General features: G+C 53.7%; 3 protein-coding genes and 1 pseudogene across 4 annotated transcripts; 2 read left to right on the top strand and 2 right to left on the bottom strand.

Annotated features, from left to right (window-relative positions):
* Positions 1-3,650: 3,650 nt before the first annotated feature.
* On the top strand, positions 3,651-7,691 carry LOC150010929 (uncharacterized). Its single transcript, XM_090275078.1, has 8 exons — positions 3,651-3,692; positions 4,410-4,453; positions 4,928-5,004; positions 6,236-6,301; positions 6,433-6,561; positions 6,750-6,926; positions 7,168-7,210; positions 7,545-7,691. The coding sequence occupies exons 1-8, from the start codon at positions 3,661-3,663 to the stop codon at positions 7,661-7,663; spliced, it is 687 nt and encodes a 228-aa protein (XP_090131204.1). The 5' UTR covers positions 3,651-3,660; the 3' UTR covers positions 7,664-7,691.
* A 1,316-nt stretch (positions 7,692-9,007) lies between these two features.
* On the bottom strand, positions 9,008-13,247 carry LOC150010928 (cytochrome P450 2D14-like). Its single transcript, XM_090272317.1, has 9 exons — positions 12,949-13,247; positions 12,102-12,273; positions 11,403-11,555; positions 11,149-11,309; positions 10,551-10,727; positions 10,224-10,365; positions 9,837-10,024; positions 9,357-9,498; positions 9,008-9,260 (listed from the first exon to the last, which is right to left on the bottom strand). The coding sequence occupies exons 1-9, from the start codon at positions 13,135-13,137 to the stop codon at positions 9,082-9,084; spliced, it is 1,503 nt and encodes a 500-aa protein (XP_090128443.1). The 5' UTR covers positions 13,138-13,247; the 3' UTR covers positions 9,008-9,081.
* Positions 13,248-19,494: 6,247 nt separating this feature from the next.
* TCF20 (transcription factor 20) lies at positions 19,495-121,883 on the bottom strand. 2 transcript variants are annotated; one of them, XM_090272315.1, is made up of 6 exons: positions 121,832-121,883; positions 67,198-72,903; positions 39,851-39,944; positions 25,732-25,781; positions 24,664-24,787; positions 19,495-19,705 (listed from the first exon to the last, which is right to left on the bottom strand). In XM_090272315.1, exons 2-5 carry the CDS (start codon positions 72,865-72,867, stop codon positions 24,704-24,706), a joined length of 5,898 nt encoding a protein of 1,965 aa, XP_090128441.1. In that variant the 5' UTR covers positions 72,868-72,903; positions 121,832-121,883; the 3' UTR covers positions 19,495-19,705; positions 24,664-24,703. The 2 variants fall into 2 exon arrangements, with proteins under 2 accessions (XP_090128441.1, XP_090128442.1); XM_090272316.1 differs by lacking the exons at positions 24,664-24,787; positions 121,832-121,883.
* On the top strand, positions 73,174-130,126 carry LOC150010926 (glyceraldehyde-3-phosphate dehydrogenase-like; annotated as a pseudogene).
* The last annotated feature ends 80,633 nt before the right edge of the window (positions 130,127-210,759 follow it).

Raw genomic sequence — 210,759 nt, 5'->3', positions numbered from 1 at the left:
CAGGGGCAGATGTTGATTTTGTCTTCTTCTTCTTCTTTTTTTTTTTTTTTTTTTTGCATCTATTGAGATAATCATATGGTTTTGCTTTTTTAATCTGTTAAAATGGTGAATTATATGGATTGGTTTTTGAATAATGAGCCAACCTTGGATTCCTGAGGATAAACTCCTTTGGTAGCGATGTATTATCCTTTTTATATGTTTTTGGTTTCAACTTGATAAGATTTCATTAATAATATTTTCATCTATGTTTATGAAGCATGTTGAGCTGTAGTTTTCTTTTCATCTTTGTCTGGTTTTGCTGCCCCCACAGAATGAGTCTGGAAGGATTCCCTCCTGTTTTTCTGGGAGAGTTTGTGTAGAATTTATATTACTTCTTTCTTAAAAGTTTGGTAGAATTGACTAATGAAGCCAAATGTGCCTGAAGTTTTCTGTATGGGAAAGTTAAATAAATTCGATGTCTTTAATAGATATGGGATTATCTGGGTTATATATTTCTTCTTGTATGCATGAGCTTTAGTACTTTGTGTCTTTTAAAGATTTTGTCCATTTCATCTACATTGTCAAACTTATTGGCATAGTGTTGTTTGAAACACTCCCTCATTATCATTTTAATATCTATAGCATCAGCATCAATACCCCCATCATTCTAGATATTGACCAATTGTGTCTTATTTTTTTTTTCCTGATCATTTCTAACTATAGGATTATAAACTTTGCTAATCTCACAAAACCAGGTTTTTGCTTTTATTGATTTTTTCTTTTTTTCAGATTAAAAACTAGCGTTTAGTATTTATTATTTTACCAATTCCTATCTATTCTAGAACATTTAATTAATTGTTAAATTAAATTTATTGGAGTGACATTGGTTAATTAAGATCATATTTCCAGTCTGATTTGTTTTTCCTTTCTTGTGCTTCTTTAAAAAAAAAGATTTTATTTATTTTTAGAGAGAGAGAAAGGGAGGAAGAAAAAGAGGGAGAGAAATATCAATGTGTGGTTGCCTTTCACATGCTCCCAACCAGGGACCTGGCCCGCAGACCAGGCATGTGCTTGGGAATCGAACTGGTGACCTTTTTGTTTCGCAGGCCGGTGCTCGGCCCACTGAGCCACACCAGCCAGGATGTGTATCCCACAGATTTTGATATGTTTTCATTTTCATTCGGTTCAAAATACTTTTTAGCTTTCCTTTTGACTTTTTATTTTACTCATACATTATTTACAGGTGTGTTCTTTAGTTTCCGAGTATTTGGGAATTTTCCAGGGAACTGTTACTGATTTCTGATTGAATTCCACTGTGGTCAAAGGACATATTTACAATAACTTTAATCTTCTCTTTTTGAAGAGAGAGAGAGAAACACCGAACTGTTGCTCCACCCATCTATGCATTCATTGGTTGATTCCTGCATGTGCCGTGACCTGGGATTGAACCTGCAACTTTGACACATTGGTATGACTCTAACCAACCAAGCTGCCCTGCCAGGCAGCCTTAATCTTTTAAAATGTACTGAGACTTGTTTTATGGTCTTTTGTGGTGATGTTTTATGTGTCTGTGAAACTCAGGCATTCCTTAGCTTTACATCCTTAGTTTTGTGATTGCATTTTGGTTACATTTATAGTAATTTGGGGAGGGTAGAAGTTATTATCTCGAATGGGAAATGTCTGTTTGATGTCTTCAAGCGCTTCAAGGGCAGGCTCTGTGTCCTGTTTACCTTTCTGTCCCCTTGGCATTATTCATGGCCCAAGATGGAAGCTCAGCGGACACTAGTTGTGTGAACGGATGGCACTTAGACATTGTCTGGCTGTGGTCTTGTTTTTGATTCAGAAAATATGCTCATTGTCTTAGGAGGCAAGACCGAGTCTCACACACCTTTGTGTCCTTGTGTCCCTCCAGGACTTTGTACAGAGCTTGGCACTTTGTAGGGGCTCAGGCAGCATTCATGGCATTGAATGGAACCAAAGAGATACCCACAGATGTGCTGCCTCTGACTGGCAGGGGGTTGAAGCCACCCTGAGGCAGTTGGCAAAGCGCATGGGCCAAGGTGTTCCTGTCATAAAGCCCCCTAAGGCATGATGTCACACGCCCAGAGACCACTGTCCTTGTGAAAGGGAGGGGCTGTATTCTGGACTCCCAGACTTGGCTGACCCTGGAGCCTGAGGCAAGGTGAGTAGGCTGCCTGGGTGCTGACCTGGCCAAGGGGTGCTCTGCAGATCGCTAGTGTCATCAAGGGTGGCGTGTTTGTTATGTGGGCTCAAACGGCAGTAAGCCACTAAGCAGGAGAAAACTGTCTTTGACTCCTGGCCTTCCTTTCCGGCTTCCCAGCTTCTGGCCCCACTTGGCCTCTCCCTTCTCCCCTCCTCTCCTCTCCCTCAGTAACTACTTCCTCTGTGTCCCCCCTCCAAACCTCTTCTCAGAGAAATCCCATAACTTCCCTCGCGCTGGCTACAAGGAGTCCCAGAGCGGACTGTGGAACCCATCGCTAGCGGTACGCCCCGGGGGACAGTGGAGGGCGCGGAGGTGCTGTGTCGCCCGCAGAGAAACGAAGTGAGCTCAGGCCTGGAACGGGCCCACTGGGTTTGGTGACTAGGAGCGTATTGGTGACTTTGGTGAGAGTTTTCAGGGACTTACAGGCACAGAAACAGATTGTGGTGGGCTGTGGGGTGTGGGGGCGGCGGAGAGGACTGAAGATACCCACTGTAGACAGCTCTCTCCAGGGGACGGGGTGAAGGGCAGGGGACAGTCAGGATGGTCGCTGAGAAGGGGAATGGGTACAGAGAGAAGGCTTTTTTTTTTTTTTTTTAATGGAAGGGATTAGCGACGTGTTCAAATGCTGACGGGAAGGAGTCATTAGAGAAGGAAAGGCGAATATATGAGAGAGGAGACCCCCCTGGCCCCCCGCAAACGCCCAGGTGGTGAGAAGTCCAGACCAGATGGGATGCGGGAAGGGCAGCCTCCTGGCGTGGGGAGCAGATGGCCTGTGAGAAGCAGAGACTGCGTGGGGGGTGGGGGTTGGGGCAGAAAGTGAAGCGAACCCCGATCTGACGGTGCCTGTTTTCTCCGCTGAAGGCGGGGGAGGCAGGTGGGGCTGGAGGTTTGGAGAGATTCTGCACCTTCCCTGTGGGGGATCGGGGCTCACCTTGGAAGCGGAGGCTCCCTGGGCCACATCGGGGGTCCAGTGCACATCGCAGACCTTGACTTTACAGTGGTGTCGATTTGCAGGGAATTGCGACCCTGAGGGTGGGATTCCTCATGTGGAGGAGGCTACGGAATCTCCCCAGTGCTCCCCACGTCACTCCCAAAATGTTGGTAGTTTTAAATCATGATTATTTCCTGTTATCATTCACTGCCTACACCTGGGGGCAGTTTATACCAAATGTTCGGTAGGGCTATGCCTTTTCCCTTCCTTCTATCTGACCCCCTTTTCCCTGGGACCTGCCTTTCCAGCTCTGAGGGCCGCAGTCATCTTTGGTTGGGGGCTCTGAGGTCTTGGGAGGAATTTCGGAGCCTTTCCAAGCTGCTGGTGCTCGCCCCCTCCATCCTGAGTTTGGCCTCCATCCGTGACCAGTGGAGTTGCCTCCCCCAGCCACCTCTGGCCTGCGTGATTCCTGGCATCCCGGGCCTCATGATATATTGACCGTTGCCCATCTCTTCTTGGACTGAACATGGTGTTTGGTGTAGGCCGCCAGGGAGAGAGGTAAAGTTTAGGCGGGCCCTGCTACCATGTCCCAAGTGACCAGGAAGGGGAACCCAGCTGGGCCCAAGAGGAGGGGAAAACAGGGTTCTCTATAATTTTCCCCCTGACCGGGAGGGTGTCTCTGGGACTCAGGGTTCGGGTGGAGGGCCTGGTCCTAGCTGATGGGATATGGCTGTTGGTGCGTGCGTGCGTGTGTGTGTGTGTGGGGGGGCAGGGAGTCACCATCTTGGCAATGGCAAAATGCTCTGCTTGTCCCAAGGGAGGCGTCACAGAGGAGGAAAATGGGTCATGGCGTAGGGTTTCTAAGCCGGGCTGCGGGACCCCTCAGTCCAGCGCGTAGGGAGCGCTGCGGTCGCAGTGAGCGCCTGCAAGTGCCCAGCCTCGGTCAGGTCCCCGCCTTCTGTCTGGAGCGGTGCGGCGGACCTGCGGACCGGGGTATAAAAGCAGGGGAGGGAAGGGGGAGCAAGGTACTGCGGCCCCTTGGGTGCCCCGGGCTCCGGGTCTGGCGTTCGAGGCAGGCGGAGGCGCGGTGTCCCGCCCGCCAGTCCGCAGCAGCACAGGCTGGGCCCTGTCACAGCTCACGGGTTCCTTCATCCTCAGCGGTGGCCGGGCATGCCATGCCGGGGAGAGCGGGTCCCGGGCTGGGGAGGGATGCCGGTGCCCCGCGGTGAGGGCCTGAGAGACCCCAGCCCGCGCCCGGCGTTGCTCTTCTTCCAGGCTCTCCAAGTTCCTGTCTGTACTGCACACCTTCATCCTCGCAGGTAAGGGCTGGGCGCGGCGCGGCCTCGGGGCGGCCGCAGGGCCCGGGGCACCGGCTCTGCGCTCCGAGCCATCCGCTGTCCGGCTGCCGGCCGTTTCCCAGAGGCGCGTGCCCCAGGGCTGACCACACTGCTCCCGGCCGGGCCGGCCTCCTTTCTGCCTGCGCTCCCTGTGCCCCTCCGCAGCGAGGCGGCCTTGAACGCGGCCCAACCCCAACGCTCGTATGTGCCCCGCCCCCGCCGCCCCCTAACCAACCAGAAACCCGCACAGCCTGGTGCTGTCCTGTAGCAGGGACTTTAAAATCTCTGCTTGCGTACTAAAAACCCATCACACGTCTTAAATTAATACCTAATATCTTTCGAAGTTTAAACAGTTTCAAAGGATATGACTTCTGGCATATTGTAAATACCGACACTTCAAAATAATTATGTCCCTCTTTTCAATAGTTTAACTTGTTTTTGTTCACCTACCTGCAGGAACAGTATGCTACTGTTTCCAGGGGTCTGTGGAGAAGACGGCTCCTGACCATGACATTGCTGGGGAATCATCACAGGTAGGGCCTTAGTCAGGCTCCCTGGGGTCATGCCGCTTGACCTCAGATGGTCAACCATGTGTGTGTGAGAGAGAGGAAGGGAGGGAGGGAGGGAGGAAGGGAGGAGGAGGGTATGTAGAATGTCGGGGTTCTCGAGAAATTTCCTGTTCCTGGCAAAGAGTTAAAACACAGCGCCCCCGTCCCCCACCCCCATCATGGCCTGCCTGTACGGCCACCTCGAGGCTCCGAGGCAAACCCGAAGGAATAGGTGACGAGATGCGTGTGAGAATCCCCGGAATGTGGTTCTGCACTCACATGTGAACAGGATTGGCGGTGAGCAGGACACCTGCCTGGGGTTATGTGCCCTCTGATGCTCCAGGTCCAAGAACCTATGGCAGAAGCTCTTCTCCAGCCCTCGGCCAGGAGAACAGCCACGGAGGCCGGATCCCCTTCTCTCCTCTGTGGGAGTCCCAGGGGAGCACTGCCGCCAGATCCTGAGGGGTGGTCCTTACAATGTCACGTGTCCAAAAAGGTCTTAATTCATCCTCATCTGAGAGTTTGGTTGGGTATAGAATTCTAGGCTAGAAATGATTTTCTCACAGATTTCGAATATTCTCAGTGTCTTCTGGTTTCAAATGTTGATATTTAAGTCTGATGAAATTGAATTCCTAAAACAGATATTTTTCTTTGTATCTCTGGAAGTTTGTAGGTTCTTCTCGTTGTCCTTGGTATTCTGAAATTCACTGATGGCAATCTCGGGGTGCGTTTTCTTCATCCATTGTCATAGGCACTTGGTGATTCCCTCTCTTCTGCAAACTCATGTCCCTCATCTTTGGGAAATTGTCTTGATAAAAAAAAAAAAAAGGAATGTATTTATTTAGAATCTCTCCCTGTCACCCTGTCTGTTGCCTCTGTTCCCACTTGCAGAAAGATCTGTGATTTAGTTCTTGGTCCTCCTGATATCTTCTCTGTTCTTTCCAGGGAATACTTTTTTAAAACTTTGTTCTACACTTTGCTTGGAATTTTCATTCTCATAACGTATCATAGTTTTTGAACACTTCTAAAGCCCTTCCCGTTTCATCTGTGAATGCGACGTTCTATCTTTCTGAAGACATCGATTACCATCTGAGGTTTTTCGGAATTCCTGTAGTCTTTTGGTGTCTGCGTGCCCACACAAATGGTGACCAGTGCGCAGCCGGGCCCTAGGAGTCACCTCAGCTTTCCCCCGCTTCTCTCTCTCCATGTCATGCAGCCCATAGGAGAGACCTTAAGGCCAGTGTGGGGGCCGATGGATAAGTGCTACCCTGTGACCACTCAGGTGGGTAAGGTCTGGGGACTCTTCTTCCCCTGGAGCTGGGTGGCTGTCCTGGGTGCCCTGGACAGACACTGTGAGAGTCCGGGCCGGGCAGGACAGGACCCCCAGCCACTCGAGGCTGTTTCCCTCTGTAGAGACGCAGAGCCAAGAGTGTGATGAAGCGAGCCCCTGAGGTGCGTGAGCCTCCCCTGGAGGGGCCCAGGCTGGGCTACCTCCCATCTGAGCGCCGTGAGACCCAGGGACGCTCCAGCTCACGGCTGGGAGTGAGTCCCACGGGTAGTGGTGGGATTCCTCCAGGAAACTCGCAACCCCAGCCCAGCTTGAGCTGAGAAGGGACGGACTTCCCCAGAAAGACAAAGAACAGTCCACGCCCCACGTGTGGAGAATGGGGAGGGATGAGGCGTTCCAAGGGCCTCTTGGCCCACATATGTCCCCCTGTTCCTCCTGGCAGGCCACGGGCCCTCAGGCAGCGAGAGGACTGAGTGATGCTGCCCCCAGGGAGGAGCCTGACATCCAGTCTCAGGACCAGGAGGAGGCGAGGTCCCCAGCAGAGGAAGCAGCCGGCCCCATTCCTTCTGGGAAGGAAGTGGCTAAGGAGGAGGAGGTGGTAGAGAACCCCGGCTCTGAGGTAAGGAAGCCTGGTGCCTCCGCTGGAACAGCGCAGGGCATTCGGGATGGGGGGACGTGAAACGGAAGGTGGAGGCTGCCCCCCTGCCCCGGTATGAGGGCCAGACTGCCATCCCAGAGGTAGCGTGGAGACTGGGTCTGAGTCCGGCCTCCGCCCACTTCTCGGGCCCTGAGGCTCACTTTCCCCATCACACACTGTGGAGCCTGTCTCATTGTGCCCCGGGCCCCTTGTTCTTCCGCAGGGAAATGAAAAGGCCCTAGAGGAGACTGCTGTGCTTCCTCCTGGTGAGAGCGCAGACCCCGCCCTGTCACAGTCGCCCCGCCTCCCTCCCTCACCTCGGTGACCCTGCGCTGGTCACCCAGGGCAGAGCCCCTCTCAGACCCTCCTGCCTGGGGAGGGGAAAAGCCCAGACAGCCAGAAGCCCCGACTTTTCTGTAGGAGCCTCCTGCCTGCTCCCTGGTGGGCAGGACTCAGGGCCCTCCCCTTGTTTGGGAGGAATAGCTGGTGTCCATGCTAACCTGACTGCTCCCCCCGCCCCCCATCGGCAGGCACCCTAGCCCTGGGGAAAGTTCTTCCCAGCAAGGGACCCACTGCTCTGTCTGCCTGCCTGTTCTGCAGAGGCTTCTGAGGTGGCAAGCGACGAGGACAGGCCTGGGGGTGCTCTGCAGCCCCTGTGGGAGCTCTGGCTCAGCTGGTTCCCAGCGGCTGACAGTCCCAAGACTCAGAACCATGAATGACAAACTACCCAATAAATGCACAAGGTGATGCCTGTGTGGCCCCACTGCCTCCTCCCAGGGCCTCACGTCCTCGCAGACCCAGTGTGGCCCCGTCGGCACTCCCTGGCCCACAGGACAGGCCTGGCATGATTGATAGTGGCTGCTCTGGAGATGCCGAGGGGGCCCTGGCTGGCCTTGGACTCCATGTCAATGGACAGACCGAGTTCCCAGAATGCTGAGGGCTGGGAGCGCCCTGCCTGAGCGCATTTAGAAGACACTGGTGGAGCCTGTCAGAGATGCTGCTGATGCTGTTGGGTGGGGGGTGTCTGGTGTCCCTAAGCTGTTTACTAAATGCATCAAGGGGTCTTCCCAAGACCTGAGTAAGCGGACAGTCATCAGAAACCCTGGGATGCTCCCCGTGTGCTCAGTTGGAACCAGTCAGGTCCAGGGGTGGGCACACGTGGAGGGTGGCAGGTAATAAGGTGACAGCCCTAGGGTCTGAGCAGGGAGACAGGACCCAGGAGCCATCTCATGGAGTCTTCTCATTGGCTGAAGGGGAAACAGAAACCCAGGGTCACACAGTGTCGAGACAGAAGAAGGACTAGAGGCAGGCTGTCCTCCACCAGGGTCCCCATGTGGCCTCCAAGGTTTGAACCCTGTCCTAAGACATGCGTGCAGCCCACAGGGGCTCATTCCCTGCCCCTGGCCAAGTGTGCTAAGAGCTGGCTGACCTGGTCACTCAGAGGGCCATGTCCTGGGTGGAATGTAGACAAGTGTCACCCAGCTCCAACCTGGCCAAGAGGCAGGGGCCGGGACGTGAGCATCCCTGAGGGGCCAGGGAAGGTAGGCAACTCAATGTTGGGGTGACTGAGAGGCTCGGGGAGGTGGCTACTTCCTGGGCTGCCGTTAGGCTCCCCAGGGAGAGCTCTCACACCCGGTGGCTGAGTCCAGGTGTTAACCTTCCTGAGTTCCCCACCTTTGGGTGTCATGGGTGAAGTGGGAGAGCTGACCTGATGGTGTTGGCTGAGCCTCTGGCCTGCGGTGCCGGGCCTGAGATGCAGGCATTAGGCTGCGGGAGGCCCTCCCCACCCCCACAGGCCTGACAGCTCTTAGCAGCTTCACCTAGCCCCTCCCAGCAGGAGCTGGGACCATGCCGGGACATTGTCCCCACCCCTGGTAGCCAGTGTTGGGTCTCCATAGGTGACTGGGGTAAGCTGTCACTTTCTGAGCCTCAGTGTACCCATCTCTCAAATGGGGTCAAATGCTAGTGCAGAATGGATAGGGCAGGGCAGCGCTGGCCCTGGAGAGGCTCTGAGGCTCCATCACCGCCAGGGCTGGTTAAAGGACTGGGTGGGACACCAAGGCTGGAGCCACCATATTGGTTTATTGCACATCAGGGCTTCCAGCTGAGGAGTGGGCTGGGGGCTTGGTACGCCCCTCTAGCGGGGCACAGCACAGAGCTGGTAGGGGGCTGGGGTCACCAGAAAGGAATAGACACCGTGGTCGCTGGGGCGGGGCTGCCCCTCGGGCACGGAGAAGCTGAAGCGCTGCAGGAGGCAGGAGAAGAAGAGGAAGAGCTCCATGCGGGCCAGGGGCTCCCCGAGGCATGAGCGCCGGCCTGTGGGTGGGCATGGGGGCTCAGTGAGCCTGGGGCCTGGGCTCTCCCCCTTCAGGCCCCCTCGGGATGGGGCAGCAAGCTGGGCTGAGAAGGTACCTGCTGAAAAGGGAATGAAAGCCGCCGGCTTGACAAAGCGGCCCTGGGCGTCCAGGAAGTTCTCGGGGTGGAAACGGAAGGGCTTCTTCCAGGCAGTCTCATCCTTCAGCACTGATGACAGGTTGGTGATAAGCGTCGTCCCCTGGCGGGAGAGGCTCGACATGAGTGGAGTCTGGGCTGAGGGATGCTGCGACCCCTGCCACCAAACATGCATGGGTACACACAGGCTGCCTGGAACACACCTGTCCCCATGGGGACAAGCAACATGCCTCCCATGGGCACCCTCGCTGCCACCTGTCCCTGCATGCATGGCCCTTCCACACACTTGAGTTTGTCTTCCCCACCCAACTCATCAAAGAACCTGCCCAGGGCCACAGTCAGTGCCTGTGGGAATGAGTGGGCGGCTTGGGTTCTAGCCAGTGGCCATGTTGGGGCTACCAGAGGGGAGGTGGTGTGAGCTAGGGTGAGGAGGTGGCCTACCTTGGGGATGAGGTAACCCTGCACTTCAGTGTCACGGGACGTCCTGTGGGGCAAGCCCAGTGGGATGATGTCCCCAAAGCGTTGCACCTCGTGGACCACGGCCATGGTGAAGGGCAGTCGGGCCTGGTCCCCCATCTCTGGTGGTCGCGTTTGCCCTATTACCTCATCGATCTCCTGCTGGACACGTCCTGGACAGACAAGGTCCCCACAGTGGTCAGACCCAGGGGCTGGGCTTCAACCTCCTCTGGAGGCTGTGTATGGGGAGGAGGAGGTCACTCTGACTGCAGAGCTGGGACCCAGCCTCTGCTTAGACCTCCTGTAGCTAAACCAAACTCAGGGGTCCCAGGCTGCCCCTTGCCCACCCTCCGACCCCTGGACTGGGCTCACGCTGCACATCCGGATGCAAGATCATGAGCAGGAGGGCCCAGATGAGCGTGGTTGAGGTGGTCAGCATCCCAGCGCTGTACAGGTCAGACACCACCATGCGCAGGTTCTCATCAGTGAAGCTGCTGTTGGGGCTCCCCTTGGCCTGGGCCATGCAGAGAGGGCGGGCTCAGGGGCAGAAGGTGGAAGACCCCAGATGGTCACCCAGAATGCACAGAGCAAGCAGCCTGGGTGCAACCACTGGGCAGACACACAGGCCCTACCTTGCCTGGCTCACCTCATGGTGCAGCCCACAGCCCCCCGGCTCTGTCCCTGGAAGCTGCCCCGCACCTTCTCCACTTCATCCAGAAAGGTGTCAGTCAGGTCTCGGGGTGGCTGGTCTGGGTCCCGGGTCATCCTGTTCTCGTTGATCAGCTCATCCATCATGGCCATGAAGGCCCTCTGCCCCTCGAAGAGCTTGGCAGCCAGCCCGGGGATGTGCAAGAGCACGGGGATTGCGTTCAGCATCTGTGCGGGCCACACGTGGAGCGTGGGTGTTTGTCCCAGTGCTCAGGCGTTCCCCCTGACAAGTCGGGTCCCAGCTGCCTCCGAGGTCTTGCCACCGATGACCTGTTCTTCCCTCCAGGCAGGCCTCCACTCTCCTCCATCCTGACCTCAGCTGCCAGATGGATCAACCTAGAATCTACTTGTTCTTGGCTCTGTGGCTTCTAAGGGAGGAGTCCAGGTTCCTCAGCTCTCGCCTGGGGCGGTCTGACGCTGGCCTGGCTCTCCCACCTCCAGCCTTTCTCCTTGTGGGGCTTCTTCTGGAAAATGCCCTTTCTCTGATGCCCCTCTATGTAAATTCCCATCCCGGGAGGCCCGTCGTGGGGCGGAGGCCCGCCTGCCACTGAGGCCGCCCAGGACCCCTTGTTGCTGCTCCCTGCCCCACCTCGCGCAGCAATCCTGACTCCTCCTTCACTCCTTCCTCCATTAGTTTCAACAGCTTGAGTAAGCGCTGGTCGTCGTACTCGAAGCGGCGTCCAAAGACGAGGGAGGAGATCACGTTGCTCACCGCTTTATTCACGAGGGCGTTGGGGCTAAAGGGGCGTCCTAGGAGCGGGCGGCGCAGATCAGGGGTCGCCTCGGTCTCCTCTTCCCCGGCCCCTCCATCCCTGTGTCCTGTCGCTCAGCCCCAGCACTCACCGTCCTGGTCAGCGAAGGCGGCACATAGGTGGGTGGCCTCCTCGGTCACCCACTGCTCCAGCGACTTCTTGCCCAGGCCGAAGTTGCGCAAGGTGGACAGGGAGAAGCGCCGCTGCTCGCGCCACGCGTGCCCGTAGCGCGCGAGGATCACCCCTGGGGCGGGTGTGGGCGCGGTCGGGTGAGGCCGACTCACCGTGCTCGCCGCCTGTCCCTTTCAGGGGATAGGTTTCCCCTCGTCCCCTACCCACAAGCCCTGACCTTTCGGTGTAGGCTTGCACCGCCCCCTCCTTCAGGCCCCGCCCTCCACCCCACCAAGGCCCGCCCACTGACACCTCCTTCCAACTTGGGAGAGGTTCCACTCTGTCCCCATCATTGATCGCCAGCTCTCCCCTCCTTGTGGCTGGTCTTGTCCGCACTCTGATCGACGCACCCGGACCCACCTCCACCCCAATTCGGAGAAGGCCCTTCCCGGCCCCTGCCTGGCTCCTCCTCGTTCCGCCCACCCAGCCCCTCGTTCCGCCTTGCTGGGGCCCTGGCCCGCCCCCTCTCTGTACGGCCCCTCCACATCCTCTGGAGTCCTCTGCACGGCTCCACCCTCCGCCTGCCGCACGTCCAGGACCCTCCTGCGCCTGGGCCAGTGGGGTCTCGAGTCAGTGACTGCCCTGTCCCCGACGGGCCGCGGTCTGCCCCTCCGCTTGCCTTCAGCGCTCGGCCCGAACCCCAGGTGCTGGTAGATGGGCATCGGTGGGCGGTCGGCGGTGTCCTCGCTGCGGCTCACCAGCGTCTCGTGAACGGCCGCCGGGCCGCTGACCACGACCACGGGCGTCCGGGCCAGCCGCAGGCTGAACACGTCCCCGAAGCGGCGCCGCAGCTGAAGGCGGAGGGTCGAGGATGCTGGTTGAGCTCCCTGCACCCCCGACCATTTTCCCCAACCCGGGTCTCGTGGCCCTAGACTTGGCGGCCACCTGGGCCGTCAGCAGTGAGCAGGAGCAAGGACTTCGGTCTCATCATCCTCTATGTTCAAGATCCTCAGGCTGGATCAGACCACCCAGCTATGACTTTGCAAAGGTCACCAGAATTGTCAGCAGGCCTAGTTAACATCCCCTTTTACTGGAGAAGAAACTGAGGTTCATAGAGGTGAACAGTGAGGCCCAAGGATCCACAGCAGCAAAAGATTTGAACCTATTCTCTCCCTCTTTCAACCTCGATTTCCTGATTTAAATGGGGCTCATGACCAGACTCCTCTTCAAGACCTTTCAAGACTCCCATTTTAAAGACCTTTCTCCCTGATCTAAACAGAAGGGACTCAGTCTCACATCATTTAAACACAGTCCAGCTGGAAACGAAACGCGTTGCCAACTGCCATCCCTCTTCAAGACGTTGCCCTCTCTGGCCTTGGGAAAAGCCGACTGTCCCTCAGGCCCTGGGCGCATGCCTTCCTCAGGAAGCCCTCAGACCTGCCTCCTCTTCTCTGCTCAGCTCTTTGTGGTTCACTCACTGCTCGCTGTCTGTCCTGCTTGCTGCCCATGCCCCCAACCTTCCTCACCTGGTTAACACTGTGAAGCATGTCCTGGAAGTCCACCTGCAGCAGGTTGCCCAGCCCGGGCAGCGGCATGGGGCCAGGCGGGTAGCGCGCAGACCAGCGTACACGCTGAGGCATCAGGTCCACCAGGAGCAGGAAGATGACCACGACCACAGCCAGGGTCCACAGGGCCTCCCCCGTCAGCAGCCCCATGGTTGCTTCGGTGCTCACAGGGCTCCTGGAGCCCCTCACCACCCCAGACAGCCGGGATCAGGCCGGGCTGGACACCTTCACCACACCCTGTGGGCTCCACCAGCTGGGGCTTTCTTTATAAAGGGAGCTGAGACTGACCTTTGCTCTCTGCCCTCACGCAAGCCGGCTGTCGGGTGACTGTGCTGCCAGAGTTCAGGGAGGGGGCAGGGAAGGAAGGTCAGGTGCACAGTGGCCAGAGAAGTCCTTGTCCCTCCTGTCCTGTAAGGTGTTTTCCTAGAGTAGAGGGGCAAAGATGAGAAGTCCACCCTCCATCTGACTCCCCAGTTCTGTACAGGCTCCAAGAAGAACCAGGGGTTTCAGGCTTGATCCTGCACAACAGCTTTACACCTAATGTTTTTACAGACTTGTCCCCAGAACATGTCCCTACCTTCCATACATCACCTCCCTCCTCCTGAGTGGCCTTCACCTCCCAGGTTTGTTACTGACCCTCCCCTGGTGCTATAGGGAGGTCACAGGGACCATGTGTGGGGGGGGGATGGAGTTCTCCACATCCCCTCACTTCAGACTAGTACACTCAGCACACACAGAATGACAGACAAAACACATTCACAGACACCACCCACATGTTTACAGAGTGACATGAAGTCACATGCACATCTCCCAGTTCCCAGTGGGCCTGTGGCGGCCTGTACACAACCCCCACCTGGAGGCCGCTCAGAGTGATGCTGAGGACTCTCACCTGGCTGCCTGCTGGCCCAGCTTCCTAGGGTTCAGCTTGGGTGGCTGTGTTGAGTTTAAACCTGGGGGGGCAGCAGTCTCATTTTAGAGCTCCCTAGTCACCCTGACCCTGAGAAGCCAGTTCGATGGCCCAAGGACCCTTTTCTATGTTTGTTACAAACTGGCCCATGGACCTGCTAGCTCTGGTGGCCACCCAGGTAATGAATCTTCTTCAGTCCTGGGTCCACCTTTCTGACTCGGAGAAACGTGGGGTGGGCACTTTCCCTTGTGGACCGAGCTTGGCATAGGATATGACTGTCCCCAGAGAAGTGGGCCTGCTTCCTCTTTCTCATCATTTGTCTGGGAGACAAGGAGATGGGAATCAAGGGGAGATGTAATTTCTTGATACCCGCACAGGCCGCTGAGGACCCTAAGAATGGATTCTCCTGCCTCCCCTTTGCTGGCCTCCTCCCTCTCCCTGGGCCGCGTCCCCCTTGGGCTCTGTGGTCCCTCAAGGAAAGAGGCAAACCTCAGTACCGCCTCACGCCAGAGCGTGCCACCTCCATGCTGGGGCTGGCTGCCAGGTCCTCCCTCTTGCTCAGGCTCTCCGTGCCTCCAAGCAGAGGGATAACTGCACTATGCCAAGGCGGGGCTGCTCCCTGCTGGCCTCAGCACCCTCCTTCTTCAACAGTAAAAAAGGTAGGAGTTGAGTTTTTAAGTCAGCAAAGCTGGTGGGAACTCCGAGGCCAAATCCACTCAAATTTTAAGACACAAAAGCCCAGAGGTGGGGAAGGGGGATTGACTCCTCCCCTCTCCCCCATCCCAGGGGTGTGGCAAGCCCTCACTCTAGAAGCAGCTGGAGTAGTTCCGGGTCTTGATGGTGCTCCCCACAGCTGGAGCAGGACTGGAGGAAGCCTTCCCCACCCCACGTTCCCTCAGTTCTCTCCCTCACTCCAAACAGCAAGTACACTGGACTCTACCCAGAGTGCCTCCAGACATCCGAGTGCTTGGGGTCTCTTGGTAAAATCATACTTGGCGTGTGAACGCTGCTCCTCACCTTCCCAAGTTCCCACATCCCACTCTCCGGTCGGCCCAGGCCCAGAGGGAGCAGCTTGCTGGGCCCAGTTGGGGCCTCCCTGCATCTTGCTTTGGCCAGGGATTGGGTTCTGTCCCAGCCATGCTGGGCTTCCCAGGGGTTGGGTGCTTGGCTGGGCACTCGAAGACAGTGGGAAGACGAGAGTGGGCACCTGCTCCCATGTGCTCGTATACAGGGGAGGAGGTGGAACTCAGAGCTGTCGTGCCAGGCCAGCCGTGCAGACTGGTTTGAGGGTCATGGGGACATTGCCCCAGGCTGGAGCAGGACTTTCTGGGAAGACTTCATGGGAGGACTTTGGCTGGCTCTAGCACTGCAAGCCAAAGAGACCTGGCAACGGGACCAAAACGTCACTGCCAAGTCCTGTGCAGGGGTAGGTGAGTGGCAGCACGAGGGAGGGAGGGAGGGAGGTGGCTGGAGACTTGGGCTTCGCAAGCCGGGCTGAGGACTGGCCTGTGTGGGACTGGGGCTCCCTGAGCCTCCAGGAGGCAGGGAGACTAGTTTTGAGGCCACGCAACAGACCAGGAGGGAAGGACCCACAGGCACCCCAGGGGCTTCTAGGATCCAGCCCGTGGCTTCTCTTCTGGCCTCAGCTGAGAGTCCCTGATCCAGTGGGCAGAACTTTCTACTCAGGACTGTCAGAATCAGGTGGTGTCGGCGGTGGGGCAGGCAGGACGGTCCGACTGAGTCACACAGTGACCCTCAATGAATTGCCTTTACCTACCCTTGGTTTCAGACGCCATGCCCTCTCCAAGCAGTCGTCCTAGCAGGAATATGAAGGGCAGTGATAGACATGCCTGCAATGAAGGCAGTGCCCTCCCCCTACAAGCGGCCATTGTCTAGGACAGGCAGCGAGGAAACCCTGCAGTCACGAGGCCTGTGGCCTTCTGCCATCATTGCACAATCGCAGTCGCTGTTGATGAGGCGGTGGATGGTGTGTCAGGCACTGCTGTTCACGCAGTGTCCTCCCCACAGCCCTTAAGGCAGGTGGCTTTAAGGCCCCCAAGACACAGAGGAGAGTGAGTCTCAGGAGTGACTCAGGTCAAAGTTACAGAGCAGCATTAGGGCTCATCTCAAACCCTTGCTCTGAGCTCCTGCTCCACGCTGGGAATAAACTTCTGTGAGGGCCAGCACGTAAGCGGCGGACATTTCTTCTCTTGGGAACACAGCCCGCCCGCCCTTAGCTTCTGCTCTGGTGAAGCTGCTGGGGCAAGTGAGTACCCGCCCCCATCCCCGGGACCACGCCTGTCATAGGTGGTCACCGAAACAGGGGTCCTCTGGACACTGCGACCAGAGACTTGAGTCCAGGGTGACGTCAGAAAGATGGCGGACCAGAAAGCGCCTGGCCCGGGGCCCCCCAGGCACGAAGACCCGGCCCTGGGCCCCCAACATGACGCGGAGCAGACCCCTTGGTGAGAGTCCTAGAAAGCAGGGAGGGAGCTGCAGTACCCGGCGGGGCCTCCGGAAAGCTGGTGGCATTTGGCTCGCCTGGCCCCTCCCCCGCGGCATGGCAGCGCCCGCGGCCCACACTACCCAATTCCCGCTCCTCCCTGGGAACATAGAGAAAGGGTAGAGCCCGCGTCCAATTCGTGGGGGCGCCGCGCGCCCGGCCGGCTCACCCACTCACCGCGCGGACCCCGACGCGCCCGGAGGCTCCGGCAGGAAGGCTGCGTCTGCAGCTCCGCAGGCCGCCGCCGGGGGGCGCAGGAACTCGCGGCGCGCGCGCAGCACCGGCCGGCGAGGGAGCCGGGCAGGGCCCCCTTCCAGTTGTTTACCGGCGCAGGGCTTCCGCTTCGCTGGAGAAAAGTCTGGAGACCCGTGGCACGACCATGTGAATGTATTAGCACTACTGAGCCGCACCCTTACTGGTTAAGATGGTAAATTTTATGCTTAGACCACATTTAAAAAAACAATCACCACTGCACGCCTATTAGAACGGGCACCGGCCAGAACCCTGACATCCGCTGCCGCGCAGGACAAGGGGCAACAGCAACGGAATGCACGACGGTGCAGCCACTTTGGAAGGTAGTCTGGTGGTTCCTTAGAAAACATCCTCTTAGCATATACCCGGCCACCACTCCCTGGTATTGACTCAAAGGTGCTGAAAATTGTGTCCAAGCGAAAACAGGGATGTTTATAGCGGCTTTATTCATAATTGTCGAAGCTTGGAAGCAACCGAGGTGTCCTTCACTAATGAATGGATACACTCAGGTACGGATGGACAATGGAGTCTCATTCGGCACAGAAAACAAATGAGCTACCAAGTCAAGAAGACATGGAGCAAACAAATGCACATCACTAGGAGAAAGAAACCAATCTGCAACGGCTCCATGGTGTGTCGTTCCAACCAGCTGGCACTCCGGAAGGGGCAGAACCACTGAGACAGTGAAAAACACCAGCGGTTGCCAGGGCTTAGGGGGAGGTGGGGATGAATAGAAGGAACACAGAGGATTTTTAGAGCCGTGAAACCACTGTCTACTATCATGGCAGACACGTGACATACATGTGTCCAAACTTCCTGAATGTACAACACAGAGTGAACTCTAAGATAAACCATGACAATGATGTGGGCACAGACCACAAGTGCATTGCTGAGCTGCGCGTGTTGGCAGTGAGGACAGCTATGTGTGGTGGGGTCACGGGGTATGTGAGAGCTTCCTGTGCCTTCTGCTCGATGCTGCTAGGGACCTGAAACTGCTCTAAAAAATTCTCTATTAAAAAAGAAGTGCTTGGGACTCAGACGTGGTGGAAGCTGAGATGAACCACCTGAGCAGCCGAAGCTGCCAGCAGAAGGCAGAAAGCTGGGGTCGGGAGGGGAGGGCGGCTCAGAGGCCAGTCTGGGGAATGATCCAGGACAAGCACAATGCCCCGCTCAAGCACCACCAGCAAGTCAGAGGGGACAGGAGAATAAAAGGCAAAATGACGAAGAATCATTAGCTGTCAGGAAAATATTTTCCTCAAGATGCATATTTTTCAAGTTCTGTGGTTTAGCCCTTGACACCTGAAATCTATCAATTTCACTTGAACTGTGTTAATACCAACGCAAGACCAGACAAGAAGCCAAGTAGCTCCAAGAGCCGTCATTGCTATGCAGGTCCTACAGGCCCCAGAACACCCACCCACACCTCCACCCTGGCGCAGCGGAATGAGGAATGGACCACACTGCTTGATGTAGCCATTAAAACGAAATTAATCTGCCATTTCTGCAGCCCCAAATTGATGAGCACACAAGAACTCATTTATAATTGCTTATTTCTACTTCACAACATTCCTTCCAGTATTTCTGTTCTCCAAAAAAGTCCATTAACATTGCATTATTTTTTTATAACCTTTAAAATTAATGTTGATTGGAAATATGTTCTCATATCAACTTAAGTAAATCTGAGCATGCCCACACACTGGCTGAGTCCCACCCTCCCCAGTGAGCAGCAGAGAGGAGCCTCTCGATTTGTTTCTGCAGAGGCAGCGGCCCTGGAGGCTGGGGACAGGCTGCACCTGTGGGGGCTGGAACAGGGAGGAGAAGAGACGCATTTGGTTTAGAGTAACAGAAAAGGAAACAAGGTTAAAATGAAGTTTATTATTTTTTTGATTATTTTTTTAAATAAAACTGTTTGTGAAACAGCTGTTTTACCCCCACGGCAGAGTGACTCCTGAAAGATGCACTAACCCTTCTTAAGGCCTTAACAAGATTTTTTTTTGTATTTTTTTCTTTTTTAAAACTCAGATATTTAAAAAATTATACACTTTACAAAACAAAACGAAACAATACAACATAAAAAATCACGTAGCACGGGGCTGCTCCACAACAGGCCCCCTTTTCCTTTATGAAAATGAAAGCAAAATGAAGACAGGGCCAACTGGGCATCCTGGTCAGCGAGCCCCACAGCTCAGACCCAGCTGTTCCCATGTCCCTCCCTCCCTCCCGAGGCTCGTCCCCTGTCCTTCCACCCAGGAGGCGGGGCACAGAGGCCTGGCAGGGCCCTGCCTGCCCTGCACTCAGCCAGGCACTCGGGGTTCCCATCGGCCACAGTGACCCAGCTGTGACCTCAGGGCATCTGCCAATCTCATCCCCCCCAAAAAAGGATAAAAATTTTAAAAATAATAAATAAATAGTGTTTCTGGAAATGAAAAAATTTATTTTTTGTGTTTAAACATCATTTTCCCACTCTTGAAAACATGGACCACCCCCACTCCCCTCCCCCCAAACCTCCCCACTTTGAGACGAGCGAATGACAGGGTGGAGTCCGTGTGGTTGGTCTGCTTTCAGTCCTGGGTCCCGAGATCTCTGAACTGGTGTGAGACAGGCTGACCATCAAAGCCACACCCTCGTCCTTTATGAGTTTCCGTTCAATTTCACATTTAAATTTACTGTTATTGGAACCAATTTGGAGTTCTTTTAACTAGATAATTTTAAAATAGAATCAAAAGGGACAGCGCACCTTTCATTTAAACAAAGTCTTTCCAGACTAAAAATAGATTTATATATATATATTTTTATCCCTCCCTTTTAATACCCCCCCTTTCCCTTCACCCCACCCCTCCCCCCACCCCCCACGTTGTCACTATGGAGATTGTGTCCATGGAAACAGCCATTCTGTCGTCTTGGGTCTCTTTCCTGTGGTGTCTCGGTTCGAGTGTGATGTGAGGACTTGGGAAGAGGAGCTGTGGGCAGGCACGCGGGGCGGGGTGCGGCTGCACAGTGGGGCCATTTCCATTCCATCGCGCGTGTCCACCACCTTCTCACCTCCACAGTCTCACCTGGAAGACAGAACAGACGCTGGGGGCTGGGCACCTCCACGTGGTGCAGCAGCCACGACCCTGTGAACGAGCTGCTGAGACCTGGCAGACATCCAAGACCAGTGGTAGGGCTGCCATGCGGCTCTGCGCCTGGGGCATGGCTGAGGGCAGCAATGACCTGTGGCTGTGAGGGACTGAGGGACTAAGACTGAGTGCCCCTCACTGAGTGTCTGCCTCCCCGGAGCATGGAAGGAACTGAGACCGGGAGAGAACTCCCCAACCGAACATCCACGCCGGGGCTGTGCTGGAGGAGGGCCGCCTGCGGAGGACCCTTGCTCGGGAGCCACCCACCCCAGGGCCTGTGGTGGATTCAGCGCTTGGCACTGCGCGGTCCTCAGAGAGGTGGCCGAGCGCCTGCCACGCTGCGGAAGAGCAGGCTCGTGGCCACTCCCCGTTGTTCCCGGTGTGTCAGCTCTGTGTGCTCACAGAACCCTGTCCCCCTGGGCCAGCCTCCCCTGCTGCTGGCGTCCCCTCTTCCAACCCAGGCTCCGGTCTCAGGAAGACCCTGACGACCCACATGGGGGAGACGGGCCTGTACCAAGGGCCTCCTTGGAATGCTGCCTGGGCCATTATGTGTGCAAAGGTCTGGGAGAGACGCAGTTTCCGAGAGTGAGTCCAGAGAAACCGGCCCAGAAGCCAGGAGCGGTGCAGCCTCGCCCCCACCTGCCTGGCACAGTGCTGTCGGGCCCGGGCCCCACCTCGCCACCGCCTCCAGCAAGCAAAACCCAGGACAACCCAGGTGTTACTTGCCCCTTCAATTCCATAAAACTTACTCACTTGCATAACTTAAGGCTGGTCTGTGTGCATGAGCTAAGAATGTTATATTTAAAGCACACACACGTGCTGCCCTTGCCAAAGACATTCCTAACTGCTTGGCAGAAAACACAGGCAACTAGGAAGACACCTTACAGAGACAGAGGACAATGTCCCCATGTAAACCCTGGGACTCCAGCCACCAGCCCTGGGGTCACAGGCCAGTGGCTGAGCCATTCGGCTACTATCGTGGTGACACTGTGGCTTCCCCTGCAGCTCATGCCGCACTCCGGCTGCCCTGAGGCTGAGGCTGCCAGCAGAGGAGAGAAGCAGTCTTCTCTGATGGCACCCCAGGGACCAGAGGTCCTTTGTAAATATGATGACAAGGAGAGAACCAACGGGGGACCTTGGACAATGACCAAAGGGGCAAATCTTGGTGGGGATGTGGGACACCGGCGTGAGAAGAACAGAGGTCCAGGTGTCACGCACACACTGTGAGGCCGTGTTTGTGGCGGAAGCACAGGGCAGGGTCTGCCCACCAGCAGCACCTGGCAGTCTGGGCCTTCCACCCCGCCCTGCCCTAACTCACAGTAACAGCCCCCACCCAGCCCCCACCCTCAGAATGAAGCTTGCCTTCTGGGACAGCCTGGTCGGTGGGCTCTCCTTTGGGGCCACAGGGGTGCACCCTGGCCTTCCAGCCTTTCCAGCAGGGACGTTCCCCAGGCTCAGGTATTAAGACTGCCCAAATACACGATACCCCAAGTGGAATGGGACCCTAACTTCTCAGCATTACTTCTAAAAACACCGAGCCTTCGTAGGGAGAATAGGAAGAAAGTTCTTGAAGCACCTACTATGTGCCAGGCACTCTGCCAGGGGCTTGACAGACATCATTTCATGGTGACACTGGGAGGCCTGACTCCCTATCTCAGAGGAGCTGAGGTGACACACATGGCCCAGAGCCACGCAGCTGGTCAGCAGTGGGACTGGGGCTCACTTCTAACACAGCTCTTCTGACTGGGCCCCGGGGACTCTGCCTTTGAACCTCAATGGCTGGACGGTCCTAACTGCATGGGACATGGCAGAGCCCGGGAGCAGACGCTAAGCCTAGGGAGCGCGCAGCCCCAGGGCCAAGGCTTCCCAACACGCCCGCGCCCCGCTCAGCTCCGGCCCTGTGGTCTGCACCTGCCGGGGCAGGGCCGAGACTGTCCTGCGTCCCCACCCGGGCACCAGGCCTCCGTCTCCAGCCTGGCCCACCCGTAGGGGGTGGAGGGGGTTTCACTTTGAACTGTGTGTTAGAGGGCACAGTCAGATGAAGGGACACCTTCGGGGGTGGGGGGGGCATGCACTCCTTTACCCATGACTCCCCTGGTACCACGTGCCTGCTCCTGGCAAACATAGCCCTGGTCCCCATCCTACCGAGCAGCTAGCCTAGTGGAGATGCAGGCGACAATGAACAGATGGCCGGGAGCTGCAATGAGGCCAGGAAGGCTGCGGGCGCGGCTCAGGCAGAGACAGAGGAGGGATGGCCTAGGTGAGGCAGGGACGCTGGGTCGAGCTGGAGCCTGTCACCCATGATGGGAGGTGTAGTGCTGGCCCAGGGAGCTAACTGCCAGCGTAGAGGCCCAGAGGGGGTGGCCAAAGGCCTACAGAGGCGCTGTCAGGATCTGGACTCAACTCTACATATGACGAGAACCTCTGAGGGAGAGAAGGGACAGGACTGGAGGGATGTTCGCTAAAGATCATGCTGCTACTGAGGGGCAGGGGTCTGCACAGGGCAGCAGTGGGGGGCGCAGGCGGCCACAGGAGCCATACTGCCTGTGGGGCAGCTCACACTGGCAGCCACATGGGACTTTCCCACCACACAGGCTGTGCAGGTGGCATCCCCTGGAACCCGGGACAAAGCTGCAGCTGGAGGGAGTTCCTGCTTCCCAACCACCAGATCAGGCGGAGGCGGCCGGGCGGGGCATGGAGCCTCCTTGTTTATTGCCCGACAAGGCAGCAGGCGGCGTGGGGGCTGTGCCATCAGTGCCCCGGATGTCGTCGGCACAAGGGGAGAGTGGCGCCTACAGGCCTGCCACCCCTTCAGGAGTGGGCAGGAGGAGCCCACTGGAAGGCTGCCCGGGCCTTTTTCCTCTGGCACTGCTGGTCTGGCACGGGACGACTGCCAGCTACCTCGCCTGCTGTGGGGGAGGGAGAGGGGGCACCACGGCCTGAGCTTTTGTCAGTCCCGAGGCCTCACTGCACGCCAGGCTGTGCCAGGCATGTCACAGACACTTCTTAACCGAACCTTCAGAAGGTCGGCTGCTGTTAGTTCTCTTTTTGCAGAAGAAGAAACTGAAGCAGAGACAATCAGTGGCCTGACCCTGGCCCACAGCACTGCCCACTCTGTGAGGAAGCGAGGTACCAGGAAGTGGGGCTCACATGTGCACCCACTGTTCCCTCCCTGCCTGGAAGGAAAACCCAGTGACGGTGGCTCTTATCCCCTACCACGGAGCCCAGAGGAATGCTCCTTTGGGTGGGGGTTGTGTCTCTGTCCCTGATTACTCTGAGGGGTGAATTAAAAAAAAAAAGATTCTATTTACTTATTTGTAGAGACGGGAAGGGATGGAGAGAGAGGGTGGCAGTGACCGCTGGCCTCTCACGTGACCCCGACCCGGGACCAAGCCTGAAACCCAGGCGCGTGCCCTGACCGGGCATTGGACGCCCACCCTTCTGGTTTGCAGAATGACACTTAACGAACAGCCACACTGGTCAGGGCCCTCGAGGTACACGTTTTGTCCCTGACAGACCCACAACTGCCCGCAGTGATAGGCTACTTGCCACTGAGTGTCGCGGTTTCTTTTATGTCAACAGGGATGGGAACGCCAGCCCCAGGAGCGAGAGCGGCGTGCGTCCATGCGCAGGGCAGGGCTGGGGGGCAGGCGCAGGGTGGGGGGAGACGGCGACCGAGACTGACCCCCAGGAGGAGGCCCGGGCCCGGCCTCGCTCTCTGCCCCACACAGAAGCCGGAGCCCCACGGCCAAAGCAAACAGCCCCAAACAACAAACCGCTCTGTGCCGAGCCAGGCCTTCCAGGGCGCTCCTGGGAGCGGTCTTCGTGGTCCCTACGGAGGGCAGTGCTGACGGCCTGCGCTGAGCGGAGGCACCAACGGGGACGGTGGCAGAACTGCCCAGGTGCAGCGACACCATCCAGACCAGGGACACGAGAAGGGCCAACGACACCCCCTCGGAGGGCTGGCCAGGCCGCGCGGCAGGGACGCATTGCGCCACTGGCTGCTGCTGACGATGAACGCGGGGTCCGCCTGCTCCTCTGCGCCCTGTGACCCGACCCCTGCCCTGTCCTGCTCCCCCATTCCCGCCTCAGCTCCCTGGAGAGGAGAGAGAAGAGCAGGGCCGCAATGTCCGCGCCTCCCGGACCCGATGTAACCGCTGTGAGCCCCCACAGTGGTCGGCGACCCCTGGGTCAGAAGCCAGCCCCGTTCTGGGGAGGATCCCCTTCGTCCCCGGGTGTGGCTAGGGGGCCCAGAGAAGGGCAGCCCCCGCTGCAGGATGTGGAGGGGACGCTCCAGAGAGCCAACCCCGCGCCGCAGGGCCTCGGACACCTGGAGGCCACCCCAAGCCCGGCCTTGAAGGAGGAGGAGCCCCCCAGGAACGTGTCTGAGCCACCGGGCCCCAATGCGCCCCAATGCCCCCCAACGCCCTCTGGTAGCGTCAAGTGCCCAAGGCATGCCTCTTCACAAGCCACCTCCTTGCGCTCAGGGACGGCGGGCGGGCAGCCAGCGGGGGGCAGGCCCGGCTCCCAGGGGCCCCGGGGGGCTTAGGAGCCCAGTGAGACTGAGCGCTCAGGCTGCTAGCCTCCGAGAGGGTCTGCCTCCCCCTCGTGCCTCTGCAAAAAGAATCTTTCACAGTGCTGGGGGAAAAGATTGCAAGTAACAAAGCTTGGGAAATGCTTTGTTTAAAAAAAATAAAACCCCAAAGCCCACCACCAGCGTCACAGACAACGGGGTCATTAGAAGGGAGAGCCGCCGCCTAAAGCCTTCCTGAGCCGGGCACACGGGCCCCGGCAGCGCGCCCAGGACCCCCCGCCAGGCCTGCCCGCAGGACAGTCACTGGGGCGCTCGGCCGGGGGCAGGGGCCGCCCCACTCCGGCAGCCGCGCCCGACTCACCTGTGCTTGCTGTCCGTCCGTCCCCGCGGCACAGCGCCCCTCAGCCCCGCTCCGACTGCTCTGTGCCGAGGCCGCCGTCCGCCGTCTTGCTCTGCACGGCGGGGAGGGGGCACGGGAGCGGGGGCTGGCGCGGCACAGGCGGGCGGCAGGCAGGGGGGCAGGGGCGCGCGCGGCAGGGCGGGCGCAGGGAGGAGGGGCAGCACATGGAAAGGAGAGAGAAAGCAGAGTCAGTGCCGAGGGACACACAGGAGACGCTCACACAGGGTTTTGAGGCCAAACGGGACCGTCACAAAAGGGAAGTTAAAAAAACGAACACACAGATTAAGTAAAAACAAAGAGAGCACTATAAGATACTAGAATCATCGCTGGAAGTAATTTTTAAAGAAAAGCATAAGCGAGCACGTTTCAGGAGTGTAGGGAGGGCAGGCCCATCGGAATGACTTCTTTCTAGTCCTTTCTGGCCCTGCTCGGAGACTGGAGACTGCGAGCGGCCAGCGACCACCAGGTGTCACTGTGACCTCAGCCAGAGGAGAGGGCAGCTGCTGCGGGGGACTCCAGGCGGTGCGCTTTCCTGGTTCCTTGTCCAGACACACGCACACACGTGTGCACACACACATGTACACCGCACACATGCACATGCACACACACACACACACACAGTATCTCAGAAACAGACCATTGCCCCCTTATCTTCCATCCTTTCCTAGAAGAGGTGACCAAGAGACCACCTCTTGAAGCAAAACCACGGGGAGACAGAGTTTCCCCAAAACCCTGGAGCCAACTCCATTTCCCCTGGTCTGGGAAACCACCTCTCTTACATATCAAAGCCCACAACCAACCTCACCTCACGACAACCTGTGAACTGGGCTTCCGTTAAATTAAAGTGGAAATCAGTAGTTTTATTGAGTTTGATCTGATTTCTCATAACAAACACGATTCTCGCCAACACACTTCTCCCAACGCCCCCCACGCCGCAGTCTCCCCGGGCCAGGAGCAGGGGAGGTGGCCTGGCCCTGCGATGTCACGAGCAGCCCTGCTGGGAGCGGGCTCTGGGGGACCTGGACTCACCTTGTGCTTGGGGCACCTCACCGAGAAGTTCTCCTCGTGTAGCAAACAATCTGCAAGACACAAGCAGACAGTCAACCAGAGCTGGTGAGTGGGGCCAGGGCTGATAGGGTCAGACATGGCGATAAGAGGTCCCTCCACTGTGATTTCTAATAGTAAAAACTTAGAGACACTCCAAGTGAACTGTTAGAAATGTCATTTCAAAATAGTTAACTGTATAGAGGAAACGCTCATGATACAAAATCACTGGAAAGACCAGAATACATAAATGTGTGAGTACAATCCTAATTTTATCAGAATGTTTTATATGCATTAAAAAAGGACAAAGGAAATCTACCAAATTGGAACAGTGATTCTCTTTGGGTAGTAAGATTACAGGTGATTTAATTTTTTCTGTATCCCCATCATGTTATCATATTGCTTTAATAATCAGAAACAACCTCTAGGCCTTGGTCGGATAGATCAGTTGGTTAGAGCGCTGTCCCAATAAGCCAAGGTCGCAGGTTCAATCACCAGTCAGGGTACATACAAGAATCAAACAATGAATGCATAAGTAAGTGGAACAACAAATTGATGTCTCTCTCTCTAAGATTTAAAAAATAAAACAATCTCCAATAAATGTTGCTTTTAAAACCTCCCATTCTAGGCTAAGCCCACCCTAAGGTCCCGGCCAAAGCTTCCCAGTGAAAACACTTTGAATCTGGGGGCACCATTCCCCTCTGTTGACAGCCATGTGTCAGACAGGAAGGAGGCCAGGCCTGAGCCCCGCTGTCCCCTTCGCCCACAGCCCACGGGGACAGGGAGAAGCTCCCCACAGGAGCTACATAATCTGCGCTAAATGCTTCAGAGGAGACATTAATCCTTGGAGGAAAATGATTCATTCCAACTCCTAACACGGGGACAGCAGCCTCGCTGACAGCCTCCAGGTGAGTTGAGCTCCATGGCACAAGGGCAGTGCGCGGCGCTGGCGAGGAAATCTCATTAACGAGTCCACGCTGCACACCACAGCTCCCGGAGACCGACAGCCAGGTCACTGGTGCAAGATGCGGTGGCAGAACGCTAATAAATATTGATCACACATCCTCAGATTGCTCTCAGGCACCGTGGCTGGAGGCAGCCATGGTACTTAGCCTTGTTAAATTTGCAATTTAACTTGGGTTTAAACGGAGGTCCAGATTAGCAGCCTGAGTACCCAGAGATTTCAAGTGAAATGGTAAAAAAAGCAAGGGAACACACAAATGAAAAAATCTGAGGTCCTTCTATCCTGAACAAATCAAAAAGGCCCCTTCTTAATCTGGCTTAGGCCTGTGGCACCCCACCTCCCTCCGGAGTCCTGGAGTGTCTAAGAGGCCCCCAGGGCCCGGGCTCGCAGGGCCTGCTACCCTCCGCGCCCCTCCCCGCAAGCACAGAGCACGGCGGTACATGGACTGTGTTAATCTAAAACCCGCAAGTACATGGCGCGAGCAGGGCCCCCGCTGTGCAATCTGCCAGAGCGAGCCCCCAAGCGGCAAGGGGCAGGCAGCCTGGGGTGCCGCTTGCCAGCAGAGGCCCTAGTCTGGGCCAAAGAGGAATGGCAGAGACCACGTGGGGCGCGGCCACCCTTATGCCACAGCTGTTTTCAGAAAGGAGGGACCATGGTACTTGGCAAAGGTGCACCAGCAGGGTGCAGCCACAAAGAGTTGCGAGGGACCATTCATAGTACAGTATGTCTGAAGTTAGGAAACATGTTCCCTTCAAGGTAAAAAGCAGAAAAGAAATAAAGCAACCCAAGTGCACACTAAAGGCACCTTGGAACCAACGCCAGGCACTTCTGGGAATGGAAGCGTCCTAAACAAACCTCCCAGAGACAGCTTCCACCTCTGGCAAGGCCTCTCCCCCGCAGGAACACTGCAGACAAACGCTCTCACCTCTTCTCCTTACTTCCACAGGCCACCAAGAAGGGCAAGTCCCCTTCCTGGCAGGGCAAAGCCCCGCCGGAGAGCGGGCGCCTGGCAGGGCACGGGAGCTGTACCTGCTGGGGAAGGAGCCAAGAGCGGTAAGAAGGGCAGAAAACCTCTTCCAAGGTCTCTGAATAGGCGCCTGGCCCCACAGTCGGTCAGCCGGCCTCTCCATTTGTTTCCCTGAAGCCGCAGGCGGCGCCCTGCACTGGCTGGACAGAGGGCCTCGCCAGCACCTCTCCAGCGAAGTCCCAGGACGTGGTTTGCTGGGTCATCGCACGAGCTGGAGCGACTCCCGAGGCTGTCTGGTCAACAAGAGGGCTTCTGAAGGGCAAGCTCACTTCTCTCTCTGAGCTTCAACGACAGGACTTGGTGGAGCTCCTCCCAACAAGCGGTGTGACAACCCATGCGTCCTCAGAGCCCAGGTTGGGGACGGCGAGCACGAGGAGGGCAGACTGACACCCCGACCCGCCAGGCCCCAGGCATGGCCTCCAGCTCATTGACAGCCGACCTCAGAGCTGGTCAGTGTTCATCCGGACGGACTCCTGGCTGGAACCGCTGGCCTCGCCCGCCTCGCTGAGGGGAGTAACGGGCCGGGAGCAGGGAAGGCCCCAGAACTGGTTTCTGTGAGGCCGAGTGGCCTCTCCAGGGAAGGGCCAGACACGAGCGGTCCCTGTGCCGCGCCCAGGGCTGACCCGGCCGGCAGCAGGCAGGCAGCGTCTCACGGCTGCGCTCCTTCAGGGGGGTCAGAGCAGAGGCCCCTCCGGGCACGGTGCCTGCCGCACAGCGGGGTTATTAATGAGCCAGCACAGCGCTTTTTCCTTCGGTCTTAATTGTTGTGGCTCATGGCACTGAATACATTACATCTTTCTTTTTTTTTTTAAACCAGAGCTCACTGTCTTATTACTGCATTTCCCGCCTGGAGCCAAATCTGGTGCCTGTGATGTAACAAGCCACACAAAACAGGTAACCATGATGTCACAAACGTGGGGGGAGGGGTGCTGCAGGAGCCACAGAGCCTAATGGAAGAAAGACTGCCCCCATGGAGACGTCCCCAGCAGTCACAGTCTCCCCGGGACATCAACAGCCCTGAGAGGTCTGGGCGGTGGGCAGCAACGCAGAGGTGAGAACGTCTAACTTTTCCTTACTCCACAGAGAGGGATGAGACTCTCAGCTCAGGGCTTACCTGTATTATAATTAGAAAGAAGGTCAAGGGGTGAACGCCTTTCCTGGAGGAATGCGGCCTTCGCACACAGAAGAGGGTTCCCAAAGACCCTGGGGAGGGACAGGCACAAGCACCCGCGCCCCAGGGCCGCGCAGGCCTCTGGGTCATTAGGACTCGGCTCATCAGCAAGACCCTTGTGAAGCTGCTTCTTGGGTGCCGGGCCCCCACTCAGAGGAGAACGTGCGGCAGCAGGGCCGGCAGAGCCAGGGCCCAAGGCCCCGCGGACCCGGGCAGCCTCCCTCTCGCGGGGTGCTCAGCCACCAACTCTGCCAGGTGGGGTTACCTGCTTATCTGGGCAGGCCATGCAAGACAGGTTCAGAGAGAAGGACAAACGCTACCTGCCCACCAGCCTCCCACTGGTAAAGCATCGCCACTGGAGAGGAGAAAAACCCCACACCTTTCCCCAGGAACCCTGCCCTCACCCGAAGCTTGACCAAGGTGGCACCAAGTACATTTAAGTGCAAATAAAAGAGAAAGCCCAGACCCTCGATCCTACCTGCCACATTTCGGTGCCCCATGGTCACCCGTCGCTGTGGTTACTGCACGGGAGAGAGCAGCCTGAGAACACTTCCATCCCCCTGGCAGTTCTGTGGGGCTGCACTGCTTACCCACCCCAACCCTGTGCCTGGGGGAACCGCCAGGTGGCAGGTGGGAGCCCCAGGACGCAGACAGGAGTGCCCTGGGGGCATGAGGCTGCCTGCCGGCTAGGGCAGAGCCTCAGCACAGGCGCCCACTGCTTACCCAGCCACGGAGGGGACAGCTGCATCCCGCAGCATTCCCCACACAGAACTTACAAACAAGCGTCGAAGACAGAGCACCCAAGAACCTTCATTTTAAAACCACAACCTTAAATCAGAAAATAAAACAAAACATTATGTCGGGGCAATATCAGGAAAATGAGAAAAGGCGGCGCTGGCGCTCGGGAGGGAAGGATTTAAGGGCCGCCCTACAGAACAGGCTAGCCCGCGCCGGGTGAGCACAGCTCAGACCTGACAGGGAAACGTTTGGGGGAAGGAATCGCAGGAAACAAGGACATAGTGACTCCCAAACCAGTAGAAAACCATTAGTAACAAAGGGCAAGTGTAATTAGAGGGTCTCTGAGAGGGGAGCTGACAGCATTAGCATATTTACAAATCACAATAGTGGCATTTAGATAATCATGTTAGATTGTAACTCTGGAGCAACCAGTAATGGAGAAACGGGGGAGGAGAGGGGAGGGGGAGCTAATTGCGTTAGGGAGGGGGGCTAATCACATTACTATAAAACCAGGTTCCTTTGTCTACTCAGCGCGCACATGCCCCTGGCTGAGGGCACGCCCGGCTCTGCAGACTCGTGAATAAACGTCTCACTTTGCTGCTCAGGTCCTGTGTCCCCGCCTTTATTGTGAGCGTTTCTCACAATTTGGGGGCTCGTCGGGGATCCCCCGCCTGTGTGCGGGAAGGGGCTCTGAGCCAATGCGGGAAGACGTGTCCTGCCCGCTTTTGGGTGGCCCGCTTGACCCAGGGCCCACCCGCCTCAGTGTCCGGAAATGACCTGAGACTTCTTGTTGGGACAGCAGTGGACCGATGCAGGGGGGCAACGAAAGCAAACACCGCGGCAACCAGGCAACCTGGTGCACGGGCCAAGGTAAGAAGATTGGACTTAAGTACCGCCTTGGTGGTTGGGCATCCTCGGGAAGCTGATTGTGTGTGTGTGGCTGGGACGAGAGTGAAGTGCCCTTCCGCAGGGGTCCGTTCTCCCGTGAGGGAAATGGCCGGAGACGGACGTCGCATCTTGGGCTGTGTGCAAAGTCTGTAAGGGGCTTGAGCACACAGGACTGTATACAAGAAACTTCCAGTAAGTGGGAGTTGAGTATACAGGGCATGAGTAGGGGTGTGAGAAACGCTCACAATAAAAACTGGGACACAGGATGTGAGCAGTAAAGCGAGGCCTTTATTCACGAGTCTGCAGAGCCGGGGGCACCCTCACAGCCAGGAGAATGTGTGTGCCAAGTAGACAAAGGAAACTGGTTTTATAGTCTTAGCTTCCCCACCCTAAAGCTTCCCCGCCCTGAAATTGCCACCCTAAAGTGATTATCTTCTCCACCCTAAAATTGCCACCCTAAAGTGATTATCTTCCTTGCCCGTTTCTCCATTACTGGTTACTCCGGAGCAGAGAAGGAAAACTCTGACTCCAAAAAACCTCCGCTGCCTTGCGGCATACCTCTTCAGGGGAAAGGCTAAGGGAGTAAACCCCGACAGAAAATCCGGAGCCGGAGTCCCTAAGGCGGTTTGAGGTTGTAGTCAACACCGGCAACTCCTGCGGCGCACCTGAAGCCAAGCTGTATTGACTCCGTCTTTCCCTTGGACCCTTCAGCTGCGAAGAGAGGGGGGGTCTGCTGCATGGGCAACAGCAGACCCTCCATATCACCCTGCCCAGGCTCTGTAGCTTCAGCTTCACTGGAGAGGACACTCCAGCGTCATCACAAGATGTCGATTCAACACACGGGAGGAGACAGATACCGTGTCACTCCCGAGTCGGACTGCACAGCCATTCTCGGCGGTGCAGATAGACTCTTAAGAAGCTACACCATCGTCTCTCGAGACGGACGGCGGCTGCCGCCGCCGCCGCCGCCGCCGCCGCCGACGCCGCCGCCGCCGCCGCCGCCGACGACGACGGTTACTCCGGAGTTACAATCTAACACGGTTATCTAAATGCCCCTTCTGTGGTTTGTAGATATGCTAATGCTGTCAACTCCCTTCTCAGAGATCCTCTAATTACATTTGCCCTTAAGACCCTTTAATTACATTTGCCCTTTGTTACTAATGACTTTTTACTGGCTTGGGAGTCACTACTGTCCTTGTTTCTAACAGGGGGATTGAGCTCACGGGGTCTGTGTTCAATAGATCTCTGGTAGAGGAGGTTGAGAACACAACCGGGTTCAGCCACAGGAATCAGCTGAGGATGGGAAATGGACATTCTAGGCCCAGGGAAATTAAAAGGGGTGGGGCCAAGGAAGGCCCCACAGACTTCCACCCAACAGCCCATTAGGGAGAATGTTAGAGCGCTGGGGAGAGGATCCCCGGACCAAAAGTAAGGAAAAACAGACAATGGTAAAATATCGTTGTCTCCTTTGGCCAAAGGAACCCAAAGGTCTTATATGTGAGTGATCAGGCATCGGCTTCTAAGGAAGAGAAGGAATATGCTCTCTGCTGGTTGCAACCTACCAGCAGGTCTACAGGTCTCTTCCCTGTAAACGAAAAAAAAAAGAAAAAAAAAAAAAAAGATAAGGCCTGGGACCCTCTGTCCTGTCTCCCACCACCTCATAGCCCTGGCCAGCAGCGGCCAACTGGGCGGAGGCACCGCGGACGGACAGGACAGACGGAAGAGGCCAGGAACACCTAGCAGATACCCCACCAGTATCTGCCTCATGACACCTACAGAGCCGGTGGGAACTTATTCTAGACTAAGAAAGGAATTAGAACAATGTGAGCAAGACATGAAGAACTTCCCCATTCCCTCAGAGCAGCCAGTGTTTCCCCTCAGGGAGGTCTCCATGGGCCCATGACAAATTGGATATGTCAAATGCTCCTTCAACAAGCACTGAAGTTAGAAACTTCAAGTGTGATATGAAGCGCTTGGCAGAGGACCCCTTTGGATTGGCAGAACAATTAGATCAGTTCCTTGGACCCAGCATATACATGTGGATGGAATTAATGTCTATACTAGACATCTTCAGTGGGGAAGAGAAGGGAGTGCTCAGACGGGCTGCTATGAGGATACGGGAAAGGGAACATCCTCCCGGTCAGGGAACTGTCCCGGCCTAACTAAAGTTTCCCAGTATAGACCCTGAATGGAATAACAGGCCGGAGGCTAGGGCTCAGATGAGAGACCTTAGGAGCCTCATCATCAGGGGAATCAAGAAGTCCGTTCCCCAAGCACAGAATGTCTCCAAGGCATTCGAGATACAGCTCCATCAGCATTCCTACAGAAGCTCAGGGACCAGGTGAGGAAGTATCCTGGTCTAAACCCAGGGAATGCTGCAGGACAGGGACTCTTAAAAGTCACCGTTGTAACAGAAACTGGCCAGATATTTGTAAGAAATTGCAGAAGGTAGATGAATGGGCCAGATAGAGCAACTGAAAAACTCCTCAGGAAAGCTCAGAAAGTGTATGTTAGAAGAGAGGAGAAGCAGGAACTTCAAAAAGCTGCAGGATATGTGCAAATCTAGGAACTTTTAGCCGCCAGATACTGAGTTTGAGTACAGTCCTTCACCGTGTGGAAAAGAACAAGGACTGGAAGCAGGTTACGGTTAAGTCTAAAGAAGTAAAGGGTATTTAGAAAGTTTGTGAATGTTGCAGGAGGTCTGAGGAAGGTTGTAATGATAAAAAGGAAAGTTATGGAAGTTTTAAACCTGGGAAAAGGAAACCTCAGCTGCCTGTGTTCTGATTTTATAAAAGCGTACCTTCGTCTGTTCTACAGTGGAATTCTCTGTATCTGTCCTTGACCAAGGAGACCTAGCAAAGGCTGTCTGTTAACCAGTTGGCAAAAATTCCTTTTGCCACCCAGGACCCAGGAAGGGTCATTCAGGGCTGCTAAGTGCTCCAGCCTGGGCAAGTGAACGTGTCTCTGCCAAGGGCCCGTCTCTCTAGGGGGCCAGGGGACATTCTGGAGAGAGAGGGCCCAGCTATCTGTGTTTTGAATTATTGCTCTGTTTATGTTCTGAAAGGAAAAACTGAGGTTTCCCAGGAAAAGTTAAAACTTCACATGTAGGACAGGGAACAAAAGAAAGTGTAAAGCGTAAAAATGAAGGTTTGTGAAAGATATATAAAAGGTTTGTTAGGAGTTTGTATGGTTTTAACAAAAGAAAGTGTAAGGCATGGAAATGCAATTTTAGTGAATATTAGAAGGACAAGGACTTTCCTTCACATGGTATATTTTTCTACCTATCTGATCCCTCCAGAATTTGGCAATTTGAAGAAGTAATGACATTAGGTTCCTTTGCATAAAACTAATAAGACCAGTTGCTAATGGTGGTTTTGTCAACTGAGGCTTTGACTGGAATGTCATGCCTGAAGGAGGCATGCTTAGGCTCTGGTTGTTACCGGAAAGCCCTGAGGAACTGGACTTGACTTTTGAAGCTAAGGAAAGCCCATGAGGGAAAAGCCTGGCACCTCGGTTGGTTGTGTGGTTCATGGCAATCTTTCCAGGGAAGGAATGAAGGTTGCTTTCCTGAAAGGTGGCTAGAAGGAACCTCAAGGCACAATGGAAAACCCAAAGGACTTGGAAAAAGCAGGTATTTACAGGCAAGGCTGAATGGCAGGTGTGTGGCTCAGCTTCTGTGCCCTCATGGGTAGACTAACAGTCAGCATGAAGGCTCCTTGTGTAATTTCCAGCAAAGCAGACTTAAAAGATCATAGGTGATCAATTGCTGCTCTTGTTGTGTTTATGCAAATGAACAGGCTAAATTAAAACTGGACTTAATGCAGTCCCTTTCATAACAAGGAAGGTAATCTTAAGGAGAAATATCATGATTTGAGAAAAATCACAATGCTCAGTGGTAGACTATAAACTAGTGCAGCTAACTGTGTTACAGAAACAGGGGTATCCAAAAACACACCCCAGAGTTTGCGGCTGGGGGATGGAAAAAAGGAGCAGCTTTTGAGACACCTTTGGATGCCTGGGGCTAGTTGCTAGTGTCTTTGTTATGCAAAATGGCTTTGATACTTCCAAGGCCCAAGAAGATGGGAGGGGTCTTGGACTGTGGGATGGTACGGAAGGAGCCTACACAGCCTGCGTAGGGCTCTGTGAATGGTCAGAACTGGTTACCACACCCACTGCGGCAGAGGACGCAGTCGGGGATAGATAAGCAGCTGCGGGCATTTTGGCTCGGGGGCTCCCTCCAGGTGGCTTGGAGGAGGGGGCTCTCCAGGTTGCTGTTGCTCGCTCTCTCGCGCGTGCTCCCTCCATGCGGCTTGGTGAAGGGGCCTTCTCCATGCGGTTTTGAGAGACTAGGTTCTCCATTCGGATTAAAGAAGCTGACTTCTCCATGCGGTTCTGAGAGGACTCTCCAGGCCGCTTTAAGAGGCTCTCGCCATGCGGTTTTGAAAAGGAGAGGAGGTCCACGCGGTTTGCAGGAAGAAGGCAGTTTACAAGGAGGCTGAGAATCCACGCAGTTCTGCATTAAAAACTAGAGGGCACCACAGCACAGAAAGGACCTCCCCCATCAGAACTGAGTGATTGGCAGCTACTGGTAAAGCTGAACTGTGCCTAGGAAGTAGGGAAACGGTGTTTCTGACTTTTCTAAGGCTGGCCAGGTCTGGGAGGGGGAAGCAGAACTATGTGTTTGTGGGTATTTTAAAGAACATAAGACTCAACAGCAGAAATCCACAAATAATCTAAATCTATTTAACTGTTAAATAAACGGTTCTTTTTCTTTTCACTAAACTCTAGTACTGAGAGTTGTAATTCTGGTGGCAGGCAATCAGGCCCCTAACTAAACAGCCTGTGTGTTCTGTTTCAATCGGAGCTGCCCAGGGGTTCTGTTACATGTCTATAAAGTTTATTTTCATTAAGTTTGTTTTCATTTGAAAGTTAAACCAGGTCTGTGACATTATCAAGGATACTTAGTTTACAGGCAAGAAGAATGCCAAATGCTTTGCAACTGGATGTCTTCCCAATAAGACAGTCTTGCAGATTTAGAGACTGGTTTGTGAATTGTGTTGTGTGAATTAACATGTGTGTCCCTTCTGTTTTCATAGGACATAAGCCTATGATTTCTACCTGAGTGATTGTACATATAGGCCTCACTTAAGAAGCCCATCTGCATTGCCGCCTCCTAAGACTCAACGGTTTGGCTGAACTAAGTGGTTGGGCTGGTGAAGTATGGGGTGGTCTGTGGGCTTCACTTTAAAACTGGTCTCTCTTTTCTATCCTAATGGCTTGGACAGAAAGGACCCAGAGGTCTGGGAGGGAAGAAATCCTAAAATATGCCCCTCGCCCCAAACTAGGTATAGTGGGCAAAAGGGTTTTGGACAGGTGTGACATGCTCTGCACACCTTCCTCCAAAGAAGCCATTTCTTTTTCCTAATGTAGGACATTGAGAAATTAACCCCTGCCTTTTGTCATCTAGTGGTTATAGTTTTAATGATGCCTTTTAACCCTGTTGCCAAATCTGTTACCCCCAGAATGTGACAAGGATGCCAGCTTGTTCAGCAGTGCCAGCTCTTGGAAACTGAGCATGCCGCTGCCCAGGGACAGCCAACTGACCTGGACTCTGCAAAATCCTTCCCCATGAGGGAAGGCCACCCTTCCCTCCACCCCCACTCTTATTAGGGATGTCTAGACCCAAGGGTAGGTAGGCAGGCGTCCTCACAGCTTTAGGCTGCTGTTTTATCCCATGCATCAGAGGTCTGGTTCAGAGACTAATTGAGACTGCACTAACTAAACAAATGCCAGCAACTTTTCATAATCTCCTCCTAGAGGCCAAAGGGAATCCTTACCATGAGGAAGAAAGTCGAGAAATCCTCCTCAGATTTGAAGGGATAAATAGAATGATTTGAGTAGTCAACTTCCCAAGAGAAGACGGGGGGAATCGCAGGAAACAAGGACATAGTGACTCCCAAACTCGTAGAAAGTCATTAATAACGAAGGGCAAATGTAATTAAAGGGTCTTTGAGAGGGGAGTTGACAGCATTAGCATATTTACAAATCACAGAAGGGGCATTTAGATAATTGCGTTACAACTGTAACTCCGGAGTAACCAGTAATGGAGAAATGGGGCAGAAGGAGAGGGGAGGGGGAGCTAATCACGTTAGGGAGGGGAGCTGATCACATTACTATAAAACCAGCTTCCTTTGTCTACTCGGCGTGCACATGCTCCTGGCTGAGGGCGCGCCCGGCTCTGCAGACTCGTGAATAAACGCCCCGCTTTGCTGCTCATGTCCTGTGTCCTGGCTTTAATTGTGAGCATTTCTCACAGAAGGGAACGAGAAGGAGAGACTAAAGCCCACACTCCCTGGATGGCACTTACGGCGTTCTGGCCACTGCTGCCCTTCAGCGCCTGCAAATACACACTATGACGGGACTCTAACTCCAGCCTCAGTATTACCTTTCTGTACCTTTCTTGTTTAGTTTTTTAAGCTGCTTCTCCTTCAGAAACTTGGGAAGAAAAGAAGAAAGAGGAAGGAAAGGAGGAACAGAGGAGGGCGTGAAAGGCAGGGGGCCCGCTGAACGAAACCCCAGACCTGCAACTGCGCTGGAGGGAAGGGTAGGCAGGACGAACTCGGACTCTCTCCGCGCCTGCGAGGTGCACGTGCTCTGTGCCTGGTACCTGCTCCCTCACCCATCAGCCACGCCCTCTCCCCACTCCCGGCCAAATGTACATCCAACCCCACCCCCCAAGACAGCACAACTGCTCCCACGAGCAGTCGCGTCCCTCAGAACCCAGGAGACTTAGAGCAGGCGCGAGGCCACCTGCCTTGTCTCCCTCCTTCCTGACTGCAAACATCCAGCATGGCCAGCTAGCTGGAGGTCTCAGACACGCCGCATGCTCGGCAAGGACCTGCTGGAAACACCCGCCGAAGGGACGAGAGTGTACAGGGAAAGGGTTTTCCCAGGCCGCTGAAGCGCCGAGTCAGAGCGCAAGTCTCCTGCAGCCATCCCTGGACAGCGCTTCATGAACAAAGGGTTTCTCTTCTTCCAACAGTTCCCGCACGGCCCAACAAGGCTCCGGCTGTCTCCCTGGGCGTGGGAAAGTGTCTCATGAGACGCAGCGCCTTTTGTGATACACGCCCCCCACCAGCTAGGGACAGAAGGGGCTTCCTCAGCTGCCCAAGAGCGGCTATGAAACAGCACAGCCACCAGCACAGTTATGCGTCAGCAACAAAACAAGGCATCAGCTCCTGCCACTTCCACCCAACATTATACCGGAAGTTCCAGCCAGGGCAGTTAGGCAAGAAAAAGAAATAGAAGGCAACTGATTGGAAAGAAGTAAAACTATTTGCAGATGACATAACTTGTATATAGAAACCCACTAAGAAAACTAATATAAATAAATCAATGAGTTGAGCAAAGTAAGAGCAATATAACAAAATCAATTGTATTTCTATACACTCACAATGAATATGAAAATTAATTCAAGAAAATTCCATATACAATTGTATCAAAAGTAAAAAAAATACTTAAGAATAAGTTTAATAAAAGAATGAAAAACTTATACTCTGAAAACTACAACACACTGTTAAAAGAACTTAAAAACTGCCCTGGCTGGTGTGGCTCAGGGGCCTGAGCGCTGGCCTGCGAACCAGAAGTTTGCCAGTTCGATTCCCAGTCAGGGCACAGGCCTGGGTTGCGGGTCAGGTCCCCGGTTGGAGGCATGTGAGAGGCAACCAGTTGATATGTTGCTCACATAATCAGTGATTCTCTCTCTTTCTCCCTCCCATCCCTGCTCTCTAAAAATAAATACATAAAATCTAAAAAAAAACAAAGAAATTAAAAGCTGAAGTAAATGGAAAGACACCTCATGATCCTGGGTTAGAAGACAAACTATTGCTAAGAAGGCAACACTCACTAATCGATCTGCGGGTTAATGCAAGCCCAATAAAGTTCCAATGGCTATTTTTTACAGAAATTTATAAGTGGATGCTAAAATTCATATGGAACAACAAAGGATCTAGAATAGTCAAAACGATCTTAAATAAAAGGAACAAAATCGGCAGACTCACATTTCTCAATTTCAAAATGTACGACAAAGCGGCAGTAATCAGGACAGGGCGTATGGGACAAAGTCTAGGTACAAGCACACACATCTGTGGTCATCTGGTTTTTGACAAAGGTGCCAAGATCACTGAGTGAGCAAAGATGGGTCCTTTCTACGAATGGCGCTGGGGCAACTGGACTCCCCGTGCAGAAGAACGACTGGGACTCTTGCGTCACACCACGTATAAAAGTTAGCTCAGGATGGATCGAAGACCCACCTGTGTAAGGACTATAAACTGTAAAACTGGAAGAAAACATAGGCATAACCTTTGTGATTTTGGGTTATGCAATGGTTTCTTAGATATAAGAAAAAGCAGCAAGTAGCAAAAGAAAGAACAGATACATTGGACTTCACCAAAGATACTCAACACCATCAGCCATCAGGGAAATGCAAACCAAAATGACACCAAGATGGCACTTCACACCCACTGCGGGGCGGACGGTGAGGACACGGAGACACAGAGACACGGGAACCCTCACACGCTGCCCGGGGGAACATAAAACGGCGCAGCCACTTTGGAAAATAGTCTGGCAGGTCCTCAAAAGGTTAATGCCCAAGAGAACGAAAAACGTTAAGTCGCACAAAGACATGCATGTGAATGTTCAGAGCTGCATTATCTGTAATAATCAAAAAGTGGAAACAACCTAGATGTGCCTCAAATGATGACTGATAAATAAGAATAAAGGCATATCCTTATAATAAACTATTGATTGGCAATAAAAATGAAGTGCTGAACATGCTATAATGTGGATAAACCTGAAAAACACTGTGCTAAGTAAAAGAGGCCAGACACAAAAACCGCATATTGCCTGATCCCACTTACATGAAAGGTCCAGAGCAGACAAGTCCCCAGAGGCAAGGTAGATCGGAGGCCGCTGAGGGCTGGGGGAGGGGCTGAGGGGTGGGAATCAACAGCTGAAGGACACAGGGCTTCTTTCTGAGATGATAAAATGTCCTGAATTTGACTGAGGTGATGGCCACGTGTCTGTGAATATACTAACCACCACTGACTTGCACTCTTAAATAGGTGAATCATGTGTGAATTATATGAATAAAACTTATTAAAAATAAAATTACCGCACTTCACTCCTTTCTTATTCTCCTCTCTGCATTCCTTTAGAACTGACAAGAGACAAAGGAGCTCTAAGGGGGGGGAGAAAGCAGAGGAAGTGCACTAGCCACCCTTCCGAAGCCCAGACAAGGGCTGGGGGCCCCTCTTACCTGCGTCAATGGCACATGGGTAATGGTAGCGGAAGGAGCAGCCTTTGTTGTAGCAGCCCAAGGTGGCGCCTGCCTCCTGGCAGTGGGAGCATTTCTGAAAGGAAAGGAGAAGTCAGACATGTCAGCACCCGGATCAGCCCTCTCCTCCAGGCTGTCCCCACCGGTCAGACGTCAGCACATGTCGCTGTGCTTACAGGCGTCTGTGGTGGCAGGAGGAGACTCAGAAGTAACAACTCAGGGCAAACAAGCACAGCAGAAGCACGCGGTGCTCGGCTGTCCACCCAGACGCACTCCCGCCTGTCCTCTCCTCGCTATCCTGAGTTGCCTGCGCCTGCAGATCTCGCCTGCTTATTTCTGTTGCGGAAGTCTCGGGTAGAGGAGAGGGTAAGATAGTAGAGTTATATATAAACCTTTCAGAATTAAAAGTGGAATTTGGTTTCCAGTTCTTATATTTGTAAGATTTTATTTTTATTCTCTTATCCCAAATGCCCAATACAAGTATCTTTTCCTTTTCAGAAAATACGGGCTCCTGTGAGCAAATGGTATTTTTATTCACAAACCCTATTTTAAATGCACTAGGAAACCTGCCATGAGTTTCTGGCCAAGTGAGACATTATTTTGTAACTGAGATCTCCTCCTTAAATAGTCAGGTTTTCTTAAAGTGGGGCACTTCTCCATCATCCCTCTGAAGTGGCAGCCGTGAGCGTAAGAAATGCGTCCCATCATCAGTGACCGTGCGTGTAAAAGTCACCCCCACTGGCCCACTGAAGGAGGATGTGGACTCTTCGGTGGCCACGGCACACCCAGGTCAGGCTACCTGGGAGATACAGCACTTGGTCCTGATTCTAGGAGAAGTAAAACCAGAGTGACTCCTAAGCAGTTACACTTGTGGGAAAGGCTCCCCACATGCCCGTACCCTAACCTCCCAAGGCATAGTGACTCGAGCACGGGTCTTCCTTTTCCCACGGGAAGGCAGGCCCCGGAGGGCAGCCTGCAGGGGTGGGCGCAGCTCGCAGGCCCGCAGCAGTCAGCGCCGCCTTGCCTCTGACCCGCGGAGGCGGGAGCAGGGCAGCAGGGCCCGGGCGCGGCTCCGCAATGCTGACCTCGCAGGGAGGGTCCCCCCGACCAGCCCGAGGACTCCCGCGCACCAGGCAGTGCTCTACGCGGCTGAGCCTTGGACCGCTCGTCCAGTCCTCATTTCTGCCCTGAAGCTGCAGGAAGGAAGTAGCCTGCTCCATGTCACAGCCGCTCTGGGCTGACCACCCCGGCCTCCGGAGACCAGTGGGGCAGGAACGGGGCTGTTGCTTCCTCTCAGGAGCAAACATCCTTTGGGGTGCTGTGCCCTCACGCTCTTGCCAAGAAATAAAAGGCTGCCTGGCCCGGAGTAAACCAAGGGCAGCTGGCAGCACTACGGGCAGCCCTGGACTGCGCGTACTCTCGTCAGTGTCACTGGGCAGCTTCAGAACAGACTCACCACCACCCGGGGTGGCGAGTGAGGCTGATCTGCCACCTGCCTACCTGCAGCCAGCCCTGCTGCGCCCCTCTGGCTACAGGAGCCCAAGGCAGCCTGCTATCCGGAGGCCTGGGGCTCCAGGCCCCCCACCCTGGGCAGCGACTGCAATTGCGGGGGCCATGTAGGAGTGGGCGCGTCAAGCGTTCCTGCTAGGACAGTCTGTAGGGAAAGGAGTTTCTGGGAAAGTTTCACCCGCCTTTTAAAAACAAGAGGCAGGAACAGGCCACCTTCTTGCCTGGCTTCTATTGGATTGATCAAAAAGTTCTAATTTTTTTCCATAAGATGGTTCTAGTAGCACTTGCTTGTCTTTAACTTCATTTGAAACAATTTTGTTAAGATTGTATTGTGACAGCTGTCATGTCAGCGAGCGTTAAAAAAGAAGTATCAAAATTGGTGAATTTTTGTACAGTCTTTTTGATATTGAAGACGGAAGATACACAACATCTTCGGCGTATTCTGCTTTGTTATTTCAAGAAAGGTAAAAACGCAACTGAAACACAAAAAAGGATTTGTGCCGTGTACGGGGAAGGTGTGACTGATCAAACATGTCAAAAGTGGTTTGTGGAGTTTCTCCCACTATGAACATTTTGGCCAAGTACTTCTTGGCTGGGGGACTGTCTTATACACTGAAAGATGTTGAGAACCACCCCTGGCCTCTCCCCACTAGAAGCCAATAGCGGGAGACAGCCGACATACTCAAAATATCCAATCAATCAAGTTATTGGTGAAAATGAAAACTGTGTTTTATTTTACAAGTAAAACTGAATAGACTTTTTGGCCAACGCCATTCGATGGGATGGAAGGTAGGTCTCTTGCAACCATTCCGTCACCACGAGAGGACAGCTCCAAACACAAAGCTCGGCCCACTGAGGACAGCAGTGACAGGACAGAGAGAGCCTGGGCCTTCTGTGACGCTGCTGAGCACCAAACTAACCAAGCCCTGGGCCAACCCATCTCCAGGCTTGTTAGGGGAGGACATTAAAAAAAAGAAAAAAAAAAACCTTTTATTTTACTTTTGTAACTTGCAGTCGAAGTACCAACGCAGGACAGGACCTGGGGTTTGAGGCCTGCTCTATCAGGTTAAGTAGCGGGCTCTGGAACCTGAATAACCCCCGGGAAGGGCCCCACTACTTCCTGTCCATGTGTCCTTGGCCAGATTTCTAACCTTTGTTTCCTCAACAGGCAAACATGGACCTAATCACACTGCCTACTTCACAGAGACGCTGGGAGGGTTAAACGTGTTACCCAGGCTGAGGACGGTGGCTGGGTCAGGTGCTCAGGATAGTGACCCACTGTGACCATGTACCAGATGCACGCTAGGCGTTCCCCACAGACCACCTACTGAAAGCAACTGGCGGGGCAGGGTCCCTCATCACCCGAGTTTACAGGCAGGAAAGAGAGGTGATCAAGCTCAGCTGTGAACAGGGTCCGTCCCCTCCTCCCTCAGTCCATGCCCTCTGCTCTCGGCAGGGCTTCCAAAGCTCCCGGCCTGGATCGACCCGCAGACCACGGGTCCCATCTTTTTCATAAGGAAAGCAAACCCACTTACCCCAATCCGACGCTTGCTGCTTATTGCAATTAAAAAGCACAGCCCCTTCACCACACCGCACCCAGAGCAGACAGACCCTGCGTGGTACATTAGGGCCCACAGAGGAGCCCTGGAGTTTGGTTCGGTCGTTCCCAAAGTGCGGCCTTGGACTGGCAGCATCAGCATCACCTGGGAACTCGCTAGAAAGACAATTTTGGGGATTCTGGGAAGACGGCAGAGGTAGCACAAGGACTGTGTCCCACCTGGACAAGAACTCCATGGGCAGAATCTGTTTGATGTAACTATTTGGAAACTCTGGAGTCTGTGGAAGGGCTGCAATTGCAGGGGAAGGCATGGATGGTGAATTGCAGCTGATTCTGGCCAATTCCGCTCCTAACACACAACTCGTGGGAGCCAGGGCGGGCAAAAAGAACCCTGGCCTCCAGGTCCTGGGATCTCTCCTCCGACTGCTGCCGCAGACCACAGAGGTGCAGGCAGAGCGGCAGGCCACCGCTGCGGTCACCCCCCTTGGCTGACGTGCCTTCGGGGAGCTGAAAGAGCAGCACCACTGCCACCCCCCCTCATTTCCGGCCTCTCCACTTCTGTGCCGGACAGTGAAGATGGCAACAGTTAAGACCCACACGTTCAGGGGGAACTAGGCAGGGACCAAATTCCAAGGGAAGAGCTCAGGGAAGACCTGAGAGCCTGTTTATACTTCAGGCTGATTCCAGGCACAGCAGAGGCAACCTGCAGCGGCAGCAGCAACGGCAAGACGCAAACTCTGGGGAAGAGGGACAATCTGGCTCCCAGAGTTATCACGTTACTAGATTCAAGTGTCCAGTATTTAACAAAAACCTCACAGGCATCCAAAGAGGAAAGTATGTCCACTCAAAAGAAAAGAAGTCAATAGAAAACACCCCTAAAAAAAAGACCTAATGGCAGACACACTAGACAAAGACTTTAAAAGAGCTAATGAAAGATATGGAGAATTAAGTAAAAAAAAAAACAACAAAAAAAAAAAAACACATATATACACACAACAGAAAACTGTGAACAAGTGAAAAATCAGTAAAGAGACAGAAAATCTAAAAAGGAACCAAAAGAAATTCTAAAGCTGGAAAGTATGACAACTACAATAAAAATTCACTACAGGAATTCAGAGTGGGATGAGGGCAGCCGGAAGGAGTCTGTGCACACCAAGACAGGAAATTACTCCGTCTCAAGAAAAAAGCCTGGAGGGAAGCAAGTAGAGCCTGTGGGGCCTGCCGGACACCACTGTGCAGACGCACAGGGTTCACGGCCATCCTGTAGAGGAGAGGGAAAGGGACGAGATAACCTCTGATGAAACAACAGCTGAAAACTCCCCAAATTTGGTAAAAGACAGGACTATAAACATCCAAGAATCTCAAAGAACTCTCCAAGTAAGATGGATTCAAAGAGATCCACACCAAGACACACAATCAGACTTGTAAAAGCCATGAGAGAATCTCTCTCTTTTTTATCCTTACCTGAGGACATGCTTATTGATTTTAGAGAGGGGAGAGGAGGGAGAGAAACATCGATTGGTTGCTCCTCACTTGTGCTCCGACGGAGGACCAAACCTGCAACCTGGGCACGTGCCACGGCCAGGAACCAAACCTGCAACCTTTCGGTTTACAGGACAACGCTCCGACCAACTGAGCCACACTGGCCAGGCCGAGAGACTCATAAGAGATTCGTGGTAAGATTTCCTGCAGATCTTTTACCATCACCAAGCCATTACTATATGAAATGTTAAAGGGACTTATTTTTAAAAAAGAGGATCAAAACTATGAACATTAAAATGACAACAAACTCACAACTATCAACAACAGAACCTGAAAAAAAAAAAAAAAGCGCACACACACAACAAAAACAAACCAAGCAAACAACCAGAATAGGAACAGAATCATAGGTATGGGGATCATTAGGAGGGTTTTCAGCTGGGATGGGGAAGGGGGAGAAATGGGGAAAAGGTGCAGGGATTAAGAAGCATAATCGGTTGGTACAAAATAGACAGGGGTAGTTAAGAATAATATAGGAAAGGGTGAAGCCAAAGAACTTATATGCACGACCCATGGACATGAACTAAGGGGGTGGGATTGCTGGAGGGAAGGGGGGTCACTGGGTGGAGGGGAGCAAAGGGAAGAAAACTGGGACAACTGTAACAACATAATCAATAAAATATACTTTTTAAAAAGACATACAGATGGCCTATAAGCACAGGTAAAGGTGCTCAGCATTGCTCATCACGAGGGAAATGCAAATCAGAAGCACGAGATCCCACTTCACACCCGTCCAAGTAGCTACTATCAAAACAAAACGGGAAAACAAGTACTGGCAAGGACAGGCAGAGCTGGAGCCCCTGTGCGCTGCTGCTGTAAATGAGAACCGGTACGCTCGCTATGGAAAACAGTGTGGTGGTTCCTCAGAAAGTTAAAAATAGAACTGCCATATGATCCAGCAATTCCACGTGCCCGGTGCCGAAGACAGAACATAAAGACTTATCTCTGTCGCATCTTCTGCTTCTGTTTTCCCTTTCTATACCCAAAATCAAGACCTAGGCTAATACCATTTCTAGTTAGATTTTTATTCTTTCCTTTCTACCTGAAGAAACTGATTACACTATCATTCTCCCATAATGCAAGTAACACAACAGCCAGGGCAGAGCGGAGTGTCCTTTGCCTCTGACTGCGCTCTCGCTGCAAGTGGAACGATATTCATTCCGGGGACAGGGAAGTCCACACAACACTGCCCTGCACACACCAGGCACACAGCAGGCTCTGATCATGGTTTCTGAATCAAGGTTTGCTTTTCAAACAAGCAAGGGCCCAATCTCAGCAGTGAAATTTTCACTTATTGTCAAATGGAATCAAGGTTATTTTTCAGCAACTCTGACAAGAACTCTGCATTTATTAACACTGTAATCTTGGAAAATAAATTATATGTGCTTAATTTCTGGACATGTCTGAATAACAAAGTAGCCAAACACCCACCCCATCCTTACACAACCCCTTGTTACTGTCCCAGAGGCAGGCCCACTGACAGGAGGCGGTCAACTGCCAGAGTCCAGGCACCTAAGAGCCACACCCACAAAGTGCCTGGGAGAATCGGGCCTCTTCATTTACAGAAAGGCTCTTTCTCGTGAGCTGTAATTGCTGTGTTTAATAAGCATCTTCAGAGCAGCCTCAGAGCACCAAGGTGTTTGGGTCAGAGTATCATTACTGATGCTGGCAAGGGCCGGTTCTGTTTGCCTTCGAGATCACACGAGTGGCCTCCATCCAGCACCGCACGGCCCTGCTCACGCCCAGTGTTTGCGCACGCGGGCTCGCCTCCCTAGGCTGGGAGAGTCACTCGTGCCTCCCCAGGGCCTGGCACACCGTAGGAGCTGTAAGTGCGGGCTAATGGGACGTCTGCGAGGCCTGACAAATTGGAGAGCTTGGAGGAAACTAATGAGGCCGTTCTTCAACAGGAGTTAAAATGCTGACGACGCCGGTAGAGCTTGGAGACTGTGGAACAAGGCCTGTGCTAACCTCCAGCCACCAGCAAGGGCGTGCCTCCCTGTCTGACGCCACGCCTGCTGTATCTGGGACGGGAGCCCCCGGCTGCCAAGCCGCGGGCCCCAGCTCTAAGGCAGTGACAAGGTCTGCACACAAGCAGCTGCCCTCCGAGGCCCTGGAAGCATCTGTCTTTGGTGCGAGTCTGCACCTATCAATTCTCCTTCAAGAGCACCTCAAGGTGTTGGTTAAAGCAATACATACCAAACCTTCTATGCTTGGGTCCTTGCGTACTTAGGGCCAGAGAACCTTACACTCTCTCATGGAAGCTCCTGGGACCAGCTGCGGCACCTGCTGCTGTGTGTCGTTCTTGACTTGAGAGGAGTGCTGAGCGCCGGGCTCCGGAACCTTCGCCGCTGCCCGGTTCTTCCAGGCCCGCTTTCTCACGGCTGAGACGCACAGGGCGCGCCTTTCAGGGCTGCATCTTTGTCCTGCAGCTGTGCCGTTCGAGGCGCCCGTTTTGGAAACCGAGTCCACCCAGCACACACCTTAGTGGGACCCGACACCAGCCCCGCGCCAGGCAGTCACGCCGGCGGCACTCACTGCTGACGGCTAATGCGTGTGCCTTAGGACAAAAGCTCCCGGTTTGACTGGGTTTGTAGGGTGAATGTGGGCGGGGGGGGGTCTAATGTGAACAATGACCACATGGGAAGCAGGGCAAGAGCCAGTGGAAGAAGAACCCAAGACTACTGGCTCTTGTGGGAAAGCCAAAAGCCCCCTGTGAAGCGGGGGGACCGCGTTTTGCTCTGCCGCCCTTATGACGTTGTTGTGTGAAATAACGGTGAAAGCGTTTTACAGTTACACAGTTGTTAGCACTCGTAAAAGCATACAAGACATCATCTGTAACGTATCATATTTTTTGGCAGTTAGTGACATCAAAATTAGACATAAGACATACCAAGTAGTGTCTATTAAATGAAGATAAACTAAGTTAAAAGATTATTTTTTGGAACTGACTTTTTCCCACAGAACACTGCCTGAAGAGGTGGAGCCGGGCAGGCCTGACCACCTGCTGTCCCCGTGGGTCCGCACTGTCACGGAGGAGTGTTTCCACAGCATGTCACCTCTGAGGTGCCTGGCTGCGTGGCCACGTCCCAGATCACTGTATCTCTCAGGCCACGTCCCAGATCACTGTATCTCTCAGCTACTACTCGCTCCTTCACTGCTGTCCCTCCTCATTCAATTCTGAAAAATAAAGCTCAATGGGAATCGTTTTTAATGTCTGGTGAAGCACTTTGCATTGGTGCTAAAGAAACGGGAGTAAAGTGACACACAATCAGGTGCAAATTAAACGCTAGCAGGAGGTCAAAAGCCGAAAAACTCCCCCGAAAGGTATACTGAGCACAGCGGGAGGAGGAAAGTGCCCACAGGCTGGTCTGTTCCCCTGCACTGTGGAGAGAGCAGACGTAGGCTGCCTGCAGCCCTGTCACCTGCCCTGTGCTCCTAGCCAAGGCTGTCCCAGCCGGTCCCCAGCCTTGCAATGCAACCCGTTCACTCTCATGAGAAGCTTTAGAATACTTTCTACCCACTGCCTACCGGGGCCCATCTTCTCTGCCCCCAGGGGCACACAGACTTTCTTCAATCTGATCATCACCTTTCAGATGCAATCATCTGGAATAAAATGACCCATTTAGACCCCTGTTCCCCTCCCTAGAAAATCCCCAATCAAAAAGTGGTTCTGCTGCTGACCCTGAAACGTATCAGTTTCTTTGAGAAAGCTTTTCAAGCTGCATTATAACCCTGTAAGTGTCTTTGTGGCTGAGTGGGGACTGAGGGGTGGCTGGCCCCGAAGTGGAGCAAAATGCGTAACAGCACGACCAAGGTCAAAATCTAAGTGTGGCAGCCAGCACTCCTGGCCTTTCCTGACCCCCGAGGAACGTCGGTTTCCTGAAGCCCCTTCCTATTAGCTCTGTCCTCGCAGGTGGGTTTGCAGTGACGTCAGGATGCTCTCAGTGAGGTTAGGAGGCTCGGGATGAAAGGCCTTTTTCCTCACTACGTCCTTCCTTGTCTTTCTGCACCTCAGCTGTCTGAAAGACGGGCCAGAATTCAGCCATAACTTTGTGCACATGAATAATACATATTCAGAGTAGACATGCTTTTCCACAATGTGTTTTATTTTGCTACCCGCCAAACAAATAATGAGAACTTATCAGGTCTAAGGTGCAGCTGGAGAAGGTGTCTTTCTCTAGGAGATTCTAACACACACATCTCTCCTTTTGCTGTTATACAAATCCAGATTTCACACGCGAGGTGTGTGGGAAGTGAGGCACACCTGCTGGGCCTCCGGCCGCTGCGCAGGCAGCCATGGGCTGACAGAGGTAAAAAGCCAGGACGGTACTGCTTTACAGAATCATGAAATGCAAACTATTCCGCTGAATATGAAGAAAGGATTATGACTTCCTAACAAGCTGTTCCTGGGGCTTATATTAATAGGCCAATTTATTAATATCTTATTAATATGTCAATTCTGAATCTACAACACAGAACTGAAAAGCTCAGAAACGGAAAACATGGCCAGGAGAAGATGAGTAAGAACCTGACCAGCGTGGGCTCTGTCGGCTGGGTTTTCTCTGTTCCTTACTCTCCCACTAATACGCTGCTTTCTCCAGAGGTTGCTCAGTGGTCTTTGCTCTGTATTTGAATTTTCTTAAATGGGTTCAGCTTCAAAAATGTAACAATCTTCCCTTTTTGTTCCTTTCACAAATTTCTCGGGCACGCGGGTACGAGGCAAAGGGGCTGAGCAGAGGGTGGCAGGCCCATGCAGTGTCTGCCCCCAGGGGACTCGCTACAGAATGGCGGGGGTAAGAACCCAAAAGCGGGGTAAACAGCACTTCAGAGCTCCGAGGCCCAGCCAGACCCGGTGCGGGAGGTCCGAGGCGCACTCTTGTCGCCTGAGCACGGAGCAGAGAGACCCAGCAGGAGCGCTCGGGCCGAGGGGAAGGGAAGGCGCCCGGGGCAGACGGACACACTGGATTGAGCACCCGGGGTGTGGAGAGCAGACACCGTGGAGCTTGACTGACAGTGGCCCTGGGTCAGGGGCGTCACAGAAGAGTTCGGGGGCGGGGGGGGTAATGGCACACAAGAGGCTGCACCTACACACACCTGGGAGGGAACCCAACAGGCCTTGGTAATGAGCTGCAGCCACAGGGTCCGTGAGACGCGCTGCGTGGGCCCACATGGGGGGTGCCTCTCTCGGCGGGCAGGAAGGGAGCCTGCGGGCACCCGCGCAGCAGGACTCTGAGGAGGAAAGGGCACTTCAAAAGCGACTTACTTTTAGAAACAATGTTCTGGACTTAGAGCAAAATCTCTACTGGAAATGTTAGGAATAGATTTAATTTCAAATGATATTTTCTGGGTAACTGAAGGTAAAGCTGGAAACTCTTTCTGGAACACATCAGTCCCACTATATTGAATTAAACGGATTGTTCTTTATTGCCTCAGAGTGATGACTGTATTATTAGCAATATTCTTGGAAGATGCTAGGTAGAGACTAAGTTTCATCAAAATGGCCCCAAGATATAACTTAAAACTTGCTTTTAAAAATCTCAAAAATAAATAAATAAATAAATCTCCTCATTCGAATGTGGATGAAATCAATCAATCAAACAATCTTTGTTAGCAAGCTATTTATCTTATCATTTCTTATTTATCCTAGCGTGGCAGGGAGGAAAAAAAAACCCAGTTAAAAATGTGTTCCAGTTCGCTGACATCTCCTGCAACTGCCTCCCTTACACTCAATGGGTTATTTTCCTTGGTCCCTGCCTCACTTACAGTCCAAAAAGAGAAAAACGGAGAGAAAGCTGAGGTGCAGAGGAGGTCGTGGGAGCCCCTCACCTGGGCATGCGCAGGTGTGGGCATGCGCAGGTGTGGGCCTGCAGGACAGGTGGCAGGCGACACTTGGCCTGCCTCCCCCGACTCTGAGCTTGGGTCAGTTAATTCAGTTAAGCCTCGACTTTTGCAACAGTACACTGGGGATAATGCCCAGCTGGGGGGAAAGGAACAGGGTGGAGAATCTTTTAAGAAAATCAATACGGGCAACCCCGAGCCCCGAGCCCTGAATGTGCTTGACAATGAAGAGTGTTTTTAAAACGACATGGAGGGTATCCCTAAGACACCCTGTATAAAACTAGAAGAAAGGAAGGAGTCCCAGCAGCGACCCCACACGCACGAGAACGGAACGACTGCGGCCCTGGGCCCGTGTGCGAAGCCAGGGGCGCTGGTGAGGAGCGGCGCACACTCCCGCAGGGCCGGCTCACAGAACAGCCCCTCCTGGGTGCTCCCCCTAAACCCAGCAACGCTGCGACTTCCGTGCACTCGTTCTGAACACCTACCCTGGTATTAGAGCTTCCTTTACAGGATAGGCTCGGTACTTCACCGCTTTTTATTCCCGCCCCAGCCACCTATTTTAATAGACACTTTTTACTAATGATCCAAGCACTAGTTCAGGGACCAGTAATTACTTCTATCAAGGTGCCCACAAAGCTGGAGCCGTTCAGAATGATCACACATGGGATGAACTCTGACTGTGGATATGATGGGCAGATGCTGGCTACTTGCTGTAGGTTTTAAATGTTCTAGAATTTCCTGTATAACTCTGTTCTCTTGAGTTTACAGTCTTCATGGTCATCAATAGTAAATTTATGGAGACAAATAAAGCAAAATGAAGCAATTTCCCAAATAAAATGACTCCACTTGCCACAATTTAAGTTAAAAACCAGTCTTCACCTCCAGCTTCTAGGATATTAAAGTGTTAGAAAAAAACATTTGGTGTAATCGTTTTTCTCTTAACACAAAATGCGTATTGTTAAATACATATTCTTCATAACTCTGTTTGTCAAAGAGTCAACAGATTTCACTTAAGGGCGCTTCTTTGGGCTAGCCAGACCTGCGTTGTTTTCCTGAAACAGTTCACACTTTATCTTACCCACAGGTACATATACTCAATTAAAATAATTCTAATCAGAGATTTTCTTTTATAGCCCAGAAAGAAAGCTGTAACTTTGTTGAAAACATATACTTTGTCTAGGAGAGTTTTCATGCATTAAGAAGAAAAGGTCGGCCTACGAGCCAAGTGTCGCTGGTTCGATTCCCAGTCAGGGCACATGACTAGGTTGCACGTCAGGTCCCCAGCTGGGGCCGCGAGTGAGAGGCAACCACAGTGATGTTTCTCTCCCTCTCTTTCTCCTTTCCCCTCTCTCTGAAAACAAATAAACAAACAAACAAGCAAACAAATAAATTATTACAAAAAAGGAAGAAGAAAAGGGGCTTGTGCCCTTTAAGAAGCTAAACAGGCAGGCCAGGTCTCTGGCAGTAATTAGCACTTCTGTGGAGACCCAGAGAAAAGGCTGGACCCAGCAGGAGTAGGGGAGCCCCAGTAGCCCTATGAGAAGAGAAGGGCCTTTTCTTTGAGGACGGAGATAAATGCTTACAGAGTTCGAGAAGCTGAGATTTAGGTTGCACAAGACTGTGTCCTAGCTTTTCATTTTACCCTTTGCTCAAACCATGGATGGCTTATACTATGATTACCTTTTGTGCTTTCTAAATCTAAAAAGGTATCTTTTAAAACAAACTACCATATTTTTCGCACTATAAGATGCACCTGACCAAAAGACACACCTAGGCTTAGAGGAAAACAAGAAAAAAATATTCTGAACCAAATGGTGTACTAAAATATTTAATAAAATAATATTTCTACCATGTAAAGTGAACATCCCCTGGCTGGTTTGGCTCAGTGGATTGAGCGTCGGCCTGCGAGCTAGGTGTCGCTGGTTCGATCTTCCAGTCAGGGCACATCAGAGAAGGAAAACTCTGACTCCAAAAAACCTCCGCTGCCTTGCGGCATACCTCTTCAGGGGAAAGGCTAAGGGAGTAAACCCCGACAGAAAATCCGGAGCCGGAGTCCCTAAGGAGGTTTGACGTTGTAGTCAACACCGGCAACTCCTGCGGCGCACCTGAAGCCAAGCTGTATTGACTCCGTCTTTCCCTTGGACCCCTCTGCTGCGAAGAGAGGGGGGGTCTGCTGCATGGGCAATAGCAGACCCTCCATATCACCCTGCCCAGGCTCTGTAGCTTCAGCTTCACTGGAGAGGACACTCCAGCGTCATCGCAAGATGTCGATTCAACACGGGAGGAGACAGATACCGTGTCACTCCCGAGTCGGACTGCACAGCCATTCTCGGCGGTGCAGATAGACTCTTAAGAAGCTACACCATCGTCTTGTTACAGAAACAGGGGAGTCCAAAAATCGCCAGAGTTTGCTGCTGGGGGATGGGGAGAAGTAAGCAGCTTTTCAAATGCTCCCACATGCCTGAGGCTGGTGGCTACTGTCTTTCTTATGCAAATGGATTTAATGCATCCAAAGCCTCAGGCAGATGGGAGGAGTCTTGAACCAGGGGACGGTATGTAAGGTTCTGTGAATGGTCAGAACTGTTTGCAACGCCCACTGTGTCAGATGACGCAGTCGGGGATATATAAGCAGCTGCAGACATTTTAGCTCGGACTCTCTCTCTGGCTCTTGCTGGTGCTCTCTCTCTGAGACACTCTCGCTCTCTGACTCGGGTTCTCACTCGCGCTCTCGCTCTGGCGCTTCGGACGCTCGCTCTCAGACTCTTGCTCTGGCTCTGGCGCTCGGACTCTCTCTGGCTCTCGCTCGTGCTCTCACTCTGAGACTCTCTCTGGCAAGCTCCGGCTCTCACTCGCGCTCTGGCTCTGGCGCTCTGACTCTCTCTCTGGCGCGCTCGCGCGCTCGCTCTCCTCTCTCGTGTGCTCCCTCCACATGGCTTGGTGAAGGGGCCTTCTCCATGTGGCTTGGAGAAGGGGTCTCCAGGCTGCTTTAAGAGGCTCTCGCCATGCAGTTTTGAGAAGGAGAGAAGATCCACGCGGTTTGCAGGAAGAAGGCAGTTTGCAAGGAGGCTGAGAATCCAGGTGGTTCTGCATTGAGAGCTGGAGGGCACCACAGCACAGAAAGGACCTCCCCAATCAGGATTGAATGATTGGCAGCTGCTGGTAAAGACTGTGTTTGGAAAGTAGGGAAACGGTTTCTCTGACTTTCCTAAAACTAGCCTGGTCTGGAAGGTGGGGAGGCAAGGATATGTGTTTGTGGGTATTTTAAAGAGCATAAGACTTAACAACAGAAATCCGCAAATAACTAAATCTGTATAACTGTTAAATAAACAATTCTTTTTCTTTTCACCAAACTCTGGTATTGAGAGTTATAATTTTGGCGGCGGGCAATCAGGCCCCTAACTAAAGAGCCCGTGGGTTTGTTTTCAACTGGAGCAGCCCAGGGGTTCTGTAACAGTCTCTCGAGACAGACGGCTGCCGACGACGAAAGTGAACAGCAGTCAACAGTGGTATTAAGAACCATCATCACTGTCATTAACAAATGAGGAGAGACTTTAAGGTTCAGGGACTCTTCTAGTTTCCTGGGAACCCCAAGAACTCATCATCGCTAGTGTCAGTTTATGAAGCTCGGTTGCTCACAATCACTGATATCACTTTCTTCACTACCTTCATACTGACCAGACACCCTGAGATTCAGCAGTAAAGCGGGACATTTAAGCGTCCCCAGGGGTTTCGTGTGGGCCCACCACTTCCTCTCCTAACAGCTGTCGCCACCACTGACAGGTCAGGTAATACACATCACGATCTGTGAAGCAATATGCGCTCCGTAAGACGCACATTTCCCCCACTTTTGGGGGGGAAAACGTGCGTCTTACGGAGCGAAAAGTATTGTACCTGCCAGGAAGGCGACTTGCAGTATAATCCTGCTCCTCTCCTGGGCTCCTCCCACCCAAGAGTTGGGTCTGTGTTTCCAGAAAGCCAATTATGGGAGCTGCTCATTTGCGAGGCACCCATATTTAGCCGCTCACAATTTCAGTAGCAGAAATGACAAACTTACTGCCACAATAGGCCTCCTTTACCAAAATTTCAAATACTTGCGGCTTATACTAGAACTTAAATCTCTAAAGCAGCTCCAAACTCTTGGCTCTGAAGGGCTTTATCTTTCTTTACTACCTCGCTGCCTACTTCCACCTCGCCAACCCTTTCATCTGCTCATCCTCTCCACTGAACTGAGTATTTACAAGTCAAGGCCTTGTTGGGCAAAGCCACCGTATTCCTGGAAGTTCAAGGTCAGCAACAGCCTGAAAAGGAACAGACAGCAGAGGCACTTTTGTACGGGGGAGTTCCAGCAGAAAGGAACTTAAAAAAACTAGCATGCCTTGGCGGATTTCAGCTCCTGCCTGCCAACACAGCCATCCTTAGGGTCCCCGGTTTGCGCCCCAGAGCCAGCCTGCCAGATCTGCCAGCCCTCTCTACAGGCTGCTTCACTGGGTCACTTAATGAGGTGATGATGTGTGAGATACCTCAGAGGTCATCTCAGGTCGCCCGCTCCCACAGCAGTGCTTTTAACCCCCATGCCTTTTCTTCCCCAAAACTCTGCCCAAACCTAGAATGGAAACTTTGGTACTAAAGTCAGAGGACTAGCTTACAATCTGGCTTTAGCTGGCTAGTTAAACATTGGGTCCTGCAGAGTTTCTGAGTGTGTGTGTTAATGTGGACGGTGGCTCCCCCCAGCCCCCGGCCCACGACCATGCAGCCGCATCCCCAAGAAAGTTTAGGAACTATTGGCTCAATCCAGCTTCACGGCTATGGACACTTTTTTCTTCGTTTCTGTTTTAGAAACTTAATCCCGGAGTAGAAGATACTCAGGAAAGGGCAATCCTCCCTTCAACAGCTAAAGAAAATGGGAACTTGAGGGAACAGGATCAGGATTAGAAGTCTTGACTAAATTCACCACTTAACAGTTTTTGAATGTCCGCCAGCCGTCCTGACAGTCCATTTTAGCCCTTACAACCACCGGACAGGGGAGCCTCCCAGACCCACCCTTGCCCTCGGTCAGGTCGGCGCAGCTTCCCAGCGCTTACAGATCCGCCCTTCCCGGTGCTCACGCCACGCGGTGCTGATCTATGCTTAGAGACGGTCCCCAGAAATCCTTTAATTCTGCCTTGGCTGCTGTGGCTCAGTCAACTGAGTGCTGGTCTGTGAACCAAAGGGTGGCCAGTTCGATTCCCAGTCAGGGCCCAGGCCTGGGCTGCGGGCCAGGTCCCCGGTTGGGGGCGCGTGAGAGGCAAACTATTGATGCATCTCTCGCACATCGATGTTTCTCTCCCTTTCTTCCCCCTCTCTCTAAAAATACATTTTAAAAAACTGTGCTAAAAAAAAAAATTCCTTAATTCCAAGACAGTACACGTCGCCTGGATGTCTCAGGAGCCGCTGAGACTTAACGCGAACACGACACCCCTCCTGACTTCCCCACCTGCGAGCTCTCCTACCTCAAGATACAGCAGCCCACCCACCCAGCCGCCCGCTTCCGCCCCTGCCCAGAGGCCACGGGCATTAGCTCCAGCCGACCTCTCCCTTACCTTCCCCTCTCGCCATGCAGGGTTTGTTTCCGTCCCCCCAACAGCCCCTGTACCCTCTGTATAAAAGGCTCTCTGGTCTCTAAGGCTGGCTCATTAGACCACTCCCACGTGGGACAGACATCCACTGGTTGCCTCCCATCTGCACCCTGACTGGGAATCAAACCCACGACCTACGTATGTGCTATGACAGGGAACTGAACCCACAGCCTTTTGGTATACAGGAGAGCGCTCCAACCGACTGAGCCGCCCAGCCAGGGCTGTTACATGCTTTTAAAACTAAATACTTTCAGTAGCATCCAAAGGCCTACCTCCTACCACCAGATGTCACACTGCTCATCACACCTCTTTCTTAGGAGAGCCTGCTAGTCACAGGCTCACCCACTACTGATCGGCCCTGTGTCAGGCAGCACGGTGGGCTCGGGATGCTGCTGCCCCTGGGGAGCTAATCCAGGGAGGAAGACGGGCACAATACACAGTGCCAAGTGGTGGCACGGGTATAACGGAAGTGTGGGACTCGCTGCCCGGGGAGCCAGGTGACAGGCGAGCTGTTTCTTTAAATCAATGTGCTTTTCATGAACAAGTGTATTAAAATGCCCAGGCCTGCTAGGAAGTGAAAAGTCTTGTGTCAACAAACAAATATATTTTGTTTTTGAGGGCTGCCCTTTCAAAGCGTTAATGTATTTTGATTCCTTCCAGAGGGAAGTGAACAAGTAAAGAGAACCATCTGGCAATTATCTTGCTTCTTATCTTAATGAACTACTATCCCACCAAACCAGCTTTAAGGAGTTTGTGGGGAAAAAACAAAACAAAACAAACAAACAAGAACCAAAATAACGTCCAAGCAAACCAAGGGTCTACACCTCACATCTGTCTGAACCAGGATGAAAATTCACAGACAGTTTTTAACGTCTGGAGCCACCTGAATCCGGACAGAGCTGGTCACAATGAACACGCCAGGGGGCTGCTAAACGGACTTCCATTTTCCTGGACACGCTGCCCCTGGCTGCCTAGCGAACCACGTAAGAAATGAAATGCCTCCACAGTTGCTGTCACTGCAGCTGGGTCCCATTCCCAAGAGAAGGGACCAGCACCACTTCAGACATGGAAAGGTGCTGTTTTGTTGACCTTGGTCTTAGGCATCTGCTTCCGTGGCAGTTCTTCAGCTCTGTCCTCACCCGACACATTACAGGATTCTGCTGTCAACATATTCAAATCGAACGTCAGCTCGGAAGCGCGTGCAGCCCAAACCACTCCACCGTACCCGCCTGTACCTGGCTTACAGGGACAGGGTCACCGGGGGCTGAATTTTCTCTTCAGTTTCACTTCCACACAATAAGCTTAATGACTGGACACATCTCTACTACAGTGACATACGAGGACACCTTCTAGAACTGACCCCAGCCCACAGTACTTAGTTCCTTTAAAATGGCCTCAACTCCAAAGCCTCTCGGGATCACTCAGTACCCACCAGGGAAGCTGCCCGATGCCCCCACGGGGTCAGTGGGACGCCGACAGCCCTGTCACTGCCCTGCTCAGAGGCGAGAAGGCCTCCTCTGGAGCTCTCCTATGCCTCACGTAGGGGCTCTCCCGAAGCAAGGCTGTCTATCCGTCTGAATTTTCCAGATGATTGCAGTTATTTGGATTAGGAAAACTACGCACAGAAAAATGATAACGAATTGAGGAGAAATACTAAAATTCCAAATTAATGATCAATGGACATAAAACAGTAAAACAGGAAACAATACCAATATCACCAATGCAAGAAATAAAACTAAAGAAATAAATACTTCACAAGAACAGCCGATGGCACTGAGGCTGTAGTAGGGCGTGGGCTCCCGTGGCTCTGTGGGGCCCCAGCTCACTACGCCCCCTTCTGGTAAAGCCACAGGTAATGCCTATCACACTTTTTTTACTTGGCAGTTCAACATCTGGAAATTTCCCCCCAAATGAAACTCCATGAATGAAAATGTTCAGTGCTGCATAAAAGATAGTGAATTAACCAGAAACCTCAAAGTCCAACAGTGCAGGAATACTTCGAGACATTTTATTACATCCACATTAGAACAAATCCCACAGATTAATATGAAAATTAAAATGACAAAATTAAGTGAAAAAGCAACACAGCTGGGGACACCTCGGTCTCATCTAGCAGCAGGACAAGGCCCACCGGAGAGGGCGGTTTTGAGGTTTAAATGTGATAATTCATGGACAGTGCTTTGAAATCACTCAGTGCATGTTGGCAGTCGTTATTACACTCTTTCACGTCTAGTAGAATAAGCATACGGACAAAATCTAGAAAAGAGGCAGATTCGTTGGGTTATCAGAATGGTGACCGAATGGCTTACAGTTCTATTCGTTTTACGATATGGATAACACATCATCTGTAATACCTTCATAAAAGGCACTCCACGTTCCAGGGCGCGGGAGCCTCCTCCAGACCCCGGGCCAACCCGCCACGACTGCTCTCCCCGTGCCCTTGCCTGCGTCTCCGGCTGCTCCCGAGCACGCAGCTGACTCGGGCCCTCCGAGTGCCCCTCCGCATGGACAGTCAACCCCAGAGCCCAGCTGACTCCCCGGGGACGTGCACGCACCCTGCCTGGGCGCAGTGCGACACACGCAGGCCTCGAGCGCCGCTCTGGAGCTCTGAGCGGATGGGGTGTTCCTGGGCACAGCAGACGCTTTTTCCAGGCGCGGAAAAGTAACGTTCTCGCTCTCGTTGTGCTTAAATGCAATGGGAAGTTGTCAATAATGCCAGTGCCTTGAAGAAGTTATTAGAAAACCAAAAACTGCAAATTATCTCTTCGTATTTTAGGCAATAATATAATAGCAAGCCTCATTTCTCTGACACCTTTTCAGGGTTCTCTGTGTGGGATTAAAAAACAAAAAATAAAAAACCCCAAACACAAGACAGATCTCCTGATTTCTTTCCCCACTCCCGCCTTTTTAGCAACTTGGATTTAAAAGTTCACCAGTTTTATCTGTTCAAAGAGCTAAATAAAAATCAAGCAGTCCTTATTAAAAAATACTTCACCAGAGACCCGGAGTGCTGACTGATCGGAACCCGTGTGGTAGGCTTGCGTACCTAACATCTGCTTCTGTCGGCCAGGGCCGCACATTAACCATAAAACACAACGTCTTTCTTCCTCAGCTCCCGTCTGCTACGGGTGCCTTACCCCCCCCCCCCACCCTTGACTTGCTTGCTGAGCTATAAGCCTCAGCTTCATTCCTCACTGTCCTGTACCTGCCACACATGGTCAGTTTCTAAATTCTATCAACTTTAAACTCCAAAATGTTTCTAGCAGTGTTAGGGATAAAGAAGCAAGCCAGGGACTCTCAAACCAGTAGGAGATAATTAACAGATGAATCATGGAAAAGGGGCGAGGAAATGACATTCCGCAGCTCCTCACACACATCCCTGGGGTCAAAAGGAGGAAGACTGTCATTACCAAACTCAGAGAAATGTTAGATATAGCTAATCACATTACTATAAAACCAGTTTTCTTCGTCTACTCGGCGCGTACATGCTCCTGGCTGAGGGCGTGCCCGACTCTGCAGACTCGTGAATAAACGCCCCGCTTTGCTGCTCAGGTCCTGTGTCCCCGTCTTTATTGTGAGCATTTCTCACATTTCGCACTGCCTATAAATGAAAGGCTAACTCCTTAGGCTACCACGGCTGGTAGTACAGTCCACAGATACTACAGAGATGAACTATTTGAGCCTTCACTATCAAAAACTTACAACTCACAGGAATATTGAGACTTACTTAATTCGTAAGGCAGATTTTATTTATTCCCTTCTTTTTGCCTCCTCTCCTTTGAAGAATATAATTCCTGAGAGTAATTAATACTGCACCTTAAATACCACACACCCTGCTCCCCCAAAACCTGAGTTCCCCATGTAAGGGACAAAGAAGCCAGTGACTCTCAAACCAGGAAAAGGGGCAAGGAAATGACATTCCGCAGCTCCTCACACACATCTCTGGGGTCAAAAGGAGGAAGACTGTCATCACCAAACACAGAAATAGGAAGAAGTAGCTAGATAACTTTGCAAATAAGTTGGAGATAGACCTCTACCAAGCCTGCGTACTCAGCACTCTCCTCTATGGCAGCGAGACGTGGACCACCTACGCAAGGCACGAAAGGAAACTCAACAGCTTCCACATGAGGTGCCTGCGACGCGTCCTGCATGTCGCCTGGCAGGATAAGGTCCCCAACACCGAGGTGCTGAAGCGAGCCAATATGAGCAGTTTGCATGCAGTTCTTAGCGAGAGACGCCTCAGGTGGCTCGGCCATGTCAAAAGAATGGATGCAGGCCGTATCCCCAAAGACCTCCTCTACGGCGAGCTAGCAGAAGGCCAGAGGATGACAGGGCGCCCAAAACTGCGGTTCAAAGACATCTGCAAAAAGGACATGACACAATGCTCCATCAATCTCAACACATGGGAAGTTCAAGCAGACGACCGCCTAGCCTGGAGGCTCGCGGTCAGGCAAGGTACGTCACGCGCAGAGGCTGCGCGCAACGAGGAGGCGGTCCCGAAAAGATCGAGGCGGAAGCAGCGTCAACAGCAGCAACAACGGCCATCTGCCTTCACCTGTACCAAGTGCGGCAGGGATTGTCACTCCCGAGTCGGACTGCACAGCCATTCTCGGCGGTGCAGATAGACTCTCAGGAAGCTACGCCATCGTCTCTCGAGACGGACGGCTGCCGACGAGACCTCTAACTAGATTACCCTTAGTTAATCACACCCTGAGTTAAGTAGTTAATCATGCTAGACTGGGAACCTGGATTAACCAGTAATGGAGAAACTGGGGAGAAGGAGAGGGGAGGGGGTGCTAATCGCGTTAGTATAAAACCAGTTGACTTTGTCTGCTTGGTGCGCTCTTGCCTGTGGCTGGCTGTGCCCGGCTCTGCAGACCCGTGAAATACACAAGCGCCCTGCTCTGCTGCTGACGTCCCGTGTCCCTGTGTTTTATCGTGAGCGCTTCTCACACCTGTAAGAGCGAAAACGAGGAGGAAACGTTTGTTTCACTGCAGAGCAGCCCTCCTCTCCAAGCAGGGAGCTCTGGACCCTCCTGGGAGAACCACTGCAGTGCAGAGTGCAAGGACACAGTGGCTTCAGGGCAGGAACACAGCCTCACCACAGCCGCCGGCGAGGACAGCGCGCCAGGGCAGACACCACGCCACAGTCCTCGCCGGACGCTTCTCTCCGCACTTCCCAAAGGGGGGCTCACTTAATGCTCACAACAGCCTTCTTTCCAGTCGATGTGTTAGTTTCCATATTTCACAGACAAGGAAGGAGGAGGACAGAGGTGATGCGACTCGAGCAAGTGACCAGCCAGCAAGTCAAAGGAGGCGACGTGGCTCCAGGGCCATCCTGTGGCGCGCAGCTGCCGAGCAGGATGGCAGAGGCAGAAAGCTCAGAATCTCAGAGGGCAACTACTAAGCTGACGAGATTTTCCCTTATCAGACTTTTTCCCAATAAATGGAAAGGTGGGAAGACATTGTTCTGCAGCTGCCAGCCTTCAGGGTCCTGCAAAACTGGCCTTAGCTGGGGCTTGGGAATTGGATAATGGAAGCTGTACCTTCTGGAAAACTCCAGGCCCTGTGCGGGAACTGCGGGGGGCAAGGCCTGCTTTCTGCAGGAAGCCCACAGAGCTTCCTGACAAAGTCCAGGACAGGGCTCCTCCCCGCGGCAGGAGCAAAGGCCCCTCGCAGCACGCTAACTTCAGATTTTTTATTGGTGTTCTAGCAAGGACTCAGATATTTATTGAATTGAAATGAATACACACTTTGACCATGTTGGCTCTTTTAACCTATTAGCAATAACTAGCATACATGACAGGAACGAATTATTTGGCCTAATATACAGTGACCTGTTAATATTCTTGGTCACAGTCCTTCGGCATTTTCAAAGAATAGTCTACCCCTCCTAGGTTCTACTTTAAAATTGGGTGCAGCACTTCCCTCATCTCTCCACCCCTGAATGAAATAAGGAAAACGGACTGTAGGAGAATTAAGTCTTCCAACTTGTCACCATTTATTCTGTAAGATAATATAAACAATAAAATTCAAAACTGCAAATTTCACCTGAGATTCCTCAGAATTTAGAAAAGCCAAATCCTGCAAGAAAACTAACCCTTTCTCTGCAAGTTTAGTCTCAAGGTCACTGCATAGTGATAAAAGGGAAGAGACAGGTAGTAAGATAATTTCACAGCTCTCTGCTCTACCTGAAAGTCACAGGAATAGAGAGGGGAACAGGCTGGGAACCTTGCTGTGCTCTGCAGACAGGCTGTGCGGGAAGTGTGAGCTCCGACAACAAAGACCAAGCCACTGCTGGGGACAGAGGCTGGGGCTGGGAGGGAGGGCGGGTCAGGCAGCAGGAGAGGGGAGCCAAGAGTGTGGGGAGTGAGAGGGAGGGCAAGGGCAGAGGGGGCCCCGGGGGTCATTGTGGGGCATGTGGGGGTGGGGAGGCCCTGGAGTTGAAAACGGGACCTGGGCTGGTAGTAGCCTTGCTAGGCGCTACTAATTTAAGGAGAACGTAGATGGGATTCATGGAGCATCTAGGATAAATCCTTTATTTGACAGCCAGCCAGAGAGAGGAACTGAACTGTTCTTGTCATTTTCACATGCAGTCACGTTTTTATAATGCGATCAATGTATCAATGCCTTACACTTGCTAAAGCATGTTTTTGTCATCGTTTGAAGTAAACCAAGGAGGATGTTAGCCTGGGGGAGATAAACTTTTTCTATTATTTAAATTTGTATTAAATATAAACTTTAAATATAATTTGTAATATATTGATCCCCCCCCCCCCCAAATTAACCTAAAACCAGTTCTTTAACACACACTGTGTGGTAAAGAAAAGATGAAAATTTCTCCCTGGCGGCTGTTAATCTCTTTAGAAGGGGCATGGTCAGCCGGGGGGGGGGGGGGGGGCACATTTCACGGAGGGGACCAGAGCAAGTGCAGGCAGCTCTCCCAAGCACAGCGCAAAGCTGGGCTGTGCTGTCAAGGGACACAGCAGACCCACGGTCACCAGAACCCTGTCTGCTGCCACAGCCTGTAGGAAGGCCTCCGCATTCCTGAATGCATCAAAGGTGATTTTTACGTACCAAGTCACATGTATGCTTATTAAGAAGCAATGAACTGTCACGACATCCGTGCCAGAGGTCGCTGTGGACCCACATACACAATTACCCCACGCTAAGTACGGGGAGGTCAAAGTTAGACAAAACTAAAGAGGACTGCGCAGAAATGAACGGATTAAGTCCCACACCCAGACAAGGAAGGGGTGCAGGCGTCTGTGTAAGGGTGCTCTGGTTTTCAGCTCTCTTCAGAGTAGTGTGATGCTTACGGGGAGAGGAGCAAGTGTCTCCTGAGGACTTTGTATTATTTTATTATAATATCATGCTTGTCAAACACCTGATAGATACATAGGCCAAAATGGATCTCTAATAAAATATATGTGGCCTTATCTCAACATGACAGGATTGAGAGCATATTTATTAAGCAGACCAAAATTGAATGCATCTGCTAAAACCTAAGATAAAAGTACTCAAAGTGACCTTGACAAATTGCAACACCATCAATCAAATTAAATAAAAGAAGGCAAAGTATAACTGTAATTTTAATTTGTTCTTGAGTACATTAACAAAAGAATAAAAGCTAGGCAAAACAGAAAAGGATCTTGTAGTCATAGTGGAACATCAGCTCAAAGAGCCAAGAAGCATAACTTTTGAAATCATTTTTACAGTTGACACATCGCTAGGCCTGTGCGTGTGTCCCTGATGGACTGGGATGCTCTCCCTGCCTCTCTTACTGGGCGGCTTGTGAGAACGAAACAAATGTGCTGGTCCTTTGAAACACTCAACATCCAGGGCTAGCATTCCACTCTACAAGAGGGTGTAAAACAGAATTGAGGAAGGAGAAAGTTAGTATTTTTCTCTTACTTATTATTATTATTTTTAGCGAGACAAGAAGGGAGGAAGACGGAGAGAGACATCCACTGGGTGCCTTCCATACACACACCCTGACCAGGAATCAAGGCCCGAGACCAATTCCGTAACCAAGGCATGTGCCCCAACTGGGAACTGAACCTGCAGCCTCTTGGTTTGTGGGACAGGTGATGCTCAGCTAACTGAGCCACACCAGCCAGGGCTAGAAAGTTAACATTTTTAAAGAGCACTGGCAGAGTAGATGAGTACAATATAAGGAAATAAGCTTAAAGCTGCAGGTATGAGATTTGAGTTTGGTCATAGAAGTAATACAATGTTACATGTGATTACACCAATTAAAAAAAAAAGTCAACTATTTTGTGTTCTGAAACGTATTATTAAAGGAGATGGTGAAATTTACAGCCCTGATGACGTCGTCAGAGAACTCAAAAATCTAGGTTTAGAGACTGTAGTATGTAGAGGTGTAGGAACAAAAACATCTGGGTTTTTACACCTTCTATCTTTAAATGAAATGTTCCAATTTTTTATCCCTTAGAGCACATGATTAATTTGCAGCACTTACGAAACAGTTGAGGCTGCAATGAATATTTTAAAAAACAAAAAATCACTTTCAATGTTCTCTACACAAAATGTTTCATGTTATTTTAACCATTTAGTCAACACACGCTGTGGGGGAACGGGTTAAAGAGAAAGACTGATTTATCATATTCAGTGAAATGTTCCAATTATAACATCCTAGGTTTTATTTTAGGATCAAAGCCAACAAGTAACAGACTAAAACTGTCATTTATGAAGAAGACACGGACGCCTGCCTGGGAGTGTAAAAGTGCAGCCTGGCTGTGCACCGGCCTGCAGGGACGAAGGGAACTATGACTCAGGATGGTCGCATCATCGTCCGGCACCTTCTACTTTCATAACTGGACTTGGGCTGACACAGAGAATCTAGGGCTTTGCTAGGCAGGATTTAGTCTACTGATTACTGGTTACCAATTACTGCTACAGAATATTCAGAAGTTTACAGATAAAAATTACTCAAAGATGTATTAATAATCTGTGTTGAAATAAAGGAAACACTGGTAGATGGACAGGGACACAAACCAAAAAGTAGCAAATGCACAAAACACATCGACCCACCAAATATTTTAACTTTTGAGAAGGAAGCTGGCAAGCAGGCTGTGCACTGGGACGAGATGATAATTAATGGGTTACTGAGTGCTTAGAATGGACTATTTTGAAGAATTTTGTACTTTAGGGTCTTATATGTTCTGTCCCCTTAGGACTTCTGCATTTTGAAATGTTACTGTACCTAAAAAGTAAACCCACTTCAAAGCCGGGGTTTGGGAGTGATGTCGAGGATGGGAACAGGAAAGCAAACAGAAGACAGGCCAGGTCTCAGTCAGAAAGACAACCCCTTGGGTGACAATTAGAATGTTCTCCTTTAAAATACATATACAATGTCACATTAATTACACTTTTGACTATAGTTTGAGTACTTCCTTTCTACCAGACACTGTTATAAATTCTGGGGATAACGCAGTGACAAAATATATTATTTTGTGAGAGCTGTAAGGGGGAGGGAGAGGACAGCAAAAAGGGTCCAAGGGTACTATGATTCTGGCTGAAAATCCTTATTAACTATGAAAACTGTTTGCAAAATTGTCAACTATAAGTTCTAAATATAAACTAACACAAAAAAACTCTCATCTGATTCAATATCGCAGACCAAACACACATTTACACATCTCTTTCCCTCCCACAAAAACAGGATGAACGTGTAAGACAAATTCATGACGACATGAAGAATGGGAGAGGAACAAGTAACGCAAGGCATGTCCAGATTCCGGCAGCTGGAAACAGAACCAAGAGTAAGGGACGGAGCAGACTGGAAGGGTGCAGTGGCGGAGCCGCGAGAAAGCCCCTGTGGCCCAGGGCCTGGGAAGGCACGGTGTCTCAGAAAGGTGGGGGGGGGGGGCAAGGGGGGCTGATACCAGAGGATTAACTCAGTTTGTAAGAAGAGTTAGAGTTAGGTCCCTAACTCCATCCAATTCAAGTAGGTAACTGTCCCCCCTGAGGAATATTCAGAGAAGAAAAGCCCTTGATGAGATCAGAAACAAAGACAAGTAAACACAGAAAAGGTTAGGTGACAAAGTTGAAAGCATGGAGAAGATGGAGAAGTTAGGACAAAAAGGCAGAGGGAGAGAGAAACACAGAACAGGAGGGAAGATAAAGCCAGAGGGCCACCCAGGAGGTACAACACACCAAATGAACAGGAATTCCAGAAAGAGAGAACAGAGAAAAACAGAGGGAAAGAAATTACCCAGGAAGTGCCACATGACAAACTTCCTGACCTGAAAGAGGAGCTGACAGGTGGCAAACTCTGGCAGAGCAGTCAGCACAGGGGAGGGAAAGACCGACCTCAAGGCCTGTCGTTCTGAGATACCAGGCCCTGCGGGAACACGAGAAGACCCTCAAACCTTCCCGGGAAGGTGACAAAACACACCCGTACCGACTGCACGTCAGAGCTCCGGTCCTCTCAACTGCAACCAAGAAGCTACAGCACAGCCAGGAGTCCTGACACCAGGACAGTGAGAGAAAAGGGTTTCCAATCTAGAATGCTATACCCGACCCACCTTCCATTACACGTTACTGGGGTAAAGACACTTTCAGGAGACAAAACCTCAGCATACAGACCCCCACGCACCCTTTCTCAGGAAACTGCTGAAGGATGACACACGCCATTGAGTGAGGGCCCAGCCTCAGAATGGTGAGGCACCAGGGTTGAGGGCAGAGCCTTCACGAAGGGGAAGCAGTGAATGAAGGGGGCCAACACCCCAGCACAACAGTTATGAAACAGATCTGAAGGATAAATATCCCAACTGCAAAGTCTGAATTAGAAAGATGTGCTCCCCCCCAAAAAATAAAAAGCAAATAATAACATGAGTTAATAATTCTAGAGAAATGAGAAGTTTTAGAAGAAAGGAAATACAACCATAGTATACTTCATAAGTATTAGAGTCAGATATTGAAAAATGGGGAGAAAGGGATCAATAAATAACACAAAGCAGCAACAGCTTATTGTTTAGAAACAGGAACCTGGCAAGAGAAATGAGCCAGGAATCTGGCTTGAGGAGAGGTGGAGAACGATGTCTGTCTTAATAAGCTACATCGCCCTAGCACGACTTTGTAACCTACAGACAGATATTTCTGATAAGATTAAACATTAAACAGATTTTCCAAATGGCTAGTTTCTGCCCCCCACGGGGACCTCGGGGCTTTACTCTGGAAGAACTACCTCGTGATGTTAAGAATAAGAATAAAAGAGCAGGCCGGCAGGGACTGCGGGCACTCACCATCTCTCTGGCTATTTCCAGCGCCTCCTGCAGGCCGTAGAGCCTGCCGCAGACCAGGTAGATTCCATTGGCCCAGAGAATACAACCCTCGTGGACCCAAAATTCATTGCTGTCAAGAGGTAGTTCGGGGATTTGTAACTCCAGCTCGGGGCCACCTTCTGAAGTGGTGGGCATGGGGGGCTTCGAGTCCAAAACAGTCTTTTCACTGCCGCCCTCCGTGGTTGCTTTTTTACAGGGGAGCCCCCGGGCCAGGGACCGAGGGCCTCCGCCACAGTCTTCTGAGCGGTGTCGCCGCTTAAACCTGGGGTGGGCGGCCAGGCTCCTCTGCTCCTTCTGCTGCTGCTGCTCCTCCTCCTCCTCCTCAGTGTCCGTCTTGGAGCCGTTGGAAGCGCTTTTGTGCCGTACCTTAACTTTGCTCTGCATTTCTGTGGCCCTCTTAGGAGGCGGGTTCTTCGGGAGAGTGGCTGCATAATCTTGGGGATAAAAGGGTCCAAAGAGGTCACCCATGTTCCGGTAACTGGCCCACTTGCCGCACAGACAGCAAACCAGGTGCCCCATAACAGAAGACTCTGTCACCACAGGTCCCTGCAGCATGAAGGACGAGGCTGGGAGCGCCTTGCTCTCGGTGCTGCTGGGTGGCGGGGTCAGAGACCTCTGTCCCTTCCGACCCCTCACCAATTTGGTCTGTTCTTCTTCTTCAGCGTTGATGATTGTACACACGGCTCCAAGTTCACACTTATTTACTACGTGGATGTAAGGGAAAAAAGACTTGTTCTTGGCATCGCTTTTATCCAACGGCTGGGTGGCGTACTTTAGTTTGATCTCAGGTTCTTGGGGTTCTACGATGGGAACCGCCTGTTTGGTTTTCCGCTTCCTCGGCTGGGCCCCGGGCTTCCTCCTCTCCCTCCTTTGCCTCTGCTTTTTTGGCTTTGGTTCTCCATCTGCAGAACCTTCTGGTATGTGGGGGGGCTGAGGGGGAGGGGGCGGAGGCTGCTGCTGTTTCTTCTGCTTATTCACACTACCAATGGGTCTCCCCTTCTTCTTTCCTGAAGGGAAATATCCCTTTGGGGGGAAACCCTCCTGTTTGGGGGAAATGGTCACTGTATCAGCCTCCTTCTCCTCAGCCTTAGGGTTTGCCTCAGGAGCTGGACCGCCTGCTGCAGGCATGTTCTTTGAGTCAGAAAAGAGTAAAGGTGCAGCCCCACCCAAGGAACCGTCCGGTCTCCCTTGGTTACTCCCAGGCTTCTGTGAGGTTGCTGAGGTCATGGCACCAGGGGGTTCCTTTCCAGCAGTGATCATGTCTGCGTGTGTCTCGATCTTCACTTTGTTGTCCCCACTGCCACGCCACTCCTCTGAAGACCTTGCAAGAGGCTTTTCTACGTTCAGCTCCTGGTTTGCTGGACAGACCAGGTCCGACATCACCTCACCTTTTCTCTTCTCCGACTCAACATCCTGAGCAGCAGCACTGCCACCTTCGGGAGGGCAACTCTTCAAAGACAGTATGTCATCCAGAGTGACCGTGTCTCCCCCAGCCTCTGCACTGTTCGAGGATGCACTCCTCCTAATATTTGGGGACGTGATCTTCTGAACTATAGCTTCCAATTTCAACCCCCGTCCTTTGCGTGGGGGCAGAATTTTGGTCTTAGCAGGACTTGTGAGGGTAACAGCAGGGCAGTTTCTACTGTCTGAACTTGGAAGGTCCTTGGCAGATTCCCTCTTAGGGATGGACTTGAAGTCCTGACTGTGAGAAAGATGGGCATAGGAATTGAACGCTTTATCAGCACTTTCTTTTGATGGGTGCAGAAGGCGTCCTTTATCTTCAGTGTTGCTGTTCTTTGCATCTTGTGACTGTCTCTTACTGGGAATGGGAGAGATAAAAGAACGGACGCGCCTCCTCATGATTAGGGGGTTTTGAGAAGAATGGTCCTCTTGACCAGGAAGCCTCAGCATAACACTGCCAGGTTTGGAGGACTGCGCAGACTCGGCCAGTCCATGTCCGTCGGCCTCATGGGGGGGGCCATACCTTTTTTGATTGGACATTCCCGGAGGGCCGCTGCTTTTGGCTGGTGAAGTCTGCCGAGAAAGATCCCAACAAGACTCTTGTAACTTCTGGGAGCCGTGCTTCAGTTCGATGCCTTTGTTGGACAGACCATCACCAGACATGAGGCAGCGCCCACTTTCCTGACCACTGGGGTCATGGTAAGTCCCCATAGGTGGGCCATACATCATACCATCCTTGTCATTTTTCAGAGGGCTCCGCACTCTGTCCAGGAACTGCTGCTGCCGTGGGCTCTTCCGGGCCCCCTCCTGCCTGTGCTGGGCCGCAGCGATCACTCCCTGAGCAGAGCTGCTGCTCCAGTCTTTATATTCCTCCTGCTGCTGTTGGTACATCTGTCTCTTGTAATGGAGCTGAGAATTCAAACCTGCACTGGGGTCCCCGTAAGCATGAGCCCGAGTATTTGTGTGATATGCGGAGGCCAGGCTTTCCGAGTTGGGAGAAAAGGGAGCATGTAATGAACTCCTGTTGGACCTCTCTGCAAAGGTCATGTGTGGGTTCATGTGATGAGGGTCTCCCCCTGGGCCCCTGCTCCTCCCAGGAGACATCTTCAACTTTTCTGAAAAGTCATGATACTGAGAAGGGGAACGACCCCTCATGCCCTCCCGACCACCCACTCTGCCAGGGACCCGCCGCATCGGCATAGGTCTGCTGTCTTGAGGGCCATAGTCTGAGATGGAGTCGTGGGCAGCGGCTCCAGGGCTGGCATTGCCTCGGTAAGACTCGTGCTTGATGCTGGCAGGGTGGCAGTGGTCTCCAGATTTCTTGTTGCTGAAACTAGCTTGGGATTTAGATTGCTCGAAGTCTTCCTCTTTTATCTGCCCGCTCTGGGACTTCAGTTTTGTTTCCATAGACACCAAGCCACCTGGAAGAATGACCGACTGACTTAAACTTGGATTGAGACGTTCATTCCTCCCAAGTCTGGTGTCAGCACCCATGTGTCCTAGTGAGTGGGCCCCTGGGTCCCTGACAATCTGTCTTAGTGGAGAAATGTCACAGATCACTGATCTTCTTTCAGAAAGGGAACCCCCGGGCTCATGGGCTGATGACTGAGGCTCTATTTCAAACTTTCTGGGAATTGGATAGTCGGCCAAATTGATCTGTTTCATTTCGGATGCCGTGCTGCCAGATTTCCTCTCCCAGGGGCCCCAGTGGGGGTTTTCTAATAGGGACCCAATGCTTTTGTTCAAAAGGCCCCTGCTAGCTAATTCATTGGTTTGACTAATTAAGACATTAGGCCTCGTGGTTCCTTCTAGGCCACCAGCCATGCCCTGATGCTCCTGAGCACTCCTAGAGTATCTCCTGTCCGGGTGGTGGTGGTAACCCTGAAGTACTTCCTGCAGGAGGCTGGGGAACTTCTCATTTCTAGCCTTCCGCTCCCCGTGGCCAGTGAAATCCCCCTTATCTTGTCCTGTAGGGTACTGGGGAAAGCCACCGACACTTCTCGGCACGGCTGACCCGAAGCTGTCCTTGTAGCTGTAGCGCAGGCTTCCAGGAGACTTACTCGGCTCAGTTCTGCCTATGAAGCCGGGGCCCCCCGCAGTGTGCCCGCTCTGGCCGTTGCCCTCCCCGTTGTGGTTGGAGTTATTATCGCCGCTCTTGCTTCCTTTCCCCGCTCCTCCTGGAGGTTCTGGCTGTGCAAGTGATGTGTGACCGCTGTCCTTGGCCCCACCAGTGCTGGGTGGCCTTTGAGTGGCTACAGGATCATCCTCCTGGGAGCCTTTATCTTGTCCACCAGGCTTTTCTGCCCGAGTTGCCATGGCTTCCCGGGAAACAATCACTCCAACGGTCTTCTCATTGACTTTCGGGTTGTCCTCAGATGATGATGGCGTGTCCTTAGCACCTGGCGAGGCCGCCTCCTCTCTGGCTGCAGGACTGGCACTGAGTCTGGGGGCTTCATTCTGAGCGCCCTGTGGTGGGGAGGAGCCGGCTTTCTCTGAGGCCCCACCCTTGTAGGTGGTGTCGGAGCTGGTGCTCTGGCCACTCAGCTGCCTCACTCTCTCGCCTTGATCCTCAGAACTGCTGGAGCAGCCTCCATCCAGCGACTCTGCCAGAGGGGACTTCAGCTGTTCTTCAGGCTGGGAGGAGCCTTCGGAGTTTGTGCAGCTGTCTGCTTTCTTAGAAGAGGAGGAGGGCCTCTTGGAGGTCTTCTTCTGAGGTGTCAGGGCATCAGAAAGCAGCATGTGCTGAACAGTATTAGGAAGGTTGGCCACTTGGGTACTCAGGGCACTCAGACTACTCAGCCCAGGGTCTGTCAGCCGCTTTTCCGGCGCTCCTTCTAGTCCGAACCCTTTGAAGCCTGCGGCGTGGGAGTTAGGGCTGGGCATCATTGACGGGGTTGGGCTAAGCTGAGGCATTAACTGTAAGATTCTGTTTCTGGAACCCATGGGCACACTGCCTTGCCCACACTGGAGGTTCTCCCCGCTCTGCATTAGAGGAGACGGGGTGGAGCTACAGCTTGGAGACTGAACCACAGAGGCAGCTGGGGAAGGGTTAGAAATGGGGCTGAAGTTCTGGTGGAACTGCATGGGAGACCGCACGGGGACCTCGGGCTGGCTGTACTGGCCCGCCGGGCTCTGCAGGGGCAGCTTGGCGGCCGGGTTGGCGTACTGCATCACGTGCTGCGGGGCGTGCGGCTGCTGTTGCTGCTGCTGCGGCTGTGGCTGTGGCTGCGGCTGCCCCTGCTGGGTCCCTTGTGGAACCTTTGCCTGTTCAAAATTTTTCATAGATTGCGGCTGATAGCTGTAATTTGACTGTGTTCCATAAGCCTGCGCGTTAGAGCCCACGTTATGCCCTTCATACTGGGACCCAGCATTCACACTGTAACTGCCATCATAGCTCTGCCCAGACTGGCTGAAACGCTGTGGTGATGGGAAGGAGGAAGAGGAGGAAGAGGCAGCAGAAGACTGGTAGTGCTGGCCAAACTGACCTACTCGTAACTGGTAACCAGCGGCAGAGGATGGCAGAGTTGAGGGCCGCTGCATCGGCTGCAGATGGGATGAACCGGAGGCTGGCTGGCCAGTGGCTTGTGGCAGAGGCTGATGGGACTGGTAAAGCTGTTGTCGCAGCTGCTGGACTTGCTGCTGCTGCTGCTGGCTGGAAGCCTGCTGCTGGTACTGAGCACTCCCCGGGGAGAAAGGCCCCGAGTAGTCCTGCTGATAATGAGATACACCACCAAGGCCAGAGTGTTGTGCTTGAAACTGGCCCACGTGACCCTCACTCCCATACTGATTGCCGAAGCTGCTGCCCTGGGGGGGTCCATAGCTCTGCACAGGCCCGGAAGGCCTTCGCTGAGGAGGCTGCGGGGTGCCTGTCGCCACGGGATCTTTGTTGCCTGCCATGTAGTAGAAGTCTCCAGCCTCCTTCCTGAAACCCTGGTAGCCTTGATGGCCGGAGGCCTCACTAGCCATCGCTGTGGCAGCTGCTGCCGCCCCTCGTCGTCCTCCCCCACTGCTGCCACCACTGCCGCCAGCACTGCCACCTGCACCCCCAAAACTCTGGAACATCTGGGCCTGGCGAGGGCTGAAATCTTCTAGCCGGGATGAGCTGTGTACGTCCTGTGGGTAGCTCTGCTGGTTTCCGTGGTAACTGCTTTGCTCCCGAAAGGACTGCATACTGTTCAGCAGCACAGCAGCGGGCCAACAGCCCTCCTGGAAATGGAAGAAAAGAAAATATAAGACACGCGCCTCCCCGGTGCAAACATAATCAAGTCTAGATGATGGAGGAGATAGGATAATTCAGATGCCCAGATGAAACTGACTAGTGTGAATTTCATCTCCTTTTATTTCTTATTGTATCCATTTCTAGAAACGTGAATACACAGAGGAATGGCCTGAAGAGTGAGGCAGAGCTCTCTGCTCCTCCTGTTTGACAGAGAGCCATGTCTTCTGGAGCAGTGCCAGCTGTAACCCCGAAACACGATGATGAAGGTCAGAGGGAACGGATTTGGCCGTGTTGAGCGCCTGGTCACCAGAGCTGCTTTTAACTCTGGCAAAATGGATACTGTCTTCAGCAATAACCCCTTCATTGACCTCAGCTACATGGTCTACATGTTCCAGTATGATTTTACTCATGGCAAGTTCAAAGGCACTGTCAAGGCTGAGAACAGAAAACTTGCCATCAATGGAAAGTCCACATCCATCTCCCAGGAGTGAGATCAGGCCAGCATCAAACGGGGAGATGCTGGTGCTGAATATGCTGTGGAGCCCACTGGTGTCTGCACTACCTTGGAGAAGCTGGGGCTCATGTGAAGGGTGGAGCCAAGGGGGTCATCATCTCTGCCCCTTCTTTGGATGCCCCCATGTCTGTGATGGGCAGGAACCATGACAAGCATGACAACTCCCTCAAGACTGACATAATGCTTCTGCACCACCAAGCATCTGGCCAAGGTCATCCAGGACTCTGTGGAGGGACTCATGACCACAGTCCATGTCATCACTGCCACCCAGAAGACCGTGGATGCCCCTCTGGGAAGCAGTGGCGTGATGGCTGAGGGGCTGCCCAGACTGAGGGCAAGGCCGTCCCTGAGCTGAATGGGAAGCTCACTGGCACGGCCTTCGGTGTCCCCACCCACAATGTGTTGGTTTTGGACCTGACCTGCTGCCTGGAGAAAGCTGCCAAATATGATGACATCAAGAAGGTAGTGGACACAAACAACGGTGTGGTGATTTTGTGGGAGAGGGGTGGGCGGAGGTGGGAGAGGGTGTAGGGGGATAAACGGTAATGGAAAAAATACAAAAAAAAAGAAGGAAGTGAGGCAGGCATCAGAGGGCACCCACAAGGGCATCCTGGGATATACTGAGGGCCAGGCTGTCTCCCGTGACTTGAACAGTTACCCACTCCTCCACCTTCGATGCTGGGGCAGGCACTGCCCTCAGTGACCACTTTGTCAAGCTCATTTCCTGGTATGACGATGAATTTGGCTACAGCAACAGGGGGGTGGACCTTATGGTCCATATGGCCTCAGGAGTAAGAGCCCCCTGGATCACCAGCCCCAGTGAGAGGAAGAGAGGCCCTCAGCTGCTGGGGAGTCCTTGCCCCAGATTGATCCCCCAACACACTGAGAATCTTCTGATCTCCAGAGTTTCCATCCTAGACCCCCTGAAGAAGGGTAGGGGCTTAGGAAGCCCTATCTTGTCATGTACCATCAATACAGTTCATTGTACCCCTCCGCCCCCCAAAAGAGAGAGGCAGGAGTCTATGGTAGTATGAAAAAAACACTCTGGGTAAAAACATTCAATACAATAAAAACTTCATTATTAGATAAGTGGGCACTACCCTCCAACTCAACTGGGTAAAAATAGAGGACTATGCTGTTACTCTCAATTTAAAAAAAAAAAAACAGCAATTTTAAAATATTTCCCAGGTATGGCGGGGGAGAGATGAGAAAAACACCTTCATCTATTTGCTTTCATGTTATTAGACTGGTCACTGAACCAAGAGTCAAATGATGATGACGCAGCCACTCCAAAGGCTGCCCCCTCCCTGAATTTGAGGAATGGACTGGCCGAGAACAGAATTCAGTCCCTTATATCCAAATGCATGTTCTTGCAGGTTTACCGTAATTACCAGCTACCTGCGCTGACTGCTGACACGGCTCTTATCACCGCGTGGACTCTTACTGCAGACGCCACACACACTGAAGGGTTAACCTTTCCCTGACACATAATTGTGCCCGAGCCCCTCTCACCATCCATCAACGCCCAGGCACAAAGAGCTGGGCAGCATAAGCCAGAGAGCAGCGACTATTCTTGCAGATTCTTTCTGGAGGTTTGCAAGAAGTTCCAGCACCTCGGACCCCACGGAGCTTTTTATTTGGCAATCTAGTACTCAGAGAGTCATCGCTGGTGATTCCTACGAGGGAGGGGATTAGAACCGTCACTTTGGAGGTCAGTCAGCAAGACAGAGGAAGACAAGACTCATCAGGCCTAGGACCAGACTCCTCCTTAAGTCACCTGACTGGGCTGACACTCGCACCACCTTTGCTGATGTAATCAGCACACAATGCAAAGCTCCTTTTCAACAGTTAATCAAGAATGATTCTATTTTGTCTTTTGCCTGGCTGGTCTCCTCTCAGTCAGAGATGAATAAGACAAGGCCAGACTGCTCCAAATGACTTTAATATGGATTATTTTTAAAAGTTATGAAACACTTAAGTTAGGACACAGTTTTCCTACTATGGCTTATGAAGCTAGTTTCTTAGTTTCCTCTTGGGGGAGCTGAAAATGGAGTTATTGGCAGGAAAAGTTAGTAACACTTTTAAAAGGTAAGTTGGATTCTTCCGTCTGAGCCCTGCAGTGGCTCCCACCGCATTCCAAGGGGGGCTGGGCTGGGAGGCTCCTCTCTGACCCCATTACCTGTGACCTCTTCACCTACCCAGCTCTGATCTCTTCTCCTGCTGTCTCCTGGCTCCTCGGATGGGCCACTGCTATTTCTGTCTCGGAACTCTGCTCTTGCCTGCACTGCTCTGCATAGCCACAGTCTGTCTCTCTTCCTTCCTTCCAGTCTCTGGGCAAATGTCACCTGTTCAGTAAGGCCTTCCCTAGCCATTCTATTAAAAACAGCTTCATGGGGGCTCTCCCGAACTCCTCCCCCACCTCACTCCTTCCTCGGGACTTATGCCCAGCAGGCACGAATACGGTACCTGCGCACTGTCTCTCTCTTTTCCACTAGAGTATAAATTTCTTAAAAGGGCAGACTTTGAGCCTTGCTGCAATCCTCCTGCCACTGAAACAGTATGGAGCACATGGTAGGCCTTCTGTGAACCCGTAAATGGTACAAGAACTAGGGCTTGGAGAACTAGGCTAGAACTTAATATAAAAAGAACATCATCAGTCTAAAAGCAGAGCTAAAGATGCTGAAGACCCTGCCTGTCAAATTTCTCCAGGTCCAGTTTCAAGGGGAACGCCCACCCCCGACTTGAATCCAAATAAGAGGCACAAGGAGACTTCAGAAAGTAAACACGGAGCAGGGCTGAAGAGGGTCAGTAGCTCCAAACCCTAGAAGCCTGACATACTTATTCCTGAAATATCTTAGCTCTGAAATAGCGAGACAAGGGGCTACTACTTTGGTATTACGTTTGATATATAATCACGTGACCCAAAGTCACCTTTAAACATTCAAATAACCTCAGACTCTAAAGGAAACTGCTTCTCATCCTCTTCAAAATGCCTCTGCAACACTCTTCTGTGTTTCAACAGACAGGAGTTACCGCAGTGCTTCCTGTAGTGCTGGATTTCACACACTAACCATTCATGCGCTGACACGAATATCCTCACTTCGCAGCTGAGCAGACCCAGGCACAGGGTTCAAAGGCTCTTGAGCAGCAGTCTGCCTCCTCAGAGGCCACGATCCTAACAGGACAGAATCCAGTGGGTCTGACAGTCAGGGACAGCTGGCCCTTGTCCTGTCAGAGGCTGGCCTTGAAAGCGGGTGGCCACCAATAACCTCTCTCCTCCTCCCTCTCACAAGGACCCCCCCCCCCCTTACTTCTGGGACTGTCAGGAACAATTCTGCCCCATCTGCAGCATGTCTCTGCTCTAGCTCTCAGTGCCAGTGACCTTCTCCACATGGGTTGCATCCAACAAAAAGACCAAATCTGGCAGTTTAATGAAAAGCTTCCTAGAGAGAGAATTGCCCCATAAATACACGTTGTTTAATTAATCCTTCTCTAAACAAAATTAGGCTTCTGAAAAATCCAAGTGTATAAACAATGTCACTTGCTCCAAACTTTTCCTTAGCAGGAGCCCTAAGAGCTAAGGGCCACTAACTTTAGCCTCAGCATGTCTCGCGCCAGGCGGTCTCTGGTTCCTGAGAAAACCCAAGCTCCAGAGAGGGAAATATTTGGGTCCAATTCCTTGGAAGGTCTGTTCTCAGCCCTTCTCCCTCTGTTGTCAGAGTTCTGGTTTATGGACTAGATAAGCGATTCTCAACCTTTTTCATCTCATAGCACACAAAAACTAATTACTGAAATTCTGCAGCACACCAAAAAAATATATTTTTTGCTGATCTAACAAAAAAATAGGTATAATTTTGATTCATCCACACCAAACAACTATTGCTCTGTTGGCTACTGTCATTATTTATTTACTTATTTGTTCAGTGGGAAGATTTTATTTATTTATTTTTAGAGAGAGGGGAAAGGGAGAAAGAGGGAGAGAAACACTGATGTGTGAGAGAAATATTGATCAGCTGGCTGCCTCTCGCATGCCCCCAACCAGGGACCTGGCCCCCAACCCAGGCATGTGCCCTGACTAGGAAATGAACTGGAGACCTTTTAGTTTGTGGGACAATGCCCAACCCACTGGGCTACAATGGCGCCTTTTTTTTTTTTTAAGGTTTTAAAGGTTTGTTTGTTTTTTTTTTTTTAACGTTTTAGAAGGACTGGGAGTGAGGGAGAAACAGAGGGAGAGAAACATGTGTGAGAGAAACATCCATACGTTGCCTCTTGCACGCCCCCAACTGGGGACCTGGCCTGCAACCCAGGCCTGGGCCCTGACCGGGAATTGAACCAGCGTAACCTTTGGTTTGCAGGCCGGTGCTCAATCCACTGAGCCGCACCAGCCAGGGCAGGGCTCACTTTTTAATTTGACAATCTAAGGGAAAAGAGGTCAATGCCCCTGACTGAATAGGTATGGCATGTTTTAAAAATTCTTGCCCATCACCTAATACAGGAGACTAATGAGCAACACAAACAAATGAACAAAACTGAACAAGGAACAGGGTAACTTATTGGGGGGAAGGGGGAGGGGGAGGGAGGGTAAGGGGTAAGTAGGGGAAGGGTTTAGCAAAGGAACTAATATAAATAACCCATGAACATGGACAACAGGGTCGGGATGGACCGTGGGAGAAGCGCTGGGCTAGGTGGGGGGTTAGCAATGAGGGGAAAAGTGGGACAATTGTAATAGAAAAACAATAAAAAAAAAACAATAAAAAATAAATTTAGAAAATTCTGGCCCTAGCCAGGTGGTAGCTCCCAGTTGTTGGAGTGCCATCCTGACATGCCAAGTTGTGGGTCTGATAGTCAGGATACTTACAAGGACCAACCACTGAACGGTGCATCAGTAAGAATAACAACAAATCTATGTTTCTCTCTCTCACCCTCTTCCCCTCTCTCTGAAATCAATAAATTTAAAAAAAATTAAAAATTCTTGTGGCACACTGGTTGGAAATCGCTGTACTAGATGGAAAAAAATTCATGGCCAAACACCTCCTGCAGAGTACCAGTCAAGCTAAATATTCTTAGTGTACACGGAGTATCTACACCAGAAAGTGGATGTAAGTCCCTTTTTTAGGAGTCTCAAGTAAAGCAATTAGAAAACCAAGGATACCAGCAATTGAAAAAGCAAGCCCAGAATCACTGTCACTTTAATATTAGCATATAAAGTAAGCTCACAAAGATCATTCCAATACTATCCCATCATTTAAAAAGCAAAGCATCACCGTACAGTATTCCCTCACTTACCGCGGTATTACGTTCTAGAGCCCCCCGCGGTAGGTGAGAGTCCACAAAGTAGGAGCCTTACATGTATTTTAGTATTTATATATATTTTAAGGCTTTAGAAACCCTTCCCACACACTTATAAACCGTTCCCAGTCCCTTATTAACCTTTCCCACTCCCTTATTAACCTTTTCCACACTTACATAAACACTACTTATGTTCTTAAACATATTCTACACCCTTAAACCTACGTCACTTTAACATACGTATACAGTACCGCAAAATCCCGCGACATAGCAAAAATCCGCGATCATTAATTAAATATAATATTTTACAAAACCCCGCGGACAGTGAGGCCGCAGTAAGGGAGCCGCGACGCAGCGAGGGACGGCTGTAGCCCGCTGAAAGCGCCCGAATGAACACAGGCACATGTAAGAAAGCGTGACGCTCCAAGGGGAGGAGGGCGCCCACAAGGAGCCTGCACACACACTCTGCAGAAGAGGTTCCCAGCGCGCCTCCCTCCCAGCTCTTCCTCGCCCTGACCTTCCCGTTCTGAGCTTCTCCCGTCGTCCTAAATTCTGAATGGTTTCAGGGAGGTCTGGAGGTGCGCTAGTGAGTGAGGTCCAGAACTCAGTGCCTGAACGTTCAGTGGCCCCGAGGCCACACGCTGGCCTCACGGCAGCCATGGCTTCCCACCTGCAGCGCGCTCGTCGTCCTAAGGGCCTCGTCATCTACAGGAAACCAACGTCAGCTTCCTTGTCCTTGTTCCTTCACAGGTCTGACATCATCCCACTCACCAATCCATCTTTTCTCCGCAAAGTTCTCCAAACTGTCCTCGAGACGGTTTCCTCGAGAGGGCTTTTCAAGGACCTGCTTCCTCATGCATTTCAGGTTTAACCCATCATTTTCTGCTCACTCTCCTTTGCCATCCTATTCTGTGCCCTGGGAGAGGGCACCCACAGAGACTGTCAAGAGGCTTGAGGAGAGGGAGAAGGAGGACTCTCCTCTCACAGCTCCTACCCCGCAGCCACTGAGGCTGCCGATGCCTACGCTCCGGCGAGGCAGCCTGAACAGCCACCTTCTTCTCCAGGCTCCAGGAGCTGCGTCCTCTGCTTGCTTGCCTCTCAGGCCTCTGGGTAGCAACAACTCCTGCAAGTGCTAGCCCAGGAGACGCCCCTTTCTCCATCAGTGTCCCCGCACCCTGCCCACCCTTCAGAAACAGTCCCAGCGCTGCACTGGCCAACTCTGCAGCATTGCGATGGCCCTCTTTCTAAGCCCTCCTCTGCAGACCAGAAGCTGGGAGCTGCCTTTCCAGAACTGCTCTCCAGCATGCTTTTGGGTTAGCACTGGCAAAGAGAAGATGGGTAAGCCCTTAATTCCTCTATCTAAACTCTTCCTAAGCGGGACGGAAAGCTTCCCTTTTCGTGAATGAACCCGGAGTGATACAATTAAACGCTCCTCCAATTACCCAGTGTGAGTGTGCCATCTGTTTCCTACGGGGACCCTGACTAATATAGTTCCTCTCTCGTTCCTGGTATTTCAAAGTAGAATATTATCACTCAGGGGGTGAGAGACTTCTATTCCTTGCAATATGGCATACCAGAGGGGCGGGAAATCTTCCCTCAATAAACACCTAGAAATGTCAGACCAAATGTACAGCCAAACTGCAAGAAAGTAAGAGCTGTCCAGGGTTCCAAACTGGAAGGGACGACAACAACAGAGCAGCAGGCAGGAGCGGGGCTCTGCCGGCCGGGGCCGGGCTGGGCTGGGGTCTGCAGGACTTACTGGCCATCTGGCACTGTTTTATCGGCCACACGGAGACAGAAGACAAGGCCGACAGCCCTCTTTAGGTGGTAACAGGGAGACAGAAGAGCTACTTCTCCACGTAAAGACTTTGGACAGTGTTGATTGTGGCTGGAATAATTTCTATAAAGATGACAAAAATGCATTTGTTCTTGGGCAGTCACCAGCTCAATTTCAATGACAAAAATGTGGTTTTTTTCCTTGACTGACTCAACTTATCATCCTCGAGAAAAACCCCAATGCTCTCAGTTACCTTAAGTAACAAGCTTTAGAGTAACCCCAAACTCTTTTAACTCTCTGCATTTAAAATACTGTCTAACCCTGCTACTTCTCCGTCTTCCGTGCTTTGCCCTTGACCTCTCCAGCCCTGTTCTGGGAGTAGAACAGCATCTCCCAACACCAGTCCCCTGGAGCAGCCTTTCCTCCCCTGCCGTCCTGACAGCACTGCCCTCCTCACCGGCTTGGAAGCCCTCTGGCCCCTCTGCAACCCAGTTCCTGCTCCTCTCCACAAACCCGCTCAGCGCCCCTCTCACCTTGAGGGCCTCACCGAAGCACCTCAGGTCGCACGGCCCAGCTCGGCTCTTGGAATCTTAAGAGCTCCTGAGATGTGATCTCTACGAAGCCTTCCTTAAGGCAGAGACTTCACTGGCTTTCCCACGCTTAGTAAAAGCAAACGTGGTGAAGTTGCCTTTAATCAGTTTCTAAGGACTGTGCCACTGACGTAATAATAACCACCATTTATCCTACGTGTCAGGCACTGTGTGGTTTTACATCTATTTCAGCTCACGGATGAGAAAGAAACCAAATTGTACAATTTGCCAAAAGTCACTCTTCTAGGACAAACTGGAGCTGATATTCTATAACTCAAATTCTTTTGGCTCCAAAGCCTGTTCTTTTCTTTCACTGCACCACAAATTGAGCAAGAAGCACCCAAACCCATGTTTTAAAAAATCCCGGTGAACACTCGTGTCGGCCCTACAGTAACCGCAGCCATCACCTGTGTGCGGCGTGTCTAACGCAAGCCACGCACTGCACCAGCGCTTCACATAAATAAAGGCACTTAATCTTCACCACACTCTATGAAGCTCTAGTGCTTCTTTTTGTAAACTGAGCTTCAGAGACGTGAACGAGCAAAGCATCCGTGGGAAACAGCAAACGGGATATGCAACGCCCGCCCCAGGTCTCTACTTCTGGCAGACGCCTTCCTTGAACTAGCAGCAAGATGCTCATGAACCAGGAAGCATTTTAGACAGCGTCTTGGTATTTGCTACAAGGGAGCTGACTGCCTGTACCCGGATGTATCTGTGTTCTTTTCTTCAGGTGTGTGAAAACATGGGATCTTCCGAAGAAGATCAGGCACAAAGATTTGCCCAGTGATTTGACTTCATAATTAAAATTCTATGCCCTGTTTACACCGGGCAGAGCCTAGACTTTTCTCAGTGACTGGAAGGCGTCTCAGTATAATTTGGTTGATGGTGCTGATTTGCGCCCTGGCTTGGGAGCCAAGAAAGCAGCTTAAGGAACCAACTCAGTCAGAACTGGCAAGTCAAGAAAGAAAGCAAGGAAAGAAACCTGCTCTGACTGGTGTGGCTCAGTGGGTTGGGTGTCTCCCACTGAATGAAGGGTGACCGGTTCTGTTCCCAGTCAGGGCACAAGCCTGGTTCGCACGTTCGGTCCGCAGTTGGGGCCCGTGCAGGAGGCAGTCGATCGATGTTTCTGTCTAACACTGATGCTTCTCTCTCTTTTTCCATTCCTTAACCTCTTTCTAAACATAAATAAAATCTTTAAAAAAAGAAAAGAAACCCATGAAAATGCTACAGATGTAAAAAGTTTGGTTTCTGAAGGTCAAAACTTGAATTATATTAGTCATGCAAGCTATAAAAAACATCCACCTTCAGCCTTGATCATATACATCCTAGCAAAAAAACACGGGGGTGAAAACTTACAGCCATTAAAATTTCCCCCAAAATTAGGAGATAATATCCCACCTAGCAAGGTTAGGATGGAGATGGTACAAACAGTAACAAAAGCAGCATAAATTATAACTCTCCAAAAAAGCAATTTGATAATACAGTCACGCATCACTCAATGATGGAGCTCTGGTACGAAAAACGCACCCTTAGGCGATCTCACTGCAGCGCACACATCACAGAGCCCACTGCACACGTGGGCTATACGGGACAGCCTACTGCTCCTGGGCTGCACACCTGTGCAGCATGTGACTATGCAGAACACGGTAGGCAACTGTAACGTAGTGATACATATGTTTATGTCTAAACACATGTAAACGTAGGAGGAGTACTGTGAAAATACACTGTAAAAGATAAAACATGGTATACAGGTACTGGGCACTTGCGGTGAAGAACGGAGCCTGCAGGACCGGAAGCTGCTCTGGGTGAGGCAGGCAGTGGGGTGTGGGGGTGTGGGGGGGTTGAAGGTCCAGGGCGTCGCTGTCCGCTACTGCGGACCTGATGACACTGTCCCACAAGCCCCCTGCCTGCTTCCTTCCAGCACGGTCAGAAACAGAACACTGAACTGTCAATGCTGCTCCACAAACAGAGACGTGGGCTGGAGCGACTGGGAACACCTGAGAGAAACTGGCTGGGTTAGAAGGGAGTGGAAGTGGCCTGAGGATCAGTAGGAATCGGAACCCAAGATGGAGAGAGGAAACAACTCAGGGGGTTGTCATGCCCACGTGGTTCTGGCCACTGCATGTTGGAGCAGTGTTGGATTAAGGAACTTTGTGGTATTCATCTTAAAAAAGAAAGAGGGTGTTTAACATGGAGAGGGAGTAGAACTGAGGACTCAATAGTCCGACTTTGAAAACCTGCTTTTAGTTCACTGACCCTGTCTGGCACAAAGGGATCTCTCTGGCATTGAAATGGAAGAAATGAAACTTATCTATGGTTTACATCGGTACAACCTGAAAATATGTCCAAAGTCCAGGGACAGGCTCCACACTGTCACAGGAAGCTTGCACTGAAGTGGCATTTGTGAAGGTAGCTCCTGTGGACCTGTGCAGAGGACCTTGGGTCCTCAACAAGGACTGCAACAGCGATGTGCTATGAAGACCACCGGGCCAGGTCTGGGAGGGCTGTGACGCCCTCTGAATTTGAGGCGCTGGGAGGATAGGCTCCTCTGTGCCGAATCAGGTCAGTGGCTGATGGACTGGGGTGTCATCAGTACACACAAAATCGAGCTGCTGTGAGAGACTCTCTATCACCAAGCCCCACAGCCACTGCTCCCGTCAGAGAAAGGAAAAATTCCTCCCAAAGCACAGAAATTCAGCTCCATTATATCTTATGGGGCCACTGTCATACATGAGGTCCTTTGCTGACTGAAACTTCATTATGAGGCATGTAACTGTAAAAATATTAGTATCATTTGACCCAGTAATTCTAGTTACTAGATTTTTATCCTAAGCAAATCTCCAATAACTATACAGAAATCAAAGTACCAACATATTCACTCCAGTGATATCTATAAGGCTGGAATCTAATTCTTTTTTATTTATTTATGTTTTTAGTTTCTTATGCAATACATACATACCCATTCTCAAAAAGCTGAAAGATACAAAAAAATTACCACAGAAAACCAATGTCAAGGTTCTGGATTATTTTCTTCCGATTTTTCCGAGGCTAACATCTTTACTATAGCTGGAAATGAATACAGTTGTTACCAGGGCAAGAGGGCCACGGGGACCCGAACACATACAGTATCACAAGAAGGCCCAGGTTCCCACCTCCCCCTGCCCCCACCTCCACCAGAGGGAATCAGTGCAGTATTTTCCTGCATGTCCAGCCAGAGAGCCCCTGAGACCACGTGGAGAACCTGCCAGTGAAAGACTATTTTTTGGTCAAAATATTTTCTTGAACTCACCTGTGCAAGAAAATTGTACTTCCCATTGACAGAAGGTTTGGCCATGTGATTTGCTTTGGCCAAAGAAACGTAAGTGGAATTGGTATGCACCAACTCGATTGCATGTTTTAGAACCCTATTCTTTATCATTTGAAAATGATTAAGTAAATTATGATGTGTCTGCTTAACAAAATAGTACATACTCATTAAAAGTAATTATAAGGAGTCTAGCACCAGGGAAATGCTTACTATGTACAGTCAGATAAATAAAAGTAGCACATACACTCATACCTGTGCTACAGTTACAACGACCTAGAAAGCAGACATCTGTTTTGACTATTCAGGGTGGCAGGACAGTGAAGGCATTTTCTTCCTTTTCATTTCTACTTACATTAATGCCTGTGTAGAAAATAACCACTTAAAATTTTTATTAACCTCTTTAAAAAATATACCCTTCACTCTATCTCAAAAGTATCTTTGCTCTATCTGCTCCTACTGACGAAAGAGAACTCCCCTGCCCAAGGGGAAGAAGGGAAGCGCAGCAGACACACCGTCCAGAGGCGGGGGAGGGGGAGAGGCACCGCCAGAACACACTCTGCTCCTGGAAATCTAGCACCGACACCACATGGCACTGTGGCGCCCAATCGAGTGCGCACACCGAAATCACCTCCTATGAGCTGTTTTTCAGAATCAGGCCTAAAAACAGCTGAAATCCACCCTGCAGCGAGCAGGCCTATTTTTAGGCATAACCTCAAACAGCCAGGAGGGTGTAGTACCCTATCAACAGCATGCTTCTGTAACTGTAGCAAAATGTCACAAAACGCTCCCGGCTGGGCCAGAGGGGCTGGGGCCCCTCCCCATTCAAAGGCTACTTGTCAGATAGTCATAGGAGCACCCCAAGATCAATTTAGATGACCGATGTGCAACAAGACGGCCACCAGTCCTTGGGAAAGGGGCAGGAGAAGGGAGAGGACCGTGGGGCTATCTCTGGGGCCAGCGAGGGCTCCCTGTACGTTTTCCCGAACTGTTGAGCCTGGGCTTCTAAGATGCTACTAGATTTTTTCCCTCACTTAAAGGTTGTATGAGTATATATTTCTAAACCTTCCCAGACAAAATCACAGAAAGCAATTAGTGTTGCCACTTACAGGCAGAAAGTGTTTCATTTTATAATAGCAACAAAATTAACAAGATACCAGAGGAGTAATCCAAAGCAGTATTGGACAAAAGCTCTATGATGAGAAATATAAACTTAAAGGGCCCAAAAGAAAAAGCTCAAAACAAAAATAAATAAGCCAAAAGAATGTACAACATATCTATACAAAAAGAGGTCAAGTTTCCACAGATCAGTTTATAAAACTAAGGGTTCCAGTCAAAATTTCAATAGGATATTAAAAAATAATTTTAAAATAATGTCACACGCGCAGAGGAGTCCCACAGCACAGGGCGTGCAGACCCTTTAACAAGACCCCCCAGCAGATGTCTGTCCTGTTATTCATTTGCACTCCTGACCTGTATGCGCACCTATTGGCTTTTCCCTGACGTCTCGAGAGCAGGCTGAAGACCTGAAGCTTCATCACCCCTGAAGACTCCGGTGTGTATGTCCAAAAATAAGGACATTCCTCTATAGTCAGCATACAACTCTCTATGTAGCAGGAAATCTACATTCACACGACACCACCAATCCAACCCCCAGAGCCGTTCAATCCTGATACACTGTCCTAACCCCGTTTCCTTTCCCTTTCCAGTCCAGAGCCCAACCCAGGAACACAAACTGCCATGTCTCACTGGTGTCCTGTCAGCCCGGCAGTCCTCAGTGTCCTGACCTCCTTGATCCTGAAAGCACAGCCCTGCGGTTCTGTAGATGGCCCTCCACCTGCATGTGCAGACTCAGCGGCCGCCTCCCTGGCAGCGGTGCCAGAGACGTGGGGCTGGGCCCCTTCTGGTGCGTGGCGCCCGCAGGGAGTGAGGAGAGCCATCCCTCCACTGGAGATGTCAACCACGTCCACTGGGCAAGCCCGTCTCTGCCAGGCTTCTCTGCTGTCACGTGACCACCTTACTGTGTAACGGGTAAGTGTAAGTACCCTGCGGGAGAAACCCTGAGATTATACCAGTATCTCTTCTTTGCCAAACATACACCAGCTGACGACTCCTAAATCAACCCCCTCCACCATGGCTGCCTAATGGTGAGTGTCCAGCCATCAGCAGCAGGCAGAGCTTCCCTTCCTCGTTCATTCCTTCCTTCCTGCATTCACTGCTCAAACCGGCCCAGAACTGGCCTGGGGAGACCTCTTGAAACTGGCTCTTGTGTCCGTTTACACGTCCCGTTCACTGCGCATTCCCTTACTTCCTGGCACAAGGCGTTCCAGGTCCATCCTGTACACTTTCCTGCCTCAACCCCCGGAACAGCCAGCCACTTCTCCAAAGACACCTGACTCCCTTAACGGGGAGGCTAATGTCTGGGAACAGAGTGGGACGTCACTGCTCCTAGCTCGAGCATCATGTACGGATGGGAAAAGCCACTCCTATAACCACTTCTGTGCCTACCGTACACACTCGTGCATGTGAAGGGACCATGAGTTCATCCTGGCACCTCCAGTTCCAGCCCAACCCCTCATGGTTCCTTCTAATTCTCTCTCTTCCCATGTTTGCAATTCCCTCCTTACAGAGTTAGAAATGGGGTTCGCATGATCAATGCACACTTACATATTCGTTTAATGAATTTACCTGGCTTGCTCACCGTAACAATCTCCCAAGTCTGCAGCGTCATCCTTCACATCCGCAGCCCCTTGCCCCCTTGGCCATGGCACCCACCACTGCCTCTGTGGAGCACCCTCCCGTTATGTCTTGATAAATGAATTCTAATGGCTATCTAAAGAAAGTGTACAAAACTAATCAAGAAAATGTAGAAAACTATTAAAAATGAGAAGATTTTTGCTCTACTGTGTATCATAACTTTCTCTAAATTATAATTAAAATAAAGGGCGTTGGGATAACATGCTACCTTTCTGGGAGAAAAATGATTGTTTAAGACCCCATCTTAGGATATCCATAAAGAGAAATTCCAGGTTATTAAAAAAGCTATATACTATAGACGCACAAAAGGCAGGCGTGGTAGTTTTAGAAAACGCTAATAATCCTAGGGACCCGAGCTGACACTCAGTTTTGAGTTTCCGAATCCTATTCCTCAGTGAGCAGAGCCTGGGCTTCTGAGGAGAGTGATGGTTTTCCCACGGGGCAGGCATGAGGTACAAGGTGCGAGCCTGTAATACCTCACCGTGCCAGGAAGCCAGGATACACTGCCAGCCAAATGGGGACACATCACACCAGCCTGAAGGGTACTTGTGATTGTTTTTAGGACCACACTTTTTCTTCTTTTACTATATTAGATAAATTAACAATGGAAGTTTTCTAAATTAGTTCTCACTCTGTGTGTTGAAATACAGATAAATTTCAGTAACAATATACAGTTGTCCCCATTCATCCACAGGGGATGCTCAAGCCCAGTGGATGCCTGAACCCACAGATCGTACCAAACCCTGTATATACTATGCTTTTTTTCTAACTTAACTTATAAATTAGGCGTAGTAAGAGATTAACAACAACTAATAATAAAATAGAATTATAATATACTGTAATAAAATTTATGTCAATGTGGATTCTCCCTCTCTCTCAAAATTTCTGGTACTGCACTCACATTTTCACTAAAACAAAACGAAACAAAACAAAAGGAAAAAAGCACTTGAGGGCTTCTCTCTGGCGCATCCAAGGTGCCAGCATTACTACTTCGGCGCTTTGGGCCATTACTAAGCAAACACAGCATGGTGGTGCTGAGAGTTGGTCTGATAACTGAGACGCTAAGTGATTAACAGGTGGGCGGGGTACCCAGTGTGGCTGCGGCTGGACAAAGGGGTGACTCACATCCCAGCTGGGAGCAGAGGCGGCACTTACGAAGCGTGCATTTCTGAAGCTCCGCGCTGAGCGTTTCTGCACTGTGGTTGACCACGGGGGACTGAAACTGAAAGCAGCCACACCTCAGCGGGGGCACTACCCTGCAGGACTGGCATGGTGTCTGGGAGCGCCGGTCTGCGTGGAGGGCGGGGGAGAGGCACTAGGGAGGCTCTCACTGTGACATCGGTTAAATCTGGGTGACGCATACACAGGGGCCGTTAGTATCTGTGCTCTTCTGTATGTCTGACATATGTGTAAATAAACAAAATTCTGGTTCCCCGTTTATCCAGTTTGAGAAAACAACAGTTCCTAACATGGCATTCAAGATCCTTCAGCTTCTGACACCAACAGAATTTCCAGCTTTGCCTCTCAGGACGTCACCTCACTCTTCCTACTCCAGTGACAATGAACTTCTCTCTGTTGCCCAAGTGTGCTTCAGACCTCCAGGTCTCTGCCCAAGCTGTCACCCATGTCTGGATGCCAGTACCCTGCCCACCAGCACCCTGGTTAACCCAGACTCCTCTGTAAAGACCTGCCTGAATGTCCCTTCTTTGGGAGCCTTCCTCCAGTGCGTGCACCGCTCCCGTCTTTGTCCCCACGGCTCCTGGCAGCATGAAGCAGTGGAAAGGGCCAGCAGGGACCCTGAACCCAGACAGTCAGGTTCTGGACTGGGTTTTGCAGTTTATTGCTGGTGAGAGCCTGAGCCACTTCTCGAAGCCTCAGTTTTCTCAGCCGTAGGACAGGAACGCCCCTGGAGTTTGCCCTCGATAGGGCCAGTGATACACTGCACTGCTCTGCCAAGGCTCCTGACACCGGAAGCAAGCTCATTCTTTTCTCTTGTTGCTGATAAATTACAAAATGATGAGTAAGTCCAGAAAATGGCTGGTAAGGATACATACCAAACATTACTTAGGGGAGGGACAATTTTTTACTTGTTTGATTTTTAAAGATTAGAATCATGTGTTACTTATGTAAAAAAATTTTTTTTAGCCCCGAATGGTATGGTTTAGTGGGCTGGGAGTCACCCCACAAACTGCTGCCAGTTCAATTCCTGGTCAGGCACAGGCCTGGGTTATGGGCCAGGTCCTGGCAGGGGCTGTGTAGGAGGCAACCGATCGATGTTTCGCACACTGATGTGTCTTTCTCTCAGTCTCCCTCTCTTACCCTTTCTCTAAAAATAAATAAAAATAAAATCTTTAAAAAAAATGTTAAAGAAAAGTTAAGGAAAGCCCCTAGCAGAACAGCGTGGCACAAAACAGCTAGCTGCCAACCACTGAGGGCTGAAGTGCCGAGGGTGAGAGGTGGGAGAGAACCAGAGTGAGGAATCAGGCTAAACACCCGGAGGGCAAAACGAAGGGATAAGGACGGGCCCTGCCCTCAAGGCACCCACGCCTAACAGGGAAGCATTTACACACACGTGAGCGAGTCCTATATCCCAGGCCCCGACTCTAGGTTCTGGTGATACAACGATCAACAAGGCTCACGAAGTTCCGACACTCCATGAACACAGTACTCAAACAGACGAAACAACTAACAACTAAATACCTACGGAGAGAAACAAGGAAGCTAAGGGGGCAGAGAGAAGAGTGCAGATTTAAACAGGATGGTCGAGGCCAGCCTCCTGGAGAGGGCGACGTGAGCAGACTGGAACGAGAGGAGGGCACAGACCAGGCAAAGGCCTGCGTGAAGGCCAGGCAGGAGCAAGCCTGGGGAGAAGGACAAAGTGGCTGGCACGGTAGACACCGGGCGCAGAGGAAGACGCAGCCAGAGAAAAGGGCCCTGAGCACACAGGGCTCACGACCGTGGGCCCACAGACCGGTAGCGCGGCGTGTGCGTGCTGGCTGGAGATGCGGGGGCTGCCTTGTTGACAAGCTTGCCAGTGAGGCGCATGCGCAACACAATCTGAGCACCGATGAAGGGCCTGGCAAACCACGTAAGACTTTTGGATTTTATTAGAAGGCTTTGGAAGGTTTTGAGCTAGAGAGTGACGTACTCTGATTTCAGTTCTCAAACAGCCACTCTGGCTGTTTGGTAGAAAACAGACTTTGGGAGGGGCAAGGGCAGGAGCAAGTTAGTTAAGAAGCTATTTTGGTCATCTGGGTAAGGGATGCTGGCTGCACAGATGAATGGGGTGTTGACGAGGGTGGTGATATGCGGTCCAAATAAAGGACATATTTTTCAGTTAGGGCCAGCGGAAACTGCTAATGGATCAGAAGCAGATATGACGGACGAAATAGCCATGACCGACAGCAGCCGCCAACACTACTCAAGCACCAGCCGCGTGCCAACTGCTGTTCTGTTTCCTTTGCAGGTAAACACCCACCCAATCTTCACAACGGTCCCAGAAGGCAGGCACAGCGGACAACCCCACTTCATTAAAATGAAGACAGTGAGGCAGGGAGAGGGTTAGCAACTGCCCGAGGCCTCCAAGCTCGTCAGATGGTAGTCCTCAGGTCTGAGCCCCAGCGGCGGGCCTGGGAGCTTGTGCTCCAGCACTGTCCCTTACTGGGCGCCTGCAGACACGGCACCATTTATGGAGAGGGATGAGCTGGGGAGCGGGACAGGCTGGAGAGACCCACAGTGCTTTGCTGGACATGTTAACGTCAAGATTCCTAGCGGACATCCAAGTGGAGATGTCAGGGAGACGGTGGGCATGTCTGCACCTCAGGGGAAAGGTGGGGATGGATATGTAAATGGGAAGGTCATCAGCACAGAAATAGTATTTAAAGCCAAAGGAGTGGATGAGATCACCCAGAGCAGTTTTTCAAACTGAAGGTTGTGAAATCAATTTAGTGGGTCATGAAGAGCACTTCAAAAAAAAAGGGAAAAAGAAAAAAAGGAATAGAACAGAATGGAAAATAACAGCCCATGGCTCAGAGTAAGATGAAGTATAAGAACCTTTTTTCAGTTCTGAGTGTCTGTGCATAAGTGAGTATAGTGTATGTTTGGTAATAAATAAATAAATAAGATTAAAAATATGCTTAAAGCCACTAGCCTAAAGATAACGTGCAGGACCGATGCTGAAGTCACTCCAGCACTTAGAGGCTGGGCAGAGGACAAGCCAGAAAAGGAGCACGGAGGGAAGAAAGAGCTGGTGAGGAAGGATGGAAGGCAGTGCAGGGTCCCCAAGGCCGAGTGGGACATGCTGGCCATCAGACTTGCTGGTGGGGATCAGGCAGTACAACTGCCAACGGTGCACAGAATAGTTATGGGATGGAGAGGCAATCACACAGTGCTGTGTAGGAGCACAGGGGAGCGTGACCTGTTTGAGGTCTGGGGGCCGAGAGCAGAACGAAAGGGGAGGGGAGAGAGATGAAATGGGAATTTGACTTTAGATCCCCAGTTTGAGGGGCCCAGGCCTGGGAACGCGGGGATGAGGGCGGCACCACCCAACTCTGCCCGGAGGTCCCTCCCCAGCAGCAGACAGACAACGGCACCACGCCACGGTCATGGCTGAGGAGGGCGTAGGGCAGCTTTGGCAGGGGGACGACAGGCAGTTTCCTTCCCAACCACACTGTGCGCTCCTGACAACGCAAGGCCACCACTGTGACCAGGCCGTGCCCTCAACACATGTCCTCCCACCTCTTGACTTGGGCCTCGTCCGCCCAAAAACATTCCCCAGATCTCCCTCACTCTTCAAGGCCTGGCTCACAGCCACCCTCACGTCAGGAAATTCAGGCAACAGTCAGCTCCGTGACCCTGCTCTGCCTGCACAGCCGCAGCATTTCTTGTCCACATGCCGCTACCTGGTGCCAGGACCCTGCCTTGTCCTTACGTCCCTGCTCCCCACCGAGGCCATACATTGTGGACGACATGTGACAGAGGTGTCTGACATTTGTGTGATGCTCCAGCAGCCAAGCAAATCCTCACTTCCATAATCCATCCTACGCTTCAGCATGGCTACTGAAACACATCGGTCAACCCACCCCTGACCTCTAAAACCTTCCCTGGCTCCTAATTCAGCTCAGCCTCGTCGTCATCTGGGTGTCACAGCTGTCCTTTCCCTGCCTCCCAAACGCCCTAAAGCTGGAGCAGTGATAATCAAAACAAATACAGAAAACACAGATGTACAAGAGTGAAATTAAAAGGAAAAAACTCATCAAACTGTGGACAATAGCTGTCTTTGGAGTGGTGCTACAGGGGCCTCTTTAGGAACTGGTTTAAAGAACATGTTAACTTTAAAACAAAAAATAAAATTGAATAATGGCAACTATTTTTACTGAGTGCTTACCCTGTGCCAGGCAACAGAGTCTCATTTAATCTTAACAAGTCCACGATGGAGTTACTGGCCATTCTGCAGATGGGGCAGGTGAGGCTTGGGAGCTGAACGTTCTCAAGGTGATGCACAGCTGGTCGGCAAAGAGGGAGCGCTGGGCTTCAAACCCAGGCCCAGTAATGGATGTGCCCATGACCGCCCCCGTCTTAGTCCTGCTCTGTGTATCCCCAGGGCCTCTGGCGTGGACCTTCTGCAGCCTGTCCTCTGTCCTAGCTGGTCCTTCTGCCGGAGCGGGAATATTAGCTTTGCTGACATACCAGTCACCTCTTGAGTCCAGTGCAAATCCTGCTTTCCCCTGACTCTCTCCAGAGCACACCATGGTCAGCGTCACCAAAGGGGTACTTACTCCTCTATTTCCCCCACAGCGTGGGACCTGATCTCCTACCACCATGCACACAGCAAGCATTCAAATGCTGGGAGAGTTGAATTGACAATATAAATTCTCTCTCTAAAAAAACAAAGATTACAGATGGAGACTCAAGTCTTCACCCGGGAGGGAAGCTAATCCCAAGAACAGGTCTCTGACCCCTCCCAGCCTCCCCGCTTTGAGACTGAAGCCTACGGAGAGGCCCGCGGGTCTGTGCCTCTGCCAGAGATCACTATTTCTGAAGAATAAGATTACTTAACTACTTAAAATGTAAATAATGTGAACCCGAAACGTTTTTTATAAAGATTTTAGAGTTCTGAAGATCAGTGACCATTTCCAAATGCTCTGACCTTTGGAAGAAAAGCACTTTTTAAGTTTAGTATAAAGAAACGTAAAAATATTAAAAGCTACCTTACATGTCATAACCATGGAAGACACACGAGTCAGTGAATCAGACATGTTTAAAATGCAAAAAGCTCCTTTAACACCCAATGACCACATCTGAGCTCATGAAGAAAAGCTGACTCCAAACAGCAGCACACTGTAAACAAAAGCATGGCCTCAAAAGTCCAAGAAAGGAGACACAGGATGGGACACACGACTTTAGCATGTCCTCAGCCTTCCTGGGTAAACCAATAAGAAGCACAGCCAACCAGAGCATGAACACTGGATTTTCTTAGCGGTACCAACACCAAAGGCCAAGCTGTCAAATGAAGCCAGAGGCAGAACTGAGTTGCCTGGGGGACCTTTTCACAGTGTAAGGGGTCCCCTCCGTGTGGCTGGGGACGCAGGCACGGGAGGAACCGTGTCTGCATGACAGACCCCGTGAAGGAGCACAGGAGTTAGGAGCAGCAGAGGTGAGCTGACACCCTAGACTTGGACTGTCGCCTCGAGCGCCTCGCGACTCCACAACACGGAGAAACACTGTTAGTTCTTGCTAAATGCATCTATGTGTCAGGCATCCTTCTGAAGATTACTGACCTCCCCACTTGAAAACAAACAGAAAAACAAAACACTCTACAGATATCCCACACCTATAAACAGTTCAAAGGATTGTTTCCAACATATTACAAACTTAAAAACTCCAACCCAGAACTAAAGAGAAACTCACTTCTAAGTCTCCAAGATGAGACCCAAGAATCGGTCTGTTCACCAATAAACTAATATGAACAACTATCATTAAACCTATTTATAAAAGTTGGGGTTAGAAGATTTTAAGAAATAAAAAGGCAGATCATTTCAGTAGCGTAAGATAGTTGTGAACAGATTGACTCTAGACCGTATTTTAGGGTCTCATTTTCATTTCAAAACAGAAAAGGAAAAGGGCAAGCCATGGCAAGACACGGAGAGACAAGAGAAACTACTCCTAACGACTGCCTGCTATCTGTCCAAAAGGCCTGAGAAGCAGTACTCATGAAGCCCCCCTCGGCGTGGGGCAGGGGAGAGCGGCCACCGGCCCGCATGCAGCCATCTCTCCCTGCGGGGTAGCAGGGCCACTGGGCATTGCTTTCTTACCTAGAGTTGAACTAAATGTCTCGAAGAAAAAGACCAAGAACAACATGTTAAAAAAAAAAAAAAACTACCTGGAGACAGAATTTTATTTTAGCAAGCAAAATGAGCAAAAATACAACTTTCTTTTAGCAAGGTACAATTGCTCCCCCCAGTAAACTTGCTTTCAGTTGATTCTCCCGGGTGGTACCCTGAAAGACACACTGGGGGTGGGGGGGGCCGAAGTGGGTTTACAGTTGTAAAACACATACAATAATTAATAAACAATAATACAATCAACTGTTTCACATACTCACAACTGTACCCCTACTTCCGCCCACCCCTGAATATTTAGAATCAGGAAACCTACATTTAAATACTTACCAGTTTTGCCACTTGTTCTGTGACGTGGGCAAATTACTTAACCCACAAGTCCCACTCTCCTCCTCTGCAAAATGGAGTGACTCTACCTCGCTGCCTCACGGGAACGTCCCACAGTAAATCTGTGAGCTGCTAAGTACCATATAAATTAAAATAATCATTACTATTATTACCTTCCTCTCTTACTTTCCCAGGGAAAAGAACCAATGACAAAACAGGCAAAGAAAAGCAACAAAGAAAAAAACTGGAGGAGGCGTTAGCCATCAGTTAACCAACCACTCTCTCACTCAAGCAAACACACACAAACACCAAACCCTAAAACACAAAATCACCCCTATGACTAACAGAAAGCCATTCAGTGACAGTTCCTTTCTGTGTGATTCTCTAATTAAGAAAGGTGCCCACACCCTGGAATCCACAGCCCATTCATTAAAATCACAGCAGGGTTACATGCTCATCAGTCCTCCCTAGTCCACAACCAGAACGCCAACGGAGCACACCTTTGCTCTTCAGGCAAAAGCCACAGGCCACAAGACCTGTCCCCCCTGAGGGACAGCGGCCTGTCAGAGACCCACCTGGAGGCAGCCGGTCTCAGGAGTGCAGGAGTGTCTCTTACTCCCCTGACCACTGGCATGAGATAAGCAACGTCAGTCATTCAGAAATACTTAAGCCCACTGAGAACAGGTGGCTGATGAGACTACATCGTCCATTACACACCCAAATTTTAAAAATAAAAGCCAAATGGACATAAACATTTTCTGAAAACCAGCTATTTCTAAATGTTCTGGGTGGTTATAATAGTAGCTAAAATTTATCTTGGGGTAACTATGAGTCAGGCAACATTCTAAAACTTTAGTTATTAATTAATTCAATCGGCAAACTCACAGGTAAGTACAATTAAGATTCCCAACTTTTTAGACAAAGAGTCACAGAACTACCGATAAATGGCAGAGCTGGGATTCAAAACTCAGGCGTTAGGTTTGGAGACTACGATCTAGACACTGATTCTGGGAGAACCCTCCCGCGCTTGGTTTCCTCGACCAGTTCTACCAGCGTACGCTCAGCTCATTGTCACAGTGAGACGTAAACAAGACTATCGTGTACAGTCTCTACCTTATGGTCACTTGTCTCTAGGTGAACGTTAGAATACCACAAGCCCGTAAAACTAAAATCTCATTTTCTGCATCTAATAATGATGGACTAAATAATTTGCCCCCCTCCAAATGGATGAAACAGATATACATCTTATTAAAAGTAACAAAAAGCTAACAGGATAGTGAGGAATTATCAAATAAATATCCTGGAAAGAAGGGAAATCCAAAGAGGTGAGACCTGGGGGCAACTGCTGATCTGCCGGAGGTAGCTGAGCGGCCCCACGTGTGCCTGGCCCGTCCAGGTCATGCATAGGAGACACCTGGTAACCCACCCCCACCAAAGCAGTGGACTGAAGTCTCAAAAGGACGCACCCCAGGAGTAAGGCTGAACTAGAAGTAATCAGCCTTCCCGTGGACTTGGCTTCAAATCACCAGAAACTCTCAAACTCTCATCTTGGAGTAAAGTGAATCCTGGTTTGCTAGTGTTCTCAGGCACCCGGAAAACGCAAATGAAAATCCTCCTTGGAAAAAGACATCTATGGCCTCTAATTATTTCTGTAAATAATGGTTCAAATACCATGTCCAGTACACAAACATGTGACCAGACAGAACACCATGAGTAAGAATCATCACAGTCACAGACCCAAAAGGGGCTCAATAATAGAACTGAGGGAAGACGGTAAAACAATTCTGTTTACTCTGTTTTAAGAAATGAAAGCCAAGATTGAAAAAATTCATCAGGGAACCTGAATCCATAAAAAGCAACACAGCAAATTGAAAAGACCCCAAACTGAAAAATACAATATACTCATCAATTGAGTTCTTAATTTCAATTAAATGTAGATTAGTCACAGAGAGAACTGGTCAACTATAATATAGAAAGAATAAGTGACAAAAGGATATAGTAAGAAGGTGTAACACATCTGTGTAACTGGCCTCTCAAAATGAGGGAAGGACAGGGTGAAGCAACATGTGAAGAGACTTGCTGGGAATTCTCCAGGACAGCTCAGACGTATCAAGCCACAGGCTCAAAAAGCCTGGGGAACACAAAATCGGTGACCCTATAAAGTCTTCTAAAGATGACGTGGCCTGTTCTGTACGTATAGTGCCACAGCTGACTACAGAAATAGCCACTGTGGCCCTGCTATGGCCCAGATAAGGAGAATATAAAGACATGAAGCCCCTAAGCATGTGAGCAGCCCAAAGTCATAATAATCTAATACACCCTCTACCTCTGCGCTACCACAAAGGGGGAAAAAGGCACAAAGAAAATGATAGAGAGAAGTATTTAAAAGAAGAGTGAGTTAAATGTAAAAGCAGTAACGCTAAAAGGCACGTGCAGGAGTAACAATAAGGACGCTCCAATGTTGTCCAGCGGCCTCGGTCTGGACGTTTTCGCCTATTTCCATTCCTCTCACTGTGCTAATTAAGGGCCCCTCACAATCTAAACTGAAAAGTCCTTGGCATGAGAAACTCAAAGAAGAATCTTTTCTTCCTATTCTCCCTCAAGCCTCCCTCGTGAAGGATTTTTAGATGATAAACCTAAACAGACAATTCTTTCTGGGCTATCATAGTGACCTAAGTAAGCCTAACAAGCCCCTTTTTTCCTCTAACACTTGAGCCAACATGGAGAAGCCGGCTCTCAGAAGAGCAGGCAAAAGAAGAAGAGTCCCAGCAGGAGCCAGCTGAGCCAAGAGCAGTCCCCGCGGAAGCAAAGTACACCAGAGTAGGTATCAGGAAGTGAGTGTCTATAACACGTGAAATCCTCAGGTTCTCTGAGACGCAATCTGGTCAAAAGCCCAAGGATCTCTGCCTTCTATTAAGCTCAAACTGCTAAAGGAACCCTCTTGCCCACGGAGTAACACACAGGGAAAGAGCTTCTGCAGGTGCCCTTCCCGCAAGCGCTGTAACGGTGCACCCCCACAGAGGGGCTGCCGCAGAGCTGGCTGGGGGGTAGGTGTTAACGTGTATAAACCGCTGCACACATCAGTGTGCTGATGAAAGAAATAACATGAACCCTTTTGGAAACGCAGTTCTACTGAGGCTTCAGGATAAGCAGGTCATGACTGGGGGACTGCTTCTGTGATTCTGTGTTTAGCCTGAGTTCAGACTAAAACAAGAAACATGATTCAACACCTAACTCTGAATGTCTGCCTTAGAAGTAAAGCGGCTGACAATAGCTTATGTGTGCTGGGATCGACTCTCAAAGCGTCGTCTCTTCAGGTCTCATGGGCATTGTGAGCTGTATGGGCTTCAAACAAATTTCAAAATCAGTCAAAATTTCTTCTATTTCTAGGACTCAGTTACTATTCAAATCTGCATACAGGTTTATTCATATCTAAACCAATGTGGCTAGGACTTCCAGTCAAGATGGCGGCGTACGCAGACATGGCTCGCCTTTTCGCACAATCACATCAAAATTACAACTAAAATATAGAACCACCACCAACCACTAAGAACTGTGAGAAATTGAGTTGAATGGAAGTCTGACAACCATGGAATTTAAAAGAAACCACATCCATCCAGACCGGTAGGAGGGGCGCAGACACAGAACAGGCTGGTCCCTCACCTGTGTGTGGTGGATAAAAATTCAGGAGGAATATCCTGGGAGCAAGGGATCCCAGACCCAGGCCCCCAGCCCAGGGTTCCAGTGCCAGGAAGATAAGTCCCCACAACTTCTGGCTGCAAAAACCAGCGGGGGTTGAGTCAGTGGAAGAAACTTCTGGAGCCCCCAGCAGTTCCCCTTAAAGAACCCATACACGGACTCACCTATCACTCACTCCCTCTGAGCTCCAGCACTGGGGCAGCAGCTTGAAAGGCACCAGTGGCATACAGGGAGAATCTAAAGTATCTGGCATCAAGGCGAGCAGAGGCCATTGTCCCTTTGTTAAACCCTCCCCGCACAGAGCCAGTAAGCTGGTGCCATATCTGAGACTCCATCAACCTGGCTAACGCTGTTTGGCCTGCCCTGCAGATCCCCAGACACTCCACTCCACCCCACCCAACTTAAGGGCCCACCCAAGGTGCTTTTCCATATGAATGGCTGGTCTTGGCTCATGTTTCACAACTTCCTAAATCCTCTCAACTGGCCTCAGTGAGCCCCAGGCCCAGCACTAGCAGCAGCCAGCTAAGATTCACAGTCCGGCTTCCCCTGGGAATCTCCAAGCCCAGCACAAGCAGCAGCCATCTCAGATTGCTTTACAGCTCAGGTGGGGTACCCAGGGCAAAACACAGGTGGGGGCTGACCTTGGCCTGCACCACCCAGGAAACCCCAGGGCCTGTGCACCCAGTGGACAGCTACAGACCACGTAGGAGCACCACCACCCTGACCCTGCACAGCTGATCCTCCATGGAGGGCGGAGGTTGGTGGTCAGTGGTCACAGCCAGTCCTTGCAGCTGACTGGCCTGGGTAAATCCCTCCCATTGACCTGCCAACAGCAACCCAGGCTCAACTACAAGAGGAGGGTGTACTCAGCCCACATGAAGGGCGCACCTCAAGTACCCAGCTTGGGTGATAGGGCAGGCTGTGCCACTGGACTCTACAGGACACCTACTACCTTATGCCACATGACCAAAACACAGCGTCAAAGCAGCTCTACCTCCTACACAGAAACAAACACAGGGAGGCTGCAAAAACAAGGAGACAAAGAAACACAGCCCAAATGAAAGAACAGAACAAAACTCCAGAAAAATAACTATTAGATGTAGAATTCAAAACACTGGTTATAAGGATGCTCAGTGAACTTAGTGAGGACCTCAACAGCATAAAATAGACCCGTCACAAATGAAGGATACATTAACTGAAATAAAGAACAATTGACAGGGAAGTGACAGTAGAGTGAAGCCGAGAATCAAATCTATGATTTGGAATGTAAGGAACCAAAAAACAACTAATCAGAACAACAAGAAAAAGAAGATCAAAACTATGACTATAAAATCGCAACAAACAAACAAACAAAAACAGCATATCTATCAACAATTGAATCTATAAATCAAACTAAGCAAACAAGAACAGAGTCAGAATCATGGATATGGTGAATGTTTTGATGGTTGCCAGATGGGAGGGGAATGGGGGGGATGGGGAGGAATGGGGGGGGAGGGGATGGGATTAAGAGATACAAACAGGCAGTTACAGAATAGCCATGGGGATGTAAAGTACAGCACAGGAAATGAAGTAGCCAAAGGATTTATATGCATGACCCACAGACATGAACAACGGTGGCGGGACTGCCTGAAGGAGTGGGGAGTGCTGGGTGAAGGGGTCAAAGGGGGGAAAATCAGGACAACTGTAATAGCATAATCAATAAAATATAATAAAAATAAATAAACCAATGTGGCTAAACTAACTTATTCAAATGATACCAGCAGAAAAGAACTCCAGATAGCCAGACAATAAAATCACATATCTGATATCTGATAAGGGTCTATTATCTAAAATATAAAAAGAGCTCTTACAACTCAACAATAAAAAGACAACAACCCAATTAAAAAATAAGCAAAGGACTTAAATAGCCATTTTTCCATAGAAGATACACAAATGGTTGTCAGGCGCATGAAAAGATGCTCAATATGATTAGGTAAGTTCAAATAAAAACCACAATGAGATACGACCTCACGGCTACTTGGACGGCTATAATCAGAAAGAAGAAAATTACAAGTGTTTGCCAGGATGTGAAATTGGAACTCACATACAATGCTAATGGGAATGTAAAATAGTGCAGCCACTTTGGAAGCCAGCTTAGCAGTTCCTTGAAAGATTATATATAGAATTACTATATAACCCAGTAATTCTACTCTAGGGATATTCCCAAAATAATTGAAAACAGAGATGCAAACAGATTAACTGTATGCCCATGTTCATCGCAGCACTATTCACAATGCCCAAAAGGCAGAGACAACCTCCATATCCATAACCAGATGAATGGACAAATAAAGTACAAGTATGGTCTATGCATACGATGGAACATTATTCAGCCATAAAAAGAGGTGAAGTTCTGGTATGTGCTACAACATGGGTGAACCCTGAAAACAGTAAGCTAAGTGAATTATGCCGGAAACAAGAGAATGCTGCATGATCCCACGTATATGGAAGGCCTTGACTAGGCAAGTTCAGAGACAGAAAGCAGGTTAAAGGTACTGGGGCCTGCGGGGCAGAAGGGGATGGGTAGCTGGTACTTAAAAAGGGTACATAGTTTCTGTTCAGGGTAAAAAGTTTTGGAAATAAATAGTGGTCATGGTTTCATAACACTGCAAATAATGGCTGCCAGTGAAATGCATACTTACACAAAAACTTGCACATTAACGTTTACAGTAGTTTTGTTTATAATTGCCAAAAACTGTAAGCAACAAAATGCTTTTCAACAGGTAAATGGATAAACAAACTGTGGTATTTCCAAAGAGTGAAATATTATTCAATGATTTATAAAAAGGAGCTATCAAGCCACAAAAAGACACGGAGGAAATGTAAATGTTGCTGAGTAGAAGAAGCTAGCCTAAAGAGGCTACACAACTGCATGATTCCAACTAGACAGCATTCTGGAAAAGGCAAAACTAGAGAGACAGTAAAAAGATCAGTGGCTGCCAGGGGTCCCCAGGGACAAGTAGGTGGAACAAGGACCCCTCTAGGATGCTGAAATTGTTCTGTGTGATACTACAATGGTGGATACACGACATGATAAATTTCTCAAACTTCACAGAATGTACATCAAAAAGTGAACCCAAATATGAACTATGAAATTTAGTTAATAATGTACATCAATTGTAGCAAATATACCACATTAATGTGAGACATTAATAACATGAAAACACCTCTCAGTGATACATGTGTTATAACTGAACCAAAGTTGATACTTTAACTTATTAAGAATTAAAAATAGGTAAACAAATACATGTACATACATGTTCATAGCAGCGCTATTCAAATAACCAAAAGGTGGAAACAACCCAAATGTCCATCAACAGATGAAGAGTAAACAAACTGTCACATATATATATATATATAAATATATATATAATGAAATATTATTCAGCCATAGAAAAGAACGAAATACTGATAAATGCCACAAGGACTAACATCAAAGTGTAGATAAACCTCAAAAACATGCTAAGTGAAAGAAGCCAGGCACAAAAGGTCAGATGTATGATTCCATTTATATGAAATAACCAAAACAAATGAATCCACAGACAGAAAGCAGACTGGTAGTGTTCAGGGGCTGGGAGGAGGGAAAAAGAGGAACTCCCTGCTTAAGGGGTACAAGGTTTCTTTTGGGGATGATGAAATGTTTTGGAAATAAACAGAGGTGGTGTTTGCACAAAACTGAATGTACTTAAGTGCCACTGAACTATTCACTTAAAAATGGCAATTTTGGTCAAAGGGTACAAACTTTCAGTTGTAAGATAAGTTATGGATTTTTAATGTACAGCATGGTTATTATAGTTGATAATATATTAAAAATGGTTAATTTTATTTTGTGTGAATTCCACACCATTTCAAACATTCTAAGAGAACCCAGGACACTCGAGAACGAGTCATTCCATCGCTTGGTCTTCCCATCTCACCCGTCTCCCCGACCCTGGCCCACCCCCATGACTCAGGCTCCAGCTCGCAAACACGCGCAGCACTGAACAAGCTGCTATACGGGTCCCAACGCTAAATTCACTACTGTTTCTTTTCACACTGCTCCTTGAAGAGCTGAGCTCAAACCCCAAAAGCTAACCTTTTACCGGCATCGTCCTCAAATGTCTTTGTGATGCCTTCTGCCACGGTAGCCTAAGGGAGACAGGACAACGGACGTCTGACCCTAAGACAGCCTCCTGCTGCATGGCACCGACCCTTCTGCCCAGCTGCTCAGGATCACACTCTTGTTAAGATCTCTTACTGGCTCTTACTGCTCCTGCTCTTCTAGAATCAACCAATGTTTTCTAGCACCTTCCCTTCTCATGGCCAGATTCTAATGTATTAGCACTGACACACTTGTATTTCCCTCACACTACACTGCCAAGTGCCCCGAGGACAGGTATGGGGACTCATGTCAGAACCCTGAAAACTGCTGCTCCTCACCTAGTCCTTAACCCGGCCTCTTGTCTTCTGTTCCAACGTACCAGAGCCCCCCTAATTCACTCTACTAATTCCCACCCCCAACCCCCTGGCTTCTCCTCAAAAAGGTTCCTGACCACCAAACAATCCCTGGCTAGGGACAAGTCTTCCCGGTGCCAAAACTAAATACCATTAATTCTGTCTTTGTCTACCTTTGTTCTCTACTCCAAAAAATATTCAGTCTGCTCGCCCACTCAAGGCCCTGCCAAGAACCTAAGGCACGCTGACCCGCAATCCTCCCCTTGAAGAGGACTGGGGAAGGAGGGCAAGGGCATGCTCGGAAGGGTTTAATAAAGTGAAGATTAAGTGCACACAGGAAAACTGTATCTGTCGTGAGAAAAACAGCCAGTTAAGGGAACGCTGGGCTTCAGGGGAAAGGAGCATTTGAGCAAGGCCGTGAAAGATGGAGCCTGCAACAGACGGAGACTGGGAGAACCGGGCACGGACACCTGCCTGGAGACAGGGACACAGAGCTGCGACAGAGGACGTGCGGAGGGAAACTGGGAGGTGGTACTAGAAAGGCAGGGCAGGGTCCTATCGCCTGAACGCCAGGGCAAGGAGTCCATGTGTCACTCAACACACAGCAGAGGGCTGTGACGTGCCGGAGAAGACCCCTGGGCAGGAGCTAGCAGGAGACGGCCCGGGGCGGGGCCCTGGCAGCAGCTCAGGCAGGCCTCCCAACGCTTGCCCACCACTTCCAGTGTCTACACCCACGAGGGCCTGTCTTCAGCGGCTCCTCAGCACCTTTTCAAGGCAACTCTCCTTCAAGTACCTCCCTTCAATCACTAACTAAAGAGGAAAATAACTTAACAGTTTGTCCTACAAAAGTGATGAAGCAAATCTTCCCGGGCCAATGTGGCTCAGCTGGAGCACCCCCCTGTAACCAAAGGGTTGTGGGTTCAGTGCAATCCCCAGTTGGTGCACATATGGGCGGAAGTCAATTGATGTTTCTCTCTCTAAAAAGCATTAAAAAGTGTCTTTGGCTGAGGATTATTAAAAAAAAAAAAAAGTGCAAATGTTATGACCTGATATAAGCGAAGGTGCACAGTCTTCACAACAAACAGGGCGCTCCTACTGTGTGCCACGCACCGCTCCAGCAACAGAGACACACAGGCAAACGGGGCGGGGTTTCTATCCGCGGAGCTTACGTTTTCATTACGAAAAAATGTCAGGTAGAAGCTGTGCAGAGAAATTGTGGGGGGGAGAGCGCGCGCGCGGGGGAGAGGGAGCTGCCCGAGCTCGGGCGCGGGGCTCCGCGGTGCGCGTTTTCACCAGGGACGCCTTTCACACTCAGAGGGGAAGCGGGCTTTTGGAGCCGCACAGAGCCGGGTTTCCAGCCCCGGTTCTATCACTTGGTGGCTAAGTGATAAGATTTTTTTTAAAACTCCTCTTGCAAATTACTTAATCTCTTTTCAATGTTTCTTTACCCCAAATACACAGGTAAAGTACTGACCTTATATATAGCTATTTGGGGGAATTAAATAAAATAATGTATATAAATACTGCGCATGGAGCCTGGCACTTGGTAAAGGGTCTACAGATGCTGGCCAGTAGATCAGTGGTTTAATATACCCAAATTATTTTGGTCTTATGTCTAAAAACTAGATAATTTAGCATAAGCTGTCTGAAAAAAAAACACTTAGTCTTTGGGAGATGGACCACCTGCAGAGAGAAACCTGGGAATAGTTTGTCAAACAGTATTAAGAACCACCTTCCTTGGCCATAAAAAAGAATAAAGTCTTAGCATTTGCGACAGCATGGATGGACCTAGAGGGTATCATGCTAAGTGAACTCAGAGAAAACCAAATACCACATGATTTCAGTTACATGTGGAATCTAAAGAGCAACGTACATGAATAAACAAAAGAGAAGCAAACTCACAGATACAGAGAAGGAACAGACTGTTGCCAGAGGGGAGGAGGGCCGGGGGCTGGGTGAAAAAAGGTGAAGGGATTGAGAACGACAAACTGGTGGTCACAAAATAGTCCTGGGGATGTAAACTACAGCATAGGGAATACAGTCAGTATTATTTTCAATAACTGTGTACAGTGTCAGGTAGATACAGAAAATACTGTGGGCCTACTTTGTAAAATGTATGATTGCCTAACCACTACGCTATACACCTGAAACAAATACAAAATAATATGGAATGTAAAATGTAACTTAAAAATAAAATTTTAAAAGTAGGAAAGAACCACCTTCACCTACACATAAAAAGACAGTTCTATTATTCAGCACTAAAAAGAAATGAGCTATCAGGCCATGAAAAGACATGAAAAAAACTTCATGCGTATCACTAAGCGAAAGAAGCCAGCCTGAAAAGGCTACACACTGTACGATCCCAACTATCTGACCTTCTAAAAAAGGCAAAAACTATGGAGAAAGTAAAAAAGACCAGTGGTTGCCAAGGGTGGGGTGCGGGGAGGGATAAACAGGTGGAGCACAGAGAATTTTTAGGGCACTTCAACTACTCTGGCCCTGGCCCGTGTGGCTCAGTGGATTGAGCACCAGCCTGTGAACCGAAGGGCTGTCAGTTTGATTCCCAGTCAGGGCACATGCCTGGGTTGTGGGCCCGGTCCTGGACTGGGGGTGTGTGAGAGGCAACCAATCTCTCACTCAATGATGTTTCTCTCCATCTCTGTCTCTCTCCCTTCCCCTCTCTCTAAAAATAAATAAAATCTTAAAAAAAAAACCCACTACTCTGTATGATACTATAATGGTGAATACATGTCATTATAAATTTCTCTAAACCACAGAATGTACATCACTAAGAGTAAACTGTAATGTAAACTATGTATGGACTCTAGGTGATAATGATATGTCAATGCAGGTTCATCAGTTGTAACAAAGGTACCACTTTGGCGGGAGATGTTGATAATGGGGGAGACTGTGGGGGAGCCAGGGCATAGGGGGAAATCTCTGTATCTTCCTCTCAATGTTGCTGTGACCCTAAAACCGCTCTAAAAACAAATCCTATTTTTTTAAAAAAGTGCATTATGATATGCACAAAAATGTAAACAGTAGTTATATCTGGAGAGTGTGATATACACCTGGGTATTGTTTGAATTTTATATCATAAGCACAATTAATTTTATATTAAAAGGATATATTTCAATAAAAAAAGAACAGTTCTAAAAGTTGGTTAAACTAAAACACTATGCTAACATTCTTGAAATTTTTTCTGTAACATACATAATTATTTCCATGTATAACTATTTCATCAAAAGTTAATTGTTTTCATATGAAAATTTTAACTCTAGCACGGAGATACAGTTAGTGGGATTTTTTTTTCAAGTTTTTAATTTAGTATAGTCAAATCATATAAGAAAATAAAATACAATGAGGTATATATTTTAATAAAATGTTAACAAGCTGAATCAGGTCAAGAAGAAAAACAATATACTGTTCTATAAGTCTTATATTCATTTATAGATCGAAAGAGACAAAATTTCCCATTTTATTATTACCAAATGAGTTTTACACATACGAGGTCTATCTGGAAAAAGTCCAGCCGTTGTTAATATAATGAGAATAGTTTGTGCGACATCAATGTGACCTGGCAGCCAAGGAGAGTGGCCAGGAATGCACATGCATGGATGACGACAACTTCACTGTAATAGCCGGTGGGGGCGGTAGACACTGTTGAGTGAGCACATGTACTGTGTGGCCGTCACATTCAAAACGATTGAGCAAGTAGAGTAACAAATCTGCATCAAATTTTGCATTGTTTGAACATTCCTCTGTGGGAACTGTTCGGGTGACTCGGAAGTCTCTTGGGGACAATGCAATGAGTGCAGCACAAATACAAGTGTGGCACAGATGCTTCAAAGATGGTCGAGAACATGTTGAAAGCGATCCACGTTCTGGAAGGCCTGCAACAATCAGAACCCCTGAGGATGCTAATCATGCATGGGCTGCAATCAACAAAGATCAGCGACTGACAGCGCAAGAACCAGAAGCTGATCTGGGGATTCCAGACACCACTGTGCCCGAGATTTTGAGGGAAGATCTTGGCATGAAACGCATTGTGGCGAAATTCATCCTGTGGCTTCTATTACTACTAGCGCAGAAGGACCATCGTGCTGCAGTTGCTAATGACTTGATTCAGACTGCTACCAGTGAACCAGATTTCTTCAAGGTCATGACCGGAAATGAACTGTGGGTCTACAGCTATGAGGCCTAAATGAAGGCCCAGCAGTCCCAATGGAAGTTGCCTGGTTCTCCACACCTGAAGAAGGCACGGCAAAGTCACAGTGAGATCAAGACCATGTTAACTGTGTTTTTTGATTGGGAAGGTATTGTCCATCACGAGGATGCCCCTCCACACCGAACAATTAATAAGGCGCATGACCTCACTGCTCTTCATCAGTTGAGAGATGCAATATGAAAAAAATGGCTGCAACCACTGGCAACAGGTGACCAGCAGCTTCCTCATGACAAGGTGCCCACTCACACATCACATCGCGTGCAGAGCTTTTTGGCAAAACATCAAATCACCCAGGCGACTCAGCCCCCTACTGCCCAGATTTGGTGCCCTGTGACTTCTGGCTTTTCCCAGAGCTAAAGTCACCTTTGAAAGGGAAGAGATTTCAGACCATTGATGAGATTCAGGAAAATACGATGCGGCAGCTGATGGCAATTCCAACAAAGGATTTTGCAGCGTTCTGTACAGTGGAAGAGATGATGGGAGAACTGTGTGAGGTCCCAAGGTGCCTATTTTGAAAGGTACTGAGGCGTCATTGTCTTATGTACAACGTTTCTTGTATCTTCTTCAATAAATGTGTGTCTTCAATTTTTACATGGCTGGATACTTTCTGGACAGACCTCGGTAGTTTCTGATTCGAGAGACATGTTGATGTGAGAAATATCAACTGGTTGCCTCCCATGTGTGCCCCAAATGGGGACCGAACCCGCAACCTTCTGGTGTACAACCAGCTGAGCCACCTGGCCAGGGCCCTATTCCCAAATGATTTAATGCAGAATTAGCCAAAGCAGAGAGAAAACACTAGCCTGCTCTTCCTCAGGTTCAAATGAAATCAGATATGAGTGTACGTGGTCAGGGGTGTGACTTTACATTCGCAGAGACACCTCTTGAGTTGTATTCCAAATCACTGGGTTCCTGGACAAGATTTCTCAATGAATCACTCACTGAAGAAGCTTCTTCAGCAGATACAGATGGACCAGTATCAAGTATTAAAGAATACTGGCAAGAAAAAAAGGAAGTAGAGATAATGCTTGGCCTGTTGAGAAAGGATTCCATAAATATATTAATACCACCTACTATAATTAGAAGTCAATTCCAATTCTCTTTAGTAACATTTTCAGGGATCACATCTTAAATATAGGCATATGAAAAACCAAAAGTGCCAACAAGAGAAATCTCATTTATATAAAAAAATTTCTGCTGAAGTCCTAAAACCTAGTATTTTGATTAAAAAAATAAACTGCTGATTATTTAAATCAAGAAAGCGGTACACTGAGCGAGCACCCTTTGAAAGCTGAGCAAGGTAAGTTCAATAAAAACCAGCAAGCAATAAACTCATACAACTCATTAATTCAGAAAGGGACCAGGAACCAACAGGGAGAAGCAGCTGAAGCCCCTGTGGCATATTCCTTGAAGAGCTGGCAGCAGAAGTCGACTTCATTTATTGATTCACACAAAAACTATTTGCTGAGCACAAACTACACACCAAGCACTCCTGTAGGTGGTGCCTGAGACTATGACGGGGAACAGGCAGTCCCTGTGCTCACACGTCCAAACCTGAACTCTTCCGCTTTGAAGGGTCACACACATACTTATTCTGCAAGATTCATCTTCCAGTTCATGCAAATTAAACACAGAATCACACTGTGTACAGGTGAAGGGCACAGAATCTGGAGTCAGGATGCCCGATTTCAAACTCTGGCTCTGCTCCCTTTTAGATGAGAGACCTCGGGCAAGTCACTACCTTCTGTTACCCAGTTTCCTCATCTGAAAATGGAGATCATAGTACCTACCTCAAGAGGATTATGATAAGCAAGTGGATTAATATTTTTTAAGTGTTTACAACAATACCTGGAACTTAGAATTTATTTATATAAAATAATTATTTATATTGTCATTTAGTATTACTTAAGTTTTTGATAAATAAAATATCCTTGCCTATCTGTTTTGGAATCAAAGTGGACTGATGCCAAAATTTCCTGTGTATCCAAACCAGCCACTACATTTTATAGATCCTTCTCATGCAGGTGGGGCATTAGGGCTTCCGCCAGGGGAAAACCAGAACAGGAAGAGGCAGGGGTCGTTTCACCTCCACCCCTCCTCACAATCCCAACAAACAAGGCCCATCACCAAGCTGTTCCCACCTCCCTCCAGGCCACCGTCCCTCCAGGCCAGCCCTTCCCTGCGGCCTCCAGGCCCTCTAAGAACCTGTGCTTGGCAGTGTCATGGGCCACATTCTGAGCCTTGGTTCTCAAAGGCCCTTCCTCCTTGTCCGCTTGGCTCTCTCTCCACCCTTCCAGGCCCTGCTCTCAAGTCCCCTCCTCCACAGCCTGCTCCGATCCTCTCCCCACCCTTAATCTGGAGGGAAGCCTCTTCCCCAGCTCTCTCTTGGAACTCTGGCTATACCCCTGTTACAGCCTTAAGAGATCCTATGTAGCTTTTTATAAATATTAACTGCCCATGTCTGACTCTCCCAGAGACACTGAACTCCGGGGAAAGGGAAGATTCTTTATTTATTTTTGCACTTCTTATGCCTAGAATGGTATATACTTAGCAATCTTGGCTGAACTAAAATAGGTATTTTCTTTTTCTTATATTTTCTCTGAGGTCTCACTCCCATGAGCTCCATTTGGCCTGTGTACTCTATATTTAGAGTAGCCAACTTTCAGCAGTTTGCTGGCCGTGCAGCAAAACTTTAAAGTTTTTTTAAAAAAGACATTTAATAAATGACACAGGCTGCATCATTATTAAAGTCCTTCACTCCAACTGAAATTTCTCCTATTCAGTACATTAGAAATCTCCTTTACAAAGACTTTTTCAACTAAAAGAAATGAAGATTCTACTGCTGGTCATGTTTAAATTCATGCATCCATTAGGAAAAGAAACAAAAGCAAACGAAAGAAACAGCAGCACTAAATTCAGTGCCACATGTATGTTTTTGTTATGTCTGGTCACTAATGTGCCGGCACCTGTGAGTCTGTTCGGGGTCGTTTGCGCTGACCGTGCACACGTTGAGCTTACAGGAGCCGTGTGGCTGGAATCCCGAAGGCATGTTCTCCATACCTCTGCCTTCAGGCAGGGATCACTGAACGCAGACGAGTCCACTCCATTGTTCCCAACCCTCCAGGAGGAATTCCCAGCCTTCCTGACCGCCGGGGTTCCCCAGATTGCGTGCCTGCACCACGTACCCCCCAGCCCAACCTCATCTCCTGCCTTCCCCCTCAGAGCGGACGCCGAGCCGCCACTCTAAGACCCTTGTTCACTCACCGCTCGGAACCCTTCAACCAGGCTAAATGAACGCAGTTCTGCAGCCAGCAGTTTTCTGAAATTCTCCCCATCCTTCAACCATTTTACTCACTCCTAGGCATGCTTTTCAAGTTTCCTACAAACCCACATTGAACACTACTTAATTCCTACCATGGGAAGGAAAAGGGACATGAAGATGAAGAAGGCATGGCAGCCACCTGAGAACAGACCGTCTCGGGGAGAAACAGATACAGTCTACGGTGACAGAAGGATGAGGACAGAGGGGGAAGGTGGGGTGCCCCAGGAGAGGGTCAGAGGCAACGGTGCGGGCATTTACTCTCAACGCACTCACCGGCCGTGGGGGCTGTGAAATATAGCAGAGCACAGCCTTGACTCCAAGGGCCTTAGAGCCTAGCGCAGTGGTGTTGGGGCCCTTTCGCAGGCTCCCTAGCACACGTCCTACGCAGGTACCCAAAAGATGAGAGCGCGGTGACAAAGGCGGCTCTGGCTGGGCTTGGGAAGACGGTGGGTGACTCCCACCTCCTGCGCCCCAGATGCCTCTGCAGACCCGGGGGGCAGCCCAGCTCCCAGGGCATAAGAGCGACTCCCACCTCTCTGTGCTGTTTTGGTACAACACTCAGAACACGGCCACCCACCTAACACAGTAAGTGCTAAGTAAGAACGGGGTAAATAAGACATGAGAACAATGCAGTAACATACAAGTCGCGGGTCTAACGCCCGGGGATGGCAGGGGCATACGGGGAAGGGGTGGGCCTGCCAGACACGAGGTAGGAAAAGCAGGGTCCCAGTCACTGGAATCCAGAGCTAGACAAAGAACTGTAAAGTTCTGACCAGTTTCTCAAAAACCCTAGGAGGAAGAAAGCTCATCCTAACTACGCTTTACTTTTCCCCTGCAATTCTTGTTTCCTTAGCTGGCTCTCTCTGCTCGCCGCAGCGGTCTCCCCAAACCTCCCCTACATCCTTCCAGTTTCCAGCTCCTCACTGGGCTCCTGTCCCTGAGCAGAGCCCCTCACAGAATATACAGAAAAGCTCTCCTTGCCTTCCCAACCCCCAAGTTCCTCTGCTCCCACCCACACATCTGCTGTTATCTGGGAGGGGGAGTCTCACTACCCAGAGCCAGTCCCGTGGATGGCCTTGGGACCCCCAGTTCTCCGGGAAGGTCCTCAACCCAGCACCTCAGTCCCACCTCAATTTACACAGGCTCAAGGTTCTCCTATATATAAAAAAAATTCTTCTCTGGACTCCAGATTCTCCCTGCAGCTCCTTTTCACGTTAGGAGCCAAACTGCAGGAAGGCTGGCTCCAGACTCACCGTTCCCACCTCTCCAGCTCACTTTCCCAGCAGACGCAGCCCCGGGCCGCAGCCCCTCCCTCCCAACAGCCCCTCTCGGCGCTCCAGGCACCTCGGGCTCCTCCTCCGGCATCGGGCTTTCCCCCAACCTGTCCGGCCGCATCTTCTTGCTCTTTACACACCGCCCTGCTCCCTTAAGTGCTCACATTCCTCCGAGTTCCGTCCTGACCCTCCGGGCACTTGTCGTTATGGGCAACAATGACTTCACTGAGGGGTGGGCAGAACGGACTCTAAAACTGCAGGCCTGGGGCTGAGCTCCGGCAGGTCCCTGCTACTGGGGGGAGACACCCGGCCCTCCAACAGGAAAAAAGGACCCCTTCTCTCACTCACACTCTCTGTTTGCCCCCCACTCTGAGGCGGACACACATGTGCTACCCTGCACAACTTAGCCCGCAGTCTGGCTCCTCCTCCTCAAGGTCAGATCTGCACCTCAAACCCCTGAGGCCTTCCTTACAAGCGCCTCCAACTGAAGTCTACAGTGAGGTTCATCACTGCGCCCACCCCAATCCTCTCTTCCTCCACTGTCTTCTACTTCAATGAATAGGCACCACCATCACCTTGTTTTCGAGCCGGAGTCCTGACCGTCTGACCCCCTCCCCGACTAGCACATCCCCTCCAGCATTCTCACCCCGGCACCTCCGTGCTCAGTGCCCTCTGTCAGTACTCAGAACCCACTCCGTGCCAAACACTGCCAGACACTGAGTACACAGCAGTGAACAAGAAGCCCAGCTTGATCCTAGAGGGAGGAGACAGGCAGCAAATAAATAAAAGACGAGACAATTTTAGATGGTGATCAAAGTTATGAATAAAATAAAGCAGGATGAGGTGATGGGGCACTCCTCTAGACAGGAGGATCAGGAGAACCGCTCAGAGGAGGAGACGTTTAAACTACACCTGAATGCCAAAGAGAAACAGGTCTCACGGGGATTTGGGAGGCAGAGAGCTCCAGGCAGAGCGAGGAGTCAAGGATAAAGGTCCTCAGGTAGAAATGACCTTGGGCTGTTGAGAAACAGTGGGAAGTCAAGGAGGCCTGAACTTAGGGAGCAAGGAGGAGCCAGGTCAAAGGGGCTCAGAGGGAGGCCGGGGTCAGATGGGCCCTTGTGGGCTGGTGGAAGCGGGGAACAGCTACCAGAGCGTTGTAAGAAGATGAGTGAGATCATCCAACCTGAATGTTAAAGGTCGTTTTAGCTGGTAAGTAGACAATGGTTTGGGAGGAGGGCAAAACCAGGGGCTTGGAAAACCAGTCAGGAGGCTAATGATACAGTCCAGATACAGGGATAGTGCCTGAGATGGGAGAGTACACATTCGGGATATATTTTGGGTATAAAATGAACAGAACTTGCAGGGAGATTAAACATGGGGGAAAGGGGAATCTAGGACAATCCCTAGGTTCTTTTTAGGCATAATTTACATATAGTAAAATTACATAAATATAAGACTCCATCAGATCGATGAATGCCTATGAAGACTCAGAACATTTCCATCGCTCTAGGAAGTTCCCTTCTGTCCCCTCCCACCCAAGAAGCAACTACCGATCTGATTTCTAGTTTCATAGATTAGTTTTGCTTAGTCTAGAATACCTGATAAATGGATCGTCCGTCATGTACTTGTTTCTGGCTTCTCACTCAGCATAATATGTGAGCGTCATCCTCATTTCCTGTATCAGCAGTCTGTTCCTTTTTATTGCTGAGTGGTCTTCCACTGTCTATTCTCCCACTGGGGGCATCTGAGCTGTTTCAAGTTTGAGGCTATCACAAAGAGCGCTGTATGAACGTTCTTGCACAAGGCCTATCTGTGGGCATGCATTTTCATCTCTCTTGCATCAATACCTAGAAATGAAACTTCTCAGTCACAGGGTAGACATCATTCAACTTTTTGAGAAACCCCCAGCTTCCTGAAGTGGCGGCACCCTTTTACGCTCTCCTGGGCATGTAGCTGAGTGCTGGCTGTTCTGCTTGAACACACTCCACCTGTGCTCCAACCAGACTCGCTCTCCCAGCTCTCCCAAGGACACTTCCCCTCCTCGGGCGTCCCCTCTGCCGCTGTCTCATGTTGTTTATGCATTCCACAAATATCCTGAAGGATGAGAAGAGGCCGGGGACAGCCAGTGCTCCGGGCAGAGGAGCTAGCAAAGCTCCCCAGGCGAAAAAGGGCCTGGTGCCTCTGGGAGCCTGAGAGAAAGTGAGTGTGACTGGAGGAGGGCAAGCCAAGGCAGCAGGAGAGCCAGGGTATCAGGTCTACTGGGAAAGGGCAGGGGGTTTGGGTTTTCTTCTAAGTACTATAAAAACCTGTTAAAAGGTTTTAAGCAGAACAGAGACAGGCGACTCTTGGCTACTCTGGGCAAAGCGGAATAGAGAGAGACAGGAGGAGCCATGGTCAGGCAATCACAGCCCCAGGTAGGACAGGAGGCGGCCCCGAGGGTAGTGGCGGCAGGGCAGCCAGTCAGTCAAATTACGGACAGAGCGCCGGCAGTAACGCGGTAATGGATAAGATGCAGAAGGCGCTGGGAGAAAAGGAGAAATCGGACGTGAGGAACCGGATGGATGATAAGCCTCTTAGGGAGAAGGGAAGAGTAGAGGAGAAAGTTTCTGAGGAATATGCGTTCAGCTTTGGACTGTGAAGTTCAAGTTACTGGTGAGATATCCGAGCAGCAGAGTCAAGCAGGAGTCGGAGGAGCCAGGAGAGAGGTCTGGCTGAAGGTACCAGGGCGGGGTGGTCAGCCTATGGACAATCGTGAGCGCCTGCAGATATCTGAGAAGCCCAGGCGGAGTCCAGAGAATGCCAACGGTCAAGAACAAGGGAAGCAATGCGCCCAGAGGTGGGACGAGGCAAGTGAGAGACAAGTGGGTGATGAGAGAGTGAACAGGCCTCCTTTGAGAAGCCGCCTGTGGCCTTTCGCGGCAAGGTCCCACGTCTTGGTACGGCACCGCACCCTGCCCCGTCATGGCACTTCTGATATCCGTTTAACTGCCTTTCTCTGCGGGGCAGCCGCTTAAGGACGTAAAGCGCTTGGTTCGGCGTCCTGGTGCGCAGCACAATGCGGAATGTCTAAGGACCACCGCCGCTGGGGGGGTGTCCCTGTGGGTGGGGCGCCATGCTGCATGCTCTTCCTCTGAGTTCCTTCCCCAGCGGGCCTGAGGAGGGGACCCCGCCACTTCACCTATGGGGAAACTGGCTCAGGCAAAACGTCCAAGGTCACTGCCACTAAGTGATGGCGCCGGACTGCGGCCACACATCCCCCTTCAATTGCTCCGCTGCCTCCGTAAAGGACCCGTCACGGGGACTTCCACAGCAGAGCGCCCGCTCACATTCCTGCCAAAGGCCTCGGAAACCTGCCCACAGGTAACCGGCCCACCAGAGCGCTCAGTCAGGGAAGTGTGCAGGGAGGCGGCCCTGCTCCCCAAGAATCCCCACTGTGGTCAGGCACAGTGAACAATCTCCAGGCTCCCAAGGTAATGCTTCATATTTACAGAGTTCCTAAATGCAGAAGTGAAACCCTCCCTGACCTGGGGTCTGGAGATGAAGATTTAGGACTGCCAGGGCCCCAACTCGAATCCTAGAACTCAATTTTAAGCCACGTATCAGAAATTTCCCCCCACACCTAAAGGGCTTCGTTCTAGCTTCACGACGACTGCTGAACGTGGCCTGGAGCTGCTCCGTGCCGTCCATTCTGGACCAAGACACAATCAGGATGAGCTTATGCCTCAACGGGGCCTAAGAGCCCAACACTGCGTGTCTCTGGGGAAACTCTGCCCCGCCTCTGCTTTCACAATTGACGGGCCGTCTTTCTCCTGACTTAAGACTGGCACGACACAGCCTTTTCCCTAAGTGGGTACATTGGCACCCACAAGCTTCCTTTCTTTATTGACTCAAGAGCAACTGCTCATTACCAATCCTCTGGGGAGAGCATGGGTGCTGGTGGGAAAGAACAGGGTGCAGACCTTGTCTGTCAGAGTAAACCCACTTGGCCTGGGACAAGTCACCACCTTCTCAGCACCTTCCCTGAGAGGTAAGGTGAAAGGGCTAAAGTAGACAAGTCCTTAGGTTTATCCGCACTCCCCATATAACCCTATAATCAGGCCGCTCAGAAAGGGCAGGCGCAGGTATGCATGCAGGACCCCGGCCGGCTGCTGGGAAAAGGCTGGGAGGACGAACCCTCTGGGCGCCAGGTAACGAAGCCTGTCTGACCGGAGCCGTCTGCTCCCGCCAAGGCCCCTGCTTCCCTCCGCAGCCCGGGCCCTCCCAACCCAAGTTCCACTCAGTCACTTTGGACCCTTTATTTGAAGCAATACCCAGCACAGTACTATGCATGAGGATGTCACTAAGAGTTGCTGGCTTCATCTGAAGCTTTAACAAAGTTCCATGACTACAACACCCCAATCCAACTCCCCAACAAAGAAACATGCACTCAAGTAATGGATGTTTCTAATAATGCCTAGCACCCACCAATATTTAAACATATTTCTACATTTTTTTGGTACTGGAATGATTAAAGCAGACAACATCCCTCTTTCTTACCCTTTACAAGGTACCGCTAATAATCTCTCTCAAGCTCTTTTGAGCTAGGTCTCCATGCACAAAGCATAAGGATATAAACAAAGGAAAGATTTCAGTCAATCCACCTCTATCCTTTGGATTAACTCCTCAAGATGCTCAGGACTAAAGCAAATTATTTACTTTGTTTAATGCCATTTCCACCTATCCCACAGATCAAGTTTGACTGCCCAGCTGGCAGAAAAGGCTTCAGAAGAGGGAACATCTTCATGACTACTCTAAGTTGCATGCCCTGAGTCACTATCATATTGTCTCTTTATTCTCTTAATAGCCATTATCATCACCACCTGACATTCACGTTGACAGTCTGTTTACAGTCTGTCTCCAGAACAGGCTCCTTCCCTATCTTGCTCACCACGGCATCTCCCATGCTTAGAACAGGGCCCACCAATACTTGTTACTAAAACTTAGAACACAACACACAGAGAACCTCAGTCTACCTCCAAGGACGCGATGTTCAAACATGGAACCATCTCCCCATCAGGCCCACAGTCAAGTGTTCCAATGGACGTCCACCCCTGCCGACAGAACCGCTTACATGTACATACTACAACATGGATGTTTTCCACTGTAGTTGATGTTTCCTTTCTAAACTTCCCCACAACGAAGCATCAGGGACACCAATAGGTCATCTTCCTGCTGGGCTGCGCGCATTACTTACAGAGCAAACACAGCTCCCGACTGCATGCGTTGCCATGAGAACCTTTCACCCACACTGCACATACCACAGGTGCTGGCATTAAAGGGACTTCAACAGCCTAACTGAGAGTAAGAAACTCCCCAGGCTAAGTGCAGTGGGCCCAAACCATGCACTAGAAAAGCCTTGATTTCATTATAGAGTTGAACAATCTAGGTTTGAACTGTGCTGACCCACTTTTCCAATAAATACTGCAAGTGTACTTTCCTTATGAATTTCTTTTCTCTAGGTTACTTTATTGTAAGAATATAGTACCTAATACCTATAATACACAAAGTATGTGTTAGCCCTGGCTGGTTTAGCTCAGTGGATTGAGCGTCGGCCTGCGAGCTAAGTGTCGCTGGTTCGATCTTCCAGTCAGGGCACATCAGAGAAGGAAAACTCTGACTCCAAAAAACCTCCGCTGCCTTGCGGCATACCTCTTCAGGGGAAAGGCTAAGGGAGTAAACCCCGACAGAAAATCCGGAGCCGGAGTCCCTAAGGCGGTTTGACGTTGTAGTCAACACTGGCAACTCCTGCGGCGCACCTGAAGCCAAGCTGTATTGACTCCGTCTTTCCCTTGGACCCTTCAGCTGCGAAGAGAGGGGGGGTCTGCTGCATGGGCAACAGCAGACCCTCCATATCACCCTGCCCAGGCTCTGTAGCTTCAGCTTCACTGGAGAGGACACTCCAGCGTCATCGCAAGATGTCGATTCAACACGGGAGGAGACAGATACCGTGTCACTCCCGAGTCGGACTGCACAACCATTCTCGGCGGTGCAGATAGACTCTTAAGAAGCTACACCATCGTCTCTCGAGACGGACGGCTGCCGACGACGACGACGATGTGTTAATCAACTGTGTATGTTCCTGATAAAGCTTCTCGTCAACAGTAGGCTACTGGTCAAGTCTTGGGGGAGTCAAAGTTATATGCCGGGGGGTGGCGGGGATCAGCATCCCAACCCTTGTGTTATTCAGCCGTCAACTGCATTATATTTTAAATATATAACGTTGATGTGTAGTTTTGCTCCAATATAAATAGGTCTCACTGTTTTTGCTTTGTTACTTTTACCTTCACAAAGAGAAAATGAAGGCAGCAGTCAGGTGCCTCCGACAGATCCAATGAGCACTAAGGTGCCTTGATACAAGTCCCTGAGAGGAAGAGTACCTGAGGCATGCTGGGAAAAGAACTGTTTTTTTGTCAATGTGCCTTTTGAGTCCCTTCTGGTCAAACCAAGAGCAGTCACCAGATAACATGATTCCTCTGCATTGTAAACCAGTAATAGAAAAGAGACAGCCCTTATATATTACCGTATATCACTCTTTAAGACAATAAAGATTTCAGCTCAGGGACAGAAATGCAGAAGTGGGTATGAAAGAGAAACAGTTTAGATGTAATCTCAGGTGCACTGGTAAAACTGGCCAGGTGTGGGGAAAACGAAAGCTTAGAAAACTCCCAGAGGTCAAGCTTCTCATTATTTTGCCCAAGTCCAGATTCGAAGTTCATTATAACTTTAAAAAGAAGAAAATATGGATTTCAAGACCAATCTACCACCACCAGATTTTGCCTTGAGCAGGCACTGAGCTATACTGGATCTAGTAAGGGCTTTGGGAGGACAGGGGGGTGGGCAGAGAGCAGGGGGGCAGTCACCTGCCTGACCCCTCACTAGCTCTATGACCTCTCAGGAAAAGGAAAGGACTGACCGACCTCTCAGGTCTGCTGGGGGAATTTTTTTTAGCCCTCACCTTACGGATTTTAGAGAGAGGGGAAGGGCGGGGGAGAGAAAGAGAAAAAACACTGATGTGAGAAACACCAGCTGATTTCCTCCCATATGTGCCCCGACCACGGATCGAACCTGCAACCTACTGGTCTACAGGACGACGCTCCAACCAACTGAGACACTGGGCCAGGGCTGGGTGGAGGTGGATTTTTAAAGGCAACTTAAAATACCTTGAACAGAACCTAGCACACTGAAGCCTTTTAAAACAACCAAATGTTAGTGTCCTTTCCTATCTATAAGAAGAGAAGGTTGAACTCGCCAGAAGTGGTCCCACTCTAACTTGCAGGTCTAAATAGATGTGATTTCAACTACATTCCAGTCCATACCACTAAAAAGTTATAAAACCTAAAAGATGTCTCCTGACATCTTACTACCTTGGCAACCCTCTCTCACATATATAAACATACACAAACTACCTTTGTAGAATACGAGTTTTCTCACTTTTCCTTGTAACATAAACATAATATACATGTGATTACTTATAATTTAAGGAACTAGGGTTTTTAAAATTCCACACCAAACAAAGTCACAATTTAAATATCAATGTAAAATAAATTGCTTATTTTGGGGAAACGCCAAGTAACTGATAGCTGTATAGATGGATAAAAGTGCCTCAAGTGACAGGCCTGATGTCAACATACAAGAAAAATTCTACCCATCTGCCTCCAAGGTCAATAGTATGAGCACACTTACCAGTGTTCATTCCCTTTTAAAAAGCGTCTGTGTCTGTACAGACTGAATGAAAAGTGATCTGAGGAAGACCATCACACCACACGAGGCACATGCCCCTCAAGCATCACAGTATTAGAAATTTACAATAAGGCCAACTTCTGAGGTTGGTCTGAAGAGGCCAACCAGGCAGGAGCGTGGCCTAAGGCCCTCACACCCCATAAAAATCAGTGAAACTAATTGGGGTTCTTCAGCATCAGAGAGGAAGCCCCCGGCTACCATTAAGGAATAAATTGGGGATGCAAACAATTAGTGCACCCTGAGGTGACAGTTAACTCCACTAGCGTGCCATCTCACAGGACATGTATAATGGAATTCCACGTCATCTCTGCTCCGAGAATGCTGGAACTGGACATTTCAGGTGACCCAGATGCCAAACATCCCTTGGAAGAACTTTAAATCCCTCCCCATCTCCCGCATGGAAAGCTCTTGGGATGCCCTGGAGCCAACCACACACAGACCCAAATGCACGTGCATTATCCGCAGCTCCAAGGAGCCGAATGTTCCCTGGATTGTTTTTCCTGGTGACTTCTTGCACAAAGACCAAAAACAGAAGACACGTTCAGCATAAGCTAGGGTATAATACACTTTCTGAAAAAGCACAGAACATCTAGGATTTGAGGAAAAACCATTGTGACCCAGTTTTATGCTCCGCTGGAGAAGGAAGAGGCTGGAGGCTAAAAGGCTGGACAGGCTCTTAGAAGTCAGGTTAAGGTACAGCTTGCGTCTCTCAGGCAGGAGGTTTCTGGCTAAGACAAAAGCACGAAGTAGGAGCACAAAAACCAAACAGAACTACCCAAAAGTCCCCTGTAAGGTTTGCTCTGGAAGAGAGTTCTCATCTGAGAGAGGAGGAAATCGGAGCCGTGAGAGGTAGGTAAGGGGCCAGGGTTATGGTTCATCGGTGGCAAAGCGGGCAGTGAGACGCCTGGTCTCTGCGCGCCGGACTTCAGTGCGGTCTCCCACTCCACCGAGCTGCCACCCCACGTCAGATGTTTCACGGAACTCCTCACTGAGGCTGTTAACATAAGGGTCCAATTATCATCCAAAGATCTGCCTGTTAGATAATCGCCTGGAAATTCCATCCATTTTACAGCAGTTACCAGTCATCTAATCTTTGGGAGACGGAGGGCAGAGGGAAGGGGGAAATCTTAATTCTGATCTGTCCCCAAAGGCAAACTAAAGGGCTTCACACGGGCACAGCGCACTAGTGTCCACAACCACAAAAAGACAATAATCCCCACCCACAGTCCCAGGAAGGCGGGGGCTCCTCGGCACCCCCCCCCAAACTCTCTCAATTTCACTCCCATCCTGGCGCCCCGGAGATCGCCCACCTCCCGCCGTGACCGCGGCGGGTAGGGCCGGATCAGCCACCTTCCTCAACACCACTTTCCTCCCCAAAAGGGAAGGGAAGCTGAAAGCCAAAGGCCCCCACGCGAGCGCGCGCCCGCTCGCTCCCGGGGACCACCGCCTCAAACACCCCGCCCTGCTCACCGCGGCGGGGCAGAGGGAGAAAACCCCACGCAGGAAGTGTGTCCTGCGCGCCGCTCCCCGCCCCTCGCCGCGCCGGGACCTTGCGCCCTGCCGGCCGGTACCTGCCCTCCGCCCCCACCAGGCGCGAAGCAGCTGCGTCCACATGGCTTCAGGTGCTCGCAAGGCAATGAACGGGACCCTGTCCCTCCCGCGGCCGGGGCGCGCTCCGACTCCCGGGCGCCCCCGCGCCACCCCAGTCCGCCAGGCCAGCCCCTCCCCGCCCCAAGCCCGGCCCTCCGCCCACCGGCCTCGCCCCTGACCCGCAGCGGAGAAGCGAGCGCAGCCCGGTCCCCGAAGCGGCCAGGGGCCCCTGGGCGGGCGCCGCGGACCCCGGCGACCCTCGGGCACCGCCTGCTTGCACCCGCCTCCTCGGCACCCGAGGCCGCGACGAGGAGGTACCTACCTCGGGCTAGGACCGGTGCCCCAGCCCTGCGGGACTCCCAGGCCGGACCGAGCCCCCGCACGCCAATGCCAGGCCGGGCCACTTCCCCTCGGCAACCCTTGACCAGGCCAGGCCGCTCCTCTCTGCACTCCGGGTCGCGCCGGCGGGGCCCCTGCCCCCAGCACCCCGAGCCTCGGCCCCGGAACCTCAGCACTCCCAGGTCGGGCCAGGCAAGAACCTCTGCCCCAAGCCCCCGAGGCCGGACATCCCGGCCGGGCCCCAGCCGTGGCCCCAGCCCCTCAGCCCTGACCCCTGCTCCTGTCCCCCTCGCCTCCCCGCCCGGGCGGCGGTTACCTGCGGGAGCCCCCCCGCCCGGTCCCTCGGCCGCGGCCGGGGGCGGGAGGGGAGGGAGCGGCAGCGGGCGGTGCTGCGCGGGGTGGGGGTGGGGGAGCCTCCGCCGCCTCCAGCTCAGGAGCCCGGGACGGCGGCGGGGCGGGCCGGGGCCGCGGCCCCTCGAGGCTCGCTCCGGCCCGCGCACTCGCTGCCCGGTCGGGCGCGCCTCAGGGCGGGCTCCCCCGACGGAGGCCGCGGCCGCCTCGCAGGGGCCGAAAGCCGCTCGATTCGGGATTTTTTCTCTCCATTCTCCCAACACACAGGAAATAACAGAGCGTCAGGTGACGGCGCGCGGCCAATGGGGAGGCTCAGGGCCGCAGCGCGCGGGCGGGCGGGAGGGCGCGCGGCGGGGGCGGGGCCGCAGGGGGCGGGGCCGGCGCGCGCGCGTGCCCACCCGCGTGCGGCGGCGCCTAGGCCTGCGCGCGCCCGGCCGACCCCAACCCGGCTCCCGGGGTCGCGCCGGGTTCCTCTCGGCGGCTGCGGGGCGCAGCGCGGCCGTCTTACCGCTCGTCCAGTGCCATCTTGCCCCGCAGCTCCCGGCCGGCCGTCCTGGGAATGGCCACAAGCCAACTTTCTGGGGAGTTAGCGGCCAGGAATCTCTTTGGGATTCCTGGAGTTCCCTGCGGTCTCCAAAGCCTCCGGCAGCGGAGGGAGTCGGCGGGCCAGGCCCGACCTCCGCCCGGGTAACCTGCTCAGTGGGGCCGGGGACGAGGACGCCTCCTGCCAGCCTGACGCCCTCAGGGCCCCGCAGACCTGGTTCCTTGGCTGCCCCCACCCCTGGGCCCCGCGTGTCCTTGAATGACTCGGGCCCTCAGTTTCCTCCGCTTTCATTAACCCAGGAGCGGGGCGGCCCACCAACCTCGCAGGTAAAACACACGCTCACCAAATGCCAGCTGCGTTCGCCTGCGGCGGCATTAAAACCTGCAAGGCCTGATTGGCTGGACCCAGAGCCCAAAATTAATCTGGAGATAAGGTGGGGGATTTGTGGTGCTAAGGCCTCAGGCTGTTCCCAGACTCCCTTTGCAAACCTTGTATGTTTTATGGAGCAAAGGACTAGCTTGACTTTTCTTTTTTAATCTCAGTTATAGAACCACCGCTGAAATGTTCGGGCTGTGTGACCCACTGCTATCAAGAGCGAGGCCAGTGATGCGGTGTTGGGAGAGTGCGATCCTGCCTGGGACTCACCCGGACACTGGGCCCGGTTCTCTCCCCACGCTGGGCCTCAGGTGTCCCGCGGGCGCAGCGGAAACGGGGAGATAGCCCTAATGTTGCCTACAATTACTAATTCTAAAGTAGGCCCCCAACCGCCCTAGATGTCGGAGTAGAGCCTTTTCTGAAGCAAGCAAACTGGAAAGTAAACAGGAGTTAGGAAGAGTGCTTTGCCCGGCAGGTAGAGGCTGAGAGGAACCAGGTGCGTCCCGGGGCCCAGATGTAGGTGTATTTGAGGTCACAGTTCCCCAGGACCTAGCTCTGCCCTTTCACCTCTCACCCCACCTCGCCAGACACAGTAATGCTTTGCCGTGCCTTAGGCCACCCAAGGAGGGTCCTGGCTGTGGCCACACCTGTCCCCGGCACAGGGATCCCTGGACGGACCCAAGGTGGTTCTGCCAGTTCAGGAGGCTGAGAGTGGGGAAGGCAGTGATTTATCCTGGCTTCTGTCCAGTCTCACAAAGTGGGGGCCAGGTCTGATGTGGGTCAAGGCCATTCTTGAACAACTGCTTCCCAACATCTACATACCAGGTGGGGTGCGGGCTCTTCCGGGACAGAGCTGAACAGGCTGCCAGGCCCTGCCCTTTGGCTGTTCCCATTGTTCTGTGAGTTTCATTTTCAAATTCTTTGGCACCAGTACTTTTCAAAGACCAGTGCTGGCTTCTGCTTAGATCAGGGCTGCAGAGGGAAAGGTTGGGGACTCTAAGCACAGATCCATGCATTTTGGACAAACACGGAAGGATGCAGGGAAGCTTCTAGAACCCTGGGTGTTGGGGGCACCCTCAATTTCTTGAGAGAAGTCAGGAAGCAAAGGGAAGCCCTTTTCCTCATAGTCTCCTGCCCCATCTTTCCCCCCTTCCCTTCCCCTCTTCCTCAGCTCACTCGGGTTTCAGACTGAGGGGCTGGAACACGAAATGAACAATGCGAAGGGGAAAAAATGCAGACTGATAACTAGAGTCCAGGCTCTTGTTTGCTCCCACCTTCTGTCCTGGGACTGGCCTGAGAGCCCCTTCCATCCCTTTGGGCCCTGCTGGAACACTGCCCAACCACTCTTCACCTGGAAACCTCCCAGTCCTAGGGCCAGGCCAGCCTCAGCATCTTCTCCCTTGTCAGTCTGTCACTGTCCCTTTTGGTACCATTTGGAAAAAGAATGTGTGGGTGTTATGGCCAACAGACAGACTGGGTGCTCTTGGGCTGTGTGGCTTTGGACAATTCATGTCACCTCTCTGAACGCTGAGTTTCCTCAGCTGTTTTTAAATGGGGATAATATGACCTCACTCATAACATAGGTGTCATGAGAACACAGAGATCTGCATAAAAAACTCAGTACTGTGCACTGCCAGGCACATATTAACAGTAGCTACGGTTCCGTGATGTGGACACAATATGACACATGAGCAGACACAGGCTCAGACAGGTAAGTCACGGCCCGAAGTCCCACCGTGGCCGCAGCTCAGGCGTGTACTAGGAGCCCCCGCCTCTGGGATCAGGTCAGCAGCTCCTCCTATTGTTCTCCCATCGTCTCATCTGCGAGGATCCTTCCACACTTTGAGAAAAAGACAGCAGATTCCTTGTTTTTTCTCTCTCCTAACCCAGTCCACTCGAAAAATACTTACTGAACTGAATCAGTGGTTTCAATTCCAGAAGCGAAATGAATCCTTCCCCTCCTCCTCTGGCTCAGAGAGAGCTTTTGGAAACCTCGTGTCACTCCCTTTATTACAAACTCCTCTGCCCTCCTCCAGGCGCCTGGGCCACTCCGGGATTACAAATGCAGCCTTCTGCCTCTAGGTCACTGATTCCGCTACCATGTGTCAGCATGGATTGATTGAGGGGCCTGGCCCTGCCCGGCAGAGCAGTGACTTGTGCGGAGCAGCCGCCGTGTCGTGCCTTCAGCGGCAGGCGGATGTCCTTCCTCTCACTAACTGGCTCCTGAGCACACGTGCAGCCCTCCCGCACCTCTTCTGCAGGCCCCAGCTTTCCTTCCTCTTGGGAGGGGCCTCCTGCTAACGCGGCACATCAAGAGGTTGGCCTGGAATGCTGGCTCTTGCTCTCCAGGGACGACTGGCAGGAGCCTTGGGCTATCCGAGTGGGCACCCCCAACAGCTCCCTGCAGAGCCTGTCCCGGGCCAGGCACTTTCCCCACACAAAGCAGATGGAAGCAGAGAGCACAGGCAGCAGAGTGACCTGACCAGATCCTGTGTGGCAGCCTCCACGCCACACGGAGCACCTGCTGTATGCTAGGCTGTCAGCACTGACGGGGAGGGCACAGGGGCAAGGTCAGGGCCAGCTCCAAGGCTAAAGGGGTCAGGGAGGCTGCAGAGGGCCAGGGAACACCAAGACTTAGTGTGGAGACAGAGACAGCCACCCGCTCTTCCCAGGAGGGCTGTGCCCAGTGTAGTGCTAGGGGAATGAGAGATGAGACTTCAGGGGGGGACAGGGGGGGATCCTGCAGGGCTGGGTATCTGTGACGTGCCTGTTGTGATTTTTTATCATGGGGTCTCCCAGTGACCTCTGCTCAGGAGGTGTGCCTCTCTCCCTCCAGAATGGACATTGTGGCTCCCTCCTTAGCTCCCACTGGTCACACTGGACTGTGTACATGAATGTGTCCATCTCTCCTGGGAGTGGGAGCATTTTCAAGGCAGACACCTCTGCTTCCCTAGGCTCTCCAGTGTCCTATGCAAGGTAGGGGACCACATCCATAGAAATGTCACTACAGCCCTGAGAAATGCAGGATTTCTGTGAACAGGCACTGTTGCAACAACCTGAAGAGGTTGGTACTGTTACCGCCTACACTTTATAGATGGGGCCATTGAAGAAGCACAGAGAGTTTAAGTAACTTGTTCTAAGTCACACAGCTTGGAAGAGGCCGAGCTGGGATTTGATCCTAGGTCTTTAGAGGCTGCACTCTTAATCACTATGCTTCCCAGCACCTGGTTAATACTGGAAAGATGGATGGACACAGACAGTTGGTGGATCCCAAAGTCTGCAGGTGGTCAGGGAAAGAGATGGAAGAGGACATCAGGGTCAGCACCAGCTCCTCCCCACAAGTAACGTGCTAAAAGCCCAGAGACTGGGCAGTTAGCCTGCCCAGCAAGCGGCACTGCTGTGCGTCAGTGCACTCATTTGCCCCTAGGTGAGTTGACAGAGAACACCAGGGGAGACTGAGCTGAGCATCTGGGGGCCCTCACAGCCTGGCCCCACAGGAGAGCACCCCTCAGTCCACTCGGCACTTGTGCCCCTGGTAGCCCAACTCTCCCTGCAGCCCCTGGCGTGGTGGCCCAACACAGGTCACACCACCATGTATCATCCAACAGCTCTGAGTCGGAATTTCTTCATCCGGAAACTGTAGTGGGTGGGACGGGAGGCGGAGTGATCTTTGTGCCTCCGGGGAGTCAGGTCTCTTACCTGGCTGACCCCGTTCACTCCTGCCAACAACCCTATGAGTCAGGGATTGTCATCTTCATGATACAGGCAAGGAAAGGGGCAGAGAGGTTAGAGACAAGCCCCGAGTCCCACAGCCGAGAAGCAGCAGAGCTGGGCTCTGAACTCAGCCTTTTGGCTCCAGAGCCCCCGCTGAGCCACTAACAGCACTGCAGAGAGTTCGAGTGAAAACGAAGTGACACAGCCATCCTAGGGACAAAGGCATGATCTAAGCACTTCACCTGCATTAACTTGCTTAATCCTTACAACAGCCCTGTGAGGTGGCCTCTCCTTACTGCCTCTTGCAGATGAGGAAACTGAGGCCCCTGAGGCACTAGGAAGGGGCAGAGTTGGAAGCTGAAGCCGGGTGGGCTGGGCTACAGGCTCCCGCAACGCTTTATCACGCGTTAACAATAGGGAGGGTCCTTTCCATTGGGATTATTTCTGCTTGAAAGCTCAAGACTTTTAGCCCCATCTCTGTGGGCCTCCACGGGAAGGCAGTGCTACATGCTGAGGCATGCTGGGAAAAGACTTTGTTCTATCCAGTTTTGTTGACATGCTCTTCATTTTAAGCCTGAAACCCGAGCTTCCTACGAAGAATTCAAACCGGGGAGAAAAGTGTAGCCATAATACAGTCACCACTTCTGAGGCTCCAGCGGTCCCCATGCTTGGGGCTCCGTGTCTGTCCTCACGCCTGACTTGCACAGCATCCAAGCAGCTACCACTTCACAGCTGAAGAAACTGAAGCCCAGAGTTGCTAACAAGATGCCCAAAGGCACACAGCTGCTAAGGAGGAGATCTGGGACTTGTCCCCAGGTCCTTCTTGAGAATCTTGGCTCTTCTGACCACATCAGCTGTGCCCCCATCTGGGGGCATGGAGGCGGGTCTTAGTTGTTAGGCCTTGACGAAAATGCTTCTGCTCGTCTGCCACAGGCTGGTCCCTCCGTGTCACGATTCCTGGACCACTGGGAAGGCACCAGGATACAGATACAGAAATGCGAAGCTGGATGCTGCCTTCTCGATCCGGGAAGCTGAAAAATGTGGACATCAATGCTCCCTCCGCTCCGTCTCTCCCTCCAGTGACTCAGGAATGGCTACCCCGCCACTAAGGTGATTGTCTTCTGGAAGCAGCCATGCCACCTGAGGTTGCTTGTCACTGCCCTGCATCTCCCTGGTGAGGATGCCCGCCAAGGCGCTGTGGTTCCAGGGAAAGGGAAAACAGCAGCAGCGGTGATGGATCCTCCACCGCCCAACCGGTCCTCTTTGAGTGCAGCCTCTCTCCCGGGCCCACCCATCCCTGCAGCAGGCTCATCACAGTTACCCAGAGCCAGCTCTGACCCTGCTCGCTCTGGCTCAAAGGTTTTCAATGAGCCCCAAGTGACTTCAGAGTTCAAGTCGATTCTCATCCACCTGAAACACAAAGCCCTCATCTGCCCCCAGCTCAGCGCCCCAACCTCTCTCCCATTTTGCCTCTTTGCCAAAACCAATGAGCTGTATTCCTGCCATGTGACCATCTGTGCCCTGAAGCAGGAAGCCTTCCTCTTCACTGCAGATTGAAATTCTCCCTCTTTCAAATTTTACTCAAATGCCACCACTTCCATGAAGCCTTACCTTAATACCATAAATTCATTCAACAAACATTAACTGAGCCCTTATCACATGCCAGGCATTATGCCCAAGGGTCCCTGCTGTCACAGAGCCTGCAGTCCCATGGGACCATTAGTGAGAATGACTCGTCACATAAATAATCATTTGGTAACAGTCGCAACATACATTAGTAAGAAAGCATGGCAGGTGCGCAGGAGGTATATATAATGGGACCCTGGGTATTGGGGACCCAGGACGTCTGAGATGAGAACTGAAGGACAGGTAGGAAGTAGCTATATGATGAGGCTGGAAGAGAGCTCCAGGTGGCAGGCACGGCATGAGCAAAGGCCCTGAGGCAGGAGGGAGCAAGCTTCCAGGAAGGGAACAGAGGCCAGTGCAACATAAGCGAAATAAAAAGCTGGAGATGCAGCTGGAGCAACACAGTGCAGGCCACAGGCTTGGGGACTTTATCCCAAGGAGAAAGGGGGGACCTACTGAAGGGTCCCAAGCAGAGGAAACAGTCAATATTCATTTATAACAATCCTGCCAGCTTCCCTGTGGCTGAGCATCTTCTGGGAAGTCCAGGCTTTGTGTCTAGCCACTCCTGAAACCTCAGACATCTGGTCATATGGGTGTGGAATTTTCAAATCCTTCCCCCTGGACTGAGCTCTTGAGGTCAAGGCTGACCTCCAGCTCTCCGACATCACCCCCAGCACATGAAACTGCTACAAAAACATCGTGAAACAAACTGACAGATAGGACAAGACACTTACCAGCATTTCCCCTGGAAGGGGCCAGGCTGCCTGAGGGGCCTTCCATGTTCTCTGGAAATCACAAAAGTCAAGGATTTTAGTAAGGCCACTGCTCAGGGAACCCCTGAGTGCAGAGCTGGCATCCCACCGATGTCCACACCCAGGGTCAGCATCCAGCATGACACTGTGCAGGCATCTCATGAATGATAAGAAATAGGACCGAAAGCCCTCAACAGCGGTAACATGCTTTTGAGTTTAAAAAGCACATTTCACATGAGCAGTCTCACCTAGGGTCAACCCTCTAGGGTGGGTACGGCTACTGCTCCCTTTTACAGATGAGGAAACTGAGTCCCAGGAAAGGGAGGTGCCCCAGCAAGTCATGGCAAAACCACGACAAGAACCTGACAATAGCTCAGGCTATTATGGCCCCCATGGGGTTAAGAAAACTTTCTGGAAATTTCTTTTTAAAATGTTTTAAAGTGACATATTTCATCAGGATGTCTGTCACGCCAGCAGTGGGAGCCAACACACCAATTCTCGCAGGCTGCTCCCCTCCAATCAGACCCATACGCTCGCTCGACTGGAGGCTGGCGACTTAGCCCGGGGCCCAGGAGGGCTGCTGAGGCACGCAGCAGGTGCTCAGTGAACGCCAAGTGTGCGAGGGGACTCCGAGCCGATTTGAGGGCCTGTAGTGGAGAGCACTCCTGTGTTAACTCAAGTCACCCTCACAGCGGGCCTCTGAGGTGAGTTTACAGTCATCCCCACTTATGGGGGGTGGACCCTGAGACTCAGAGCAATGACTATTCACCTGCAATCACACAGCCAGTGAGCGGCAGGGCTGGGACCCGAACCCTTGCACATCCCTTCGGCAGACCCCCCGCCCCGGCTAAGTGAAGGTGGGCAGAAGCCTCCCAGGCGAAGGGAACAGCACCTGCGCATCCTGGAAGGCCCCTCCCCCTGCACCAATGACCACTATTCCCAGGCCCCAGGGACCCCATGAGGGCAGTGACAAGCTGGTGTGGCAACCACCTCATCAGAGGCCTCGAGTCTCCCCAGCCTCCCTCCTGCAGTGGTCTCTGAACCCCCTGTACCTGCCCTGCCTCTTCTAGGCGCCCGGCATTATAACCCTCCTGGGCTCCGCTCTGGTGGCAGTGGGGGTGATGCGACCTTACTGAGCTCCCTGAGCCCCTGGCGCCTCAGCCCCTCATCAGCAGAATGGGGTATTAACACCTCCGCCACTCCGCCCTCAGCGGCGCCATACACTGGCACCACTCACTCATCCCCATGACCGCCCAGCACCATCACGGTGACACAAGGGGTGAGCAGTCTGTCCAACGCCAAAGCTCGTGCTCAGGAGAGGAGGGGCGGGCACGTGAACGGCCCAGGCCAGTGTGGGCTGGATGTAGCTCCCCAGCCCTGGGCACTCCCCAAATGCGGCGCACACTGCACGGTGTAGGGACAGCCCCATGCCCTCCGGGGGCCTCCTGGGAGCTGCTGCCCTGCTGGAGCCTCTGGGCTCCCAGCTGCAGCCCAGGTGAGGTGTGCCGGTGGGAGGAGGCGGGAGGAGCAGTGGGAAGGCCGGGACCAAGGCTGTTCATCTGCAGGCTGATTGCAGAACAGAAGGCAAGAAAGCATCCTTTCTGTAAAAATCAATGGGCAGATGATACCGCCCAAATCACAACCTACATGGAAGCCATCCAAGAAAATCAGAGACAAGAGAATCACAGCCCCTTACAGCAGCTGCAGACCTCAGAAGTGAGCGAGTCCAGTCCAAGCCCCCGTCCTACCAAGAGGAAAACCGAGGCCCGTGGTGGGGCCATGACTGGCTCGGGCCCCGAGGTGTTTTGGTGGCTGTCACATGTGAGGGGTGTCCAGCCCCAGTGGCTCACGTACAGTGGTAGGTGGGCCCTCGCCAGCCCCCAGCCATCTGATTCCCCCTGGTCTTGTCCACACCACCAAGGTGCCAGTTTAGCCTCACCTAGAAAATACGAAATACGAAATCTCTTCCCTGCACGCTTTTGGCCCCTGGGATGTCCTGTCCCTTCACCCCCACCCTAACACGGCAGGCAGGGTTGGGGGAGACTGCCTAATTCATAGCAGGTACTCACAAGTGTTAGTTATTACCAACCACGGTTATCATCCCCACTTCACAGCTAGGAGGCTGAGGCTCAGAGACTGAGTGACTGGCCCACAGACACTAGGTGCCAGCTCCTTCACTTCCCTAGGCTGCCTTTTCTTTAAGCTAACAGTTACCGAGTGCCCTCGCGAGTCCGGCTCTGGGCTCACTGCTTTGTGAAAATTACCTCGGGAATCTTCACCGCAGCCCTGTGACCGAGGTGCTATTACTACCCCAGGAGACCTGGCCTTCCCACCTGCTCGAAGCCACACAGCTGGTAAGTGGCAGAGCCAGGGTTGAACCCTGGCAACCTGACCCCTGCTAGTCTGCCCTCGCAGCTGGGGATGGGTGGAGGGGAGCAGCCATCCTGGCCTCTTAGGAACTTCCTGCCACTTCAGGGTTCCTGGCTGGAGAAGCTGCTCCGGAACCCTCCCTCATGTAGAACGAGGCATCCACCCTGCTTCCCTGGCAGTGTCGGCCCTGCTGAGAGGGGGGCCTGGGCTGGTCCTGCACCGCAGGAGTCCTGAGGCACCAAATTAAAAAACCCAGGCTGGCCGTTAAATTCTAATAGGGAGCCTTCTGGGAATCCCAACACATGGTCATCCTGAGAGGCCTGACTTGGGAGGAGCTAGAACAAGCCAGCTTGGCATGGTCCTAGAGAACCGTCTGAAGTTCTAAGACAAGAAACACTTCCAGAAGGCGTGTTTGCAATGACCATGGGATGCCAATGACTCTGTCATTGACTCAGGTTCTCCCTTCCTCCAGGTTTCGCTCCCACTGTGGAGAGAAACAGGCCCCCTCTCCTTCCCCTCACTGGGCTTTGGCCATAGGAGGTGACTGGCCTCTTACAAACTCTGCTCTTGCACTTATTTCTGGCGGTACAGCCTCCCCTGCCTTAGCCTGCCTAACGCATACACATTCTTCAAGGCCTTCAAATGCCACCTCTTCTCTGAAGCCCCTCTTGATTGCCCTGTCAGAATTCACAGGGGTACCAGCGGGAAAAAATATTTTTTGTCGTGCTCCTAGGTTGCTGGCATAGCCTGCTCCCTTGTAACCACAGCTGCCATTAACTGAGCACCTGCTGTGTGCAGGTGCTGCACCTGCCATCTCTCTAATCCCCATTAGCCTGCAGGTGGAGGTTACTACTCCCAGGTCACTGCCTTTTGAAACTGCAGCTCTGAGAGACTGAGTCACTTGCCCAAGGTCACACAGCTAGAACGTGCCCAGGGAAGACTGTCACTCAGGACCCTCTGACTCCAAAGCTCCTGGGGTTCATCAGACTGGGGTGTCTAGAGGGAGGGGGCCTGCTGTGCTTCTCCCACCTCTGTATGCATGGAGGGTGGCAACTCCAGTGGGCAGGCTCTCTGAGCCTGGGCTGGCTGATGAGAGCTGCCCGGCCAGCTGGCCCTCGCTGTGGCCACCCGCCTGGTGCTCCCAGCATCTTGGCCTTAGGCAGAGCCTGTCCACCCTTCCTTTTCCATCTGGCACAGAAAGCCCCGCGAGGTGCCAGAGCCCCCGCAGACCAGGCGAAGGCCAGGCAGGCACCTGCTCTTCATGTAGCCCCTGCAGTGCTATCTGGCCCCCTACACAGGCCCAGGACCTGCAGGAAATGCCAGGGCAGATACACAAGGCTACCGGTGCTTTGCGAGGGGATGTTATTTAACTACGTGAGGCTCTCCAGCACAGGACAGGTACCCCCTCACAGACACAGCTGCAGTTTGCCCCCACATGTTGGATAGGCTCCATGGGAAAAATCCCCTTTGGGTGGGTTTGCCCTAAGGAAGTGAGCCTATCACCCCTTATAAGAAGTGAGGCCAGGTGACTGGTCCATCCTGGTGGCCCACCTTCCAGGGAGGTCTGTGAGTCTGGACCTGATCCCCTGGTTTCCAGGCACAAACCTCCTCATTGCTCAGCTCTGGGCAGGTGCCCGGAACGCTGAGAGGATGCCTTAGAAGTCCCTGTACTAGCCCGTCCAGGTGGAGGGCAGGGGAGGCTTCCCGGAGGAGGTGAACTGAGTCCAGAAGGACTTGACCTGGCCAAAAGAAAAAAGAGGTGAAGGGGAGAAACCAGCTCCCAGGAAGGGACAATGGGGGGCCACAGCCTGAGGCCCAGTGTGTCATGGGCCGGGCCCAGCTGGCCACGGCCTTCCCCTGACCACCCATGTGAGGAGGGCCCCTGCCTTGGCTTCTCAGCTCAGTGGTCCCCATCCGTGCCAGGGCCTGAGCTGTGGCCTGGCCCTGGTAAAGCCCCACCCTGTGCCTTCTCTGGAGACCTGCTCCAAAGACGGACCACTTGTGTGCTGACCCTGCACCTGCCTGAGCCTCCCGCAGCCCAGAGCTCTGGGCTATGGTTCCTTCCCAACCCAGACGAGGCTCAAGCTCCTGCCCTCAGGGGCCCGTTGGAGGAGTCAAGGTCTTGGAACACTTTGCCAACACCGACCTGGCAGCAGAACCCTCTGCAGGGCTCCTAGGCAGGCCAGGCCAACTCCGCAGCTGGGACATGCCCAGCCCTGGCCTGTGTCTCTAACGCCCCATTTCATCCTCAGGCCTGGGCTCTTGGTCTCTGCTCATCCTTGGGAAGCAGCTGTGGGCAGAAGTAGCCTTCTGAGACCTCAGGCCATCCAGGCTAAGGGAATGACAGGAACCGTGACCCTGTCTGGCGACAGAGACCTAGCAGGGAGGTAGCCAAGACAAGGCAATGCCTGGGGGTCAGGAGAACAGCCTGGGCCTCCCGCAGGGTGAGGAGGGGGCAGGACGGGCAGAGAGGAGGGAGACCAGCTCCTCCCCGCCATGCTGGCCTGTCTGTCTTCAGCACTTCACTGTAAAAATAAATGGAAGAGGCACACGCCAGACAGAAAAAAAGGGAGGAAAAAAAACCCAAACCGCCCCACACGGGCTCCCTCGGCGGGTTTGGGCCAAGGCCTTGGCCTGGGTTACTTGCTGCTGCTGTTCCCGGGCAGCTGCTGGTGCCAAATCTGCATTCACCACAAACAGACAACACAATGTCATAATCCTTCTCCTGTCACTCTCCCCTCTTCCTCCTCCCACCTCAGACACACACACGCTAACACAAAATGACGGCTCCCTCGACAGCCTGAATGAGCAAAGCCCTGGATCTGCCTCTTAATTGTTGGCGTTTCTCTCTGGCCACACGCTCTGTGCCCACTGCCCAACTTGCAGCAGACCACCCACTGCCCCCTCCTTTGTCCCAAATCGCGCTGACAAATGGCCTGCTGGAGGTGAAGAATATGCCTGGAAATAACGTGGGGGGGAGGGGGGTGGGGAGAGGAAGAAGCCAGCTCCCCCTACCCCCCGCCGCTGCCTCTGCACCCTCACTGCTGGCATCCTGGCCACTGACGCCGGCTGGACCCGCGGGGACAAGGGGCAGTGATGGTGCTCTGGCCCCCGGGACTCTGACCTGGGGCCTTGCCCTTCACGCCCCTGCTGCTGCCCAGCCGCAGGGCTCCCAGAGCAGCCCCTGTCGCCCCTCCTCTTCGGGCCGTACCCCTGGGCACTGCTCTGAGCATCCCCCGCGCCACCCCTCCCTCCATCGCTCTTTATGGCAGTTTCAAAGCTGCAGCCGCCACTTGAGCAGCTGCAGCCTTTGATGGGGACAAGGCAGCAAAGGCCGCCCGGGTGGCCCCTGCCCGCCCTGCCCTGGCCCTGCTGCCCCTGCCCGCACCCCCCTCCAGCAGCCTGGGCCGGGCAGCGTGGCTCGGCGGGGCGCCCAGCGGGCGCGCCTCACACACCAGAGCAAACTTTCACGACCGGAGGGAGAGGCGCGGTGCACGCCAGGTTACCTTTGCGGCAGCATCCTTCCTGCACTTGCCCCAGACCCCTCGACAGACCACGGCCGATGCACCCGGACCCCGGGGGAGGAGAACAACTCCAGAACGAGGACAGGGAGGAGGAAAAGGGAAAAAGGAGAAGGAAAAGGAAAGGGGGGGGGTAGTTTCTCGGTCTCAGCTTCCTCGTGGCTCCTCCTGCCCAAGCCAGCAAGTGAAGTCACGGCCAGGGTGGTGACATCAGCTGAGCCTCTGACATCACGGCCCCTGCCGGCTCTCACCTCTGCAGGGTAGAGATGGAGGAGCAGCAGGGAGGAGGGGAGGGATGGAGGAGGGAGGGGAGCACCAATCCCTCCGAGAGTGCGCGAGCCAGCGTGGGGGGGAGGGGCAGGCAACTCATCTCGGAAAAATGTTTAATCTCCATAGATAGGGACGATTATGTGTCTATTTATAATTGGCCCTAGAGTGAATGGCTTAAGAAGGGTGACCGCCCACCACAGTAAAGAGTCACAGTCACTGCTGTTCCTGGAGCCCATGGGGTAAAGGCCAGGGACGGTCATGGAGCACTGACTGTGTGCCTGGGACTCCTACCCAGGACTCGGGGGTAGCCTGCAGGAAGACCCGGTGGGGCTCAGAGAGGCGGGGCTCCTCTGAGCCCGCTCAGCAGGGAAGTGAGCCAGCATTTGAGGCAGGTGCGCCAGAGGGTGGGAAAGCGCTGGTCAGGGACAGCAAAGGGGCTCAGAGCCTTGAGGCCTTGGGTCTGAGAACTCGGTTCAGGCCACCCTCTGCAAAGGTGGGCTTCAGTGGGGGCAGGCAGCGGGGAGCAGTCCCAATCACCTCAAGTCCCATTTCAGTGCAGGGGTGGGGGTGGGGGGGCGGTGGCGTTTACAGCAGCAGGAGGCCTGCCCCTCAGTGTGTGGCCAGCTGTGCTGGTTCTGGTGGGTGAGCACTCAGCCCTCGGACTCCTCTTACTCCACGGCAAAGCCTAAGAGGTAGGTCCCAACGCCCCAGTGAAGACAGGGAAACCAGCCCTGGCCAGGTAGCTCAACTGACTGGAGCATCGTCCCAATGTGCCAAGGTTGTGGGTTCAATCCCCAGTCAGGGCACATACAGGAGTCAACCAATGAGTGGATGAATGGGTGGATCAACAAATCAATCCCTCTCTTGCTCGCTCGCTCTCTAAAAATCAATAAACAAAAGAAAAAAAGACAGGGAAACCGAGGCCTAAGACAAAACAGGGACTCAGCTCCTTGGCCCTGCAATGGCCCTAGCCTGAGTCGCTGTAGCTGTTTCAGTCCATCCCCAGCCCAGCAGGGTCTCCCCTTGTCCAATGCCCACCTCCTCTGAGAAGACCACCGGCGCTCCAGGCTCTGTCCCCAGATGAGAGGCTGCATGGCCTACTCTGCTGTGCTCCCTTCAGCCTGAGACCCCAGCCCAACCCAGGGCTCCTCTAGGCCTGTGTGGCAACCCTCGGCATCACCCTCTTCCTTGGCACCACGGGGCATCTGGGCTGCTGACCAGTGGCTGCCCCAAACTCAGCACACCCTTCATTTGAGCTTCGGGGCCTGACATTTGGTGAGGACCTACTATGTGCCAGGCTTCAGTTCTCCCATTTCATCTTCCTATGTCCAGGATGTCAAGGTTACAGACCAGGGCACAGACTGTTCCCACTGTCTGTAAAGTACTTCCGTTACTCCCAGGCTTTCCCTGAAGCCCAGAGCTAACATCCCCATGCACCTCTGTTCTCAGGACTCCCACCAGGCTTTGCTCCAGTCCTCCCTCCCCACCCGAGACTCAGCTTCATGCAGAATCCACACCAGGCACTAAACCCTTGTACTGAGGGTAGTAAAGTGACTCCACTTACAAAATGTGTGTGTACAACTGCAAACACCAGCCAGGAAGCCCAGAACAAACACCTTCATTCGGTTCCCTAAACCAACAATGCTCTCTCTTGCCTCTGGGCCTTTGCACATGCTGTTCCCTTTGCCTGGAACACCACTATCCCGCCCCTTCCCTGGTTACATGAGGGTCTCAACTGAGACATCACTTCCTCCCAGAAGCATTTCCTGAGCCTCAAGTTCAAGTTAGATGCCACTTTCCATGTTTTTCCCCCATCATAGCTCCTATCCACTGTGTCCTTGGAGACAGCAGGAACCAGTAAAAAGGGGTAGGGGCTCTGAGGCAGACGGCCAGATTCAAATCCCAGCTCCCCAACTTGTCCACTATGTGACCTTGGACAAGCCACTTGACCCCTCTAAATCTGTTTCCTCCTCTGTGAAAGGGGGCCAATAACAGCTGTGTTGTTAGGAGGGTCTCAGCACAGTACAGACCCCACTGCACCTGCCCTTTCATCTGCCTTCTTCCCTAGCAGGGCAGAAGGATATGGGTCTGTCTTATCTTCTGACCCCTGGCATAGTGCCTGCACACCGCGGGCACTCAAGAAATATGCACTGAGGAAACTAGGCAAGGTTGGCTGAAACAGTGGATTGGAGAATTTCAATTCACTTCAGCAGGCACCTGCATCAGGCTGTCTGGTTTTCAATCTTGGCTCTACCACTTCCTTCCTGTGTGATCTTGGGCAAGTTACTTCTCTGAACCTCATATGCTCCACCTATAAAATGGGGATAAGCACAGAGCCTACCTTATAAGGTTATTGTAAGATTACATGACGGAAGGGATGCGGAATGATTAGAGCAGCGCAGACTCTTAGCAGGAGCCAGATCTGCTAGCGGCTGTCATCACTACTTGATCTGATCAGGGCCTGCACGGCGCCCCAGGGGGAAGGCCGAGAGGTGAGGCAGGGCAGTGGGAAGGAAGCTGCCTTAGGAGGAACTGGCTGGGCTCCAACAGAGCCTCACTGAGCTCAGCTCCCCACTCTTGAAGCAAGATATGTCCTGAGTTCTCTGAGAGTGGGAGGGGTTAACTGCAAACAGGGCCAGGCCCAGTCAGTCCGTGTGGGTTCCCATCAGTCTCCCTGAGCTGTGGACACACATGCACAGTTGTTCAATAACTCTTCACAAACATCCTGGCATGGGTGAAGGGGGATCACAAGCCAGGAGCAACAGATGCAGAAAAGAGGCCTAGGAAAGGCAGTCGTGGGGGAAGCACTACAAAAGGCTCCCTGGAGGAGGTGTGTGGCTGGGTCAGAAAGGCTGGGGAAAGGGAGGAGGACTCAAATGCATAGGCAGAAGAGTTGGAGCACCCAACCCCCCAAAGGCAAAGACATTTCCGAGGCAGCAACTCAGGCCCACTGGGGTGGAGGCGAGCATGGGTTCTGGGCAGCCTGCTGGCTGACCTGGAGAGCTCCATGAGCACTGGGCCTCCGTGTTAGGCATGGTACTGTCAGGAGCGAAGACCGAGAACACAGAGACCAGAGCAACCAATCTGGGAGGGATGCTGGGATCATCGGGCCCAACCATTCTACAGATGTGGAAATGGAGGCCCAGGGAGAGAAAGGGACTTGTCCAAGGTCACATGGTAAGTCAGAGGCAGAACGAAGGCCTACACTTAGTCTTGTAACCTTGCAGTCGGAATTCTTTTAATGATAAAAGCAATAACAACAGTTAATGATTCTTGGGTCATGCTTACTACACGTCCCCTGTCTTAGCTTCTTAGGAGAGGGGGAGGCATTACTATTACCCCCACTTCACAGATGCGCAAACCAAGGCCCAGAGAACTGAATCGAATTGCCCCCAGTCACACTGCTAATAAAAAGCAGAGCCAGGATTCCACCCCGGGCTGTCTAGCCCCAGAGTCTGGGCTTTCCACCGGCACACTCTGCTGCGGCCCTGTCACAGGAGGCACCCATCCCATCACGCACACGCGCCTGTCCCTCCAGCCAAGCACAGGCGTGTTCACTCAGGCGGGGCTCGGTGCAGCCCCCACACTGTCCCAGGCCCTGGGGAGCCAGCCGTGGCTGCACAGCCAACCCCGCGGAGCCCTGCCCGCCTCTGCGAGACCCTTGCCACCTTGCGCTGTGCCCAGCCGTTCCAGAGCTCGCTAAAAAACGTCCTCCTGAAAAGCCCAGTTTCCAACTTAGCTGCTCACGTCCGCAGCTCGCTCTACTGCTGGGAAACCGCAAACCAGCCCCCTCTCAAAGGCCCTTCTGTCACCTGCTTAGGAAAGGCGGAGTGAAGACAATTGATCCTGCACCGATTTCTGGGCAGAATGGTGAGTTTCACGGAGGTCTGAGGCCTCAATGGCAAAAAAAAAAAAAAAAAAATCCTGCAAGTCTGACTTGGAAATGTTCAGTCCACAGGGCTCTAAAGAACCGAGTGAAGAACTGCAACAGCGGATTTCTGCCTCCACAAGCGCTCTCACTGAGTCGGGCCCCGTGGGCACAGAGGAGGCAGGCCAGCGGCATGTCCCGGGCACCTTGTTAGACAGCCCTGGGGGCTCCCAGAAGACCATGACCTCCTGCTAACAGCAGGGCGCCTGCTCTGTCCCAGGCCCACTACACTGTTCCCTCCTGCAATGCTGGCATGACTGTTCCATTCCCCAGATGAGGAAACTGAGACTCAGAGAAAGAAGACCCGCCCGAGGTCAGCACTACCTGGTTGCAAAGATGTGAACCCCCTCAACACTGCCACTTCAGTGCAGCCTTGGGCAGGTCCCGTTCCTTCTCTGACCTTCCGTTTCCTCTTCCTTACGGCAAAGACATTGGGGAAGACAGCAGCAGGCTCCCTGCCAGCCCTGGTACTGGGTGCTTCCACCTGACGAGGCTGTAAGATGGCGCCAAGGACGGGAAGGAGAGCCAGGCAGATGTCCCCTGACCCACATCACCACCACCACCTTCACTTCACCTCCGTCAGTACCCTAAGTTAGTTTGTAAACGGCCCCAGAACAACAGATCTTACAACAGGACGCCATTTCAGCGAGAAGAGGTATTTTTATTTTTTTTAAATAGTTTAAAATACGTTATTTGTTTTTAGAGAGAGGGGAAGGGTAGAGAGAAAGAGAGGGGAAGAAACATTGATGTGTGGTTGCCTCTTGTGTGCCCCAAACTGGGAACCTGGCCTGCAACCCAGGGATGTGCGCTGACAGGGAATCAAACCGGTGACCCTTTGTTTTGCAGGCCGATGCTCAGTCCGCTGAGCCACACCAGCCAGGGCCAGGAGAGGCATTTTTATACCCACTCCACGGATGGGTTTATAGATTCAAATCTGTAAGCTAACCATCGTGTTCTCACTGCCTCCGCTTCCCTCCCAACAGGCTCTGGGAGGTTCCAAACATCATCTTCTGTGGCCCAAAGAGCCCAAAGTGGGAGGACCTGGGTGGCTGCTGGTCAGGTTATTAGTAGAATTATTTATGAAAACGCCCTTGCCCTGGCGAGTGTGTCAGTTGGTTGGAGGGTTAGCCCTTAACCGAAAGGCTATGGTGAGTTCAATTCCCAGTCAGAGCACATGCCTAGTTTAAGGGTTTGATCCCTGGTCCAGGCAGGGGCGGGAGGCAGCCAATCGGTGCCTCTCTCTCCCATCGGTTTCTCTCTCTCCCTTCCTCTCTCTCTAAAAGCAAGAGAGAACGTCCTCAGGTGAGGATTAAAAAAATAGTAACTCCCGACATCTGTGTAGCACGGTGCCACCGCCTAGCTGTGCAAATACTCCCAGCCTCAGTGTCCTCCTCCATAAAATGGGAATAACAGTAGCTATTCTTCCCGGAGGTGGCAGAACATGAATCCCGTGTCCTGTTGTACAGGTGAGCAAACTGAAGCCTAGAAAGGTGGCAGGAAGTGCATCAAAGCCACAATTCGAACTTGGGTCTATGACTCTGGAATGTAGGAGGCTAAAAGGAGAGAAAGGCTTGGGGTTTGGGGGGGGCGGGTGTCAGGTGGGCTGAGATTCTGAACCCAACACACTTTTATCAGCTGGCAGTCCGCCAGTGCCCACAAATGAGGGTGATCTACCCACCTGGGGGCCACCAGGGGCCTGTAGCCTGCCCCAGGCACAGCTGCTGCCCTGGCAGACCCCCAAAAAGCCCCCCGAAGAATCGCTGCGCTCCCGAGCTTTTTTCCCATTCCAAACATGCCGGAGCCCCACGGACCCCGGAGGCTGCTACTTAGCGCCAGATTAATCACACTGAATTCTCCATCCAGATATTGCGTGCAGGCCGAACTCCCACCGCTAATCGCCGTAATATTCTCCTCGGCGTGTGCAGGCTGCCGGGGCGATGTTCCAGGAATATTAATTCTCCACAGCCGGCTCACTCCCGCCCCACGCATGCGCCCCCTGCACCGCCAGGCTGCTGCTTGGGGATCAGGGGACAGTGGGCCAGCAGGAGGCAGAGCCCAGGCAGAGACCCTCCTTGGGGGCCAGGACCTGCCCAGCAGGGCAGCAGTGGTGTCGAGGCCTGGCGGCTGTTCTAACATAAGCTCTCCCAGGAGGTGGCTCACGCCTGTGGTGAAGGCCGCCCGTTCACTCTCCTCTCTTCCCAGTCCTGTCCCCAAGCCCCCTGCCCCCGAACCTGCAGACGCTCAGGACCCCTGAGAAGCCACAGAGCAAAGGGCCCTCTGATGTCCTTTCAACACCACAGGGCTTTGAGGAAACAGGCAGCCAGGGACCAGATAATTTCAGCCCCCCACGCGCAACCCCCCCAAATATACACACAAAAAGGAATGGAAATCTTTCATCTGCTCAAAAGATAAAAATGTGGGCAGCGGAGGTGAAGGAAGATCGGGTTCTGCTGTGGGCCTGGCCAGGGCATGGGAGGGGCAGGCCTCTGCTACTAGCAACTCTGAACCCTTGGTTAGCATAATTAGGGGAGACCAGGGCAGGCCAGGGGGGGTGGCTTATAGCTTCTGGAGGGTCCCTGAGCAGACAGTGCACTGTTCTAAGCCCATAGGCTCTGGCTACTGGGCCTGAGGACGAGACCCTCGCCTGTCCTCAGAGAGCTCCCAGTATGCCTCTGCAATTTAAGGTAAGCATCAACCTCCTACTCACCTCGACCCCGAGGCTCCTAGAACAGCACTGTTAAGAGTCACATTTTCAGGGGTTTTGCAAAGTGCCCCCTTTTGCCTTGGCTCAATTTCAGAACAACCATAGTAGGCAACTATAACACACCACTTTACAAATAAGGAAACTGAGGCACAGAAAGGTGAAGTAAATGGCCCAGCCAGATCAGCCCCAGGCTGTCAGGATTTGAAGGCAGGGTCCTCTCCTCTCCAGGGCTCCATCTCTTCTCTGAAATGACCTTAACGTCCTTCCAGCTCCCAGAATCTATCCCATCAGCAAAAGCGTTTATTGAGCACCTACTGTGTGCCAGAATGCATAAGACTGCTCAAGGAGCTCATAGTCTGGAGGGAAGAAAAATAAGTAAACCCATGACCAGAGTCCAGCCTCCCCCATGGCCTTGGAGGTTAGGGAGGGCTTCCCAGAGGAGGCAGTCACTGAGGAGAGGGAGGCAAGGAGAGTCTGGACCAGAGTGGAGGGATTGGGCCGAGAGCAGTTTCCGTGAGAGGTACAGTGACTGTGGCCTCCGGGTCCAGAATCAGATAAGAACCGGAAGAGTGTGGCCAACAACGGGATGGTTTGCTGGGTGTGACGGGAGCCCCAGGCCTGGTGTGGATCCAGATAGGCTGAGTTAGTCCCTGATTCGTTGTCCAGGCTGGCCCAGGCCAGGCAAGGGCGGAATGGGGTCATGGGACAGTGAGGAGGGGGCCTCTTGAACTCGAGTTTCCTGACCCCTCATCCAGTGCTCTAATGGTGAGGCCAAGCTGGTTAGAACACCCAAAAAAGGTAGATCTGTTGAAACTGACAAAGTGAGCCAGAGGGGGCTGCATGAGAGTTTGGGGCTCAATCCAGTTCCTTTCTGGCACAGACAGATTAAAAGAATCAAGGTTTAAACTACAGAGGTGAGTGGTGTAGTTCAAAGGCCCCAAGGACCTGGGATGTCTGACCTGGGCAAGTGCCAGGTACCTCTCACACACTAGCCCTCACATAAGCATTAGAAAACCACCTGGTCTTGTACCCATTTTTCAGATCAGAAAACTGAGACTTGAAGACAAAACAGAAACACTCACGGACCTCCTACATGGTGGCCTCTCTCTGCCTACAATCTTACAGGGTGGGACATGAGGAGGGAGCTCACCCAGGTCCCATAGGCAGCAGAAGGCAGTTTTTATGGCTCCCAGATCTGGGCCCCGGTGTTCAGTGTTCTGACCCCCAGGCCGTGCCCCTCCCTCCCTGTCAGAAAGTGCACACGGGGGCCAGGATGCAGTAAGAGGAGCCCTTCGTGCCCCACTGCTATGCTCACTGTTCCCAAGCACCAATTCCATGCCTTGGACTCACTTAACAGATGAGAAATCCCAGGCAGAGCTAAGACCCAGCTGGGACCCAGCAGGTACTCAAGAGATACTGGGGGACAAGCTGGGGGACAAGCCAGTACCCACCCAGCCTTGCCCTCAAGGATATAACATCTCAGTGTGTCAACTAAGCTGAAAACACAGGAGAATGGGCAGCAAGTCAGCCTGGGAAAACCCCAGAAGGCTTCCTGGAAGAGGGGTTGTTTGGCAGCAACCTAGAGGACAAGGAAGCCTGTGTGAGCTGCAAAGTACCACACAAGAGACAAAGGGACCCATGACTTCAAGGGAGATGGGGCCCAGGTTTGATTTTCAGACCCCTCTCCCTCCATCAGCTGCATTCCAGGTCAGCCCCTCCCCTTCTTTGCACTTCTGTCCTCTGCCCCCAGGGTGCCTATGACTGTGGACCAGTCCCAGTGCAGGCCCAACCCCAGGGAAGTTCTACTGAATAACCAATCTGACCATGATGGCACACACATATGCTTGGTGTACCCCTGGGCTCCAGATCCAATCCAGATCCAGGAGTGACAGGGCCTGGGTCTCAAGCAGGACAGATGGACTAGGGAGTCAGATCTTTGGGTTTTTCCTAGATTTGGCTCTGGGGAAGGCAGGGTGCAGGGCAGGAGCCTGGAGAACCACAGGAGGCCTCCTGGGCACTTCCCTCCATCCCCACGAGAGATTCAACAGTTTAAAGGGTTGGCTTCTGGCTCCTCCAGCAGGGGAAAGACCAGGTGTGGGCCCAGCCTCCCCACCCAGTCCTGGCTGAGACTCTGAGCAAACTGCCCCTGTTCTAAGCCTCAGTCTGCTCATTCCAAACATGAACTGGCCACACCTATCTTGCAAGATGATTGTGAGAATTCTGAGTGATGAGTTGTATCAAAGTGAGTGACAAACAGAAGGGGTAAGTGTTGGCTCCCCCTCTAGGGCTGGACATTTAAAGAGACCCAGGGAAATAAATATAGCTTCTCTCCTGGACAAGGGAATTCACATTTACTGCCTTGATTGCTCATGACACCCTGGAGGGGGAGCAACTTCTGTTCTGCTTTCACAGGTGAGAATCTGAGGGCTGGCAGGCGACAGGCTTGCCCAAGGTCACAAGGGCTCCACATCCCGGGTGTGCCTTGCCTGTCTCTGTAAGTGGGTGCTTTCAGGATATGGAAAGGGGTGGGCAGAGGGGGGGCCTGAGCACCTTGAACCAGCCTACTGGTCAACCCCAGCCCCAAGGTAGCAGGGCTCCAAACCCCACACCCCAGGTCAGGAAGAAAGGAGCCACTGGACCCTGCATCCCCAAGCCTGCAGCCATCTTGGGATGCGCCCTGGCTGCTGTGGCTCAGTGGATTGGAGCATTGTCCTGAAAACGAAAAGGTCGCAGGTTCCCTTCCTGGTCAGGGCACATGCCTGGATTGCCAGATTTGGTCCCAGTCAGGGCGCGTGCAAAAGGCAAGGGATCAATGTTTCTCTGTCACATCAACGTTTCTCTCCCTCTCTCCCCCTCCCTTCCCCTCTCTCTAAAGTCAATAAGCATGTCCTCCAGTGAGGATTTTAAAAAGAAAAGGGAAAAAAGAAAGAAAAATACAGATTTAAAAAAGGAGAAAACCTAGGACGAAAGCAAGAAGGGGCCGGGAAGTGGGAACAACCCCGCAGGACAGACAGAGCCTCCTGGTGGGACAGTGCTGCCCGCCGGCGGGGCCTGCAGTGCGCTGCATAGCGCGGCACACATGGGCAGGCACCTGCCAGTCTCAGCTCACGCCCCCCACCCCAGCCCCTCTCCCGGAGGACAGATAATTCTCTCGCTCTCCCAGCCTGACAAAATAACTAATGCTAACTCAATATTAAGTCCCCCTTGAAGGTTTTTAATTACCAGGCTGTGCTGAAGACTTAAGACTCCAGGAGCAGGAGGAGGCCGGCGTAGGTCAGAAGGGCTGAGGCGGGGGAGCAGGCGTCAGGGAGAAGGCAGGGCCAGGCCGCTGCTGCTGTCCAGGGTGCTGGTCGTGTCGATCACGGGATTTAGGATTCATGCTGGCAACAGCGGCCACTCAGGGAGGCCAGGCTAGGCTCCTGGCAGGGACTTGATGGATATTATCTCCTCTGAGCCTCATGGCCAATGACAAGGTAGAAGCTGATGTCCCCACTGCACAGATGAGGACAGTGAGGCTCAGAGCAGGGGCATGCTGTGGTCACAGAGCCAAGTCTGGATTGTCCAGTTATACTTGGTGTCAGGCCAGGGGCCTGGCTGCCTGAAGCAGGAAACTCAAACCAGGGATGTGGTGGAATGGAGGGTCTGAGGGCCCAGGGATGGACCCCTGGAAAGGGTCTAATGGTGTACGGGGGTCTCCAAGCAGTGAGCTGTACTGGCCAGATGGAGGTTGCCCAAGGGTACCCCGAGGCATCTGTGATGAGCCCCCAATGCCACCCAGGGAGCGGATGGGGGAGGGGAAGGCACTGCAGGAGACAGCCTGGTACCCTAGCCAAGACTCCTGCCCCTGGCCCGAGTGCTGCCTCACTGGCACACGGAGAAGACAGAAACCTGTGAAGTGCCACGCCTGGCTGCCTTTGCCCCAGGAGAACCCCAAACCCCTGCCCACCCTCTGCAAGGTGGCCCTACCCTCCCTGGCCTCGCCACCCTGCACTTTTTGAACCAGGTGCCTTCCTTCTGCTCCTCCCAACTGGCCAAGCCTGCTCCTGCCTCAGGACCTTTGCTCTGGCTGTCCCCTCTCTTCCCTTGTGTTTTTACACAGCTGGCTCGTGTCATTCAGGTCCCAGCCCAAAGAGTACCTCTTCAGAGCAGCCTTCCTTAAACTCTCCACTGCAGCCTTCTCTGTTGAAGGCCCTGAGAAGTGGCCCCAACCCACACATCCAGCCCTCCTCCAGAGAGCATTCCAGTGCCCCAGGCAGAGGGACCGGCTCCCCGCAGGGTACAGGCTGCCCTCTGCCCTCAGACCCTGTGCATTACCAAGGTATGGCCTCTGAAGCCAGCTTGCTAGGGTTCAAATCCTGCCTCAGCCACCTACTAGCTGTATGAATTCTGAATCTCCATTTCATCATCTATAAAATGGGGTCTCAGAACAGTACCTGGTGGGTGCTTGGTGTTGCCTAGCAACATGCCATCATCATCATCAACCTACCCCCCGCCAGGCCCCAGCTAACCGGATGCTGCACCCTTTGGCTCCCGCACAAGCCTCGGCCACGAGGGCACTCAGTGAGCGCTGGCAGCACGTCTGACCCTGTGAGACAGGCCAGGGAGGTGTAACTGGCTCCATTTTCTAGATGAGGAAATGGAGGCTGCGGGAGGCTCAGGGCTGTTCTGTGGACCCGCTGCCCCGGCTGGGCTCTTTTCGCTGCCGCTTCTGTGAATCTGCTCCTCCCAGCTCCGTGGAGGTGCCAACGCGGGGGGCGGTGCCGAGAGCTGGCGCAGCTAGGCCTGGTTCCCGAGGGCCACGGGGGGTGGCTGGAGGCCCCAACACTCAGGCCTGCCTTCAGCCTCCGGGCTGGGATCACAGCCCTGCGGCATTCGAGCTGCTGCCCACCAGCCGGCCCCCTGGCATTGGGCCCGGGATGCCAGCCAGCCCGGAGAGGAGGCAGCTTGGCTGGCGGCCAGCTCACAGTGCCTGAGCTGTCAGCTGGGAGGCAGGCCAGGCAGGCCGAGACCCCCGCTCCTGAACAGAGCCCTGGCCAGGCCACCAGGGCAGGGCCAGGCTTCTCACCGCCAAAGCTACCAGGGCGCCCTGTAGATCCAGCCCCAAGCAAGGCTCAGGGACATACGTAATCTTGCTGGGTGAGCACTCAGGAGACCTCATCCCCATTTATTCCGCTCAGCTTTTCACTACTGTGGGAGCGGCGCATGGAGCAGGGGGAATTTTCAAGTCAAATGATAATAAAAACAGCAGCAACTCCAGCTGACATTTAGCGAGCCCTCGCTCCGTGCCAGGTGCATTACGCGCTACAGCACTGCTGTCTCCCAGAGGGAGCCGCGATGATCACCCTCCCTGGACAGATGTGGCATCTGAGCTCAGAGACGTACAGCAACTCGCGCAGGGCCACAGAAGCAAGCTGGGGGAGGATTTAGATTTTGAACTCAGGCTTCAGAACCTGTGTCCCAACCTTTCCACCACGGGCACAAGCAGGCTGAGGTGCCCACACTGGACAGACAGCCCAGCCAGGCGGCTCCGGGCAACGAAGTCGCCCATCTGTAAAATGGGCAATCAGAGAGGACCACACCGCAGAGCTGACCAGAAAAACAGGCGTGGGCAGAGGACATGTCCCTAAATATGTCTAGGGGGTGGTCACCATCATCGAGCTGCAGGAATGGCCCAGGGGATGAAGGCCCACCTCATCAGAGCCTCTGCCAGCCTGTCCCCACCCCCCACAGCCTCCTGGGTACCCTCCATGGGCATGGCTGGGCCGGAGGGGCCAGGCAGTGAGGAGGGGCAGCTCCCAGGCCAACCGTAAAAGCCCACAGTGCAGGGCCTTGAGACTCAGACCGGCCTCTCCCCAGCACAAGGGACACTCGGGAAAAGTCTGCCAGACAAGCACGCGTGGGCCAACAAGTTCAGACAGATGTGTGCAGACCCATCTCTTGTGTGGGTCTCTCTTGCCCCCAGGTTCAGGAAAGGACTTGGGGCCTCTGTCCCCCCACCAGCTGGGACCACCAGGCAGGGCCCAGCATTCCCAGTCCAACGTCTCACAGAAATGGCTCAGAACAAGCACTGGTGAACATGTGCCAGGTTCAGGGCTGGGCACTGGGGTGCAAGGATGACCACTCAGCCCAACTGTTCACAAAATACTGGGGGCTTTCTTTCTGAAAACTATTTATAGTGTCATTCAATTCAAAATAAACCTGTGGGAGAGAAGATATTGCCATTGTCCCCATTTCCCACAAGCCCAGAGAGGAACAGTGACTCACCCAAGGCCACACAGCTGATTGGGGTGCAAACCAGGGTCCTGAGGCCCCCAGGACTCCTGTCACCAGATTCCCTAACCCCAGGGAGGGATCAGAGCCACAGCCCAGCTCCCAGGGGGGGGCAGGGGAAGGAGCAAGGACAGACAGCTGTGGATGAGCAGAGGTGTCCTGGGGAGGGGACCGGAGGGCCGACTCTGGCCAGGGGGCATGGTGGGCAGGCAGGCGAGAGCAGCTGTGCTGCAAAGGCACCAAGAGGGGCAGGAGCCACCAGAGTGGCCCTGTGGGCTGAGGCAGATGCCGACTCCACAAGGGGAGGGCTGGCAACACTGTAAAGCCCGCTGGCGTCACTGAAGTCCCCCCGAGCCCTCCTGCCCAGAGACACAGGCAGCAAAACGCACACTGACCCAGGGGAGGGGTGGGCGTGGCAGAGGAGGGCCTGGCTCCCTGAGCCTGGGCCCCTCGTGGGTGTGGTGATGGGCCAGGACAGATGGCACCCTCTCTGCCCCTTGTAGGGCTGGGCACACAGTGGGGCTGACTGGCCAGTTGGCACCATGACAGTTTTGCCTTAATTGCTTCTGTCTCACCAATGGCCCTCCATGGGCGTGTCTGCCAGGAGAACCAATTTAACCACAGAAAGTAGAGCAAGGACAGGCCAGAGCCTGGGGGCCAGAGGCTGATGCCCCACCCCCACCACACAGAGCACCTCCACAGGCCAGTCCAGAACCTGCCCGTCCATGGCCCTGGACTCCATCCCTGCGGCCGGCACAGCGGAGGGCCCTGCTGGTGTGGACTGGCAGTGAGTCTCAGGCAAGGGTCGGGGATCGGGGCAGGGGGCGGGGAACGGATGCTGAGAGAAGTCACCAGACAGATCGGGACGCGGGCCCTGGGGAGTCAGCCTTTAAAAGGCTTCGGAGGGACAGAAGGCATTGGTGGGCAAACGGCAAGGGCCCAAGGGTCACGGACTGGACATCCCAGGAAACGTTCACTCAGCAGAGGGGCAGGAAGCAGGGAGGGCTGAGAGGGGCTCCTGCTGGGCATGGGGGACTGAGGGGCCCTTCCGCAGCCCCCTCAGGTGTTCACAACATCCCCCATTTGCCTCTCACACACCAGCCCCCCACCGCACACCCTCTGCTCTCTGCACTGCCCACGACTATGCTCGTCTTCCCCTCTCAGTCCACTCCTGCCCCCCACTTCCACCGGTGGGCCTTCAGTGCGCCAGGCCTCTGTTTACCCCGGGACAAAAAGGCCGCAGCCCTGAACGAGACAGCCTCAGGGATAAAACGTGCTGGAGTGGCGGGTCACCCAGGAACACGGTCAGAGTTCGCCCACAGTGGACACAGCTCCCATGGGTGACCAGTACCAGGCCTTCCGTTTCCCTCCAGCCAGCAACTCGCCAACCTCTGCTCCTCTCCCCCCACAGCAGACCCCTTCCCAAAACTCTAAGCTCCTGGGTGACCTGGCCAGGCCTGTCACCAGGCCAGGTAATGTCAGGAGTACCGTGCAACCAGCAGGTACCAGGAAGAGGAGGGGGAGACAGAATAGCAGAGGAGGAGGAAGTGGCGGGGAAAAGGGAGGAGGAGGAGGAGGAGGAGGAGGGAAAGGAGGAGGGAGTTGGGGAGAGAAAGGGGGAGGAGGGAAAATGAAGGGGATGGGGGAGGACAGGGGGAGCAGAGAAGAGAATGAAGGGAAGGAGGGGAGGAAGGGGGGAGCGAATGGAGGAGGAGGAGGAGAGGGAGGAGGGGGAGGGGCGCCCTGAAACCAGTGCAACATCAAAGCCTTCCCAGCCGCAGAGCACGGTCACGTGCGCAAGGCTTCGTTCCTTCACTGGGAGAAGCCGCTGGGCCTGGGGCTGCTGAAGGAATTTTAAAATGAGACAGATTGCCTGGAATATTAGGGGGCGGGAGGTGTAGATAGAGAGCTGCATCTCAAGGCAGGTTTGGAGCCCCCCACCCCCACCCCCAAGGACAGCAGCAGGGTAGAAGAGGCCTCTGGTCAGCCACCGGACAGGTGGCCAGGAGTGGGGACCACCCAGCCACTGCTGAGCAGCCGGTGTGAGGCTTGTGGCTGGACTAGCCCGTTATCAAGAGGAGCCGGAAATCTGGATTTTTATGCAAATGATTCCTCTAATACTGGCTGGGGGGGGGGGTAAAAAGGAAAGAAAAAAACCCACACGGGCCAAATAGAGAATGTCCTGACTTGGGTCCAGGACCTTGGTCTGATGGGCTCCAACCTACTTGTATCACAGGTGAGGAAACGGAGGCCCAGAGAGAGAAAGGGGCTTGTTCAAGGTCATCCAGTGGGCACCAGGGGCGAGGGCTAGGACTTGGAGACCTCAGGACTCCCAGGCTGGCAGACAGGGCTGTGAACTGATGGGAAGAGGGGGTGGGGGGGCTTCAGAACCCCACCTTCACTCAGCCCGCTGTCCCTGCCCCCTTCTCAAAGCTGCCCGGACCCATTCTGCCAAGCCCTTCCCTCCCTGAGGCCCAGCCTCAGCATGTAAAGGCATTCACTCAGCCATTCATTACACTGCTACCAGGCCTGCATGGGCCCCGCTCACATCTCAGGCCAGGCCAGGACACAGAATGGGGGGAGCAGCTGTCTTTGTGGGGGTCTCCCCTAAGGAAGGTCCCAGGGCAGGGGGCAGAGAATTCTAGGCACAACACGCAGCCCCTGGGTATCCACTGGGGGTGGGGATAAGAGAGAATAATCAGCCACTGGTGGCTGGAGGGAGCTGGGTGGGAGGCGCATGTGGGAGCCGCTATGGAAACCCGGCTCAGCAGCTCTGGCTGGCTGTCTCGCTCACTCAAGGGCACCGGGGAGCCCCTGCAGGTGTCTGAACAGGAGACAGGTCGGCTCAGATCCCCGCCGTGGGTGTCTCAGGGAGCGGGGCTGGAAATGCTGCCCTGGAAGTCATTCGCTGCTCCTTCATTGTTCCTTTGGCAAGCGTTTGCTGAGCACTTACTCTGTGCCAGGCCCCAGGCAGACGGGTGAGGTGCCTGCCCTCCGGTGGCGAGGGAGCCAATGTGAACAGCACCAGGCTGGAGGCTGTGATGGGGACTGGAGTGGGCAGGGCAGGGGGCTCAGCCTGCGATGACCTGGTCCCTCTGAGTAGGGACCCACCTGCAAGGTGAGGGCAGAAGGGGGCTGTTCGCAGCACAGGGACAGGACTGTGTACAGGCCCAGAGAGAAGAAGCAGGGGTTTTCTAAGGAGGGGAGTGTTCTGCAGGCCGAGAGGTGGGCAGAGCCCATGTGGAAGGAGACAGAGCTTCTTTACTTTACCCCCAGGGCAAGGAGGGGAGTGAGGGGGCACCTGGCCGTATGCTGGGCTTGCTGACGGCCACCGTGGGGAGGCACTCCTGTTCCACCGGCAGAACCAGGCAGGTTCTGTCTGCCCCCTCAGACAGACCTCAGTTCCAGCCAAGGAAGAACTGTCCAGTGTGCAGACCCCCTTGGCTGGTAGGGCACATGGGCTGGTGTGAGCAACACCCAGGCGGACAGGCCCAGAGTGTGGCTCAGGGACCCCAATTAAGGCAAGTCCCTTAACCTGAGCCCCCCAGCAGAAGGGCCCTGGAAGAGAAGCTGTTGGGGGGCTCCGAGGGAACCCTGCAATGGATCTAGCATGGTGCTGACCCCTACCTCAGGAGCTGGTATCAGAGGGCAGCTAAGAGGCCAGCAGGGAAAGGTCCGTGCCTGGGGGAGTTGAGAGGCACCCCTCACTGGACAGGAGCCCAGATGCCACTAATAACAATACTGTTTCCCAAATGAGGAAACTGAGGCAGGCAGAGATCATGGAGTCGGGATCTCTGGGAGGACGCTCCGGCAGAGAGGCTGCTCCAGGCAAAGCCCAGGGTCTCTGGGGAGAGGGTCCAGTGAGTGGGCTGCCGCCTCTCTGTCTTGGCCACGGACTGCTGAGGGTGGGGACTGAGGAGAAAACCAGCCCAGTACTGTCCTCGCCCCTGGCACTTCCATTCCCCATCCTGTGCCCAGCCTGGGGGCAGACAGGGGTGCAGTGGGGCTCGAGAGAACCATCTCCACTCTCCTCCCACCCCACCCACCAGCCACTGACCGCACCCTTTCACAGTGAAGAAGCCAAGACCAGGAGAGGATGTTTTGCCAAGGTCACCAGCCCTGGCGAGAGGCAGAGCCAGGCTCTGCCCTCCGCTCCCAGGTGGGATTCCTGTCTCGCACAGGGGCTGGGGTGGGGAGAAGGAATAAGGAAGAAAGGAAATTGGCACTGCTCGCGGCCTTGCCCCAGTCGGGCTCAGCCACGGCACTTCCCCCGTCATCCACAAACTACAGTGCGCACCCTGCTGCCCTGTCTTTCGGGAATGACTCAGGTACTGGGCGCTCCTCCCCAGGCTGCAGGCCTGCACACAGTAGGGGTTTAGTACACACTGGGGTGAATAATTCATGAAACCACCATGTGCCAAGTCCTTCAATAGATGATCTTTTTCATCCCCACCACCCCACCCTGGGGGGTGGGGATGCATTATTCACATCCCCAGAGGAGGAGACAGAGGCTCGGAGAGAGGTCCCTAGGTCCAGCCCCTTGCCCTCAGTCACACAGAAACAGCTAATGCCAGCGAACACGGGGAGTGTTTGCTCAGTGCAGAGCAGAACTCCAAGCACCTTTGCAGTATTGACTCATTTAACCTTCAAACAACCCCTTAGGCAGCTATTACTTTCTCCCCATTTTCCAGATGAGAACCTGGACGCACAGAGAATTAAAGCAACTTGCCCGCCAAGCACAAGAACTGGGATTCAGTCCCAGGCTGCCGGGCCCCACCCACACCTTACACCTCACACTCGACTCCTGCCGAGGAGAAAGCAGCCTCCGCTGACCTGTGGGTAAGAGGTATGCACAGCTTGGAAGAGGCTCAGGCCAAAGGGAGGAGGAAGAGGAGGAGAGTCTAGGGGGAAGGGAGGGGGAGGGAATTGTGAGGGAGAAGGGGGTGTGGAGGAGAGGGGGAGGGGAAGGAAAGGGAGAAGGGAAATGGGTGGGGGGGGGAGAGGAGGGGAGGAAGGGAGAGGAAAGTGAGGAGGGACCCTCTCCCCCATGGGCCTGGCAGACTGCACTCCAGCCCAGCTGGGGCCAAGGCCGTCAGTGCCAGGGAAGATCTGCCCGGTCCCCCGGCTGCCAGAACATCAGAGCTGGTACCCAGCCAGCCCCAAGGTAGTGTCCTTTGAGGTTTGGCAGAGATGGGGCCATATTTCAGGCTGATACAAAGCAGGCTGCACCCCACCCCCTCCGGCCCCAAGATCCCCATCTGGGCTGTCCACTTAATACCCCATTACGGGAGAAAATATACAGCCAGCTCCCGCCAGCCTCAGCTGCCCGTTCCTCCCTCCAAAGAGATCAAAGCTGTGCTGCATGCCCGCCTAGAAATTCCATAACCGGAATGCAGAATGGGGGAGAGGCAGGTAAAGGCCAACACGTGGGTGGGAAGCGAGGAGGTCAGGCAAGTGCAGGTGGGACCAGGGTGGCTGGATCAGGAGCCTCACTGGAGGGGAGAGAGCTCTGGGCTTGGGGAGGGGAGTCACACACCACCCCCTGGGCCCTGGGCCCTACCTGCTCCGAAAGCCCCCACAGAGCCCTCCCAACTCACTGTGCCCTCGGTTCGCAAAGCTCTTGGGCTTTAGGTCCAGGACGCCCCCTCGGAGATCTTCCCTGGACGCACGGCCGGCACGGGAGGCCGGCAGCAATGAATCTGCACCTGCTGTAAGCAGCAGGCCACGGCTGCGGGCCGCGCTGTGCCAGGCAGGCCCTCGGGCGAATGCTCAGGTCCCACAACAACGCTGTGACATGGGCAGAACCACCCTGTCTGAGAGCAGGGAGAGTGAGGCCGAGGGGTTGAGAGACGCTGAGGATGGTGGGCAGCGGACTTGCATCGGGGAATTCCTGGCTTCTGGGTGGTGGCCTTGGTGGGATGTGAACCAGATGTCAGTCTTTTTTACAAAAATATTTTATTTATTTATTTTCGGAGAGAGGGGAAGGAAGGGAGAAAGAGAGGGAGAGAAACATCGATGAGCAAGAGAAACATTGATCGGTTGCCTCTCACATGCCCCTAACTGGGGACCTGGCCTATGATCCAGGCATGTTCCTGGACCAGGAATCAAACCGGTGACCTTTCATTGCCAGACTGTTGCTCAATCCATTGAGCCACATCAACCAGGGCCATGTGTCAGTCTTCCCCAGGGAAGCCAACAGCCACATGCTGTACATCGGGGGTGGGTCCTGGACCCTCTTCTACTTCCCAGCTGAGGACTGGAGTCCCTGGAGTCCCCCAGCTTACCTGACCCTAGGTTCTATCAGCGGCCTCATGTCCTGGGGTCTGTCTGTCTCCATGGCTTGTGCTTTTTCCCAACCAGGACACAGGTTCAGAGAGGCTCAGAGACCCACGGAGGATGTGCAGCCACGGGGAGCTCTGGGTACCCTCTTCCTGTCACCCAGCAGGGAGGGAGAACAGGGCTGAACTGCGCACCCTCCAGGTCTCTCGGACCAACGCAGACCCACAAACACTGAAACGCACCCCGAGCAAAGGTCAGCGGGTTCCTCCAGCGTCATCTCCTGGACGCTAAGGCTGCAGGTGCGGATTAGGTCATGAGCTGGCCAGGTTCCCTCATTCATATTAGGTAGAAAAGGACAGGCTCCCTCCTCTTGATGAGGCCCTCCTGCTCCCAAAAGTGCTCCCCTTCCTGTGTCTCCCTGCCCCCTTCTCAAAAAATGGCATTTTCATCTGTCTGAGGCCAGAAACCCACCCCCTGAACCCCCAGCATTCTTCCTGGTTTTCCTACGTCCCTCTCCCAAACACTCCCCACACTGGCAACCCCATCAGTTTCTCTAAACTTTACGTCTAACCAAGTCCCTTCAGCTCCCAGGGAGACCAAACTCCTTGCCTGGATGGACACCTGGCTCACTGCTAAAGTCCACGTCCTTATGTCCCCAGCAGCTGCTTAACTGACATCTACGGGGTGAATGGACGGGTGAGGTCCCTGCTCCTTGGCACCTTGCTCCAGGATCAGAGAATCTCTGTCCCACCTGCCTCCCCCCAGTCCATCCTCCCAGACCCTGGCCTCCCAGACTGCCCATCCTCTTGCCTCCAGACCCCCGGCCCGATGGTGACCCTGGGCCAGGTGCGGTCGTTGGTGTGCCGCCCCGTCTGCCGCCCCGGGGCTGGGAGCTCTGAGGCCCAGCTGGTGTCACCTCTCAGGGGAAGTGCTCACGGCACCAGCATCACCGTGCTCGTTCCACTGGGAACCAGACGCAGAGCAGGGTGACCCTGGGAGCTCAGAGGCTCTCTGTCCCCTCACCGACCACGACAGGCTGACCCTGGCAGATCCCCACCTTCACCTCCCCTCCCCGCTGGGGTGGAACAGCGAGCACAGGGTGAACGAAGCAATTGTCCAGACCCAGTGGGGCCATGGAATAGACCCCTGGCCTGGGCAAGGGGCCCAACACACAGTGAGCAGGGCCGTGTGCCCCCACTGCCACCCGCCCCTGCAGCCAGAGCGTGGCTGGCTCTGAGATGCCGTGCACGCTGCCAATTTCCCGGCTCAGCAGAAAGTCTCCATTTTGCAGCGAGAAATTAATGAAAGGGAGAAGCCTGGAAATTACGAGTTGCCACCTGCAATTTCTCCTTCCAAGGAAAGTGGCCCGGTGGTTGATTAAAGCAGCAGCCGCCCTGCCAGGTTGGGCCAGCAGCTGAGGACCTCGTTGCCTGCTAGGAAGCAGGTGGGAAGCAACTGGGGGGGGGGGGGGGGGACACACCTCCAGCTTCCTTACCCCTCCATTACCCTTTATCAATAGGCAGTCAGTGGGCCCCTTGTGACCCGAGAAACCCCATGGATACAAAAGCATGAGACACCCCGCACCCCCAGGTGCTGAGTTCCTCATAGGCTGGTGGGAGAACCAGAGATATGGGGCTAGCAGGGCTTCATCCACGCCTGGGGCTGTGTTGGGTGCCTTCACCTAGTAAGTCTTCAAACCACAGGGATGAAGCCATTGGAGCCGCCCCCCAGACCAGGAAATAGAAGCTTGAAGAGCAACACTTGTCCAAGGCTGATGACAAGGGGAAGTCAGGGCTGGGTATCAACCCAAGCCATTTGGTGACTACAGTGGGGGCTCTGTTGACAGTGCAGAACTGCCCGAGATGAGCTGAGGAAGCACAATCACATAAGACACTCACTGTAGGAGCTACGACTTGCATCTGACCAGCGGCACAGAGCTGTCAAGTCACGGCAGTCCTCCCTCCCGGATTGGGAAGGAGCACAAGTCTCTCCTTCCATAGTCAAACCAAGTTCCCCAACTCCCAGTCTGCTGCCTGTACTTAGGGCTAAGCCAGTGGACACCGGGGAAGGGTGACTTCGGAGACACTGCTCTGGGTTCTGCTGTCCCACTTGATGTGACAAGAGCCAGACCGTTTCTCCTTTCCAATAGCCCACAGATCTCCTGCTCCCTCAGATCTCAGCCCCCTACTGAGATATGAATTCAGACTAGGGTGTGAATGACTGACCCCCAGCTTCAGCTCCTCCGCTTGGGTTTCTGCATTCTGAGGCACTAAACTTGACTTCCCAACTGTGAGGCTAAGAATCTGGAAGCTCTCGCCCTGGCACCACGTGTCCAACACAACGGAACCACCCCAGCGGAGGACCAGGCCTCCCGGGCCAGCCCATATTCCTTTAGCTGTGTATCTTACGGTAAGACCCGTGGCCTCTCTGCGCCTTGGTCTCCTTACACTCCCCACTCCCGAGCTGTGTGACCCAGGCAAGTCCATCGGCCTCCCTGGGCTCCAGCATGGAGAGCCAGGAGCAGCCTGCCATGGTCTCCTTCAGAAGGCAAGCTGAAGCACCGCTATCTCCCGGCTCCACGGCCCTGCCATATATTATTATAATGGCCTTGGCCAATAGGGGCGCAGGCTATTAGAATGAGTTAAGACCAGATTAATCTGCTTAAAAAAATATGCCTGGTTTTTACGCTGTGCATTCCCTCCTAACAACTCAGGCTCCTTCCAGGCCATTATCTCATTTTATCGTTAATTCAATTCCATAAACATGTATTAAGTGTCTATTATGTGCAGAGCCCTGGCCTGGTAGCCAGGGTGGAGTGAGAGGGCTACAGGGGCAGCGCCTACCCCCCGAGGGGCCTGCAGTCGGCAGGGAGCCCTCCTGACCCTCAGCCCTCTCCACTGGAACTTGCTGCAAGTAAGCAGGAGCTCGGGGACGGGGCCGCTCACCAGCTGGAGGACGTAGGAGTGCTTCCTAGAGGAGGGGGCCCAGGACAACTGGGACTGCAGACAGTAACACGTGACGCGGAGCAAGGGCCTACTGCGTGCCAGGTACTGTTCTCTGCACTTCACACGCAGGGACTCAACCCGAACAACCCCGGGGGCCGGCACTGATGTCGGCCCCTTTTTACAAACCAAGGTTCAAAGAGGAAATTTATCCAAGGTCCCAAGCTGGGAAGGGGGAAGCCCTGACATCCAACCCCAGAGCCTAGGCTTCAATCTCTCCATAGGGCGCCCAGTGCCTCAAAGGTGCCTGAGGTGTAGGGCAGGCCCAGAGCACCTGGCGAGGAAGGGAGGGAGGGAGGGAGTGACACTGAGCCTCTGCCACGTGCCAGGACTGAGCTGGGCCCTCAGGGTGCCCAAAGGATGGCTGGGTTTCGCTAAGCAGAGACAAGGTGGGGACTGGGGCAGGGGGACGTCCTCTTGGCAGCGCTGCTGGGACGGGAGCGTGACTGTGGGGTCAGCCAGACTTGGGTCCAAATCCTGGCTCCATCTCACCAGCTCGGTGATCACATGCTGTTACTTAGCCTCTCTGAGCCTCAGTTTCCACCTCCATGAAATGGGGAGGTAACCCCTGCCCTACTGGGCAGAGGTGAGGGTGAAATGGGGTGGGACTGCGCACTGGGCTCCCAGGGTGAACACTGGTGGAAGGCTGACGGGACACACGGGAGAGGCCGCCTGGCCCAGGTGGGGCATGTGAGAAGCAGGGACCGTGAATCGCAAAAGAGGTGGCTCAAGGCTAGACTGGGAAAGGGCAAGCAGCGCACATCCACTCTGTAAATGAGATGACAGGTAACAGAGGGGCCCAGCACCCTTGTGTGACAGTCCCTGGACTCATTCTCACACTCGCCCCCAAGAATGTGCAGACAGCAAACACTCCCCGGGGCCCCACCTGTGCTGTCAACCGGGAAGGAAGAGGGTGGAGACTAGACCAGCAGAAACTGCAAACAGGGACAAGCAGGGACGATGAAGCCTGGAAGCTGCCAGAAACCAAAGCCCACAATGGCCACATGCCAGGACCACAGCAAAGACCACATGCCAGGAGCCTCGATCCATCACCCAGGCTCTCGGCAGGCACCCACGTTGCTAGCCTGGTCCACATCCCCAGCCTCCTCCCCTACCACCCGCCTTCTTTCCACCCAGGCAGCCCCCCGGCTCCTGAGCTTCCCCACGTTCAAGAGCTCCCCGCCCCTCTACACCTCCTGCACCCCCCAACCCCACCCCTGCCCCCAGTTCCCAATGCTGCAGGGCCCTCTGCTTCCCTCTTTGCCTGGAAGAATGTGCCGCCTCAGCTCGGCCCATCACATGCCCTCATGCAAACAGTGGCAAGTGACAAGGACACAGCTCTGAGTTCAACTCCAGCTTTTCATGAGCTAGCGGCCGGCTGGGTCACCTGAGTCCTGCTGTCGTCTCCACGGTGTGACGGGTGACGAAGTAAAGAACATGAGAGAGTGGACCGGAACAGAGTCCAGCCTGTATCCCAGCCTCCCCAGCGGGCCGCGGCGAGGCGCCGTCCACAGGGCCAGCTCCACACTGTAACCTCCGTCCCTCCCGGCCGCGTGTCCCCAGTGCCCCGCACAGGGCCTGGTGCCCAGCAGCAGCTGGGTCTGCCGGGAGCAGCCATTAAAAAGGTGCCACTTACTGAGAGTGTGAAGGCTGAGTGGGAGACTGCCCAGCAAAGGGAGCAGACAGGGAGGAAGCCCCCGGCGGAGAAACTGTCTCAGCTGGACCTTACGCACAGGCCTTGAATGCCACGCTCAGGAGTTTGGATTTTATCCTAATGGCAGTGGGACACAGGTTTTTTAATTAGGGCAACAACGTCATGTAATATTCATTCAGCAAACATCTGCTGAGGGCCTTAGGTACCAGGTTCAGGGGATACCACGGGAAACAAGACGAGTGTGGTCCTGGGGCCACAGGGCCCACGTTCCAGCGGGGGAGATAGGAACAGAGAACCTCACAAACACTGCGCTGATTCCAGCTGCCTGGAGGGCTCCGTAGGAGAGGTAAGTGACGCTCTGAGACCACTGACAATAACAGGCCCCCAGCTGTGGTGGAGGGCGGGGCAGGGTGGGGGGGCCGTCTCTGCAGAAGGGGTGTTTCAGTCAGCCCTTAACAGCAGCGTCTCAGCAGAGAGAAGAGAGGACAGAACATTCCAGGCAGAGCGGGCAGTGAGGGCAAAGCCCCGACGTGGGAAGGAGTGTGGCCGAGGGGATTAAGTGGCAGCCTGAACGGCTGGACTGTGATGATGGGGGCACCCGATGGAATGCAGAGGCAGGGCGAGGGTGCCCGGGCCAGCAGCTTGGGTTGGACCCCGAGGCAATGGGCGGCCAGGTCAGGAGCTGAGAGTGTACAGTTGCCAGGCCCCAGTCACCCTGCAAAGACCTGGGCAGGGAGTGACGGCTTAGGACCACACGGAGGCCCGCGAGAGGCTGGGGCCCGGCCCGCCCTGCCGCCCGCCCTCTCCTCCCCAGCACCGGGGCCTCCGGCAGATTGATGAGCTGGAGAGTCGATCCGTCTTGAGTTTAGCTCAGCTTCTGGCTGCATCTTGGGTGACACCGGCACATCAATACCCAGGAAAATACAGCCTGGAGGTTGGACCAATTAGGAACTGCACAGCTGGCCAGAGCGGGGTCCACGGACGGCTCTCCTCAGGAAGAGGGATCCGTGAGTGCAGGAAGTGGGGCGGGGGGGGGGGGGGGGTGGTCATACCCCGCTGCCTGCTCTGGGACCTGCCACTCTTCCATCCGCAGAAGGCTCCGAGCAAGGTGGGCGTAGGGGGTCCCAGCATGGCCGGCATCTGGACACAGGGTCAAGGAGGCAGGGTTGGGGGGGCACCTGAATGCTTCATCTCCTGACACCAAGACCAGGCTGGAGACCCTCACCCCCCCGACACACACACACACACACACACACACAGGGGGTGGAAGGAGGCACTGGGTGGTGTCAGAAGAAGGGATGCAGATCCTCACCTGCCCCCCCACACAGGGGATGGGAGGAGGCACTGGGAGGTGTCAGAAGAAGGGGTGCTCTGACTCTAACACACCCTCACTGGAGGGCCATGGCTATAGCCCTTGGCCTCTGCTGTAGCTCAATTTCCTCATCAGAGAAATGGGGGCATTTCTGCTTCAGAGGGTGGTTGCAAGGTTCAAAGCTGAGTCTGAAATGCAAAGGGCTACAAGGATCCAGCCTCCTTCAGCTGTGAGCCAAGGGGCTGTCCTTGGTGTCCTGCCAGTGACACACCACTGCTGGGCAGGAGCGAGGTGCAGGCAAAGGGACCCCAGGCCAGGTCCCTGCCCCTCCCAGCTGGGGAACCTGCTGGGGGCCTCAGTCCCCTCCCCCGTGAAACAGGAATAAAAACACCTTCAGCCCTGCCCGAATCCCAGGCACCCTGCAGGTATGCAGAACTTGCTGCTTGCCTTCCCCCTCTGCCTCTTCTCTGTTTCTCCTGCAAACCCCTGAGCCAGAGTCCTGTACACTCAAGACAGCCTAAGCCTCCCAGACATGTGGGTTCCCCAGAAACTGGGAATCAAAAGGGTCTCCTTCCTGGAGGGGGTGCTGAGACTTTAGGGGTTTGCATTTTAGAAGAGGCGCTTGGACAGGGCAATAGTTATGCTGAAGGAATGAGTCACTAATGGTAAAATTTCTGCCAACAGGCAAGAGGCAAGGAAAGACATTGAGAAGTGGGGAAGACCTTCCTGAGATTTTGAAATCATCTCGCAGAGATGAGGAGCACCTACAGGGTATGTACTGCATGGCTGGCATCATTCCAGGCACAGGGGCCAGAGAAAACAAGACTCTCCGATGAGCAAGTGACTGGGGGTGAGAGCTGTGCCCTACTGGTCAGGAGGCTGCCTGCCTGGCACCAGGGCACCATATGCAACCATGTCCCTGCCAGACTCTTCTGCGAATGGGACCCTAATTGGCACAGTGGAAGAGATGGGTTTCCTAGCTGGACTTGACTTTACTGATGGGGTCTGACATGTTCATGGCACCATCCTTATTGCATGGGGACAGACGCATGGCATAGCTGCCGTGGCCCTGCCACCCCATCTCTGTGAGGCCCCCATCACCTCCCATCCCTGCTCTGAGATTCGGGCTCTTCACCCAAAAGAATGTGACCCTCCCTTCCATGAAAAGCCAGGAGGTAGCAGATCCTAGAAGCTCACAGAGGGTCTCCTTCCCCTCTCCAGGGTCTGAGCAGCAAGTGAGGGCATGGGGTGCCCAGCCACTGGCCCCCAACCTCCCTAGGTCCCCATCCCACATGCTTAGTGCCCCAGACTCAGGGCCCATGTCCACCCGGCTCAGGAGGACAGTTGGATTCCTGGCCACTGGCTTGGGTGTTGGCGGAGGTTCTTACAAACTTCCCTGCCTGGCTCGCGCCACACCACAGGCAGCCTGCAGACAGTTCTCTGGGCTCCTCTGGGCCTCCGCTCTGGCACCTGGAAGTGTCGGTGGTAATGCCCACCCGTGGGTGGTGTCATGTAACTTACGCCCAGAGCGCTTAGTAGGCCAGTGATAAGTGGAAGTGGCCGCTGGGATGTGGGCGGACTCCCTGACGCACAGTAGGACTTCAGCCCTGATGCTGCTGACCCCACGGGGCGCACGGTGAGCAGCCAACCAGGTGAGGTTACCAAGGGCGCTGAGAGCCTGAAGTGGCCTGGAACTGCCCAGCCCGGTTGGGGAGGACCCCACAGATGCAGGCAGAGCCTGGACGGGCGTGCGCTCTGCTCCTCACCCCTCTGGGCCTCGCCCACGCTGCTTCTGCCTCCGGAAGGCCCCTTCTCACACCTGACTGCACCAGGCGAAGCCCTGCCCCTTCGTGGCTCACACCCACCACCACCTCCTCCGGGAATGCCCTTGGTCATCTGCCAGAACGCCTCCTGCTTCCTCTGGGCGCCTCCTGGGCTGTCAGGACCCTGGCTCTGACCTCGGAGGGCTCCTGGGTGCCCGACCTTCACTGCAGCCTGAACAGAATTCTGTTCTGTGGAAACGGAGAGCTCAGTCCTCAGGACCCGTGCATGGGCTGTTCCCTCAGCCTGCTCTGCTCGTCCCTGAGAGCTACGCACGGCAGTCCCCTTCCTGTGCTTTGTCTCTCGCCTAAAACGTCACCCTCTCAGGGCAGCACGGGGGCCCTGTGTTGCGTTCGGTGCTGCATCCTCTGCCCCCCAACACGGCAGGGAGGGGCAGCAGGGATGCCCCACCAAGGGCCCCACAGGACCACCCCAAATGGGGAGGACACGTCCCCACTAACCCAAGGGCGGGAAGATAACCGTGGAGGTGATGCGGGGCGTATCTGGAACTCACCGGAACCCATCTCTTCTGGACGTGCGCTCTGGGGCAGATGCCTAATGCGAATCGTTTCTGTCATCAGGACATGGAGGGGCTTGACACAGACCAGCTGCCGCTGCCGCTGCCAAGGGACAGGCTGCTAGAGCGCCGATGGGCTCTCAGCAAAATTGATGACTGTTGTCAGAAACTGATTTCCCCACAGCCTGACGCAGGTCCTCGGAGGAACTCAAATCCCAGACAGCGATGCCTCCTGGGGCGGGCGGTCAGGCAGCCAGCCAGACAGGGGCTCTTACCTGGCCCAGCTGCTTCCCAGGGCCTGGGAGCCCACAATTCCCAGGTGAGAAGAGCCAACAGGACTCACACGTGGGAAGCCCACACCTGGGAGGGGCTGAGGGAAAGCCGGGAGCTCTGGCTCCCCCAGGTGAGAGTGGGCGCTCCTGTCTGTACCCCTTCTATTCATCCAGCACTGAACCCGAGGGGGTCACTGTTATATATACACCTCCCACTCTGCGGGTGAGCCCCTCGAGGGCAGGACCACACCTGGCCATCGCAGGTGCCCAGGGCTCTGTCCAACCTCGGCCCAAGCAGTGGCTCTGAAACTGTGAGCTGAGAGGAAACAATGTCTGTGGAGAGGGAGGGAGAGGTGACGAGGACAGGAGCCTCGGGGGCAGCCCAGGCAGAAGCCCTCCCTCCAAGCACACAAAGCCACACTGGGGCCAAGGCCACCCACAACCGTGAAACCCTGACCCTAGCCAGAAACCAGCACCCTGCCCACCCCTGCCGTCCCCTCCTTCTAGAACATTTGGGGCAAGAGCTGGGGCCCAGAAGATAATTTGGGGGCCGAGAACAAATGCTCACCCTATTGTGCTGCTGTAGACCCCACAACCTAGAACCATAACTGCCCCATTCGACAGATGAGGAAACCAAGGCCCAGAGACAGGGCATCTTTTCTGATTCTCTCTGCAGTGCCCATCCTGACGCCACCACTGATTGCTAACGCCTCCAGCCCACCTCCCTTCTGAAACCAGGATCGGATCACATCAGCCCCCTGCTCAAGTGCCATCAATGGCTCCCGCTGCCTCCTGAACCACATCCAAACTCCCCGACTTCTAGCCCCTCAAGGACTGGCACCTGCAGAACTTTCTGGTATCATCTCCATCAGTTTACTCCCGCCACAGCCAAAGAGCACACTTCTCCCAAATGCTGGGTGTCCTTTCTCATCTCTGACCCTCTGTGCTTGCCTGCCTCTCTCCCTGGGATGCCCTTCCCTGCCCCCTTCACTGCCAAGTGGCCTCTAACTCGGCCTTACGGAATCACTCAAAGGTCCCGCGCCCTCAACAGCCTTCTCAGGTAGCCCCGGTCCCCAGGAGCAGCGGCCACACCAGCTGCTAGCTGACTCCAGCAGACTGAGTGCTGCTTGTGCTTGGCCCTGTCTGACTCACCCCCACTTTCCCACCCGCCCTCTGTCGGCACACCCTCGACATTTGCCGAAATGAATAAATTATCTCATTTAGCCACAGAGCACGCCCAGCTCGAATGGCAAATGTCGGTAGTTCAGCCAAGAGCCCTCGTGTGGAAATCACTACAATGAAGGTGCAATATTTCACCTCGCCCAGAAATTTACTGCAAACTGAGTCTCACCAGAGAGCGTGTGTGTGCGCGCACGCACGCGTGCCTGGTGGAGGGAGGTGCTGGGTGACAGAGCTTCGATTTAAACAGATGACAGAAAATCTATGCGTCTTCCAAATGTGTCTGGCCCTTCAAGCTCACCAGGCCCTTCCCCAGGGACTGTCACCTCATTAGTTCCTCACCACCCTGCGAGCTGAGTGAGCAGGAAAAAAATACCCCCATTTCACTGAGGTGAAACTGAGGCTCGGAGAGGCCACGTGACCAGTGGGCAGTGTCCAGGCACAGAGGAAGGGCTCTGTTCTTTCTGCCCTGTTGGGTCTGGGTGGGAAGAGAGGTGTTGGATGGAGCAGTGGAGCAGCAGGAAATGGGGGGTGTCTGTGGGCCTTTCCCACGGTTTGGAGGTAGGGGAGGGGAGCCAAGGTGGGCAGAGGGTGACCCAGCTCTCACAGACCTGGAGAAAAAAGTGGCAGCCAGCCAGCAGGGCCCAATTAGGTAGCCAGCTTCAAAGACACTGGTGAGCCAAGGGCAGCCAGACCCCCCTCGAGCCCGGGCAGGGCACCATCCCGGCTCCGTGCCACGCACGCCCGCTGGCAGCGCCGCTGGCCACACTCCCAGAGCCCCACGGGTTAGGCAGGCCCAGACAGTCTGGGCCCCACTCGGAGGCCGCTACCAGCCGCAGCCAGGCGCCTGGACCCAGACCCCACCACCACCCTGCCTACCTGCCAGAGGCCCTGGCCACGGCCACAGGCCCTGCTGGGACACCCCAGACCCTACCCTGCTTACCAGGCCTTATTAGCATATGCTGACTAGCCACACATCCCTTGCTCCCCTTGCCAGTTTGTTTGGGGAACGGCTGGATCCGGCTATACCTGTATCAAGCTGATGTCACGCGGAGCTATTTCCAGCCCAGTTGCCATGGAAACCACAAGGCCTCAGCTCCAGTTAGGAGTTCAATATATAATTTACTTACTCCCCCATCCCCCCAGCCCCACCCCAAAGAGACTGGGGCGTACGGGGAACAATCGGCTAAAATACACAATAACACCCTCCACTTCCCTCAGAGGCCTGTGAGAGGAGAGGGGGGGAGAAGGGGAGCTTGGTGCAGCAGAACAGTAAATCCATTTTGTAAGAAGGGGGGGCAGTGGGGAGGAGAGGAGAGCTTTCTTCATTAAGAGAACAGAGGCTGGCATTGGGGAACAATTCTAGGGAACGGGCTCAGGCCTGGTAAGAAGGGCAGGCTGGGACCCTCTACCCAGTGACCCCAGGACCGCCCAACAAGCCCCTTCAGGGACCTCAGGTTAGGCATGACTCTGGGCTGAACCACTGGCTGCAGGTGACCAGGGCATGGGAGGGCACACTGCCCTCTATCTCGCTGGTACCAGCATGTCACCAGGGCCTCCTGCTCAGAAGCTGTCCCTAGAAAGGGACATGGGCCACCTCCAGGCCTGGGTGATCCATTGGGTGGCCAGCTGGGGTCTGAGGCCATGAAGTTAGCCAGGATGGCACTTGTCCAACAAAGTTCAGGTCCCTGCCGCTCCCATGGCCTGAGGTGCATCCAGCTCTATAAAACAGGCATTCACTGACATCAGCTCCATGCCATGCCCTGTGAGGGGCACCAGGGGTACCGGAGGGCTGGGGCACAGCCCCACATGTGGGAGCCCCAGGCTAGGATTTCTGCTGAAATCCACAGAGAGCAACATGAGCACAGGGCTATGGGGCACCAAGTTGGTGTGTGGTTGTTGAGGGTGAAGTCAGAGGCGGCTTCCTGGAGGAGGTGCTGGCCTGAGCACAGACTTAAAGGGTGAGGACTTGGATAGGGAGAAAAAAATTCCAGGCAGCAAGCACAGCACGAACAAAGACCAGAATTCGTGTCCCTCTGGCCCTGCCTCTGGTGCCCACAGGCAAAAAGACTGAGGGCCAGGCCCAGCTGCCAGGGCACCAAGTCCGAGCTGCCCCAGACCCACTCCTGCTTGAGCAGCCATGTAAGGCTGGGGGTTGGGGGGAATTCCTCTGGGCGAGTCATTTCCCTTTCTGACCTTTGGTTCCTTCCCTATAAAATGGGGACATTATTTGAGTCAAGAGAATCCGATGAGAGAGCAAGTGGTCAAGAGGCAGAGCTTAATTTTCCACCATCAGTGTCCCTGTTTCCTGGATGAAGAAACTGAGGCAGGAGTGAACAACTAAATAAGGCGTCAGGGCTGAGCTCTGAGCCCCTTCTTCACGCTATGCAGAGACCGAGCTGAACGTTCTGTGACGGGCAGGCAAGGAAGCCGGCCGGGGAGGCCAGGCGTGCTGATCCCCAGGGCAGGGCAAGGCGCGGCTAAGCAGCGGGGCTCTCCCGGCCCTGACCCTCGCAGGAGGTCCCCTGTCCCTCATCCCTCCCCACAGGAGCCCCTAACTCCTGTCCTACTGCACAGGTTCGGCCCTCCCCTGGTTACCATCTTCCCTCCACCTTAGAGGCATAAGGAACAGGACAAGAGGGCACATTGAGCCCCCACTTCGCCATAGGAGCCCCCAACTTCTCCCCTCCACTGTCAGCTCCACTCACTCTACTTCAGCCACACTGGCCTTCCAGCTTTTCCTCAAACCCACCAACCACGTTCTGGCCTCTGGGCCTTTACACGCACCGTTCCACCCATCTGAAATGCCTTTTTCCCAGAAAACCATGGAACAGACCAGTGCGACCTTGGACGGCAGAGACAGACAGACTGTGTTTGACGCCCTTAGCAGCTGCTGACCCTCCTGGCCTTGTTCGGCAGGTTAGAGGAGCGGACATGCGCAGAGCAGGCCACGGTCAGCCACTACTACCACGACCCCCTTGGAGCCATGTGTCCGGCTCCTTCCCTCCTTCAGGTCTCTGCCCCAATGTGCCCTTCTCCCTGGCCCCCCAAGGGAACCACCCCCACCTCAGCTCCCAGTCCCACCCCCTTACCCATCTTCCTTCCTCTCAAAGCCATCTTGGCCCCTGGCCCCATCTGTCTGTCAGGCTGGTAGGCTGATGTCCGTCACCCCCAGCTCACCATCTCGGGAAGGCAGGACGGCCAGCTGTGCTCCCACTGTGTCTCCAGGATGGGTGCACAGTAGGTGTTCAACACCGTCTGGGGATGGATGGCAGACAAACATACTTTGACACAAATGAATGGCGAACACGTGACCCGCAGTCCTTACCAATCTCCGGAGCCACCCCTAGCTGGGATCCAGAATTCACTAGCCACAAGGTGGCATGTGCAGCTTCAGGGGGAACTCTGGCACTGTGAATACCTGGCTGGAAGGGAAGTGCCTCCCATGGGGGCCCACTGGAGGTGGGGGCCCCCTGGTCAGCCCCCAAGACTGGGCACACTCACAGCTGTTTTTGTCCATGTGCCTGGCCATTCCCATTCCCACACCACCCAGTAATGTACACATGGCCTCCCAGGAAACTGCAAAAAATGAGTTAATATAACATTATGGCTGAGAATTTAAATACACAGGAGTCAGGCAACGCAGACTTACAGTTCCCCAAGCAACTGTAAAAACCGCACAAGCAATTCAGGAGCGAGGGCTGGGAATGGATTTAAGGCTTTCTCGTTCAGAAGCAGACCTGGGGGCTGCTGCGCCCTGACCAAGTGGTTATGGACAGAGGCTTCTGGGCGCGAAGGAGCACTAGGCACTAGGGACATGCAACTCAGGCCACATGGTTCACTGGACGTGGCCCCTTGGGGGACACAGGAGACTGCTGTGAGCTGGGCCCCCCGGCTTCCTCCTCTTTGGCCTCACCCACAGCCCACACCTAGCTCCTGTGGCCAGCTCGCTCTGGGAGCTCAGGACTCATGCGGCTTGGCGTTCCTGTCTGCTCAGTCTGCAGAGGCTCATCCCAGGGGGCAGCTCCCAGGCCTCCTGTCCCCTATTCAGCAAGAGACTCCTCGTCTATAACTACAGATTGAAGAAAACAGGCTCTAGGGGACCTGCCAGGTTTATATCCCCACTCCACCAGGCAAAAGCAGTGACCATGGGCAAGTTGCTGGCTCACCCTGTGCCAGTTTCCTCAGGTTAGTGGGGGCGCTAATACCTGCCCCACAGGATGGGGACAATGGGACGGACTCACACGTGTAAAACATTTAGAACAATGTCCAGTACACGGCAAGTGCTGGATAAACAGGAGCAGTTACTATTGCTGTTGTTGCTTTCCCTTCTCATTCAAAGAGAATCTGGGCAAGCACTGTGGCATGTAAGCGGGGGAAATGGAAAAAGGAATTCATTCCTTCATTCACTTAGGAGGCTTATCAAGGGCTTACGGTGCACCTGGGCAGTGAGCGGCAGCTGGGAACACTCAGGAGACACATGAGATGGCCCTGGGAGAAGTGAGTCTCAGCACACACCATAAGGTCCTTCTAGAAGCTGGCTGCCCATGTGGCTCAGGGCATCTCGGCAGCCAACACACACAAAGGGTCGGCTAAAAGATGTCAGAGCGACAATAAGGCCTTTTCTTGATCATGACATTGAATGTCAGCAGGGATGGACTTCCATGGGAGAGGCAGGGCCGGAAATGGGCCAGGAAAGCCAGAGGAAAGGTACAGAGGGACATTCATTCCTTCACTGGGGATGCATTTGCTCAGCATGAAGTACACGGTCAGTAGGAAAATCCCCAACACATTAGTGTTGAGGGATTGAGTAAATGAATGAATGGATGAATGAGTGAATGAATGAATGGGTGGATGACTGAATGAATGAATGGGTGGATGAGTGAACGAATGAATGGGTGGATGAGTGAACGGGTGAATGGGTGGATGAGTGAACAGGTGAATGGGTGGATGAGTGAACAGGTGAATGGGTGGATGAGTGAGCGGGTGAATGGGTGGATGAGTGAGCGGGTGAATGGGTGGACGGGTGAATGGGTGGATGGGTGAACGGGTGAATGGGTGGACGGGTGAATGAGTGAACGGGTGGACGAGTGAATGAGTGAACGGGTGGACGAGTGAATGAGTGAACGGGTGGACGAGTGAATGAGTGAACGGGTGGACGAGTGAATGGGTGGACGGGTGAACGGGTGAATGAATGAATGGGTGGACGGGTGAACGAGTGAATGGGTGGACGAGTGAATGAGTGAATGGGTGGACGAGTGAACGAGTGAATGGGTGGACGGGTGAACGAGTGAATGGGTGGATGGGTGAACGAGTGAATGGGTGAATGGGTGGATGAGTGAACGAGTGAATGGGTGGATGAGTGAATGAGTGAATGGGTGGATGAGTGAACGGGTGAATGGGTGGATGAGTGAATGGGTGGATGAGTGAATGAGTGAATGGGTGGATGAGTGAATGGGTGGATGAGTGAACGAGTGAATGGGTGGATGAGTGAACGAGTGAATGGGTGGACGAGTAGACGAGTGAATGAGTGAATGGGTGGATGAGTGAATGGGTGGATGAGTGAATGAGTAAGTTAACATGAGTCCATGAGTCCAGGTTCAGATCGTCCGCCTGGCTCGGGTTTCTCTGGCCTCTAGTGCAGAGGCTGAAGTCCCACAGGAAAACCCACCCTAGATGACTGAGCTCCAGGACCTGAGTCCGCGAGCCTCACGGCAAAGTTGGGGTGGCCAGTACATGGCGGGGCCACTGTGATGAGAGCAGCTGGGTTCTGAGCACCCAGGAGCTGGGAGAGGCGTCACTGGGAGGAGCTGCGTGTTCAGGTGAGGGGACAGAATGACAGTGAGAGAGGTGGGGGGCATAACCTCTCTGAGGAGGTGACAACTGAGGGCAGCCATGCGCAGTTCTGGGGTGACAGCATTCCAGGTAGGGGGTCCTGCAAGTGCAAAGGCTCAGAGGCAGGAACGAGCCTGACGTGACGGAGGAACAGGAGAGAAGCGGGTGAGGGGAGCACTGGAGACTCCGGCGGACCCACGGCCACGTTTCTTCAGAGGCAGAAACACAGGAAAAGCCAAGAAGAAGCAGCCACTGTGGTGCAGAGCACAGACCCGGGACAGGGGCCTGAGTTTGAATCCAGCTCTGAGCCTCAGTTTCCTCATCTGCAAAATGGGGGTGACAGCTGTACCCACTTCAGGAGACTGTTGAGAGGATGAAATGAGTCAATGTGCATCCCCAGCAGGCACCACAGGAGTGGCTCTTATTATTATTGTTATTATTATGGGGCCCAAGGGGAAGAGGAATGTGGGAGGGAGGAGCACGGGTAACAGGTAAATGTTCATTAACTTCACTAGGTCTGATCGAGAGTTGGGGGAAATGGAAAATGGGACACGAGGAGTGTTGTTAGAAAATCATCTACAATTTGAGAAACGACCCCACCATTTATTCTGAACCGTGTGGTTTGCTCATGTCCTCTTACTGCCCTTGTCCCATGGGATACCATTGCCACTGGACAGCACCACTACCCCCTTCTCCAGGCGAGGACACCAATGCCCAGTGAGGCGACATCGCTGGCCTAAGGTCACCAGCACATCTGTGGACCAAGTGACACCAGAAGAATCCTGCCCCGAAGGCCAAACGCAGGACTCGGGCGGCCCTCTCTCCTTGCCGCTGGCCTGGTGCTTCTTTGCCCCGTGCTCTGCGTGGACTGGAACTCAGGAGACAACCGCTGAACCAACAAACCGACATCAAGCAAGTGTGAGTCAGACCTCACACCGGCAGCCCCGCAGCCAGGCACTCCTCCCCGCTGTTGGGCCGCTCAGCCGGCCCTCCCTGACCGGACTTACGCTTCTCTTGGCTGCTGCTTGGGGGCACACGGACACACAATGGAGCCACTGAAAGATGCTGGGGACAGTAGCTATCTCTGGGCTCCCCCGGCTGCTCCAGGGAAAGGACCAGGCCAGGGGATGTTCTTCCCCTCCCCAGGAGCCCAGGAAAGCAGCAGCTACTCCTAGGCCAGCTTTGGGAGGGAAAATCTCCAGGAAGTGTCCCCAGGAAGTCCCCTCTGCCTCCTCCCTGTCACCTCACCAGGCAGGGCCCCTGGGGCCAGGCCCACCTGACTCTCCCAGCAACGCTATGTTTCCTGCCCACCCCGCGGCATTGCCCAGAGCCAGGGGCTGGCACCAGCCCAAACCATACACCCAGCAAGTCACACCAGCAAGGGGAGGGGTGGCGATGCTGCTGAAGACAGAGCTCAGTTCTGCCCGTGTTCGTGCAGCGCCACGGGCTCGGGCATCGTGCCAGTTCTCAGGCAGGCAGGACACCAATGCCACGGGGGCAGGGGTCATGGCCTGGCCCTCAAGGAGCTCACAGTCCAGGCCACGGTCAAAGCCAGGCATGAGTGACCCCAGCGAGGGCCTGCACCAGAGGAAAAGGCACCAAGGATAGAACAGAGAACATTCACACGTCGGGGCTTTGAGATGCTGTGGTGGGGCCGAGACGGCCTTGAACAGAGGAAGAGGAGGGCGCTCTGGGTAGGAGGGACGGCAGGAGCAAAGGCGCAGAGTCTGAAAGTGCATGGCGTGCTGGCGAGTGGGGGCCATGGGGTTCAGGGCCCCAGTTCTGCCACCTCCTTGCTCTGAGAGCTGTGCGCCTCTGTGAGCCTCAGTTTCCCCGGCTGACAGCGGTCCTACCTTGCCAGGTTGCTGGGGGTTCAGAGGCACAGGGGGCCAGGGGTGGCTGTAACTGCCATCCTCGTACAGATGGAGCCACTTGGGGCCTGGCTGCTGATGCCTGTCGTGGCGCACCGCGCAGACTCCCATCGTGGCTGTAGTCAGGTTGCCCCGGCTGCTGCAGGTGCACAGCTGTGCCCCTTGTGGAAAGGGAGCTCCCTTTCCCCCAGGCATGCCCCCTCCCTGGGGAGAGCTACCCTAGCCGTCAGTCAGTGCGATGGTCTCCATCTGGAACAGCTCTGCAGGACCACGCCAGCTCCCGAGCGCCCAATAAACCTCCCACACAGACCCCGTGGGGCTTCTGTTAAAGCCAGCCTGTGACGAGGCCCCTCCCTTGGTGGCTGGAGCCAGAGGCCGTGCAGTAAATTCCCAGCAGACAGGAAGCACAGCGCATTCGCCACAGATCATTCTGTCTCCAGACCTCGACCAGACCGTGCAATGCGCACCGGACACCCTGCTCTAAGTGAGGGCGTATGCTCAGGCCCAGCTGGCCGAGGCCAGGTTCTGGCGAGGACAGGGGACGTCACCAAGAGTATACCCAGCACAACCCAGGGAAGGAGCACTGTGTTCAGAGCCTCACATAGCTGGGCAGCAACCCCCGTAGGGCTGCTCAGACCAGCACGTCACCCCTCTGCCTTTACTGTCCTCATCTGCAAAACCACAACTGGGGTCTGAACAAAGCTTTTAAGTTGGCAGAGAGCTGCCATGTTCACGCTGTCAGGGGGAAGGGCTTTGCTGGGGCACGTCAGCCTTGCTCACCTTCTACAGAGGCACCCACAGAGGGCATGTGACCTGCTTGATGTCACACAGCCAGGTGACCCCAAAGCTGGTACTCTGGACACAGCCTGCCCTGCTCTGCGAGTGGCCACCCAGCGATTCAGCCAGTCCTTCAGTGAGCACTTGCCAAGTGTCTTTTCTGGAGAGAAAAGTGCAGCTCTTTCTAAGAGCCTGGAACAAATCCCTGTGATATCGGATCAGGAAGGGGAAAGCAGTGAACGTGGACTACATGAACACGTATGCCAGGCACATCCCTACGGGACTCTAATTCTCATGACAGCCGCATGAGGCAAGAGGCGCCATCCCCACTTAGGGGCAGGGGCTGCGGCGCAGAGCGGCCAGAGCCGACAGGGGTTCGCCCAGAACTGAGATCTGCGGTGCTGCATGAGGGCCACGAGGAAGCCCTGGGCAGCACCCGAGAACGCTGCTGGGTGCAACAGTTCCTGACAGTGTCTCCAGGCATGCAGAGGCTTTGTGCTAAAAGAACAGGAGGGAGTGGTGGGCACTTGCCTTGGCCCTCAGAAGACCCTGCCTGAAGGAAGGCACCTCTGACCCTGGCATGGACTCACCCTCTCCCAACCTGCCAAAGAGATAAGATAAAGGTGCGGGGCATAGCCTCCCCCCGACCCAACCAACAGAGGGTGAGTGGGAATGCTAGGGGATGGGGGAGGGAAGAGGGCTCACTAATTTCCTGCGTGAGACCTTCAGGGCCAGGGAAGAGGAGAGAGGGCATTTCACCCACAGATTCCCACACCGAGTCCTCACATCCAGGCTTCAATGCAGGGAATGAGCCCATTTTATAGATGGGGGAACAGAGGCACAGGCATGGTACCTTCCTGACCCGAGAGAACACACAGAGGAAGAGGGGGAACCGGGCCGTGAACCCTGAGTTTTTGGTCTGAGGCCATGAGGACTCCCCAGCTACACAGAATCCAAACGTACACATGTGACATGACTTGACCACTGTCCAGCATAAGCCAACTCCTTGGCGGCTCCGCCTTACCAGGGGCCATACCCCACCCCAATCTTGCTCCAATCACACGTGCTGCCTTCCACTCGAGGCCCATTCTCAAGCATGGCGCCCGCTCCACAGCCCCCCCACCCCCCGAGCCAAGGCTGGTCACCTGTCCTGCCCTCTTCCTTACCCCCCATTCTCTTGGTTACAAGCCCAGTCCTTAGCTTCAGACTGCTCAGGATCAAATCCCAGCTCATTCATTCCCTAGCTAGGTGATCCTGGGCAAGTCACTTGGCCTCTCTGGCTGGGCCTCAGTTTTCTGATCTGTAAAATGGGGAGAGGCACCACACTGCTTCACAGGGTGTTAAGTGAAACTCTTAACCTGGGCCCAGGTCCAGCAGCATCCTTGTTCGTTTTCACTGAATTCATTTGTTGTGGCCTGTTCCGGGCGCTGGAGGAAGCCCCCGGCCCCGGCCCCGGCCCCGGCCTCAGCCAGGGAAGGGCACTCCAGGTAGGAGAAAGGACGTGAGCACAGGCTGGGGCAGGGGAACCGCAAGCATCCTGGCGCTCTCTTGCCAGCCCTCGCCAAGGATGGAGCCCAGCCCGTGCCGCCTGCCCAGCATTCATGAGGCATGAGATGTCTGGACCACTTGACTGCAGGCCCAGGGCAAGCTCTGTCCACACCGGTGGCCCACCAGCACCCCCACCCCCAGGCTCACTCCACATCCCCCTTTGCAGCCTCATCTCTCCCCATCCTTCTCGGAGCCAGGACTGAGACCCGGCGGGGTCTCTCAGAGGCAAGGGTGGGTGAATCTGATAAGCCACCACCTCCCCGGGCAGGCAGCAGGGAGTGGTGACAGCAGCAGTCACATCAGGCAGCAGTGATAAGGAGGGAGCTGAGCAGTGGGAATTCCTCCCTTCCTGCCACGAGCCCATAAACCCTTCCCTCGTCCCTGCTCTCAGGCTCAAGGGCTGCTCACGTCTGCCCAGCAGCAGGGAGGGGTGCCTGCCAAATCTGGCACCCAGCCTGGACACACCTGCTGCAGAAGGGGCCACGGGACAGATGGCTGTGCAGGCCCCAGGGCCCCCATGCCCCTCGCCCAAAGGAAGAGGGAGTGGTTATTCAGAGCAGGGCGAGGAGAGCAAGGGGGCCAAGTGAGGAGAAAAGTGGGGAATGAGGCTGGGGGGCCACGAGTACTGGGCCGGAACACGGACTCAGTGTTGAGGCAGCAGGGTGACAGCACGGGGCAGAAGGGAGGGCTCAGACAGAACAGGCAGTGGGACTAGAATGGCCACGCAGGAGGCCACTACAGGAATGTAGGACGGCAGAGAGTGGGCCCAGCTTTGATGGAGGCGGAGGAAACCAGGAAGCAACAAGGGCTGGCCATGGGGGTGACCAATGTCCTCCCAACCTCACCCTCCTGCATTCCCTCTCTCCCCTGCCCACCCTGTCTGTGACCCCTCATCTGAGTGTCCCTGTGGACAATAGTCCAGGCTACACCAACAGCCCCTGGCCCAGGGCCTCTCAGGGGGCCACCAGGTAGACCCAAGGCTATAGAGACCTGCAAGGCAGGTCTCCCATGCTGTGGGCCTCAGTTTCGCCATCTGCAGCACAGAACAATGATCCTTCCTCCCAGAGCTGTCAGAAAGGTTAAACGAAAGATTACACTATGGATGTGCCTAGCGCAGAACATAAAATAAATGTTCTGGGAAGCGCAGACACCTTGGCTATGTCACCAGATGACTCACATTCCTCCCCAACACTATACTCCCTCTCTCCTATCTCAGGGTCTTTGTACATGCTGCTCCTCCTGCCTGGCACACTCTTCCCTGCCCCCTCTCTCTCTCCTGGTTGTTCTGGGCTTAGTTGCCACCTCCTCCAGGAAGCCCTCCTGACTCCCTAAATGAGCTCAAGGTCCCATGAGCATCTCCTACCAGAATGCAAACTCCGTGAAGGCAGGTGGTGATTGGCTTACCTACTACTGTTTGCTCTCAAATATTTGCTGGATGAATGAGACACAATGACCTTCAGTGATAACACAGGGTCATCAGGGGGTAACAGGGCTGCCTGCCCTGAGGGCTGTGGATGCCTGTGGAGGCCTGTAACCAAGCCTGCAAGGTCTGAGAAGGGTTTCCAGAGGAGATGACACCTCAGCCTGAAATCTGGGACTCAAAGCTGCAAGGTCCCCAATACTCACTTTACAGATAGGGAAACTGAGGTCCAGAATCAGGGGCTTCCCTGAGAAGCTGCCCTTCTCCACTGTCCAAGGCTCTGCCAAGTCTCCCAGCTCAGGGTGGCCCATCCCGTTCTCCTGGGGTCACCCCACATCCCGTCTGTGGCCACTGCCTACTCTCTGATTCCTCCTGGGGGCAGGGCCACTCGGCGCTCCGTGGCGCCGGGCGTGCAGTTGCGCGGCTGAGTCGGGCAGCTGGCAGCAGCGCAGCTCTGAACCAGCTGTTTGGATGACAAACTGCGTTCAAGCTTCATTAGGGTAATCACGGGCTCCCCTCCTGGCAGCGCCGCGGAGCGCGACTGTCAACCTGAACTAATCAAACCCGGCCCCAGGACACCCGCCCGCCTGGCTGACAAGCCGCTAAGCGGCTGAGCCACCTCGCGCCGCATGGCTCCTGCTGAGGCGCTCTGGCTGGGCCCTGGAGAAGGCCAGCCTCACAGGCACCTATGGATGCTCCCTGGGACCGTGGGAACCTCAGAGGCCCCATCAAGGTGGAACGATCATGACTGTCACTCCAGTTTTTATGGCTGGAGAAAGTAAGTTCATGAGGGGAAGTCATCTGGCCAAGGCTGCATAGCTATAAAGAGGGCAAAGCCCGACTTGAATCCAGGACCCCCCACCCCGGTCCCCATCTCTCCTGTTCCCACTGTCTCCCACACCAAAGCAACCCTACTTTTCCTTCCCTTTGAGGCCCTGCAGGCTGAGCCTAGAGCTCAGAGGTTGGGTCGGCTGCGTGGTCTTCGCAAGCCCCTTTAGCAATCTGGCCCTTGAGCACTGCACCCCAACACGGACATCAGGGGCTCCGGTGTGGAAAGCACCCTGCCAGCCACTGGGTCAGCACTTGAGCAGGCACTGCTGCCTGGGGTGGAACCCGCTGAATAGCCTATGATCACGCCCTTGCTCAGCACGGCTGCCCTAGCACCTGCCGACCCGTCCACCCCACAGTCTCAGAATCAGAACCAGGCTAGAAGGGGCAGGTCTGGCTCCTTCATTTGACAACTGGGGAAACTGAGGCCCAGCGAGGTCATATCTGAGACAATGGGATGTAGTGGAAAGAGGATGGGCTCTGGAAACAGACACACATTCATTCATTCAACCATCCATTCACTCACTCAACAAATACTAGCTAAGAAGCTGCGATGTGGCAGGCACTCGGTATTTGTGAACAAACAGATGACTAAAAAGATGGGTGAACGAATCAATGAATGGTACTGGGGACACAGCCGTAAACTCAAGAGACATCATCCCCGCCTCCTGGGGTTTACTATCTAGTGGAAGAGGCAGATGCTTCACAATTAATTACGAATGGCATGGGCAGTGAAGAAAAAGCATGAGCTAGGCTATGACATCTACCAGGAGGGCCCAGCCTGGTATGGGGAGGTCCAGGCAGGCAACCTCGAGGAGGTGACATGCCAGCAGGGCACTGAAAGGAAGCTGAGGGCAGAAAGCAGGAAAAGCATGTGCAAAGGCCCTGAGACAGGACAGAGCTCAGGGCTTTTGAGGACGAAAGGCCCATCCCTCTTTGTGGCTGGAGGGCAGAGACAGGTGTGGGAGCTGACACAGGGGGAGGAACTGGGTCTTTCTTCCAAGGGCAATGGGAGCCATCGAGGCTTATGAGCAGGCGTGATCTCTGGGTACCATGGGGAGAGTTAGCAGGAGGGTTCAAACCCCAGTGCTGCCAGCGTCTGCTAGAGCAACCACAGGGACAGTTTACAAAGACAACCGTGCTGAGCAGAAGCAGCAGACGCGAAAGGGGGCAACCTGTGCGATTCTGTTTACAGGAAGTGCGAGACGGACAGAACCAGACTCCACTGCCAGATGCCAGGCGGGTGGCTGCCGGTGGCCGAGGGCGATGACTGGAGGGGACATGAGGGAGCCTCCTGAGGTGCCAGGAATGTTCTAGGTCTGGACCTGAAAGGGGGTTCCATGGCTATACATGTATGTGAAAATCTACCCAACTAGATACACTTAGAATTTGTGCATCTTCCTGTACTAAGCCACACCTCAGGGGGAAAAGTACAAAATCCTGGCCCTATCGCCCTGTGTCTCTGCTTCTGCGTCTGTAAAACGGGGTGGGAACAGGGCCTGCGTGGCCGCACAGACGGTTTAAGAGGATGGTGTGTACCCAGGCTGTGCATAAGCCCAGCCGTAAACACAGGGCACACCGAAGCGGAAACGCACCTTGACCCCCGTGAGCCACAGTTTCCTCATCCATAAGGGGCAGCTGAGCAAAAAGGGAAAAAACCCTCACATCCAGGCCCCTGTAAGCCTACCTGCTCCAGTCACAAACCTAAGAACAATTCAGAGGTTGAGACCCACAGTTCACAAATGTCTCTCCTGGCTCCACGCACAGCGGGTGCTGAGCCCGAGACCCACTGCCCAAGGCCACACACAGGGGCTGGCAGCCGGACCCAGGCCAAGCCCAGGCCTCCAGGTGTCCACTCCTGAACCTGGCCCTTCCTGCACACCTAGCATGTGCCAGACCAAGCCTGGCACCTCCCCTCTAGGAGCACCAGCCCACCATGGCGGCCCCTGCAGGGATCCAGTGGGATGTGGAACTACAGGGACCCAGGCTACAGTTCCCCGCCTGGGATTGGAGTTCAAGGCAGACTCCTGCAGGAATGAACTCTGAGGCCTGAACGAGACACCGGACAAAGCCGATTCAATGTAATGTTACCCTTGACATTGGAGGGGCCACACAGCCAGGTGTCCCTCATGCCATGGGCTGCTGGAGGTAGGGAGGGGCCTGGGTCCCTCTCTGGAGACTGAACATCTCATTGATCTCCTGGAGACCTTGAGCAGCCTCGGGAAATCAGATGGTGTCGTCGCCAGCATTGCTGTGGACTCGGCTGTCCTCAAGGACCTTTTCATATCATTTTCTCGTGAGTCTGCCAACGATCTGGAGCTGGGTCATGGGAGTTAGACCGCCATCAGTTCCATTTTTCAAAGGAGGAAACTGAGGCTCAGAGAGAGCTGGTGTTCCAGGACTGCCCAGATGGCTGGGATCCCAACAGTCAGCCCACCAGGCACAGCACAAGCTCCCAGAGAGGGGCGCTTGTGTGCTCTGCACCCTGTTCTCCCAACCAGCAGGGTTTGGGGGCGTCTCACTCACACAGCCAGTTCACTCAGTCAGGCAGTCAGTCAACAAACACCAGCAGAGCACCTACTGTGTACTGCAGGCCCTGTTCCAGGAGCTGGAGGTGGAAAGGCGAACAAGGCTGCTAAGTCACAGGTTCCAAATTAGCAACAGCCCTACCTGTTACTCGGTAAATGCCAAGAATCACCTGTGGTAAGGGCAACACACTCAGCGTCTGTCCTGTGCCAGGTACTGCACTAAGTATTATCTCACTTAACCCTCTGAGCAGCCTCCGAAGGGAGGCACCGTCACACCCATTTTATAGATGAGGACATGGGAGCTCAAATTCAGTGACGTGCCAGAGGCTGGTCTCTCGGCCTCTCAGGGCAAAAGGATCTAACCCCAGGGACACAGGCTCCTTGGTCCTGTCTGTCTGCGAGTGCGTGGCAGCCCTTCACACGCACTATCTCACAGGCCTCCGATGTCCCAGGCCCAGGCCTTAGTTGGGTACAAAGCTACAAGCCCCCAGGCCCACAATCCAACTTGGCTCTGGCCTCTGCCTACCATGCTGGGATCTGGGCTCCATGCCGCCACCGTAGACCATCTCTGCTCCTGGCGACCCTACCTGAATCAGCTCAGCTCCAACAAAGACCCCAGCTCTGTGCTGGCCCCCACTAAACATGAGGAATGAGGCAGACAGACAAGAAAGCACACAGCCCCACCTGGAATGCTCTCCCCCTACACCTCCCGTGGCCGACACCTTCTCTTCCCTTAGATCTTGAATAAAAGCCTACCTAACCACGCTGCCTCCATTACACCCCCACGCCTTCTCTCCAGCCCCTCCGCTTTCCTACACAGCTCTGCCCACAATCCAGCACTAGGCATGTTTTTGCTTGTTTACTAGTTAACTGTCTTTCCTGCTATAGTCTGAGGCAGGGACCTGGTCGTTCGATTCACAAACACCATTGCTCTCTGCCTCACCTCCCAGCACAGCATCCAGTTCATAGTGGGGCCTCAATTCTTTCCTAAGTGAATGAACACTGAGGGGGAGTCCAGGGGTTCCTGGGAACACAGCCAGAGCATCCGCCACCTCTGACCTTAGTGGAGGGCGGGGGGATGGGGAAGTGTTTCAGGCAGAAGGCACAACAGAGGCGAAGGCCAGGTGGCAAGAAACACCTGGGTTCTGGGGACCTCCAAGCACAGGGTGTGCGACTGGGAGGACAGCAGGGTCTCCGAGGAGGTGACAGGGAGCCCTGGTAGATCTCCAACCTGGGGGACAAAGGGGACGGTCCCTAGCATTCAGATCACCTCCCAGTCCTGTCTAGACCAGTTTGCCCCCCAACCCACCTTAACCCCCAGCTCCACTCAGAGTGAGCAACCTAGGACTATTACCGCCCCCACCCAACCGGCCCCGCACCCCCATGAGGCACCAGGAGCACTATCCGGAGTGCCGCCCACAGATCAAGGAGCCAGCCCACCATCCGCGCAGGCTGTAGTCTGTAACCTTGGCCCCATTACCATGGCTTCCTCCAGCCGAGCAAACCAGCTGGCACCAAGAGACAGAGCAGCTTGGGTGAGCTTCTCACCGCAGAGGGTGGGATAGCTGCGGGCAGCGGGCTGTGTCCCTCATGGGCTCCAGCCAGGACCTGCAGCGCGGTGGTGGCAGCGAGAACTGGCTGCATCGGGGGCAGCAAACAGCCCTCACGCCTCACACCGGCACCACCTGGCACTCCTGGCACCGCTGGGGCGGTCAGGGGGTGCAGCTCACTCCACGTCCTCCCTCTCTCTGGGCCCAAGCTGTACCTTAGCTCCCTGCTCGTCTCCTCTGGGACAACCCTGGTTCTAACCACCACCAGCTCTAGTTGCCCCTGGACCCCTCCACCCAGATGCCCCCCAGCTTAGGCTTGCTCCAGGCATTCCATCTCCCCAATGGCACCCCCATCCGCCTCTCAGGTGCTCAGCACAGACGCTGGGGCCCTCTCCAGGCTTCCTCTCTCCCACCTCCCCACCATGCCACACGGACTCTGCCAGCTCCGGCCCCACTGCCATCTCACTCCTTCCCATCGCTGCCTCCAGACCTGCTACTGAGACCCTCTAAAGATTGCCCATCACAGAGAGGATAAAGCCCAAACCCTGTCCTGGGCCCACAAGCCCAGCATGACCTGGCCTCTGCCCCTCACCACACTTTACGCCCACCACGTTCCAGCCACACTCGCCTCTTTTCTACCTCCTGACAGGCCAGACTCAAACCTGCCTCAGGGCCTTTGCTGGGGATGCTCTTTTCCCCATCTCCCCATGGCTGGTCCTCCTCATCCTTCAGGTCTCAGATCAACTCTCTCCTCTTGGAGGGCCCCCCTGCCCAGTGGTACCCACATGCCCACCACAGCCCAGTCACCATCACTTGACTGTTTCCATTCTCATGTGCTTCTTCCTTGCTCATTGTCTGTCTCCCTATCAGCCTGGGAGCTGCAGGACTCTGGGGCTATGTCCAGGTGGCCACTGCTGTGTCCTCAGGGCCTCGCACATAGTAGGTATGCCATAAATCTGTTCAATGCATGAGAGAATGAGCAGCCAGGTCCCATGGTGCAGTCGGACCTGACCACATCAGGGGCTCCTGGGACCCTCTGGACGCTGCCGCCTCAAGTCCGAGGCCCCTTTGGTCTGGCCTTCACCTGCTTCTCCCGCTTTCACTCTAGGGCTGATGCCATCCAGACCCGTGCTGTGCGGGGTGTGCTCCCTGCCCCTTCTCCACCAGCGAAGTCCCACTCCTCTTTTCCAGGGCACATTCTCTGACCAGCCCAGGCTCAAGCTCCTTCTCCTGCCCGTCCCTCCCAGTCCTCAGCACCTTCTGCCTGTACCCCCTCCTCAACCTGGCACTCACATTCTATCTCCCACCTCCTCTCTTGTCATTCATGCAACGAACCCTGGTGCCAAGCCAGCACCTGCTGTCCCCCATAGCCTGCACCGCCATGGCTTTGACCCCAGCTACTCCCTCTGTCCGAGCACTCTCCCTCCTCAACTCTGTTGCACAAACTCCTATTCATCCTTCAAGACCCAAATCAAAATGTCACCTCTTTTATAAAATCCTGCCTGATTTTTCTCATCAGTCAGGACTCTACTGGGTTGCAAGAGAAAGAAACTAATTCCAGATAGCTGAAGCAAAAAAGGGAACATGTCTGTTATGTAACTAAGAACTCCAGGAGTGGTTTCAGGCATCACTGGGCCCGGAGGCCCAAAAGAAGTGATACTTCCATCTCAGGTCTGCCTCCCTCCTCCATGTCACGACCTTATCAGAGGTCCCCCACCCTAGTCGTGGCTGCAGAAGAGGGAGGCCGGCGGTCCCATATTCACACCCTTCGGTTCAGCAACCACAGCTGAATCAGTCTCCCCCAGAATTCCAGGGGAGCCTCTGATGGGCTCAGATGGGTCATGTGCCCATTTCTCAACCAATCACTGTAGCCAGGAGGATGGAGTATTTGGACCCCCCTGGGTCTCATGCTCACCCAGAGCGGGGGAGGGCTGTGGGTCTCAGGACCCCTGGGTGCCAGGCAGTCAGCCCTCTCAGGCCCAGTCCCACTCGTGCAGCCCGCCTCGGGCTCCACGCACCCATCTCGATGCGGGTTCTGGCTCCCCGCCCAGGGCCCTGGCTGATCACAGCTTCGCAGCACAAGGAATCCCATGTCCTCACAGCTGGGTCCCCAGTGCCCACTCGGTGACAGCCCCAGCAAAAGGGCTGAGAAACTTTTTGCCTGATTGAATGCAGGTCGGCTGTACAGGAGACGGCAAGAGTGGGGTGTGTAATAATGGGTTAACCGTCACCCCTGGCAGGCGGCAGATCTGCATTTTCACGGAGGCCTCAGGGGGACACAAAGCTTAAATGGCAATGCAGAAAGTCAGGAGGGGGGCGTCCACAGGGACCCTCATGGAGCCCCGTCCCTGCAGCTCAGCCTGTGGGGGCCACTCGGCCCATCCCATCGAGCTCGTGAAGGGGCTGCGAGTGGAAGGGCTGGGAAAATAATTACCGAGGAGGCCCGGGAGGGAGGGGGAGGCTGGCGAGAGGCTAATGAAACTGCGAACGCATTAGTGATTCCTGCCTGTGCGGGGAAGGCGGAGGCAGACAGCCATGTTGCCAGCTCCTGCTACAGAGGCTGCCAGGCGGGCTGGGCCGGGCACAGCGAGGCGGCAACAATAGGCACCTCTTCATCATCTGCCTCTCAACACGTGACTTTCAAAGGGCAATCTTAATAAATTAAAGTCCAGATGACAGTATATTTCAACACATCACATATGAAATTGGGCTGGAGTCCGTTTAGATGCATTATAAGTAGAATGGCTAAAATTCAGATTAAACGCAGAACAGAGACCGAAGGACCAGGGTGATCAGGGTGCCTGGTCCCATTTTCCAGACAGGAAACCAGAGCTCCAGGACATCACTGACCTCTGGTGGAGCAGGGTTGTCCCAGGAGAGCATCTAGCCCTTCAGCATCCAGCTCCTGTTCCTGTGAGCAGCCCCTCTCCACGCCCCCAACCACGCACGTCTTGTCCATCTCAAAAGAGCTCTATGAGGCAGGCACACGCCAAGGCTCCCCTCTACAGATGCATTCAAAGAATCTTGTCCAAAGTCACAACACAAGGCCAAGGGGGCAATGGCACCACCCAGGGCTCAGACCCCTGGTCCAGTGCTCCATCCTTCACATGAGGTGGGCACTTCTTCATCAATGAAATCTGCAGTGCAGTGTTCAGTTTACAACATCTCATTTCAGCTCCAGAAGAGAAAACGGAGGCACAGAGAGGTTAAGTGATGTGCCCAAGGCCACACAGCTGTTGGCTACAGATTAAAGACTCAGAGCTGAGTTTTCTGACTCCAAAACCATGTGCTTTTTGTCAAATTTCCACAGTGCAAAGGGGGTGCCTAGTACAAAAATTGGGGGCCGCCAAGAAGTCCACGCCCCATTTACCCAGGGTTCTCGGGGCAGCAAACAGGAGCTGGGGCGGAAATGAGCACGACAGCGCTTGCTGTGCTCCACTCTGCATCAGGCGTGCCATCCCCGCTGTGCAAGCAAGGAAACTGAGGCTTGGGAAAGCAGAGTCACATGCCTCACAGAGTGACCCTCAGCTAGTGAGTGGCACAGCCTGAACCATTCAGCTGCCCCACAGGTGGCCCCAGCCCACCTGCTGCCCACCCACAGCCCTGAGCAGGCACTTCGCCAGGCAGGTGCTCCTGGAACCCGGTCGGAAGGACAGACTGGAGGCCAGTGGTCGCAGGCCCAGGTTGCACCCGCCTCCTTCCTACCACCCTGGGTGCACAAGAAACACCAGGGGACAGGGTGGGCATGGAGAGGGGAATCACTGCATATCCAGCAAAGCATTCCCTGCTCCCACACTGGTCGGTAGCCTGGTGTGGGGCACTCAGGGGGTCAGGAACTTGGTGACTAGCCGGGAAGTCCCCATATCAGACTTGGATGCAGACAAGGTCTACAAAGAAAGGCTGTACCATCTCTACCTGTGAGCCACCCCCATGTCCCCCGTTGGAGCCTCCCAGACATCCCTCAGCTTGGGGAGACCCCTTTCTAGGAGTCCCAGCAGCTCATGCAGCCCTTTCCCCAATTGTTCTGGGTTTGTTTCCCCAGGGAGGCCACCAGAGGGTGAGGCCACTCCTGAACCCCATTGTGGGTACAGGACCCCGGTGCAGTAGGCATGTCCTGGATGAATGAATGAGTGAGCAAATGATGGAACAAGCTAACACCCCCTGACCCATGGCTGCAGTCACTGCCCAAAGCAGCATGCACCCTACAAGCAGGCTGTTTCTATTTCTCAAAAGGAACTGCCACCCCATGAGACCAAACCTGGCTCTCAACCACCGCCAGACAAGGAAACACGCTTGGGGGCCCAGGGCCTCACAGGAGGCAGCTGAACAGGGCCTCAGACCCCAGAAACCAAACTTGAGTCTGTGCCTCAGCCCCAGGCTCTGCCTTGTCCTTATTTCCAAAGACAAACCCACACATGCTTCCTTGTCTCATCCCCACCCACCCCCGGGGGCACAACCAGGCCCATCCAAGGACAAGGATGCTTGGTGCAGAGCAGTCGAGAGCCTAACCCAAGGTCACCTAGCCATCAGGATGCACAAGGTCTCAAAAATCCCTCTGATCTTCCAATCCTCATCATCCATTCCACGAGCCAAAGCTGCCTCCTTCCCCAGCATCAACGCAGTAAAGGAGAAGGGGAGGGGGAGGGGGAGAGGAAGGGAGGGGAAAGAAGAGGAGGGAGCCCCCAAGCCCACAGCAGGTTCCTTTCTGGTCAGGGGAAAGGCTTCTAATGAAGGCCCCACAGATGCCGCTGAGCTGGCGGTGTCAGCCTGGGAGCCCTGCGGAGCTGAGGGGCGAGCATCTCTGCTCCCAATTAGCACACAGGTCCTCCATCAAAGCACACGCCTGCTGCCAGGAGCAGAGGCCACAGGGACAGCCCTTCTAACAGTAGGAGGAGGCCACAGCTCTCTGGCAGGCCCTGGCCCCTGCCCTTTGCCTTTCTGGGGGGAGCACAAACCCCCCAATCCCCTCACTCACTCACACCCTCTCCAATCAGCCAGCTCAGGGCAGACGCCTTCACCCCGGGGGACGCACTAATGAAGATGGCCGACATTAATCTCTTCCCTCTCCCGACAGGTCAATTTATAGTTCCATGGGGAGCCCTGGCGCTCAGCCAGAGGGCCTGACATAACTCTCCCTGTTCCCTGAGAGGACACCGGGGGTGGGCTTTATGGGGCAGTAGGGGCTGGACATGCCAGGGGACAGGGCAGGGAGGGCTCCTCTGAGTGCCCACCATCACTGCCCCAGCACATCTAGGTGGGGCCCTGGCCCCTGAACCAAGTGGCTGAGGGTCAAGGCCCGCAGGAACCTGGGAGCAAAGTGGGTCTTTGGCTCTTCGATCCAGAGCATCACTAGCAGGAGACCCCAAGGAAGCAGGAGGCTTGTGACTTTCTGCTCCTCAGTGAATGCCCTGGCGTTCTGAGCCCCTCTAAGGAGCTGAGGTCCATCTGCTTCTGACAGACTCCCCAGCGTTCATTCCTCAAAGGTCAACGAGCTGGCCACTCTGGGTCTGGCCCTGTGCGAGACCCTGGGGACATGTCAACAGGGCTCCTGCTCTCCCACAGCTCCCAGTCTGAGGGGGAGACAGACGTGGAAGCATAGTGTGCTGTGCTGCGCAGGCTGAGAGCGATAATGGAGGGACTCGCTAAGAGCTGGGGGTGTCCCTGGGAAGGAGCATTGACTGCACCGCCCAAGAGAAAGGCGGGGGTCTGTGAGGACCACAGGGCGGAGAGAACAGAGCTGGGCCCCAAGGATAAGCAGGGAAGATATAGGGGAGCGGGTGTTTGGGGAAGAGACCATCTCAGGAAGGCAAGACCCGGTGCGCAGGGACTCTGTGACCAGGGCACAGCCAATCCACAGGAGCGAGGCCGTAGGGGTGCGCAGAGCAGACCCCAGAGGAGCCCAGCCTCAGGGGGCAGTGCAGGAGTTTGGCCTAGTTTGGGCTGGTGGACAGCTGAGGAGTTCAGAAGCTCAGAGCTGCATTTAGAAAGACAGCTTTGACTACGGTGTCCCAGACCAGTGGTCCAGGCGGGGGAGGAGAGGTGGGAACGTCCAGGTCAGAGGGTAAAGGAGGGACAGAACCAGCAGAACCCTGCGCTTGACTGGATGGATGGGCAGGCAGAGGCGTCCAGGATGCCACAGGCTGGGGTCTCCCGTCTGGGTGATGGTAGAGGTGACATCACTGGTCTGGGGTAGGATAAGGAACTGGGCCTTAGGCTAAACTTGTGAGCCTGGAAGGTCCCAGCACGCCCCAAAACCCAGGCTGGGACTTAAAGAAAAAGGTGGGACTCAGCTGTTGGCCCTGAGTGCAAAATGCTGGGCTCCTCCTCCTGGAGGCAATTCATTTCCTTGGCAGAGGTGAAGTGAGGGGACTGTCCCCTCCCAGACACTCCAGGAGGAAACAGGGGCTTGGCCGAGGCAGAATGTGGGGCCAGGCAGCCCCGCAAGGCTGGACAGGGCCCTCCTGCAGGAAGCATAGGGGCTGGGCTATACAGCCCAGCGCTGGTTCTGCCCTAATGAGTGCTCCACGCATCTCTACTGACCTGGTACCCTTTTGCCCCAGGCCCTGGCTCCTCCCCACCTCCCCCCCCCACCAGATCTCACCTGATCCCTTCAGTAACCCTAGGAGTGTCCCCATTTTCCTAGGTGCTAGAGTCAGAATGGAACCAGGTTCCAAAATACCGCAAAGCACATACTCTTATTAAAGACAGGGGTAAAAAGAACAAGACCGAAATAAAGAACCAAGACGCTTCCAGTGGCTGCGTTATGGCGGTGGGGCAATGGCTGGGTTTTTTCTCCTTTTCTACAATGAAATATTCATACCCTCGCTCAGTGGCTGTGTGTGTGCCCTAGTGGGCAGAGCTCGGCTGTGGCGTCAAGCAGCCTGAGAGGTCACTTCGTAGCTGGGGACCCCGAGCAAGCTATTTGGCCTCCCCTAGCCTCCGTTTTCTCATCTGTACAATGGGGACAAAAAAAAGCCCACTTCAGAGTTGCCGAACACGCCCAGCGCACAGTAGGCACGCAGTAAGTGCCAGCCGTAGAGCATCACACCCCCGCGTTCTCTCCACCTGTCTGGCCTCAAGAGGAAACTTGAGACGCCCCCACGTGCCAGACGCTGGTGCTGGGCTGGCACGGGGTCCCCAGGGCAGCCGCCCGCCCACCCTCCCGCCTCACCGCGCCGAGCTGTGCTGCCCCCTTACCCTGGCGGCCGGAGGGCCGGCATCGGTCCCGCAGGAGAGCCCGGGCAGCGGGGCCGGACTCCGAAGCGCGGGGCGCGGGCGCGGGCAGGGCGCGCGGGGGCGCGGGCCGCGCGCTCCGGGCCGTGCGCCCCGCGGCCGCCGCGTCCTCGCCTCCAGCGCGGGCCTTGCGCGCCCCGGCCGGCCCGGGGGCAGGCCCTGCGCAGCGCCGCGCCGGGTGGGGGGCGGGCCTCGCGGGCCCTGGAGAGGCGCCCGGGCGCCGAGGGCTCCCGGCGGGCGCGGGCGCGGGCGGCACCGCTGCGGTGGCCCCGCTGCTGAGTGGTGGGACGCGATTTACTGGCTGCAATTCCCGGCGCCCCTCGATGGCACTTAAGAGAGACCGGGAGGGAGCCAGGGAGAGCGGGCGGAGGGCGGGCGGAGGAGGGGCGGCGGGAGCCTTGCGCGCTGGCGGGGGAGGGGCGCGGGCGGGGGCGGGCGGGCGGGAGGTGGGGAGAGGCCCGGATGGAGGCGGCGGGCTGCCGCGGCGCGCGGGGCTGGGGTGGGTGGGGGCCTTGTCTCCAGCCCCCGCCCACCCTCTCCCAGCACCCCCATGTACTGGCGCAGTCGGTGAGGCTTAGGCCAGCCCCCACCCAACTGGCCCACCCCACTCCTTCAAAAAAAAAATCCTCCATCCAACGGCCCCCCCAACCGCTTTCTTCACAATTACCCCACCATCCAACTGGCCCACCCTGCCAAGCACCCTCCCTTTTCACAGCCGCCCCCTCCTTCTAGCGGGCCTGCCTCACCTCTGTGCCCCTCCCCGCCACCGTGCCACTGGGGATCAAAACTCTTGGCCCACGGGCCCAATCCAGCCAAAGGCATGCTTGGTTTGACCCTATGGTATTTTTTGTTTTTAATTAAAATTAATTTCCATCATTTAAAAATCGAGAATTTTCACGTAAAAATCCACATTTCCAGCATAGTTTGGGAGGGAGGAGGCTCCGGCAGGAGCCTGTCCCCTCACGTTGCCACTTGGCAGCCCTCTTGACAGAACACTGGCCTGCAGTTTGCTCCAGGCCCACTGGCTGGCCCCAAGGGCCTGCGTTCTCCTGCAAGGAGCCCTTCATACCCCAGTGCCTTCAAAGCCCCTCTCTGTGGGATGCCCACCCCCACCCCATAAGGCCCCTCTTCTAGGAAGCTTCCTGGCACTGTCCCCCGACCTTCAGTGGCCACCCAGCCCTTCACTGCGCCAACAGCCTGCTCTGCCTGGTTCCTTGCTGGCTGGCGCCATGGCCTCTGCGGCTGCGCTCTCTCACCACAGGGCTGCTGCTCTCTGGCTGGATTCTCCCTCCCGTCCTGGCTCTGGGCCTGGCCCACAGTAGGCACTCGGTAAGTGTTGGCTGAGGGGCAACCAAAGAACAGCCGGATCGGGAATCCACAAGGCAGCCTGGGCCACGGCGGGCACAGGGCACCAGTCCCTGCAGCTGATGTTCATTTTAAAAGCCCCAAATGTTCATTCTGGGTGACTCTTGCCAGCCAAGGAAGCTAATGATTTCCACGCTTCATTTTTTCCCACCTTAATCCCATTGCCAAGGCTTCAGGGCCTCTGCTGCTGCTGCCCACAGATTGGCATCAAAGCCCTCCCAGAAGGTGCAGTCCAGGAAGCTCAGAGAGAGCCCAACTATGCCTTCCTGGCACCTGTGAGGTCATAGCAGGCCTCAGGGCCACGGGGTCCTGAGCAGCAGCTGGCCAGTGGTGGCTCTTGGTACAGAATAGCCCAAAGAGCCCTCCTGGATGGGGCGGCTCTGGATGGCTCCCCTGGGCAGGTGTCCCAGCACCCCTTCATGCTACTGCTTCCAGGGCAGAGGACAAGAGGGGTCCAGGAAAGAGCCAGCCCTTTCCACCACCAGACACACCACAGGCTTTTCTAAAAAGCTGTCACAAACCCAACCAGATGCCAGGATCCCACTTTACAGAGAAGAAACAACTTCAGAGAAGGTGACCTTGCCAAGGTCACAGGCTGGTAGGGCACTGAGCCAGGAGCCTGCATGGCCCTCCAGAGTGCTCCTGCCCAGCATGAAAGTGACACCCGCCTCAGGGCTGGATCCAGAGCTAAGTCTGGGAGGTGGGACTGGTATGTAATGGAGGAGATGAAGGACCTGGACCCCAGCACTGGCTCTGGGCAGGCCTTCCTCCTACAGCCTCGCACACCTGGGCATAGATCCCGAACCCTGTCCCCACCTCCTCAACCACCCCCTGGCCACAGTGTCCCAGCCAGGAGCCACCTCGGTGAGGAGGCTGGGAAGGTCTAGCTCAACAGCCAGCAACCATGCACAGATCACAAAACATCTTCCTAGACCTCAGCATGGCCACCTGCAATATGGGGGAACAACCCAGCCTCTACGGGCTCTTGTGGGGCACAAACAAGACAGCAGACAAAGAAGAAGCAAGGAGGAAGGAGAGCCAGGAGGGTAAGTGCTTGGGCTCTGGGGTGAGCTAGCCTGAGTTCGAATCCTGACTTCCTGACCTCCCAGCTGTGACTCCTGCTCCGGGCCTCGTAAGATCAACTGACAAGAGACTGAAATGAGGCTGATGTGGGACCACGCAGGTGACCCAATCAGCGCAGCCCAGCAATCGTAAAGTTCAAGGCTGACCTTGACCAGGGAGACAGGGAGACAGAAGGAACAGTGAAAAGCATGGGCCCGGGAGGGTTTACATTCCTAGCTCCACTGTCCCAACTGTGTGGCCTTGGGCAAGTTACACAACCTCACCAGGCCTCAGTTTCCCTGTCTAAAAAGAAATGGGAATGTTAATGACATTTCTCAGATCATCTGGTTGTGTTGGGACTAAAATTAGATAACTCAGGTCTGATCATTAAAACAGTGCCCAGCACCAGTAATGTTCAAACAGCATTAGCTCACTTCTCATTCCTCTCTAGATTAATAAAGGCAACCAGTCCCAGGCTCAAGGACCCAGAGCAGGCTTGACTGAGGGCCTGGGAGCCATGAGGCTGCCTAGCCTCCAAGCCTTAGTAGCAGTGATGGACAGGTGAAGGGCGGGGTGGGGGGAAGGGGTACCAGCTAAGTCCTCAGGGTTCAAGACTATCCTGGAGCCCACAGAGAAGGGCCCACCTGGAGGGAGGGATGAGGAGACCCTTAGAGAGGCCTTTCCTGGCCCCTCCAGCTTTAGCAGTTCCCAATTCTCCCATTTTACGATTTCTGTAGTAAGGACCAGGATTTTAAATGGTCTTTAGTCACCTGCAGGTTGTCTGTCTTCACCCTCCCTCCACATGAGTTCTGTGAGGAGGTAAGTTTTTGTCTGTCGGTTCTTGCCGTACCCCCAGCCTCTGGAGCAGTGCCAAGCACATAGAAGGTGCTCAACAAATATGTGCCACTGGAAAAAAATTCTCAGATGGTAACAATTAGCTAGAAGGGTGGAATGGCATAGCGCCCTGCCTACAGGCAGCCCCTCATCTGAGAAGACAGCCCAGTCTAGCTGCTGTCCCCGTGTTATCTCGGTCCCCCTGGAGTAGGATCAGGAGGCCGCGGTACCCTCTGTTCTGCAGCCAGGAAGCATGTCACCATCACTGCAGTACAACTGGGCCTCTTGAATGAGGGAGAGACCCAGGCAATTTTCTGGCTCACAGCTTATTCCAGAGCTGCCTGGTGACACAGACAGGCCTGCAGGCCTGGGAAGGCCCTGTTCCAGCAGATGCAGCCTGGGGCTTCCATCCTGGAGCCTGGCAGGGCTTCTCCACCCCCGGGGACTGGAGGGGCTTCCCAGAGGAGCCCCAGGATGTCATCTGGGGGCTGGGCTCCTGCCCCCTCCCCAGTCACAGTCCCTCATGTGTGCATGGCACTCCCCCGTTACAGTTTACAAAGTGCGTTCACAGACATTATCACATCGCTCCTAAACGCCCCCTAAAAACCACAATAAATCTCTTGCTCTCGCTCTGGAGCCCACCGGCTGCTTGCTTCCTAATCAGTGAGCAGAGGGCCTCGGGGCTCAGAGCCTGCCAAAGCCACACCAGCAGGGGCAGAAGGGGGTCCACGTGGGTGGGTGGCAGGTGGCAGGTGGCAGGCCCAGCTGGGGCCCTTCAGGATGGAGGAGCAAGACCCGAGGCCCAATCCTGCAGAAGAAAAAACTGCTGTCTGCACCCTGATGTCCCCTGGGTGGTCACTGCAGTGGAGCAAAGGTTAGGGAGGAGTTTCCTTAGCATGTAGGAGCACCATCAGGGAGGTGGGCTCATGGCCAGGCCCATAGGGCCGGGGACTATCAGCCCCAGCTGGCTTCTCCCCTGCTTCTCCCTCCAAACCCCCCAGAACAGCCCTCAACAGTTCCCCAATGAGCCAGGCTATGTGCATGCTTCCTCTGCCCAAATGCCTGCACTGCCTTTTGAAAGACAGTTCAGAACTCCCCCACCAGCAGATCCTTCCCAGCTTCTGGAGGCTGCACCCCAGGCCCTCCCAGCTGAGCCTGGGCCCCTCTCCCTGAATCATCAGGCCCCTCTCCTTCTTTGTAACTTGTGCTCGGAGGGCAGTTGCTTGCAGTGGCTCAGGGTGTGCCCTCCCTGCCCCCCCCCCACCTTGCCTGGAGTCACAATAAATGGCATGAGGCTGGGGGCCACTAGTGGGGCAAACACCCCAGCCCAAGGATTACAGGTCGGGGGGAGACCCCATGTGACAGGCCCAGCAAGCATTGTTCCTGTTGTCAGCCTAGCACCCAGCCCTGGGCAGACACAGTGAAAGAACCCCCTCAAATGTCTCAGCCAAATCAGCCAGCAGCCATGGTTGGGTTTTTTTTTTTTTTACCATTTCCCTTGATTCTCAAAGTTATAGGATCTCAACTTACAAGCTGTGGAAAGTTCAGGAAAGTTTAAATAAGCAGGGCAGGGGAGGGCCTGGCCTGGGAGGCTGTGGTGGGCCTGGCAGGCGTCCTGACCACAGCACAGGCCTGGGTCCCCCCCGCTGCTGCTGCGCATCGGGCGGGCGTCTGGGTTAGCCTGGGGCTCGACCTCTGGCCCCCGCCAGAGGCGGCTGATCTGTCACAGTCGTGGCTGTGGCAGTGTCGCAGCAGGCACGGAGCAGGTGGTGGCTTCTCCGCGGTCACCTCTGAAAGGATCGGCACTTTCCTGTTTCCCTGATATGAAAGCCAGCTGCTGGGCCCGAGCCCTGGTGAGTGGAGGCCCCAGAGCCCTTGTGAGGTGTTCGCCATGTGTGTCTGAAGCGAGTCAAGGGAGCTGGAGGTGGAACACCCCAGGCCAAAGGATCATGGGGCAGATGTCCTCCCTCCCAGGGGACATGGAGTCCCTCTGTGCAACCTCAGAGACAGAACCCAGGACTAGGAGTAGAGAGCTCAAGGAAGGCCCGGGGCCCAGCTCCTTGGCCAAGCGTTCCAGATCCTTTCTCCTGACAAGAGACTTATATCCAGAAATTTAAAGGACACGTACCAAACAATAAAAGGACAAACAACCTGATCTTTAAATAGGCAAGAAATATGAACAGACATATCTCCAAAGAAGATACACAAATGGCCAATAAGCGCATGAAAAAATGCCAGCGTCACCAGTCATCGGTCACACCCACAATAAGACACCATTTCTCTCCCACTATCACCAACCATCACCAAAAGACAGGCAGTGACCGTACTGGCGGGGAGGCGGAGAAACAAGAATCTTCGTGCGCTGCTCAGGGGGAATGTAAAATGGTGCAGGCACTGTGGAAAACCGCTCCTTAAAAGGTGAAAACAGCCCTGACTGCTGTAGCTCAGTTAGTTGGGCATCATGCCACAAAGCAAAAGGTCACAGGTTTGATTCCTGGTCAGGGCACATGGCTGGGTTACAGGCTGGTCCCAGGTTGGGTTCCTGCAAGAGACAACCAATCAATGTTTGTTTCTCTCCTTTATTTTCTCCCTCCCTTCCCTTCTCTCTAAAAATAGAAATATAAAATAAATAAAATTTAATAAAAAGAAATGCAGCCCTGGCTAGTGTGGCTCAGCGGATTGAGCGCTGGCCTGCAAACCGAAAGGTCGCCAGTTTGATTCCCAGTCAGGGTATATGCCTGGGTGGTGAGCCAGGTCCCCAGTTGGGGGTGCACGAGAGACAAACACATATTGAGGTTTCTCTCCCACTCTTCCTCCCTTCCTTCCTCTCTCTAAAAATAAATAAATTCTTTTAAAAAAAGGAAAAAAAAGAAGTTTAAATGAAGAGTTAACTCTATAACCCTGCAATTCCGTCTCTAGGTATCTACACAAGAGAAATGTAAGCACATGTCCACACAACTTGTACAGAATGTGAATAGCAGCATTATTCACAACAGCCCCAAAGTGGAAACAGCCCAATGCTCACCAGCTGACGGATGGATACACAAAATGTGGAAATGTGGCATATCCATACAATGGAATATTATTCAGCCATAAAAAGGAATGAAGTACTGTTTCATGCTACAACATGAATGAATCAATCATTAAAAAACAACAACAGCCCTGGCTGCTGTGGCTCAGTGGATGGAGTGCCAGCCTGTGAACCAAAGGGCCGCCGGTTCAATTCTCAGTCAGGGCACATGCCTGGGTTGTGGGCCAGGTCCCCAGTTGCATGTGTGTGAGAGGCAACCACACATTGATGTTTCTCTCCCTCTCTCAATTCTCTTCCCCTCTCTCTAAAAATGAATAAATAAAATCCTTTAAAAAAATAACAATAACACAACTTGATGCTCAGTGAAAGAAGCCAGACATAAAAGGCCACATATTGTCTGATTTCATTTCTATGAAATGCCCAAAATTAGCAAATCCATAGAGCAGAAAGATTAGCGCTTACCAAGGGCTGGGAGTGGGGAATGGAGAGTGACTGCTAATGGATACAGAGTTCTTTGGAGGGTGATAAAAATGTCCTGGAATTAGACAGTGGTGATGGTTGCACAACTCTGTAATTATACAATACTAAAAACCACTGAATTGTATACTTTAAAAGGGGGAATTTTATGGCATGTGAGTTGTATCTCAATAAAGCTATTTTTAAAAAATGGAAGGGTCCCCACATCTCAGTCTACCCCACAGGCCCCGAGGAGCTGGCTCAGCCCCTGCCCCCTGAAGCCAGGACAATGGCAGGGTACCAGTATTGGATGGCCTGGGGGACACAGGACCCCGCTTCCTCCGGAGGGACCACCTTTTGCCCTAGCCATCCCTTCTTCCTGGAACACTCTTTCCCCACTTGCTGCTCATCCTCTGGGTCTCAGTTCAGATACCTGGTCCTCAGAGAGGCCTTATCTGATCCCAGACCCCGTAACTAAACCTCCTGCCTCTCACACGGTTCCCAGCCTTCGATGCAAGCAGGGTGCCAGCACAGAGGAGGTGCAGAGGACACCTTAGCCAAATGAGTGAAGCAAAGCAAGAAGCGCAGTCTGAGGCTAGGTGTGGGGAGAGAAGGGGCTGCAGAGAGGGCCGGGAGGCTGAGGACGGCCTGTGCTGGGCGGGCACTCCTCAGGGCAGTGGGAAACCATGAGGCTGGGAACGGTGGCACGACAGACTCAGGTTCTAGAAGGATCCCTGTGACTGTTCTGTGACGAATGGACCGGCAGTACAAGGCTGGACATGAGGCCAGGAGGCGGCTGTGGCCTTAATCCATGCCTAGGGACGCAGGGCCCAGCCTGGGACAGAGTAAGGGCGCACTGGGGAGGAATTTGGGAGCCAAAATCAAAGTGACCTGGAGATTGCACCAGTGGGAGGTGGGGAGGGAGTGAGGATGGTGCCAGGTTCTGGGGGTACAGAGGGCTGGGGCACAGGGATGTTTCCAAGGCAGGGATCACTGCAGGAAGGGCGTCTCTGGTGTGAGGTTCTCTGAGGTGGCCGACAGTGGGACCTGCGCAGGCAGCACCACCACCACTTAACACATCCACCCAGTCACCCCTGTGATGCTTCCTACATCCACCCCTCTTGACTCCCCGTGTTTCTGGATCAGGTGCTGGCACCCTCTACTGACCGAGGCCACAGCCCCCTCATGGCCTCCCCACAGTGAACTACTCGCCCTTTCCCCTTTGTCCTCTGTGGTTCCACGCGCACAGGGTGGGCCATTACCCCAGCTCATAAACCTTTGGTGGCTCCCCACTGCTCTCAGAACAAAGGCCAGAGCTCCCGCAGGGCTCACCTGGCTTTGCAGCGCCCCCCCCCCGCCCCCAACACCACACACACACACACACACACACACACAGTCCTGTTCCATGCATTCTCCCCCACCTGATGCCTCTGGGCGCATGATGCTTCCACCCAGATGCCCCACCCCCTTTCTGCCAGGTACAAAGGCTCAGACCCCTCCCTCCCTGAGCCTTGGCAGCATGCAGCCCTCAACTCTGCCAGGCTTTTCTGGAACCCAAACGAGGGGCCACGGCCTGACCAGGGTGTGTTAGTGATAGGGACTTTATTTGAAATGACTTAGAAAAAATTTTTTTAAAAATTTATATATATTCAGAGAGAGGGGACAGGACGGAGAGAGAGAGAGAAACATCAGTGTGTGGTTGCCTCTCAAACACTCCCCCACTGGGGACCTGGCTCATAACCCAGGTCTGTGCCCTGACCAGGAATCCAACCGGCAGCCACTCGCTTTGCAGGATGATGCCCAATGCACTGAGCTACACCTGTCAGGGCTATGACTTAGAAATGTTTAACAATCAAATCACATGTAGTCACAAACTTGTTGAGTGACCTGAAATTGAAAAGAATTAAGAGGATCCTTTGGTCTTATTCTGCCTCCTGGAGAGGTTGCTTCAGGCCCAGAGCCCTGGATGTCAAGTCCACGGGAGCGGAGACCTGTCTGTGGGTGCAGCGCCCAGATGGGTGGGAAGGAGGATGGTGGGTGGACAGGAAAGGACAGACAGGGAGGAAGGCAGGTAGACGTGCGGGTGAATGGATGGGTGGGAGGGCGAGCGCCCACGGACCGCACTGAGTCCAGCTGCAGGCCGGAGCACAGAGAGGATGGCCCTTCCTGGGGCTGGCTGGGATCCACGCAGCCCCCGTGGATGCAGCCCTCCCTGACGGCCTCCTCTGAGCCTCTAGGCCAGCAAATGGACCGGAACTCTCTGGAGTCATCCTGAACACCTCCTCTCTTCCTCTCCCCCCACCCCCAATCCATCAGCAAATCCTGTTAGATTATTTTCAATAGCCTCCCATCCATCTCCCTGGCGCTGCCCTTAACCCCAGCCCCAGTCTATTCTCAACTCAGCAGCCAGAGGGATCCTTTTAAATGGGGAGTCCGGGAGGCCTCACCATCTGGCCCCCATTTCCTCTCTGCTCATGTGCTCCCGCCTCGCCCTCTCTCCCTCCCCTCCAGCCGCAAACTGCCTCCCGCTCTGCCTCCACCATGCCAGGCACGCTCCAGCCCCAGGCCTTTGCCCTGGCTGTCCCCTCTGGCTGGAATGCTCTTCCCCAGAGACTGGCTGACTCACCTCTTCTCCTTGCAGCCTTTGCTCAAATGTCACTTTCTCAATTAGACCTTTCTTGGACACCTGATCTATTTGGGGTGGGGGGAACCCTTGTTTCCCGTCCCTGTTTTTTTTTCTTAGCATGTATCACTCTGGACAGTAATAGATTTTACACTTTTACTATGTTTTTGTCTGTGTTCCTCCATTAGAATGTGATCCCCATGAAGGAAGGCAGGGGTATTGTCCACTGCTGTGTCCCTAGCATGAAGCACAGGGTCTGCAGGGCACATGCACAGGATGAACGAAGGAAGGAATGAATGGCCTTCCCGGGATCCAGCTTCGCTCTTCCTGGGCTTCCTGCCCTAGCTCAGTGCCCAGACAGGTCCCCCCTGCCCTGCCACTGCCTTTATCTCCTGGACGCTGGTTTCTTCCTGCCACAGGCTCCTTAAAGAGTCCGGAAGCCCCTCAGGGGCTGCCACCCCACACCCGCTGGCTGCCCACACTCTTGCCATAGGCTGCAGGGGCGGGCACAGCCCCTGCGGCTCCAAGTTGAGTTCAAGGGAAGACAAGCAGGACTGATTCAGGACCATTTACGCAGCGCCTTCCACAGCGGGCCCAGGGGGACCTCAACAGCCACGACTCCTCTGAACACCATCCCCAGCCACCAGTGGACGTTCTCCTGCTCCTTTGCTCCCTTGACCCCCCACATTCCCTTTCCTACATGAGCCTCCGGCTGGGTAGACAGAGGGGACTGACTAGGGTGTGACCACTGAACAAATGAAGAAAAGAGCTCAGAGAGCATGTGAGCTGCCCAAGTTCCCCAGCGAGGCCCCAGACTGTCCTGATGCAAGGGCTCAGGGAGACAGGATGGCACTGGGGACACTGAGCCAAGGATGGGCCCCTCCTGGCCGCATGCAACCCCATGGGTGACGAGCCGATGTGCGCTCCAGCGCTAACCGGTGGAAGACTGAGGTAAAGGAGCCCGTGAGCAGTGACAGCTCCACCTTGGCATTTCACAGGGACCTTGCGTGGTTTGTGGTGGCGAGACATGGCTCTGGAAACCTGGGGGAACTTGTTGGCCATGGAGGTCACGTGTACGCACGTATGTGCATGCATTTTGTGTGTACACATGCATGCATGTATGCATGTAGTATAGGGTGCAGGACTCATAAACAGATCACTGTGAGTCCCCAAATTCATGTCCCCTCACCTCAGTGACATCAAGGGGTGGCCTAGAGATGGGGAAGGGCACCCAGGATGGCGAGAAGGAAATGTCTGGACCCTTCAGCCAGGGGGTAACAGGACACAGTCCTGACCAACATGCAACTCAGCACTGTCAGCTGGACCCAAGTGCAGAAGCCACTCAGCTGCTCGTTCAATGGATTTCAGGCGGGCAGCCTAGTCTGTCTAAGCCTCAATGATATGATCTGCCAAATGGGTTTACTAATCCCCCACTGAAGGGTGGTCAAGATTAAACAAGAGGATGTAGGCATTCCACACATGATAACTATTGAGGCCACCGGTAGTTTTATCAGAGCTCACGTGTGCACAGGAGAATGGGCTGCCCACTCATGCCAGAAGTGATCACTGAGCCCCACTTCTGCCTTGCCATGAACGGGGCACCAGACACAAAGCCTTGCCCTCCAGGGACTCATGGAGAACAAGGATAACATGCTAGAACGTGTGTGTCCCAGCTGGCTGGCTGGCTTTCAGAGGCGGCACAGTTTGCTGCTTTATACGCACAATCTTGTTCAGTCCCTCAGAGAACTTGTGAGCTGGGGGCTGCCGTCGTCCCACAGATGAGACGATTGAGAGGTGAAGTAACTTGTCCACGGTCACCCAACAGGACAGGAGCAGAGCCAGGATTTGCAATGAGTAACTGAACCATCACGCTCAGAACAGAAACCTGCACTACCTGGGTCACTGCAGCACAAATCGAGGCAGCATTTGGAGCTGTGGGAACACTGGGGAAGGAGAGTTTTGAGAACAGTGGGGACGGACAGGGAACATCAGCAGGCAGGGACTTAAACACATGGAGGCTTGGCCAGGAGGAGAAGGAGAAGAGCAGGCTGGGCAGGGAGGACAGCCCAGGCAAAGGCCCAGGGAGGGGAAAGGGCAGGCCAGCCCAGGCCTCCTCCCCTCTGCCTGGCTCCTGGCCTCACCCTCCTAGCTGATGCTGACTCCTGTTTGAATGCTGCTCCCCTTATTCTGCTCCCTTGCAGGTTCAGTGGTGGCAGGGCAGGATTTGAAAACAGGCCTGTGGATTCCCAACCATGTGCCTTTCCTGCTGCACTGCACTGCCTCACAGAGCGGATGAGACTTAAGCCCAGAGGGACCCAAGATAGACGGGAATCTGCAGGAAGAGCACGGTGAGCAGGGGAACAGACTCTGCAAGGACATGGGGGTAGACCAGGATTGTGCCTGGACCTGCCCTCCTGCACAGCCACAGTCCCCATCACACTCCAGGGCCCCGAAGCCAGTGCTCTTCCCACTGCCCTGCCCAGGGGCTGGCAGGATACAGGCAGAGAACACTCACGCCATGGGACGGAACGCTGGCTCCGATGTTGCTCAGTCAGGTCGTTTCTCCCTGTGCCCTGGCTTTCTCTCCTATAACGTGAGACTGCAGGCCCCATCTCAGGAAGTATTTGAGCGAAGGTAAGGAAGGTCCCTAACAGAGTCCGTACCGGCTCAACAAATACCAATTGCCTGGAGCCTCGTGACAGGGCCCATTGGGTCCTGGCATTGAGCCACCGCCTAGCTGGGGAGCCAGGCAGCCCTGGAAGGCAGTGCGCCTCCCAGTGTAGCCCGGGCGGGGCTGTGATTAGAGCAGCGAGGTTATTATACAGATGGTAGGTGAGCTCTGCCTACTGGAGACCGGTGTCCACGGTGGCAAGAGGCCCTTCCTTGTCTGCCCTCAAAACCATGCTTTCCAAAGTGTTGTTATGGGGCCTCCCAGTTATTCAAGGTGCTGGCCATGACCCAGCCAAGCTGACAGATGAGACCGGGGTGGAGGGCAGAAGTCAAGGGCTGGCCCACCTCTGGCCTGGACCCCCAGCTCCCCAGGGGCAGGGCTCTGTCCTCAGAGCCTGGCTATTGTAGGCGAAGCTTGAGAGGTCTGGGAGGCGTTGGTGGCACTTACTGGGCACCTTCTGCAGACCAGAAAAGGGCTGGGTGCTTTACAGCACTTCTTAACTGATAGCTAGGTAGTCATAACCCCGTTTCACAGAAAAGGAAACTGAGGCTTGGAGAGGTTGAAGAAACTTGGCCTTAAGCCCCTCTGACCTTAATCTCCCCGCCCCCACACGCAGAGGTTGCTGGACACCAGTGATGACAGGGAGCTCACTCCTGCAAAGACTCCATCTTGGGCAACCTGAAAAGTTCTCAGTGTGGGCTGAATGGGCAGTGGATGTGGAAGGAAGGCTCAAACTGCTGATATATTTTGAAAGTTGAACCAATAGGATTTGCTGATGGATTGAATGAGTGAGAGGAGAGACATTGATCAAGGATCCCCAGGATTTTGACCTGAGCAGGGGAGTAGAAAAATGGACACGCTGTTACCTGAGAAGGGAACGTTGCAAGAGAGGGGGCAGGTTTGGGGGGAACTTCAGGAGCTCAGATTGTGGTATGCTGGGGTGGAGCTCCCCACTGGCCGTCCAAATGGGGATGTGGCGGAGGTGTCACCTGGACAGGTCTGGAGTTTGGGAGGGAAGCTCAGGCTGAGTGCAGGTACCTGTTCCGTGAATCCCTATGTCTTACACATAGTAGGTCCTCAGTAAATGCCTGCTGACCTGGCCTGCAGGGCCTCGTGGGTGACAGAACTGGCCACAGCACAGCTCCTGACCTCTAGGAGAGGTGGACAAGGGGCCCCAGGGCCAGCCATGGAGAGCCACACCCTGAGGGGGGCAGGGGCCACATCCCTCCAACAACAAGGCAGGATGGTAAACTGGAAAGGCTTTTTGGCCGAGGTGGTATAAGAGTCTTGGCAGACAGGTGCAGCAGGCATTCTGGGAAGGTTCCAGCTTCAGGATGAGGTGGGAAATAGGAGGAGGGGGGTCCACGGGAGCCAGTGGAGCTGTGGTTTCCTGGGTGGGTGCAGGAGCCCGACCCTTGGCTCCAACCCAGGTTCTGGGACCTTGGACAAGATACTTAACCCCTAAGGTATCTGTTTTTGCCTCCAAATCAGGAATGATGACTGTCCCCCCTGCATGCGTTTGATGTGAGGATAAAGGGAGCAAAGCAATGTAAAGCGCCCAGAATAAAGTGGTGGCAGGTGCTCAACAACCTGACCGCTCAGAAGTGCTGTGTCCAGAGAAGGCGGGGTGCTCCTGCTGCCTGGGGGACGGACAAACAGGGCAGAGAGGACAGTGCAGAGGCGAGGAGGCGCAAGCGTGAGGTGCCCGGGGCCCAATGGGATCGATGGGAACTTCTGTGCAGAGAGATGAGGCGTGTTCCATTCAGTCTTTGATCATCCCCCACCCATGCTCAGTCTGACACCCCCTCCCCTCCCGGACCCAACAGTCCTCCCCAGCACCAGCACCCTGCCTGCAGGCGCAGGGACACATCTCATGGTGACAGCTGACCCTTGCTGAGTGCTCACCGCATCACTCCTCACAACAGCCCGAGGTTGGTATGCGGTTGGTCCTATGATTATTATGGCTTGACAGATGAGGGGACCCAGGCACAGAGAACATCGTCACACACTGTCATCATGCAGATGGTGGCCGGCAGAGTGGCGATGCAAACCCAGGCCGTGGACTTGACTCCAGAACCTACACTGGTCTATCCCAGCTCTAAGGTAGATCCCAGAGCCCTTTGAAGGCGCTTGGCATCGTGAACTGTCCAGCACGATCAATTCTGCCACACGGTCATTGTGCCTGTTCAGCCTAAGAGAAGACGTGACTTGCCCAGGGCCCCACAACTGTTCCTGGAGGATCTGGGACACCAGTGCAGGTCTGTTAGACTCCAAACGCCTGTGTCGGGGGCCTGGCGGGCACGACACATGGAACCCTGAGCTCCCTTGAGCCTGGGCCTCCATCAGGGGTGAGGGCTCAGCCTGGAGCTCTTTCTGAGGTCCTCATGGTCCTTTGGGGAGGGGGAAAACAGTGGACTCCCCCAGCCCATGCTGCCCTGGGGCTTTTATCATGGGCCCCTTTGCTGTCGGCTCCTCTCCCGACTTAGTCCTTTCAAAGAGGTTTTTCATCCCAAGAAATGACGGGGCCCATGGGCCTGGCCCTGCTCTGCAGAGGGGAGACTGGAAAGCAAGCTTAACTGCATCCTCTGAGCAGCGTCACGGCCAGAAAAACCAGCAGAGGGAAATATAATGCGTGCAGACCAGGTCAGGTCCATGGTCACTGCATAACCACGGATTCCTGGAAAAACATAAACCAGCAATTTAACCTGTGAATTTTATTAGCCTCAAAAAAAAAAAAAAAAAACCTATCCCAGTTAAACAACAAGGTAACGAGGGAGATAAACCACCCCTTTCTTTGTAAGGACACACCAACTCAGCAGAAACGAAACGTTCGCACAGTTTCAGGTCTGGTTCATTAGGCGCTTGTGTTTCTTAAAAACCAGCATTTCTGTTAAAATAGGATGATGTCCAAAAGGTCTGTTTGCTTTTTTAAAAAAAATTGTCTTTAGTAGAGAGCAAGGTTTAGGTTTATTTTTTTGTTTTTTAAACAAAGCTCACCGTCTCCTGACTTCATGCCTGTCAGTACAGCCAGAGGGAAACTGATTTCGGAATCCATCTGATATGTCGGATTTCTCTGTGGCAGCCACTCCATCGCTCGGCAGCCAGCCATGATGTCATAAGCCCATCAGATTTCCGGCAGGGGGGAAACGCCGGGGAATTGGTAGGAATGGATGTTTCTTACCGGTTAGGAAGGGGGTGGGGAGGGGCTGGGTGCGTTTGGGAGGGGAGACAGGCTCAATGTTTGTGATATTAAATGTCAGGCAGAAACCTGAAGAATCCAGCCACCCAGATGTTTTCTAAATATCCAGATGTCTGGCACGGAGCAGACCATGCTCCCCGCCCCCCTCCCCCCACCCCCTGTCCCAAGAGCCGCTCGCTCAACATTTTGGCTCTGACCTCAGGTCGACAGTGAGTGCGTGCTGCCAGGAGCTGTACATCCTCCAGGTTGCCCACCCTCGGATTTGGAATTTTTTTTTCTACATCTTTACACATGGATGACAGGAGTAACTAGGTCCAGATTTTTCAAAGCTGTTGAAGCAGTGATTTGAAAAGTTCAGTCCCTGGAATTAGCTTCCACAGAATACACTGTGGAAGCCAAAAAGGCGGAAAAAAAAAAATCCCTCAGCCAACACACACACAAACATATGTGACTTTTAAGCCATAGGACTTAAAAACCCAAAACAAAACCAGCAAGTCTGCGAACCAAGGACTGAGACACTGAGAAGCGCTGAGCCCTCCCCCAGGAGCGAGCTTCCCCAAATCAGAAAACCACCCAACAGCTTTGTTCTTCCTGACAAAGCCCCTCGCTTCCAAGGAACAGACAGTTGCCAACAAAAGCACAGGGTAGAACTAATTTACACTCAGACTCCAGGCGTCCAGGAGTCATAAAGTACAGAAATGGAACCGGCTTTGCCTGGGAAGCTGCCTCCCCACCACCGGCAGTGGGGACTCCCGGGCCTGGGGGAGCCCCCCAGGCCACAGACCTAGCAGAGTCCTGGCTTCTAGGCAGCCTGGCCACACGCCCATTGAGGCTACCTCTGAGGCCTCTGACATCATAGCTAATGGCTCCTGAAAATGAGCCAAGAACCGCAGGATCCTTGGGGGCCCAGCCCTATGACTTCACAGGGAGCCAGGAGGAGAGGCAGCTGGGGAGGGGCCAGATCCAATTAGGACCTAGTGCTCGGATGATGAGAAAGGGGGGGGCCTGAGGGGAGGCTGTCTGGCAGAGGGTAGGAGGAGGTGAGTGGGGACTCAAGGCTGAAAGTGGGGGGCTCTGTGGCCTCATCTCCTAAAACAACCTCTGTGCTTTTCAGAAAAACTGAGAGCTAGGAGTGCCTGAGTGGCCCACCCAAGGTCACCAGGCTAATTAGTGGGCAGCCAATCCCAGGGAACAGAAAACATAGGCCTGGCATGGCACAACTCTTCCCTGACGCTATCTAATTTAATCCTTGCAACACCCTGTGAGGAAAGGATTATCATTAACCTCAGTTTCCAGAGGAGCCAATGGAGGCACAGAGAGGTTAAGTAATTTGCCCAAGGTCACACAGCTAGTCATTAGCAGGCCTTGGTTTGAACCTCTGAGTCACTAAGTTGAAATCCAGTGCTCTTTCTACTGGGTGGGGGAGGCAGTTAAAGTTGCTCCAGGAGCTGTGAATCCGATTTAAATACATATTTTAAAAGCTGGTTATCCCCACAGAACAGAAGGGAGTAGATCATCGCAAATTAATTTTTTCTAAAGCCGTTCCAGTCAGCCGGGCTGTCTGACTGGGTGGGTGGGGAGGCTGCTTTTATTTGGTCCCTGCCAGAGGCTGAATAAAGCGTGTAGATGGTCTCTAGCCCTGTGTGCATGGAATTGCTCAGTCCCCTGAAGCGGGGAGGGCAGGCATGGGGGCCGCTAAAAGCTTTGTCAGGCATCTCTGAGAGCATAATCTGCCATAGGACAGGTGCCAGGAACACAGGCCTGACAGAGCCAGGGGAGGAGTTCACTGAGTATAGAAGCTACAAAAAATAAAAATAAGTCAGCCTGATTCTTACTTTCCAGCCGGGAGTTTAAGTGAATTGCAGGTCACCTGGGCAGCTGTTTGCGGCCCAGAGGCCTGACTCTGGGTAAGAGAGGCAATGCCCAGGGCTCTGTGCACCCGGGATGAGAGGTGGGGGGTGGGGGCCAGGCAGTTACTGTGTGGCCCTGTACCCTCAACATCCTGGAGAGCCTGCCGACCACCCCCTTCTCCCAGAGTAGCATTTGAAGACCTGGGGCAGAAAAACGAGGAACAGGCTGGTCTGAGCTCAGACAGCAGGACAGGCACCTGTCCCCAGGCCTCTTCCTCCCCTCCCCCAGGCAGGGCCACGTTCAGCGGGCCAGCCTGGCCCTGCAGTGGGCCATCTGCACCAGCTCTCCCTGCTCTCTTCCCCGCCAGGCTGGTTTCTTCTATTTTGTTTCTGTGAACAGCAAATGGAGTATATGGAGCCCAAGGCTCAGGCCAGTGAAGGGGAAAGAAAACTTTCTGCCATCTGGATGCCTGACCTGACTGGGCTGAGCAGCTTCTGTCTTTTTGAGGAAATTCTACTCATTCTTTTATTCGCTTTGCCTACACCATCTACCCAGAAAAGATTCAGATCCTGTCCTCATGGGATTTACAGCTGATGGCGGGAGGGGAGGAGAAAAACACTGATCCAGTGGAAATGTCCATGGAGGGAGTGTGATCCCCAGGCTACGAATGAGAGCCTGTCATGGGGACGTGTCAGGCCCGGGGATTCCGACCAGGTTTCCTGGGGCCCGAAGGATGAAGAGGCATTAATCCCTCTGACTCACTGTCGCCTCTGCAGAGAAGCCTTCCCTGATGGACGGCCCCCCAAGGCTGCCTCCCGCCCGCAGGCCCCAATCCCTTCCTGCCTGCGGGTCGTCATTGCGCCCCGATCCGGAAGTCTCACGACGGCGGAGACCGGGTCTGCCTTGTTCACCACTGAGTTGCCATGCCTGGGACACAGTGGATGTTTAGTGATTACTTGTTGATCAAAACATATAAACATGTGCAAAGGACCTGTGGTAGGAGGGCTCACGGGGACTAGGAGGACGTGGGAGTAAGAATGGGGCAAAAGACAGAGAGCCGTGGGAGAGGAGACTGAGCCACCCCCAAACCCACCCCGGACGTGTAAGTGCCTCCTGCCCCCTCCAGGCTCCCTCCTGCCCTCCCCCCGCGGTGGAGACCGGGGTTGGGTGTCTCCCGTCTCCTACAGCGGAGTGTCGCGCAGATGCCCTGCCCCCACCGCCAGCTGCCCGCAGCACAGCACACCTGGGACGGCGGTGGGCAGTAGAATCACCTGCACAGTTCTCTCCTTCCCCACCCCCGCCCTCCGGCCTCCATTCATTCCCTGCCTGGTGCTGTGGGGCCACCTGGAGCCACAAAGCGGCAGTGGGGGCAGACCCAGGGGTCCCGACCCGGGCCTCCCTACGCCCCAGCGCCACGTCCCATCTGCAGCTCCCCCCCACCCCCCACCACGCCTGGCCCCCTTTCTCCTTCCTGAGGCAGAACTGCAGGGGCAGAGGCAGCTGGGCTCGGGGATTGGACCAGAGCGGGTGTGCCGTCCCCTCAGCTGATCACCAGCGCGTGGTGTGCCGGGGCCCCATGCTGGCTCCTGTCCCTCAGTTCCGCACCGGCGACAGGGAGAACGCCGCAGAAGCGGCGCTGGCAGGCGGGTGTTGGGCGAACTTGCCAGAAAGGCTCAGTCGGTCTCCTCCGGTTTTCCTCTAGGACCCAGCCCCGCAGCAGCCGAGGCCGGGGTTTGGGACGCCCCGGCCCGCGCCACCCCCGGGGCCGAGGTGGCTGAGACAGCCTGCGGGTGCGGCGGTCCCAGCCCCCAGCGCGGCGCCCCCAGCTGCGCCCGGACCCCGCTCCGCGCCGCTGGCTGCGCGCGCTCCTGCAAACTTTGCGCGTCTGCCCGCCGCCCGGGTCCACACCTGCTCGCGGCTCCGCGGCGCCTCCAACGCCAGCGCGTGGCCGCCCGGCCGCCCGTGCCCCGGGTCCCCGGAGGCTGCCTCGCGCCTCCCCCGCGCCTCCCCCGCCTCGCCGCTGCGGACCGCCGGCCGCAGCCGTAGGGACCGGTCGGGGCCGCCGCGGCCGGACCCCCTGCGCTCGTCCGCACCGCCCGGCCGCCCCCGGGTCACAGAAGACGCCCGGCTCCGGGGCCGCGTCCACGCCGCCTCAGCACCGGAACGCGTCGGCGCCGCTCAGGGCTCCCGAGACCCTTCAGTGCGCGGACCCGGGCGCAAACCCCGCGACAGCCGCTCAGTGTGTTGGGGGCGGGGGCCCCCAGTCCTTTCCCGGTGCCCCCTACGCGGGGCGAAGCCGGCCGGGGCTGCTTACCGTGGCCGCGTCCTCACGCTCCTGTCCCGGCCGCGCGGTCCCTTTCATACATTTTGCAATATTGTGTTGGCGAAAGAAAATGTTATAAATCCTCTCTCGGCCACGTGGCTGCCCCCCAGCCTCCCCCTTTTCCTCTGTTTTCGGCCGTGAGGACAATACTCGGCCCCGGGGGCCGGCCGCTGGCCTGGGGGCTCCGGGCAGGCGCGGCGGGCCGAGGCGGGGCGCGCTCTGGGGCGGGGCCGAGGGCGGGGTCGGGCGGGGCGCTCGCGCTCCGGCCGCCCTCCCAGGGGAGGCCGCGGCCCGAGACTAGCGCTCCTGTTCCGGCTCCTGATTGGTCGGCTGACCGGCGATGCTGACGCCGGATTGGCTGAGAGGAAGAAGGGGCTCAGGCAGTGGGGGTGGGGGGTTACGGGTTTCATTCTTTGCCTTTTCTTTCTTGTCCCCGCCCGTTGCTCTTTTGGGCCCTCCTGACATCTGCAGACTTTTCGTCGCTGCTTCCGTGCACGCCTTCGTGGCACTTAACCACGCCAGTGTAACTGCGTTTTTTGCCCTTTTCTTCCAAATAGCGCCCTGAGGTTGGGACACAAGATTTGTACTGCTCATCCCTGTATCCCTAGGGTCTGGCGCACAATAGGTGCTCCAAATGTATTTGCCGATTAAATTAAAGGAAAATGTACGGACAGGTTTTTTAGAGCTATCTTTACGGCTAACACCCCTAGAAGATGGTATTACTATTCTCCTTCAAGTACGGCGAGACTGAGCTGCAGAGAAGTGCTGTGCCCTGGGAGTGGATGGTGAAGCTGAAAATGGGACATGCTTGCATCACTGGACCTCAGATCTCCTCTACACAGCGATGCCCTGTGGAGTGCCAGGGCCTCGGTTTCCCCTCTATCAAAAGAGAATGTTCGTTAGATTAGAGCAGAGGATGTGTTAGAAGATGAGTTATTTCAATGAACGTACTATACTTAGCACCGCGCTTGGGTACAATATGTTAGGAATGAAGCCCTAGCCTCCATGTTAAAATCCTGGTAGCCTGCTGGGCCCTCTCCCTCTTTGGTACCCCCTCTTCTCTAAATCACTGCTCAAAGCAGGCTACCTTGCCAGCCTCTGGGGTGTGGGGGCATGCGGGAGGAGCCCCAGAAGCTATCATTAAGCAAACTGACTTGAGCAGACATGCTATTCTGGAGGGAGGGCAACCCCTGGGAAGCCCTCTGGTGGGTCCTTTCAATTGTGAGGTGGTCTCTGATAAGGGATAGGGGAGAGGGCTTCTGACAAAGGAGGGTGTAGGAGCTATTCCTAAAGTTGGGTGGGGAAAGGTTAATGGACCACAAAAATGCTGTCTGAGATCCTGGGCAGCCAAATTCAGGCGTGCAGGAGAGACAGCCTGGTGGCACAGTGAGTTCTCCCCATGTCTTTGTCTCCCCATGACCTCTTGTAAAGAGGATTTAGGGTCCACCCTAATTTAGTATGACCTCATCTTGACTACATTTACAAGAACCCCATTTGTAAATCAGGTTACATTCACAGGTACTGTTAGGACGTCAACATAGCTCTTTGGGGAACACGCTATAACCCACCACAAAGCTCAGTCAGGAAAGAACATTTTAGTCAGAGAGGAATAGCAAGAGCAGAGGCCATGAGGCTGACCAGGGTAGATTAGCTTCCTAGCTGCCCATAGCTCTCTTGCCACTTATCTCCTGTTCGTATCCCTTCCTGGTACCTGGCAGCTGCCTAAACAACCAGGAGGGAGCTGACCCTCTGTATATCAGGCCGTCTCAGGCCTCGCCTTCCCCCAGACCCAGCCCAATCTGGGGCCCAAGAGAGCCCAGCCTGCCCGCCCCTCCCCCCACCCCTGCCTAGTCCCCACCCCCACCCAAATTCTGCATGCAAGATGGACAAGAACAATAAAAGCTGTTTCACAAGCAGGTGGTGATTAATTGCCAAGTTAATTAAAGAGGCAGTAATTACACTCAGATTTCAGAGGAAGGAGCAATGTCTTAGGCAGGGGTGGGTGGTCAATCTAAGTCTCCCTGAAGAAGTAGGGCCAGAAGACAGAAAGGATCTGAAAAGGGCAAGGGGAAAAAAAAACAAAGCAACATTTTTTAAAAAGTGGGTACTTCAACCATAGCAATATTGTTTTATTTGTCAGAATCGGGCAGTGGGCTTAGATATTTAAGCTTGTCTCTGTAATTTTCCATGTCTTTGAAATATTTAATTAACAAAAAAATGGCAGGGGGGAAGGTGAAGTATTTCTAAACCCCAGTTTGGGATTTTATAAATGGCCTCAGATACCTCAAAGTGTGCCTCACTTTACACAATGGAGAAGGCCTTAAACTTGTTTGTACATCAAATCCCGCTTGCCCACCCAGTGCATCTTAACGCCAGTGATGCTCTATCTTCATTTCTGATTGATTTTCCCTGGCAGAGGCACAGAATTCTTTGCTTTAAGTGTCAGACTCTCTCTGTCAAGTAGTTAATGACCTATAAAGCACTTAAAACATACTGGAGGAGATGCTATTTGGAGGCACCCTGTGGTGTACCCTCTTCCATTGTCAGTAATCACCACTCATTTATTTGCTCTTATTGGTTTGGAATTTGCTATATCAGGTTTCCCTAAAGTGTAGCCCATCAGGAAAGGCTCAATTCCATATGGGTCCAGATGAGTACTTGGGGTTGGGAGCCCTGCTCACCTCCCAGTACACCTTCTCCAGCTTCCCCATTCACCCTGCAGCTGTGGCCACCATGACTTTCCCAGTTTTTCCTTACCATCTGTCTGTAGCCTCAACCTATCTCCTGAGTCCTGACCCAGCCTCTGTCTTTGGGACACCTCCCCCTGGTTGCCGCCTGGATTTCTCTTTATTTGCTGTTCCATTTCCGTGATTCTGGTTGTGTTTGCTGAAACCAGCCTCTATCCATTGGATGGGGGCATGGATACCTCTTCACCCTTATGCCTTGAGGCCAGCAAGTCAGCAGGTCTTTTTGTACCCCACCCCCACCCCAAAATGGCTCTAAAGTTTGGTCCCCTGCTCCAACCTCCACCTCCTCGTCGTAAGTCTCAGCCCCTGGAGCTTTTGCCTATCTCAGCAGCCCTCATATTGGAACAGGCCACCCTCCCCAGAGCCACTCACTCGAGCTGCCTCTTAAAGAACAGTGTAAAGGATTTTGCCCTCCTGTTCCCCAATCTCTGTGTATTCCTCAGGCCTCAGCCTGGTATCCAAAGCCCTTCACAACCTGGGCCTGGTGTCATCTCCCCAGGCACCTCACCTTTCCTGCTATCTCACTCCACCTTTCTTCAGGCCTTTGTTCATTATATTCTCTACCTGGACTGCCATAATCTTTCAAGGCCCCTACTTCCAGGAAGCCTTCCTTGGTTTGCTCAGGCAGAATTACTGCCCTCTTGGGGCTCCCAAGGACCTTACCACAAGGCATTCCCCCAGGTTCCTGTGTCTGCCTGCCTAGTCACTCATCCAGGGACATTTATTGACTGTCCACTGGGAGAGGAGTTGTTGGGAACATCAGCTCTGGATTCAGACAGGCCCAAGTTCAAATCTGGCTTTGTCCCTTGTGAGCTGAGTGACCTTGGGCACTTGTTACCCCTCTCTAAGACTTAGTTCCCTCCTCTGCCATACCAGAGAACTGGTACCTGTCCAACTGGAGGATGACACTAGCCTGGCAAGGTCAGTGCTGAGGCTGAGAGAAGAGGCCCAAGGTCAGGTGAGCACAGAGGCGTGGCGGCGGCAGCCTCCAAGGTCAGGGCTGTGGGAGGCATCCACAAGGAGCACAGATC

Source organism: Furipterus horrens, unplaced genomic scaffold (assembly GCF_987537825.1).
Source record: "Furipterus horrens unplaced genomic scaffold, mFurHor1.1.pri manual_scaffold_4, whole genome shotgun sequence".
Lineage (NCBI taxonomy): Eukaryota > Metazoa > Chordata > Mammalia > Chiroptera > Furipteridae > Furipterus > Furipterus horrens.
This window is presented reverse-complemented; position numbering and strand designations above follow the sequence as displayed.

Coding starts and splice junctions, on each gene's coding strand:
- LOC150010928 (XM_090272317.1), bottom strand. CDS start 13,137: ATGGGGCTGCTGACGGGGGAGGCCCTGTGGACCCTGGCTGTGGTCGTG. Junction 12,274..12,948: donor TGCTTCACAGTGTTAACCAG/GTGAGGAAGGTT, acceptor CTCCGCCTTCAG/CTGCGGCGCCGCTTCGGGGA. Junction 9,261..9,356: donor TTTCATTCCCTTTTCAGCAG/GTACCTTCTCAG, acceptor GCCCACCCACAG/GCCGGCGCTCATGCCTCGGG.
- TCF20 (XM_090272315.1), bottom strand. CDS start 72,867: ATGCAGTCCTTTCGGGAGCAAAGCAGTTACCACGGAAACCAGCAGAGC. Junction 25,782..39,850: donor CCCATGTGCCATTGACGCAG/GTAAGAGGGGCC, acceptor TGTGTCTTGCAG/ATTGTTTGCTACACGAGGAG. Junction 24,788..25,731: donor TGAGGTGCCCCAAGCACAAG/GTGAGTCCAGGT, acceptor GTGCCGCGCCAG/CCCCCGCTCCCGTGCCCCCT.
- LOC150010929 (XM_090275078.1), top strand. CDS start 3,661: ATGGTGTTTGGTGTAGGCCGCCAGGGAGAGAG. Junction 4,454..4,927: donor GCACACCTTCATCCTCGCAG/GTAAGGGCTGGG, acceptor ACCTACCTGCAG/GAACAGTATGCTACTGTTTC. Junction 6,562..6,749: donor GCTCCAGCTCACGGCTGGGA/GTGAGTCCCACG, acceptor TCCTCCTGGCAG/GCCACGGGCCCTCAGGCAGC.